The following is a 288,358-nucleotide window of genomic DNA, read 5'->3' on the forward strand; positions in this document are numbered from 1 at the left end:
TAATAACCCGTCCATCGGGATGGATAGCTGGAGGATAATTTGCCAAAACGATGAGATTTGTTCAGGCAGTAGATCACATTATTCTCATATAAAGTGCACGTGTGTGTGTGTGTGTGTGTATGTGTGTGTGTGTGTGTGTGTGTGTGTGTATGTATATGTATGTATGTATATATATATATATATATATATATATATATATATATATATATATATATATATATATATATATATATATATATATATATATATATATATACAATAGCGGGGTATGCTTACACACTGTGAAAGCATACAAACAGTGTTTCCCCATTGTCTCTCAGGTCGCTCACCTGCATTTGATTTCTCATTTATATATTTTAATTTTTTTTCATTTATTTATATTTTCATATATGAATGCTGCAAGACGATTTGGTGATTTTTCCCAGTGTACTGGCTTTGATGTCCATTGGCACCAAAAATTTCAGCTTTCGACATCACCCGGAAGATCCCGATCATTAATATCAGTCAGTCAGTCAGTGAGTCAATCAATGGTTAGATAGAGCTAATACATATATATATATATATATATATATATATATAAAAATATATATCCTGTATATATATAAAAATATATATCCTGTATATATATTTATATATATATATATATATATATATATATATATATATATATATATATATATATATAAAAATATATATCCTGTATATGTATATATATATATATATATATATATATATATATAAAAATATATATCCTGTATATATATATATATATATATATATATATATATATATATATATATATATATATATATATATATATATATATATATATATATATATATATATATATAAAAATATATATCCTGTATATATATATATATATATATATATATATATATATATATATATATATATATATATATAAATATATAACCTGTATATATATATATATATAAAAATATATATCCTGTATATATATATATATATATATATATATATATATATATATATATATAAAAATATATATCCTGTATATATATATATATATATATATATATATATATATATATATATATATATATATATATATATATATATATATATATATATATATATAAAAATATATATCCTGTATATATATATATATATATATATATATATATATATATATATATATATATATATATATAAATATATATCCTGAATATATATATATATATATATATATATATATATATATATATATAAAAATATATATCCTGTATATATATATATATATATATATATATATATATATATATATATATATATATATATATATATATATATATATATATATATATATATATATATATATATATATATATATATATATATATATATATATCAAAATATATATCCTGTATATATATAAATATATATATAAAAATATATATCCTGTATATATATATATATATATATATATATATATATATATATATATATATATATATAAAATATATATCCTGTATCCTGTATATATTGTTGCGGATTCGCGCCCGCCGGCGTGCTGACGGCCACGTAACTCGAATCGCAGCACGTCGCCCACCGGACGGACAATCCAGTCGTGACCCTCTCGGACTAACACCGGGAACCAGTCACGGGTGGACCTTTCGGTCTCACCGCGATCGAGCCAATCAGCCCCCGCGTGGGATAGGGTTGCTCGCCAAATTCGACCTACCTAAGTACCCACGCGGAGGGTAGACCGGGCGATCGCACCTCGCCGCAGGTCGACTTCGGACACGGTCCACTTAAGCGACCCGTTCCGTACTATCGGGATAACCGAGCGGTGTAATCGTCGACCTCGACGGTTCGATTAATTATCGGGCGTATTCAGCCCACTACCAACCCTTTACGTGAAGCAAGATGAGGATTCAATGAAGGAAATGACGAAGCGAAGCGGGAAACAGTTCAACACAAAGCACATTTATTCGCGCCGAACGGAAAGCACACATTCAATCCCACCAAAAGCACACAGAAAAGACACAATGCAATTTACACAAAAAGCAAATGTAAAAGCGAAGACACAATGCAGAGCTAATACCGACTACCGAGCACACGGCAACACTTATACAATTTTACTTCACAGACGGCGCCGACAACACATACCCAAAACCAAGGAAAAGAATACCCTCAAGGATGAGGCGGGCCTGAGGCCGAGACCGGGTCGGGCCTACCCGTCTGGTGATGAGACGCGGAGCGGCGATGGTGCCTCCACTCCGCGGGCCTCGCGGGCAGTGTCTGGTAGGGGGTGGGAAAGGGGCCCCCTTGGTCGCACTATCTCAGCGCGGGGGGAAACAGGAGGGGGTTGCTGATGCTCGGGGTATAGAGGATTTTTATTGTCCCGCGACGAGCGTCTCCACCTCGGCCAGGTCGCGCTGTCGGCCTCCCTGGGGTGCAGCTCCCTGCACGACGCGAGCACCCCCTCATCTGCCCTCGCCGCCTCTCCACAGCTCCGTCCCCTCCGCTCCGACTCCAACGCACACGACGACCAGCTCCTTCTTGCCAACTCCACCGCCCGCAAAGTCTTAACTCTCTGTACTCTTCTCTTTCTCTCCTACTCTCTGGACTGACGAACACGGTCGCTTATATCAGCCCCGTGGCTTCGCCCTCTCATCTTTGACCCCCTCCCTTCGACCTTTCACCTCGCTCCCCATTGGCCCGAGAAAAAGTGGGCGTGAATGCTTTTTGATCCATAAATTTGCATATATCGATCGCCCTCCAACGCCCTGGAGGCGGGGCCAAATCGCCCCTCGCTCACCGATTGGACGGCAAAAAGTGGGCGTGTGTCGTTTTTGATCCGTTTTTGAAGCACAAAATCCGTGATTTTGTACACGCTGTTCGGCGCGCGCCCTGCACGAGTCCAACACCGGTACCCACAAGCGGCGCAAGAACGGTGGCGATGCGACGGTTGCGAGGTGTGACGTGAAGGTCGTGGCGGTTGTGGTGAAGCGGCGTTGTGGTTGGTGGTTGATGTTGTGGTTGTGGTGGTAATCATGGCAGTTGGTCCAAAATAAAGATAGCAAAAGAAAAACGGCTATCCTGAAGAGTCGCAGCACGCATAAATGACATGTATTCCCACTAGACAACGGGTTTGGGCCTAACTACACATGTACTTACCGAGATACCTCACCTAAGGGACCTGAATGGTGGTTTGCGAATTTGGTAACCACAACAATATATATATATATATATATATATATATATATATATATATATATATATATAGCCTGGTGTTGGCGCAGTGGTTAGTGCAGCGGCTTGGGATCCAAAAGGTCCTGAGTTCAAGCTCCGTTGGGCCACTGAATTAATACACCAGGGGGTTGACTCAGCCTGTCATCCTTCCGAGGTCGGCGTAATGAGTACCAGTATACTGGGCCGGTGTATACCCCGGTTAAAATAGGTGTACCATACCCCTGTGTCGTAAGAGGCAACCAGGGTTGCGTCAGGAAGGGCATCCGGCATAAAACATGTGCCAAATCACGATGCGGATCATACGGATGATCCGCTGTGGCGACCCCTAACAGGAGCAGCCGAAAGAAGAAGAAGAAGAAGACTATATATATATATATATATATATATATATATATATATATATATATATAGTTGCAGAAATGGCCCTTCGTGGGTTATTAAATATAGGATTAGCCGAGATCCCACATTAAATGTATGTTTAGTCAGGTTGTTTGGTAATTGGATGTTACATGTGTGTCAGGAGGTGTAGGAGGTTGTTCATTGTTCATACGGTGGTGGTGTACCGAGAGGTTCTTCTCATTCCTTCCCCTCTCCGAACGAGTCCCCACCCAGCACTCTGAGAGGGAGTGGCCTGGAGAAGCGAGCGCCAGGAAGGGATGATGGAACTGAGAGCGCCGAAGTGGAGCGATCGGCTGTACAAGGAACGGCTGTGTCTTTTTGCGATCGGCTTTCATGAGGAACGAGCCCAAAGAAATGCAGGGTCGGGACTGTATGAGGTCTGTCTGTCATCGGCTGCGAAAGAAACTGCCTGAGCGTCGAGTCGGGCGATCGGCTTTGTGGAGAGTGGTTTTGGTTGGCTGTTCCTCCTCGGCCATGGACCCAGCCTGTGGAGCCCAACACCTCCATTTGGCCTTGTCTGGTGAACAGGCCAGGCCTGGATTTGTATGCTGGACCTTGTGAAAGCCAGCTGGAGCACATCGTGGATCTTTCGCTCTTGTGCCGTCGACCTTGCAGGGTCTGAATGCGCTGAGACTGCGTGAGTGAGGGGTGCGACAAAAGGACGATGCCACTATCTTGCCACGTGGCGTGCTCGAGTCGGGTGCTCGAATCCGTTGACATCAGCTTGTCACAAGCCGCATTCATGCCTTCGACACTTTTCCTCTCGTCCATGAAGCATCACCAAGTACTCTATGTCTTGTCTGCATGCTGTCCGTGTCTTGTCTGCATGTTGTCGAAGGTTTATCTCGCTAGGGTTCCCTTCGAAACCCGTAATCCGGAGCTCCCGAGTTAAGAACGGGTTATAGATTAATTATAACATTGTCGTGAATGCTTTGCTTGTGTTGTGTTCCCTGATGTGTCCCCAATAAATCTGGCTGAGTTATACGAGATTTGCCGCCTTGAATTTATTCGTGCCGTGCCGAGGTACGATCCGCTCGATTTGTATATAAAACCAAAATGGTTATGGACTGGTAGACTCCGCTTGGTCTCTGACAAATCCAGTCTGTAACCGGGATCTATTCCCCCAACTGGCAAGGCACGGGTGTACGTTGGTATCGTGATCCAAGGCACGTGACCCGAGGCCTGTGCCGAGCCAGCCGGCGTTATAACCCCGGAGACGGCGGTGTTGATAAGTGACGCCGAATCTTCAACATTTGGCTGTTAAGAGTCGGGTGTGAATCCCGACACCGCTGAATCCTTAACAATATATATATATATATATATATATATATATATATATATATATATATATATATATATATATATATTTATATTGTTATGGTTGTGGGGGTAGACGGAGGGAATTTAGCATTGTGTAGGGTTGCTTGGTCCGTGGACGAATAGAAAGCATCTTGATGTAACGAAGTGAGGGAATGTGTGAGCTGAAGTGTTACGGGTCACCACACGAGGGATGGTGTGGTGTTACTTAGCCTCGGGAGTAAGAATAAGTTCCCCAGTATGTGATTGCCCTCTGTGATTTTTCCCTTTGTTTATATATTTCAAGCCAGGCAATAAAGCTGGGAAACGCATCCCTGAAACCACAACAAACAGGAGAAGCCCCGCCTTCCCGGGATTGGGGGCAAGCAGGCCACGGTCGAGAGGTGGGGGATAAAGAGCGGAAAAGGGAAGGAGTGCACAGAATAGGGGGGCGTTTGCAAAGGCCTCGGACTACTGCATAGGAAGGGAGATCGGTCGCACGAGGGCTTAGTGAGAGGCTTCTGACCGGATAGAAAGAGAGGTCTGTGTGATTGAGGTCGAGGACAGGCAGACTTGCACACGTGTGGATTGTGGAAGGCTTCCGTCTGGTAGAACGGGAGATTGGCAGAGCACACACAACGAGGTCCGTGTGATGAACGCACGGGGCTGGTGGCACCTTTGGAAAGAGGAAGGCTGGCACATTTTGAGTCTCTCGTGTGGAAAGCTGCTTGCAGATTGCCTGGCATACGTCTGCTCTGCCACGAGAGAAGTGACGGCGCCATTTTGCACGCGTGTGCACACGCTGGTGGAAGCGCTCCCCATTCCAAGTTCGACAAGGATCAGCTCTGGGCCAAGCTGAGTACAAGTATACTTAAAAAAAGGGGGGGGGGTATTTTCATTTTGTGTCACCCTTTCTCTGTATTTGTGTGCGAGTCCTCAACAGTAGGATTTATTTATTTATTATTTTTATTATATTGTCTTTGTAAATATTTGTGTATGTTCATTAAATGTGTGTATTTTGAAGAAACTGTATTCGTGTAATAATTGTAGTGAGTTCGCAGATAAACCTCCTGTGTATCCATTCCATTCTCCGTACTCCTCCGCATGTCCGTCACTGCCCTCCGGCATCGCTTTCGAACACGTGTGAAAATCTTTGCCGATCAACGTGTCCGCCTCCTCTTAATAAGGAACCGATCGGCCGTCCGGGGGCTGTCGGTGTTAACCGCCCGTTAGGACATGTAGGAGGCATCTCGATGTAAACGAAGTAGGGAAACTGTGAGCTTAAGTGTTATGCGTCAGCACACGGCGGGTGGTGCTGTTTTAATTAGGTTGGGATTCACGATAATTTCTCCAAATATGTGATTGTCCCCTGTGAGCTTTTCCTGTGTTTTTGCAATTCAAGACCTGCGATAAAAAGGGATCACATCCTTAAAACAACAACAACCGAGCTGCACGTCCAAGCAGGAAAGAAAGCCCCACCTCCAGGGGTGACATTTTGCAAATCACGCCCCCGGAGTGGATGATTAATGGTGACGACAAAGAGTAAGAGGAATAGCGCGTCTCTGGAGGAGAATGGGGAAGCCTCCGATTGCATGAGGAGAGAAAAAGGTCGCACTGTTTTGTGGTGAACCAACCTAGTATGGGATATAATTGGTGGTTGGAATACGACCAGAGAGAAAAGACAGAAGTGAGTGAGAAGGTTCGGCAGAGATGGGAGAATTGAGACAGGATCGGTGTTCTGGGAAGAGAATGAAGAGGAGACAGTTGTGCGAGGAAGTTATCGAGTTAGAGGGTCTCGCTGGCTGGCTACATCTGGACACGATGAAATACAGCAACACGATTCTCGATCGTGTTGGGGTGAATTGGCTTGCATGTGGAGGAAGATGCTAGCCATTGACTTTTGGCTGAATCGTGTGGGACCGGCCTCAAAGCCTCGTGTTGAGCCATCGGGGAAAAGAGACGGCGCCATTCTGCAAAGCAGTGGTGCCAGTAAGGGCGATTGATGAAAGAAGCCGCACGGCGGTCTCTGAGCCCTGGAGTTGAGTATCACCACCCAAATTGCCTCCTGTACGTTTGCCCGCCCAGAGAACGGCTGGGCGCCATTTTTGGGCGCATTTTCCGACGCAGGCCGACGCGGCTTGACCCCAAAGCTCATAAAAGATCATTTCTGGACCGAAGCTAAGTGCCAGAATAAAGGAGGGATTTTTCTTTGCTTTATATTTTCCCTTTGTCCGTTTTTGTGTCTGAGTGCAGAGGCGCCTCAAATAGGAATTTAGATTTAGGTTACCTTGCGTCTTCATTTATTTCCATTATAACTGTTTGATTTTCTGTTGATAAAATCATTATTTATTTAACTTGCTGGTGTCCGTGTATCTGTTGTGGGTTCGAGATAAACCCCCTTGTGTTGTGCTTCCAGCTGCTCCGTCTTTGCCGCCCTTTCCTTTCCACACATGCTATAATCTCCGAGAATCTCGGCTGTAAGCCTCCAAGGGAGAACTGTTAGGTCATCCATACAGGTAGGAGCGAAACTCCCTGGACACGACAATATATGCATATGTATGTATGTATGTATATACATATATACGGTCAGGTCACGTCAGGTATGGGAGCATGCGCCAGAGCAGTGCGTCACTGCGTCTACTTTCTACCGGTACTCCAGGGGCCCTCATCTGACAATCCCCCAGGCATGTTCCTGGCCCATTCCCATCTCCTTGAAATGTCAGTAAACCTGCTGCAACCACAAGGCACATGGTTTCCACAAACGAAGGTGGATCACAGTTGATTAGAGAGTCAGCAATAGGGATCGTAACACCCCTGACATCCAACTTGACAGCTGGTGGATCAGCCTGGTACAACCGCTCAAAGTCACCGGCCCAGCGGGCCTTCACTTCGGACTCCTCTGTCAAGAGCCCACCACCCTCCGCTCTAATTGCAGTACACCGAGGGACGGGCTTGGATGAACGCAATGCACGAATTCCCCTGTCAGCAGGACGAGAATCACTTGACCACAGGTAATGCACTACCCCCTGACAGATTCCTCGCACATAGGCCTCCTTGTCCACCCTCAGCACATGTGCAGTTTTACACCTCAACTCCCTGAACAGCTCAGCTCTGCCATTAAGCCTGGCCCTGCGACTCTGGTCAATGGTATCCAATGTCACTTGAGAGACAAAATTCTTCTTCGTCCTATGGTGAGTTCCAAGACATCCACCGGCAACATCAAGGATGGTGATCTTGAAGGCGCTCCACAACTCTTCAGGATTCCCCAAATCCCCACTCAGCCTGTTCGCAAACTCCTCAGCTAACTTCTCATCCTTGAGCTTGCCAACATCCAGCCAAGGCTGGGTTGGCACCATTCTCCCAGATTTATGCTGCAACTTCAGAGTTGGTACCACAAGCCGGTGGTCAGTATTGAGGAACTGAGCACTCCGGTAGCCCCTTCAGTTCTGGATCATCCTCCAGCGACCATCAATGAGGACATGGTCATTCTCCTTTGCCAAGCCACCAGCATTGGAATACCAAGTCCAGTGATGAGCCTGTGGGTGCTGAAACCTTGAACCAGCCACCCTAAGTCCATGAGTTATCACAAAGTGAAGGAACTTCGTGCCATTCTGGTTCACAGTTCCAGACCCATGGGGACCAAGGTAACCATCACTCTCCATTCCAGTTGATGCATTGAAATCTGCCAAGACTAGAAGAGTATTTTGCCTGGGGCACTGATCAACCACACACTCAACCGCGGCATAGAATGCGTCCTTCATGGTGGGATCACTCGCCTCAGTCGGAGCACATACAGAGACCAGGGAAATTACACCCAGGGAGTGACAAATCCTTAGTCTCATAATACACTCGTTGACCAGAGTTACCTCAATTATCATTGAAGTCAGTTCATTGGATAGAGCTAAAGCAACTCCTTGGACATGGTAACCATTAGAGCGACCAGACCAATAGTAGGTGTGACCACCTGCCATGATCTCGCCACTATCCGGTCTCCGAACCTCAGAGAGTGCTGCAATACTGATGTCCACATGCTTGAGCTCAGATGATAACAGTGACAGGTGATCATCCTCTCTTCGGGATAGGACATTCCAGGCACCCACCTGAAGGGACCGCCTCAGGTTAACCCAAGGAGACCGCCGTCTGGTGGACGAAATTTCAGCACCACCCCGACACACACGACCACAATCTGACCCGGAAAGGTTAACCCGTGGTTTTCCTCCTTACATCAAAGCGTGGTGGTCTCGAAGGCTTTGCCCCAATCCCGTGATCCGGTGAGCTGCCCTGCAGAGGGCAGCTGCGCAGGAGTTACTCCTACAGAGTGGGTTTTCAGATTTCTTTACGTTTTTGTGTTTTGCAGAGTGAAAGGTTTTATGGCGGTCGGAGTGCAAATCCTGCCACCAACCTCCTAATAAAAAAGTGACCCAACTGCAAGAAGGCATCTGCAGACAGAGTTGGGCACGAGATATGGATGGCCGCTGGCTCACAAGGAGCTCCTCCGCCCTTTGACAGGTTTTGTTTTTAATCCTGCTGGGTATCCATATCATATACATATACGGTGTACTGAGTTAATTCCCCAAGATTGCAAAAGTAAAACAACAAGCATGGTATGGAAACAGAGCCAGACAAGATGTTCAAAGGATAAAATTTATGGGAGTGTGGTGAGTGGTTTGGGAATGATAATCATGGACAAATTGGTCATGGTGGTGGGTTCTTCTTGGACACCTTTCAGAGGGCTCAGGATGCCAAGATGAATGTATTGTGTGCTTTGTTAAAAGAGCTTTGACCTTTTTTTTTTTCTTTGTTGATGAGAACATTCCAAACAAATGCGCCAAGGCTGATGTGTTTAATAAATCAGGTGTGTTGCCAGGTTTACTCTCGGCTGAACCCGTCGGTTTGTTTCATTTTGAGCATTTTGAGACAGTCTGTTAAGTCCACATTTGTATGTTGTATATGGAATACAGATTCCTTCGGCGACAAGCAGCGACAATACAAATTTTCAAGACCAGACATATTGGCTTTGTGATCTAAACAAAAAAGAACAGCACATATATTTTTTAAGTGATTATTACGTTGTTCATGAACAGATTTGACATTTCCAAGTTAAATTTACTTTCATGTCAATCCCCTTTTTCCTCTAAATAATGAATTAAATTTCCCATGTCTATATTAGGAACATTATCACTTTTTCTTTCCATTCCTCCCATACCTCCTAAATCCCCTATTATCCTATAATGCTTCCTTCTCTTACTGGTATCAAACTTGATGTTCCCAATTTTGCCCCATGGACGTGTGTTCGTAGTAAATAGGCGACCATTGTCCTAGACAAGGCAATTGCTCACTAAGGTTAATAAAAACCTGAAAAAATTATATCTGTAAGTTTGAGCATTATTGGTACTTGAAGCACCCGCTCCCTACGGGAGTCGTCAAGGGGGTCATGTCATTATATTTATGCCTAATTTACTCCAAGGGGTCCCAGGATTACACACCCCAAAAATGGTTGCGATCGGTTGAGCCATTTTTGTGGTACCTGGGAAGAGACAGACGGTGAATTATAGTAAGATAATAAGCACCCACTTCCTGTGGGAGCCGCCAGGGGGGTCATGTGATTATTCATCTTGATGATTATGAATTCCATAGCAGAGTATCCACCCTCTGGGCAATGTTGCTCCAAGCGTGCAACACATTCTTCTGAGTCGGACGCATTTAACTAGGCTGTGTATAAGCAACAGACCGCTGCTGTGATTGCTCCCAAAATTTATATTAACCTGGGTTACGTATATGAAGCGAAAACATGTGCATACGTAACACATCAAGGTTACATAGCTCGGATAATTCCAATTGCCCCCCCCTTCCACCAAAGGAAGAAAATGGCAAGTTGGGAAAAATAATAATTTAAAAAAATCAAAACTTGATGGAATCAAATGAAACTTGCACGACTCCAGGGTGCCCTCATTAATCCCTGAAAGTTTCAGCTTCCTCAGTCAAATCCTCTTGAAGGAGTAGATTGTACATATTGTAATTTTTGTGGGCTTGATGGAGGAATTTCATTATAAAGGTAGGATTGTATAGCATAGCATGGTCCGTGGACGGGTAGGAGACATGTCGATGGAAGTTAAGTCGGGAAAACCGTGAGCTTAGGATTGTTACGTGTCGCCACACACGGGGTGATGCTGTGTTAACTCGGTAAGGTTTAAGGCGAGTTCTCCCAATATGTGATTGCCCCCTGTGACCTTTTCCTACGTTTTTGCATTTACAAAGCCGTAAATAAATGAACCACGTTTTCAACAACAACAATAATAGCTTGGCTGCGTTTGGATGGGTTTGAGGGTAGTGGAGTAGCGGCTGAAACCCCAAATCCTATCCAGGTTCCTCCTGATGACTCCATATTTGCTCTTTACTTCTTCAGATTCCTTCTGATGACTCCAATGCAGTATTTGGTCTTCCATGTGATTACATGCACTTACTCCATGATATATACATTTTCAGTGTTTGCTATGACAGACACCTTACCATATGAACCATCTAATGCTTAGCAGTTAAGGGGGCTGGCTTGGGACCTAAGGGTCCTGAGTTCAAGCCCCTGTTGGCTGTTGAAATGACACCAGGTGGGGTTGACTCTGGCTGTCATCCTTCCAAGGTCAGCAAAATGAGTACCAGTGTATTGGGGTAATAACCATCCAGGGTAACCTGTGTTGAAGTGGTAGTCGTGGCAGTACAATATTATAATGACTTGCAGAAGAAGACAATATACACAGGAGGTTTTCATTATTACCTGAACCCTTCAGTTTAAATCCTTCAGGGTTGTAAGTGAACTGTCAATGTTATAAGAAAAGAAACTTTCTCACTCTTTAAGTTTCGCACTCTGCTTCAGAATCTGGTTCGCATGTGTTGTTCTCACGGTCTCTGGCCAGACAGTGAGGCTGAACCTGATGAGCCTTGTCGAGATTTCTCCTTGTCGAGCGATCGAGTGGATCTGAAAACACAGAGAACGGATTGAGTTTCGTCCAACATCGGGTCGCGCGCACCCAAGCTCAGTTTGAACGCAGAGAATCCCACCGACAGCACCACCACTATTTTATGAGCCACCACTATTTCCGATTCAACAATTTGTGTCGATCTCTGATGGCCAATGATCATCCGTTAATGGCATTTAAGTCGATAAGAACTGCGGCCATGGTGGTAGTAAATAACAGTTGTCATGGCAAAAAAAAGTTTATGTCAGTGATGCGTCCAGTTTTGGTATATTGTTAAGAATCTGGCAGCCATGAGCACTCAACATCCAGGTCCTATAGATCAGTTATATCGGTAAGTATGCGTTTCTAGGTAGGGTCCCGTCCTATGTTTAATGGGTGATTAATTGTACGTGCGCTGTGAATTAGTTTATAGTTAGGATTTTTACACTACCAACAACAACAATTACAGCTACTACTACTACATCCACTACAACAACGCCACCTTCCCGCAGTCGACCGGTCGCCATTACGCACGTGTTTTTGGCTGAGGACGTGGGTGGAGCCTTCGTCGCCTCAGGTCGAAGCTCTGCTCCGAGGAGGGGCAGAGAGCGTTTCATCCAGCCAATGAGCGGAGGGCGAGCACCACACGCGCGCCCCAGCCAATCGGGAGGCCGCCACGAGTCGCCTGACAACCCACCGTCCATTCAGGAGGCGAGTGGCGGGGAGAAGAAGCCCCTCCCTCCTAAAGAAGAGGAGTGTGGTTGTCTGGACCAGCGTTCGCCAGAGGGTGATCGTGGCGATTGCAGCGTAGTCTGTGGTTGTCGAGGAGCGGTCTGAGACACTGTTGATCGTGGTTGAGCGGCCTCGTTCGTGGGCTGTGGACTTTGGGTCATGGGTTCGGGTCCCACCGTGGTGGTTTCGGAGTCTGTGTGGCCGCACGAAGCGGACAGGTACCCCGGCCCGGCTTGCCCGAGATAGACCCACAGGGTCCAGTTCTTTTGGGTGTGTGTGTGTCCGTGGGCCCCGTCTTTAAGTAGGATTGATTAAGTGTTTTTCATTGTACATTGGTTGCATTGCTTTTATTCGGTTGTAACTCTGCTCTGTGTCTCCCTTCCCGATTATTGCCTATTGTAAATAAATTCCCCTCTTGTTGAATGTCCCAGCTCGTTCCCTGTCATTTATTTCATTGGCTTAGCACGGTGCGTGTTGAGAAATAGCGAAGCAGTAAATTGTTCATTTGGACCGACGGGCCTCGGTAACCATCCGCTCGGGTTACACACGGTTCGAGCACGGTAACGGCTCGTCCCGCTCGAAGACTGTCGAGGGTGTGAATTCCCCGGTAGCTTTGACGCGTGGGTACTTAGGTATATTGAAGTTTGGCAATTAACCCTACCCCAGGCGGTCGAATTATTGGTAATTCATGGTCCTGTAAGGGACCCGTGCCTTTCAGACTTATCCGAGGGTCACGACCTAAATTCCGGTGTGTTCGGTGGAGCCGACTCTACTGCTCCCTCTAGCGGTCGTGCTCACCACCGATACCCGGCCCCACAATATTAGTATGGGAGCCATTCTTTTTCTCCTTCTTCTTCCTCTTCCACAATTATTTCCACGTTCTTGTGGGGTTGGCCGGGGGGAGTCTTTGGCTCAAGACTTTCACGAATCGGCTGGCCAGGCCTGGCGTTCGACTAAGTGGTTTTGGCAAGAATTTGTAATTTGGCAGGGTGCCGGCGATAGCTCGCCGACTCTTCGTAAAGGACACCGTGAGATCTTCAACGTCACCCACTAATGCCGGCAGACCATCCGAAGGACAGCACACACATTGATGAATCACCTTGCCTGTGAAACACTGCGATGATAGTTTATATAAAACTGAGTCAGGATTCTAACCCAAGCTGAACAGCTATAGCTCGATGTCTCCAGGACATCCTGCCAACCCAGTATCGCATTGGCAAGCTAATAGTGAAAAATTTGAGCAAACTAACCTTCGAGCTGTTTAGCCTGGATTCAAATCTGGACCCAGCTATAAACTACCGTCCTGGTGTTTCACATGCGATCTGCGCGTCGTCCATCGGAGGATGTTAAGCCGGCGGACCCGTGTACCAGCACTGATCGTTGGCGGACGTTCAAGTTCTGTCAGGGTCTTTTGTGAATCGGTGAGTAATGTCCGTGGTCACCCTGAACAAATTATACAAGTTCCTGCCCTGTCTGACTCTTCTGGGAAGGCAATGGCAAAACTCCGAGCAAATAACCCTACATCCCAAGAGACTGCATCCGCAGAATCGACGCTCTTCAAGGCATGGGAACCAATGCCAGAACGGTGCTGGGACCTGCACACCATCAAACTGTCACATTTCCCTTCTTCAATTTCATTGGTCGGGGTGAAAGGCATAACGTTTCATTTGTGGTTAGTTTTCCCCAGAATGTCAGTTTTCACTTTGCTCTCCTTCACACTTATTGTTTGTGTCCCTTCTTGTCTAACATGAAGCACCATTATATCAAACATCAACGATTATTTTTGTTGGATACAAAGTCGAGGCTCGTGGAGGCAGGGTCGGACTGAGGGCAGCATAGACTGGGCAGTTGCCTCCACAATATGGGGTATCGAGTCCACAATATGATGACTTCACAACACGGGGGGCCTCCACAACACGGGGGACTCCACAACACGGGGGACTCCACAACACGGGGGGACTCCACAGCACGGGGGACTCCACAGCACGGGGGACCCCACAGCACGGGGGACCCCACAACACGGGGGACCCCACAACACGGGGGACTCTACAATATAGATTCAATAATCTTGAAGGCCTTGGTTTCCATGATGTCAAGGTGAGCAAGATGTGAGGCAGGGGCACCTGCTCAAAGGGAAGAGCAGTACTCCATCAATCTGAGGATGAAGGCCTTAAAATGGTTTAATTTTGTTATTTAAATAAAACGTTTTCTATTCAATTGATCCCCATCTATTGTAAGTGAGAAGTTGAAGAAATCATTTTAATGAACTTTGCCACTCTGTCTCAAAGATGGGATGTCTTTTGATTTTACATTCAAAAAGAGTTTCTTCCTACTATCCTTAAAGAAAAAAATCTTTATTTTCAGCGATTTACAAAACAGCCTTAATTCAGTCAAACCAGATGATTCCAGTGAGGGGGGGGTGTAAATATGAGGTGAGATTCTTTAGCATGGTTAGCCTTTTGTCAAAAATAAATCTTGGAGATACCCTAACTGCAATATATTGTTTTTCCTGGAAGTTCAACAACTCCAACCTATGTCTTGCTTAGTCTGACGCTGTTTTTAACCCTCAGCACATTTTGAGCCTCCCACAACCGACATTTATTTGCAACATCCTGTGAAGGACCCTTGGGATGCACAGGCATTAAACAATGGGTCTCCACGCCGTGGCAGAGTAAGCAAACTGTGCAAAAATGACTCTCCAGAAAAGCTTGCCTTCTTTTCCTCGTTTGAGCCTCGCAATGGAATTAAAAATGAGAGGGCTTCATTGCAGACAAAAACCTCACATTGCAGACAGGTGGGTGGTCCCTCTGTCTTCTATACTGTCTGCTTTCTGGTATTGTGCCCTCTGTTATTTGCATGCTTTGTCCCCCCCCTCTCCCCATATTTCTGCAGGACACGCATGGTCCACCATCAACCCCCGTCTGGTGAAACTACCAAAATCCAGGTTCACTGCTCACCTCCACTCATTCGTTCCTCTTTTTCCCCCACCTGTGGAATCAACTTTCACATTCTCTTCATCTCATTCTTCCCTCCGCTGTTCAAGACAGCTGTTCACTGCCATCTCAGATCATGCCCCATCCAAAACCATGATCTTTTCTGCACCCTTTACCCCTTTTTCTCCACCCCCCCCACCCACCTTTCCACCCCTAAGGCCACCTCTTTCCAAATTTCCAGTTTTTACCCACCAAGAGTTTGCAGCTGCATCCATCTTGTCCATGCCGTGTGTTCTCCCCGAGTCCTCATTCTTCCCCACATCCCTTATTTGTCCAAGTCTCCTATTTTTCCCCTCATCCCTGCTGCTGTTGCGTGTCCCCCCTCTCTCTCTCTCTCCCATGCTCCTTTGTTCTGTTACATCCTGATCCATCTCCGTTCTAGCTCCTCCACGAGCCTCAACTTTGTATTGAAAGAAAAATAATAGCGGTCAGAATTTTCCATGATGTGGTAAATAATTTAGCTCATCAAATGCAGGTAATGTTTTTTAAAATCTTGTTCAAAACCTCTTCCATTTGGTCTTTATCGAATGAACACATCATGTACAGATAAACTTCCACAAGCATCATATTGATCTTGATGTTTGGTTGAGCGGTTTCAAAGACTCGTTTCTTTCTCCGCTGCCTTGTGTGGGTTCAATTGCCATTTGGTGCTCACTAATCACTCATCTGCACTTGGAGATAATGGTGAGTCTATCAAACAACTCAACATGAATTTGGAAGACATTTATCTTGTAGTTCGTGGAGAAGACTGAAATAGGCTAAAAGGAGGGGGAACATTTAAATAATTATTATTTTATAGATTTGAAGAGGTAGTGTCAGGTGAACCAAATTACTGTACCATGTTTCAGTTGGATTGGTGGTTTAGAAACACCCAGCTGACTCACCAATGACCTGTAGGGTATTTTGTCTACCTGCTCTCATTTGGTCTGTATGTGATGTCATGGGAAACCAGAAAACAGATTTATCAAACTCTCCTAGGCCTATCGGTCAAAAACTATGTTTGGTGGACCATACCTCCAAACAATACCTCCAATTGGCCAACAAGCTGGTATTCACAGCTTATAGTCACCCAGATCCCATCATATTGTACAGTACAAGGCCTTCATCTGAAGTACAACAGCATACCGGTTTCTGTTAAGGCGAGTGTTGGTCGGTGTTGGTGGACAAGATAAGTAGATTTTATCCACCAACGGTTTTATATTTTGCTATGATGAAGGGCTAATGCTCGAAACATCAGCAGCATCTCATTTCTCATGGCAGTAAACATACTGTTATGTGGAAGGGGGAGGGGAGGGGGGGGTCCATAGCTCGACTGTGGTAAGTGTAACATGGTCCATATGTTTTGAGTAGGTTAGATTGACATGTAACAGGGACTGAGCTGTCACAATAAGTCATTTTGTTATATGTGATGGTGAGGAGGCAGCATGTAATTTATAGACAGGATAGTCAGGGGTAAAAAATGGTATGCGTAAACACCCCTTGTTTGTGGGCGAGACCAGGTGAGGAGTTCCCATCACAAAAAGGCACACGTGTCACACACTTTAACCAGAGTGGTGTCAAAGCCACCCAATGCTCGCCTGTTTATTGGTTCACGAGTCAGTAATTGGTTCACGAGTCAGTAAGTGACCACTATATTCGTTATGGGTGTGTGTCTGTCTGTCTGTCTGTCCCGAGCATAGCTCCGTGGGTTTTGATCCGATCTTGATAAAATTTTGGTGGGAGGTTTATATCATGATCTAGTTGTGTTTTCCTGAGATTGGGCGTGCTGCGCCCATTATGGGCAGAGTCACGCCTAAAAAACATGTTTTTAGGAGGTAGCCGGTTTGAAGTTACATCTTCTCCGAGGGGGTTTGTCAAATCTGGCAGGGGTTTCGGTATTTGGTTAGCCCAATGGCACCTGCATAGCCCCACGGAGCTCGATTTTTCATTTTCGTCCCAAGGTCAAGGTCACAAGGTCACGAACTTAGAAAATGTCAAAAAAATCAATAAATTGGGCATTGAGCTCCTAGGGTTTTCAACTGTTTCGAATGAAAGTTGGTATGCAAGTAGTGCTCTTCGAGTACTACAGCTTTCATCATTTACGTTTTTCCCGATTCCCGCCAGTTTTCCCGTGGCGTCCCCTCGAAGGTCAAAAAAATAAAAAAAAAGGCAAACCGTGTACATTGCTCGTGACCCATCGCCGTCTCCAGACTTGTACATTTATCGTTTTTCGTTTTTAAAAGACTAGTCTAATAATATTTTTTATAAAGCATTGCAGTGAAGTCTGATCCAAATAATTTTAAAGCAATATATGTATTTGTATATTGTAATCAGTAAAAAATAGTGTGGTAGATAAAAACATTAGAAAGGAAATAACTTGCACCAAAAACTTTAACATTTTCACGCTCACGCTGACGCTGACGTTCAAGCCGGGGGTATCGCTAGAGCTCTCTGTTCTTCAAACAGGCGAGCTAAAAAGGCCATCACAATCTGGACAGGCAGTGTGTGCCAGTCATGGCGATATATTGTGCTCTAGGGCCTAGAAGTAGGCAATGGGTTTATTTTTATTGGGGCATCCCCACCAGAGGAGGACTTCGCCCAGGTGGACAAGGAGTTGCTGAGAGAATAGACACAGGCAGCCTGGAGGACTCCAGACAAGAAGGACAAAGGAGCAGTTTGAGAGAAGACAGAGGGGAGACCAAGAAGAAGCACCTCAGAGATAGAGGAGAGAAAGGACACGGCACGATAGCTCCTGGCGTGCAGGAGGATTGGAGTCGGAGGAAGAAGCGACTGGCTTCAAGGGCTGGTTTTGGGTGCATGTCCCAAGAGGATGATCGTCGCTGGTGCTCCTTGTGGCTGGTTTACTTCATTGTTGGCTCACTTCTTTGTTGGTTTACTTCACATTTGGTTTACTTCGTCGCTGGCTTCATCACCTTCCACTCTGTACATCGTGCTAAAGTAAAGTCCTTGCCTGCAATTTTAATGTCTGTATAAGTGTGACTTGTGGCACCGAGTGTGGGTTAGGATTCACTCTTTATTTATCTCCCTGTATACAAGTTGCATCTAATCTTCTCCCTGCTCTGAACTGCTCATCTCATGCACCTTTTCCTCCATATTCATTATAAATAAACCTTTTAAAAAGGTAAGAAATGTGTTCCCAACCATCTACTTCCTATGAATGTGGACGGTAAATATTAAAGAATGACTGAACACAGGTTAGAAACCGACCAACCGTTTCCTGGGACAAAGTATCCCAGCACCGAGGCATATCACGTTAGCAAGCTTTAAACGTTACAATACTCTGACCAACTTTTAGTTTCGAAAATCCATTGTCTTGTCTGTTGTTGTGCCCCTCCCTGCCCTTGACTAAATGGTTGTTGATCCATCTTCCTGGCTGATCCTGCCACTTGTGTATGCTTCTCTCAAATATTAAGCAATGCATGTCTATGTAATTTTAGTTGTTCGTATGCAGCCCATGGCTGCTTGGCTGCATCACTTTCTGGGGCCATAGCTGTGCTGCTGATGCAATGCCCCTGTTACCAGTATGCTGGTAATCATTTTGCCAACCTCAGAAGGATGACAGGCTGAGTCAACCCCACCTGGTGTTAATTCAACAGCCCGATAGGGGCTTGAACCCAAGACCCTAGGATCTTAAGCCAAGCACCTCAACCGTTAAGCCAACACCAGGCATCATGTCTATGTTAATATAATGGTTACACACATTCTTTCAGAAACCCACATTAGATGTTCCTCTCCAAGATCATGTGAGATGCTTACCACGGGTCCTTCATCCCTCTATTTTCTTGCCTGTGAAACAAATTCAATGTCCATTGCCTTGTGCTCTTTCCTCCAGGTTTTCAAGAGTGCCTTCTCACAGAACGTTCAGGGAGGGAGGGAAGTGGGGAAGAGTTAATCGAGCTAGAAAAGATCATGGGTCGAGATGAAAGACATGAGATGGCATACTGCCAATTGAAAGCACTGAAAGGAAGGGTATGATTGAATAGACAGAAGTTGTTCCACGATTGAGTGAAAATGGGAACAAAGGAGTGGAGGTGAGCAGAAGCCCAGATTTTTGGAATCTCATAAGGAGGGGTTACTGGAAGAATGCATGCATCTTGGTAAGGCTGGGAAAGGAAAAAGAGGATCTGAAGAGAGGTGTAAAACAAATAGCTCACGAACCTGTCTGTGATGGGAGGGCAGCACACCTGTGTTTCTGCTCATTAATGGGAGATGCTAGTAATGTTGAGAGATTTAGGTTCCACAGCATCCAGGAGACACATGAAGTAGGGGAACCAATCCTGGGGGAAAGAGGGGGCATGGGATGGAGTACTCCATTGGAATATGAAGGTCTTAAAGGCAGTGAATTTCAGATTTATCAAAGGACTTGGTACGATGTAGGCAGGCCAGTCTACTGCTGACTTCGAAGGACAGCTTTGGTATGTAGCCTACCAAAGGGAGCTCGTAGATGATGGTGAGGCCCAAATAAATGACTGAAACTCTTCCAGTGGTTGATCATGGAAAGAGATAGGTGAGTTCAAAAACAATATTTTAAGGGACTGTGAAAATTTGAGATTTGCTCGATTGAACAACATGTTCCAGATGTTTAGACCAAAATCTGATCCTATCCACATCAGCAGAGAGGGAAAAAGCTACTGCTGGTCTATTGGTAGAACACGATATCATACAATATCATGTAAAATCATCAACAAAGAGGAAAAGAGGGTTACTAAGAACAGGACTGGGTCCAAGATGCTGCCTTTGGGCATTCCAGCCTTTTTGGGAAAAGAGATAAAAGGATTCCATTAAGAGCAATGTGCTGATTGGATAAGTGGAGGAAGTCAACAAGCCAGGAAAGTTTGTGGCTTTGTATTCTACAGCCAGAAATCTTGGCAAGTAGAGCGGGATGCCAGACAGTGTTGAATGCTCGAGATATGTCCGGAGACATGGCCCCAACCTCTCGCTTGAGATTCAAAGCCTCCATCTATAGTTGAGAGAGAAGCAGCATATACAAATTTGCATCCAATTAGAATACCAGCATTATGGGGTTGCAGGAATGACTTAGGGGTTAATTATGCATCAGTTATACATAAATGAGTGTTACAGGAAGTGTTTGTAAACTCTAATTTGAATCGACCAGAATCAGATGTAGTTAGCTTTCCTGTAATCCTCACCCTCATGTCTCCTCCCCCCATTTAATTCTTAAAACAACTCCATTGTCCCAGATGGTGTCTCGGAGTGTCCGAGTTCAGTTGTGCGAGAGCACCTGCTTGAGACCGGCGTAGCATAGAGGCAGAGGCACTACCTATAAAAGGAAGCAGCAGACAGCCTGGTATAGCCAACCACACATGTACAGTCTGAAATAGCCATCAGCACAGCACACACAGCCGAGACCCCCTGCAAGTGATCGAGAGAGCCACGTGCCGCACAGCCAGGACACCCTGCCAACCACACAGTCGTGCACAGAGGAAAATCCGAGAGCCTCACCAGAACTGTGGAGACCCAAGGGCAACAACAGACTGGGAGAGGGGTCTGAAGCCGTGCCACCACTTTGACATCTCCAGACCAGCCTGCATTGCGCCTCCCCACGCTTCGCAGGGAAGACCACCCACACGCACGCTTGCACCTTCATAAATTTCCTGTGTGTCTTGCGTTTCCAAATCAAGTCTACACATACTAAGATTAATGTGAACAATATCCATGAGACTGTTAGAGTCCAGTGAAGCATGCTCTTCGGTTTTCTCTGAATTTTTATTGTCATTTTCACTTCCTGTGCTCCCTTCACCATTATTTATTAAATCTGTTGTTTCTAAAGCTATTTGCTGTGTAGTTTGAGCCGTGGCATCGTCCTCCAGCATAATCAAAATCTCTAAAACCATACACAAGCTGAAAGAGCCTTGCAGTTGAGGTAATAAAAAACACATAACCACGCGGCGTTGCGGAGTCGCCATGCGTGCACAGAATGCCTCCAGTATCTTGGGAGTTCATCGCAGTCGTTCTCGCATCGTCTGTTAGCGAGCAGAGTCCCATACACGATTTATATCACATGAAGACCTGACAGTCCACCAAACAATTTTTCATTTATTTTGGTTCCAAATTCAAAGGCAAAATACTGTAGTTTTAAAACGGACTTTCAGAAGTTATGAAGCAGTCGGTGGTCCTCCACAACCAAGGGTTACATGACACTCGACGAGAGCAATGACAGCTTTGTGAGATCTTTTTCAATGTGTATCCTTTCCTGACATCTGCAAGGCTGGTGTGGAGTCTTTGCCTTACACCTTCATCGGGTTCTACCGTATGAATGAGGTGGATACGAAAAACCTTGGCTTTGGGTTTTAGAGTTATCCAGGCAGTCATTTAATTAATTTACGTGTTTTTTTTTTTATTTAAATCATCACAATGCTGCTTTCATTTGTTAATTTGACCCTTCTTGGAAAACAAGCATATTTGACTCCAGCTTTGGGGCGGCGTTTCCCATCTTTAAGGGATGTCACGAGCACAACTTAGGTTAAGGAATATTAGCTCCCTTTGAGAACCTAGGCTGTGCTTGTAGCCCAAAATTTGTTAGCCAGGAATCCCCAAAGAGATGGTGGACCCCAACAGCGTTCTTCTTCACCCAGTCAAACCTCAAACAAAGGCATGATAAAATAACATGCAATAAAATCTGTCATATAAAATTAAATATTTCATAGTCAATATAAACCCAAGCGCAAAGCATTTTATAAGGCAAACTAAAAGCCTAGTGTTGGTTAATGGTTAGGGTGGCTGGTTTAAGATCATAGTTCTTAAACTTGAGTTCAAACTTCATGGCACCATTTAAATAACACCAGGTGGGTTGACTCAGCCAACCAATTCTTCTGAGGTCAGTGAAATGAGTACCAGTGTGCTGGTAACAGGGGGCACTGCATCAGTGGCACAGCTGTTCCCCCAGAAAATGATATCTGCTGTGTCTGAATAAATAAATTAATGCAAAGTAAGAACCAATTATACAACCCTCTGTGTTAAGCGCTCATGTGTGCCTCGCAAAATGTATAACTTAAATTTTAATTGATGAATGCAAGTCAACAGGATAATCCCAGATTAACTCTCCATCCAGAATATCACAATGTCTTTGTTTTAATAAAGTAATTTTTATAAACTCTTCACTGTTCCAAAAGAAAATAAGTTACAAAACCAAATGTATGAGAAGACAAATGAGCCAAATAAATGGATACACATATTGATGTTAATACAAATGAAAAAGGGAATAAAGAGAAGACTTTTCTCCTGGATACTTTAAATATGGTGGGTGGTGTGCTGACTTAATAATCACGGTGTCTCAATCCAAAAGTAAAAGAATGGGAGATTGGAGAAATCACCTGCTTCTTGGTACAATATAATACATGTTGCTATTCATCTGTTATTGAAGCGCAGAGCAAGACTTGCCAAGCAGCGCATTGCAGATGCTGAAACACTATGGACAAGGCCAGCACCATCGGCATAAGCTGTTGCTCTTCTGATCAACTCATCAGCACTAAATGTCTCAAAATGACCCGGCAGAACAGTGTGCACAGCTCCAGTGCGCACCAGCTCGGCTAGCCGACGACAAGAGGCTTTGAGAGTACGCACTTCACTGTAGGGCAGCCAGTCAAGGAGCGGGGCAGCATAGAGTGTGTCTCCACTGAAAAGCAGCCCGTTTGAACGCTCAAGCAAGCAAATGCTGCCACGGGAGTGTCCTGGGGTGTGAAGAACTTCCACTTGCTTGTTCCCCAGGTCCAACACTTCTCCTGCAATGGCACATCAAAATATTTCCAATTCAACGATCGTCCCATTTTGAATTTGATTAGCATGCAGAACGACCTCAGTGTGCAAAGAAATAGCTACATAAGAGGTATTAATATGCCTGGTGTTGGCTTTATGGTTAAGGTGGTGGGCTTGGGATCCTATGATCCTGAGTTCAAACCCTCACTTGGCTGTTGAATTAATACCAGGTGGGGTTGACTCTGCTTGTCATCCTTCTGAGGTCGGCAAAATGAGTGCCAGCATGCTGGTATACTGGTGTGGGAGTGGCAACCCTTCCAGGATTGTGTCCAATAGCCAAGGAATCTGCTTCGGCAGCACCAACGCTCTGCACAGAGTATAGTCCCAATGGTTGGATGGATGGAGGTATCAATTCATCATTTATTTTGCTGAGCAATCTGTTTGTTCAATCTTCCCTAAATTTCCATGTTGTGTTTTTGCAAGGTTGACTGCTGTATATCTTGCTTTTGTGGACGTTATCTTATTACTAGCAGAGTACTCGCCATATGGGTGATCTTGTTCCAAGCATCAATACGTTCTTCTCATACATCCCTTTATCTGGGCAGTGTATAGGCAACGGACCGCTGCCTCAATGGCTCACAAAAGTCAACGTACGTCTCCGAAAGTTACATATATCAAGTAAAAACATGCATACTGCTTATGTGCATATATAATACATCGTGGTTATATTGCTCAGACAATTCCAATTGCACCCCTTCCCCCAAATAACGAAAATGCCAAGATGGGGTGGGGGGGGGGGGGAAACAATTCTAAAGCTTGATGAAACTTCAGGATTTCCTTATAAATTCCTGAAAGTTTCAGCTTCCTCAGCCAAATCCTCTTGGAGGAGATGAAAAAATACATACATACAAGATTTCCCTCCATCATACAGAGATTCGGTCCGATATTATGTGGTTTTGTGGTTGGGGGTAGTTTGGGGAAGTGGGGTATCAAACTTTTATTTTTATGTACATGTTCCTTTCCTTTCCTATGCAGCACATTGCTGCGAGTTGCATCATTTCCTGGGGGCATGGCTGTGCTGCTGATGCAGTGTCCCCTGTAGGTTAGAGGAGCAATTTTGTTCATGGTGTCAGCGATAGCTAGCCCACTCTTCACGAAGGACACCGTGACATATTTAACATCCACCAACTCAAGAAATCTTGCAGATGGGATGCCCAGTTTATCGTCCATCCGGCACACTTGTTGATGGATCGCCCTCCCTGTGAAACACCGGGATGACAGTTTATATAGCTGGGTCGGAATTCCAACCCAGTTTATGCAGCTGAGATGCAAGCCCCACCCTGCCAGCCCAAATTTGCGAAGCTGAAAGGATTTCTGAAAGGAAATTTACAAGTGCTGTATGTAAGCCATGTAAACCGAGATTCACATCATAGGATGCAAATACCAGTGTGTGCAAGTGTTAGCAAGATGGGCAGCATGAGAAAGATGAAGCTGTGGCTAGCTTTGGCACAATAGCCAGACTCTGGATGAATGCCCAGAACCTCATGTTTTACAACCACAAAGCTATGTACTCCTTCCAGTCGTGCAGTCTGGCGTAGATAACTTCTAAATATTGTGACGGTTATGAAACCAGCCCCCGGGTGAACGAACATCCATTACACATAGGAGTTTTCTTGTCAGATATAACGTTAGTATATGTGCCCGGATAGGCCCCCCACCCATTGTCTAATGGAAACTGGGTATATGCGTTGGGTGGGCCATACTAGGTCTTCTTCCTTTATTCCTCTAAATCCTCTTTTATTAATGGCTCATAAATGATTGTTGTCATTTTATGCACCGCACAGTACAGTACAATTCGGTTCTCTCTCTTTCCCAAATTACCATTTAACATTCTTCAAGAATCAACAAGTCAGTACACTTTATATGTCGGGATGGCCCACACACTCCATTGGCTCAATACATGAATCCTCGCACCAATCTACTGCATTTTGTGGTGGGAAGTTAATTTTAATAGCTTCAAAGGATTCCAAGAAAAGGATGCAAAACTGCATTCCTTTGTAAAGTAATAGGAAGGAATCAGAGGGGTGGGTGAGACTACGACTGTAAATCAGCCTGATCGGGTGGTGCCGCAGTACACATTTGACCAAGAGCCAATCAGACCTACATGGTTGTGGTTAACGGTGGAATGTTATCAGCCCTGTATGTGCAAGGCGGTCACGGGGCCAATCGATGAAAACATTACACATATTTCTATAAAATACGTGCAATTTCGAATGTAAGTCTATAAAGTATGTACAGAACCAATACAATATGTGCATGTCGATAAAGTTTGTACGACAACATTTGTAAATCAGTAGTAGAACATCTATATACAGTGCTGTATCTAAAACTAATAAATATGTGAGTGTGTGTGTGTGTGTGTGTGTGTGTCCTCCAAAACTCCAAAACCATGAAACTGAGCAGCCTCCAACAGCCTGAAACCATGCATACCAAGAAAACTCCAAGCAAGTGCATGACTGAAAATTGGGTTAGTTAAAACACCCCTTTCGAAGATAATTAACAGCCTTATTTAATTATATGCTTTATCAGGTGCATCCTCGGTCACCGCTCTATATGGGGTCTCAAGGTGTTATATGAGGAGGTGGACACGTTGATCCTCAGAGATTATAACACGCGTGGGAAGGGTGGGGTGCAATGGCAGAGAGATGGGGAACGTCAGGAAATTTGTGAGTGCTATTCAACACCAAGGCTCAGAGACCCTGTACAGCTTAGAATGGCACTGTCCTCTTCGGTGACATGCACGAGGCTTCGAGGGCCGTCTCATACGACCAGCCGAGAGTCGATGGCCAGCGTCTCGCTTCAACATGTGAGCCAAATCGCTTCAGCACCAATACTTCTCAAAATATACACAAGAAAATGTGAAATTTCCAAATATAGGAATTGAAATTTCAAAATATATTAATTTACCTTTTTCTACTGTTTGGAGAATTCTATTGGGTGAACAAAAGATTTAAGAATGTGCCAAAATTTACCAGCTTCATTGAGCGAAATGACAATGCATTCAATGCAAGACCTAGAGCCCTGTCCACCAGAGGGACTGCTTATCCATCGCGTCTGCCAAATCTGTCTATATTTTCGGAGGATTTGTGAGGTGCTCTAATCTAATCACAGGGAATCGAAGCAAATCTGGTGAAAAACTGACATTCTAAAAGAGAAAAAGTTATAATGTTTGTGCAGACCGCAAACCGATGTACCACATGACGCATGCTACAAACGTGGCGGATTATCTGTTGTGTTTATTTTATGCACAATTGAAGTTCGCGATATCTCCAGGGTTGTTCTACTTTAAACAGCAAAACTTTTGTGAATAAAGTCATTATTTGAACGAATTCATTTCATTTCATTTACTGCTACGAGCATGGTGAAAACCAGCTTTAAAGTCAAAGGGATCCTATATGGTTTGCAGTCACAGCATGGCCAAGCCGTTTATCAACCATTGAATTGGAGTGCTTGCTTGAGTGCTTAAGCCACTTGCCGAGCGCCCTTTCGGCGACAGCAGAACCATCCATCCATCCATCCATTGGGACCATACTCTGTGGAGAGCGCTGGTGGTGCTAAAGCAGTGTCCTTGGCTATTGAGCACAATCTTGGATGGGTCGCCACTCCAACAAAGGATACCAGCAAGCTGACACTCATTTTGCCGACCTCGGAAAGATGACACGCAGAGTCAACCCCACCTGGTATTAATTCAACAGAAAGTGGGATTTGAACTCAAGATCCTAAGATCCCAACTCCACCACCCTAACCATTAAGCCAACACCAGGCGTATATAGCGGTACCACGCCACGTCATTCTGAGCGAATCGTTCACTCACTGTGGACGCTTTTCCCACGCCGCGTCTTCCTGAGCGAGTGGATCGTGCTCCGTCATCCTGAGCGAGTGGATCGTGCTCAGTCATCCTGAGCGAGTGGATCGTGCTCAGTCATGCTGAGCGAGTGGATCGTGCTTAGTCATGCTGAGCGAGTGGATCGTGCTCAGTCATCCTGAGCGAGTGGATCGTGCTCTGCCATCCTGAGTGAGTGGATCGTGCTCTGCCCTCCTGAGCGAGCGGATCGTGCTCCGCCCTCTTGAGCGAGCAATGAGCTTGAGCAACTGCAGCAGGACATCCACAGACACAGTTGGACACTAGATATGGATGGTCATTGACTCACAATGAGCTCCTACACCCTTTGACAGGTTTTGTTTTTAATCCTGCTCAGTGTCCATATCATACACCCTCCTCACCAGGAAACTTGGCCTAACCCCACAACTTCGTGTCTTGTGTAGGGCCAACCATTTTTCAAAGAAAGAGGTGGGGATGTTTTCACTTGATCATATCTTTTGACCATTCCTTTCATGTTTACATACTTTTTGTTGTGACATCTCCACATCCTTTTGCATTTTTACCTCCACCACTAAAGGTGGAGGTAGTTGTTTTCACCCCTTTCTGTCTGTTTGTTTTGTTATGGCTGTGGGGGTAGATGGAGGAATTTAATAGGAAAGTTAGGATTAAATGGAGTTGTTTGGTCAGCGGACGTGTAGGAGACGTCTCGATGAAATCAAGTAGGGAGACTGTGAGCTTTAGTGTTATGTGTCACCCCATGAAGGGGGGGAGGGGTGGGGGAGTGTGGTGTCAATTTGATCGGGATTAAGGACAAGTTCCCCCAGTAGGTAATTTCCCTCATGTGACTTTTCTTTACATTTTTGTATTACAAACCATGGAAGAATTGCGTTTTTATAACATGACCAAGTAGGAAGAAGCCCCACCTCCAAGGGTGACGGCCAGGCAAAGTCAAGCCACCGAGGCTGATGATTTATGGGCATGACGTTAGTGGAGGAAGAAGAAGAGGACATAGCAGGCAGGCAATCAGAGAGGATGGGGAAGCAGCTCGTAACAAGGGGCAAAGCACAAGTGCGGAGTGAAGGGCGCATGCGGTCAAGAGAATGTAGCTAGGAGATGGCCTGGAAGAACAGGGCTTTACGGCTGTCTTTTCTTTGACGCACGAAGACGGCACGATTCTCGTATTGGTGCTGAAGCGATTTGGCTCACATGATGAAGAGAGACGCTGGCCATCGACTCTTGGCTGGTCGTATGAGACGGCCCTCGAAGCCTCGTGGATGTCACCGAAGAGGACAGTGCCATTCTAAGCTGCACAGGGTCTCTGAGCCTTGGTGTTGAATAGTGCTCACAAATTTCCTGACGTGCCCCATCTCTCTGCCATTGCACCCCACCCTTCCCACGCGTGTTATAATCTCTGAGGATCAACGTGTCCACCTCCTCATAAGGAAAGACTACTCGGCTATCCGGGCTGGCGGTGTTGACCGCCCGTCACCACAAATTAGGTCAGGGAGTTTAACCTGGACCGCCAGCTCCGTGACAGTTTGTTACTTACGAAACCTAAAGATTTCGTAAGTATATTGATGCCTTCCATTTCTGTTTGTTTGTTTGTTTGTAGGCACGATAACTCGAGAACGGAAGAACCTACCAATGTCAAATTACACCACGTGATTCAGGAGGGTAATGGCTAGTGCTGATTAGATTTTGGTCAAAATCGGTCAAAGGTCAAGGTCACAGCAAGGTCAAATATTCGATTTTTGATGGTTTGGTACAGATAACTCGAGAACGGAAGAAGCTACCAATGTCAAATTACACCACGTGATTCAGGAGGGTGGTGGTGAGCGCTGATTAGATTTTGGTCAAAATCGGTCAAAGGTTAAGGTCAAGGTCACAGTGAGGTCAAACATCCAAAACATTCGATTTTTGATGGTTTGGTACAGAATCATCTGAGAAACTTCTGGTTTGCGTCGCTACGTTCTCTCGAGACAGCTTTTATAAGACAAGCTCAGTGGTCAAGTTGACGATTTCGTAAGTACCAGTCTATGACTGCTTGTTTGTTTGTTTGTTTGTTTGTAGGCATGATAACTCGAGAACGGAAGAAGCTACCAATGTCAAATTACACCACGTGATTCAGGAGGGTGGTGGCTAGCGCGGATTAGATTTTGGTCAAAATCGGTCAAAGGTCAAGGTCACAGTGAGGTCAAACATCCAAAACATTCGATTTTTGATGGTTTGTTGCAGAATCATCGTAGAAACTTCTGGTTTGCGTCGCTACCTTCTCGAGACAGCTTTTATTAGACAAGGTCAGAGGTCAAGTTGACGATTTCGTAAGTACCAGTCTATGACTGCTTGTTTGTTTGTTTGCCTGCTTGTGTGCAGGATATCTCAAAAACTAGTGGACAGGATGGGTGTGTGACAAGGATGAACTTATTAGATTTTGATGAAGATCCAGATCTGGATCCAGCTGCTTGAATTTTTTTTAAGTGATTTTTCACCATTGAGAGACAGGGCCATAAACAAAATGTGGAATGATATTTCAAAAATGGGTTGGGCCCAATATGTTCTTGTGGATCAAGCATTGCGAAGCAGAGGTATGCACTTTACCGAGTGCCCTATTAGTGAAAAATGTTTTTATTGCTTGTATTTGTCGGGTGCAATCCGCTCTTCAAAAATTCCCTTTCTTTCTTTTATTAACCCTCTCGTACGGCATCACAGATGTCTGGTGTTAGCTTAACAATTAGTGGCTGGCTGAAGATCTTTGGGTCTTGAGTTCAAGCCCATCATTCATTGAATTAACACCAGGTGGGTTGACGCAGCATCTCATCCTCCAGTGGTTGGCAAAATGAGTACCCATTTACTGGTAGTGGGGGCATTGAATCAGCGGCACAGCCGTACCCCCTGGAAATGATGCAGCCAAGCAGTCACGGGCTGCATACGAATGAATGAAACAGCATCACACAGTACCACATTCTGAAACACAGCACCACAGATGACAATTCAGACAACAGAGGAGATAACATCCGTGCCTTTACCATGCTGGTCAGGAAAGACAGCTGGAAGGGAAAACCGGTTCAGAAAGAAGCAGACTCGACTTGGGGGAGAACTCCAACTTGGGCATGATTGACAGCAAAAGGAGGTGTTGGCTGGTGAGCACACCAATGAGTACATGCTGTCGCACGTCATAGGGCAAGCCATGGCCTTTGCTCCTGGGAATTTCACCTCCCATGAACTCTAAATCCCAAAGTCTCTAACCCGCTGAGGCTACTTAAAAGACAGAACGCCAGATGGATTGTTGCTGTCGAAACGTTCTAGGGACCCCGAGACAACCTGGCTGCCCATTTGTGCTGAGGATTGAGAAACCACCATTGGAGTCTGCGCTGAAGACAGGACCAGTTGTGCTGAAGACAGGACAAGTTGCGTCAGACAGTGCTGGGAAAACAGTGCAATGCCCGATTGAGCATGAGGCAGAGGTGCGAGAGCGAGTAAGAGAGAAAATCCCCCACACAGGGAGATAGCTCCATACTGACATACACTTTTTGCACTTGCTATCCCTATAATAATTGCTAATTGGTCTCAATAGACTCTTGAAGAGCATCTCAATTATAAAGAGCCGTCAGTGACTTGCCTCTTGACCCTTCTGTGAGAGGCTTTACATACGCATATTACATTTCCCCCAAAGCATACATCGCCCATATTGTCTCACTTGCATCTACACTCTTCTGCTTTCCTTACCCCATCCTTATTTCTCATTTGTTTCTGTTTCGGGATTGGCACACGTCCATCAATATATGTGCCACAGTGAGTCAGAGGCCCAACCAATGCCTTGCTCTCCCTCTATCTTCTTTTCTTTTCTTCCTATGTACGTTTCCTCGGAATGATTTTGCTGGCCATGCCCCTTGTGTCACCGATTAGGGTAAGATTATACAAGTGGAATATGCACTCAGGGATAGAATATGTACTTTTTTGCCTTTTCTTGATGGTTTGCTGTGCTTGTGAATGTCTTTCATGTTTCATTACTGTGCTTGTAAATACTGCTGCGGTTCTGGGAACCGCATCCCTCCAAGGCAATGGCATCCATCATGCAGTGGTCCCGACAGTTATTTCATTAATATACATAGAGATAGACCCTTCCCTCATGTCTAATGGGTAAACCAGGACAAAGTGCGTTGTGTGGATCTTGTAGTTAGGTCTGATTATATCTCTCGCTTCATTTCTACTCGTTTTCTCTTATTCCTGAGATAAATCCAAGCAACGGCCGTCTGTAAAAGCCGTGGCCATGCCCTTCACTGTAAGAATGCGTCTTGACAAAAGTCAGCACAAACATGGACAGCACAATGGGACAAGTGAGAGGATGCGGCGTTGGAGGCCGACAGTAGAACCAAACAACCTCGCCCCCCGCCGTACAGGACGCACGCGGCACATTCTTTTCAACCTATTTCTACATCTAATAATTATATCTATCCTCTTTTCAATCCAAATCTCCATCTACTACTTATATCTATACTCTTTTCAACCCGAATCTACATCTAATAATCCAATCTTTTCCTTAAATTCATGGCACGGATCGGGGTTGGCACCGTGCACACACACCGCCTGTGATAAATAACCACAAGCACGATGGTAGACACGGGCGCAACTTGTAATAAATAACCACATGTACGGTGGCGGATCCACGGGCACTGTATGGGGCATGTATAGCGCATCTCTTCATTCGGGTCTGCGCATGGGTTTACAATACCATCGTACCGTTGGTCTTCACTCACCACCACGGCAACGGGTGTCTTCCGTGGACGGCAGACATCTTCTCGCCCTGCCACCCGGTGAGGCTGCTGCCAAGCAGAGGCGTGGTGTACGGCCTGGATTGCTCAGTGTGCGTGTGTGCCATGGCACCTGTCCTTGCTTAAGTTAAGATTGCAGAAGAATTATATCGGGATAGGTCTGTTCTGTGTCTGCTTTTGTAGGTTGCTTGTTTTATTGTCGCAGCTCACATTTCTTGCGATCTCGACTTACACACAACAATAAACTCCACATTCACTGTGCCACATATCTTTCCTCGCCTGCCTGTAATAAATCCTTTTGTAGAAACGTTCCCAGCTCGTTTTTGTCTTTTCTTTCATTGATCCAGCATGGTCCGTGTCCTAGCCTAGCCATGACTTTATTCCCAACGATCCGTTCTTTTAGCCGGTACGTCCTTGGCAGTGTCGCTCGGCTGCATCTGATCCGGTAAAGTGATTTTGTTCAGACGCAGCGTACCGAGGGCGACCCCTGGGAATTAGATCACGTGATTTTTTTTTGGGCAACAGGATAAATTAGATGGAGGACCCTAAGTCACATGGTTGAGTTATTGCGTTCACGGTCGGTTAGCGACCCGCCACGTCACGGAGTTGTATGCAATTGCCTGCGATTCTGGGGGGTCTGGTGGGAACCCGAGATAGCTTCCCCTCCCCCCCCCCGGGTCGTGGTCTTCTCACCCAGACCCCCAGCCCGCAACAATACGTTTGCTTATCTGGGGAAACAGTTTGTTTCCATCTGGCCCATTTTGTTTCATTCTCTTTCTTGGCTCGATTTAGCATGCAAGACTAGATAGACGGGAAGTTCTGCCCCATTGTTTGGCTCCGCAATTAACCAGTGCATACTCACAGCTATGCTCGGCTGTACGTAATAAATAGACAGGTGCGCACTGAGAGTACGTACCCAATTGGCATTGCCAAACCACTGTCAAAGGTAACGTGTTTGTAAAAGAGCAAGGAGCCTGCCAGGTTTAGCAGTATCAATCAGCGTTCGTAATGGCTTGACAACCTTATGGGCCAGGTACTTCAGGTACTTCAGCTCAACAACCTTATGGGCCGGGGACTTATCTGCAGCACATCGGTGAATTCCAAACCCTGCATTTAATCCAACTACACTGGCTTGTTGTTTGATAAATTTTGTGTCACTGGTTGATTGTGAAGAGAATTTCCCCATGAGTAAGTAAAAAGCTGGCACGGTACCAACATTCTCTGGTAGGTGAATTAAATTTCCTTCCTTGGGATCAAAGCTGGCTCATTACTAAGCAAGAGAATCAGCATTTATGACTTGTGCTGGTCCTCACCATCTTCCAAACTACGAGAAGGAGTTGTGGCCTGGAGGCAGAAATCAGAGGCTCTCCAGCCAAGATGCGGCGGCTGCACAACTTCACTATCCGACAGCCACGTGACTGCCTCATAGTCGTCGCCTGCTTCTAGGGCAGGTACTTCAGCTCGATGCAAGGCTGTGGCCTGGAACTGATGCATACCGCCAGCATGGTCGAAGTGTATGTGTGTGGCAACAGCAAGCAAAGGCTTCCTGAAACAGCAAGATGAGAAGTTTATTGCAATCACAAAATATAGAACATTCCAATAATTTATTTTAACCATTAAAGATTTATTGGAGCATTCTCCTCCTCACATTAAAAAAAAAATACTGAATTTCCTGGCCGAGCAATAACCACAAAAAGTAGCTCAACTCAAGATGCTGACATTACCCAAGCTTAACAAAAACAGTTGATCTGATTCAATGTTGCTCTACTGTAGGAATTTTATAAGAAACAACTATTTTTACAGTTGTTATGTGAAACAAAAATATATTTTACCACTTGCACAAACAGTGAAAACAGTACACAAGTAAAATACAAGTGCATTTAGAATTTCCTTTTTAAAGAATGAACACACAAAGGTAAAGTTGAAAAGTGGCCAATTGAGAGGGATTAAATGTTTGGAGCTGCAGTAGCAGAGGAGGGAGACAAGTACGTTTTTCACACTTGAAGAATAACACGAAAGTGAGTACTTGAATCATACTGCCTTTTGAAGGCAGTTCAATTTCACTCTTCCCTCCATGGCTTTCAGCTGGCATTGCACCACCAGCACAACCACCATATATATGTCATCCCCATTCTATACCTGTGATAATTGAACTTAAACTACTCTACAAGGAATCCTAACACAGCTATCATCTCTCATTCTGGTGTTCCACAGGGAGGGAGATTCAGCAATGCGTGCTTCGGTGTTGTTCCCTCAGATGGACGTTTAACTGGGCGTCCCGTCTGCTGGCATGAGTTGCTGGACATTAAAGACTCCACCACACAGCGCCACACCCCATAATCCAGTGACTCGATGACTCCAACGTCTATCGACCTCTGGCTCACAAGATGCGGAGACATGAATATCACTGCCAAAGTAAGTGAATCTCTCCGTGACGTCAACTTCCTCACCACAAACAAGTTCAGACAAGATATCAGCATGCAAGATGTTATCAGTCATGGAAAGCCTGGATGTTAGTTTTGACCCAATAAACCTGTAATCCCCACAGCTCTGACTCCTCATTCAGTGCTTTGAGGGCCCCCAAAAGGATATCCAGCATCTCCGCAAAGATGACTGCATCATCTGCGAAATCAAGGTCCAAGATCTTGACATTCCCAAATGAAGCAATGCAACTTGATATCTCCGACATCTTCGCCAGAATAGAGTCAATACAAGCGCTGAGAAGTGTGGGGGCCAGTACAGACCCCTGATGAACTCCAATAACAACTGGAAATAAGTCAGAGATGGAACCACCACACCTCACAACACTCTCAGTACCAGAGTATAGTTCAGAAATGAGGTTGAACAGTTTTGGTGGCACCCCGTGAAGACCGAGAATCCTCCAGGGGGCATCCTGATTTGAACGCTTTGCAGAGATCAACATAGGCTGCGAGCAACCCTACTGAAATTCTCGTCTGCATTTGATGAGGTCGGAAAGAGCAAGGTCAATACGGTCAATCGTTGATTTCTTTGGTGCAAAGCCCGACAGCTCTGAACGCTGGAGCTCAAGCAGATTAGGGTGAACCCCATCAAGAATTATCCGAGCAAAGACCTTGCCTGACACTGAATGCAGCGTCACCACTCGGTAGTTGTTGCCATCCTGGCGATCACCCTTCCCTTTCCAGACAGGGACAACAGGGCCCCCTCTTACGGTTAGTTGGGATGATGCCTGTGCTCCAAATAGAGCACAGAACTCAACTCTCTCAGAACTACTCAACCACAAATTACACACTGTTTCACCAAGAGAGACAATCGGGCAGTTAATAAAGATTAGCAAAAAGAAATGTAAATTCAAGGCAAATAGTGTCACAAAAGAAAGCTCTTACACCGAGCACATAAGCCCCCATAATCAGTCAACTTAGTCACAGGTTATAACCACAGGCACCCCAGTCATTCTGGGAAAATGAGATAAGATTGATAGACAGAGGAGTGAAGCACGTGGGGTGTGGTGTCGACCCCATATGAGCCGGCCGGCTCACCTGGTAATGAACAGGTTATGTAGTGTGGTCGAGTGAGAGGTGCAGGTGAGACGTGCGGTATATGCAGGTGAGTATAGTGCGAGTTATGAAAAGGAATGTTGTGGACTCTGTTGATACTCCGCAAAACCAGGATAAGTCAATGAGGTGTATGCGGTTGTCAGGGCCAGAATATAAGGTGCGTGTGTACGGCGTCTAAGGAAATAATTTAGCTCTGAAGAGAATTAATGATGATCCTCTTGATGCTCCAGTTTGTGGATGGATTTAATAAAGACAGCAAAGGAGGTAATATTGTTGTGGGCCGAGTTTCGGTGGCGATAAACGACCACTAGGTGGAGCAGTGGAGTCGTCTCCCACCGAACACCCAGAATTTAGGTCGTGACTCTCGGACAACTCCGAAAGGTCACGGGTCACTTAGAGGACCGTGGTCGCCAATATTTTGACGGCGTGCGGTAGGGTTCACTTGTCTAATTCCAATTTACCTAAGTACTCACGCCGTCCAACTACCGGGGAAACCACAACCTCGGCCGACTTTGTCCGAATCGAGTCGCTATCACCGACTCGGATCCGGCGTAACCGAGCGGAAGTTACCAAAGCCACGCCGGACCAAATGAACAATTTACGGCACGAACGGCCTTACTATTTCTCAATACGCACCTTGCTAGGTCAATGGGAGAAAGCACAGAAAACGAGATGGTACATTTAACATGGGTTTATTACAAATAATAATCGGGAAGGGAGACAGAGCAGCGTTATCACGAATAAAGAAATGTAATGTACAATGAACAAGACACTTAACGATTCCACTTACAAACGGGGCCCACGGACAGACACACACCCAAAAGAAACTAGACCCCGTGGGTCTTTAGTCGGTAGAGGCGGGCCAGGGTACCTGTCCCACCTCGTGCGGTCACACCAACCCGAACCACAATGGTGGGACTTGAACCCACGACCTTGGCGTTGTCAGCACCAAGACTGCAGACCGCTCAACCATGACGACAGACCACGCCACAATCGCCACCAAGACTGCAGACCGCTAAACAACGACCACAGACCGAGCCGCAATTGCCACGAACACTCCTCTTCTCTCTTGAGGTGGGAGCGGTTTCTTTCCTCGCCACTCGCCTCCTGATTGCATGGTTCCATCGCGCGATTCGCTGGGCATTCCTCATTGGACAGGCCCACGGTAGGCGGGGCAACTCCTACCTTTCTGGGGCGGAGTCGGATCTGAGGCGATGGAGGCTCCGCCCACGCCTTCAGCCAAAAACACATGGGCAATGGTGACCGGGTTGAGTGAGGGTGGTGTCGTTGCTGTCATTGTCGTTGTTGTTGTTGTATAAAAACCTAACTAAAAATAACTCATGGCACACACAAAATTCCCATTAGACAGGAGGGATTCTAACTATAAACACATACTTATCGAAATAACTGAACTACGGGGACTCTGGCTGTCTATGTGCAAAAGGCTTCCAGCTTCCAGATGATATTCCAGAACAATATCAGTGAGGAGGTGGTCAGCTTGGTGCTCAGCGCCCCTTACACGGTGTCCTCAGCACTCATTCCGTGGCATTCTCAGCACTCGTTCCACTGTTCTCCTGGTACTGCACTTGGCACGATTCACCTTGAGCTCTCTCAGAAGGACTCAACCAACTTCTCTAAACTATTCAAGCACTACTCTTTGAACTCTCAAATTCTCACTGCCTCTTGTTTCGACTACTAGGCATTTTATGCCATGCACGTCCGAACGTCATGCACATCCGCCTTCCGCAATCCAGCCACTTTGACTGTCTGGCGCTCTGTGATCCAGTCATCGTGATTGGCTGCAGGGGCGCAGGAAGGGATCTGGGGGAATGGGGGGCAGGGGACAGGCCGCTGGTGCCTCGGCGGCATGGCAAAGACAGGGAAATGAGTCTGATGTTTACCTTACCGCGGAGCTGCACCCAATTTTGTTTTGCTGCAGAGGGCACCGTGTTTGGTACATTCCATTGAAGCATTGCCGGATGGACATGTGCTGTTTGTGGTGTGGTTTGTGGAGTGAATGTTGTATATAGTTTGAGCTAGACAAAATAATTCAGATAGAACTACACCAGCGCATCCTTATGAGTTGGTATGTGTCGTCACAATATGATCAATAAACAAAGTTATAAATATTCAGGGAGCTACCTTATTGCTGAGTTCTAGTTTCTCACAATCTGAAACTTTCCAACCAAGATGTGAAGAAGTAAACCAAGTTCCAAGAGGAATGATAGTCAGCTGTCTGTGAATAGCCCATCCATCCAGATAATTTCCACCAACTAAACGATTCCCAAATGAACAATGTGGAATACCATCACGAAGTGGAAGACTTCAGGCAACTCTAACCCTAAATATCAATCTGGAAGACCATCAAAAAATACCTCTTTTTCTTCCTCTTATTCTCGAAAACGCATGTTGGATTGGAATCAAATTAAGAATTCCATTATATTGGTTGCATCATTCATGAGGTATAGTTGTGCCAAGGATGTGGTGCTCCTGTCCAAGGTACCAGCACACAATGGCCTACCATTTTTGACAGGCACCATGGGATCTTTTTAGTCCATCCGCTAATGCTATAGTCATAGACTCCTATAGAGAAGGACCGGCACGTCACGATCTCGGGGTTTGTAACTTGAGTCTGAAGGATTAACTTGAGTCTGGGGCTAAAATGACTTCTCGAAGGGCTAGAGACACGATCTCGGGATCCATATAGGGGTTTTTGAGGACGGCGAGTTCAATAGTGTCATTTTCAACACCACCTGAGGTCATCTTCAAGGTCAAAAGGTCATATTTCAAGGTCAAATTACTGAATTTTGGTATTTTTTGCCCGTTTTTGTGTCTAACTCATAGAGGAAAACTTTTGTAAAGTCTCTGACAAAACATGACATTGTGCACCTACTGTACCTACTTGCTGATTTCTATCATCGTCAACTAATGTATGTTTTGTTTCTTTCTCTTTCAGAAACTGTCCAGCTGGTGATCTCACAGGATCTTTGTGTTGTTTCCTGCTTTGGTGACAATATGCCACGTCATTGCAGCTGCTTTGGTTGTAGAGGAAACTATAATGGGATGCCTTATGTAAAGGTCATATCCTTCCCAAAAGATTCTGAGGAGAGGGAGAGATGGATATTGGCAATGCCAAATGAGAAAGAAAGCTTGAGGTGCTTAAAGGATATATATAAAAGACATTTCAATTGCGATTGGGTGTCAGTTAGGGGTGGCAAACGACCCAAAGAACAACCATCAATATTTCCTGGAGTACCGAAATCAGCTTTGAAGCAGGTGACCTCAGCCCCATGCCCAACATCATCTTCTACGTCAAAATCAAGAGCTAAGAAGATGCAGGCAGCTGATGAGGCTGCAGACAATATCCAAGATTTAGACCACTTCTGTGCTAAAATCAGCTCCTATTTTCCTGGCATTAACGTCATAAAAGACCAGGAAAACCTTTACCTATCAAGAACTGATGCTACTGGACAAACTGTCAAGCAGTTCTTTCATTTCCAACAAGTTCACTCACCTTTTGGATTTCTATTCTTGAATAGAGTTGAGAAAGATGGCATTGAGGTGCCCAAACGACTTTTTCCTTTGCAGAAGAACAGCCTGCTCTCAAAATGGTCCCAGATTAGATCCATAACTGACCAGGTAAACATCTATGAATGCACAAGCAAGGAAATTCTTCAGCTTGTAATAAGCCAGCTCTGTTGGATGACTGAGGCACACGAGCTTCCTCATTTCACGTTCCTTCTGTCGCAGCTGCATCTTATGTTCAAACCTCTTGATCATCATACTATGATTTTCGCAATGCAGCTTCACAACATATCACCCAGTGCATACAAAATGATTCGTCGATCCGGCTTAATCATTCTACCATCAACAAAAAAGGTAAAACAGATGCTTGCTAGTAGTCAGCAGGACTCCAACCTCAAAACCTTGTTCGACCAGCTTAAACCACAGCAGCGTTTGGTCAATTTAATGTTTGACGAGGTAAAGCTGGTCGAGCCATTGCGATTTTCTGGAGGGCATGTTGTAGGATATGCTCAAAATGCAGCAGCGGGTGGTGAACATGAAATGCTTGCTTCACATGCTATGGTTGTTGAAGTTGCCTGCCATTTCGGTGGTCCACGCTATATTCTACGCATTTTGCCCTGCAAAAAACTAACTGCCGATCAGCTGAAGGAACTCCTTATCGAAGCTGCATCAGCTGTAGTTTGTGCTGGCGGTACTGTGATTTCTCTGATATGTGACAATTGCAATACCAACCGCAGTGTTTATTCAAAACTTGGAGGACCAGGAAGTTGCCAAGTGCTGTCAATTCAAGAGCAATCTATGTTCTCAGTGTACGACTACGTGCACATCTTCAAAAATGTTCGCAACAACTGGATTACTGTTGATGGCAAGACACTCATTTGTTGTAGATGGTAATGAGTAGAAAGCTTACTGGAGTGATATTCAGAAGGTTTATGAGATTGACCGGGCTTCTCCTATTCGCTTAACCAAGCTGACACACACCACTGTTTTCCCCCAAGCCCCTTCAACGCCAGAGCGTACCATTGGTATGCCAAGTGTTCAATGACAAGACTGTAGCTGCTTTAAAGACCTTCAAGGATTCACTGGGCATCAGCGAAGGCACAATCATCCTCACCCAGATAATGAGTGAGTGGTTCAAGATGATGAACGTGAAAGACTTTCTCAGCTATCCATCTGCGCGACGAATCCAGACAGCCTTGGACAGCAGACTGTACAAGTTTCACTAGGCTGGAGCAGGCCTGCCAAATTATATCTACCTGCGCATGGCAAGGAGGTGGTGGTCATAAGCTGAAGCAAACTCAGCAAACTACTGAAGCCTTCACTATGTCCACACGTAATAATGTGGATGCTGCCAAATTGCTTCTGGCAGAGAAAGACTTTGACTACGTTCTTCCTGCTATATTTGCAGATGAAGCCTTGGAAAAGTTTTTCGGCCAAGCCAGGCAAAGAAGCGGTGGAAACTTCTACATTGACGTAGTTGACATTATGGCTGCAGCAAAAATTGTAAATTTTCAAACACTCATTAAGCATGACGTTATGCCCGAATCTAGTTCTCGTGTGATTGATTGCGACAAGAACTGTACAACTTCCATAAATCCAGATGAGCGAAGTGAACTCATTGACGAGATTACTCCTCAAGACACTCAGGATCTCTTGCGGTCTGACGATGCCCTTAAGCATAAAGTAGTTTATTTGGCCGGACACCTTGTTTATAAATATGGCGATAGCACTAGTATGGAGGAGATCATTGATGATGAAGATGGTAACGAGGTGTCATCTGAGTTTCTAGATAATTTGAATAGAGGTGGATTGAGTGTGCTGACTATGTCAACCGTCTTTTTTGTACATAATGCCTATAATTTGTATGACAAGACTAAAATGCGTTGCCGATTTCATTTTACTGAGCTGTTATCCTCTGTAGATGCGCCTTTAGCTCGTAGTAATGCTGCATATACTACTTTAGCTAACATTCTATTGAAAGCTCATGTCCTCAATGTAAGTGACAAAGAAAAAGCTTTGGGATGCCTCAGGAGGCAAGAAAAGCTGTCCAACTAGTGATAGACATAGACACAGTTGTAATAGGCATAGTGTTGTGGCATGCATATAATGTTTATGTAATACGATATATGACAATAAATATCAAAGTTTGACAGCTCTACACACTTGCATCTTATTATAATCAGCAATCTCTCACCGTTTATGAGTTAGACACAAAAACGGGCATAAAATACCAAAATTCAGTAATTTGACCTTGAAATATGACCTTTTGACCTTGAAGATGACCTCAGGTGGTGTTGAAAATGACACTATTGAACTCGCCGTCCTCAAAAACCCCTATATGGATCCCGAGATCGTGTCTCGAGTCCTTCTGGAAGTCATTTTAGCCCCGGACTCAAGTTAATCCTTCAGACTCAAGTTACAAATCCCAAGCATGGGAGGTTCCAATCCTTCTCTGTCGGAGTCTATGGCTATAGTAGACAAGACACCCAAGTTTGCAAGCAGCAGCAGCACCACCACCACAATGACAGTTTATAGTTGGTTCAGGATTCAAACCCAGACTCGACATCTCAAAGGCAAGCATGCTACTTCTGCACAATCTTCACAACTGAAAAAAAAAAAAAAAATATATATATATATATATATATATATATATATATATATATTTATATATATATATCAAAAATAAAAGAACTGTGCAAGATACAGTGAGAGAAAACCGATGGGACTGCATGACATCAGTCCTCCATGATGTGACAATAATTCAGGGAGTTATTTGAATGTTAAACAAGCATCATGGAGTTCATTCAATACCAGGGAAGAGGAGTTGCCTGCAATCCTTTTTATTAGCATGGCCAATGTATGGCATTGTTTGGCAGACTGCAACAAACATGTATCTCATCGATGTCATGGTCAATGAGATGACCTCAAAATGTGCAAAAGGGTTTAATGGGCTTTTTGTACAAAATGTGAAAAAGTTTTCTCAGATCATCCCCAATCAAAACCATGATCTTTTCACCCCTCATTAACCCCATCCCCACCCCAAGCCCTCCTCCCAAATTTCCAGTTGTTTTCTTCTGTATCCATCTTGTCCACCCCATGCATCCTCTCCTGCCCCCCATTGCTCCCCAAGTCTCCCTCCATCTTGTCTTTCAACTCTGCTGTTTGTCCTCTTCCATCCTGATCTGTTCAGCGCACCAAGCTCTTCCATGAGCCGAGACTCTATGTGCAAAAACATAAATAAACTCGAGGGGGAGCACTCGGGAGAGTGCAAAACCTCCGCCGCCAATACTGCTGGATCACTCAAGTGAACCTGATATCTTATTCATTAAATATGATGTCAACAGTGCTGACAGTTATAGTTCTTTTCTCCAACATTTTTTTTTTGGGGGGGGGGGGGTTGGAAATCACTTAAAACATGTAAAAATGCAAAAAAAATATTTTTTTTTCTCAAACAATTTTTGGGGGGGTTGGAAATCACTTAAAATATATAGAAATCCAAAAAAAAAAAAAAAATTCTCAAACAATTTTTTTTGGGGGGTAACAATTTTTTGGGGGGGTTCGAAATCACTTAAAACATGTAGAAATGCAAAAAAAAAAAATTCTCTTTTTTTTGGGGGGGGTGTAAATTTTTTTGGAGGGGGTTGGAAATCACTTAAAACATGTAGAAATGTAAAAAAAAATTCTCTATTTTTGGGGGGGGTGGGTAAAAAATAATTTTGGGGGGGGGGGTTGGAAATCCCTTAAAACATGTAGAAATGCAAAAAAAAAAAATTTTTCTCACAATTTTTTTTTGGGGGGGGGGTGCGGGGGGACAAAGTCCAAAATTTAATGGCATGATTCTTGGACCATACCTAACCCCCCCACCAAGTTTCGTAGAAATCCGTCGAGGAGTTTTTCCGTAAAACTTCATATCACAAACAAACAAACAAACAGAAAGGGGTGAAAACAGTAACCTCCATCCATCTTCGAAGATGGCGGAGGTTAATGAAGCATCAAGTCCAGGTGCACATTTCTCAAACAGGATGTCATGGTCGAGGAGATGCCTTTCAATGGCAACCCCAAATTCTGAAGAACTAGGCCACTAGGGGATGCACTATGCAAGGAATGGCATAGAATACCCCCTTCAAGCTGTCGAAAATTGGTTGCAGAATTTATGGGTTTTGATCAAGTATCACACGTAATGCACGGTCAATAAAATCGTGTCCCATTAATTTTGGTAGATTAGTGTAAATGAGCAAAATAAAGTGCAAGCCTTTAACCACAACAATAAAAATGTATGGATGGAATGTCGGTTGAGTCGATTATGTGCCGACCTCATCAAACGTTACTTAATGTAATGTTAAAATTTGTAAATAAGCAAACAAGATATATTATAACCGCCACGCATGAAAGTAATGGCACACACAAGTGGAAATAAAAACATGATCTATTATAATCTTTATACAGTACATTACATCATTTATTTGCAAGATGAAAAGGTGCAACTTATGTTCGTTCCAAAGCATGGTCCAGATACCACCCAGCAGAATTTTGCCACATTGACATGATGAACAGAATCGGTGTGGGAAATGTGTTTACATTGTATGCATTACCCTTGGTGAGGGGAGAAAAGGGGAAGGGTTGGGGAAGAGGAGAAGAGTGAGGGGGGGAGGAGCACAAGGGGGGGAGGAGCACAAGGGGGAGGAGCACAAGGGGGGAGGAGCACAAGGGGGGAGGAGCACAAGGGGGGAGGAGCACAAGGGGGAGGAGGAGCACAAGGGGGGAGGAGGAGCACAAGGGGGAGGAGGAGCACAAGGGGGGAGGAGCACAAGGGGGAGGAGGAGCACAAGGGGGGAGGAGGAGCACAAGGGGGAGGAGCACAAGGGGGGAGGAGCACAAGGGGGGAGGAGCACAAGGGGGAGGAGCACAAGGGGGGAGGAGCACAAGGGGGAGGAGCACAAGGGGGAGGAGCACAAGGGGGAGGAACACAAGGGGGGGAGGAGCACAAGGGGGGGAGGAGCACAAGGGGGGGAGGAGCACAAGGGGGGAGGACGACATGAGGGAGAGTGAAACCACTCCACCCCTATAAATGAAACTTTCGAACCTGGGCAGTTTGGGTTTTGATCGTTTCAACAATAACACTTGAAAATGGAGAATATTTGTTTAATTTCACGAGTACAGTATATAAAACATCGACTGCCGAGGTCATAAATTAATGTTAATATATTTTTGAAGAGTAGATTAAAATTTATTAAGATATTCATGGAATCCAAGTTCGCAAAAAAAAAACGGGTTATAATAGTTGGGAAGTTCCCTGTTCATAACTGAAGGCATGACCAATAGTGGTGACATGACCAATAGTGGTGACCTGCCGAGCAGGGAAGGTTCAGGCACAACTTAAAAAAAACACCAAATGGTCGTTTCCAGAGACTGTACAGCCTTGGTGACTCCAATCTACCATGATCCATGATCAGTGCCACAAACATCCCCCCAACCCTCCCTCTCCCGCCCAGTCTCCCGAAACGGTTCACCTTTCGTCACACACACGGGTCCACGGTCAGTCTCACAAATGGTCCATGCCGCACCTGGTCGAGCTTAGACCAACTGCATTGAGATACTCCGGTAAAGACCACAGGCCGAGTCCCGTGTCCACCAACAAATCCGTGCGGCTACCTCGAAGCAGCCAGAGATTCGCACGATTACCAGACTGAAAGAACCTTTCACGGATGAGGAACACATCGGGAAGGATCTCTTCATGATGGAACCAACAATTCGCCATTATACCTCAGCGGCCTGGAGGTTTACTCCCTTTACTTTGACTTCTGTTGCACTCATGAAAATGACAGGAAGATGCTACATGTACTTCTAAAAAAAACAACAAAAAAGCAATGATTATCACATTTATAAAACACCGTCGTGGATTCCACCGGCATGTATTACACCGCTGAGTAATAAACCGACGTTTACACCGCTTTACATTACACCGCCATGTCTTACACCGACATATACACCGCCTTACATTACACCGCCATGTCTTACACCGAAACGTACACCGCCATGTCTTGCACCGACACGTACACCGCCGTATATTACACCGCCATGTCGTACACCGACACGTACACCGCCTTACATTACACCGCCATGTCTTACACTGACACGTACACCGCCATGTCTTACACCGACACGTACACCGCCGTATATTACACCGCCTTACATTACACCGCCATGTCTTACACCGACACGTACACCGCCATGTCTTACACCGACAGGTACACCGCCGTATATTACACCGCCATGTCTTACACCGACACGTACACCGCCGTATATTACACCGCCATGTCTTACACCGACACATACACCACCTTACATTACACCGCCATGTCTTACACCGACACGTACACCGCCGTATATTACACCGCCATGTCTTACACCGACACGTACACCGCCATGTCTTACACCGACACATACACCGCCTTACATTACACCGCCATGTCTTACACCGCCTTACATTACACCGCCATGTCTTACACCAACACGTACACCGCCTTAGATTACACCGCCATGTCTTACACCGACACATACACCGCCATGTCTTACACTGACACGTACACCGCCATGTTAAACACCGACACGTACACTGCCGTATATTACACCGCCATGTCTTACACCGACACATACACCGCCGTATATTACACCGCCATGTCTTACACTGACACGTACACCGCCATGTCTTACACCGACACGTACACCGCCGTATATTGGAGTAATCCAGGATCGAACAAAATGGGGTACATTAAAACAGCATGTTAATACAACATGTGGAGATCGCTCAGATGTGTCCATGGGAGGTGGAGAGGGGAGGGGTAAGCGTGAGGGGAGGTGGAGGGAAGGCAGCGTGAGGGGAGGTGGAGGGAAGGCAGTATGAGGGGAAGTGCTTCTTGCGTCCCGCTGCACCTCGTACACTCTAGATAGCATGAGGGGAAGGCAGTATGAGGGGAGGGGAAGGCAGTGTGAGGGGAGGGGAAGGGAAGGCAGCACAAGGGGAGGGGAAGGCAATGTGATGGGAGGGGAAGGCAAGGAAGCATGAGGGGAGGGGAAGGCAGTGTGAAGGGAGGGGACAGGAAGGCAGCATCAGGGGAGGGGAAGGGAAAGCAGAAATAGGTCAGGGGAAGGCAGCGTGAGGGGAAGGGAAAGTGGCGTGATGGGTGGGGAAGGGAAGGCAGCACAAGGGGAGGAGAATGGAAAGCAGAAAAAGGGGAAGGGAAGGCAGCGTGAGGGGAGGGGAAGGTAATGTGAGGGGAGGGGAAGGGAAGGAAGCATCAGGGGAGGGGAAGGCAGTGTGAGGGGTGGGGAAGGGAAGGCAGCATATGGAGAGGGGAAGGGAAGGGCGATAAAATGCGCCCAAGGAGCAACATTTTCTTTTGAACTGCCAGATTCCATATAAAATTGGGTGGGACCATGGAAAAACCCATGTTATCTACTTGGCAAATTCAAAAATAAACCATCAGTCATTAGCAGTCCCCTTAAGAGAGGGAGAGGGGTGGAGGAGCAGTGGGAGAGAGGGAGAGGGTGGGAGAGAGGGAGAGAGAGGGATGGGGTGGGAGGGAGAGTAATCGAGGTGGAAGGGATTTGGATGAGAGAGAGAGGGAGAGGGATGGGAAAGAGAGGGATGAGAAAGGGTGGGAGAGGGGAGAGGGAGAGAGAGAGGGATAGAGGTGGGAGGGAGAGGGATAGGGGTGGGAGAGAGAGAGGGGTGGGAGGGAGGGAGAGGGGTGGGAGAGAGAGGGAGGGGAGTGGGAAGGGGAAGAGACGGAGAGAGAGAGAGAGAGAGAGAGAGAGAGAGAGAGAGAGAGAGAGAGAGAGAGAGAGAGAGAGAGAGAGAGAGAGAGAGAGAGAGAGAGAGAGAGAGAGAGAGAGAGAGAGGGTGGGAGAGAGTGAGAGGAGTGGGAGAGAAAGGGAGAGGGGGAGAGAGAGAGGGAGAGGAGTGGGATGGGGAGAGAGACGGAGAGAGAGAGAGAGAGAGAGAGAGAGAGAGAGAGAGAGAGAGAGAGAGAGAGAGAGAGAGAGAGAGAGAGAGAGAGAGAGAGAGAGAGAGAGAGAGAAGGGTGGGAGAGAGGGAGAGGTGGGAGAGAGAGGGAGAGGAGTGGGATGGGGAAAAGACTGAGAGAGAGAGAGAGAGAGGTGAGAAAGTGAGTGGAGAGAGATGGGAAGGGGAGAGAGATGGGAAGAGGGGAGGGTAGGGAGGGATTCCAGCAGATGTGACATCCAGTTTAACGGCACACAAATTGATAATTCACCCTGCCTGTGAAACTGCGGGATGACAGTTTATATCTGGGCCAGGATTCAAACCCAGGTGAGACAGCTTAGAGCAAGCATGTGTACCTCTCGGCTATTCTGCTGTGATATAAACAAAATGTTTCATTCTTTTTATTTGTGTTTATCAATGTCGAAGTGAGTGCAGAACAACGCAGGTCATCGCAGGCGAGTGGCCTCTGAATATTATTCAAGTCGATTGACATTAAGTGACGGTGCGAATATTGTAGAGCACTCGCCAAGTGGCTTAAGCACTCCAACAAAATGGTTGATAAGGAACGGCTGGCTTAGCAAACGATTAGTAATCACTAAACTGTCATATTACACACATGCCTCCCAGAGATGGCCAAAACATCAAATATGTCTCAATTGGACAAATGAGCACTTGGTTTTTTAACAGTTGAAACTGCTTCTAAGTTCAATTCTGGAGCGTAAATTTTGGAATTCAGCTTAATTTAAGAGATTCTTGAGGTTATGATATGTGCAGAAATGAAATAAAGCCATGAACACTGGCGTCTCCAGGTGTTCATAAGCATTGCAATGTTGCCAGCGATTCATAACTATGATGAACAGGCATTCGATGATATGAGTGAAGAAAGTGAAAAAAAAACTTTATCGTAAAGAAATCATTGTGGCCAGTTCCAAGTCAAGGCATGGTTGAGCAGGCCAAAAAACATGGTGGCTTCAGACCCCAGCGAGGTAACCCAGGATGTGCCTTAAGGCCTCATTGAGAGTGAGCTGGCCGAGCCACCGAGGATGCCCCTCATAAAGAATATAATTTAATAAGTCCGTTAATTATCTTCCAAAGGGGTGTTTTAATTAACACAAACACCCAATTTTCAGTCCTACACTCCCTGGGAGTTCCCTTAGTATGCATGCAAAGTTTCAGGCTGCTGGGTTTCATGGTTTTGGAGTTGTGGAGAAGACACACACTGACACGCATGCACACACTAACATTTATTAGTACTAGTACGTGCCCGTAAAAAAAAAATATATTCCAACCGCGAGCAAGAAAGAACAACCACACAGGCCGTTTCTTCGCTCTCGCGTGCCCGTACGTGCGTGGCGCAGAAGTTCGCATATCACAGTTACAATGATTCGCAATCTAGGTTTTAATAGGCAAGCAGCAGCTTCTTCGCTCACTGCAGATCTGGATAAAATCACAAACTGGTCCAACACGTGGAACATGTCTTTCAATCCAGACAAATCTCACACTCTCACTATGTCTCTTCGAAAGGACCGTTTACAAAACCCCCCCATCCACTTTCTCAACAATCCTCTGGAAGAAGTCTTTTCTTTCAAGCTTCTAGGTCTCACTATCTGCCATGACCTTTCCTGGGAAAGTCACATTTCCAACCTCGCCTCAAAAGCCAGTCGCCGACTGGGAATCCTCCATCGTGCTAAGTCCTTCCTCAGCCCTCTTGAGCTCCTGACCACTTACAAAGCTTTTGTCCGTAGCCTGATGGAGTACTGCTCTCCCCTCTGGGCTGGTGCTCCTGCCTCCCACCTTTCTCGGCTTCACGCTGTCGAAACCAGGCCATTTAAGATCATCGGCATCTCCCGCAATGAAGCTGAGTCTTTGGGCCTCTCACTCAATCACCGCAGGTTGGTCGGTGGTCTTTCTGTCTTCTACCGACTCCTCTCCAGCCTTGCCCCCCTGCTCTCTCTGCGATTTGTCCCCACCACATTTCCACAGGGCGCTCAAGGTCCGCCAACAACCCCCTTCTGGTAAAACTACCAAAATCACGAATCACTGCTCATCTTCACTCTTTCATTCCTCTTTTTTCCCGCCTTTGGAATAAACTTCCTCACTCTATTCTTTCCCATTCTTCCCTCCAGGCTTTCAAAACAGCTGTTCACCACCACCTCTTATCTTCCCCCATCCAAATCCTCGATCTTTTCTACCCCCGATAATCCACCCAAGCCCACTTCCTTCATTTCTCCTGCTTTCCTTCCTGAAAGTCCCCGAAATGTCTATCTTCTCTTCGCCATGTTCCCCGTCCCATCCCCATCCCTCTCCCTTCCACAGTTCACCTAATGTGTCTGTTCCCCACTGTTTTGTCCCTTCCACTCCCGCCCCTCTTGTCTCATGCCTCCTTGCTGTGAGTTGTGTGTTAGCTCTCATACGAGCCTCGACCAAGGTATACAAAAAAAAAAAAGGCCAATTATTCAATTCGCGCCAACGTATTTTACCTTTAAGCAATGTCGTCGCAAGGAAAAACAAAAAAGAGAAGAGAGAAAAAAATTTACTTCCTGGTTCAGAGCATACCAGCTCACTCTGATGCTACCGTAATTTATGCACCGTCTAATATGAAAACGATCATAACTTGTGGCATTGTGTTTATCTATAAATGCGCATAAGAAATCGAGAAATTATTGGAATACATGAAGTCATCACTCTCCGGAAGCCCGTACGTTGTAACCCGCAATGGGGAACGCGGCTGAGCTTCTCTTCCCCCATCGGCCACGCCCACGCAATAACGTGACCTTTCATTGGTTGGTAAATAAATGGCCATAACTTGGGATGCACTTGTCCGATTAATATCAAAACTTGAAAAGGCACATCCTCAGGTCCCCAGAAATATACGTGGCAAGTTTCAATTAGATCGGACCAGTGGTTGTCGAGAAACAGCGGTCACAGACACACACACAGAGATTGCTGGAATTATAGATAGATAGATTTATAATAGGTTGGGGAAATCTATTTATAATGTATGCAAATATGGTGAAATTTATCCCTTTCCATCCTCTCCCTTCCTTTCTTCCTTCCCTTCCCACCCACCTCCTCCCTTCCCTCCTCCATTCCCTTCCATTGCCCTTCCCATTGCCCTTTCATCCCTCCCCCATTGCCTTCCGCCGCCCTTCCCCTTCCTCTCCCATTCCCTTCCCCTCCCTCTCTCCCTCTCTGCCCTCCCTGCTCCTATCTCCTCCTCTCCGTTCCACTTTCACTCCCCGTATCATCAAGACACTAATTGCCCTTCCCTTCCTTCATTCACTTTTTATCACTCCAAACATGTCTCCTGTGTTCCACAATGCTCTGCGGTACCCTCCCTCTAATCTCTAATCCTGTAAGTTCAGTACTCCACGTATCACCCCGTGTAACACGTAATAAATAGAACGTTCCATTTCAAATTTCAATCCTGGTTTGAATGTGTCCATTTTGTTTAAAACTTTCAAAAAGTTTACTTACAAAAGTCACTTTACAAATTGACACGTGACTGAGTACGTGCATTGGAAAGGTAAGTTTAAATATTATATACATACACCTGTTGCCGTTTGAGCAGTAAAAAGTTACAGGTAAAACGGCAGGTATGTATGGGAGGGGGGGGGCTGTTCGTGCAAGAAGCCCCGCCCAACGTGCAGGTGCAGGTGCAGGTGCGTTGTGAGACACGAGTTCACGATGTGTGCGTTTGGAATATCAAGATCCAAACAAAACCGTAAACACGGCTCAGGCTGTTTGCATTTACGGCTCGGCTCGGTTTGCAGGCACTGAGGGCTCGACAGGTAAGGAAGATGTTCAAACAGGTAACATGACAGATCTTCCACCGCCGCCGCCGCCATGTTTCCTCCTCGAATGAGTGCCTCTGGATGTTTGTGACCTGCGGGTTAATTTAAATGAAAAAAAAAATATTTTTTTCATCTTTTCAAAGTTGTTCGTGAATCGTTTGTGTGTTTGTGTGTCTAAATGGGGCGGATCGTTGGTACCTCGTTGGAGTTTGTTGTGCAAAATTCCTTCGCTATTAACTTTTCTGTGACTCTTAAGAAAAGTTTGAAAACGTAGTGTGTTGTGTTGGTAGCTCGCACCGTGTGACGAACGAGGTTCGAGGCTGTTTAGACTGTTCACCACGCAGGGTGGTTGTAGTTGGCGGTTTGAATTGTGGTTTTAAACTTCGTAAAGAACAGGATACAGCGCAACCACCCTCTGCATTCACTCAGGCGGCCGCAATGAATGAGCTTCGTATGTCAAACAGCGCACGTTTAGCTGGCTGTCCCCTTGACTTGCTATGGATGAGCTTAATATGTTATACAGGGGGACCTTAAGCTGGCTGTCCCATTGACTTACGATGAATGCTCCACCATCACGGTTACGTTTTGTTGGAACATTATTATAATGTTGCGATTTTCTTTATTTTATTTGTTTAATATTGATGATGGTGGGGGAAGGGTTGATGAGCTAATAAATTTGTTCCAAATAAGTTTACTGTTTATCCAAGTTTTAAATTATTATTATTTATAATATGTAATTCTAATAACCTCTGGATTGGAATCCCAATTCAGGCAACATAAGACTGTGTGTGTGTGTGTGTGTGTGTGTGTGTGTGTGTGTGTATGTAATATATATATATATATATATATATATATATATATATATATATATATGTATGTGATGTTTGATTTCTGATCATGGTGTGCTTGCACCGTTGTTTTGCATCTCCTTCTCCCCGTTTAACTGTTCAGTTTGATTTATCACGTGTCTACGTTTTTGGTGATAGCCGAGGGTGAACTTGGCTGTTTCCTCAAGCCAATAGCTGATGTGTTTGCCACGTGTATTGTAGTATCCACGTTCCCATTGGGTGATTAGTAAACGAGGCATTATATAGATGTCAGCAATGATTCACCGGAACATCAAGACACTAAGATGCTGTTCGGGTTGTTACAGTTTGTACTTTTTGGGAGAGAAAATCGTTTGGATCATCACAATCATTTATCACAACATATATTATTATGATTATTATTATTTATTTATTTCCCCACCCCCCCCTCCCTTCCCCAAACATTTGCTGCATAGTAACCATGCATGTGAAGAGATAAATCTGTCTGTTGGTGTTTCCATCTGAATCCCTGGCTTGTGAACCAAGAAACATCAGGTCGAATCCCATTCACCATGGATTTGTGACAGTTTAAAATGCACTTTTTAATTTACGCAGCAGTTTCGGCAAGAGGAGCGTGAGTGGTGTTCGTGTGTGTGTGTGTGTGTGTGTGTGTGTGATTGATTTTATAATATACATATATATATATACATATATATATATATATATACATATATATATATATATAATCATATAATGATTTGTGCCACTGGTGGGTAAGGGTCAAAAAGGTCCCACCAGTTTAATTTGGCCTGAATCATCATTTAAAAACGTACAACCACACCAAATCTGCTGAACAACGCTGTCCCACCGAGCCTGGCAAGCGTTTCACTTTTCACTTTATAAACGCTTTAGTGCAAACCCAATCTGCCCGTCTAATGGATGAATTTGCCAATTGACAATGTGCTATGGAGCATGCTCTCAATGACCACACAACTTCTCATTGACAAATTGTGGAGGGAGAGAAGATACAACACAGTTACAAAGCAGTGATCAGAACTGTAACAAAATGTGCAATTTGGTCGCTACTTATCCAATCTCAACCAAACTTACAAGGGACATTAAGGGTCATGAGGCACAGCTTGTTGGTACTTGGTTGTTGTTGTCTTTTCTTCCCCCACTATGCAGGGGTTCCAAAGGTGGGGCTGATGTTGCAAATTCTGTACATAAATGTGATTTCTACCCACCCCCCCCCTTTACTCCAGCCACTCATCAAAGCAAAAGGGCATTCTTGCATCGGTCATTGCATATTTCTTTACCTCGTCAAATAGCAGAATATTTAACTTTATTTATTCATATATATTTTTTTTCCTGATCATGCTATCACCGACTTCACTGGAGCCACGATGGAAACTGCAACAGCGTGGCTCCTAAATGTCATGGCCCTTCATGGTCGCCTGTCCGACTCGCAATCCCATGAAATTGCAACTCTCAAGTGACCATGAGCAGTCTATATTGTGCCAATAAATGACCCTAAACCAATTATCTTCTTCCTGATTATATTTATATTATTGTCGTGTCCGAGTTAAAACTCAGGAAAAGCTTCTCCCTTGAAGGCTATAACCGAGACTCTGGGAATAATGCATGCACATAATGGTGGAGAGGTGATCCTACCGGGAGCAACACAGCATAGGGCGCTGCACCAGGACAGCTTGAGGGAGTTTATCTGGGAACCCACTACAATTACACGTAGTTTCTTCAAAATATTCACATTTAATGCATAAATATTTACAAAAATGGTAATGCAAAGGAAATAAGAACAATGATAAACAAATAAATCCTTTGGTCAAGGCCTTGCGCGCACACACACAGACAAAGGGTGACAAAATGAAAAACGGCCTCTTTTTAATTTTTTTTAAAGTATCCTGGCCCAGGGCTGGTCCTCGTCAAACTCGGAATGGGGACGCTTCCACTAGCACGTGAACACGCAGACAAAATGGCGCCGTCACTAGTCGCAGAGCACACGTGCGCACAGTGGCGCTTCTCTCGAAGCTTTCCACATGAAGGCTCCAAATGTCCCAGCCTTCCTCTTTCTTAAAAGGTGCCACCGAACTCATGTGCGTGTTTTGCCGAACCAGACCGGAGCCTTCCAAACTCAACACGTGCGAAAATGTGTCTGCCTCCTGCACCTTCGATCACTCCCTTTTCTCGTCCCATACAGTAGGAGCCTCCTCGCTCTGCGCCAGCCAACCATCCTCTTATCACCCTCTCTGTCCTCCACCCCTGGAGCATAGCTTGTTCGCCCCCAAACCTGGGAAGGCGGGGCTTCTGTTTGTCGTTTCAGGGACTCGTTCCCCAGCTTTACAGCCTGGCTTGAAATATAAAAAATAGGGAGAATCACAGAGGGCAATCATGTACTGGGGGACTTATTTTTACTCCCTAAGCTTATTAACACCACACCACCTCTCGTGTGGTGACACTGAACACTTAAGCTCACAGATTCCGTAACTTGATTCCATCGAGATGTTTCTACTCGTCTACGAACCATGCTACACTATACAATGCCAGCTTCCCTATTAAATCTTTACATCTACTCCCATAATCATTTATTTATATATATATATATATATATATATATATATATATATATATATATATATATATATATATATATATATTGTTGCGGTTTTCGCGCCCGCCGGCGTGCGAACGGCCACGTAACTCGAATCGCGGCACGTCGCCCACCGGACGGACAATCCAGTCGTGACCCTCTCGGACTAACGCCGGGAACCAGTCACGGGTGGACCTTTCGGTCTCACCGCGATCGAGCCAATCAGCCCCCGCGTGGGATAGGGTTGCTCGCCAAATTCGAACTACCTAAGTACCCACGCGGAGGGTAGACCGGGCGATCGCACCTCGCCGCAGGTCGACTTCGGACACGGGCCACTTAAGCGACCCGTTCCGTACTATCAGAATAACCGAGCGGTGTTATCGTCGACCTCGACGGTTCGATTAATTATCGGGCGTACTCAGCCCACTACCAACCCTTTACGTGAAGCAAGATGAGGGTTCAATGGGGGAAAAGACGAAGCGAAGCGGGAGAACAGTTCAACAATAAAGCACATTTATTCTCGGCACACGGGAAGCACACAAATACAATTCCACCAAATGCACACAAAAAAGAAAACACAATTCCATTTACACAAAAAGCAAACATAAAAGTGAAAACACAGTGCAGAGCTAATACCGACTACCGAGCACACGGCAACACTTATACAATTCTACTTCACAGACGGCGCCGACAACACATACCCAAAACCAAGGAAAAGAAATACCCCAAGAATGAGGTAGGCCTGGGGCCGAGACCGGGTCGGGCCTACCCGTCTGGTGATGAGACGCGGAGCGGCGATGGCCCCGCAACCCGCGGGCCTCGTGGACAGTGCCTGGCAGGGGGTGAGAACGGGGCCCCCTTGGTCGCACTATCTCAGCGCGGGGGGAAACAGGAGGGGGTTGCTGATGCTCGGGGTATAGAGGATCTTTATTATGTGCGACGAGCGTCTCCACCTCGGCCAGGTCGCGCTGTCGGCCTCCCTCGGGTGCAGCTTCCTGCACGACGCGAGCACCCCCTCGTCTGGTGTCGCCGCCTTTCCACAGCTCCGTCCCCTCCGTTCCGACTCCAACACACACGACGAGCAGCTCCACCGCCCGCGAAGTCTTGACCCTCTGCTTCCGACTCTCCTCTTCTTGACTCTCCGACCCGTTCTGCTGACTCTCTCGTTCTGACTCTTACGACTGTCTCTGACTGACGAACACGGTCCTTTTATCCCCCCGTAACTTCGCCTTTGACCCCCTCCCTTTGACCTTTCACCTCGCTCCCCATTGGCCCGAGAAAAAGTGGGCGTGAAGGCTTTTTGATCCACAAATTTGCATATATCGATCGTTCTGGAGGCGGGGCCAAATCGCCCCTCGCTCACCGATTGGACGGCAAAAAGTGGGCGTGTGTCGTTTTTGATCCGTTTTTGAAGCACAAAATCCGTGATTTTGTACACGCTGTTCGACTCGCGTTCTGCATGAGTCCAACACCGGTACCCACAGCGGGGCAAGAACGGTGGCGATGCTACGGTTGCGAGGTGTGACGGGAAGGTCGTGGCGGTTGTGGTGAAGCGGCGTTGTGGTTGGTGGTTGATGTTGTGGTTGTGATGGTAATCATGGCGGTTGGTCCAAAATAAAGATAGTAAAAGAAAAACGGCTATCCTGAAGAGTCGCAGCACGTATAAATGACATGTATTCCCACTAGACAACGGGTTTGGGCCTAACTACACATGCACTTACCGAGATACCTCACCTAAGGGACCTGAATGGTGGTTTGCGAATCTGGTAACCACAACACTATATACACACACACATAATAATTTGCTAAAAGTAAATGACGGATTTTTTTTTTCTTCTTTCTTTCACACCTTCACGAGATTCTTGCAACTCTTCAGACAAAGACCTTGCAATGATTGATGTAACAATGATCTTGATAATGACATGGGACCTCAGATCCCTGGTTGAGTTAAAAGAAAATATACATAAATATTAACAAGGGCTTGCCGAACCTTTGTGGTTGAAACCCCTACTCGAGAGAATGCCAGTTATTTGGGCGATGTATAAGGCAAGAGACCACCGCCTCGATCGCTCTCCCCCCCTCCCCATCTTTGAAGCAAAAACATGCCCATTGCCTATGCATATACAGTATAATACGTCATTGTTATTTTCTATCTTGGATAGATTCCAATTACACTTTCCCATTCGCTGATGGACCTCAGGCTTGTAACTGCTGTGGCCTTCACAAGGCCCAAGACACCTATATGCTCCAAACTTTTTGATATTTAACAATCGTTTTAAAAGTTGCTCTGATGATTTTGCACTGAAAGGAAAACTTGCAAGTAGCGCATGCATGGTAAGTGAATACAACGGCTCCGAAGCTGTCTGGCTTCACATAGCACTAACATGGCAGCCGTATGATTCTTCAGGTTACAATTTTGGGTGGAGTCAGTCCAGCTCTCTCACCAATGGGTGGAAAGGAGAGTTACGCATAGACAGAAGAACAAGCATATTGTTGTGTCGATATTAACAACAATACGGATCGTAAAATGAACAACCACCTCCGCCAAAAACAGAGCTGTTGGGGAAACCTGCTCCATGTGCGATGATCGAGCGAGCAGTCTTTCCTCCTGGTGTGCAGCAGATCGGTCTGGGGTTGTCCCTGCAGTGCCTTGCGTGCCTGTCTGATCGAGTCGTCAGCGTACCACGAAGCACTGGAATAGCAGAATGAGATAGAGATGAGAATGGGAACAAGTTCTGAGCAGTGGCAACAACTCACCATTCCTTATTCTAATATATGCCCCATTGGCCGTTGTAACCCTTAGGCCAGATCCATAAGAACAGTTACATTTCAAAGTTTATCTGAAAAAATGCTATTAGAGGTGAACAAGTTGCTGCAGCTGTGGAATTAATGAAAGCATTTAGCCTTGGGCAATGCTTGCTGGCTTTGTCACATTATTTTTCACTTTGGTAGATTATTCTGAGCTGCTGAGAGTAGTTGTTTTGGAGATATTTTTGCTTTTAAGGTGCATTCACTTGTGCCATTGAGCTGTCTCGCCTGAGTTAGAATCTCATCCCAGCTATAAACTTGGTACATAGCTTTATTATGACAAGTTTGAGTTTCAGGGCATTTGGTCATTTTTTTCAATAATTTTTTTTTCAGTTGTGCCCTTTTTAAACTTAGAAAATATCACATTTATACATGGGTCAGTGTTCAGCTGGTCAGACTCTACCCTAATTAAAATCATTCGCTGCCATTCCATGAAACGGCACAGATGGGCAAGCCTTAGTCCTTGTTAGTCCATGACCCAGTGCAATTGAAATTATCCAAGGTATTTTAATGACCATGATGTGTTGTATATCCACATAAGCCATACAAATGTTTTTGCTTCATGTATGTACATCAGGTTATTATTTTCAGCACCGAGCGTGCCAAACACCGCACAAATAAATAAATAAACAAACATTCATTGGGACCGGTAGGGGACATGTATTGCAAAGCAATTGTCACTCTTGTCTTCATTCAATATATTCTGCTCCCTCCTGTTATAGTCAGGCAGAATGATGCATAATATCATTCAAATTGTGGGTTAAGTGTTGAAAGCATGCAACTTTGCATAGCAATAAAGTAAATGCTGACAATTGATTTTGGAAATGGGCCACTTGGAAAAAGAAAATTCAAGATGGCCTCCATACAGTCATGCGGTGAAAGTCAATTTTAACACTCTGTGTTTGGTTTTCATCCATGGGTGTTTTGATGTTCAGAATTAAAATGTTATCGTTGAAACTTGATACCTGTTGCATGTTTTCCTTTTCCCCTATGAATCGTTGGTATTCGGGTCAGGTCAGGTATGGGAGCATGTGCCAGAACAGCGCGTCGCTGCATCCACTTTCCGCCGGTTTCGTTTTGGTATTCGTCTGTTGTTAAAGCAACAAAAACATGTACTGTATGCATATTCTGTGACATATATATGTTGTGGATCTGGGAACGCATCCATCCAAAGAAATAGCAAGCATCATACAGCGGTCCCTAGACAGTTATTCCATTAATATACGTTCAGACAGACCCTTCCCTTTTTGTCTCGTGGGACAACGTGTTGTGTAAACTTCATAGCTCGGTTTGAGTAAATCTCTGCACTCATTCCTATTCTTTCTTCAACTCTTATTCCTGAGGTAAATCCCAGCCATGTGCACCCTTCGCTGTGAGATGGGTCCTCAGCAAAGGCCAAGCAGGCATTACGCCGGACACCCCTCTGCAGAAATCACAGCCTGCCCAACGCACGTGCAGCGGTAATTTCCACCAACTGGACAAAGCGCAACTAACATGACGCCCACGCTGCATGGAACACGGACGGAGGAGATGGAAGAAACGGCACCAAAAATACTGGAAACTTGCAAAGCGCACACGGCCGTGCCCTTTCCAACCCATTTCCAAATTCCCATCTCGTAATTATATCCATCTCCTTCCAATCCGAATCCCCATTTAATACTTGTGTCTATCCTCCCCTCTAATCTTTTCCCTGAAATGATGACACGGATCAGTGTGGTGGACCCATGTACGGCCCAGGGGTGGTTTATCATCGCTCAGGCCGCGTGGCGCACTATGGAGCAGGCACATTGACAAGCGCCAACAGCAGGTCGCCGGGGCGTGGCACGGGTTTTGGTGCAAGGCGATTCATGTCACGGTGCTTGGAGCGAGACGATTCTGCAGCTTGGAACCATCTGGCCAGAAGTGAAGTGGAGTTTCTTCAGGTCATGGCGGTTGGCCCGTGTGCTGGCCAGGGCACAACTAGAGCACCCGATTTTGGTGATGACGAGTCACTTCGGGTCGTCGCCCCTGCTCCGCACCCTCAGATCTATAAAAGGATGGGTTGTAGGGTGGTGGGAAGAGGAGGAGGAGTCGTCGTTCCTGCTCGCTCAAACCTGTCGATTCGTGTTGCTCGTCCTGGCCTGGAATTAATCTTCAACCATTCGCCTTCTGACTCCACCTTTCTGTTCCAACTCGTTGCTGACTCCACCTTCTTCACCACTTCTCCGCCCAATTTCTTCGGACTCCGCTTCTCTCTCCACCCATTGACTTTTGACTCCACCTAAGTCCCTCTCTGCATGCCCGACGGTCACGTCTCATTCTCTGGACTGACGCTAGTGGCACGAAGCAAGAGACAACATGCCAGCTGTCAGGGAGGTATCACCCAGTGGAGCACCCCCAACCCTCCCCCCCAAAAAAGGTATTAGTGGCGTGATCGTGCAAGGTATTGAGAGACCTTTAGCCTCATCAACGTGTGTGTGTGTGTCCTGGAGTCCTAGCGCCTGTCCACGTTTAAGTTAAGAGTGTAGAAGAATTGTATCGGGATAACTCTGCTCTGTGTCTGCTTTTGAAAGTTGATTGTATTTTGCTGCACTTCTCATTTCTTCCTATTCCTGCTGCAGACAATAAACAACATTCATTGTGCCACATACCTTTCCTCGCCTGCCTGTTAATAAATCCTTTGAAGAAATTTTCCCAGCTCATTAACCTCCGCCATCGCAGATCGGAGGTTACTGTTTTCACCCTTTTCTGTTTGTTTGTTTGTTTGTGAACAGTATTACGGAAAAACTCCGACGGATTTCAACGAAACTTGGTGTGAGGATTAGGTATGGTCCAAGGATCATGCCTTTAGATTTTGGACTTGGTCCAAAGTCCAATATGGCCGCTATGGCAGCCATTTTGAAAAAATATTTGGATTTTTTTTTGCATTTCTACATGTTTTAAGTGATTTCCACCCCCCCCCCCAAAAAAAATAGTTAGAGAAAAAAAAATTTTTGCAACTTTTTTTGCAACATTTCGATTTTTTTTTATTTTTTTATTTTTATTTTTTTTGCATTTCTATATGTTATAAGTGGTTTCCAACAAAAAAAAACATGCCAAAATTATAATTGCGGATGATTTTGGAACTTCAGGTGGATATACCCACGTAAAATCAAGTTATGGCGAATGAATTGAGTATGTAAAAGTTAAAGGGAAAGTTGAAAACTATAACTCTGTGAGCACTGTTGACGTCAAATTGAATGAATAGGGTATCAGGGTCACTTGAGTGACCTAGCAGTATTGGCGGCGGAGGTTTTGCACTCTACCGAGTGCTCCCGCTCGAGTTTTTGTCTGTTTTAATTGATCCAGCATGGTCCATATCCTAACTTAGGTGGGACTATTCCCAAGGATCCGTTCTTTTAGCCGGTACGTCCTTGGCAGTGTCGCTCGGCTGCATCTGATCCGGTAAAGTGATTCAGTTCGGATAAAGCGTACCAAGGGCGACCCCTGGTAATTCGATCACGTGATTATTTTTTATTTTTTAGGCAACAGGATAAATTAGATTAAGGACCCTAAGTCACGTGGTTGAGTTATTTGCGTTCATGGTGGGTTAGCGACCCGCCACGTCACGAAGTTATTTGTGTGTGACGGCCTGCGATTCTGGGGAGTCTGGTGGGACGGACAGCGGGGCGAGGTCACCCAGATTTGATGCAGGTTGGGATTTTCGGCCTTGGGCCACTGATTGAGAAGGTGTGTGTGTGTGTTTTTACCTAAAATGCCTTGGTTTGTAAAGGGCTGAAAATACTTAAATACCTGAGAGAGGGTGTGCATGCCTCTGCACAATGAAAAAGTTGACGCTTTGCAGCTCACTGAAAGGGCAGCTACCTGTACTGCAAATTTTCAACAATGTGGGCCAGTGCAAGGCTTGGGTGGAAGGACTTGTGCTTTTCAAGCCCCTGACAGATTGCCACCAGTGAATGGATTCGGAGCCTTGCGGGAATGCCTCCTGTGAGCATGGCAGGCTTGTGATTTATTGAACGGATGTCTGCAATCGGAAAGGCTATGCTATGCATAATTATCACCTTTTAGACAAAGAACCTCTTCACGACATGATGCACGAAGCTTGTGCCAGCTATATTAACATGGGAATGAGATGTACCAGGTAGACTTCCATGATGGAGACACGGTAACTGGTTTGGGTGCTTCTGAACACCAACGGGAATGACATATCTGGGGCTTGGGAATACATACCATCCATCCATTGGGACCATACTCTGTGCAGAGTATTGGTGCTGCCTAAGCAGTCTCCTTGGCTATTGGGCACAATCCTGGATGGGTCGCCACTCCGACACAGGACACCGACACAGTATACCAGCAAGCTGGCACTCATTTTGCCAACCTCGGAAGGATGACTGGCAGAGTCAACCCCACCTGGTATTAATTCAACAGCAGAGTGGGATTTGAACTCAGGATCCTAGGATTCCAAGCCCATCACCCCAACCATAAAGCCTAAACCAGGCATGAATACACACGGTAAGGTTAAAAAAAAAACAAGAAAAGATGATTCATGCATGCATTTCGAAAGTCCCCAGCTGTATTGACCTGCACTGGAACGTGGAATTCTTGGCAGATTTCAAAGGTCAAAGGCTTGTCCTGCTTCATCGAGTAGATAGAGGCTGCTTGTAGTGATGTGGGGCAGCCCGATTTGTACCCACTTCGATGAATGTATGCTCCGTGATGCTGCCCCCCCCTGCTTGTAACACAAAATGGCAGTGCAACCCCAATATATTTTAAACTTTTTCGGATCAACAGCAGGATGAGACTCGTGGTTGATTTGGTGGTGTGCTGCTTTACGCGCTTTCGTGTCGTGACTAAAGATGTGTTGGTTTATTGCAGCATGGTTATTTGGAGAGGGGGAGAAGGGTTCTTCTTGTTGTTCAAGAAGTCAAACTGTTAACCCACATTATGGGAACTCTGCAACTGTTCCCGTTTTTATCTATCGATTAATTTTTCTTTTTATTATGGTGGAGTAGATAAAGCATTATTGCATTGCCCTTGTTGGTGTGGGTTCGATTTCCCGTGGATGCTAAGTGGAAATTTTTGCACTCTGCGTTGGAACAACGATTTCTCCAGCATTGGCTCCAAGCTGGGAAGTGTTTGCGGATCATCATGATTCATCCAATTCTTTGTTAACCCTTTGAACTTTCAGCTCCCCTGCCCTTGGCTCCCTGTAGAAAAATCCTGTCGCCCGGGTATATGGAGGTTTGAATTGCGGCTCGGGTTCAAAGGGTTATGAGCATGGGCCACCACCACCACCACCACCTCTCTTTATAGTGGAGATTTGGTTTGACGACGATATAGAAAGGCCTGTTGTGTGCAATACTGAAATAAAATGGTAGGTTAATGCAATTTTTGTGGGACATTTCACTTTTGCAAAAATGAAGACGAGGAAATATTTTATCCAATATATTTTTTGTTTTATGGACTGAGTAAGTGGTAGGTCAGGTCAGGTATTTTTTTTTTTTTTTGTATACCTTGGTCGAGGCTCGTATGAGAGCTAACACACAACTCACAGCAAGGAGGCATGAGACAAGAGGGGCGGGAGTGGAAGGGACAAAACAGTGGGGAACAGACACATTGGTGAACTGTGGAAGGGAGAGAGATGGGGATGGGACGGGGAACATGGCGAAGAGAAGATGGACATTTCAGGGACTTTCAGGAAGGAAAGCAGGAGAAATGAAGGAAGTGGGCTTGGGTGGATTATCGGGGGTAGAAAAGATGGAGGATTTGGATGGGGGAAGACAAGAGGTGGTGGTGAACAGCTGTTTTGAAAGCCTGGAAAGAAGAATGGGAAAGAATAGAGTGAGGAAGTTTATTCCAAAGGCGGGAAAAAAGAGGAATGAAAGAGTGAAGATGAGCAGCGATTCGTGATTTTGGTAGTTTTACCAGAAGGGGGTTGTTGGCGGACCTTGAGCGCCCTGTGGAAATGTGGTGGGGACAAATCGCAGAGAGAGCAGGGGGGGCAAGGCTGGAGAGGAGTCTGTAGAAGACAGAAAGACCACCGACCAACCTGCGGTGATTGAGTGAGAGGCCCAAAGACTCAGCTTCATTGCTGGAGATGCCGATGATCTTAAATGCCCTGGTTTCGACAGCGTGAAGCCGAGAAAGGTGGGAGGCAGGAGCACCAGCCCAGAGGGGAGAGCAGTACTCCATCAGGCTATGGACAAAAGCTTTGTAAGTGGTCAGGAGCTCAAGAGGGCCAAGGAAGGACTTAGCACGACGGAGGATTCCCAGTCGGCGACTGGCTTTTGAGGCGAGGTTGGAAATGTGACTTTCCCAGGAAAGGTCATGGAGATAGTGAGACCTAGAAGCTTGAAAGAAAAGACTTCTTCCAGAGGATTGTTGAGAAAGTGGATGGGGGGGGTTTGTAAACGGTCCTTTTGAAGAGACATAGTGAGAGTGTGAGATTTGTCTGGATTGAAAGACATGTTCCACGTGTTGGAACAGTTTGTGATTTTATCCAGATCTGCAGTGAGTGAAGAAGCTGCTGCTTGCCGGTCTGAGGGATGACAGATGGTACGGCAGAGGGTGGAGTCGTCGGCAAAGAGAAATAGAGGATTTTCCAGAGAGTCCGAGAGATCATTGATGAAAACCAGAAAAAGAACAGGGCCCAGAACGCTACCTTGAGGAACTCCAGCCTGCACAGGAAGAGGGGATGAAAGAATTCCATTTTAGGGCCACACGTTGACTGCGACAGGAGAGGAAGTCTGCGAGCCATGAGTGGAGATGGCCTTGAATACCATGGGAAGAGAGTTTGGTGAGTAGGACAGGGTGCCAGACTGTGTCAAAAGCACGTGATATGTCCAGGGATACGGCTCGGATTTCCTGTCTGGCATTGAGGACCTCCATCCATTGATGGGAGAGCAGAAGCAGCATATCCAGGGTAGAGTGACCTGGTCTGAAACCAAATTGATGATTGGAAATCAAGCCATTGGAGAAGAGGAAGGATTTCATGTCTGAAGCGATGATGGATTCCATAACCTTGCTGATGATTGGGAGAAGGCTGATTGGTCTGTAGTTACAGGGATCTGTTTTTGCACCTTGGTTATGCAGGGCAGTGATGTTAGCAGATTTCCAAGCAGATGGCAGATGACCTTGGGCAAATGAGAGGGTGAATAGAACAGGGAGAGGGTGAGCAAGAGCAGAAGAGCAGGCTTTGAGGACACGTGGGCTGATGCCGTCTGGACCGGTTGCAGAATCTGAGTCAAGGTTTGAAAGCAAGCTCTCCACCTTGTCAGGAGAAAAGGATACAGAGTCCAGGGACAGTTGGGTGCGACTGGGTAAAGTGGGTAGAGATAGTGATGGGTTTAGGACACAAGATTTAGCTGCAAACACCGAGTTTAAACATTCAGCTTTATCACGTGTGGAATCAGCAGTGCGGCCATTTGAGGTAAGGGAGGGGATGGAGGGGGAACATACACCAGAAACAGATTTGATTAAACGCCACCAGGATTTTGAGGAGGGAGAGAGGTTTGAGAGTTCAGACTTGAGATGAGAAAGATGTTGTTTTCTGGCTCTCCTGAGGGTAGATACACACTTGTTCCGAGCTTTGTGGAAAGAACTGAGATTGCCCTCAGTTGGGTTTGCTTTCCATGAGGCAAAGGCAAGTTGTTTCAGGACAACTGCCTCGCCACAAGCTTCAGTAAACCAAGGGCGGGAGGAAGGGTAAGACAACTGAACACGAGAGGGGATAAATCTGTGCATGAGGGAGAGCAAGTTTCTTTGAAAGAATTCCCAGGATGAGTTGATGTTTGAGAAAGTAGTGATAGGAGACCAGTCTGTAAGTTTGATGGCTGCTCGGAGACCCTGCCAGTCGGCTTGAGTGAAATGCCAGACTCGACGGCGGTGAGGTGGTTCTCTGATAACAGCCAGAGAGATGTCCACTTTGACAAGGACGTGGTCAGAAGAACCAATTGGAGCGAAGGAAGAGCAGCAGATATTGTCAGGGAAATTTGTCAAAATCAGATCCAGAAGAGATGGAGTACCATTGGTTGAGATCCGGGTCGGGAAGTTGACCGATTGAGTGAGTCGCAGAAAGCTTTTGCTGAGGTGCCATGGCAGGTGAGAGAGGTACCCACACCTAGCCAACTGGCGTGATGACAATTGAAGTCACCACATAAGAGGAAGAGAGAGTTTGGATGAGAAGATAGAAGATGGTCCATGTTTTCGGATAGTGAGGTGTAGATGGAGTCATCACTGTTCGGTGGACGGTACAGTACACATATAAACATGAGGTGGGAGTGGAGGGGAAGCCGAAGCCAGAGGTATTCCGGGGGGTGTGGGGGAGTGAGAACAGTGCATGGAGAGTGAGGAATTGAGTCTTTGATGAAGAGAGCAACACCTCCACCAGGACGAGGCTCAGGTCTGTCATACCGTAAGAGGGAGTAACCAGGGAGAGATACTTGGGAGTCAGACACGTCTTGGGAGAGGAAAGTTTCTGTTAGGCAGATAATGTCTGGTTTGTCAGTGGCAACCTGTATGGAAAGATCTGAAAGGTTTGAGCGAAGGCCCCGGATATTTGAGGTCCACACTTTTAATGAAGAGGAAGAGGAGGAGGCTTTGGGTGCAGGAGGTGGAGGGGGAGGGGAGGGTAGGACAAGGGACGAGGGGGCAGGTAAGGAGGGTTGCTGAAGGAGTGTGGGGTATTGCAGAATAGTGAGGGGAGGGGGCCGAATGAGGAGGAGAAAAGGCTCTCTGGTGCTGGGGGAGAGGGGGACAAGAGACGAGGAAGAAGGCAGTTGAGGATTTGAGGAGGTGGAGTGAAGAGGTGGAGGGAGGCAGGTTGGTGGATGAGAGGGGGGCAACTTTGAGAAGGAAGAGTGAGGGGGATGAAAGGTGGGAGAAAGGTGAGGGGGAATTTTTGAGAGAGGTGAGAGGGAGGCTTGATGGGAGAAGAGTGGCATGGTTGCTTTGAGAGTGAGAGTGAGGGGTGAGGGGGGTGAGTTGGCACTGAAGTTGGAAAAAAAGAATGTTTGATGGAAAGCGAGCATCCATGGCAAACTGTGGTTTTTAAAAGTTTTAGGTCAGAGATGCGATTTAACACAATTCTTGATGGATGCAATGAAGGCGAATTCAGAGCATGGAGAGAAGAAGCGCTGTAATAGTTGGATTTTTTAGGCAAAGAATGAAGGAGAGGTCGAAATGAGAGCAGTCTGTTAAAATAGCAGAAGAGTAGTGCATTGTGAAACAGTAAAGAGTACCACATGTGTGAGAGAGAGGAAGATGAAGCATTATAAGATCGTTTTTGTTGTTAAAAATAATGTATGAGAGAGTTCAACAGATTAGGTCATGGGAGTGTAGAAAAAAAAATCGAGGAAGAAGATGAGGAGGAAGTTAAGAGGAAGAAGAAGAAGCAGAATCGAGAGAAGGTGAGCGTGTTGTTGTTGTTGGGTATATATATATATTTTTTGTTGTTGTTAATATTAATGTATGAGAGAGTTCAACAGATTAGGTCATGGAAGCATGTGCCAGAACAGCGCGTCGCTGCGTCGACTTTCCGCTGGTACTCCAGGGGCTTCCGTCTGGCCATCCCCCAGGCAGATGCCAGGCCCATCCCCATCTCCTTGAGATGATGGTCAACCTGTTGCAACCATGAGGCACGTGGTCGGCCCACTGGCCTCCTCCACTCATGAGACTCCCTCGCTGAGAATCTGGTGAGCAGGATCGGCGTCAGGAAAACGAGCCACATGTCCATACAGCCACAAATGACGCTCACGGACTATGCAGGTAACAAGGCTCTCTCAGCAACCGCTCGTTGGACACAAAATCCGACCAGCAATAGCCAAGGATTCTCCGAAGAGACCTGGTACCAAAGGAATTAAGTCTCTGTTTCAGATCCTTGGCCAGAGTCCAAGTCTCACACCCATAGAGCAAGACTGGAAGTACCAAGGACCTGAAGACTCGGACTTTCGTCCTCCCGCACAGGTACCGGCAGCGCCACACCCCATGATCCAGTGAATCCATGACTCCCCAGGCCCGACCCAGATGTCTATTGACCTCCGGCTCACAACCTGCGGAGACATGAATATCACTGCCAAGGTAAGTGAATCTCTCCACGACCTCAACATCCTCACCACAAACAGACACAGACAGGACAGCAGCATCCAAGATGTCACCGAAAGCCTGGATCTTAGTTTTGACCCAAGAAACCCGTAATCCCAATGGCTCCGACTCCTCATTCAGCACCTCGAGGGCCCCCAAGAGGATGTCTAAAGTCTCCGCAAAGATGACTGCATCATCTGCAAAATCAAGGTCCGAGATCTTGACATTCCCAAACGATGCACCGCAACTTGATCTCTCCGACATCCTCCCTAAAATCCAGTCCATACAAGTGCTGAAAAGTGTGGGGGCAAGTACACATCCCTGACGAACTCCAGTAACAACTGGAAATAAGTCAGAGATGGTACCACCACACTTCACAGCACTCTCAGTTCCAGAGTAGAGTTCAGACATCAGATCGATCAGTTTTGGTGGCACCCCACGAAGACCAAGAATCCTCCAGAGGACATCCCGATTCACTGAATCGAACGCTTTACAGAGATCAACATAGGCTGCAAGCAGCCCCTGCCGAAACTCTCGTCTGCGTTCGGTGAGGACACGAAGTGCAAGGATACGGTCAATCGTTGACCTCTTTGGTGTAAAGCCTGACTGCTCTGGACACTGGTGCTCAAGCAGATGGTGGCGAACCCTATCAAGAATTATCCGAGCAAAGACCTTACCCGGCACTGAGAGCAGCGTCACCCCTCGGTAGTTGTTGCAGTCCTGGCGATCACCCTTCCCTTTCCAGAGAGGGACAAGAAGGCCCCTCTTCCAGTCAGTTGGGATGATGCCTGTGTTCCAGGCAGAGCACAAAACTGCATGCAACGACACGAGCGCAGCATTTCCACCAGCCTTGAGAAGTTCGGCATGGATGCCACAGATCCCTGGAGCTTTGCCCCGTTTCAACTGGTTCACCGCAGCCCGTGTTTCCACAAGCGAAGGTGGACCACAGTTGATTCGAGGGTCAGCAACAGGGACTGTAACACCCTTGACGTCCAACTCGACAGCTGGGGGATCAGCCTGGTACAACCGCTCAAAGTAACCGGCCCAGCGGGCCTTCACTTCAGACTCCTTTGTCAAGAGCCTAACACTCTCTGCTCGAACTGCAGTGCTCCGAGGGATGGGCTTGGATGAACGTAATGCGCGAATTCCCCTGTAAGCGGGACGAGAATCACCTGTCCACAGGTGATGCTCTACCCCCTCACAGATTCCTCGCACATAGGCCTCCTTGTCCACCCTCAGTGTACGTACAGTTTTACGCCTCAGCTCCCTGAACAGCTCAGCTCTGCCATTCAGCCTGGCCCTGCGACTCTGGTCAATGGTATCCAGTGTCCCTTGAGAGACTAAATTATTCTTTGCCTGCGGTGAGCTCCAAGGCATCCACTGGCAACATCAAGGACGGTGGTCTTGAAGGCACTCCACAACTCTTCAGGACCCCCCAAAGAACCCAGACCCCCCAAGTGTCCACTCAGCCTGTTCGCAAACTCCTCAGCTACTCTCTCATCCCTGAGCTTGGCAACATCCAGCCTAGGCTGGGATGGTACCATTCTCCAGGATTTAAGGTGCAGCTTTAGAGTTGCTACAACAAGCCTGTGGTCAGTATTGAGGAACTGAGCACTCCGGTAGACCCTGCAGTTCTGGATCATCCTCCAACGACCGTCAATGAGGACATGGTCAATCTCCTTTGCCGTACCGCCAGCGTTGGAATACCAAGTCCAGCGATGAGCTTGTGGGCGCTGAAACCATGAACCAGCCACCCTAAGTCCATGACTTCTTGCAAAGTCAAGGAACTTAGTGCTATTCTGGTTCATAGTTCCTGACCCATGGGGACCAACACATACCTCCATAACCATCCCTATCAGTTCCAGTCGATGCATTGAAATCCCCCAAGACTATAAGTGTATCTCGTCTGGGGCACTGATCAACCACAGACTCGAGTGTGGCGTAGAATGTGTCCTTCACAGTGAGATCACTCGCCTCAGTCGGAGCATAAACAGAGACCAGGGAAATGACACCTAAGGAGTGGCGAATCCTTAATCTCATAATACGCTCGCTGACCGGTGTTACCTCAATTATCATTGGGGTCAGCTTATTGGACACAGCTACAGCAACTCCTTGGGTATGGTAACCATCAGGGCGACCAGACCAATAGTAGGTGTAACCACCCACCATTATCTCGCCGCAATCCGGTCTCCGAACCTCAGAGAGAGCTGCAATCCCGATGTTATCATCTGAGCTCAAGCGTTTGGACAGAGACAGGTGATCATCCTCTCTTAGGGATAGGCCATTCCAGGCACCCACCCGAAGGGACCGCCTCAGGTTAACCCAAGGAGACCGCCATCTGGTGGACGACACCTCAGCACCACTCCGACACACTCTCCCGCAATCTGACCCAGGGATGTTACCCCGTGGTTTCCCTCCTATCATCAAAGATTGGGGGTCCCGAAGGCTTTGCCCCAATCCCGTCATCCGGTGAGCTGCCCTGCGAAGGGAAGCTGCACAGGAGGTACTCCCACGGAGTGGGTTTTCAGATTTTTTTTTTGCGTTTTTGCGTTTTGCGGAATGAAGGGTTTTACGGTGGCCGGAGTGCAAATCCTGCCACCAACCTCCTAATAAGTGACCCAACTGCAGGAGGACGTCCGCAGACACAGTTGGGCACTAGTTATGGATGGCCGTTGGCTCTCAAGGAGCTCCTCCGCCCTTTTGAGTAGGTGGTAGGATGGCATAGAAATACACAAACTTGCCTCTGAGCTGTCTCGCCTGGGTTCGAATCTCACCGCAGCTACAAACTGTCATCCTGTATGACACCTGGGTTTTACAGGGAGGATGATTCATCAATGTGCGTTCCGTCCCTTGAATGGACTTTACACTGGCATCCTGTCTACGACATTAGTTGGTGGGTATTGTAATCCCATGGTGTCCTTCACAAGGCAGAAGGTGAGCTCTCACCAACACCTTGGCCAAATTCCAAATTCCTGCTCTAACTCATTTGTTGAGCATCAGATTTTACCAGCCAGTTTGTGGACGACTTGGACCAAAAACTTCCCATGGACAACCCCACAAGAATGTGGTGGTAATTGTGGCTTTTAAAGAAGAAGAGGATTTGTGACCTGAGTAGACACTTAAAAGTTTGCATTTCAAATTCATAACTGGAAGGGTGAGGGGAAGCGAGGAGGACATGATGAAAGTTGACAATATATATATTAGGGCTTCAAGCATGGCTGAAGCCCTATTGAATTCGTTAGTATTATTATTATTATTAAAGGCATTTTATGTTCTACTGACCGATTTTGTGGCGGATCTGGAGGGAAAACTGTTGGATGAAATTCAACGAAACTTAACAGGATAATTACTCACCACCTGAAGTTTATACTATGAAACATTTGATGACGTAGGTCACGTGGTATGGCGGCCATATTGGATTTTATACAAAACCTAAAAACATCTTCTCCAGAAGGGATAATCCGACAGCCTCAAACTTTTGCACACATTTGTTGCATTCCATGGGAATGTTAAGTTGTTAATTTGGTCCAAATCGTTATCTAATTTACATGATTTAAAATGATGCCTATTCGCCTCATTAAATATGAAAATGAGAGTTGAAAAAAATTTAATGACATTTAGATAGGACATAAAGATGGGACTCCAAATATGTTTATACGATGTCTGTGTTTGATCCCAGTGAGGCCCCAGAGCCCCCCAAAGTTGAAAATGACCCATTTTTGAAATGTCATAAAATGAAAACAACGCTTGGATGAAATTCGATGAAATTTATTCATTTAATAACTCTCCACTTGATGTTTGTGCTTTGAAAATTTTGATGACGTAGGTCACGTGGTATGGCGGCCATATTGGATTTTCTCCAAAACCTGAAAACATCTTCTTCTCCAGAAGGGATAATCCGACAGCCTCAAACTTTTGCACGCATTTGCCAGGTTCCATTGAAATGTTAAGTTGTTAATTTGGTCGAAATCGTTGCAAAATTTATATGATTAAAATGATGCCGATTCGCCTCATTAAGTATGCAAATGAGAGTTGAAAAAATTTAATGACAGATTCTGATAGGCCTTGAAGAGGGGACTCCAAATATGTTTACACTATTTCTGAATTTTACCCCAATGAGGCCCCAGAGCCCCCCAAAGTTTAAAATCACCCATTTTTGACATGTAAAATGAAAACTAAAGAAGATAGACATATAATGACCACACATTCTGGAAGATATTTTTAAGTTCTTCAAGTTCACCATTTACGTTAATATGCAAATGTGTAGTTATTGGACTTTTTTGGGGACTTGAAAATTTGTCCAATGTGGTTTCTTTCTTTATCATGCATTGCTATGGGCTTTTCAATCCTTCATTGAGATAACATGAGGGACCCCGTAGCTGGACCCCATTGCAGACCTGAACTAACTTTCTAACTCGGAAAACCCATATCATGTGACAGGGTGATAGTGTTGAAATTTGTTAAAATGGAGGCACGCCTTGAAGCCCGGGATTACTGGTTTACCAGTTTTAATTATTAATTGATATTCTTACGGATCTGGAAACCATTTGCATTCAACATACAGGTCCCAAAAGTCAGTTATCCCGTTAAGTAAACGTGTAGTCAGATCCCATTCCTTTTGTCTTGTGGGAGAATCAAAAACGTGCGTTGCGACTTCTTTTAGGTGGGTTATTAAATCTTTACATCCAACAAACCATCTAAGACCATCCAACAAACAAATCGAAAACACCACTGAACAAACGCTTCACCCGCCCAACCGGCGAGTCGCTGTTTCGAGGCAAAATCTTTGTAAAGTACCTTTTTGGGCGAGTCCACACGTGTGGAGTGGGCGGGCTTCCCGGTATGGCCGAAACCCAGCCCAGAAAGGGCAGACCCATGGAAGCCCCATCCAATCAGGGCGAACAGTGACGTCAGTTTCACCAAGGCCCCTCTCCGCTGAGGGAGGCCCATAAAAGTTTCGACGCCATCCTCAGCGGGGAGTTCTGTAGAGAGGAGTCTCGAGAGTTCTGAGGGGGTTCGGTCGTGAATTCTGAAGAGTTCAGTGGAGAGGAGTTTTCACTGTGGCTGTTACAGGAGAGGAGTTCTGTGGACCCCGACAAATAGCCACGAGCCACGGGTCCCACACGTGCGACTGGGACCAAACCGACGACCTTTGGCAGGTGCCGCACTATAGAGCACGCTTTCCCTCCGACGACCAGGTGCCCACCGAACTCTGACCCCCAGCTTGTCTCTCTTCACGGCTGCGAGGGTCAAATAAAGACTCTGGGGTTTCTTTTCTTTTTGTGTGTGTGTCTGCGTGTGGGCCCGTCTTCAAGTAGAACTGAGTAAGTGTTTTGTGCTTATTGTAAATATTTCTCTGGTTGCATATTCACGTCAAGTCTTGCCTTTGTCTTTATTTGACTGTTAATAAATTTATTTTAGTTAATTAGGTAAATTGGTTATAGACAAATAGACCCTACGCTCCGCGGTTGAGATATTGGCGTCCACGGTCGGTTCAGCGACCCGCCAGCTCAAGCAATTATCCAGAGCGACGGCCTACAATTCCGGGGGGTCTGATGGGAGACGGCGTAACCTCCCCCACCTAGTGGTCATTCTCACCACCATCCCCCGGCCACAACAATATGTTCATTGGTGCACCATCTGTTTGGACTTATTCTCAACCCTCAAGTGTAATTGACCTTGGATGACTGTGTGGTGATAAACCATGCAACTGCAGGAGCAACAGTTTTATGGATGCCAGCTGAGGTTCTTAACTCCTGAAATCTTGTATTTATTGGATACAAAATGTTTGATCACCTCCATAGGGCATCAGCATAGATCACCATCCAAAAGGTGAGGTGTAAAAGGGTCACATGGATTTTCCCAAGTTTGCATCAACACCAGTCTTGGACGCTGCTGTTTCTGCACAATGGCTTCATCAACAGGTCAGAAATAAGTTCATGTTGGAGGGTTGAGATGATTACTGATGATGGATTACAACCCTCAAGTTATGTGACAAAAGCTGCAAAACGATTCAAAATGTTTTCAGGTTGGGGTTGAGACCAACAATGAGTTTGATTTAAAAAAAAAAAAACAAAAACAAACTTGTTTTGCATTCTGCAGCTGGTAGCAGTTGAATGGTGGTTTCTATGTTGAGATACACCTCAAGAGATGAGTGTGAGAGGGTACACTACTGTCTGTTTCAGATAAAAGCTTGTAGTTCAGCTTACGTGTATAAGGAAAAGATAAATGAAAAAAATAAATCACTTGTGACACTTGACGAAACGGCATGGCACTCTGTCGAGTGCAGACCCTTCGTCAGGCTGAACAGTTTACATTTTGTAACTCACTGATAGGTTGGATCTGAATCTGAATCTGGTCCTTAACCAATAACAAATCTGCTTATTCTTGTTACCGAACCAACTCGTCCACCTAGTTTTGTCACAAGTCCACAACTTTTAGAGATACTGTATCATGTCATACATGGTTTCTGACCCCATCTCTCAATGGTGACGAATCACTTTGAATGATTGCTTGAACTGTGGCCAAAAATCGTGTGACAGACAAATGTCACAGAGCAACATACTTCACAAAAAAAAATTTCACCAAGTACTAAATTAATACAAACCATGGGAAAACACAAATGCCTTTCAGAACTGCTGACAGCACAAACCATCAGCCCAATCATGAATCTGATTCCATGTATAGCAGAATAATTAAATAAGGCAGTTTACCACCAACTTTGGTCATTACTACCCATGTATTATATTATATTTCTTTTCTGCCCCCCCCCACCCCTACCTCGATCCATCAATTTACAGGTAGCCAAGTTTCCTTTCCTCTTCCCTCTCCTGTTCAAAAGACTGTCTTGGGTTAAAAAAAAATTTCCCATCAATGCTCAAGCTACCTAAAAGTCCTGCTAACATTCTTGTACCCCTCTATCTCCAAGACTTGCAGCTACCTCTCCAATTCCAATTTAAACTTATATACTGTTTCTGCTGCCACGACCTTTCCAGGGAAACCATTCCATGCATTAATAACTACTCTCTGAGTAAAAGACCCCCTGCCTTATTACTGTCTCAACTCTCCTCTTCTTTACTCTCAGGTTATGGCCCCTGGTCCTATCACTGTCTACTCTGCTGAATGATTATTCTTCGTTATGTCTGTACCCTTAGTTAAACATCTCTATCATGTCTCCTTCAGCCTCTCCTCGTAGCTGAGTGTAGCTTGGCCTGGGATCAATCTAGTAGCCCAGCACTGAACCCTCTTTATGGCAGCTATGTCCTTCCTGAGTTGTGATGACTATTCTCTCAGCTGAGATTTGGTGGGAATTTTTTTTTTTTTCAGATTAGTAACTGGATTGGTTGTTTTGATTTCGAAATGGTAGCATGAGATGAGTCAGAATACACGAACACCATCAAAACAACAACAAATAAAAATATTGGTCCATCTTTTTGTTTGGTGAAGCATGAAAAGTGGGTCGAAGCGACCACTGGTGTGGTTAAAATGGATTGTCCTTGTGCTGAGGAATGATTTTGTTTTTTTTTGTATCTTTTAAGCCAAAGTTAAACTAATTTTTCTGTAATGGTGAAAAATGACAATGTATGGAGTTATTGAAGCAGCTTTGTGGAAGATTTCAGATGATCCTTCACAGGGATTTGGGGTGATGGTGATAATTAGTCAAGACTGTAACTTTAGCATCACTCATTTACAAAGATGTGGGGCAAAAAAAAACCCCCACATTTTTTGAGGGACATTGCCAGGAAGGATTTGCTCCATAAGATAATCAGGTGAATGGTTGCCTTCTTATTGTGTTGGCTATTTTCCAATGAATGTTGTCTTAACGCCAAATATAGTCTTTTGGTCCAACAGGCTGGTTCAGATGGAGCACACTTGCCTTTCAGCTGTTTAGTCTTGGTTCGATTTCCGACTCGACTTTCATAGACTGTCTAAACACATACACGTGTGTGTGTGTGTGTGTGTGTGTGTGTGTGTGTGTGTGTGTGTGTGTGTGTGTGTGTGTGTGTGTGTGTGTGTGTGTGTGTGTCTACATATATGTTGTTGTGGGCCAGGGGTCAGATGAGCTTCCTCCCCACCCCATGGTGGTCTTCTATCACGGGTTCCCACCAGACTCCCCGGAATTGCTGGCCGTCGCACACGGATAATTCTGTGATGCGGTGGGTCGCTAACTGACCATGAGCGCCAATAACTCAACCACGTGACTTAGGGTCCTCTGTTGAGTTAATCCGGTTGCCGAAAAATAACCACGTGATCTAATTACCGGGGGACACGCCCTCAGTACGCCTTGTCCGAACCAGATCACGTTACCAGATCAGATGCAACCAAGCGACACTGCCAAGGACGTACCGGCTAAAAGGAATAGATCGTTGGGAATACAGTCCTGGCTAAGTTAGGATAGGGACCATGCTGGATCAATGAAAGAAAATACAAAACCGAGCTGGGAACATTTCTACAAAGGATTTATTAACAGGCAGACGAGGAAAGGTATGTGGCACAATGAATGTTGTTTGTTGTCTGGAGCAGGGATAGCAAGAAAAGTGAAAGGTGCGGCAATATACAAGCAACTTACAAAAGCAGACACAGAGCGGAGTTATCCTGATTATAATTCGTTTACACTCTTAACTTAAATGAGGACAGGCACCAGGGCACACAAACGAAGAGAAAAAGGAGAGGAGATGAGGCTAACTGTCTCTCAATACCTTGCATGATTGCCAGATCGCGCCACCAATAAGTTTTGGGGGTTGCTCCACTGGGCGATACCTCCCTCACAGTTGGTGCGTCGTCTCTTGCTTCATGGCACTTCATGCAGCTAGCGTCGGTCCAGAGAATGAGATGTGACCGTCGGGCATGAAGGGAGGGACTTGGGTGGAGTCAGAAGCCAATAGGTGGGGAGAGATGATGAGGAGGTGAAGAAGGTGGAGTCAGCAGGTGAATGGGTAGGTTGTCGATCACAAGCCTGACAGGAATGACACGCCAGAAATGACGAGCAGGAACGACACACCAGAACCAAGCTAGAACAATGACTACTTCTCTCACCGCCCCGCGACCTGTCCTTTCATTTATCCAGTGGGGCGGGGGCGACGACCCGAAGCAATGTGTCATCACCCGAATCGGGCGCTTTGGTTGGGCCCCAGCCAGCACACGGGCCAGCCACCATGACCGGAAGCGGCTCCACTTCACTTCCGGTCAGATGGTTCCAAGCTGAGGAATCGTCTCGCTCCGAGCACTATAACATGAATCTCCTTCCACCGACCCCCGTGCCGTGCCTCGGTGACCCGTGGTTGACACCGGTCTTTGTGCCTGCTCCATGGTGCTCCACACGGCCCGAGCGATCCAGCCGCACAGCATGCCTCTGCCTGGTAGCAGCTGCATCAAGGAACAGGTGTGGGAGGATGTCTGCCGTCCTCGCGAGACATTTGTTGCTGTTGTGGTGCAAGAAGACCAATGGTAAGATGTTATTATAACCCCATGCACAGACCTGACCAAAGATGTATTCGTGCCCCGTTCTGCACGATGATAAAGTATCACGGCTGCGCGTGAGTCTGCCATTCTACACGTGGTCAGTGCGTGGGTCCGCCGCCATCGAGCACGCCCCGTACAGTGCACGTGGGTCCGCCATTCTACACGTGGCCAGCGCGTGGGTCTGCTGCCATTGAGCATGCCCCGTACAGTGCACGTGGGTTCGCCATTCTACACGTGGCCAGCGCGTGTGTCTGCTGCCATCGAGCATGCCTCGTATAGTGCACGTGGGTCCGCCCGCTATCGAGCATGCCCCGCACAGTGCGATAATAAACCACCCCGGGGCTGTGCGTGGGTCCGCCGCGCTGATCCGTGTCATGAATTCAGGGAAAAGATTGGAAGAGAGGATAGACACAAGTATTAAATGGGGATTTGGATTGGAAGGAGACAGAATAATTATTAGATGGGGATTTGGAAATGGGTTGTAAAGGGTGCGGCCGCGTGCGCTTTGCAAGTTGCCAGCATTTAGGGTATCATTTCTTCCATCTCCTCGGTATGTTGGGACATTACCGCTGCACGTGCGTTTGGCAGGCTGTGACTTCTGCAGAGGGGTGTCCGGCGTAATGCCTGCTTGGCCTTTGTTGAGGACCCATCTCACAGTGAAGGGTGCACGTGGCTGGGATTTACCTCAGGAATGAGTGCAGAGATTTAATCGGACCGAGCTATGAAGTTTACACAATGCACTGTCCCGTTGTCCCGCTAGACAAAAGGGAAGAGTCTGTCTGAACGTATATTGATGGATTAACTGTCCAAGGACCGCTGTATGATGGTTGCTATTGCTTTGGAGGGATGCGGTTCCCAGATCCGCAACAACATGTAGATATTTTAATTTATTTGAAGGCGGTATTTAATCAAAGTGCGCCCAACAGGAGTCCCACCCGCCATCCCACGGTGTCTTTCAGGGTCGGTGAGTTCTCTCCAGCACCCTGAACAAATTCCAAATTCTTGCTCTGATGACCTTTGGCAAGGCAAAGGGATACCACTTGGTGTAATCCTTGTTGTGTAGCTGCCTTGGCATCACTGAACCTGCTTTTTGGCAGAGCACCATAGTCTAGTCTCATCTATTCGGAGGCTTTTCTGAAAATACTTTGGATTGATTTTTGCATAAACATTATAAAGACAGATTAAATCATCCATGTAATTTGCAGGTTATCCATGTTTAATGAAGCTTGTGTGACTCTCTCCCCCCCCCTTCCCCAACCTGTATTCTATTCAGGGGATGCTTGGCACAACCGGAAGTCATGCAGCACCAAAGGGTTCGACAAGCTTTGACCACCGGAAGTCTCTTTCGTTGCATCTACCGCATGGCTACTGGTTGCCTGTTGCCATTCCTCCCCATTTACTTCCGCCAGATGGGGCTCTCTGCTGCTTTGGTCGGCTTCATCCTGGCTGCCCGTGGCCTTGCATTCCTGACCATTGCTCCTTTGGCAAGACGCTACACGAGAAGACTTCTCAGGGCACGCTTGGCTCTTATAACAGCCTTGTTAGGTTTAATGGCAGCATACCTAGGCCTCATGTTTGCTCCTTTCCAGCCTCTGGATGAATGCTTTCGAGGCTGGGCTCTTGTGCATCCGAAGAGCAATTTTGAAATTTCATGTGGGGAAAGTTTTGTCCTTCAAGGAGAGAAACCAAAAATGATTAGGCCAACAGCCATGAACAACCTCTGCAACAACAGGTCCAAGGATGAAAGCAAAACTGCAGTATTTGCCACAAATGATAGTTCACGAGGAAATGCCAGCTCTACGTGGGAATGGCTGACGGGGTTTGTACCAGAAATGTTTGAACGTGGTGATGAATACCAAGTGTTCATCGCTGCATTGCTTTCGATGACTGCAGCAGGAGCCTTTTCTGCTGTGGTGGAGGGCGTGAGTCGTGATGCACTCCTACGTTTTGTCCTACGACTCAATGAAGTTGCAGGAACAACTGAGCCCTCCCATTTCGATGCTGGAAGGTTGTGGGGTTACGTGGGTTTTGCCTTTGGCGGCCTTGGGATCACGGCAATTGTCACCAACTTGGACTGTAATATTGCACCCAATATCAGCCGAATGGCCGTTCATATCTACACCTTTTCTGCTATTATTGTGCCTGTAATTCTTTTAGGCCTAAAGTATCCCATAATATCGTCCAAACTTGTTATGAATATTGGTGGCCACTTGCCCTTTGATGCCTGTGTTGTATCCTATTCTGTCGTGATGTTCTTGTCGGGTTTTGCTTCCGTCTCTGCTGAACTCTTTCTCTTCTGGCTTCTTCAAGACCTTGACGGAACATTGTTGCTCTTGGGGATCGTTGTTTTTCTGAGTGCCGTTTGCAAACTGGCATTCCTGGTGTTTGCTCGATCATGCCGCGTGTTTGCTCGTCTCTCAAGGAATGTCTTGATTTTGTTGGCCCTTTGTTGCATGTCTATCCAGCTGTTTCTTTACTCTCTTTTGACTGAAGCTTGGCTGGTGTTGCCAGCACAGGTTTTGTCGTTCCTGGGAGTGCCTGTTCTGCGCATGGTTGTTTCTGGTGGAGCAGGGCTGCCCAATGCCGAGTTGATGGCACGGGATGGTGCTTTTGCATCTATTTATAACCTCGGTGCTGTTGCTGGGAGTTTGGTTGCAGGATTGGTTGCCTCTGCCTACAATTTCAAACTACTCTTTCGATGCTTTTCCATAGTCATGGCAACATGTGTACTGCTATTCGGCCTGTTACAATTCTGGGGTTACCGCCGGCGCCAAAAACTTCATTTTGGCCACCTCCTTTCTGGACAGGATACGGATTTTGACAGCGAAACGGATGATGATGTTGGAAAGGAGCTTCTAAAGGAAAATTGTGTTACCCCTGACTGATTTTGAAGTTGACTTGAAAAGTTTTGACTCTTGATAACATTGAGCTTATGTACATGGAATGCAGCATATCTCTTTTCAATTATGTGAAAAATGAAGGAAAATCAAGATGGTGAATGCATTTATAACAAAATGTGTAAAGATAATGAAAGACTAACCTGCTTTTTTGTTTTGTTTTGTTTTGTTTTGTCTCCCCCCCCCCCCACCCCAATCTCCTTCCACCTCGATTTTCTCACTTTGCCACTGTTTGGTGAAGGGTTACAAGCCATATGGTCGATGAAGTTATTCAAGCAATTCGGGTGGTTCTTGATGTACTGCTTTGTTTCCACATGTTTAAATTTTGGACAGTCTAGTGGTGTTCTAGATGTTTAAGCATTTGATTAACGTTGTCCAAATGAGATGATGCATTGCAGTATTCACGAAGCCAAGGCGTCTTTGTAACGAGACACGAGAGCCTCAAACACCAAGCTGTTGGATCCTGCTGTCATATGTCTCGTAGAGTTCTGAACCCTGTTTTATTGGTCTCCAATTCAGCATTTATGTTTGCAAAGTAATAATTGAGGAGATGCGATTATCATTATTATTATTATTTTTTTTTCATGCTTAGATTTGACTTTGTTATACACTATAAGATACCGCAATTCTTGGATTAGAAGCAGTGGTTAACTTTCTCCACCCCACCCTTGAAATGATTGTTGCAATTGTAAGGAAGTTGGTCTGACTTGGACAATTTTTTTTTTCTTCCTCAAAGTAACTGGATTAATGGTTTTTTTATTTTTATTTTTTATTTTTTGGGACAACAACATGCCAGAATAATGAGCCGCTATCGTAAACTGAAAAGCCACTTTGTTGCAGAGGTTTTGTGTTCTTTCTCCGAAATGCCGGGCATGCTGATGTGCCCACAAAATAGCTGGTATATAGATATTTGTTTGGGAGCCCTTTATGTATGGTACTTGATTTTTCAAGTGGATTGATCCATTTGATTTTGACTTTGCTGATTTGCGTCAGTTAGCATTGTCGTTTGGACATACCATTCAACTATTTGGTTCCAATTGTAGCATTTACCTTTTTGCACTTGGATTTGGTTGTCATTTACCCCCACTCCAATTTGTGTTTATATAATAATATTTTCTGCATCAATAATTTACTTGTACGTGAGTGAAGCTATAGTCTTTGAAATTGTAATTTTAACCTCATACGTGTAACGATTGCTTTAATGTCTGCGTTTTCCATTGTTGCCTTGGAAATGTTTCATGCTGGAATCGTTTAGCAATTAAAGTTCCTTGTATTCCTGTGTATTTTAAAGTGAATGGATAAATTAAATAAAGTTTACTGCACACTTCTATCGTTTATTTATTTATTTTTTTGAGCTGTGGGGTGGGGGGGTGGGGGTGGAATTAACAAAATCTTTAAACTTGGGTTTATATATATATATATATATATATATATATATATATATATATATATATATATATATATATATATATATATATATATATATATATATATATATATATATATATATATATATATATATATATATATATATGACAGCTGCTTGATTATCAAATACTTGTTTTGACTCGATTGATTTTTGTTGCCTTGGGCAACGAACTAAGAACAGTGCAATCTGTTTCTGCATGTACCTGGACATGATGGGCAGTTTCTCCTCGTATGCAAAGTATTTCCATGTTTTGATTCAAAGCATAGAATTTTAAAATGCTGCTTGCTATGCATGTTTTAATGAGGTTGCATCCAGCTGAACCGTCACTCACTCACTCATGGCCGAAGGAGCTTCCTAAGCAAGGATTATAGACTGGGTGGTTTTCCATTGCCCTCCCAGAAATGATTCCCACTGGAATTTGGAATTTGTTCATGGTGCTGGTGATAGCTTGCCTTCTCTTCACGAAGGACACCATGGGATCTTAAGTGTTCACTAAGTAATGCCGGCAGATTAGCCTCCCCTTCACGTCCAAATGATGGACAATGCACACACACACACACACACACACACACGCACACACACACACACACACACACACACACACACACACACACACACACACACACACACACACACACACACACACACACACACACACACACACACACACACACACACACACACACACACACACACACACACACACACACACACACACACACACACACACACACACACACACACACACACACACACACACACATATATATATATATATATATATATATATATATATATATATATATACACACACATATATATATACACATACACATACACACACACGTGAATCGCCCTACCTGTGAAACACCAGGATGACAGTTTATAGCTGGATAAGGATTCAAAACTAGGCTCCAACTTAGAGATGAGTGTGCATACCATGCAGGTCTTGGCTGTCTGACCAGCCCTCAACTGATTATGAAATACCCTATAATCTTTAAAACAGGAATGAACAACACATGCTGACTTGCTTCACCTTTAATTTTTCTTAACTAACCTCTAAGAGGCTTAACTTTATGTTGGAATTGTTTGATTGAATAAGTGCAAATGAATGATTATTTTATTTTATTGAAACTTGCTGGAAATGATTTTAAAAAAAATTTTGCATCCTTCCTCTTCCAGGAGTTTGACATGTGCTTTGAAAATTCAGGCACTTTAAGTTTACATGTTTCATCTTCGGCCAAAATGTAAACGGTCATTGTGGTAATAGTGGGGCAACTTAGCATAACAATTGTGCATTTTGTGAGGAAAGCACCAAATTTGGCAAACTAGTAGCCGAACATATTATGAATAGATTTGGATATTGGGCCATCTCAAAATTTTTGATGGCAGTGGAAAATGGCTACCACAGCCATCAGCGGCTAAATTTGAGATGGCCCAATATCCAAATCTGTTTACAATATGTTAGGCTACTAGTGTGCCAAATTTGCTGCTTTCCTCACAAAATGCACAATTGTTATGCTATATTTAGCTAAGTTGCCCCACTATAATACTCATTAAGCAATGGGTAACTTCGGACATGCAAGACACTGATGCACCATGAATTGTTCCATTCCACAGGGTGTAAATTTTTCTGTGTAGCAAGCAGAGCTGAGCATTTTTACCCTCTTACAAGGATGGGGGTAATGCCATTGCATAACCATGAGACAAGCTGTTGCAGGCTTGTTACGAGTACTGAATTGAGTTTCTCATAATACTAGCTTTGTGGGTTTTTTTATTTGTTGTTGTTATTATTATTTTTTTGTTATCCTGCTTTTACTATTGTACTATGGTCCTTCATTTGCCATTTAAAAAAATCTCTGCAGTCCTTTGGAATTGAGTAAATTAAAAACTCTTGTTAATCTCGTTGCTTGTTGATTTTATTTTACTTTTCATTGCACCTTTTGATAATGTTTCCACAGTTGGTCGTGTTTTGTGGAATGGCTGGGATGATTGAAATGTTTCACTTGGGCATGGGCCAGATCCGGCCCATGACGTGTTTTGATCTGGCCAGTGTGGTTTGGTTCAATATTTTTATGTAGCTATTTTCACTGAACTTACAAATAACTTGTTTGCAACAAGTACTCCACCCAACATGCCCACTCTTGTCACAAGGAAATAATCTCGGTTGTATTGGGCAAGTTACTTTAAAATTTCTATTAGTATTGTGATGGTCATGTGGGTAGAAAATTCCGAGCCAAGCTTGTCCACAAAAATACTGCCGTGTCCAGGGGGTTTAACCCCCTACCTGGACGGATGGCTAAACTTCTCCCTTGGAGGCCGAGACTGAGATCATGCATGCGGGAAAACAGTTAAGCGCTGCACCAGAACAGCACAACTACACAGACACAAGCAGATTGAATTAATTAAATAATAATTTAATAACAATAATCAAATGTGTACAATGATGACTATTCAAGTTATAATGATGTGAGCTAAACGAAATCTAAAACTAATTGAGGTGCCTCCACTAAGACTCAAATACAGACGAGGGGAAAGTGAGCCAAAGAAAAATCCCTCCTTTGTGCCAGAGATCATCATGAGGGAGCTTTAAATTGATATGAGGCGCTTCATAGACGGGCCCAACAAAATGGTGCCAAGCTGCCTTCTCACCAAGCGAAGAACGTATCTAATGCAATTTGAGAGCGGCAATTAACACTAAGGCTCAAAGACCGTCGTGCAGCTTAATTTCACAAGCGAATATGCCGACCGTTCCTCTTTTGCACCCGGTCTGTTCACAAGGATGGTCCACGAGGCACACACTCCTAGACTCCTTCCCTCCTTAAACGTACACACTTTACGGCTTAGCCAAACCATCAACGGTCAACATTCTGCTGCTCAGCACGTGAGCAATTCACACAGCTCGAACATGAGAATCTTGCAGCCTTCGTCGTGCCGAGAGCAAAAGCAAGATCATCGGTGTCCTCTTGACTAACATCCTCTCGCGACCGTGTGCATCCCTTGGTTCTTACTTCACAACCACCCCATCTGATCTGCTCCTCCCATGCCCTCTTCCTCTTCATGTGTCTCACGTCACACCCATCAATCCTCCACCTCCAGGGTGTGATCTCGCACGAAACCTGGGAAGGTGGGGTCTCTGCCCGCATGTAGTTGTTTTAGGGAAGTGTTCCCCACCTTTTGCTGATCTTGGAATTAAAAAAACGTAGGGAAAAGTGACATGGGGGGAAAGTACATACTGGGGAAAGTATTCATAATCCCAATCTAATTAGCACCGCACCACCCCCCCCCCCCCCCGTGTGGCGATGCGTAACAAGTAAATTCAGTCAATCTACTTGATTACATCGAGAAGTCTCCTACACATCCACGGGCCAAGTAACTCTACACAATGCGATCTTTCCTTTTAAATCCCTTCATCTATCACCACAAACATAACGATACCATTGACGACATTCACATCTGGTAGGATCTTCACACCCAGGGTCAGTTTACTGTACCTGGGAGATTGATGAAAATGAAGCAAATGGGGAACTGTGTGGTGGCTACTTAATTGGCCGAGCGAACCAACGCCACATACTGCAATCTGGGCTACCATTACAATGATTTACTTGGAAGAAATGGTTACTCTCTTTTCTGAGGCCTATCCACTGTAAAGGATATGTCAGTGTTTGCAGATTATGTAATATATTGTAAAGTAACAGAACTGGTTGTCCTCTTTTAGAACTCCCTGCACATGACATTGCACCTCCCTCATTGGCTTTCCTGCCCCCCCCCCCCCCAATGACATGAAGCAAAGTTGTTAAAGTGAAACCACATGCAAGAGGCACGTCTGGAAGAGTAGGATTGGTCCAAATCCTAATTGGGATGATCCTAGTACAACTTATTGTAACACTGATTAGGACACAACTATCGAATTAATTAATCAATCTCCATACTCCTTAAGGCATTTTCTCACTATTAGGTGAGTGAAAGTGCAGCCAGCGGTCAGGAAGTTTTTAAAGCAGACTTTTTGAGGTGGTTTTGAAAAATCTAGGTCATTTCTCTTATGACTTGAAGTTTCTCTGGATACTTTTCATGACGATGGGTTTGAGGATGGTATGTAAATGGTATTCTTCATTTATTCACGCCTTGGCTTGGAAGGCTGCAAACAACATGTGACTTTTGCTTCAGCTGTACCTTGTTTCCTCTCGTGGTTAACACATTCTTTATATATGGGCTTTTGGTTAACACAATCCATTGTTTAACGTCTCTACCAATAGAAATTGACACCATCCTTTACAGAGAATTGTATTTCCGCTGACGACATGAGGCTTCACCCAAAATTCCTCTTTATGAAGGTACCAATTATTCTTCATCCCACACACGTTGCTTTGAGCCAGAATTTTAAAAAGTGTTGTTCAAAGCATTGGGCTGGCAGTATAGCAGAGTTATGAATGCTGGCTGGCCTCTGAACTGTGGATACTAGCTTTCAAACTTGGCCCAGCTCTGAACATCCTAGTGTTTTTCAGAGGGTGATGTCGCAATGTGTGTCTGCCATCTCTCCGATCTTTGTTAAATTGGGTGTCATGTCTGCGAGCACCGGTTGGTGGTTGTATTAAAAAAAAAACAAGAAATGCCAAGGTGTCTTGTCTTGCATAGAGTTGGTGAGTTACTGCTGGCACCCTAAACAAATTACAAAGGCTTGCTCTAACCTACAGGGGGCAGCGCATCCACTGTCTGAGCATGTGCATATAGAAAGGCATCAATATTTGGGTCTGCATACCATTTCCTCAAGCACATATACTGCTTCGGTTCTGCATGTGTTGTGGTGTGACAGATGGCTCATTTAATTCACTGGAACCTGTGTCAGAGTGGCGACCTGTCCAGGATTAGGCCCAATAGCCAAGAGACTGTTCGGCAGCACCAATGCTCTGCACAGAGTATGGTCCCAATGGATGGATGGAACCACCCTCTCCTGCCGGGTTGGCCAAATATATATATATATATATATATATATATATATATGTATATATATATATATATATATATATATATATATATATATATGTATATATATATATATATATATATATATATATATATATATATATATATATATATTGTGCCTTGCCTAGTCATCAACTCTGTCTCCAGCAGGGGTGAGTAAACCACTTGCACTCTCACGTGTACCATACAGGCAAAGATCCTAAACCGTCTCCTCTTATGGGGGTGGAGGAGTTGTGTACTCATGATCTGACCAGGTACGTATGTAAAAATTTGTGGAGTGGGCCAGTTTTTATTTATTTATTCTCTCCCCTATAAAATTCAGACATGACACCACACACACACACACACACACACACACACACACACACACACACACACACACACACACACACACACACACACACACACACACACACACACACACACACACACACACACACACACACACACACACACACACACACACACACACACACACACACACACACACACACACACACACTCTTCAATTCAGTAGGACTTGAGAAACGCAAAGTTTACATTTCAAAAGAGAAATAAGGGAAGTGACAGTTTTCCACAGGCAGAGTCTTGCATAAATCGGTGTAACATAGTCTTAGACTTGAAGTTAGGGAATTTTAGTAAATTGTATTGACTATCTGTGAAAAAAATTTTCTTCACTAACGTGTTCATCTTGGTGTCTACTAACACCTATCAATTAGTGCAAACCCAAATCCTTGTGGAAAATTCTGTGGAGCCAATCAAAGTTCGGGTGCTCAGAGGGCCTGCGCGGAAAAAAAATCGGAAAATTAACTTTTGCCAATATTGACTTGTGGGATGTCTAACTAGGGTTTTTTGGGGGGGTGCCGAATCGATTCCAACCATTAGATTTGAGGAAAAATGAATCCCTGGCCGTAAAATATTGATATGATACATTTTTAGATATCTCAGACTGTGTTTTGCAGTAATTTGGCTCAATTGATTCAGATTGTTCAAATTGTGCTGAAACCAGCATACAATATTTTTAAAACCACTGCTATATTGTTGGTTATACTTGTGCTCATGCTCAGTAGAATTTTATCTGTGTTAGCTGGTGTTAGCTAAGAGCTTTTAGCTATAAAATTATTGTGTACCGGACTTGATGGAAGTTGAAGATATTCAACGTAGAGTGGACCTATTAATGTTAAAACACATCACTGTATGTGTGTTCTGTCTGTTTTGTGTCAAAATTTCATGTCCTGTCTGTTGTTTACAAAAAAAAGTCTTATTTTTAGGACAGTATGGACAAGGATGTGACTGAACCTGGCTTGAGGTGTTTCATCTGTGGTGGTTCCGGGATTGAAAAGCATACGCTCTCAAAAGTCTCCAATAAAGGCCACCCACGGATCATCACATTCTGAGCTTGTGGGCGATGCAGCGTTGATCGGGAGACTAAATGAGGACTGGAACAACGGAGAAGACATCAAGTTGAGATACCATGTGGATTGTAAAAGAGTTGTACAGTTGTGCGAGAAGTATATCCACTGAAACAGCTAATCGTAAGTTTTCGATGCCACATGGGACAAGACTCTGGTGTCCTTCTCAACTGGGTTCAGCAGTACTCCCGAAGACCAAGTCAATGCCGATCAAGCAGAAGAAGTTGGCAGAGCCATACAGGCTAAGATGGATGGGAAAACTGTTGTGGATGCAATGGTAACCAAACACAAGGTCAAATCACTTGCAAGCCTCAGATCTGGACCCAAAGTCAATGGCGAGAAGCTGGTCATTGACTCGCTGAAGCTATTCAACCGCCTCATTGTCATCAGTGAGCGTGAAGTCAAGACCAAAGAAGCTCTGCGCTTTGAGTTGACACCAAAACCGATGTCTCTGTTTGACAAAAATCAAAAGTTGCAAAAGCCAGACAAGGCTGCCCTAGTAAGGTTCCTGAAGGCATGTGTGGCACCTGTCGAACAACCCCCCTGCACAAGCCTTGTGGTTGATGATGGGTGGCTCCTGCACAATGTCAAGTGGGAGGCTAACCTTACTTGGAAGGATGTTTCCGAGAGCTACCTCCGGTTTGTGAAGTCCATGGGGAGCCATCGCCTCTGGATAACGGTGGTCTTTGACGGATATGGCAGCTCCACCAAGGACCATGACCACTTGAGACGAACAAATAATGCATGCTGTGACATTCAGATTCATCTGGATCTCAAAATCATCATTGCAAGAGAAAAGTTCCTTGATAACAAGAACAACAAAGCCCAGCTTGTTCTGCTCCTTGCTGAGATATTTAGTAGGAATGGAATCGGTGTGCAGCAATGCTCCAATGATGCCAACACCTCCATCGTCCGCGCAGCTCGAGATGAGGCAAGAGTCCCCTGTCGAGGTGAGGGCTGAGGACACAGATGTCCTGGTTATGCTGATTCATCATGTTGCAGACCATCCAATCGTCCTCACGACAGCCAAAGAAACATCTTACGATGTCGGAAAGATCTGGGAGGCCCTCCCAGAGATATACCAGAGGTATCTCATCTTCTTGCACAGCTTCTCTGGCTGCGATACAGTGTCTGCAATTTTTGGGTTCAGCAAACCAACTTTGCTAAGCAAGCTCTGCAAGACTGATGAAGCAGAGAGGGCAATGGACGTGCTTATGGACATCCGAGCTGAGAAAGGTGATATCATTAAAGCAGGCTGTGATCTTTTCATGCTCATGTTCCATGGGAAATCCTCCAAAGACTTGGAAGACTTGAGATTCGACATCTTCAGCAAGCGAGCTGCTACTGGGAGCATAAAACCTAAGAAACTCCCCCCGACAACAGGAGCTGCAGCACATCACTCTCTCCGAGCTTACCTCCAGACAAGAGACTGGCTGATGCTGCAAAGTCCATCGTTGGATGCCCGGGACTATGGATGGCAACTCACTGAGCAAGGATATGCACACGTCCCTTCTACAGACCTCATTGCACCAGACTACCTCCTGACGTTTGCCAGCTGCAACTGTGTGGGGGACTGCAGCTCACTCAGGTGCTGCTGTAAAAAGCAAGGAGTCAAGTGTATTTCTGCTTGTGGCATCTGTCATGGTAACTCTTGCCTGAACATAAACCAGCTGGATGACAAGAGGAGTGAGGAAGATACTGGGGAGTTTGATGAATAAGGTTGTAAAATCTGATGAAGCAACATTTCCATTGAGCACAGTTCTGCTAAAAATGTCAATAAAATACACTTTATATGTTCAAGGTGTGTTTTATCTCAAAAATAATGGTTGGAATCAATTCAGCACCCCAAAAAAGCCCCTAGTTGGACATCCCACAAGTCAATATTGGCAAAAGTTAATTTTTCCGATTTTTTTTTTTTTTTTTTTTTTCCGAGCACCCGAACTTTGATTGCTTCCCCAGGATTTTCCACAAGGATTTGGGTTTGCACTAATTGATAGGTGTTAGTAGACACCTACATGAACACGTTAGTGAAGAAATTTTTTTCAGATGGTCAATACAATTTGCTAAAATTCCCTAACTATTGGAGGGATGTTAAGGTGAGACATATCTGCTGGCATTATCAAGTGGATGTTAAAAATACATTTTGATGAGTTCGGTGAGTTTTCTCTGACATGGAGAAGTTCTGGGACAATGGTAAGTGTACCTAGTGTAATCCTGGCTGAGAGACTGCTTCAGTTGTGATGGTGCCTGCCCCACCTGAGTCGGGTATGTTACCTGATAACTATCTGTAATTAAATATTCCACAATGGGAGAAAAACAAAAATGGTCCCCTGAGCTCTTTTGTAATTGTGAAATTCCATGGAGAGTACAGCTCCAGAAACAGGTTTACATCAGGGACTCGACTGTTTTGGGGGTCAAAAAGATGATAAACATTTTTGTCTGTCAATATTTCCAGACGGTCCTTTTCGGAGAGAGATATGGTGAGAGTATGCCTGGTGTTGGCTTAATTGTTCTGGTGGTGGGCTTGGGATCCTCGGATCCTGAGTTCAAATTCCCCTCGGATGTTGAATTAATACCAGATGGGGTTGACTCTGCCCGTTCATCCTTCCGAGGCCGGGAAAATGAGTGCCAGCTTGCTGTTATCCTGTGTCGGAGTGGCCAACAGCCAGGATTGTACCCAATAGCCAAGGAGACTGCTTTGGCAGCACAAACACTCTGCAGAGTATAGTCCCAATGGGTGGATGGATAGTGAGAGTCAGATTTTTCAGGATTGAGGCGTGTTCCAAGTGTTGGACCAGTTTGTGATTTTATCCAGATCTGCAGAGTGAAGAAGCTGCTGCTTGCCAATCTGAGGGATGACAGATGGTACTGCAGAGGGTGGAGTCATCAGCAAAGAGATAAAGAGGATTTTACAGAGTCGGAGAGATCATTGATGAAAACCAGAAAAAGAACAGGGCCTAGAACGCTACCTTGAGGAACTCCAGCCGGGACAGGAAGAGGAGATGAGGGGGAGCTATTAAGGGCCACACGTTGGCTGCAACAGGAGAGGAAGTCTGTGAGCCATGAGTGGAGATTGCCTTGGATACCACAGGAAGAGTTTTGTGAGCAGGATGGGGTGCCAGACTGTATCGAAAGCATGCGATATGTCCAGGGAGATGGTTCTGATTTCATATCTGGAATTGAGGATCTCCATCCATTGTTGGGAGAGCAGAAGCAGCACATCCAGGGTAGAGTGATCTGGTCTGAATCCAAATTGATGATCGGAAATCAACCTATTAGAGAAGAGGAAGGATTTGATGTCTGAAGCGATGATGGATTTGAAAACCTTGCTGATGATTGGGAGAAAGCTCATTAGTCTGTAGTTGCAGGGATCTGTTTTTGCACCTTAATTTTTTTTTATGCAAAGCGGTAATGTTAGCTTATTTCCAAGCAGATGACCTTGAGCAAATGAGAGGGTCAATAGATTACAGTTAAAAGCTCGATGTTGTGGTATTTGTGAATAAGCATTGGTAAGTGCCGATACATGCACAAGTAAAATTGACGGTTACATGTTATAAGTTTCGTGTAGTACACATCGGTGAATTGTATTTATAAACTGCTTGATGCAATGAGCTAATTTTGACTGTACATGTCGGTATTGTACTGTAGACTGCCTGGTGAGATTCGTGAAGGTGCTGGAACGTTCTGAGACAAAACTGCCAGTGTTGACTCGAATCACATTTGCTGGAAGGCACGGGATTGCTCTGTTACGATATAAACCTGTGAGAGGGAGGGAGCCCAATGCATATGTTACATGGTCCTCTCTGGATGTTATCAGAGAACCATCTCACCGCCGTCGAGTCTGGCATTTCACTGAAGCCAAGTGGCAGCGACTTCAAGCAGCCAAACTTCCAAACTGGTCTCGCATTTCTACTTTCTCAAACATCAACTCATCCTGGGAATTCTTTCAAAGTAATTTGCTTTCTCTCATGCACAGATTCATCCCATCTCGTCTTCTGTTATCCAACCCTTCTTCCCGCCCATGGTACACTGAAGCTTGTAGCGAGGCAGTTGTCCTAAAACAAATTGCCTTCGCCGCAATGAAAGCAAATCCAACTGAGGGCAATCTCAGTTCCTTCCACAAAGTTTGGAACAAGTGTGTGTTGACCCTCAGGAGCGCCAGAAAACAACATCTTTCTCATCTCGTCTGAACTCTCAAACCTGTCTCCCTCTTTCAAATCCTGGTGGCACCACTTGTCCGATTAATTTCAAACCTTTTGAAAGGCAAACAAACACAGATTGCTGGAATTGTAGATACTGTGGGTGCAAAACGCCAAGCAACGTTAACTAAATGGCGCCCTTTCCCCATCGGCCACGCCTACGCAGCAACGTGACCTTTTCATTGGTTTGGTAAATAAATGTCCATAACTTGGGAACCACTTGTCCGATTAATATCAAACCTTGAAAAGGCACATCCTCAGGTCCCCAGCAATATACCTGGCAAGTTTCAATTAACATCGGACCAGTGGTTGTCGAGAAACAGCGGACACACATACACACCTGGAATTATAGAGAGAGAATAGTTGATATTTGCTGGTGGAATGAGAGCTCGTGAGTAGGGTAAGAATACTGATTCTGGCTCACTTTTCCCCATGTAAATGAATGGGGGATTTTCAGCGATTTATATTTTTTTTCCCTAAAAATAAATCTCCTTTTTATCCCAAGGTATATTTATTTGTCTCCCCTTTTAACTTGGAGGTTGAACCTCATTGAATTGAACACCTGGGGGTTGAACAGCTCACTCATTGAACCTATAAAGATTTGTTCATTCTCAAATTCCTTCAATAGTTTAATTTTCTTTGCACAATAATCCCCATCTAAAATATTGACAAACAAAACATTTGAATCTTTATATTTTTTAAGATACCCCATTTGTGCCATTACGAAATGATAAACTTCTCTTAATGCTCTCATCTGGCCACCTCCTGAGCCACATATCATTTTGAGATTATAGTAAATTGTTTTTTCATTGTTCAATTGATAACCATCAAAGTTTTCAGTCCATTCAAGGATATTCATTTTTTTCTTTACATCCTCTAACTTACTAGTTTTTAAATTAATTCGCTTATTTGTTTTATTTACCTTTGTTTTAGTTATTTTTTCAATAAGACTTATTTGATATTTTTCACATTCATTATGTTTTCCATTTATATACCAAGACTGAGATTTTCTCCACTCTTTAGTTTGATTAATACTTGGTTTAACCATTTATATATTGTGAAAAAACGCGGCGGTAGCCCTTAAAAACCCTAACCCATCTTCCCATCGTTAAAACATAATCTATTTTATACACTCTATCATACAATATCCATATGGAACACAATCTATTCCATTATCTAAAATAAATCTCTTATCATCAAAGGCTCCTAATGCCTTTTTATTTACTTCTTCACTATATATGTTATGTTTATAACTTCTTATTGTATTCATTTTCCTATATTCTTCTTTCTTATTCATCAAACAATTATAATAATTTCTAAAAGTTATTGATTTCTTTATTACATATTTCTTTATTCCCTTTAACCTCTTATCAATCTGTTCACCATACTTATAAGCATATGCCTTTGCTCTCAATCCAATAAACTCACTCATTACTTTTCCACCCAACTCATCCTTAAACTTACCAATAACCTTTTCATTCTTTTTGGAAAATAACTCACTCTTCTTGCTGAAATTACTTGTATCATATACTCCAATATTTTTCTTCATATCTTCATAAACATCATCAGTTTTTATATCTAGGATAAAACTATCAGTATCCATATACAACAATGAAACATTTTCACCATACTCTTTCTTTAAGTCATTATACAAATAATCATACATCAATATCTTTGATAAATCAAGAACTGCTGTTCCAATATAAATTGGTTTATCCATTACAATACTTTCCTTTTTCATATGAATTGCAGAAAAGTTCTCTGAAAAAACCTCTTCTCTCTCAAAACTTGGTTTATTTATCAATCTCGAAGCTTCTTTCCAAGATGTTGCGAATCTAATGTTTTGTCTGTTTCTAACATTTTCCATAGTCTTTCCAAATACAGCATTATTCATTAATTTATAAAAGTCCCCTTCAAATTTTACTTTTGTATTTGCTCTCATATCTGTATTGAATTGAATATACTTTTTCACCCAAGGACTTTGTTTAAATTTTAAAACTCTATGAATTTTAGCTACTCTCAATCCTTCTCTCAAAAACTGTTTTAAGCTTCTCTGATGCAAAACATATCCCTCTTTATCATAGAATGTTGTTAATAACTTTTCTGTTGATTTACCTTTAATATTAAAACTTTTATGATAATCACTTAACCATTCTTTCTTTGGAGTTTCTTTCTCACATGCAAAAGGAAGATCTTTATGCTTATTATGAAGATCACTCGGGTACCTCAAATCAACTTCAAAATAATAACCTTCTTCTTCGTCATTCAATTCCTCTTGAGAAGAAATAACAATATTCATCAAAGCCTTTTCATAATCCTTTTCTTCCACCCACTCTAATTTACCATAAGGTAGAGATTGAGACATTGCCCATCCATACAAATTATTAGCATCAAAATACATCAAATAATTACTATCTTTTTCACTATCATAATTTGGGAGATATTTATTATTTGCTTTAGCATATCTTTTTGAACATACTTGTGATATTCCACCTCTCTTGGACTTCTCAATCATCAAAAGCATATCAACATCACTGATTAAATCTATATCTTGTTTTGTCATTTTCAACATTGCACTCCAAGCTAAACCAGGAGCTGTGAAATAGTGGGCAGGGTCTAATCCATAACAATTTTTATTATGACAGAGTGTTCTAAAAGCCTCAAACACATCAGCTAACAATAAAACATCTGTTTTTAGATATAAATCATGATATTCTCCAAGGTTCTTTATCTTAAATATTTTCCATATTTCTTGTGCGTGTTTATATTCCTTATCACTTATCTCTTCTTCATAAAGGTTATTATAGAAACTTTCTTTTGAAGGAAGTTGTGTTTCTTTAAATCTCATAAATGAATCCATATAATCATAAGGATAAATTCCCTTACTTGTAAGAATTTTCTCTTTACTTTGAATTTCATTCCTTGTTTGAATTTCCTCTCTCGTAAGAATTCCTTCTTTAATCAGAATTTCATCTTTAATCTGAATTTCCTCTTTAGTTTGAATTTTCTTTATAATTAGAATTTCATCTTCAGTTAGAATTTCCTCTTTACTTTGAATTCTCTCTTTAATCTGAATTTCCTCTTTAGTGAGAATTTCCTCTTTTGGAAAGAATGAATTAAGATTTGGAAAAGAGTCCGTGGAGCTTAGATTTGATGCGAGGTAGGCTAGTGGTGTTCCCATAAACTTGTAAGAATCTAAAAACCTAATACGAGTTATAGGTTTTGTGAATATCATTTTTGAAAATGAAATATACTTTTGACTTGTGTTTGTTATAGCAGAAATATTCCCTGGTGTTTTTGAAAGTTCATTTATAAATAGATGTGTATCATAGTTGGCGCTGTTGTGAAGAAAGACTGGAATAAAAGAAGGTAATTTATAATTAAGATTACAACAGGAATGAGCGGGACCTCTATATTTACCAGTAAGATGACAATGGTCTCTAACTTTAGACTCCTTAATTTCCCCCTCACAAATATGACAGATATTGTTCATTCTAAATTCTAATTTTTCTTCTTTGGTTAATTTCATCGGTTCATTTGTTTCTTTCATTAATTTAGTGAATCTTATACAATCCTTTTCTAATCGTTTTACAAACTCTTGTGAAGCATTTTTTCCACGATAATGTTCAAGTTTGTTATACTTTTCTCCAACAGATGATTTGATATAATAACAGAAACCACAAGGAATATGTTTTTGATATTTATTTGTATATGGTTCTTTTGGATTAGGAGAAGCAGTATTTATCTTTTTAAGGATACATTCAAAATCAGCGTATATCACAAATGGGTGCATGATAGATTTATTATAATCTTCAAAATAAATCTTTTCACCAGGTTTAGGCATTGTAATTACAGCTGATTTATGATTACTACAATATTTTGAATGTTGTTCTAATCGTTCTTTTGCATGAAATGAATTAAGACATTGCTTACAAGGATATATTTTGTTTGCTGTTCTGAATACCTGAGAAGAGATTAATCTTGATAAATTATTGATGTATGTGTAATGTGAATTCTTTCCAACACTAAAATATAAAAGGTCAATGTGTGTTTCTTCATTTTTATAGTTGTTTGAAATTTTTAATATTTGAACTTTGTTTGTATCCGTTAATCCATATACATTAATAGAAAGATTATTCTTTTTCTCAAATTTAGGAATATCTGTTAATGGCATTGGGAATTTAAAATCTTTAATGTCCAAGGTATTCTCATATTTCATATATTGTTTTACTCTTTCTGAATTACATTTTGATGGATGTAAGTGAGCAAGAACAGACCAGAGAAAACATTTATTATCATTGTTCTTAATATTAACAACTGCCTTCTTTAGTTTTATTTCTTTTGGTAATTCAATATAAGAAGAAGCTTTAAGAGGGTTTGATTTTAGAATGTGTATATCTGAAAAGATGATTTTTTAATATTGAATCCACTTCCTACCACTGTATTATCAACATCCTCCTCTTGTCTTGATAGTTCTTCATAAACCCCACTATTCAAAAAATCTTGAAATGATGTTATAAAATGAAGATCTGTTCTCATATAAGGAGTTTGTTCTTCATCTTGTCTTTTCATATTCATTTTCACTCCCATATAAAACTTTAAAGTTTTTATTTCTTTTAATGTCTTTTTAATAAATTTTTCAACATCGGGTTTCACTATTTCAATTGATTCAGCTATTGATGATGGACCGGGTTCTCCAAATTGAAAAATCCTTATTTTTATATGCCCTTTAAATGCCCCATCAGTGTTTTTAATATAATAGTCTCCCTTTACTTTAAACTCATTTTTCTTGTGTTTTTGTGATTGAAGATGTTGATTATAACTACTCTTCAAAACATCCTTTGAACAGATATCACAATGTTTTCTTTCCAACTCAAGAGGAGATATTTGATGAAATAGATTAAATGTGTGTTTGTTGGTTTGGAGGTGTTTTCTATAATGTTTATATTCGTGATTACAAACATCGCAGTACGTTGTATTCACCATATTTATAGAATAAAACTTTGCTTAAACTAAAATTTTCTTGATGAAAATTTTGTTTAATTTATAGGTGAATCTGTGCTTAAAAACATTTTATCCTCCAACTTTTTCACTTAATAAATACAATGTTTCAAGACACAAAAGACAAGTTTCAATCAATCTCTTCATCTGTTAAAGATACTGAGAAATATGTCAAGGATGTAAAATTGAACAAAGATAAATATAACAACTATTGGATAAAAACTATTATGGTAAATAATATGAGTTCTTCAATTTCCTTCAGTGGAAGGGCTTTTAGTATACCTGGTAGAACATCAATTAAAGTATCTCTAACAAAAGTTTCTCCTCTCCTTCTAGTAATATATTCAAAACTAGAAAAAGCAATGAAACAAGAAAAAGTATCAAAGAACAAAAACCTTATGGATGAAGCTTTAGAAAGAAAAGATAAGACCATCTGTAATATGCAAGGAGAAATTTGTATTTTTTTCAACAACCTTAAAGATGTAAATCTTGATGAAATAAAGGATGTTAATATATCAGGTGAAATGACATTTCGTTCAATAGTAGTTAATGATAATTTTAAAATTACCTTTAATATAAAAAATGTTGTCGTTGAATCTGATAATGAAAAAAGTATATCGATATCGATGGTAATATACAACTGAAAGTATAGATGAATTTCAGTTTAAGTAAAGTTTTACTTTATAAATATGCTAGACTTTCCTGATTCTCCATATGACAAATTTGAGAATTGTCCTGCGTGTGAAAGACAGGGATTAAACACAGAGTCAAAAGCCTATAAACAATGTATATTCTGTGATTATCTTCTAATTAATGATAATAAAAAATATAAAAAGGAAAATAATTCTTTTAGATTTACACCAAAAATGAATTACTTTACAAGATTGATTAGAGAAATGAATGTAAAGTATGAGGATGATAACACACCTTTCCTTACAAGGGAAGAAACTGAACGTATAAGAGAAATGTTCAAAGGATTGTTGTTGTATATTATTCATGGATGTAATTTTCAGGGAAATATCAACACAAGATATTGTATAAATAAAATAATGGATTATCTTGAAATTAAACCTGAACTTAGGATAAAATATAGAGTTTCTAAAAAAGCTAATAATAAATTAAATAACCTGTTTTTCAAATATATAAATGAATGATTTTTTACCTATTTGGGAAAATAAGATAAAATTTAACAACCATAAAAATCTCCCAAATTCATTAAGATGTCTCATAGTTGGTTCAAGTGGATGTGGAAAAACCTGCTTACTTTTAAAAATGCTCCTCACTCCCAACTTTTTAGATTATGATAATTTAATAATTTTCACAAAGTCGAGTTTTCAACCAGAGTATCAACTACTCTCACAAGGTTTTAATGCTGGTCTTCAAAAGAAGATATAATAGGTTTATTTAAACGTCAAAAAAACCTAAATGATTATAACATTGAAGATATAATTCAACTATTTTGTGATACACAGAGATGTAAAAAGAAATCAAATCTTATAACTTGTATTCTTAGTGATAATATGGATGATATACCGTCTCCCCAAGATTTGGATAAATCAAAAAGAACCTCGTTATCTTTGATGATTGTGTTAATGAGAGAAACCAAACGGTAATGGACAGCTACTACACAAGAGGGAGACATTCTTCTTGTAATTGTATTTATCTTAGTCAATCGTACTTTCAACTTCCTCGTCGTTCCATCAGAAACAATGCTAATACTTTTATTTTATTCAAGTTAAATTCAATAGATATCAATAATTTTTGGAGAGATAATTGTTCTACATTATGTAGTAAAAAGAAATTTGAGGATTATATGAAGCACACGACTGAAAAATATAAATATATTGTTGTGAAACAAGATGAGATATTAAGGGATATATTTTTTGTTTTATAAACAACTACATATATAAATGACAACTATTATTATAAATCTTGTGGGTAAATCTGCTTCTGGAAAAAACTTTCATAAATCAAGGTTCTTGTGTAGTACAAATGAGAATATTGTAAATTTACTTAAAAAACACCCCGTGATACGCATTGTATCAACAACAACTAGAGCAATAAGACCTGGAGAAGTAAAAGGTGAAGATTATCACTATATTTCAGTGGAGGAACATATGCGATTGAGGAATGAAGGACAAATATTTGAGGAGGTTTCTCTTGGTACAACAAAATATTCACATTGTAAGAGTGAGTTAAAGAAACTAAAATCTGGTGGTGTTGGGATATTAGAAACTAATCCAGAAGGAACAGAGACAAATTATTAAATATCTGAGCGGAGTGAAGATTTTATCATTCGGTTTTGATGTTGATGAAGAAACTCAACACAAACGTATGAAAAGCAGAGATGCAAGGATTAGTGAAGAAGAAATTACAACTCGCATTAATGTTAATAAAGAATTTGATGAAATATTTAAAGAAAAGGATTTATTTGAACACATCTACTTGAATGATGAAGAAAAGGAAAATTTCCCTGTTGATCTTTACAATTCATTAAATGATATTTTACAATAAATAAATGGATACAAAAGAAAGAGCAAGAAGATTTAAGGAACATCAAGAGTTGGTTTCAAAAGTTGTAAAACAACAGGAAGACATAAAGAAGAAACGCAGACAGAAACTAACGGGCGAAGAAGCATTTGAAAAAAACAAGAGAAATTTTTTAAACCACTTTTAAAAACTTCCCAAGAAAAATGAAAGATGTTTCCACAGTTCCCACAGTAGAATATACTCCTAGAAAGCTTCAAATGTTAAAAGATTTCAGTCAAATGACGGAGGAAGAATTAGAGCATTTAGGAGAATTAGAATATGATGATGAAGGTTTATTTCAACAACTGGAAGAGATTAATCAACCCCCTGATTATATTGTGAATGCTGTTCAAAACAATGAATATTCAGCGGATTCAAAAACCAAAGCAGGACTCATTCCAACAGAACAACCAGCAATATTTCATCTTGTTCAAGAAAAGGTATTGATATTTAATGATGAATTAAGGTTCTTAAGTTCTGCTCAACCCTCTGTTAAACTAACTCCGAGATTAATGTTTCTTCTCACAAAAGATGGAAGACAAGGTTCAACTGTGAGGGATGAATCAAAGTATATTGATAAACCATTGGATATGGAAAATAATGATGATAGAGTATATATTGATTTGCTAAACACTCTAAATTATAAGGTTATTCTTTCTGGTAAAAGTAGGAAGAATGAGAAGGAGAAACACATTATTCAGGCTTTAAGTATCCTTGGTTCAGGTATTAGTTTTCTTCCAAATGACCCATCGCAATTAGTTAATAGACTGTTATTGTTGTTCGGCAGTAAGAAGGCTGGAAATAACAATTGTTTTAATGAAGCATCAGCCATTTTAGATCAGTTGATGAACATGAAAATAATTAATAAATCTCAATATAAAGACATTTTAACTCATACTAAATAAGATGAGAAGCACAATCCTGAGTTTTAATTTCACAACAAGCGACCACACATCTTCATTCCCATACCCACTACAACTTGACACAACAAAAGAATATGAGGCATCTTTATTGTCCATGGAGACTTATAATACCTTATTTAATATAACCGAGAAAAATGACAAGTTTAGTTATAATCCGGGAAGTGGATACAAAACGATAACAGTCTCACCCGGAGCATACGAGATTTCTCAAATATCTTCCGAAATTGCTCGTCTTATGAAAGAACAGGGTGATGAACCAAAAAATATTATTATAAACATTCAAAAACATACTTCAAAATCAACGATTAAAGTTAAAAATAACTACAAGGTTGATTTCACAATTGATAATTCATTTAGAGAGTTATTAGGTTTCTCCTCAAAAAAGATTGAAACTAATGGGACGTTTTACAGTGATAATGTCATTCAAATATCCTCAGGAATAAATTCGGTGTTAATTCACTGTGATTTGATTGATGGTGCTTATAATGATGGATTAAAAACAAATACAATATTTTCATTCAGCGCATACTCAACCCCAATTGGTTATAAATTCAATATGGAGCCTAAAAATTTGGTTTATCTACCTGTGTCAGGAAAAACCATACACAGAGTAAATTTTAGGATAACCGACCAAGATAATCGTGTGATTTCTTTTAATGGAGAAGTTATATCCATCAGAATTCACCTACGTGAAGTTTTTCAATAAATAAATACGATGGTTATTGTGAGGAAGCACGAGTTGGGAAAATATAAAATAATTACAGGGGATGGGATGTTCCTTTCCCCGTACTACAAGGGTGAAGGTATGTATCTTGGTAGAGGATACTATAAACCTAAGAGACAAAGGGGTGTTGGACATCAATTTAGAGGAGATGGGATAATTGATACTCTCATGGGTATTGGTTCAACTATTCTTAAACATAAAGACCTAATTGGTTCAACTGCTTCTGCTGTGGGAAATGTAGCAGGTGCTGTAAAGAGTATAAAAGATGCTCAGAAAGAATCTCATAAATTACAAGCAATAAAAGAAATTAAGAAAGGTAAAACTCAGTTGTCCCCCAAGAACGACAGAAAATAATTCAAATACTTGGATCAGGGTTTCAAAAGTTTTAACATCTTTTTTCCTAAATAAATACAAGTATGGAAGCAATTGATAGTATCTATGATTTGGATGATACTATTATTATCTCAAACTCCACTAAAAAAGAAGATTACTTCAAGGTAAATGCAATAACTGGAACAGACTGGAATACAAATGGTACAAAAAGTTTTGAAATAAATAATCAACAAACCTATTTGAATCTCTCCGAAAGTTTCTTGTTGTGTAAATTTAAATTCACTAAGGCTGGGAATAACACAAACGCTACACTTGTAAATGATTTCTTCTGGAAAATGTTTGATAGTGTGCGATTGTATATTGGAACACAAGAAGTTGAAGCGGTTGATTATGTCTCTGCTGTATCTGAAATGATGAAATTTACACTCTATACATTCAGTGATAGAATGGGAAAGGGGTCTGTCGAAGGTTTTATTCCTGATATGTCAACGGGAACAAACACAGACCCTGGATATATTCAAAGGAAAGGAATGTATAATGATGATACAAAAGCAGAAAATAGTTTTACTGTGGCAGTTCCTCTTAAAGGTATATTTGGATTTTGTGATTATGATAAAGTTCTGTATGGTCTTAAAATTAGATTTCAACTACAAAGGAATGATAATGAAAATAGATTGCTTTTTGGTGTTGGTAATGCTTTTGGTGATCAGAATAAATTTGTAATTGAGGAGATGAGTTGGTATATCAGTGAATATACTCCTAATCTTAAAACAGAAGAGATGTTGAATCGAAGACTTAACTCAAAAAAACCACTCAGTGTATCATACCTCAAAAGAAGATGTCAACACGTTAAACTCAATCAAACTACTTACACGTGGAATTTGGGTGTTCTGGAAGGAAAGCCACGATATCTGTGGATGATTTTTAAAAAGCCAGATGGTGATACTGCGACTGATAAGAATAATGCATTGAGTGATAATGCTAAGGTGAAACAACTTCGCGTTTCTCTAGATGGAACATTTTATCCACGAGATAGATTGGAAATTAATTGGGAAAAAAATGATTTTGCTGAAGCATACAAGTCTTACCAAAAGGTGTGTGAAAGTAATGGAAATAAAGAACCTATTTTGGATATGACAGCATTTAAAAGTTTGTATACAATCTATACGTTTGACCTGAGCGCTCAAAAAGAAACTATAAAGTCGAATCGAGTGGATACTTCCCTATACATTGAAAGAGGAGAGAGTGAAGAAGTTGATACATATTGTTTGCTTTTGGAAGAAACAGAATTGCAGATTAATACAGATAATGGTGTGATGATTAGTCTCACATAATTTTTTTGTTAAATAAATGAGTGGTAAAGTACCAACTGGGGTATATGTTAATCAAATCAATCTTCATAAACTATCATCTTGTGTTCAAAATCAAAAGCCTTGTACGATTAATGTTAATACAATTCAGAGAAAAGGAGCAGTAAGAATTGATGTTTTGCTCACAAGAGAACAGGTTAAAATCTTGAATGACACTGGCTCACTTAAAATTAAAATGACAAAACCAATGTTGAAAAAATATTCAATAAGAGAGACGAGTGGAGGATTTCTCCCATTTCTAATTCCTTTATTTGCTGGTTTAAGTGCGGTTGGAGCATTGACGGGTGGTATTTCAACAGCGGTCAAAACTGCCAACGAAAGGAAGGCTCAACTCCAGGCTCAAAAAGAATTGGAAAGACATAACAAAGAGTTGGAGAAACAAATTAGTGGAAGTGGTGTAATTGTAGATTTTGCTGAAAAACTTGAAGGTCTGCCTGATAAAGCGAGATTGTTAGTTGGAGATATGCTTTCTTCTATAGCACAAGCAGGTGTAAAATTAACGAAAAGAGGTAATGGATTATATCTTTCTAATAAATAAATGAGCATTGATGAGTGGTTGAAAGAATTTGGAAAGAATACAACATCAAATTTACAACTTACCAAATATTGTAAGAAATTAAAAATTCATAATGTGGTTATTTGTATGAGAGATGAATTAACAAATGTGTCGAAACATACAAAGAATATTATTATGAACTTAGAAGATAATGATGGGAACGGTTCTCATTGGGTTTGTATTTTTAATAGTCAAGACAAATATTATTTTGATAGTTTTGGTCTTCCACCACCTGTTGAAGTCATAAAATTCTTACAGAATGGTGTTTATCAAACATTTCAAGTCCAAGAATTAAATTCCAAGTGTTGTGGTCAATTATGTCTATATGTGTTATTTCAACTCAACAAAAATAAAAAATTTTATGATATTATTTTTAATCTAATATAAATGACTTATGTTGGTAAAGATGGTTCTATCTTTGGTGTATCTCAAGAACTGGATATTGATTTATCAAATTATTACACAAAGGCACAGGCTGAACGATATAAATATAATATAAACAAAAATATTAACATGAAAAATGCTTATAAATTAAAAAATTATCCAAGCCCGACTGACGCGAATGACTTGGTGAGATTAAGCGATTTATCACAATATATATACTTAAATAAAACGGCTGTGTAGTCTAAAGATACAGAAGTGTTGATATTATCTCCAGGTCATACAGAATTCACAGTTCGAATTAAAATAAATTTTTATAAAGAAGGGCGTATCGTTTGTATGAGAATAGAACAATGGGGGTATGATATGAATGATTTAGGGTATAATTGGTCATTTAAAATTAACCTCGAAGACCTGGAACAATTAAATCAGTCTCGTAAGGAAGAATATTATCCACTTGGTATCGAGAATGAGTTTTGTGGAGCCACGATTAGTAAACAACAAATAAAAGAATTTAATAAGGGTAAATATAATAATGGTTTTGCCCTTGTTTATCTCATGAAAACAGAAAAAACAGGATTATATATAATAAGTAAGGAAATACAAAATGATTTAACTATGGGAAGATGGGGAGGTGTTTCGTGCCATAATATTATTCTAACATATATTTCTAATACATAAATGACAGCAAGAAGGCTTCAAGAAAATTATCATTTCTGTGTTCAAGCATACCTTCAAGAAAAGGGTATTCGGTATTTTAATAAATATGTTCTACAACATAAGAATGAGGTATTTTCAATAAAAGATTGGCATTATGCTGATGTTGATAAACCAACAACTTTAGATTTAATTAGAATGTTAAATAATGAAAAAATTATAAGGTTAAGAAAAGGTAAGGCTCTTTTAGAAATTCAAAAGAAATTTTATTGGTATCCTGTTGTAAAAAATTATTTTGGATACAGGAATAACAAGAAATCCTGATGAATATATGTATAATATTCTATGGGGTGTAAACGATTCAAGTATAGTAAGGGATGAGGAAGGAGTTGAAGAAGAGAGGGAAGAGGAGGAAAAGGAGGAGGAGGAGAGAGAGAAGGAGGAAAGAGAGAAGAGAGAGAGGGAGGAAAGAGAGAGAATGAATAAATATCAAAATATGGAAACCAGTGAGATTCAAAAAGAATAGAGGTATTAAAGAAATTAACTTATCTCACCAGGGAGGAATACAAAGAATTAAAAAGTCTATTTGCAATACTTTCGACAAGACTATCGACATCGAGAAGACATGTATTTTAATTCAAGTTTTTTCTTAAATAAATGGAGGAGAGAGTGAAGGCATTTCTAAGGATTCTTTATGTTTTAAAAATTAAGATTCAAATGTGCATGTTGGAAACTAAAAAGGTTTTTGCACTCTGCAGAAATTTTTCTCATAAATAAATGAGTTATTGTCTCAAATGTAAAAAGAAAACTAATACTAAAAATATTTCATATATTAAAAGTAAAAATAACAGGGTTATACAAAAAGGTATATGTTCGGTGTGTGGTTCAAAAAAAATCAATTTATCTCCAAACACAAACTCGGAGGAGATATACAAAAGTTTTTATCAGGAAGTAAATTTACAACTACTGGAATACCAGGGAATTACATCTTCCAGGGTATTCTTTCTGTGGTCCAGGCACAAACTTGGATAAAAGATTAGATGAGGCAGACAATCCTAAATCCTGGAGTAAACCAATCAATAGAGTTGATGAAGTGTGCATGAGACACGATATTGATTATGGGAATACCACAACGTTGGAAGAAAAGCATGAAGCCGATAGAGAAATGTTATATAATTTGTCTCTGATACAAAATCCAACCTTGAGAGAAAAAGTTGATAGGTTCATCGTGAAGAAGATGATTAGTGCTAAATTGAAACTTGGACTTGGAAATTCAAAAAACTTATAGGCTCTAATGATGCCATTAAGACTGAAGAGCAATTAGCTGATGAATTACATAAACCAATATTCACAAAGTTTCAGAGAAGGAAAGTTTATTCCAAGGAAGTTGATTATATCTGGTCTGCTGATTTGATTGAACTCAATAATGATAAGGGGTACAAGTATGCTTTAACCGTTATTGATTTGAGGAGTAGATATGCGTGGGTTGTCCCTTTAAAAAACAAAACAGGTAATACTCTTATGTTAGCTTTTCAACAGATATTTAATAAAAGTAAGAGAAAACCTAAGAAATTGTGGACTGATGAGGGTAGAGAGTTTTATAACAAGACATTTATGAATTTTCTAAAAAATAACAGTATTACATTATACAGTACCTTTAATGAAGGGAAGGCAGTTGTTGTTGAACGTTTTAATCGTACCTTAAAAGAGAGACTATATAAAAAATTCACACAACTCGGTTCACAACAATGGTCATCTTTTATTCAGGATATTGTGGATAAGTATCATGACACGATTCACACGTCAACGAATATGAAGCCATCAGAAACATTTACAAAATTAAAATATGAAAAAGAGATTAATGTCAGAAAACCTAAGTTCAAAGTTGGTGATATCGTAAGAATATATAGGTGGAAATCTCATTTTGAAAAGGGTTTTACTGAACGATGGACGAAAGAACTTTTTAAAATTGTTGATGTAATAGATACAGTTCCTTGGACTTATAAAATATATGATTTGGAAGGGGAAGAGATTTTAGGTTCATTTTATTCACAGGAATTACAAAAGACAAAACTAAGCAGATAATACACCTTTGTGGACACTCGAGGGCCAAGTCCGAGGTGTATAACAGTATATAATGTGTGTCAAGGGGGACGTTCTTAGATCTGTGAACCCCAAACACAGAATCCTCAACTGAATAGTCAAGGCTTAACTTTTGTTTGTTGATGTGTATGTGTGTGTGTGTAATGGGAGCAATAGGTTGGCGCTTCACTCCCTCCTACTATACACCGTTGTGGACACTCGAGGGCCAAGTCCGAGGTGTATAACAGTATATAATGTGTGTCAAGGGGGACGTTCTTAGATCTGTGAACCCCAAACACAGAATCCTCAACTGAATAGTCAAGGCTTAACTTTTGTTTGTTGATGTGTATGTGTGTGTGTGTCCCAACCCTCACATTCAAAATCTCAACCCCAACCCTCACATTCAAAATCTCAACCCCAACTCAATCCTCGCCCAACACAATGTCTTTTTCAAAATGAGATTTCCACCTATATATATATATATTTTTACGTTTTTTTTTCTTCTTCCAATTCTGTCTTTTAAGGCTTTCAGGTTTGATGACGTAGAAAGGGGGAGTAAGCCTGCACTTTCTTCCCAGAACTTTCTTGATCTTGCTCCCATCAAGCACCATCCGACAAAGAACTACATCGATAGGTTTAGATCCTAAAGAGTGATAGCAACTCCAAAAGTCTCCAAAATATAAATAAATAAAATAATAATAATAATAAATAAATAAATAAATAAATAAAAGCCCCCAAAAAAGTTTCAAGTGTCCAACATAAACCCAACTTTCCAAGTCTTCAAGGTATAACCACATTCCCGTTGAGTTTCCAAGATATGTATCACATTGTGAGTTATCAATCCAGAACCCACATTTCAAGTATTCAAAGTAAAACCAACTTACAAAGTCTCTTAAGGATAACTCATTTACTGATTTTTTCAAAATTTGTGAGTCTCCAAGGTAGGCCCCATATTTAGAACCATCTTGGCAGAACCCTTTTCCTGAGTCTCCAAGGTAGTTATTTAAACCATCAAGGCAGAACTCATTTACTGATTTTTTCAAAATTTGTGAGTCTCCAAGGTAGGCCCCATATTTAGAACCATCTTGGCAGAACCCTTTTCCTGAGTCTCCAAGGTAGTTATTTAAACCATCAAGGCAGAACTCATTTACTGATTTTTTCAAAATTTGTGAGTCTCCAAGGTAGGCCCCATATTTAGAACCATCTTGGCAGAACCCTTTTCCTGAGTCTCCAAGGTAGTTATTTAAACCATCAAGGCAGAACTCATTTACTGATTTTTTCAAAATTTGTGAGTCTCCAAGGTAAAACTTGTATTCTGGCTCATCAAGGTATAACTTGTTCAGTGGGTATTGTCTTGATAACTCACAATGAGTACTATTGCTGTAAAACTCTTTTTCAGGATTTTGCTGGTCTCCAAGGTATAACTCTTTGGTTGGGTCATCAAGGACGAACTCGTTCTGTGGGTCTTGGTCGCTCATAAGGTCTTCAACCAAGCCAACAATTTCGCCCCAAGTTGTAGCAAAAGCAGTATTTTCATTTCGTATTTCAGACACAATTTCCTGTGAGAGAAAATAATAATGTATTAATTAAGTTATTTAATTATTAAATGAGTATGCTTCAATCAAAGTTTGAAAATAGGAAAATAAAAAATCTTACCTCAATAGATAAGAGGTTTGAATCCAGTTCATCAACTTGAAGGTTTAGTTCCATAGAAGACAGAGAGTTTGAGACAAGCACACAGAACACCATTGCCAGCAAGAACAAATGTTTAAAATGGAGCCTGGGTTTGAAGCTTTTATAGAGAAAGACTGGTGGGTGTGGTTTCCTTTGGAAATTCCCTGGGCAAGCCTAGGCAAGCCTTCATTGGGAAATTTTTCAAAACCATAACATCCTGTAATTTTCTAGTGATTTCTTTGTGAGTCAGAGATGAACTGGAAATGATGTAAGAGTGGGCGGGGCTTAGCAAAAGTAGGCGGAGCTTAGGAAAAGTGGGCGTGGCTTAGAAAAATACCTTATGAAAAGTGGGCGGAGCTTAGCAAAAGTGGGCGGAGCTTAGGAAAAGTGGGCGTGGCTTAGAAAAAATACCTTATGAAAAGTGGGCGGAGCTTAGCAAAAGTGGGCGGGGCTTAAAGAAAAGTGGGCGGGGCTTAACAAAAAATAACCTGTGGCTCAGGAGGTGGTCAAACAAGAGCATTAAGAGAAGTTAATCATTTCGTAATGGCACAAAAGGGGTATCTTAAAAAATATAAAGATTCAAATGTTTTGTTTGTTAATATTTTAGATGGGGGATTATTGTGCAAAGAAAATTAAACTATTGAAGGAATTTGAGAATGAACAAATCTTTATAGGTTCAATGAGTGAGCTGTTCAACCCCCAGGTGTTCAATTCAATGAGGTTCAACCTCCAAGTTAAAAGGGGAGACAAATAAATATACCTTGGGATAAAAAGGGGATTTATTTTTAGGGAAAAAAATATAAATCGCTGAAAATCCCCCATTCATTTACATGGGGAAAAGTGAGCCAGAATCAGTATTCTTACCCTACTCTCGTGTTTGCTCTGAGCTCTGCTTTCCCTGAAACCAGCAGTGATTGACCCTGATTGGAGGTGCCCTCTGCACAAGGATCGATTTGACATTCCAGGTGTTGTCGTAAAGAAGGAAAGAGCTCCATGTCAGACACTGCAACGACTCGACGATGACTCCTCAGACGCGATTTCCCGACTTGATGGCAGCATCTCTCACAGCTGGAAGAACACACTCCCGAGAACAATGGACCTGCCGGGCCAACCACAGAGGGAAAGACGTCCCACAGCGAATGTCGTCCGCAACACCAGATGGATTATGGAAACAAGCTTGATCACCAATGGAGGAAAACCTGAAATGGAACTCGTGTCTTCATTTGCAGAATCGTTGTGGTACTCTGTGCATCTTCATGAAAATGAGTGGTTGCTTTTTGGTTTTGAGCCCGTCGAGTTCAGAAAAACTCAGTTATTGGATCTGATGTGGACACGATAGGACTTAAACTATCCAGAAATCGATAGGCATGCATTGTATGTTCAACATCAATTTGTGGCTTCCATTCAGAGGACTCGTTATACCATACGATTAGATGTATATGATACACACGATAATATACCATTGTGAGATGATGGATGACCGTTGGCACAAGGAGCTCTGCTCTTCAGCAGGTTTTGTATTTAATACTGCTGCATGTCCGTGTCCTCTCTATGTCTCTCTTGGCTGCTCTTAGAGCACCCTTATTCTGGACATTTCCATCCGTCTGTCTGTCCGTGAAACTTTGGTCAAGCCTAGGGACTAAACCACTCAACCGATTCCAATGAAATTTGGTAGGTGGGACCAATATTTTTGGGAATCGTGTGCTTTCGAATTTGGGACCCTGGGCCCCAGCAACGGCAGAGCAACGGGCCTTTAAAGTGGTCAAAAAATCGAAAAATCGAAGCTTAGAGTTCTGTGCGCAATCTATCTCGCTCCCTTCATGCCAATTTGCAGCCCGAACAAAAAATATTTGTAGAAGGAGATAGGTTTTGGGTGAGTACATGTCGAACATTTCAGAAACGGTTAATTGCGAATATCTCGAAGAGAAAGAGACTGATTTTGATGAAACTTGGGTGAAATGTGTACAATGGGGCCAGCATGTACACAAAAATGAATGGTTGCTATGCACACCTCCGTTGCTCAGCAACAGCTAAAATACTTTATCGTACATCGTACACTTATTGTGGACTGTACAAAAAAACAATACCTTCGAAACTGGTCCTCCGAGGGACCTGTTTTTTTTGTGCCCAAGGAGAATGTCTTACAGCATCATATATTAAAAAAAAAAAATCTTTAGCGAATAGATAAATGGAATTACCAGGGCTGCCATTTGTTGGAGTCTCTTTGGAAACATGCCTGAAATTTCACAAGGCGGGTTTCTGGGCACAAACTAAGAGGGCTGTGATAATCACATTTATTGTGTTAAATTGATTGATAGCATGTACATGAATATCGGGTAGTCACGTCGGCCAGCTTTCCATCGAGAGTGAGCAGCCATGTTGCCTACCGGCTTGTCTCTCTCTCTGTCTCTCTCCCTGTGTCTCTCTCTGTGTCTCTTTCTCTGTCTGTCTGTCTCTTTCTCTGTCTGTCTGTCTCTTTCTCTGTCTGTCTCTCTGTCTCTGTCTCTCTCCCCTCCCGCTTGGCATGCACATGTAATCGCAAGGGGATGTTGCTCAGTCTCTGGCGGTACGTGTGTAGCCTGTGTTGCTTCTCCTTTCTCTCTAATGTATTTTCAATTTTTTTTTTTTTTTTTTTACAATTGGAGCATCCGTTTGTATAAACTCTCTTGTTGTTAATGCTTTATCAATTACTTCAAAATAAATTGTTTTCTTCTCTTTTTCTCCATTCTTGTATATTATCCTTTCCTTTGTTGTGTGGGTTTATTTTAAAAACTTGTTATATTGAATTTTTTTTTATATCTTTTATACATTATTTTGTAATAAAAGGACCTAAAAGTCTCTTTCTCTCTCCATCTATCTCTTTTTATATCTCTATCTCTTTTTATCTATCTCTCTGTGTCTGTCTCTCTCTGTCTGTCTCTTTCTCTGTCCTGTCTGTCTGTCTGTCTGTCTGTCACCACCACCACCTCTTATCTTCCCCCATCCAAATCCTCGATCTTTTCTACCCCCGATAATCCATACTTCCTTCAATTCCCCTGCTTTCCTTCCTGAAAGTCCCTGTAATGTTCATCTTCTCTTCGCCATGTTCCCCGTCCCATCCCCATCCCTCTCCCTTCCACAGTTCACCTAATGTGTCTGTTCCCCACTGTTTTGTCCCTTCCAGTCCCGCCCCTCTTGTCTCATGCCTCCTTGCTGTGAGTTGTGTGTTAGCTCTCATACGAGCCTCGACCAAGGTATACAAAAAAAAAAATCTCTATCTCTCTACCCCCCCCCCCCCCACCCCGGGGTACCTGCGAGGGAGAGCCGGTTTCGTTGCCGACATTTGACCATGAACAGGTTAGTTGATACCCGTAGCAAGTCAAAGATCTGATTTCACAATCAGGTTAGGGTGCCGGGCTTCTTTGTACCATCGATTAGCGCGGCACAACACGGTACCCGTCCTCAAGCGATCCCCCAACCCCAGCCTCCGACGATTCGGATTACAGACTCACGTCACTACGCCCACACGTCACTACGCCCACACGTCACTACGCCCACCCACAGCACATCGCGGAAGATCATTTCAATCCTCCACTATCTGATGTGCGAAGAACTTATTCCTGACTTCCAGGTGGCTCCTTTCTTTGAAGATATTATATTTTGCCATAGAAGCGTTTGGGCGGTGTGTTTTTTTTGTTTTTTTCAACATGCGTGTTTTACTATCCGGTGCACGTGGTCACTTACCGCACGCCGAATATAATGTTTCGGTTCCGTTGGATGTATTTTACATGCATACAATGAGGTATGTAAACGAACGTGTTTTAAAATCCAAGGCAGCACGACGATGCGAGATGGTTGTGGGCGGGGCTTCAAAAATAACATCAACGTCATCACGTCAGATGAAACACGTGGTGAATTTGCCGATGTGAAGTGAATCTGAGCGCGCGTCGAATGACGGTACAACATGTCACGTTGAACATTGATATCGTAAGACATTCCGCAAAATGCCCGGTAGCGAAACCCGATGAACCTTTGGCACGGTTGCAGGTGCGAGTCGTGACGAGAGCGTCCGGGTTGGTTGTCCCGTGTATTTACCGAGCGAACCGCGCGCGACCAGCTCCTTGGGTGTTGATGGGTGATGATGATGAAACTGGGGATGGTGCGGTGCAGGCATGATGGGCCGAACGGCCTCTTCCTGCACCCAGGCTCCTCGAGTTCCTTTGTGAAAGCAAATTCTTGTTTGTCATCCTCAGGTCTGATCGTCGATGAAACATGAGGAATCTGAAGCTCAGTTATCACCTGGAGGTGCAGGCTTCTGCACAGCTGATGGGTGGACGGAGCCTGCTCATAGCTGAGAATGGTCTTGTCATGGTGGTGTCATCAAGGGGTTTGGCTTGGCTTGACCCCCAGATTTGCCAGGTCTGAGCATGTCGCTCTGTAAGAGGACCTTTTTTTGTGACGATACCATTGTGAGATTGAATAGCAGTCGTATTGTTACGAATCTGGAAGCTTACTGCACTCAACATTCGGGTCCCTATAGAACAGTTGTATCGGTAAGTACGTGCTTCTAGTTTGGGTCCCTTTCCCCTTCTGTCTAATGGGAATTACATGTGTGCGCTAGGGATTATTTTATAGCTAGGATTTTTGCATCACCTTCACCGACAACAGCACCTTCACTCCATCCTGACGCCATAACACTCGCGGTGGGCGGAGTTCAAAAGGGCCTGGCCTCCCTCTCTCGCCCAATCAGGGAGACGCGAGCGAGTTCCCCGGCGGTCGGCCAAAGAACACAGCCCACACAGGACCATATTCCTCTCCCTGTTTGAGGGGCGGTCCACTGTGACGCCCCGACACGCCCCCCCCGACCAATCACTGGGACGACCGATTTTCCCCTGGTGAATGAGGGGCGCAGTGACATGAGACACATCCCCCCCCCCCCGACCCCGTGGGGTAGAAGAAATAGACGGGATGGCACGGTCATCGACTCGGTCTATGCTGGTTCTTCTGGTCTCTTCGTGCCGCTGAGTCTACGCTGGTTTCATCTTGCTGCTGAGTCTACGCTGGTCTCGTCTTGCCGCTGGCGCTTGTCTGCGTCTGGCTGCCCTGGTCCGTCTTTTGGCAACCAGAGCTCCGGGAAGGGGTGGACGTCTTGCCGCGCACTCACGGCCAGGTAGCCAGCCGTCCTGACTCCCAGCCGAACTATCCTCTGCGGCTGGAGAGCCGAATAAAGACCATTTGGGTCCGCTTCTCTTGGGTGTGTGTCTGTGTGTGGGCCCGTCTATAATTAAGAATTGTTAAGTGCTTTTTGCTCTACGTGATTGCATTTCTTAGTCAGTTTAACTCTGCTCCTTGTGTTCCCTCCCTGCCCTTATGTGCTTCCCTCGTTCTCCCCCCTATTGCAAATAAATCCCCTGTTAAATGTTTCAGCTTGTTTCTGTGTTTTCTTCATTGGTTTAGCTTTAGCACGGTACGTGTTGGTGGATTAAAAAGGCCGTTGCTGCCGTAGTTGTGCATTTGGACCGACGGTACCTCGGTAACCATCCGCTCGGGTTACGCACGGGTTGAGCACGGAAACGGTTCGTCCCGTTCGAGCTCCGTCTCGGGTGTGAATTCCTCGGTAGCTCGCCACGTGGGCCTCTAGGTATTTTGAAGTTTGGCAAATAACCCTGTCCCATGCAGTTGACTTATTGACGATTCACGGTCCTGTAAGGGACCCTTACCTTCGGAGTTATCGGAAAGGTACGATCTAGATTCCGGGTGTTCGGTGGAACCGACTCTACTGCTCCATCTAGCGGTCGTGCTCGTCACCGATACCCGGCCCACAACAATATTATTGGATAGCATTCCAGTTGAAAGACTTCTTAGGTCAGGATTCATTTTTGAACAAAAATATGATCCCAAGCAGAATCAATAAAGAAATATCAGCATCAACATCATCATCCGCGAACTCGGGTACACGTTTCAATTGCTTGCCACTCGATTTTGAATCGAGTCGCGACACGAGCAGTCGCAGCTCCTGCTAGTGTGGAGTGAAATAATACCTGGAAGGTAAATGTGAAAAGTGTAATTGAGCATTCATAACTGTGGCGTAGCTCAACTATCGTGGTAAATACCCCACTCATTTTGATAAACCAATCTAAATATAACATGGTCACCTTTGAGTTCTGAATCCATTAGACTGTCAGGTTTGGACATCTTAAAATTGATTGAGACATCATAAGCACACCTGTGTTGCTGGGAAGTGTGAGTGGTTACTCGTCAGATGTGCATTGCTTTCACAGCTGATGTGTTTGGTGTTTTATTTTCCATTATCAACTACCCTGCTGTGGGTCACTGTTACGGACCAGTGTATTCATTTCGTTGTGCTTTGGCTGGGATTGTATGGGCTGTTAAATTTCCTGTTAAGTCACAGCAGCAGCAGCAGCAGCGATGATAACATTCGCAAGAGCGCACCCTCTGCTCTGTTGAACAGTTTACATGTTTTATCCCCCTGATGGGCCAGATTTGGATCCAGATCTTTTACCAAAATCTAATCCGCTTGTTATCGTCGCCTAACCAACTCATCCACTTAGTCTTGTCATAACTCGTCCACAAGTTTTTTATTTTTTATTTTATAAATATCATGCTAATGTATTGTTTTTGGCCCTATCCCTCAATGGTGAAGAATCGCTTCAATTTTTTTTTTTTAATTCTCGTATCCGGCTCTGGATTCTTCACAAAAATTGAATCAATTTGTCCTTGTCACACACTCAACCTGTCCACCAAGTTTCATCTGAATCTGTCCATAACCTTTTGAGATATCGTGCTCACAGACAGTCAGACAAACAGACAGGGCAGAAACATAACCTCTGTCCACCTTCGGTGGCAGAGGAAACACCAAAAAAACAACACCACGAGATAAAAAGGCATCAGCAGTTTGAGGACGCAAGAAGGAAATCAGGATAATGAGGAGAGAAGGCATGGACAACATTATCTTGAACTGCCACACTGTTTCAAGCGGTGCATATAATTTTAAAACCGACATACCCAGAGAAGGAGGAATCGGTGGTCTTCTATATGCTAACCTGGGAAGGTTCAGTGACTCACCCCTTCCCTGACCATAACGGATAAACTTCAACCTGCTGTGTGTTGGTCTGTGGAGATTCAGCTTCGCTTCTTATATCACGCCCTGTGAGGTATTCTTCGCTGAACCCCCTCTACTCATGGAATCTTCCTTTTGGACATTGCACTGCTGTTATCTTAGTGACTATTTCAAAGCTGCTCCATATATACCCTCGTTGGCGTCGTTTCGGGTGATTTATTCTTCGGTTCTATCCTTGATAAGGCACTCAGCTGGTTGACTGGTGCATACACTTGGAGCTTATTTGTCCTTCCAACCTCTCGCATCCTTGTTTGTACTCATTTAATTTGGGGATTCTTAGGAAAGTCATTAAATGCTACATTTAATTGGTATTATTGAGCTTCAGGTCAGCCTTATGGGTTAATACATATTCCTAATAAAGTTACCCTTCTGTCTCTTCTCGTATGTTGGTGTCACCCTTAAAACACCACGAAGAGCACAGTTGTGTCTTTATTTATTTTCTGTCATGATGTCCTCTGGGTTACCAGTGCACTCACTGCGGTGCCCTGAGGTCGACATAACAGTTACAAATGGTGATACCAAACTACATTTAGGAATGATTTTTACCGTGTAGTATGTGTTGGGTTAACTGTTGACACTTTTGTTGGCTTTATGTCAGGTGAATGAAGAAAATTTGTTCTTGGTGGAGGGTTACCTGCCAAGTGATGGAACTGGCCATTTGGTGGCCATCCAAGATCTACCAGAGGCAGAGGCGGTCTGCATAGCTACCACTTCTGGTGATGTGTTGCTCTATAATATTGATACAGCTCAGGTGAGTGAAATATCGACCGTTTCTTTTTTAGCGAATAGGTTTAGGTTGGATTCCCTTCCCCACTCCCCCCCCCCCCCCTTAATCCACATCCCTATGATACTTATGCCAAGGTTCATTAGTATTGTGTAACATAAAGAAATGAAAGAGCAAAGTTACATTAACATTGGAGGATTACGTTGTCATGGATTACTTCAGGTGGAACACAAATTATTTGAGAACATCCTAGAAAAGGGAGACATACAATATACAATGTCCAATTAAAAAGTTTCCAGGCTCATTATTTGGTATTTATTTGTCACGTCTATCATTTATTCATTACACATTATTTGAAAACGATTTAACATGTGTTAAAATACTGCTTGCATGCCAAGAAAAATAGTTTGGTCATTATCAGTCATCGACTTTTATGATTCGACAGTTTCTCTTCCATTTCCCTTTTCCAACTAGTGATTAAATTTTGTGACGGACGTCACCTCCAGATAACTCTAATGTGGTCAGTGCATCTCGAAAGACCACAATAGCCAATCACTCCAGAACTTCCTGCGGGATCCCATGCCAAGAGTCGCGTTACCATACAAAGAAGCCTGAGTACGAATGAGTATCATGCCGGCAATCACGCACCACACTTTAATGAGTTGGCTCAGCAGAATCAATGGTGTATAACTGCTTCTGCAATCTATACCCAATTAAGCTGGTCAATCCACTGTCAGTTGTCTTACATCGCAATATAAATGGACAGGATAAATTGGGACAAAATTTTTTGTGAAATAAGGCTTTACTAAAGCAAGGCATGTATTTACAAATGAGGCAATGTACAGGCATGTATACAATTCCCATTATCCCCTAAGCACAACACCTGTGCCATTGGTTCCTTCTACTATCACTTAGCACTCCATGTTACTTGGCACCAAACATGCATCCAATGCTGATGAGAGATAAGGAAAGAAAGAAGAAGATTGGGGTGTGTCGAGTCCCTGTACACCTTGCACCAGCCCGGTTGAGCTCGTGCCACCCAATGTTCTGCAAAAGATTGTCCTTCGCTCCACTGTCGTTCCTCCTCCCCCCCCCCCCCCCCGTGCCGCCAATGTGCCATGCTTCTCTGTGTGCCGGGTGATGAAATGCTCGTGGTGGGAACTCGGTATACGTTTTGGCGGGAAACACTCGAGGTGTACGAGGCAAAGGGGGGCCAGTGATGCAGCCAGATGGTGGGATTGTAGCAATTGGGATTCAAGATGAAGGTGTGCAAGGGTGAGAGGTGAAAGATGTGTGAGAGGGAAAGTGAAAAGACAAAAATGAAAGAAACAAAAGGAAAAGGAGGAGAGAAGATTGGGACCATACTCTGTGCAGCGCGTTGGTTCTGCTTAAGCAGTCTTCTTGGCTATTGAGCACAATCCTGGATGGGTCGCCACTCCGACACAGTATACCAGCATGTTGGCACTCATTTTGTCGACCTTGGAAGGATGACAGGCCGAGTTAACCCCACCTGGTATTAATTCAACAGATGAGCGGGATTTGAACTTAGGACCCTAGGATCCAAAGCCCGCCACCCTAACCATTAAGCCAACACCAGGCATAAAAGGAAAAGATTGAGAACAAAAGACGAAACCAGACATGAGTGTGTGGACTGTGAGAGCTCCCAGGCTGATTCCGTCACTCAGACGGAGGGACTCTCAGAGACAGACTCAATGACACACAGAGACAGACTCGGTGTGCTCATCAGCAGATGAGAAGAAAACAAGAGAGCCTCATCGACTCTTGAGAGACACACCCAATAACCCTAACAGAGACTGAGTCAGACTCAACTGGAGAGTTCATAGAACATGACATCCCATGCAGTGTTCAAGGATACAGTGTACAGGAAGCCATTGCCCTTCATGGGTGTTACATTCTTGCAGATCCCCATGAACTGCAAATCCACAATGGCATCTTGGGAAAGTATGAAACGGGACGATCCTGTATCATATGAGACACCTGGTTAGCCTGCGATGGTGGGACATAGCATTTGTCGCCCATTTTGTCTGCAGTGTCCGAGTGTGCCTGGGTGTCAGCTGTAGGGCGATGACGAGTATTTCTGCTTGAGTAAAAAAGCTGATTTATCAGTTAATAAAAAATCTCTCCCTCATAAACCATTACTTGAATGGAAAAACAAAACCGACCAATCTGCAGTGAGCATGCGACCAGCAGTTTCATTTTCACGATCACTTCTGCCTTCTTCCTCCTGAATCGCTTGCACAAGTCGCAAAATGATACGCCTCCATAATTCCCGCAGAAGCGTTTCCATCACGAATTTTGTCTCAAACTGTTAATTCAAAAACCCACTAATCACTTTCAACGTACTGAGAACCTTAGGAGTTGCTGATGATGGTGGAATCGGTATCTAAATCTGAGCTCAAAATACAGTTTTCGATGTAAAGCCGCCATCTGGATCAAGGTGGTCTTGACATCACTGGTCACAGGTGTGACGTCACTGACGAAATCGAAAATTGACAGTCTAGGGCTTTTTTTGACACTGTGATTGGCACAAGAATTTCAAAAAAAAACTTCCCTTCAAATTAGACTGTGATTTAAGGAATTTCAATCATTTTCAGGAAATTACTCCGTGCACAAGCGTGTTTAAGCAAGTGGTTCACTTGTATCCGTCTGTCCATGTATGCCTGGTGTTGGCTTAATGGTTAGGGTGGTGGGCTTGGGATCCTAGGATCCTGAGTTCAAATCCCACTCTCCTGTTGAATTAATACCAGATGGGGTTGACTATGCCTGTCGTCCTTCCGAGGTCGGCAAAAAATGAGTGCCAGCTTGCTGGTATATTGTGATCAATAGCCAAGGAGGCTGCTTAGGCAGGACCAACGCTCTGCACAGAGTATGGTCCCAATGGATGGACGGATGATCTGTCCATGCTCTGTGTGTCTCCAAACGTCATTTTATGATTGAGGAACAACTTGATTTCAATTGAATATTATATTTTGAACGTGAGCTGGAAAACGAACCTGCAGTTTAGCACTACTTTGGCTCTGAATTCGTCATTATTGCGCATGTGCAGCAAAAAGTGAGATAATTTTTTTTTTTTTAGTTTGTCTACCTGTCTGGCAATAAAACACAATTGAAAATCATTCAAAACAGGACACTTGCTGTTTTTTAAGGACGGCATAAAGGACACGTACAGACACGAAGAACCAATGTAATGTGTTAAACAAAGTGGTGTAAAAGATGCTGCATCAACAGGAGTAAACTTCTGGATTTTTTTTTTCCCCCATGACCTGTAAAATCTATATTTCATGTCATTGAATCGTATACTTGAACACAGTACAACACAAATTACCCTTTTGACACTTTCAAAACCCTTCTTTTTAGCATTACTTGAGCAATCGCGAACAATTAAATTTGACGTTCTGGGCCCCCTCCCCCACTCTCTTCCATGTTCTTGTATTATATTTTCCTCTCGTTATATTATTATTGGGTGGTCGCGAGAGTACCCTTATTGTCGGGGTGTGTGTGTGTGTGTGTGTGTGTGTGTGTGTGTGTGTGTGTGTGTGTGTGTGTGTGTGTGTGTGTGTGTGTGTGTGTGTGTGTGTGTGTGTGTGTGTGTGTGTGTGTCTGCAACGCGAGGCTCCACAGCACAAACCAGCAAACCAATTTCGATGAAACATGGCGAACAGGTGCCATATGAGCTGGGAGTGTGCGCGTTTGAGTTTCGTTGCTAAACAACCACCTGTTGCTATCCAGCGGCCGAAAAATCGCGTTTTAAGAACCCAAACGGTATTTTCAATACTTGTCCTACAGTTTTGAATGTGGAGAAACAAGACTTCGGAATTAAACACTTCGAGATATTTAGAAAATTTTACTCGAGCCGATTTTTGATTTAGGTTTATTTTTCAAATGGTAGTCCTTCAAAAATAGGGTGTCTATTTACCGTCATTTTTTGTTTTTGTTTGTTTGTTTGTATTTAATGGATAGTTCTGGAGGCCAGAGGAGTCAACCGATTTTGATGAAACTTGACAGGTAGGTTCATACCAGGATCTAGTTCTATGCTTTTGAGCACCGTTGCTATGGACACCACTGTTGCCTAGCAACGGGACTTTGAAATTTTAGAAAAATCCTAAAAAAAAATTTTTTTTTCGAAAATCAAAAATGTACTTCCAGGCTTTTATGCGCACTATAATCAACCTCTTTGTCAAAAAATTTCAGCCCGATCCGTCAAAAACTGTATGACTAGTATGCCATTATGTCACGACCACCCATGTCGCCTCCCGGCTTGTTATTATATTTATCTCAATACTGCGTGGGGTAAGGTATTGTATGAACTCTATTTACCCTCACCAGAGGAGAGGGTATTGCATTTGGGTCAATTTGTTAATTGCTGGAATCCTCCGGATTTCGGCAATTATGTTGGTCGGTTGTGTGTGTCATTCTGTGTCCTGCTCTGTCTCTGTCTCTATCGCTGTCTGTCTGTCTGTCTGTTTGTTTGTGTGTTTGTTTACCCTGTAGCAGCCACACCGTTTCAGCGATCATGACTAAACTGGGTACAGACGTCGGCCATGGTCCAACTTAGACACTTGTTTTTGGTGAATCTTGGTCAAAGGTCAAGATCACGGAAAAATTGAAATTCTTATTTTCGCAATAACGTCCGCTAAAATGGTCGTATCGACTTCAAACCAAATCCAAAATGTGCATCTTCCAATACTGCATCCAACCATATGTCTCATTGGGGGTGTCACACCAACATCCTTCTTAGCGGTTGGGGGTCGAATGTCAGTGGGGTCGGGTCAAAAATTTCAAATTGCGATAAAAACGCCATTTCAAGTCCGATTGACTTCCAAGTTATGATCATGACCAAACTAAGTGCTATAATTCATTAAACAGTCAAACTATCGACTTATAAGAACCAAATTGATTTCCAGGTTTTTGTTTTTTTCAGAGATCATGGAGATATGACAAAGTTATTCCGGCAATTCCTTGCTCAACGAGCAATTTCATTTGTTTGTCTGTCTGCATAAAACTTTAGTGTTTTTCTCTGGAACTGCTCATCAGATTGATACAATTTTCACCATCGGATCGACTACTCATGTGGAATGTTTTAATGATAATTATGACATCATAGGTCACATGCTGTGGCAGCCATGTTGGAAAAAAGGGGAAAAAATTAGGACTTCTGTATATCTGAAACAGCACCAAGGAAATTTTTTTAATTTGGCACATGGCAAGTACTCATGGGGAATATGAGTGATTTTTTTTGATGTCATAGGTGCCTTCATTATGACGTCATAACTGCATATGTAGAATGCTACATCCGATCAGTATGAAAATTTTTGAGGGCCAAGCATGGATAAATTGGTCCACAGGAAAAAAAATTGATTGTTATCGGTCATGTAGTTCAGCAGCGACGTTTTATTTTATTTTATTTTTATTTTTTGAAACCTTCAAAAATCTTCTCTGATATGGCTGAACAGATCGAGGCAAAACATTACAGGTATGACGACCTATCCATGAGGAACAAAACGTTCACACCTATGATGTCAAAGATCACATGGTCTGGCAGCCATATTGGATTTACCCTCTAACCTTTAAAAATCATCTTCTCCAGAACGGCTCGACAGATCAAGGGGAAACTTCACACAAATGTTCCCCAAGCCTTGGGGATACCACAATGTTCACAAATAATTGATAGGTCACATGGTCTGGCAGCCATATTGGATTGAACGAGAATCTTAAAAAAAATTCCTTCTCTTGAACCGCTTCATCGATCGATATGAACCTTCACAGTGATAGGAAATTTAGGTTTTAAATTTCAACTTGATCAGACACATGGTCTCGCAGGCAGAATTTTTTTTTTTTTTTGATCTGAGTTATTATTATTATTCTTTTTTAAAATAACGCTCACTTGGCTTTGCCTGGATAGGTTTGAGGGTGGAGGGGTAGCAGCTGAAACCTAAATCCTATCCAGATTCTTCCTGATGACTTCATCTTTTTTTTTGGGATCCTTCTGATGACTCCGATGTAGGACTGTCCCTATTTCGTCTTCCACTTCATTTGAATTGAATTTATTTTAATCCTATGCTGAATTCAATTGAATAATAATTATAAACATCATGGGTCAGGGTCAGGTGTCTGCTCAAAACAGGGTTGCATCAAAGCGGCACGTCTTAGTATCCAGTCATCACTGCCAGCAGTTATAAAGTGGCAGTTCTAACTATGTCTCTAATTACGTTACACACGAGTACACAAGTGCCACACAAAATACACCACACAAAACTACACAAACGCCACACAAAACAAGTCCTGGTGAGGGTCTGCAATCTCTGATTGCTCTTTTTCTTTTTACTAAATTGTAATGATCATCTTAATACATTTAAGTTGATGTGTTTGGGTCTGATGTAGTTTTCACAGTGATATGCTTGTTTATATAGGGTTTTGAAAAAATTAATTATCTATGCTTGCCTTGGGCTTTTTTTGTATTCAGTGTTGAGGCTCGTAAAGGAGCCAAAACATGGAATGGTACCGAATGTAACAGACTGAAAAGAACAGTGAAGAGGAAGAAAGGATTGGGGGGGGGGTGTTGTGGAATACACCAACAGCAGGGTTAAGCTACAAAATAGAGGTAGTCTGGAAAAATTAGGGATGTGGGGAAGAATGAGAGCAAGGGGAAGACACGGGGTGAACAAGATGGATACAGCCGCAAACTCTCAATCACAGAGATGGAAGGAAAACTTGGAAACCCAGAAAGAAATGGGCTTGAGGAGGGTGAATGGATAGAAAAGATCATGTTTGTGTATGGGGGATGACCTGAGATGGTGGTGAACAGCTGTCTTGAATCCCTCAAGAGAACAATGAGATTGAAGAGATTGAGGAAGTTGGTTCCACAACTTGGAAAAAGAGGGGAAAAAAATGAGTGGAGGTGAGCAGTGAGTCTTGATTTTGGGAGTTTCACCAGAAAGGGTTGTTGGCAGACTGCATGCCCCTGCAACAACCTGGGTCAAGGGTGGTGGGGGTGGGGGTTAGAGCCTGGAAAGGCAGAGGGTGCAATACCAGAAAGAAAGTGATAAAACACACAGAGACCACCAACATGTCTGCAATGTGAAAGTCATATAGGAAGTAATTACTTCAGGGCTTTGCCCTGATTATGTTTGTATTCTATACTTGTGATGATTGGTTGTGTGTGTTGTTGTGCACCGTTGTGCTGGTGTTATTGAAAGAACTTCCGTGATCATCAAATCTTTCCTATAAAAGTGCTTTTGTTTCTCCATGTGATGTGCGACTGGCAGGTTGAGTGTGTGGGCAGTGTGGAAAGCGGGTTGGTGAACATGGTATGGAGCCCTGACCAGGAGATCCTTGTTCTCGCTACAGGTGTGTCATTTATTTTGGTGGTTGTATACATATTTGGGCCTCTTGACGAATATTCCAGCAGAATTATCTTATATGACCAACATTGTATTAACTAACCATTCTGAGTAATGATAAAATGAAGTTCCGTTTTATGAATATGAATAAAAGGATGTCTGTTTGTCTACCTGTGTCTCTGTCTGTTAACGTTTTCTAAGTTTTCTTTCACTGTTTCATGTATGATTACCAAACGTTGCAAGCATAATCAACAATCCTACAATTCTGTTTATGGCATCTCAATTTTCTTGAATTCTAAATTTACTGAATTGTTCCGTTCAGCCCAGTGGAAAGAATACTTTTCTCAAAACTTTTGTCATGCTGGATGATGTCACGACATTCCATTGGGAGGTGCTTTCGGCACCATTCTGTCATGGGATTGCTGCTGTTCTATGGCCTTCCTCTTTTAATACTGTCCACTTACCCATCCTTGATTGAGTATATATACTAGTTTTTAAATACAATAAAGAATTAAATGTTTCTGGTTTGTATTCCATAACTTTGTTCAGATGTATCATGCCATTTTGTACTGTGTATTTAAATTTACATTTTCGGATTTATTTTACACTTTGTAGATTTGTAACAAGAAGTAATTCCAACCCATAGTTTTCCATGTTGTATATATTTGTTTATATTATGGTCTTGGCTTGTTTCGTTGTCAATGTAAATCCTCTGTGCTGTTCTTTATCTGAGATGAACAGCTCGTTACAATCATGTTATGCAATTTATTTAATTTATTTTTCGGACCAATATGTTTAAAGTCTGTGTTCACTTGTTCTGTCATTTAAATTTGAGGTTCAGAAAAATAGGGGGGAATGGGGAGGTGGTTCAACGTTGTTCATAATTAAAATATAATAAAATAAAAAAATCATAATTTTTTTTCAGCAAATAAAAGTACAATAAGATTTTCTTTCTTTTTCTTTTTGACTGTATAAGGGTCATTAAAGAGTCTTGACATAAATGGTGTCAAGGACAAGGACAGTAGAAGATGAGTGTGTACGTCTTTACATAGAGTACAAAGATCCGATAAATCAACAAAGCAACATCAGCAATGTGCTGAAATTGGAACACTAAACGGGCCAACCCAAACTGAATGATTTCATACTTTGTATTGTGTCTTCAGGCCAGAAAACTCTTATCCTCATGAACAAAGACTTTGATCCAATCACAGAGGTCTCCTTGGATCCAGAAGATTTTGGAGAAGGTGTGTCTTAAAGTTATGTGATGTATAACCATTGGAAAGATGTTTTTTTACCCATTCTGAATAGCTTTGTTCTGTAGCCTGAAATTGCATTGTTATCTAAACTAGCAGAGTACCCGCCTTACGGGTGATCTTGTCCAAGCATGCAACACGTTCTTCTGATGCATACCTTTTATTTGGGGGGTGTATCGACAAATGACAGCTGCGTCAATCCATCCATCCATTGGGACCACACTCTGTACAAAGTGTTGGTGCTGCCTAAGCAGTCTCCTTGGCTATTGGGTACAATCTTGGACAGGTCGCCACTTCGACACAGGATACCAGCAAGCTGGCACTCATTTTGTCGATCTCGGAAGGATGGCAGGCCGAGTTAAACCCACCTGGTATTTATTCAACAGATGAGTGGGATTTGAACTCAGAACCCTAGGATCCAAAGCCCACCCTAACCATTAAGCCAACACCAGGCATGAAAATATAATAAAATACAATAAAAATAACCTGGGTTACATGCATGAAGCAAAAACATACCTACTGCTTAAAATTCAAAAAAATCTCACTGCACTGGAAAATTTGGGGACAGGAATACTGTACTGTAAATGGTGGAGACTTGTAATACCCTCCCCCACCAGGAGTGGCGCTACACGATCCACATTTACATAGAGAACTTGCGGAACCCCTCCTCCCCCCCCCCCAAAGAGCACCGACAAAGATATAAAAAAATCACCCCTATACATTAATTGGGGTCATGTTGATCCTATGTAGCAAGTCTGGATGTCATCAACCCAGAACTGTGGGAAGAGTAGCATGACAAACAAACAAAATCGACTGACTAATACACTTGAAAAATCCATGATTTTGCAAGTAACAAACAAACACACAAATGCCGGTCCATGAATTATAGTTTTTGTCAATCTCGATCAAGGATAAAGGGATTCATAGTTCTAAGAAAGCAATGTAAAGTTTCAACGCAGACTATTTTTTTTTACCCCTTTATGGATTTACACATACTGTTTGAGCTTTGTGTGATTTTTCACATCAACCTAGAACATATTAAATCTTCTTTGACTTCCAAATGGCTGTTTATTCCCTTCTTCGACTTCTCCTATTAATTCCTTTATTTTGGAGTGTTGTCTTGTCAGCTATTCGATTCGTGTGAATTGTTGCCTGTTGCCATTTCTGCAGCAAAGTTCATAACATTGGGTTGGGGAAAGAAGGAGACGCAGTTCCAAGGTTCAGCTGGGAAGAAAGCGGCCTATCAGAAGCAACAGGTGAGACCTGATCATCTGCTTCCTTTTCGAGGTTCACATGAGTTCATTAATTTGGGCATTCTCTGGTTTGAATCCTCCATTGATTAAGCCATTTAAGTTCTTGAATGATACTCTTTGCTTTAAAGCAAAGGCAACTTACTAGTTGGCATGAAGGATGTTATTAACCATCACGTGCAAGCTTCCGCTCACCCACTGTGTATGTGCCGGGCGTGGCCCTGAGAGAGCTGAATGGTGGTTTGCTGAATTTGCAACCTTGCATTTTCCAAATGGCTTCCTGCTTTCCTAACAGCCTGATGGGGGAAGAGAACATGTCCCCATGCTATTCATTTGATAAAGTTTTAATCCCAAGAATGATGACGATAAAGTCAAGCACAGCAAGAATCATTGAAATACTTACTATAAAAGCAACTATATGGCAGCAAGGGCGCAAAGTGCATTGGAGTCCTGACAATGCAAACATAACATATAATATGAACCTAAAACGATTGCTGCAAGACTAACAACAATTGGATGGGTCACCATAGATAGGGTTAGCAAAGCAATAAATCAATCTTACTCCGGGTGCAGGAGAAAATAACAGAACGTAACAGGGAATTGGCGTCTGTTGGTGGTGGAGGCTGGCACACATGCAGTGAGCTGGTACAGGCTAAGATGAAGGTGTGGATCAGCACTGGACGGACTAGTGCAGAAATGCAGCCAGCTGATGTTCTGTCATAAAAGTTTCACTGCGCTATGTCCAACAACTCTCCAATGTCTCTTCCATTTTCACCAACTACTTTGTTTATCTCTATCTCTATCTCACTCTCTCTCCCTGGGTCATGTCCTTCCATACTGTGGGATTCCCTTTTATAAATCTCCCATGGGATGCAATCCAGCACCACCTGCCACATCGTGTCCATATTGTCATGTACAGGGTGTTTAACCCCGACCTGGATGGATGGCTAAGCTTCTCCCTTGAAGGCCAACAGCCGAGATTCAGATATTAATCCACACACGGGAAGGGGGCGCAATGGCGGAGGGGCAGAGGAGCACAGCACAAGGGGAGTTTATACTCAAACCCCACTACAAATACATGGATACAGCTTCTTAAAAGGAACACATTTAATGAAAATAGACAAATATTTACAAAGGACAATAATTCAAAAGGTAATGATAATAACGTGAAGTAAATATTGTTGCGAATCGAGAAGCCATGAGCACACAGACATTCTCAGGTTCCTATAGCTTAGTTATTTCGATTAGTATGTGTTTCTAGTTAGAATCCATCCCCCCTAGTCTAATGGGTGAATAAATGTAAATGTGCTGTGAAGTTACTTTAATAGTCAGGTTTTCTTTTATTTAACACCAACGATAACAACAACTCCAAGAAATGGGGTGCGTCAGCCCCCACCCAACGATGAACGAATTGAATTCCATGCCCTAATATGGACATAAATCCGCTCGCGTGGGGGACTCCAAGAAATGGGATGCGACAGCCCCCACCGACGGCGAATGAGTCATGCTGGAAGCGAGCCGCACCCGAGAGGGATAAGAAGGGAAGAGAGAGACAGAAATTGGTTCTTCTTGGTTCTTGTTCGTGGTTCTTGTTCGTGTTCGCTCTGCTCTGGTTCGGTTCTTTTGCTTTTCTTGGTTGGTGGTGCTTCGGGGGAATCGACGCAGCGGATTGGGAAGGATTGGCACCTCGTCTCACCAGCGCGTGTTCCAGAGCGCGAGGGGATCCGCCGGAGCTCAGAAAGCTGATCGCGGCTCGCGGTGGTTGGATTCAGCTCGCCCTCGCTGGTGCCTGGTCCAAACAGCTCAAAGACCACACGAGGTGGGCAGGTCCAAGGCAGAATCTGGTCTTCAGCCCGACTGTCCTCCGGGCTGGAGGTCCGAATAAAGACCATTGGTCCGATTCTTTGGGTGTGTGCGTATGTGTTTGTGGCGCCAGTATAGGAAGTAGTGAACTGTATAAGTGCTCTTGTTGTACATACCTTGCATATTGCTTATTAATATTCGGTTTAGCTCTGCCCTTATGTGCCCCCCTCATCCCCAATTGTGAATAAATACCCCAATTGTTGAATGTTTCAGCTCGTTCGCGTCTATTTAATTCTTTCATTGACTGAGCAGGCTGCATGTTGGAAAGTTAGCCAGGCCATTGCCATTGTAACAGGGTATTCAGGACCGACGGAACTCGGCGATCAAACCGCTCGGATCACACACAGAATGAGTACGCTGAGCAGCTCGTTCCGTACGGGTGCCATCGAGGGTGAATTTCCCCAGTAGGTTAGACCACATGAGTATTTAGGTAAATTGAAATTGGCAATCGACCATACCCCACGTGGTCTGTCTATTGGCGAGTTCGGTCCAAAAAGGGACCTGTACTTTTCCGGAGTTTTCTGAAGAAGTACGATCTGAATTCCGGGCGATCGGTCGAGCCGACTCTGTAGCTCCATCTCGCGGTCGTGCTCGCGGCCGACGCTCGGCCCTGCAGCAATATATCCGAAAGTCGAGGCACTCTTCACACAGACTTAAATACAGACAAAGGGGAAACAAAATAAAAAGAAAACCCTTCCTTTATTCTTGTACTTAGCTTGGGCCAGAGCTGGTCTTTGTGGAATTTGGAATCGAGGCGATTCCACCAGCGCGTGCAAACGCACGCCACATGGCACTTCTCTTGTAGCAGGACAAACATACGTCAGGCAATCCGCGAGTGGTACTCAACACTAAGGCTCTGAGACTCGGTGCAGCTGCTTTGTGCGTCGATCTAACCCGTGACGAGTGGGCATCCGCCCACTTGGCACGCCTGGTTACCTCTGATGTCACGCCCATCAATCCTTGGGCTCGGGGGCATAACTTCGCCCGCGTTACCCTTGGAGGCGGGGCTTCTGCCTGCTTGGATTGTTTGCTTGTAGTTGTTTTTCGAATGCGTTTCCCCTCCTTTATTGCCAATCTTGAAATATACATATCACAGAGGGGCGATTCACAAAGCCTGGTGTTGGCTTAGTGGTTAGGGTGGCGGCTTGGGATCCCAGGGTCCTGAGTTCAAGCCCCGTTGGCTGCTGAATTAACACCAGGGGGTTGACTCAGCCTGTCATCCTTCCGAGGACGGCGAAATGAGTGCCAGTGTACTGGTCCCAGTGTATGCCCCAGTTAGAATAGGTGTACCATATCACTGTGTGTCGTAAGAGGCGACCAGGGTTGGCGTCAGGAAGGGCATCCGGCCATAAAACATTGCCTCAAGAAAAAGCCAAACCCCTGCACAGCAGGGAAAAATGGCTGTAAAAACGGTCATATATTATATTTAGAGGGGCGATTCACAGATTTCTGTGAATCACAGGGAAAAATCACAGAGGGACGATTACATACTGGGGAACTTATTCTTACTCCCTGGCTAATTAACACTGCACCACACCCCATGTGGTGATACGTAACACTTCAGCTCACAAGTTCCCAACTTGATCACATTGAGATGCCTCCTACACGTCCACAGACTAAACTACTCTATTCATTGCTAAGTTCCCTATTAAATTCCTCCATCTACCCCCACAACCATAACAATATTGTGTGCGCCATATAAATATGCTCCCCATCCATTCTGTGTTGGCTGAACAAGGCTCAAATGGAATGGCAGCATTAGATCGTGGATTTTGGATTGGGGAAGGTTGTAGTCATAAAAGGAGAGCTGGGGGTGGTGGGATATTCCTCACAAAATTAAGCAAAAAAGGGTTTGAAGCTTGTAATGTTGTTTTTCTTTTTTACTGGTACTTTCCATCTTGCCCATATTATGATCAAGTAGAACTAACTCAATGGAAGCCACAGTAATGGGACAACAATGTAACTGTCTGTCTGAAATGAGTGTGTAAATTAGCAATGGCAGTCTACACATGTTCACAAACAAGTTTACATTGGCAGAAATGGCTTTAATGTGTATGACCACCATTGTTTTCCACACAAAAATCTTGGCTCATGGAAGTGGGGTGATTGAGGGTGAAAAGGAAACGCACTGACAGTGGGGCAGTGGGACCACATTTCGTTACAAGCAAGAGATTGAATGAATCGAAAAAAGGAAAGAGGATAGGAGGGAACACATTAAGCCAGATGGTTGTTTGAGGTAGGGTTAATGGGGTGAGAAAAGATAATCAATTGGGATGAAATGACATTAGGTGGTTGTGCACTGCCTGCTTTTGAAACTCTGGACGAAAGAGTGCAATTGAACCATGTACAAAACCAGGCAGTTCCACAAATGGAAGAAAAGAGGAGCAAAAGAGTTGAGGTTGGTGGAAAGCCTCAATTTTCAGAGTTTAACCAGAATGGGGTTCGTGTGAGAACATGTGTTGGAGGATTTGAGGGCTGAGAGAGCAGAGGAAACAAGACAGGAGGAGAGGTGGTGAAACAAACATAAGCCACTGACCTGTGTAAAGTGAGAGCAATAGGTCTTTGACTCTTTGTGCTTCAGCCTCATCATGGGAGATTGCAAAAATGTTGAGAGAAATCTGGGATAGACAGATGTGGTGATATGATGCCACCCCATCGGAGAGCGAAACATTCCATCGAGCGACGGGCAAAGGCCTTGTAGGCTGTTAGTATTTCCCATTTCTCGAGGAATAATTTGGAAATACGGAGGGTGCCCAGTCTGTGGCTGGCTTAGCAGGCCAGCTTTGTTATGTGGTCAGCCCAAGAGAGATCTTGTCTGATGGTGAGGTCTATACATTTAAAAGCATAAACCTCTTCCAGTGGCTGATCAACAAAACAGAGAGGTGGGTTTGCTTTACAATCCTTCTGGAGCGACAGTGTGAGATTGTGAGATTTACCAATATTGAAGACATTTTTCATGGATGAGACCAAATATAATCGATTCTATGTCAACAGAGGGTGATGCAGCTGCCAAATGCCCATCAGTAGCATGTGGTACTGTATAATGGAAGAGAAGGTTTTGCTGAGCATCTGAGACTTGGCTGTGTCCACAAATTACTGGGAAATTCCACACAGTTGTTGATTCATAATTCTTTAATGTCATGTGTCCCAAAGTGGGAAAACAAAGTAATCTTTTAATTATCATTTTACATCATTAGTTGTTTCAAATTGAAATGACAAGATGTTGTTTTCCACAAGTTGCATGAGGTTCTGGTCTGGATAGGACACTCTGTGAGTGTGTATTGCAGGAAAAACTGGTTGCGAGTCCATCAGATGACCAAAAGGTGCAGATAAGTTGGAGAGGTGATGGTCAATATTTTGTGGTCAGCTCAGTGTGTCCAGCCACAGGTAAATTAAACACCTCTGCACAACAGTGTAATCCTCTTTAGGATGAATGTACAGCGGTAGTGGTTTTGATTATAGTTGGAGACTTTGTGAACCTGTAATTTTGCACCTCGGGAGGAAATACCGTGAGAAAATTGCATGACAAAATTACCTCCACTCTAATTTTACTTAGAAATTATTTATCTTGTAAATATTTTTGGTAAGTTGTACATGCCACACAGGGGCACGTAAGCTGCGTGTGTGGAGCAGGGAAGGTGTTCTGCAGTCTACGAGTGAGGCCATTGCGGGATTGGAGCATCCTGTGTGCTGGAAGTAGGTATTTGATACTCGGGCTGAAAGGGGATTATTTTTCTGTCAATAATCTGACAAAGTATTGCCCATTAAAAGCAACTGCTCATGCAGAGCATGCCAACTCAAATTGTAGCCATATGTTTTAACCTGAATTTTCCAACGTTTTTTTAATGGGGTTAGTGTGAGATGTTAATGTATGTTTTAACATTCAATTTGTTTTGTGCAATTCCCAATAAACAATCTGCATAACCTCCCCTGTTAAAAACTTCGTGGATGTTATTAGATGCAGAGCCATGTTTCCATGACATTTGTGCAATAAGTAACCACCTTCACATCTAAATGTCCTTCTTTACTGTGGGTGAATTTGATGATTCCAGTGAATAGTCACATGCTTCAAGATAGCCTCATCACTGCGTTTGACAGATGATAACATGGTAAAAGTATAATGGCACTCAGTAGAGCACATAGTCGTGCCTCGTGTGCTTATTCTGAATAAAAATACCATCATTAACTGAACACACTACTATTATGGTCCACTGATATTATGACCCATATAAGGCCAAAAAAAAAAAATGTTGCATTGGCGTAACGGGTCACTGAAAAATAGGGTAGGTCGGTCGGGATCTTTATTTATTTATTTATTTATTTTTTCCTAATAAATCCCTCCCAAAATCTCCCCCGGCTCGAGTACCACCCTTTTTGTCGGCGGGTTCTGTCCGAAACACTTCCGGGTTTTTGCGATCGCGATCGCAATCAACAAGATACTTGAAAACGATAGCAAAACAACAAAAATAGCAATGAAATAGGGTCGGCAAAATTTTTCGATAGCAAAAAAACAAAAAAAAACGTAGGGTCGGCGGAATTTTTAGGGTCGGGCGGGTTACGCCAATGCAACATTTTTTTTTTTTGGCCTAACCGTATCATCCATGCACCCTATTATGTCACATACATTGCCATTATCCATAAATTTATTGATTGATTGTTAGGATATATAACAACCATGTCTATGCACATTAAGGCTAAATTGTATCAATGATGGTGAATGTGAAAAAAAAATCCAAACTTTATTCCTCATTTTCACATCGATCTGTTAAGCGGTTCTGAAGAAGAATTTAATGTTTTTATATTCAATCCAATATTGCTGCCAGACCACGTGACCGATGAAGTCATAAGTTCAATCCTTTACTCACATCCGGTCATAGATCAGATATATGAAATTTCAGATTTTTTGGGATTAGAATTTCAATTCAACCAACTATTGCTGGAATACCACTTCACCAATGATATCATCGTTGTTAGCCTATTCACTCCATGGGGAGTTGTTGACGTACGTATGCCAAATTTCAATGTTTTTTTTTTTCATTGAGCGGTTTCGGAGATGATGTCCAAATTTTCCCCTTTAATCCAATATTGCTGCCATACCATGTGACCAATGACGTCAGCATTGTCAATAAAATATTATCCAAGGGGAGTACCTCCGATGTTAAAAGTTTCAATTGATCAGACAAGTGGTTGCAAAGAAAATTTAAACCAAAATATGTAGACGTGGAGACACACACACACACACACACACACACACACACACACACACACACACACACACACACACACACACACACACACACACACACACACACACACACACACACACACACACACACACACACACACACACACACACACACTCTGACAGGGTGTTTCAATAGTCTCGCAACTCCTTCGGGACAACACTAAAAGGGGAATGTTTTCCTTGAATTGCACGCATCACGATAGGTGCAATCAATCACCTTGAGATCATTTGCAGGCATTCAGCAGTACATTTGATGTGTCCACTTATGGGAATGACTGTACAAACCTTTTTCAAGCCAAGCATTTAAGTTTACACTCTGGTTTCTCTTTTTGATGATATGATGCCTATACCTCTTCAGAAGTGCATGGTAAAGGTAGTAGTGAGCCCTTTTTCAGATCATATTGACCATAGCGCCCATGCATTGACCTTGTGTGCATGAAATAGATATCACTCATATCTTCTATATTCTGTACTAGTTGAGTCCTTGTTTTTCCATGATGCGCTTCAAGAAAAGAAATCGATATAAACACACCTTGGAATTTTGTATTGCCCAGAAGCCTCCCACAAATATGGCTGTGGCTCATTCTGTATTCATTACATAAGGCATGTAACTTTGTAACCAAAGAAATTGTAAAAATGAAATTTGTTTCCTTGTGTGAACAGTGATTGCGAAACAAGACAATGTTGAGTTGTTTAGAAAATATTCATTACGAGCCATAATGACGTTTTCAACTGCTCCTGCATCTACATTTTTCTCTTTCTGGTGTACTCTAAAGCACTAAACAGTAAAATCAATACATCGGTTGTACTGGGGTGTGATTTGTGATCTGGAAATTAATAAATATGACATTGTAAGCCTTACTCCTTCGTGGAAGGTCTTCTACATGGAGAGTTCAGTTGATCATGTGGCATGGTACTATTTTTGATCCAACGGGCTCGCTGGATACATAATTTGAGTTACGGAAAGCGTAGATCTGTGAATTGCAATTGTTTTAATTTTTTTTTTCCTTGGAGTTTTTTATTTTTTCAGATCCTCGTGGAGGATCTCCAAGTCTTACTCACATTGTTGTTCTTGTGGACTTTTTTTGTTTCACAGCCTACAGTTTTCATCGAAACTTCCTGAAACTTGGCGCATATATGAAAAATACCCTGCGCAGACAGTAACCATCTCCGATTTTGAAAATTCCTCCCAGAAAAAAAAGTTATGACATCAAAATATCTCCGCCAATGGAAATCACCTAAAAAATTATCTCCGAAACTCGGCAAGCTTTTTGAATTCTGTTTGCGGGAATCGAGCAGGGCATTAGCAGAGATGAATTACCACACATATGATACATCACTATGATGTCATATCAATTTTTATGGCATCATTCCTATTTTTTGACATTTTTTGTTTCACAGCCTACAGTTTTCATCGAAACCTCCTGAAACTTGACATATATAGATATATATAGATATATATAGATATATATATATATATATATATATATATATATATATATATATATATATATATATATATATATATATATATATATATATATTGGGGAGAACAAGTATTTGATACACTGCCGATTTTGCAGGTTTTCTCACTTACAAAGCACGTACAGGTCTGTAATTTTTATCATAGGTACACTTCAACTGTGAAAGACGGAATCTAAAACAAAAATCCTGAAAAATCACATTGTATGATTTTTAAATAATTAATTTGCATTTTATTGCATGAAATAAGTATTTGATCATCTTCCAACCAGTGAGAATTCTGGCTCTCACAGACCTGTTAGTTTTATCTTTAAGAAGCCCTCCTATTCTCCACTCATTACCTGTATTAACTGCACCTGTTTGAACTTGTTATCTGCATAAAAGACAGCTGTCCACACTCAATCAATCAGACTCTAACCTCTCCACAATGGGCAAGACCAGAGAGCTGTCTAAGGACATCAGGGACAAAATTGTAGACTTTCACAAGGTTGGGATGGGCTACAGGACAATAGGCAAGCAGCTTGGTGAGAAGGCAATGGAAGACGTTCAAGATAACAGTCAATCTCCCTCGGTCTGGGGCTCCATGCAGGATCTCACCTCGTCGAGCCTCAATGATCATGAGAAAGGTGAGGGATCAGCCCAGAACTACATGGCAGGACCTGATCAATGACCTGAAGAGAGCTGGGACCACAGTATCAAAGAAAACCATAAATAACACACTACGCCGTCATGGATTAAAATCCTGCAGCGTACGCAAGGTCCCTCTGCTCAAGCCAGCGCATGTCCAGGCCCGTCTGAAGTTTGCCAATGTCCATCTGGATGATCCAGAGGAGGAATGGGAGAAGGTCATGTGGTCTGATGAGACCAAAATAGAGCTTTTTGGTTTAAACTCCACTCGCCGTGTTTGGAGGAAGAAGAAGGATGAGTACAACCGCAAGAACACCATCCCAACCGTGAAGCATGGAAGTGGAAACATCATTCTTTAGGGATGCTTTTCTGCAAAGGGGACAGGACGACTGCACCATATTGAAGGGAGGATGGATGGGGCCATGTATCACGAGATCTTGGCCAACAACCTCCTTCCCTCAACAAGAGCATTGAAGATGGGGCGTGGCTGGGTCTTCCAGCATGACAACGACCCGAAACACACAGCCAGGGCAACTAAGGCGTGGCTCCGTAAGAAGCATCTCAAGGTCCTGGAGTGGCCTAGCCAGTCTCCAGACCTGAACCCAAGAGAAAATCTTTGGACGGAGCTGAAAGTCTGTGTTGCCCAGCGACAGCCCCGAAACCTGAAGGATCTGGAGAAGATCTGTATGGTGGTGTGGGCCAAAATCCCTGCTGCAGTCTGTGCAAACCTGGTTAAGAACTATATTGGAAACGTCTGATCTCTGTAATTGCAAACAAAGGTTTCTGTACCACATATTAAGTTCTGTTTTTCTGATGTATCAAATACTTATTTCATGCAATAAAATGCAAATTTAATTATTTAAAAATCATACAATGTGATTTTTCAGGATTTTTGTTTTAGATTCCACCTTTCACAGTTGAAGTGTACCTATGATAAAAATTACAGACCTCTACGTGCTTTGTAAGTGAGAAAACCTGCAAAATCAGCAGTGTATCAAATACTTGTTCTCCCCACTGTATATATATGTAAAAATACCCTGCGCAGAGAGTAACCATCTCTGATTTTGAAAATTCCTCCGAGAAAAAAAGTTGTGACGTCAAAATATCTCCGCTGATGGAAATCGCCTAAAAAATTGTCTCAGAAACTAGGCAAGCTTTCTGAACTCTGAACAGGGCATTAGCAGAGATGAATTACCGCACATATGATACATCACTATGACGTCATATCAATTTTTATGACGTCAGTCCTATTTTTTGACATTTTTTGTTTCACAACCCAGAGTTTTCATCGGATCTTCGTGAAACTTGCCATGTATATGCAGAAAGCCCACGTTCAGGCAGTAACCATCTCGATTTTGGAAATTCTTCCTAGAAAAAAAGTTGACGTCATAATATCACCGTTAATGGAAATCGCCTATACCATTATCTCCGAATTGGCTAGCTGTTTGAATTTTGTTTTGCGGGAATCAAGTCGGGCATTAGCACAGATAATTTATCGCAAACCTGATACATCACAATGACGTCATTCGTTTTTATGACGTCATCATTAAGAGGACGCGGATCTTAGCTCATTTGAGCTTGTTTTTGCCCTTTGCAAACAGTGTGAAACTACCATCAAATGCTCCCATAAGGTCACATGACTGGATGGGGATCTGGCACTCTGCTTTTTGACAAATGAGGTCTTTGGGTTTAAACAAATTGGATAAAATGGAATTACTGTATATTCCGGTGTATAAACCACGGCCGTGTATTTACTGCACCCATGTTTTTCACTCAAAATAAATGATTATATTGGTAATTTTATTTTCTGATCGAGATCTAAATATGTTTGTGCATTAACTTTGCATAGAACAACGCGATGGAGGTATCAACAAGCTTACTCCCATGTCCAATTAATTTTGTTGAACAGTCTCATTCTCATTTTCAAGAAGTTGAGAAGAGAGTCGAGGATACCAAGAAGTTTTTATTTTTCTTTCTTTAAAAAAAAATATTATCAAGGATTTTTTTTGTTCCTAGAAAAAGGAAGAAAAGAGATTCATACCGGTAATATTTCTTGTGGATTTTTGGCCCTGAAAAGGGCCGTTTGGGTTTCATGAAACTTTTCAGTTTAACCCAAGGAAATCCTCATCGGTGCTTTCCTTGTTGAAGATGGCACGTAGCTCCTTGTCCAAATCCAGGGTAGAGCAAGTCCCCATTGCTGTCACCATCATTTGCAGCCTCTTCCTCCCAAATTTTGTCGTCTTCTGTGCTGTCCATGCTATTGGAGATGCAGCATTTCAGAAATGCTCACTTGATGATGTCTGACAGTATCTTCTCCCACACCTTGATGATTCTGTTGTAATCTGCAATAAGAAGGAAGCAGGAGAAACACCACAATGCCAAGGAACATCAAGAGCGATCCGTTTAATCCATCACTCCAGCCATGAACCACTCCTTCTCCGTCCACGTGATGACTTCATGCCATCATCCGTAGCACACGTGATACAGTATCTTCAATATAATGTACAATGAAGCGAAACACCACAGATCCAGCCACAGATCATCAAAAGGTCGACCTTTCTCATTCTCCCCCTTTTGGTGTAGGTCTTCTCCCCATTAATTATTCAGTCGGACCAGCAGCGACCTAGCCCATTCCTGAACGGCTTGTTGATGTACACATCGAGGGGCTGCAGGAGCGATGTCATCCCACCTGGGATGATGAGATCAGTGTTAATGCGACGGAGCAGCACTTTGGTGTTGTCGGTCTTGTGACTACTGAATGCATTCAGGTCTAGCATGCTCCGTCGTCGGAAGAGACTGCCATGCGGCCTACTACTCCCAACCGTGCGTACCCAGTCCTGGACAAGTCACAAACATAATTCCCCTTCTGCTGCACACGAACAATGATGCTGGTTGGAAACTTGTCTTTTGTCATTGTCTTCCTCTTCAACATGACAAACGCGGGAAGCTTGCCACCATCTGCGGTGCAGGCGAGCATGACGGTGAATCGGTCCTTCTCGTGACGAGTAGTGTTGAGTGGCCGTTTTTGTGGGTCAGGTGACTACCCCCAGCCTGTTGTGGGATGCACGTAAGGTTGTGCGCAAGCTTATTTGAGGTGGGTGCTCCATTATTGGACTATAGCCATTGTGACTATTTCTTCTTTTGATGAGACCAGGTGTTCTTCTTCTTCTTTTGTGTTTCATGGCGTTTTCAGAGCCGCAAAGCTCTATAGATGCCACACATCTAAACTCTGGATGTGTCCTTTTAAAAAAAATGAAATTTCTGCACATGGTTAACAAAACGCTGTACAAACCCTTAACCTGAACCAATTTTCAAAATTTAAATGGCAGAATTGAACATAACTGCAGTTCTGACTGCTAAATAAAGGTGTTCATTACCTTCGCATTCTGCGAAAGGTTATGTTTTGGTCGGCGTGTATTTATTTATTTATTTATTTATTTGTAATCTTGTGATTCGTATAACTCAAAAAGTATAAAACCGAATTGCATGAAATTTGGTGGGATGATTGGTTATCAGCCAGGAAGCATTCGATTAGATTTTGGGATCGTTCGGGTCAAAGGTCAAGGTCAAGGTCACGAAAAGGTCAAAATCGTCTTTTTACGATAACACGATCAATTTTTATTCAATTTGCATGCAACTAACGCCAAAATGTTCAGAATTCAACGCCTCATCTTGTGATATGCAATATGACACAATGACGCCCATACTCTTGTTACCGGTTAGGGGTCAAAGGTCAGGGGGGTCACGACCTTGAAAAATATGCGGTTTTTGTCATAATGCGGTCAATTCTTGTCCGCTTTACATGAACCCAGCACCAAAATGTTCAGAATTTAATGCCCAATCTTGTGACACAATGACGTAATAACACATGTCACCGGTTGGGGTAAAATGTCGGGGGAGGGTCACGTCCCTTGAAAAATATGCGGTTTACGGCATAACTCAGTCAATTCTTATTCGATTTGCATGAAACCAGCATCAAACGAGATTACCTTCTCTTGTTGAAACGTATTCACCGAGCTTGCGAGTGAAGACTCGCCAAAATGACGCGAGTTGATTGTTGTGTCGTCCGTAGCCCCCGAAAGTCGGGGGGGGGTCATGACATTATAGATATGTGGTTTGTGTCATAAGACCATTCATATGAAACCAGTTCCCCACACTCATGCCAAGAACAAAAAAGTAGTGGCGGCGAAGGTATGCACTCTATGAGTGCCCGTTCTCGTTTGGAATATAATTGAAATGAAGCATTGATCATTTTTAAGACTGATTTTTTTTTCTATACCCGTGTATTAACCGCAACCCCAACTTTTACCTTTTTTGCTGATAAAAAAGTGCAGTTTATGCTTCTGACATAATTCTTGGAATGTAAGGGACTTATCTTCATGTCCCTTGGTACCCTATGCTGTCATTCAAAACTTTCTGGGAAGAAGTTGATAAACTTTTTGTACAAGCTGTTAGTCTTCAAATTGTTACCTCCACCACTGAAGGTGGACTGAGGTTGTTTTCACCCCTGTCTGTCTGTCTGTTTGTTTGTTACTTCTGAAATCTAAAGATTTCGTAAGTATATTGATGCCTTCCGTTTCTGTTTGTTTGTTTGTTTGTTTGTAGGCACGATAACTCGAGAACGGAAGAAGCTACCAATGTCAAATTAGACCACGTGATTCAGGAGGGTGATGGCTCGTGCTGATTAGATTTTGGTCAAAATCGGTCAAAGGTCAAGGTCACAGTGAGGTCAAACATAATTCCGTAAATTCACGTGGAGAAATGGAGTATTTTTGCTTCGCTCGACGTTACGAGTTCATTTTAACTTCGATTTTAATTTTGTCTTCGGTTTTTGCGATCGCTTAGGACGCTTAAAACTCGGTTGTAGAAATTCTGGTAAAAATCGGATGTTTTGGAGACGTTTTAAGATTGTATAAAAAATATTTCACTCAACGCGTCACGGGTCGTCCCATGATGCAGTGCGCTCGAGCAGACTCGTCGTTGAGTTACGTTAAGGTATAATTGCGTGGAGAAATGGAGATTTTTGCTTCGGTCGATGTTACGATTTTTGATGGTTTGATACAGAATTATCGTAGAAACTTCTGGTTTGCGTCACTACCTTCTCGAGAGACAGCTTTTATTAGACAAGGTCAGAGGTCAAGTTGACTATTTCGTAAGTACCAGTCTATGACTGCTTGTTTGTTTGTCTGTCTGTTTGCAGGATATCTCAAAAAGTTAATGATGGATTTGGATGAAACTTGGTGGACAGGTTGTGAGTGTGACAAAGATGAATCAATTACATTTTGGTGAAGAACCAAATCCGGATACTGGAATTTTTTTTTTTAATATTCTTCAACATTGCGAGATAGGGCCCAAAACGATTTTTATCACGATATCTCAAAATGTTATGGACACATTCGGTCAAAACTTAGTGGACAGGTTGGGAGTGTGACTCGGAGAATCGATTCCGTTTTGGTGAAGACCTGGATTCGGATATAGATTTGGAAACAACAATTTTTGAAAGTGATTCTGTACCATTGAGAGATGTGGCCAAAACTATACTTGGCTTGATATTTCCAGAAGTTATGGATGGGTTGTGACAAAACTTAGTGCATGATTTGGGTCGGTGACAAGAACAAGCCAGTTAGATTCTAGTTATGGTGTGGATGCAGATCCATCCTATTAGTGGGACACAAAGCGTTCAGCCAGAAGGAGGTATGCGCTCTACTGAGTGCCTTTCTCGTTCGTAACTGTCATGATCTGACTGTAGGTGAGGATGTTTTTTTTCCTATGAATTGCACTGAGCATTGTATTACCATAACAGGTTCCCATCGATCACATAGTTGTGTGATTGGTCCAAGCATTTGCAGAATATTTAAATGCTTGTGAAGATCTTGTAATGAAATATCTTCAATAGCAGTTTGATGTGATTATTTATAATGAAATATATGATGAAGGTACTTTATAGACAATGTGTATCTACAAAACCCACATTTATTCCTTTCTATGTTAGGCCCTCTGGAAGCCTGATTGCCAGCACACAACGAAAACCCAATAAACATGACGTGATCTTCTTTGAACGCAATGGCCTAGCACATGGAGAGTTTACATTACCCTTTGGCAGGGACAGTGTCTTGGTAAGAGGTTCTCATTTTGTTGAGGTAAACAGAGGGCTGAATTTATGAGAGGCGCTTTGCAAGCTTCTTGCCAACACATGCCTAACCCTTAAACGTGGCAAAAACATTGTTGTGTGCGCACAGCTAATCACCTGTCTAGATAGCAATTTACAAAGGGAGCTAAACAGCTGATTAGCCTGTGAAACACCGCACATATCTACAACATCCAATTGAAATGATGCACTTCCATAGAATCGCAGCGCCACGGACAATTGTTGAATGGGATTCAGCACATTGCTCCTCATTGCAGGATGATCCAAGTCATCTTGCACTTTATTCAGCAGCAAACACAATGATTCCTTTTAGCGTCTGTAACTCCAGACAAATTTGACACGGTCATACTTCTTCATTGCATCTATCCTTGAAGTTTCTCAATGCATGTCAGTGAACTGCCCTATTCCCCACCTCTTCTGCCTCCCCTTGAGTGAATTCAAGCAATCCTAGCATCCATATTCACCGTCCCATATAAACTAGCAATTACAAGCCGTGCAATGCTTCTTTCATGAACTTAAACATGCCCTCGCTAAACGTGTAAAAGTTTATTTGTTATTTAAACGCTTGTGATTAGGTTTTTATCACGCATTAGATAATCACTCTTCAGCGATTGATGATTAACTTTGAACAGGTGATCATCACATGATTTGCGATTCTACATGGCATCTAATTCCTAAATGCCTTTTGTAAATTTGGCCCAGAATGTTCAGGGTGGAGCTAAATTGACGGTTTATCTTGATTTCATACCTGGCGGTTGAAAGTCTCTGTCTCCTGATTTGTTGTGCTCTGCTCAAGTTGTTGTCCTTTATGCAATGACTGTAAGCTATTTGCAGGTGAAAGAGATGCTTTGGAATTCCGATTCGAGCATTTTGGCACTTTGGTTGGAAGATCAGGAGCCATCTGCTGATGAACAAGCTACAGTTGAGGCACTATATTGTCACAGTGAGTATGATTGTTTTGGCCTATATTATTAGGCTGTCCCTCCCCCTCCCCCCCCCAAAACCCAACGCAGCAGGCGACGGGGTTTTGCAATTGCATTTGTCTGCCTGTCTGTCTGTCTGTCAAAGCCTGTCAAAGAATCGTTTTTTTTACCATTTGAGCTTTCGTCATCAAACGTTTATTATGAAAATATTGAGTTTATTATCCCTGTTGCAGTGTCAATCGTGAAATGCCCTCTTTTTAATCGCTTCCTTGTTTCTATTTTATTTTCCATTGAGATTCAGTGTGTATGTCCAAATCATACGATTTTTCCAATTTGAGCTTTTGTCATCAAATCTTCAACAAACTTTTATTATGAGAATATGGAAAACACAAATTAATAAAATATACAATTTTTTTAAACTGTCATTTTCATCAAGTTTAGTTTGAGTACAAAGCAGATGTGGGTAGGATTTGCATTTTGGGATGCTTTCTAGTTATGACTTGTAATAGCCCCCTCTTCCCCCCCCCCCTCCCATGATTGTTTGTGTGACCTATTGCAGTCCAGCTATGGACTGTGAGTAATTACCACTGGTACCTAAAGCAGAGCTTGCGCTGGGCTAAGGGTGGGGATCGACGGGTAGCTGCTCTCTGCTGGGATCCCGAACGTGCCCGCAAGTTGCACGTGCTCCATGCGGATGGCACCTACATGGCTTTTGAGTGGCAATGGGTGACCGATGTCAGCTGTGCGGGTGGTGAAAAAGACGACAGCAGTGTTGCTGTCATTGATGGAGGTATCAGTACAAGAAGAAAAGAAAAACAAATCCTCCATTGATTTCTAATCCATCTTTGCTTAATTGGAAAGCTTTTCCTTCATTCTCAATTTACTTTTCTTGTTTTCCATTCTTGCTCAGTTTGGTGTGTAAAGTTTACTTTTCTAGCTTATCTTTTTAATCTTTGGCTCCTTAAATTTTTTTTTCTTTTTACTTCTGGATGATTGTAGATCGGCTACTTGTGACGCCTTTCCGTTTCCTCGTGGTGCCTCCACCAATGGCAGCCTGGCAAGCCCTGCTGCCTGCCCCTGCTATGCAAGTGGCATTCTGCCCTCAGCAAGAGAGTCCCGCAGACCTGGCTGTGTTGATCACTGATGGACGCCTTCTCATCTATCGACATGGTGAGTGGTTTTCATCAGATGTTTCTTTCCGTTGGGATGTCATTTGTTCTAGTTGCATTAACAGGGCTTTCTTTTCAAATGCTGTTCAGATGTGATTCAGTGCTATTCAACTTTTGAGATTTTTTTTTTCATACATGACACCGAGCTGGATTTATAAAATATTTTGCTCCAAACAGTTGAGGCAAAACTTCATGCTGAAATAGGAATTTCTCAAAGATTGCAACATAAAATCCTACTATTACTTTGCAATTGGTCACTGGCTTTGATACCAATACAATTTTTTTATTACGGACCATATGCATCAAAAAGATACATACATCGAACAAATAGTTTCAAACGGATAACCGATCACCACCATTAGAGCATTTAAATTGCATCAGATGTGGCAATAAATATGAATGGTTTCTCCCTGCTTGCCAGCTCCATGATTGAAGAGGCCATTTGCATTTTTGCCGCCTTCATCCCTATCCCGTTTAGAATCCCGTACGGGCACAGGTAACTTGCTAGTTGTGCAGAATAAACAAGTTGGAAGCAATTTTCCTGCAATTGGATTCACGGCTTTTTTGTCGATCATTTCTGCATGACAGGTCAACATTTCTTCCAAAGACGTGCAGTGAGGTTTAGAATTTGGGTAATTCTCATTTGAACCAAAATTTGATCAAATACCAACATTTCTGCAAATGTAACTATTAGAAGCAAATAACATTGCCAGGTCTACAGTGCTTCCACTTATCATCTATTTTATTTACTTGACATATAAATAAATATATAAGATTTTCTAAGTAATGAAATCATGTGTTCTGGTTTTAGGCCTTGACCAGATGGATCCCACAATTTGCTGCGATACAGCTAATGGCTTTCGGAAGTTGATATCCACCCCAGTGCTGGCTGGTACTTTTAGGTTGGTATAAAAAATTCCAAAATGCTTTTGTTTTCACTTATCACCCTTTGCATAGACGGGTATAGCAGTATATGCTGTATACCAATGTATACCATATGGCTGCACAACACATGTAGCTACCAGGTCTCTGTTGTGTTATTCTGGGATACTTGAGTTTGGTACTTTGGTCTCATTTGACAAGTTTTGCTGTATTTTCATTTACCTTTTCAAGTGTGTGCGCATTAGGCTTGAAGGAACCATGGAAGGTCGGAGGAGTGCCTCAGATCTCCATCAGCTTACCTGGTTGGGCGGAGACACCTTCCTGGCTCTTTCAACTGCTCCCTCTACCACCTCTTCGATTCTGTTACATCTTGTGGCTGAGGAATGTCACACTGGCCAGGAGCACGAAGGTTCTCTGCTTATCAGGTAACCATCAGGTGACGAGCAAGATGCTTATTCATGGTTCAAAGGTTTTACTTTGCATACTGTAATTTATTCACGAGTTAAACTTAAAAATATACTTCAAAATTTATGATGAGAAGGCCGGTACTCATCACTCAGTTTAAGCCAATAAGATAAATACATCCCATTTTCGGTCTTATCGGGCCTGACTTTGGCACGACACATATGAATGGACACGGAGCATGAGAAGTGTGTCACCTGCATGAAATGGTGTTGACTTCAAAAGTAATACAGATTGATGTGTGAGTATCACTTGTAATGGTGTTCTGCAAAGACAAGATCATTGTAGATACAATGCTGGCTTTTTAAGAGCAGACATATGTTGCTACATATCACATGATGCTGTATGTATTGGAGAGCGGGTGGTTGTGAACGTATACAGAAGGTATCTGTGGGTTCAGAAAGCTGAAAGAAAGTGGCGCATTAAATTGCATGGTTTATATTGTTTATATTTAAAGGAAGATGATCAAAGTTTCAAGGATAAACAAAGTTGCAAAAAGTATGCAGGATATGCAAAATGTAAACTGTACCAACCACTTGTTCTCTGACTGAAAGCTGATTGGAAACACTAATGTTTGTTGTTTGGGTTGTGGGAATTTGTTTTACAATTTCATCAATTTTTTATGTTATTTTTCAGCAGACAAATGGTGCCTTTTTTATCTCAAGAAATTTGCCTGGCCCTCTCATAAGTTCCTGTGTACAACCTAGAAATTGTCCTCAAGTGCCTTATCAGCTTGGAATTGGTCACTGGGATCCACCTCAGAACTAATCTCAGAGCCAGAGCATGCTTACCTACCCTCTCCAAACTCTCTCGCTTCTTCCACGAAAAATCTTCTGCAATAAGATTTGATCTTCTGCAATAATCTTCTGCAACGAACTTCATCCATATTTTGGTCATGCAATTATGTATTTTGGTTTCTTTTTTTAATTGCCCCACTCAAAGTGCCATAATCTTTTGAACATTATCTTAATATGCAGGTCACAGATCGAGGTGGAAGGTTTCGTGATCAGCCTGACTTATGGTGCAAAAACTGGCTCGGTGCTTCTACAACTGTTGGATGGGAGACTGTTGCATTACAGTACAGGTGCTCACATATCACATTATATTTGTCATCATCATTGCCTTCCCTTTGCAACACAATCTATTTTGCTTTATCTGTTTGGTGTTCCCATTTGTAAACATAGCTCATATGCCAGGATCCCAAGTTTAAATGCTATATGACGTGCGCACATATGCCAGGATCGCAAGTGTGGACAGACAGAGAGAGGAATGCAAGTGCGGGTGGACGGATACACAGATAGAGGGGTGGATGCATATATCGACACAAACTGAAGAAAGACACAGATAGACAGACAGACACACACACACACACACCGCATGATGGGTCGAATAGCGTCCTTCTGCATTGGAGTTCCTCGTGAGGGAACTCATTTTATTGTGGTGTCATTTTGCAATAGCTTCTGAAGCTTCCAGGTTTGAGTACTGCATTTAAAAAAAAATTTCTTCGGAACACAAAGAAGCAAGAAAAGTTCCTTTGCGAATTATTTGAAAAAAAAAAATAAACCCCTGTTTTTGATAGTTTTAGAGCGTGAAATTTTGCATGCTTCTTCAGCGTGATGCACAAAGGTATTAAAACGTTTGGTTAAAATTTTTTAAATGTTTAGTGAAGGGTTGCATGGTTGAAGACCAGTCTGACTAGTCTGTGGCTGACCCTTTAATGATGTAATATTTAATTGTTGTTCAAATCCACTTCTGCACAAACCACATTGAAGAAAATGCACAAGTTAACCAACTTGGTTTTGCTTAAAAAGAACAAATGCTCAAATTTAAACGATTTTGGCCACGTCATGTGGTTTTTCAACCCATTCATTGTCCAGGGTGTTTGCAATGAAATCATGTATACTCTTCTAAAATAGGCATAGCCCCATTAGTCTGCAACGAACTATGAATATGAATCCCTGTGAATTGTTCCAATAATTGGCTTTGAAGATGTCCAGAAAGTGCTTTTTTGGTGAGCATTTGTTTTGAATTATGAACGAATATGGTAGGTCACAGAAACACAATGATGCTAATGAGAATGGAGTATTGTCTGATCTCATCAGCTTATAATGATGTGTAACATTCATGCCAATCAACAGATCATTACCTTGAAATCATTTGATAATCATCATTGTTGTCCTTCAATGCTGAACAAGGCCATTCACACATGACTTGTGAAGAAACTGCGAATGTAAATTTGTGTTTCTTGTCGGAGCTGCTGCACCAGATAACAGCCCCACACTGAGATAACGAGCAGTGTAAACGGGTATCAAGGGGTATCCAAAAAGACCAGATTACTTGTTACCCACAGTTATAGGTCGGGATTTGTAATTTATTCAGGCTGCTTGCGATGACTTGCCTACGCTTCACGAAAGATATCTTAGGATCTGTATGTCAACCAACAATTATTGCTGGCATATGGGTCCTCTGGCTTGACCTCCTTCCGATGGACGACACACACATTAATTAATCACCCTGTTTGCAAAACACTGGAGTGATAGCTCAAAGGCAATTGTGCATACCTCCTAAGCTATCCTATCAACCCATTTTATAATGTTCAAGTAATATAATCATAAAAATACTCATGTATTTTATTTTTTAATCACCTATGCATGTGGGATTATTTCATCTCCCCCCCCCCCCCACCCTTTTATTCCATTACTCCTGCTGCGTTTCCAGCTGTATACAATAGGGACTCGTTTTTAATCCATGAGCATAAAATTACAACTCCAAATCTGACAAATATACTGTATACATGCATGCCTCAAAAGTTTGCTGGAGTAGTTATTTTCTTTGGCAATTGCTGGAACGTCAGCAATTGGCATTTGGGTTTGACCCATGTCCACAGGAAGTCGAAAGGAATTATTGTCACAATGGGAGTCAGAACAATTGGTGCTTGCTTTTTGTGAAGAAATTATTGAAAGAGGAAGTGGCTGACTTGGTATTTGAACTCGCATAGCATCAGCATGAAACATTCCCTTTGTGCGCACACAGCCTAGTTGTTTGAGGTGTTCGTTGTCAATTAGGTAATCTGATCCGAAGTACCATACTCTGTGTTTCAGAGTGTTGGTTCTGTCGAAGCAGTTTCTTTGCCAAGGGTCATGCTGGGCAGTTTGCCATCCCTCTCCCAGCAGTAGTTGGGGCAGAAATTTGGAATTTGTTCAGGGTGCTGGAGATCGCTCGCCTACTCTTCGCGAAGGACGCCGTTGGATCCTTCATGTCCACTAACTAATGTCGGTTGATGGGGTGCCCGGTTTAACATCTATTCGAGGGATGGCACACATTGATAAATCAAACTGCCTGTGAAACTCCAGGATGACAGTTTATAGCTGGATCAGGATTTAAACCCAGGCTGCACAGCTTAGAGGTGAGTGTGCGTACCTCCTAGGTCAGCGTTTCTCAACCGGGGGCCCATGGCCCCCCCAACGGGGCCATCGGTCTTCGACCGGGGGGCCATGAGCGGACGCCGAAAAACTGCGATTCAGAATGCAGAAGCTTGTAATGTACAATTAAGGTGACGAGTTTCCGGTCATAGTGTCAAAGTAAAAAGGGTAGATGAGTTTAACCACGATTTTAAAAGAGAAGGCGGAGCCCACAGAGCATTCATAGTAAACCAATGTTTAGAAAAACGTTATAATTTTGTTTTTTTCAATTTTTTTCTCAGATGTCGAAGGTTCGAAAATGGAATGACAGCTATATCAAATTTGGATTCACGAATGTCAGTCGAGATGGCGTGGACTGCGCGCAATGTCTGCACTGCTCGGTCGTGATGTCAAATGCGTCACTACGTCCTTCCAAACTTTTGAACCATCGCGACAAGATGCATCCCGGAAGGAAGGAAGATAATATCGACGCTCTGTCTGCGAAACGATCACAATATTGTGCTGTATCACGCAGGTCTAGCTTCGTGAAGTATTGACTCCCCGCCAATCGCGCATATATTTCATCGATTGACGGCAATGGATATTGCTCCACGCTGAGCCCCGGGTTAACCGTGGATTTGAAGTCCCCGCACAATCGGACGTCTCCATTCCGTTTCAGCACCGTGACAACCGGGGTGGCCCAATCTGAGTACGACACCCGTTCGATCACTCCACAGGCCTCCAGCCTATCCAGTTCACCCTTGACCTTGTCCTGCAGGGCATACGGCACCGGACGTGGTTTACAAAAACGAGGAACCACCCCCTCCTTCAGGAAGAGTTTTGCCTTCACGCCCTTGAGTTTCCCAAGGTCATCGCAAAACAAACCTTGATGTCTTTGAAGAATCTTCTCCAACTGATCCTCCCACCGGCTCGGCACGGGTTGCACAAGGTGAACTGCGGCCCAGTCTAGCCTGATGCGGGCCAGCCAGTCTCGGCCGAGGAGAGACGGTCCCCTCCCCCGCACGACGTATAACGGAAGCATGGCGACCTGGCCTTGGTACCGCACAGACACGTCTGCCATCCCGACTGGCGTTATCTTCTCGCGGGTGTACGTGAACAGCGTGAAGTTTGACCTGATAAGCTTCAGGCCGTTGAGTCTACGCGCGGTCTGTTCACCGATGATCGACACAGCCGCTCCCGTATCGACCTGAAACGTGATCGGCGTTTTGTTCACTTCGATTTCCACCGTCATCGGGCGCGCCGCCGCCGGGCCAATTGAAATTAGGCTCAACAACGGCCGCCGGTTCCGCCCCGGGTCGCCTCGCACATCGCCGTCCATGACCTTAACGGTGGCCGGCGCCCCACGGCACACACGCTTCAGATGACCCACCTTGTGACAATTTAAACACACGGTGCCTTTATACGGGCACGCACGGTGCAGGTGTCTACCTCCGCATCCCAAACACGTCCACGGGGTCACTTCGCCACACGTGCGGCCGCGTGGCGACGTCCGACCCGCACCGAAGGTCGTGCGCGCGTCCCGGGATGCTCGCGACCTCGCGTGGCCGGCGATGGCCCGAACATCTCCGCGAGTCTGCTCGACCGCTGTAGCCGTGCTGACCGCCGAGTCGAATGTAATGGCTTCATCCTTCAGCCGTAGAACCGCCGAAACCATCTTCGCATCCTGTAAACCAGCAATAAAACGATCTCTGAGCCAAGCCGGACGCTCCCCCGCCGTGAACTTGCAGGCCACGGAAGAATGCTTAATCCGCGCCACGAAATCAGCGACTCGCTCCACTGCAGCTTTCGAGAGGCGATCGAACTGGTATCGAGCAAGTTGTAATGACTTCTCCGGCGCCATGTGTGCTTTCATCTTCTCCACAATGTCCCGAAACGACAGCCCGTCATCACGGGGCTTGTCCGGCTCCACCAAATCACTCAGTAGTCGATAAAGCTCCGCCGAAAGCGAAGCGAGCAAGATCGACTTCTGTTTGCTCTCGTCGACCACATCATTCGCGTGGAAATAGCATCCCAATTGCTCCGAAAACAATTCGAAGTCGTCTCCGACGAAAACGGGCACATGTCCGTTTTCAACCATCCTCGTCAGCCAACTATGGTGTACGAGGTGCAGTGGAACACAAGAAGCAAGCGTGTTAGTATCAACTCCGCTTTATTGCGCCAAAATGGTATTCGACATCTAAGGTCCGCACCATATCATCCTGAGACGAATGGGCAGGCTGAGTCGTTTGTTAAGATGTTGAAACGGGATTTGCGCAGGGGGGGGTGTTGCACCTGTGCAGACAGTGGTCGATGTCTTTTTGCTCCATTACAGGAATGCAATTCATCCTGTCACGGGTGATTCGCCTGCCATTCGTCTCTCTGGACGGGCATTGTGGTCAAGACTGGATTTGCTGCGACCTGGAGGGTCGTGGAGTGGGGCAGTGTCGCGTCCGACGCTGCTGTGCGGTTTCGATGTGGCACAGCGGGTAATGGTGCGCGATTATTTCCACAGTTCCAAATGGGTGCCGGCTGTGGTCTCGGTGGTACTGGGGCCGGCGAATTGCATGGTGCGGACTGATGGTGGGGAAGTGTGGAAGCGGCACATGGACCAAATGCATGATCGCTGTCCAGCGTCACCCCCCCACACCCCCCCCGGGCTGAACGATGTGGGACCCCCACCTGTAATGTCGCCGGGGCCAGATGTATCGCCAGGGCCGGATGTGTCGACGCCCAGGGGGTCTTCGCCTGATTCTGTCCTGCCCGGGGACGTCGGGCAGGCTGGTCGGCCGGGGGCGGTTGTTATTGCGGATGGCGCAAGTCCGGCAAGGGTGTCACCTCGACCGAGCCGGGAGGCGTCTGAGCCTGGGCTGTCTGGCGGCGCTGCCCGTCCGAGGTGGGTCAGGGTGCAGCAGCGGTACTTGGAGGATTATGAGTGTTGATTGGTTTCGGGTGGTCATGTTATGCTTGTCCTTTCATCATTTGACTTGCCATTTTACGAGGGGAGGAGTGTGCTGTATCACGTGATTGGATTTTCGTATATCATGCCTCGCCCGCTAGGGGTGGCAGGAATGTACATCCGGATGCGCAATAAAGCGGAGTTGATGCTAACACGCTTGCTTCTTGTGTTCCACTGCACCTCGTACACCATAGATATGACCGTGAAGCGACACTTCCCAAATATGGATTCCGGCCAGAAGAAAAACCTGCTCTTCAATCCAGCTACGAAGTGGCATACCGAATTGCGAAGTGCAAGAAGCCGCACACTATTGCTGAGGACCTTATCAAGTCATGTACAGAGAAAATGGTGGAATTGATGATCGGACCAGAGGCGAAAAAGAAGATCCAGCAAGTTTCGCTCTCTAATGACATGATCCGACGACGGATTGACGACATGGCCGCTGATGTGTGCCATAAAATTTGCTCCGAAATCAAACGAAGCACGCTCCAGGCTAGCCTTCAATTAGAGGAGTCTACCGACAGCGCCCTGGAGAGCCAGTTGATCGCCTTCGCTCGCTACGAGAGAAAGGGAAAGTTGAAGGAAGAGTTCTTGTTCTGCAATACCCTTCTACCACAACGACACAATGTTCTACCAACCACAACGACAGCGGCAGATATCAAAGCTATCGTGGACTCTTTTTTTTTTTTTTTTTTTTTTTTTTTTTTTTTTTTTTTTCGAAGCTAATGGACTCGGTTGGCAGAATTTCAAGCACATTTGTACTGATGGTGCCCCAGCGATGGTCGGCGTCAGAGGAGGGTTCGTCACGCTTGTGAAGAACGAATGGCCCCATGTGACGTCCTCCCACCGTTCGCTACACCGATACGTTCTTGTGTCAAAGACTCTTCCACCTCGTTTGCTGGAAGTCATGGACGTTGCGGTCAAAGTGATCAACTTCATTTGTGCGAAGGCCAAAAATCATCGGCTCTTCCAACTCCTGGCCAACGAAATGGGAGTGGAACATGTTGGACTTCTGTTCCACACTAGAGTCCGTTGGCTATCTTGGGGGAAATGCCTCTCTCGGCTGTATGAACTCCGGGTTGAGGTGGAAATCTTCATGCGAGACAACGAAAACAACCTCCATGTTCACTTCGACAATGAAGAGTTCGTCATGATGCTCGCCTACCTGGCCGATATATTCGGCCGGCTCAACGAAATGAACCAGTCCTTGCAAGGCCATGATGTGACAATCAGTGACGTTCAAGACAAGCTTGCTGGACTGTCTGCTAGAATGGAAGTCTGGCAGGCACGAATCAAGGCCGGGTCCACTGCCTCGTTTCCTTTCTTGTACGAGCACCTGCAGACGCACAGGATTGAGCTTCCCGTCGGCATCAAAGATTGCATCACTAGACATCTCGACAATCTCTCCGCTGAGTTCAAATCGTATTTCGACGATACACCGTTGGATGTTCCGTGGCACAAAGACCCGTTTAACGCCAAAATTGAACCTCCTGAAGATGAAGCAGAGGAGCTGGCAGAGTTGAAGGTTTCAAAAGCAATGAAGCTGGTCTTCAATAACAAAGAAGACCACTCCACCTTCTGGTTGTCTGTTCAGGATGCATATCCACTACTCAGCAAGAAGGCATCCGTAATGCTCATTCAATTCGCCACAACATATCTTTGCGAATCTGGATTTTCTGACCTTGTGACCATTAAAACGGAGTCCAGAAACCGTCTTGACGTTGGGAACAATATTCGCCTTGCTGTTTCCAAGACGGAGCCGGACATAAGAGGCCTCCTCAGACAAGCCCAACAGCAAGTGTCTCATTGATTGTATTGCTTAGAAAAATGTTTACTTTGATTTATCTTTTAAGACTGAGTAAATAAATTTCATAAAACGAAATCTGCATCTTTTATTGAAGGGCAGGGGACCACGAATGTTAAGCGACTCGGTAGGGGGGCCATGGGCCATCAAAGGTTGAGAAACGCTGCTCGAGGCCATCCTATCAGCAATTGGGTAATAAACACCACTTTAAAAAAACTTCCTGGCACTCATGAACTTGTAACCGATTACAGGTCATTTAAGTTGATCGGCAGTTCTTAGTTGTCATTTGTCACAGCACAAGCAAAACTAAAGGTCATTCGATATGTTGAAGCATACAGCAATCGTGCAATTGCAATAAAATGTTCAATTTTTTTTGCCAAATTCTTCTTTCATTCCTTCATTTTCTGCAAGTGTACTTTCCAATCAATGAACAAATCCAGCTGAAATTTCATGCATATTTATTGTCTCTGTGTATGATCCATGTCCTTGGGTAAAATATTCATTTTTTTTTTTCTTTCCGTTGTGCAAACTTGAAGAATGAGCTAATTGTCCTTTGTTATATATATATATATATATATATATATATATATATATATATATATATATATATATATATATATATATATATATATATACACACATACAGTAGACGAGGCGTAAGTCGTCACCATCGGGACCGAGAAAAAAAGTGACGACTTAGAAATGTGACGACTTACGCGGATGCGAACATTCATGATGACTGTGGGGTGAAGGATGAAGTCGCGCGTGGCCTGGACACGTATGTGTGAGAGCCGACTATTGTACCAAAAGGAAAACACAATCCTCGGGGCATAGGTGGCGGTTCATTGGTGAGTTGGAAAGTGATCAAGCAAAGATAGAATTCATGAATCACTTTATCAAAAGTAAAGATAATGAACAACTGTAAGACAACAACTTTGCCTGCTTATCACCATGATGGGATTGACCAACGAACCCCAGAGACTTTTCTGGCAGCATCTGCAAGAAAAGCCCAGTCTCATCGGCATTGTACACGTCCCGAGGCTGATACCTTTCCAAGATGTCTTTCAATTTGCCATCCTTCCAGTCGTGCACCACTGCCGAATCCCACTGCCTGATTCGCCGCACTTCTTGACCTTGCCGATTCCCCACCTCACTTTGAATCTGTGTATCCAGTGCATCGGCAAGGTCTCGGCATCATCATGCCCGAGGTCCACAGCGAATTTACGTGCCTTCAGCAGCAACATTTCACCGTCCAACCGAATATTTGGCAGAAACCAGATGATGAGCACATCATCGACATCTTCAAAGGACACACATTTCACACTTACCACCGGCCTCGCGATCTTCTCCACTTGTCCAAACATCGTGCCCTTATTCTTCAAGATATTGTTCAATGTATGCCGTTTGATGTCCAACTTCTCAGCTATGGCTGTTTTCTTCATCAGTGGGTTTGCCCCGCAAAACTGGATAATGTCGTATTTTCTTGGTAGGTTTTAGTTGTAAGCTTACACTTAGTCGCCATTGTCCTGCCTGCAGTGCGATCAACGTGTGTATGCAGTTATAAATAGCCTATCACTGGCGGTGTAAACCAATGAGCGAGCATCACGATTCCATGAAATCGGGATTCTCACGAGGCAGCAGTTCCGTGTGATGAGTTAGGAGTGGTAATTTACTTGAGTTTCCATTACGTGGGAACGGACAACATCTGTCGACTTAAACAAAATGACGACTTAGAGATGACTACTTACAGAGGGATGACCCTTTATTCATAGGGACTTAACATGAGATAAATTCGGGACTTTTTGATGCTGCCGACTTAGGAGAAGTGACGAGTTACACGCTGCCGACTTACGCCTAGTTTACTGTATATATATATATATATATATATATATATATATATATATATATATATATATATATATATATATATATATATATATATATATATATATATATATACACACACACGTCGAGGCTCATACGAGAGTGAACACACAGAACGTCCAACAAGGGGAACAGGAGAAAAGAGGTGTGGGAGAGGGAAGCACAAAACTGTGGAGAACAGAGACATTAGATCTGTGGAAGGGAGAGGGAAGGGGTGGGGTAAACAGGGTAAACAAGATGGGCACCACAGGGATTTTCAGGAAGGAAAGCAGGGAATTTGAAGGAGGTGGATTAACGGGGGTAGAAACGGATTGTGGTTTTGGATGGGGGAAGATAAGAGATGGTGGTGAACAGCTATTTTGAAGACCTGGAGGTAAGAGTGGGATTGAGGAAATGTGGGAGTTTGTTCCAGAGGTGGGGAAAAAGAGGAATGAAAGAGTGAAGGTGAGAAGTGATTCTTGATTTTGATAGTTTTACCAGAAGGGGGTTGCTGATGGACCTTGAGTGCAACGTGGAAATATGGGGGGGACAGATCAGTCAGGGCAGGTGGAGGATAGGTCACAGTCAGATTGGGGGGGGGGGTGGTGGTGATGCCAGAGAGAAGACAGAAAAACCACTAACCTGCCTGTGGTGAGAGAGTGAGAGACCCAAAGACTCAGCTTCGTCGTGGGAGATACCAATGATCCTAAAAGCCTTGGTTTTCACAGTGTGAAGCCGAGAAAGGTGTGCGGCGGGAGCACCAGCCCAGAGGGTGGAGCAGTGCTCCATCAGACTGTGGATTCAAGCTTTGTATGTGGTCAGGAGTTCAGGTGTGCCAAGGAAGGACTTGGCATGGCAGAGGATGCCCAGTCGGTGACTGGTTTTGGAGGCCAGCTTGGAAATGTGGCTTTCCCAGGAAAGATCATGGCAGATAGTGAGACCCAAAAGTTTGATTGAAAAGACTTCTTCAAGAGGAATGTTAAGAAAGTAGATGGGGTGTGTTGAGGGCGGGGGGGGGGGGGTTCCAGACGGTCCTTTCAGAGAGACAAAGTGAGAGTGTGAGATTTGTCCGGATTGAAAGACGTGTTCCAAGTGTCGGACCAGCTTGTGATTTTATCCAGATCTGCAGAGAGTGAAGAGGCTGCTGCCTGCCCATCTGAGGGATGACAAATGGTATGGCAGAGGGTTGAGTCATCAGCAAAGAGATAAAGAGGATTTTCCAGAGAGTTGGAGAGATCATTGATGAAAACCAGAAAAAGCACAGGGCCAGAACACTGCCTTGAGGAACTCCAGCCTGGACAGGAAGAGGGGATGAGAGAATTCCATTAAGGGCCACACGTTGACTGTGACAGGAGAGGAAGTTTGTGAGCCATGACTGTTGATTTGAAGAAAAAAAAAATTACTTTGATGTATTTGGTTGGTTATTTGATACTGATGATTGGACCTTCGGTTGATTGTTCCATTGTTTTCAGTCGATGGGCGACTGCGTCCCTGGAAGGATGGGATTGGTAATCCTGTTGCGTTTTCACATCCATGCATCAAGGTTGAGCTGGCCAGCTACAAAGATGAGGTTTGTTTTCTACTTCCAAAGCAATCTAATAATTTAAATTTGGTAAATCTTTTTTTTTCTTTAAAAAAAAAATGCTTTTCGAACAATTTAACCCATCCTTTGCCTTTGTAGTAAGCACAAATCTTCCATTCAATGGGGCATTAAGATCTGTTTTTATCTTGCCAAAACGAAGTTTTTGCAAGATATGTTAGTCAGCTTGTATGTTTTTTTTTTTTTTGGGGTTTTTTTTTGTTTGTTTGTTTGTCTGTAATCACGTATAATCACTCTGCAGAGCACAGGTATCATTGGAAATTTTTGTAACTTCGCATATCAGAGGCCTATAGAGGTCCCTTTCAGCGCATAAAATTTTGAAGGTCAAGGTCACTTTGTCGTAAATCAGGGGAGTCGACGAAACCCTTATTTTTTGAGTAATTTTGATCGGATCGTCTTCAAACTTCATGGGAATATAGTTCATGGTCTAGCGCTCAGCTGATTAATTTTTGGTGGCGATTGGCCTTGACCTTCATGTGTTTTTTTTTTTTTTTTTGTCTGTAATCACGTATAAATCACTCTGTAGAGCACAGTTATCATTGGAAATTTTTGTAACTTCGCATAACAGAGGCCTATAGAGGTCCCTTTCAGCTAAAAAAATTTTGAAGGTCAAGGTCAAAGGTTAAGGTCACTTTGTCGCAAATCAGGGGAGTCGACAAAACCCTTATTTTTGAGTAATTTCAATCGAATAGTCTCCAAACTTTATGGGAATGTAGTATATGGTCTGGCGCTCAGCTGATTAGTTTTCGGTGACGATTGGCCTTGACCTTCATGGTTAGCGCCTGAGGTCAAACGTATTTGACCCCAAGGTCAAATTTTCAAGTTTTAGGAACCATATCGTGTAGTACCTCAAATTGAACACCTCAATGAGTGCTTTCTAGATATGTCAAGCTTGAGACATTATGACGTCATTTGGTGACGTTATGAGGAAAACGCATATTTTTCATGGTTACTCTGTAGAACGATTCTCATCGGAATCTCTCGTAGGCAGATATTCCTCAAGGAGTCGCTCCTGGTGGATAGCAGCTCTGTTCACCTCAGTGTGACCTTAAAGAAGTCACATGTGGTCACCTTTTGGCAAGATACAGGTCACCCTGCGGGTGACATTGTTTTTTTATTGTTCTGTTGTTTCATCTCAAGAAGTATTAACCTCCCAATATATTAAATATAATTTGAAATGTATGAACTCGAAAGACGGGGAGGAGGCTGTCGGATTGGGGAGCATTTTTCTTCTCCTCGTGTGCCCATATACATCCTTTGGGAAGCATTCATAAATATATAAATACAGTATCTCTTTTCCCTCGACTGTTGGCCTACTCTAATTAACTCCGTTTGTTCAATCCATTGCTTCATTTTGTTGAGTAACAACAAGCGCACTGCAACGATTTACCCACCAAAACACCTTTCCACATGTTGGTGATGCATTTCAGCATTTGTTTGTTTTAAATAAATGTACTCCTTTTGCATGTACAACACCAGGTAGTAGTGTTCCTCCAGTCCACCTGTGCACTCATCATCATCATCATCATCATCATCATCATCATCATTTCTTTCAGGCCTATTGCAATGCATCCCGTCACAATGATGCAGTTTATTTTGTGAAGTTTTCTTTTTCTTCAGGACGTTGTGCTTGGGCTATCAGAGAAGTCAAAGTTGTTCATCGATAACCGTGAGGTATGTGGTTGATGTATTATTTTGTAGAATCTTTCATTTTCTCTTTTCTTTCACACAGGTCACACACTACGGCCTTTAAATAATTTGTGTATCGGGTTCTACTTCGGAGTTTGATCTAAATTGTCTTGATGACTGTTATGACCCGAGGACTTTTGCCCATGGTTTGGTTTACCAGGACATTGCTCATATTTTTCCCTTGCACACCTTAACAACGAGGATAACAAGGAAATCCAACACAGGTGGAGGCCATTCAGCCTATCATGCCTGTGTGAACACCACGCCAACCCATGTACACAAGATCCAAGGAAGAAAATGAAAAAAAATTTTTTTTTTTAATTGATGAATTTTTTTTGCTAGCTTGTTTTTGTATTTTTTGTATTTTTTTTAATTTTTCCCCTTTTGTTCCCCTCAGGGGAGGGGGCATGGGCTTGGTTAAAAACGCACATCAACCATTCAACTTGTCCAAAAAACAGTTTTTGCTGAACTTTATGGCTCCATTGAAGACTTTATTAATTTTTAAAAACTTGTTTCCTTTTATTTTTGTCACTCGGATTCAGTGAAGATTGTCTTTTTTATGATTTTGCAGCCAAAGGCACCAGAGGCAAATGTTTTTGGGTTCGTCCGTCTGTGCATAAGTGTGTGCGTAGCAGACTTTCGTTGCCACGATAACTCGTGAACCGCTGAAGGGATTTTGACCAAACTTGGTACAAGTATGTACTATGTGCAAAGATGAACTGATTAGACTTTGGGGTCAAAGGCCAAAGATCAAATGTCATGCGACCTTTAGCTGAAAATGATGAAATTGAACATAACTCTGGATGAGAGCATCTGATGTTGACATGGATCGGTGAGTGGATTTGCCATTGTGAGTGGAGGAATGCTATGAACTACAAGATGACAGGGCCATTAGACCTTTATTTGATGAACCATTTAAATTTACCGAACTCTTGCTGGAAGCATCTCATTTCTCTCTCACACACTCTCATATAGTCACGGAGTCGAAAATATGAAGTGTACAGAAAGGGATTACCCAGGCACAAATTTTGATACTCCCAAATTCCGATCTCCCAACAGGTAAATTGAATCACCGATATTAATAAGTTAAAAACGATTGACAATGATACCAGATATAAAACCAATTTATCTCGTTAAATATACCTCCACAGCCACTGAATTTTTTTTCATAAATATTTCACCATCACACAATACACCCACACCCAAAATAGCCTTTCCTTGCAAAAATTGTATTCATGGCTTGGCACCATTAGCCTCATGTAAAATGATCTTTCATTAATTAATGTTTAACATGGTCTGATATATGGTGCCAGTAACTCGTATGGCTCATTTAAATAGGCAGTAGGATTATTTTGTATAAGCACAGTCCTCTTGGGTCAAATAGATATGAAACTGTTTTTCTCCAGAATCATCTCTCTGTATGTGTGTTTAATCCATTATTGATGCTAATGTCAATAGTAGATGAAGCACTATTGAGGCTCGTGCTTTACAAGGGTTGTGAACATATTTATCCTTTATTTATTTATTTATTTTTTCTTCAAGAATGATTCTCATGGAAGAGCAAGGTTCAAATAACAGTGAGGTACCAGGGCAACAATTGTTAGTTTATTCCGTTGCTGGTCATGCACAAGAGAGAAGAGGAGGAAACACTTCAATCAGAAATTAAGAGGTTTGAAAGGGTCATTCGGGATGTGAGATGACGCGAGATGGTGGTGCACTGCCGACTTGATTGAAGCCCTCGATGGAAGAGGAGGAAAGAACAGCCTCAAAAAGGCGGTTCCATAGATGGGAGAAGCAAAGTACAAAGGAGTTAAGGTATGCAGTCAGCTTATATTTTGGAAGTTTAACCAGGAGGGAGTTACTGGAAGAACCCTTTCATCCTAGAATTGCTGAGGTGGGTTGGAGGACAGAGTAGAGACAGCAGCAATATCGAAGAAGAGGTAGCTATAAACAAACCTGGTGTTGGCGCAGTGGTTAGGGCAGTGGCTTGGGACCCAAAAGGTCCCGAGTTCAAGCCTTGTTGGGACACGGAATTAATATATGTATGTGGATATATGTATATGTATATGTATGTATGTATGTGGATATATATATATATATATATATATATATATATATATATATATATATATATATATATATATATATATATATATATATATATATATATATATATATATATATATATATATATATATATATACACACCAGGGGGTTGACTCAGCCTGCCATCCTTCCGAGGTCGGCGAAATGAGTACCAGTTGTACTGGGCCCGGTGTATGCCCCGGTTAGAATAGGTGTACCATATCCCTGTGTGTCGTAAGAGGCGACCAGGGTTGCGTCAGGAAGGGCATCCGGCGTAAAAACCTATGCCAAATCATTATGTGGACAACAAAACGAATTTCCATACCGGATCGGTCGAGGCCCGGGTTACCAACGATACGGTGAGGGCGGAGGATAGAGCGAAATGGAGACGGTTGATCCGCTGTGGCGACCCCTAACGGGAGCTAGCCGAAAGAAGAAGAAGAAGAGAGGTAGCTAGAAACAGAGAGACCACTCACCTGTCTGGGATGTGAAAGCGACAATTCTTCACAAGACTAATGTTGTAACCTTTGGCAAATCCAGGTGACTGTTGTATATTGTTCCTTTTTTCAGTAGTTGTCCATGTTTGCCCTGTGTAGATTTCTTACTCACTTTTCTTGTCATTTGGCCAATCATGTTATTTGCTGCACTTCTTTACTCTTCCTTTTGCATCTCTTGTGCTCTCTTTGCAAATTGCAAGACAAAATATGTTTTTCTGTTCTGATTTCTCTTTTTGATCAATGTTCTTTGTTTTGCTGGCTTTTTAGGTCATCTCCAACTGTAATTCTTTTGTTCTGCATGATAACTTCTTGATGCTCTGCTCACACACACACTTGCTGTGCTGTTTGGAGTGGCACGGAAGAGAGACAGGTAAACAAGTTTGTTTGTTTTTAACAGGTAAACAACTGACAGGTTTTTTTTTTTTAACGTCTCCACTGGTGAAGTTGCCAGTGACATTGTTTTTGGCTTGTACGTCCGTCCGTTCATTCATGCTAATTTTCTCTGTTTTCTCTGCAAATGCTTATCTGAGTAACTTGAATTTTTCATCTGAGGTGCGACTACTCATGTGGAATGTTTTTATGATAATTATGTCAAAGGTCATGTGGTGTGGCAGCCATGTTGGAAGAAAGGAAAAACTTTGGACCTCTGTATCTCATAAACTACTTCATGGAAAAAATTGAAACTTGGCTCATTGTCAAGTACTCCCCATGGGAAATAAAAGTGGTTTTTTTCTTTTTTTCTTAAAAAAATGTTATAATTACATCGTCAAACACTTTATCCGATCAGTATGAAATTTTTTAGGGTCATCAAGGGCTAAATTGTAATTGGAGAAAAAATTGATAATGTCATCAGTCATGTGGTTTGGTAGTCGTCTTTTTTAACATAAAATCTCCAAAAAGGCTGAACAGATCGAAGTGAAACTTTACAGACATGATCGCCTATCCATGAGGAACAAAACATTCTCCACCTATGATGTCATCGGTCACATAGTTTGGCAGGTATGAATTTATGAAGAACAAGCAAAATGGATTATAAAATGCCAAAGCCCCTATTTATTTTTTTTTTAGTAATTTTTCTGAATGGAGTTAAAGGCCTAGCTCATATTTATGTACAACTGAAATGGCTGCCAGTCTACCATCTTTGATCAGATCGCAAAATAAAGTGAGGGCCATGTGTATGCCATCATGTACTGTGCTGATGCCATGTTTGAACAAAATCGGACCATGCATTTCTGAGAAATGGTTGGGGACACATTTAAGTAACAAAATGGCCATCAGTCGGCCATCTTGGATATGATCTCGAAAAAAAAAAAATGACATGCTTATGAAAGCCATCATTCATTATCCAGGTGCCAAGTGTGAACAACAACGGTAAATGCATGCCCACGAAATGGTTGAGGACTTATTCAACATTGGGTTTCCTACAACTAAAGTGGCTTCCAGTCGGCTGTCTTGGATCTGATGTCGAAAAAAAATGACGTGCATATGTCAGCCATCATTCATTATCAGTTTGCCAAGTTTGAACAAAATTAGTAAATGTTTGAACAAAATTGGTAAAGTACCAAAGTGATGATGACTTGTGAGTAAAGATTCTTCTTTTTGTTTGTGCAAGCAGATGTCTTACATTTTGAGAATGTATGTGGTGCCTCTCATTGTCATTAAGCTTTTTGTTTATTTTTCTTAAATCAATATAAAACTCGTGGTGTAGTTTCATTCCTGTTTGTTCAGGTATTTTGGATGTTGATATGCCAAAAGAGGAGGTCTCTAGGAAACTGGAGCGAGGATCACGCATCGTCACTGCTGTATCAGGAGACACCAAAGTTATACTGCAGGTGCCAGATTAATTCATGAATTCTTTATAGCATTTTATCAAGTTGTGCTTCGCGTTTATGCAGTGCTCTTTGCTCGTATTTCAGTCAAAGATGGAATTGAATGCAGTATGATTATGGTCTTTACGGTTGCTCAAAATAACATTTATCAGCCTCTTATGACTGCTCTTTATTCAGTGTTTTACAAAAGTGTCTTGAACTCTCACCATTGATAAGCATTTGATCTTATTTGGGAATTCGTTTGTACCTTGGCCATCTCACATTACAATATTGTTGTAGCTGTGTGGGTCATTCCAGTTGCCTGTTGCGATCCCAGTGTGCCGTTTCAACATGACCGTAATGGGTAGCTGGGTCGGCCATTCTGGGCCAGATTACAGGTCTTTCCACTACAATACTGTGCCTGCGGGACTGTCAAATCACTTGGGAATTATGCGAATCAGTACTGCGTGCCTCATGTATAAGTAACGCCAGAGTGAGCCGATGACGTGTGGTGTGGTCTGGATTTACAGCATTAATTGCTGTAGCCAATTAACCCTCAGCGGACTTTCCTAATTTCAAGAGTGACCACAATGACCCAAATTCAACCCAAGACCAGGTATATTTAATTACAACAAGAATGACCCTGGGGAGGAAATACACAAGAAGCGATCACACTAATTATCTCAAAAATTAAAACCTCTTACCTTCTACCAAAATCTACATACCCACAAAACGATGAACAAACGGGATTCCTTAAATACCAAATGTCTAAACTGGGCCCACACTCATTCCATGATAGAAAAGACAGAGGGAATCCACAAGACATAACTACTGGGTACTCTCAACAGAATTCCACAGGAAGATCCAGGCACAGCCCTGGCTTGCTCGGGCATGGAGAACCGCTACCACATACCATGCTTCTTGGTCCGGGGGAGAGGAGAGAGCATGGTTATGGAGTGTGTGGGTAATGGTCTTGGCATGGTGGCATGGACGAAGAAGCGCAGAACTTCTTGCTTCTGTTCACTACATCTGCTATTCAAGCTTCCCACCCATGAGGGGTGATCATCCATGCCCCTCCCCTCTCTCACCATTGGTCAAGGGTCCCGTTTGATGGGGGGAGGCAAGGTCCTTCCTTCAAGACTTCTCAGTCAGGCAAGGTCCTCCCCCTTCCCTCTCTAGCAGAAACGAAGCTGTTTCTGCACATAAACATCGATCGATCTTCCTGAGGAAGTTCAGTCATTCAAACTCCTGGTTCTCACTATCAGCCATGATCTTTCTTGAGCAAACCACTTTTCAAAGTTGGCCTAAAATGCCAGCCACTGATTAGACATCCTCCATTGTACACAGTCCGTCCTTGGCACACCTGAACTCCGATCCACCTTCAAGGCTTTCATCTCCCACTTGATGGAGTACTACTCTCCCCTCTGGGCTGGCTCTCCTGCATCAAATCTTGCTCAGCTTGATGCTATGGAAACCAATGCTTTTGAGATTATTGCAAATCTCCTGTAATGAAGCTGACTCTATGGGTCTATCACTTTGCCATCGCAAACAGGTTGGTCGTCTCTGACTTCTTCTGCCTCCTTTCTAGTCTTGCACCCTCTGCTCTTTCTGTGCTTTGTACCCCCACCCAAGGTTTCTGCATGGCTCTTATGGTCCACCATTAACCCCATTCTGGTGAAGCTACTTAAATCCAGGATCATTGCTCACCACCTCTTAGTTGTTCCTCTTTTTCCCCATCTGTGGAACCAACTTCCAAATCCACTTCAATCTCATTATTCCCTCCAGGTCTTCAAGACAGCATCATCTCAGATTGTCCCCATTCCCAAACCATGATCTTTTCTACCCTCGTTAACGCCACCCAAATCCTTCCTCCTAATTTTCCAGTTTTCGCTCCTTGGAGTTTCCTTCTGTAACCATGTTGTCCACCCCATGCATCCTCTCCTGCCCCCCATTCCTCCCCACACCCATTGTTTGTCCAAGTGTCCCTCTATCTTAGCCTTCAACTCTGCTGTGGGTGTTTCCCACCTTTCTTCACTGCTTCTTTTGCGTACGTCTTTACTCTTCGTTTTGCGTTTTTTGCCTCCTGTTTTTGTCTGTTACGTCCTGATTTGTCCAGTGTACTAGCTCTTGCACGAGCATCGACGATGTAAACCCCCCCCCCCCACCTCAAAAAAAAAACTAGTGCCGACGGCTGAGTAAAATGACAAAAATAACATACACAGGTTTCCAAAGGGTAGAACATAAGACAGAGGCTTGAAGGAATGATAATTTTAAACACAGATTAGGAGGGGTGGACATCGTCTATCTTTTACATAAGTGATGCATATCTAAAAGTATGATTAATTTCCTCACCCTTATTCGAAGGCATTCATTATGGAGCTAACTAAACTATACGAAGCAATGTTAACCCATAGGAGTCATTTCCACAACAATATGTTCACCCTGTAGCAACAATATAATCACTTGAAACAAGGGCCCGTCCACTTAGTCCCCTACCGGTTTTATCGGAGGGGACTATAGGTTTGCTCTCTGTCCGTCCGTCCGTCCCACCTGTGGTATTTTTCCTCTCATGCCCTTTAACAAATTCAACTGAAACTTAGTGCATGGCTTTATTATGATAAGTTACAGAACAAGTTCGAGTTTCAGGGCGTTTCATCAATTTTTCAGTTATGCCCTTTTTGGACTTAGAAAATATCACATCCATTGGGGACATACATTGCAAAGCAATTCTTGTTCTTGTTGAAACAGCCTTGCACAGAATGATTTATTTTCCACTGCAATGAGACAGAAAACATCTGATGCACTTATAAATTTGCTAAAATTTTGTCAACATTTGAAAAACTCTAACGAAAAACACAGTAAAATAAAAATGGTGGTGCAGTCGAATCCTTTTATAGACAATGATTTTATACTTGGGACCCAAACAGAGACACAGATACAAGAAATATGCATGCATTCTACGGACTGGTCCATTTTGAACCTTTTTACCTCTGCCACCAAATCCCCTTGCTGGGGAGTATCCCCTTGTTGTACCCATTTTTGAGCAGAACTCCTCCAACTAATCTGATTTCTTTAATTTTATCAGTTTTGGATGAAGACACCATCCATGCCCGAGCTGCCAAGGTCCCCACCTTGAAAGAACTAAAATGGACAGAATGGAAGGAGCCAGACACACTTTTGCACTGTGTACTGCCATACTACCCATGCTTTTCTGAAAGGTTTGGCAGGATAGTACACAGTGCATGGATTGGTGTAGCCTTCAAGCCTCTACGCATCATCCATAATATCATTTCAAAACTAAAGGACCCATTACCAACTGGTAATAAATCTGGAGTCGTTTACCATTCATCATGCAGAGCCTTTGACCAAATCTACATTGGTGAAACTGGAAGAAATTAAAAACAATGGCTAGATGAACATGATAGAGCAATTCGGGTTGGAAAGGTGACCCAGCCAGCCATAGCATGTCATTGTCTGCAATTTGGCCACAAATTTGACTTTGATGGGACCCGTGTCCAAGACATGACATCCAACAGACGACACAGGTTGATTTTTGGAAGCATTGTACGTGAAGAGCCTGAAGGGTCGTCGAACTGGAGAGACGGTGGACATACCCACACAATACACACCTCTGATGAAAATGGCAAAAACTGGATTGTGCAAACAGTTGGATAAGGTAAGCAGCAAACAACACTAAACTCCAAACACCACATCCGCATGTGAACAACACCCAATGAGAACAGCAACACTCGCACAACCAACACCTCATCATGTCCAATTCGGACACTAAACACCCGTGTTCGTGCTCTGGAAACACAAAAACGAGAACAAGTACACACACGTGCTCACCCACACATTTTTTGGTTGGAAGCACCTTCTTCTTTAACAACAACAAGAATATATATATATATATATATATATATATATATATATATATATATATATATATATATATATATATATATATATATATATATATATATATATATATATATATATATATATATATATATATATATATATACACACACACACACACACACACACACACACACACACACACACACACACACACACACACACACACACACACACACACACACACACACACACACACACACACACACACTGCATGTACTGTATAAGCCTTCCCCGAAAGATAGGGAGAGGTTTATAACTGTTGTAGGGCTTAAAGTCATTCTTATCATAACAACACTGTCACAATTTCAACATTTGTCCATGATGCATGTCATGTGCAAATTTTAATTGTGGTGAGGACTTGAGAATGAATGTAATATTTTAATCCTAATAATTTTTGAATCTCGTGGAGGATCTCTTAATCTTACTCACGTTGTTGTTCTTCATCTTCTTCTTGTTGACTTTTTTGTTTCACAGCCGACAGTTTTCATCGAAACTTCCTGAAACTTGGCATATATATATATATATATATATATATATATATATATATATATATATATATATATATATATATATATATATATATATATATATATATATATATATATATATATATATATATATTGTTGCGGATTCGCGCCCGCCGGCGTGCGGACGGCCACGTAACTCGAATCGTGGCACGTCGCCCACCGGACGGACAATCCAGTCGTGACCCTCTCGGACTAACGCCGGGAACTAGTCACGGGTGGACCTTTCGGTCTCACCACGATCGTGCCAATCGGCCCCCACGTGGGATGGGGTTGCTCGCCAAATTCGACCTACCTAAGTGCCCACACGGAGGGTAGACCGGGCGATCGCACCTCGCCGCAGGTCGACTTCGGACACGGGCCACTTTAAGCGACCCGTTCCGTACTATCGGGATAACCGAGCGGTGTTATTCGTCGGCCTCGACGGTTCGATTAATTATCGGGCGTTTTAGCCCACGACCAATCCTTTACGTGAAGCAAGATGGAGATTCAATGAAAGAAAAGACGAAGCGAAACGGGAAAACAGTTCAACATAACTCACATTTATTTCGCGATGAACGGGAAGCACACATATACAATTACACCAAAAGCACATGTAAAAGGAGAAGAAACACAATATTACACAAAAAGCAAATATAAAAGAGAAACACAATGCAGAGCTATCCGACTACCGAGCACACGGCAACACTTATACAATTTTACTTCACAGACGGCGCCGACAAAACAGATACCCAAAGCAAAAGAAAAAGAACCACCCTCAAGGATGAGGGGGGTAGGCGGGCCTGGGGCCGAGACCGTGTCGGGCCTACCCGTCTGATGATGAGACGCGGAGCGGCGGTGGCGCCTCAACTCCGCGGGCCTCGCGGACAGTGTCTGGTAGGGGGTGGGAAAGGGGCCCCCTTGTCGCACTATCTCAGCGCGGGGGGAAACAGGAGGGGGTTGTTGATGCTCGGGGGATGGCGGATATCACCCTGTCTCGGGTCCCGCGACGAGCGTCTCCTCCTCGACCTCGGTCGCGTTGCTGGCCTCTCCCTCTGCAGCTCCCGGCACCGACGCGAGCACCCCCTCGTCCGCCTTCGCCGCCGCCACCTCTCCACAGCTCCGTCTAATCGCCCTCTCCGTCTCCTCTTGGCTCGTCCCATCTCTTCACTCTTGACTTCTCCCCTCCGAACTCACAACTGCGAACTGAACTGCCTTGACTGACGAACGCAGCCGTTTATATCCCCCGTGGCCTCGCTCCCCCACCTTTGACCCTCTGCCTTCGACCCTTCACCTCTCTAACTGGCTCCCCATTGGACCGAGGAAAAGTGGGCGTGAATGCTTTTTGATCCATGAATTTGCATATAGCGTCCTCACTCCAACGCCCTGGAGGCGGGGCCAAATCGCCCCAGCTCGCCGATAGGACGGAACAGAAGTGGGCGTGAGTCGTTTTTGATCCGTTTTCCTCGGAAAGTCTGCGATGTTTCTGAACACGCTGTTCGGTGCGCGCCCTGCACGAGTCCAGTATCGGTGCCCACAAGTGGCGTGGGAATGACGGTGATGCGATGGTGGCGAGTTGTGACGGTAAAGGTCGTGGCTGTTGTTGTGAAGCGGCGTTGTGGTTGGTGGTTGTTGTGTGATGGCTGTTGAGACGTGGTTGGTGGTGGTAGTAATGGCGGCTGGTCCAAAATAAAGATAGTAAAGAAAAACGGCTATCTAAAAGGGTCGCAGCCTGCATAAATGACATTTATTCCCTCTAAACAACGGGTTTGGGCCTAACTACACATATACTTACAGAGATATCTCACCTAAGGGACCTGATTGGTGGTTTGCGAATTTCGTCAACCACAACACTACCCCCTCCCCTTTTTACAGACTCGTCCCGAGTCGTCAAATTCTCGTGTGCCATCATGTGTAGTTTTCCCCTAGTACATTTTACCTACGGATCCCTGAGTGCGACATTCATGGTATTCGTGTCCCCAAAATAAATAACCTGAGGGCTGAGTAACTACCTAAACAAACTCACTCACACGGACGACTTAAATAAAATTGCCGGCGCTAGGACAGACATGCCGGGGGCGCACTCATATTTACAGTACATCTTAACCTTAACTTACAAATTTTACACTAAACCATGGCCCAGGATCAATGAACTCTGCAAAAAGAAAGCAGTTAGCAGGGAGCCAGGCTGCTCGCATGCAGTCTCTGACTCAAATAATGCAGGTGACAGGGAACGTGGCCGGCTGCTCACACGCAGTCCAAGGCCTTCCCTTTTGAACTGAACGCAGTGAACCACAACGGTGCATGGGCCGCACAAACGTAGTCTCCGTGCCAGCTCAAGTGGCACACGCAATGAACACAACGAATGGATGGATGAATGGTTTGAACTGAACGCAGTGACCCACAACGGTGCATGGGCTGCACAAACGTAGTCTCCGTGCCAGCTCAAGTGGCACACGCAATGAACACAACGGATGGATGGATGGATGCAAACACGGTGCACTGGCCGCCATTGCAGGCCCGTGTTGTAGCTGCCAACAGGGCAGTTCTCGCAGCTTGCAAACTGTTGCCTTGACCCTGGCGCACATGGCAATGAACAGGGCGGGGGGGGCAAAGCAAAAATTGAATGGGGCTGGTGAACAGGGGCAGTGGGCATGGCATGGCAAAGGCAGCAGGCAAACACAGCCGGCAGATGAACTGGCCGGCACAGGCCTTGAAGAAAAACAGCCAGCCGGCAGATGAACTGGCCGGCACAGGCCTTGAAGAAAAACAGCCAGCCGGCAGATGAAGTGGGCCGGCACAGGCCTTGCAGCACAGCAGCTGCAGACGATCCAGCCGGCACAGGCCTTGCAGCACAGCAGCTGCAGATGAAGTTGGCCAGCCTTTGCCGTTCCGTGGAGGTTGGTGGAGGGAGTGCGGTGGTGCTGGCCACTTGGAAGGTGGGCTCGGACCTACCTACCTGTCTCCCTCCCACCTATCGCCTTTGCCTGTCACTTTACATACCCACTCCCTTAATTTGTCAAACCCCAATTTAGCCCCAACTTTTTTTTTTTTTTTTTTTTTACTTCCCCACTATAAATCGTCCCCTAACCCCCTTTACTGTCCTTGTTCGGCTAACCTATCCTGTCACCTAGCCTACTCCCAACCCCTACGTTCCCTTCCCGGAGGGGAATAATGGAGAGCTAACGTCCTGTGTCGAGGCCCAATTCAAGCCTCAGAATGGCCTCCCCAGACTTCAGCGATCTATAACCAAAGTGAGTCCAGCGGCCCACAACGAGAGCGAGGGGATGGATGGTGCGGAGGGGTACACTTCCTAATCTACCCTAACCATTGAACTGTTAAACTACCCCGGGGCTTTCAACAAGCGCCTCTCGCTTAAACTATTGGTTCTAACAACCCAGATTCCCGTCGCCTGTGTTGGTGTCCTTTTAATTTCGGGCCTCGCCCCCCAATTTTCTCTCCGTGCCCTCACACGGTCTCATGGCTGGGACACGTGGCTCCCTTTGGCAGGCACGACCCTCTGCCGATTCTCCGACGATGGCACCCCCGGGCACTACACTGCCTCCGAGCCTACCAGCTCCCTAAACACCGGGGAGTGCCCCCCATGGCACCTCCCCTGAAACGCACACGTGGCAGGCTGGCTTTCCAAGCCCCTTTCCGAGGGTCACCCGTGCCCACAACACTGCCCATGTGGCTAATGGCGCCCCGGGCCCCCGCACCAAGCAAGCGCACCCGTGCCCACTACGCTATCCCGGCCCCCCATGGGCCCTTGGCCTACCACGGCCGACTAGCCTGGTGCCCGGGGTACCCACTCAGCGATACTCACCTTTCGCAGCCACGCTCCCAGCCCGTCAACAGGGCTCCTGCACCCCTCCAAACGGGTTTCGAGCCTACACCCCCACCAACAACAAAACGACCTCCATTTTGTAAATTTGACTAACCCCCTAACTTACTTTATACTGACCCCGGGGTCCCTTGGGCGGGAGTCACTCCTCCCCCCAATCACTCATCGCACCATGCAGTCCCCATTCGCTCCACTCACACAGACCCGCTGGCCTCACTCACTCACCAAGCACATGCTTCCACTTCACTCACCAACTACTCTTCAACACACACCACTGAACTCTGCCATCCTTCTAACTACCTCCCCTAACTAACTCGTGCTCCCACGTCGTCCCTTACACTATAGCATGTTCCTTTTAACACTACGTAGCTAAACTACGTCCCCTCTACACATTCACAAGTCTGTCATTGTCTCCTAAATCATAAAAATCATTTTATTTCCCAACCTAAATCTGGCTACAATCCCTCTAACTAATCCATTCCACGGACTCCATGAGGACTTACCCCTGCCCCATGAAGTCGGTCTAACTAAGCTAACCCTTCCCCCTAACTAGTTTCCATCCTGTGCCCAGATCAAGGGGGTCTTCCACCCCTTGCCCAGGAATCCTGTGCACCCGAAAGTGAGGCTTGCTTTTTGCTTTTTGCTTTTTGCTTTTTTTTTTTTTCATGCGCAGCACCAGCGCGGCAATTCACAGCTCGCGCACTTTGCACCTGCCCATGACGTCATGCAGCTGCACGTGTACCTCGTCCCTCCTTGGACGGTACCATCCGGCAGGGATACCCCTCCTGCCGGATTCCAACCCCACGTGCAGCCATGACGTCACCGTGCGCATAAAAAAAACACAAGCCCCACGTCTCGAGGGGTTCCCCACGCGAACACATGTGCTTTGCCCGTTGGAGCTTAACACACACGATCGCGTGGAGAACCCGTCCGGTCCAAATCCGTAGTCCTGCCTAAACTTTGTCCGTCCGCGGGATCGGCAAATCCACCGCGTGCGTTTCCGGACCGGGACTTCACTCTCGCAAGCGAGCACGTGGGGGCCTCGTGCGTTGCACAGCACGGACCTCGTGCTCACTGCTGGGTGAACCCGGCACGGTCCCCGAAACAACTACAGCCGCTACCCGGCTTTCTTTCTTCACATGTCTCCGTCGTCACCTCCATTCCACCCACGCACACCTGCGTGTTACGACGCTCACACTCCATTCCATTACATTCACCCCGGGAGACGCGGCTGCATGTTCACACATGCCCACCGACATCTCCCTTACATACCGCTCTCTCACACACACGGTCTCCCTTGCATAAACCATACCACTCACACGTGGTGCTCCATTCACTCGCGGCCTTCCACTCACTCGTGCCATTTCCCTCACACAAACCACACCACTCACACACGCGGGGGCACTCACCCGCGGTTCCTCATCCACACACCGTGCCTCACTCATACACCGTGCCTCACTCACACACGCGGGGGAACTCAACCGCGGTGTTTCATCCACACACCGTCCCTCACTCACACACGCGGGGGCACTCAACCGCGGTGCCTCATCATCCACACTGGCCGTTTCATCCACACACACGGCCTCTTCCACACACGGTGCCTCATCCACACACGGCGTGCTGGGAAGCACGTACTCTGGCACCATCGCCACCACACCACTCACACACGGGGTCGCTTCCACACACGGGGACGCACTCACGCCTTGCACCACACACACAGGGACAACCACACTGGGGATTCGTGTCCCCACAAGGGTCTCCGGGGCCTCTATACCCCCCAAGCTCTCCGTGCACCTGTCCACAGCACTCCTCCCCTCGACCTCGCAAAGCACGACCGAACTCACCTGGTCGTGACTCGCCTCAAGGGGGCATACTCCCTCCCCTCGTTCCTGGAGGAGGCCATCCAGCTGCTCGCACCGGGCCTCCACCCAGTCCGCGAGCTCAACCTCATCGTCCTCCACTACCTCCGTGTGTGTGTGTGCGTCACTTACCCCGTCTTCATCGTGTAGTCTTCCCTCTATCGTTCCCATCTCCCGTGTCTCTGCCAACTCTTCACCCTTTCCCTCCCTTGTCTCCACTATTTTTATTTCCTTTGTCGTCACCTCGTGTCTCGTCTCACACGTTTTGGTCTCCCCATTTAATTTTTCCCTTTCGGTCATCGTCACGACCCTCGCCCAACACGCCCCCCAAATTATTTTGTCACCCGCCTCCACCGCGGGCCCGACAGCCGTTGCACCCCCTTCCAGCTCGTTCGCTCCCACACGTGGAGTCGCCATTTTTATCTCCCTGGTCACGGCCTTCATGCCCGCCTGCAGGCATCGGCCCATGTTCTGCGTCTCACCCCGGAGCTTTTTCGTTTCTTCCTTCATTTGCTTGTTCATGCCTTTCATTTCGTTTATAATTTCATTTGCGTTTGTATCCATCCTTTCGTTCATGCCTTTCATTTCGTTTTTCATATCCGCATTTATCTGTGCCAGCATGGTGAATAGCTGGGCCATGTCGGGTGCGCTTGGGTGAGCCGTTTCGGCAGGGGTTGGGGAAGGGTTTTGGTGGAGAGGGGGAGGGGAGGTGTCATACACCGCGGCCGCTGCCGCACCCATTTCGGGCTCTGGGTTCAGTTGGGCGAGTTCGTTTTCCTGTACAACCAACATTTCCTGCACGGGGATTTCATCCTGAGCCATGGATTCTACACATTCTACATCCATTTCTCATACCCCCGGCTCCCGCTCGCCTTGAGACGCCATCTTGCTTCTCTTAAAGGGTTAATTTAGCTCGCTCGTAATTTGGAGGGAATCGGGGGTCGCTTCTCTCACCCCTGGACCGATTCCCGTGAATTTAATTGGAGACAGGAGAGCCCGTTTTCCCGTTCTCCGATACCAGTGCCGCGAGGATGGCGATGGGTTTATATCGCACGACCTGACACCAGTGTTGCGGATTCGCGCCCGCCGGCGTGCGGACGGCCACGTAACTCGAATCGCGGCACGTCGCCCACCGGACGGACAATCCAGTCGTGACCCTCTCGGACTAACGCCGGGAACTAGTCACAGGTGGACCTTTCGGTCTCACCACGATCGTGCCAATCGGCCCCCACGTGGGATAGGGTTGCTCGCCAAATTCGACCTACCTAAGTACCCACACGGAGGGTAGACCGGGCGATCGCACCTCGCCGCAGGTCGACTTCGGACACGGGCCACTTTAAGCGACCCGTTCCGTACTATCGGGATAACCGAGCGGTGTTATTCGTCGGCCTCGACGGTTCCATTAATTATCGGGCGTTTTAGCCCACGACCAATCCTTTACGTGAAGCAAGATGGAGATTCAATGAAAGAAAAGACGAAGCGAAACGGGAAAACAGTTCAACATAACTCACATTTATTTCGCGATGAACGGGAAGCACACATATACAATTACACCAAAAGCACATGTAAAAGGAGAAGAAACACAATATTACACAAAAGCAAATATAAAAGAGAAACACAATGCAGAGCTATCCGACTACCGAGCACACGGCAACACTTATACAATTTTACTTCACAGACGGCGCCGACAACACAGATACCCAAAGCAAAAGAAAAAGAACCACCCTCAAAGATGAGGGGGGTAGGCGGGCCTGGGGCCGAGACCGTGTCGGGCCTACCCGTCTGATGATGAGACGCGGAGCGGCGGTGGCGCCTCAACTCCGCGGGCCTCGCGGACAGTGTCTGGTAGGGGGTGGGAAAGGGGCCCCCTTGTCGCACTATCTCAGCGCGGGGGGAAACAGGAGGGGGGTTGTTGATGCTCGGGGGATGGCGGATATCACCCTGTCTCGGGTCCCGCGACGAGCGTCTCCTCCTCGACCTCGGTCGCGTTGCTGGCCTCTCCCTCTGCAGCTCCCGGCACCGACGCGAGCACCCCCTCGTCCGCCTTCGCCGCCGCCACCTCTCCACAGCTCCGTCTAATCGCCCTCTCCGTCTCCTCTCTTGGCTCGTCCCAACTCTTCACTCTTGACTTCTCCCCTCCGAACTCACAACTGCGAACTGAACTGCCTTGACTGACGAACGCAGCCGTTTATATCCCCCGTGGCCTCGCTCCCCCACCTTTGACCCTCTGCCTCCGACCCTTCACCTCTCTAACTGGCTCCCCATTGGACCGAGGAAAAGTGGGCGTGAATGCTTTTTGATCCATGAATTTGCATATAGCGTCCTCACTCCAACGCCCTGGAGGCGGGGCCAAATCACCCCAGCTCGCCGATAGGACGGAACAGAAGTGGGCGTGAGTCGTTTTTGATCCGTTTTCCTCGGAAAGTCTGCGATGTTTCTGAACACGCTGTTCGGTGCGCGCCCTGCACGAGTCCAGTATCGGTGCCCACAAGTGGCGTGGGAATGACGGTGATGCGATGGTGGCGAGTTGTGACGGTAAAGGTCGTGGCTGTTGTTGTGAAGCGGCGTTGTGGTTGGTGGTTGGTGGTTGTTGTGTGATGGCTGTTGAGACGTGGTTGGTGGTGGTAGTAATGGCGGCTGGTCCAAAATAAAGATAGTAAAGAAAAACGGCTATCTAAAAGGGTCGCAGCCCGCATAAATGACATTTATTCCCTCTAAACAACGGGTTTGGGCCTAACTACACATATACTTACAGAGATATCTCACCTAAGGGACCTGAATGGTGGTTTGCGAATTTCGTCAACCACAACAATATATATATATATATATATATATATATATATATATATATATATATATATATATATATATATATATATATATAATTACCCTGCGCAGACAGTAACCATCTCCGATTTTGAAAATTCCTCCTAGAAAAAAAAGTTATGATGTCAAAATATCTCCGCTAATGGAAATCGCCGAAAAAATTATCTCCGAAACTAGGAAAGCTTTTTGAATTCTGTTTGTGGGAATCGAACAGGGCATTCGCAGAGATAAATTACCACACATATGATACATCACTATGACGTCATACCAATTTTTATGACGTCATTCCTATTTTTTGACATTTTTTGTTTCACAACCCAGAGTTTTCATCGGATCTTTGTGAAATTTGCCATGTATATGAAGAAAGCCCACGCACAGGCAGTAACCATCTCCGATTTTTGAAATTCTTCTGAGAAAAAAAGTTGACTTAATAATATCGCCGCTAATGGAAATCGCCTATTCCATTATCTCCGAAACTAGGCAAGCTGTTTGAATTTTGTTTGCGGGAATGAAGCCGGGCATTAGCACAGATAATTTATCGCAAACCTGATGCATCACAATGACGTCATATTCGTTTTATGACGTCATCATTAAGAGGACAAGGATCTTAACTCATTTGAGCTTGTTTATTGAGTCGTGACATGTGGTTGGGAAGGAGTGTGATAACCCTCACATCCCCCACCCCCTCCGCCCCCTTGTATGTTTGTGTTAAAATAAATGCAACCACTTATGCATACCTATACTTTGTGAATTCCCGTGCATGGGCCAATTATAACGGAAATACACTAGAATGCCACATTTCCTGGGGATCCCGTTTCTGCTACTTCCCCCTTAAAAAAATACTATATTAAAAAAAAAATAAAAAAATTAATATGTATGTATATATATATATATATATACATGGTCTGGGCCTGTGGAAGAGCTAGGAAAGACAACAGAATAGGACACAACATAACAAAGGGAACATCAGGAGAAAGGGTCAACACGAATAGCAGGGAGAAGGTCGACTGAGACAGACAAACGAGGGATGCAGGTAATGATGAGTAGGGGAGAATGCAAGGGGTGGACAAGATGGATATGTAAGTAAAGTTTTGGGATGGGTGGTGGCGGTTTCATGGGTCGAGAAAAGAACCTGGCTCTTGGATGGGGGATGACCTCAGATGGTGGTGAACAGCTGTTCTGAAGACCAGGAGGGAAGAATGATATTAAAGAGAGTGTGGAAGGCGGTTCCACTGGTGGGAAAAGAGAGGAATAATGAGTGAAGGTGAGCAGTGGTTCTGGATTTCGGGAGTTTCACGAGGAGGGGCTTGATGTTGATGGTGAACCGTGCGCACCATACAGAAACCCGGGGAGTGGCAGAGTATGGAAAGAGCAGAGGCTGCAAGACCAATAGATTTGGGCCAAAACAGGCAACTCTGTTATTTTTGAGACAAAACAGCCCGGCACGCCGAGCCTTTCAAGACCTGGACACATTATAATATATTGGTCATGAAAGATTAATTTTACAGATGTTTGCTTATTTCTTGTATTATGGAGAGCTTGTGGTTGGGTACAATTTGGACAAAACTTAAATTTAGTACTTACTAGACGACCCGTGAACCCGTTGGGTCCCCGTTGTGACAGCGGTTGATAAAAAAATCATTAAAAAAAAAACACAAAAAAGATAGCTCCAGCGAACTATACCGCTGAGGTTGTTTGCATTGATCAAATAATCCAGAAGAGTACTTGACTGAATCGGAAATTGATTTTTTAATAAATTTTTTCGTTGCCCGATTTGAATGAAACTTGATATTGCGCGTCAATGTGAAAAAAAAAACGGAGAAAAGAAAGTCGAAGAATTTATTGTGCGTAATCTTCTAAACACATTTTTATTTACTAATGAACACGCAATTATTAGATCAAAATGGCTGTTTATTTTATGCTTAAAAATAAATCGTTCTTTGTCTATACTCAATGTTTGAGATTTTAAAATAAATCATTTCAAGAAAAAAAAAGATAGCTCCAGCGAACTATACCGCTGAGGTTGTTTGCATTGATCAAATTCTCCCGAAGAGTACTTTACTGAATCAGGAACTGATTTTGAAAATATTTTTTTCATTTCCCGATTTGAACGAAACTTGATACTGCACACCGCAGGAGAATGGTGAGTAAGGTGGCGCTAAAATTTTTGTGCTATCGTGTACCATTTTGGCTGTATTTTGGGAACATACAGTACATATATACATACATACAAGATGAGAGTTTTAGTAATATATAGATTTAGTTCAGTACTTTCCCTGTTGGCTATGTTTAACTTGATGTCTGTTCAACATGCATGTCAGCCATTTTATAACCATTATTGTTTTTAGTCAATGCTTTGGCATCTTGCCATGCTGCTTCTGCAGATGCCACGTGGAAACTTGGAAACAATCCACCCTCGTCCTTTGGTGTTGGCTCAAGTTGGCAGATGGTTGGACAAGTGAGTGTTAATACAGTTAATCCATTCTTGTGACTGTTACATGTAAACAGCATCTGGAGCACATGTTTGTAACATGGAACGCTAGTTGTTGTCATTGATTGGAAGAACCTGTAGTCCCTTTTCAAGAAAAGCTCTTTATGCTGGGCTTGAATCGAAGGAGTTTCATTCTTCATGTATTTTTTCCTGTTAAGTGGACTTTATAAAATGTAAAGTTATCAAGAACTTACGCTCTTATTCTCAAGAACATTGTGATTGTTGAATGAGTTGGTTTATGAATCAACTCTTAGGCGTACCCGGCGTTGCCCGGTGCTGTTCTAATCCTGTTGGTATATTTGAAGAAATCAAATTTTTTTTTTCTATTTTTTTGTGGGGGCCTGAAACATTTCCCTACATCCCCTAAATAATGGGGTCAGGGATCATTTACTATTTCCTTACACATAGCTACAAAGGCTTAGGCACTGTAAATAAAAGTGATTAAAATTAAAAATAAAAATAACTTTAAAATCCAACTTTTGCCTCAAACACTCCCTGGCACTCACTGATGAACCTCTTAAAGTTTCAAGAAGATCCGTTCAGCCATCTCTGAGAAAAGTTGTGACACACACACGCACACACACGCACACGCGCACACACACACGCGCACACACACACACACACACACACACACACACACACACACACACACACACACACACACACACACACACACACACACACACACACACACACACACACACACACACACACACACACATACACATACACATACACATACACACACACACACGGCTCTCTTATAGTAGGCTATTGATTATACTATGAAATTGCATTAATCAAGTCTGACTAACCAGTGCAAACTGATAATTCAACTTGTTTCGAGTGCTGCATGTATGCTAAAGACTCCTAATTGAGCATTACTGCATTCAAACTTTGGTAGAGTGATATGGAAGTGATTTGGTGTAGATTTGGTATGGCCTCTTTCTGATATGGAAAACAGCCTTGTGTTGGCTTAACAGTTAAAGTGGCTGGCTTAAGATCTTAGGATCTTGAGTTTGAGCCCCTTTAGTGCTGTTCAATAACACCAGGTGTGTTGATTCAGCCTTGATTTTGATTCAGTTGATTGATTCAACCATTTTTCTGAGGTTGGCAAAATGAGTACCAGCTTACCCTAAACAGGGGGCACTGCATCAGCAGCACAGCTGTGCTCCCATCAATAATGCAACCAGCATCCACAGGCTGTATATGAAATACTAACAATAATAATAATGGAAAATGTGACAAAATATCTGGATTGATCATTGAAATGAAACCCAAAATAAGGATGTCATTAAAATTCACTTTTCCGATGCATATTTGCCTGTTCTTCCATCTTGACTTGATCTTTGGCAATGGAGAGAGTCAATCACAACTGGCATGTAACAAACTACTTACTTATAACCTGCTGTTTCAGGCTCATGTTCAAGGAGGCCTTTGATTGCACACGGAAGCAGAGAGTGAACTTGAACTTTCTCTATGACTATAATCCGAAGGTGTGGGAGGAGCCTCGTCTTTCTCGAGCTTTTTGCATGCAGCATTGAACACTTTATTACTGGTTTAACTAGTACAGTGATGTATGCAGTTCTCGTATTAGAAAACACACTTGCATTCTTCCTTGCAGGCTTTCCTTGACAATGTGGAGAAGTTTCTGCAGCAGATTGGATCAGTGACTCAGATCAACTTGTTCCTTACAGAGCTCAGGTAGGTGTGATTCATTTAAGGTGAAGATAGTTGTGTTCAATATTGGTAAATACATTGTGGAAAGGATAAAATGCAAATTTTTGTTCCATGTTCAAAATTGTGGATGGATGTGGAAATTGTAAATGATCATAATTGCAAGTCATTGGGTTTCCCTCCACCACCCCCAACATCAAAGATTTCATTTTCTCGTCTGTGAACTGATAACATTTTCATCTATGGGTATCAAGACTAATGGAATCATGGAGTAGGAGGAGGAGGAGGAGGAGGATATTGGGACCATACTCTACTTAAGTAGCACCAACACTGCACAGTTTCCTTGGCTATTGGGCACAATCCTGGACGGGTCACTACTCCGACACAGTATACCAGCATGCTGGCACTCATTTTGCCGACCTCTGAAGGATGGCAGGCCGAGTTAACCCCACCTGGTATTAATTCAACAGCTGAGCGGGATTTGAACTCAGGACCCTGGGATTCAAAGCTCACCAACCTAAGCATTAAACCAACCCAGGCATAGCAACAAAAGAGACATACTGTATATGAAAATATGGGATAAGCAGATGTAAGGTTGACAATAGAGTTAAACTTGGTGTCATCATACAGCAGAGAGTTGTCATGTTGGGAAAAAAATGAATGGAAGAGCAGGACTGGATAGAAGATGGAAACTGACTCCCCATACAGGACAAAAGTGGAAGTCGATCATTCTCTAATTGGTGAAGCATGTGAGATAGCATGTGTAACCTACAGGTGCTGGAACAGGATGGATAACCAAGACAATGCCACTCTTCAAAAAGATGGTATTAAACAGAGGTGACTCAGGTGGGAAAGTGGCATTTCCTTCACCTCTGTTTCCTGTTTGGAGATGCTATTGGTCCTCAAATTATTTGACTCTGCCACTTCAGGAAATGCCAGATGGGACAGCAGGGCAAGCAGCTTCCCCTGCTCCTTCAACACTCTGACCCTCCTTAGCCCAAACCAGACTTTCCCGTTTTTCCAGGAAACCCCTTTCATTGTTAACCTCCCAAATTCCAGGTTTTCTGCTCATCATCACTTATTTAATCCCCTTTTCTCTTGCCTGTTTAATTATTTCAATGTCTTTATGTTTGGAGCTCACTTCCATCAAATGGCATCTTTCATCATTGCTTCTTGTATTTACCCCTCCTGTGTATATGTGTATGCTAATCTGCCCCCCCCACCTCTCCACTCCCTGTCCTCTTCCCCATTACTTCCTATTCCACACTCTCTCTTCTGACCTATAGGGCTCTTTTTGTGTGACTTCATCTTCCTTCATTCACTTTTTTGTCTCATGTTCATTCTTGCTCTTCTATGGGCCTTTTGTATGCTTTCATATTACAGTAATACAGAAAAATAATATGGGTCCATCATCTTTATGTAACTTATTTTTGGAAATGCATGTTTAAGAGACTTATTTCACAACATTTTGAAAATGCTGCAAGTTGAAAAGCTGAGATACACTAACATTGGTCATCTGTTACATATGCACATTTTCTCATAGTACAATGGTTATTTTACTCTCGATTGGTGGTCATAGGTGGTGGAGAAGGAACTATTTAATATGAAACAAATTTCGCTTCGTAAATTTCAAATGTGTTGACTTATAATAATTTTTTAATTTCTTGCCTTTTGCTGATTACCTCAACTGTTAAACCGCTCACAGCTTTGGTGGGCACAGCAAACCTTGTGCTGTACTATGTGTGTACGTACACTCCGCTCAAACACCTCGGTATCCTCAATAGCTAGGGTGGCTTGGTGATGGATGTGGTGTCCTCTTGGATCAACATCTGTGATGGGGACATTGTTGCAGGAGCATTGTTACTCTATGCACTCTACACCTGGCAATCTCTCACTTTACCCTCTGAGTTGGATCCTCCGTGAATAATCCTCTTGCGTTGGTTTCCATGGAGTCGTACTTGTACCTGAAGTCATACTCTTCCGTTCACTTGCTCTGTCAATCCTCTCACTTTATTCCCTGTATTCTCACTCTCCACAGGGTTGTTCCCTTTAACCTGCTTTTCCTTCAACACTTGCTCTTGGATATCAGGCCATTGTCTTTTCCCACCAAGCCAACTCGCAAAGCTCACACAAATTCTTCTCCGGTCTCTGGTACCAACTCATGGTTCTTTTACTCCTGCTATTGCATTAATAGCTTCCAAGTCCCAAATCGATCACCCTGGCATGTCTTATTGACTTCCTGAAATTTCATATACAGTGTGGCTCATCACTTTTTAATTTTTTTTTTCAAACAAAGCCGAGTATATAGCTCGTCACTTCCTCGCATGGAAGAGCGAGGTGACAGACAACCTACTGACAGTTTGGTAGTGGGGCCACAGTTTGGCACAATGAATGTGAATGCTTTCAGTACAATCCTTCCTTTCTTAAAACAAACAAGGAGCTGCTACTCTTAGTCCCCTGCCTTTTTTGGCGGTATGATGAATAGATCTGCGTAATATGAAAGCTAAATTTTAAACATTTTTGAAATATCACGTACACAACCCAAGTTACCAAGATGGTTGTCATGGCAACAAAGTTCAGCCAATCGCAGTCATTATCTAATCAGGTTGAGATAATGTCATGAGAAATAGATGTATATACAATATGAAAGCAAAATGTTCAACGTTTTTTGAAATATCGCGTACACAAAAAGTACGTGGATGGATGGATAAATCAATCGGTCGATTGGTGGTGAGGAGAGAGCCTAGGGAGTCAATAATTCTGCAAGTACGAGTATAATGGGACAGTACCATATTGCATTGGTATCAGTGCAGGATTGATCCTGTGCAAGGCAAGAACCCACCTGGATGCATTATATGCACAAACACATGTATGCTGTTTTGTCACAAATGTTTCCATTTTGTTTTGCAAGCATTTACACCCATGTGTTATTGTCCCCTGCTCCTACAACAAGGTCAGAAATGGGGGACATTAAAATGAGCTCCATCCGACCGACCAACTGAACGATCATCCGTCCATGTACTTTTGTGTACGTGATATTTCAAAAACTCTCGAAGACTCAGCTTTCATTTTACAGATATCTTTTTCTCATGACATTACGTCAACCTAATGAGATCATGGCTGTGATTGGCTGAATAATGTTGCCATGGCAACAATCTCGTTAACTTCGCTTATTTACACGATATTTCAAAAACTGTTCAAGAGTTAGCTTTCATATTACACAGATCTATTCCTCATACGACCCAAAAGGCAGGGAACCGAGAGTATCAGCTCCTTGTTTTTAATTTACTGTCGTGGCCAAAAATATTGGCATCCTTGCACTTTTATCAAATAACTCACAATTTTCTCCAAAAATATGTTGAAATTGACAAAGTATTTTGCCTCCACAATTCTTTATGTAACTGTTAATATTACAGAACCTTTGTTTTTGATTCAGAATTTAATATATCCTTTTAAATCAGAGAATTAACAGAAATGGCATTGACAAAATTATTAACACCCGAGACTTCATATTTGGTAGCACAGCCTTTGCACAAAATAACTGCAGTCAAGTGCTTCCTATAGCCATGAATGAGCTTCCTACACTTCTCTACTAGCAGTTTGGCCCACTCTTCATGTGCAAAAACTGCTCCAGTTCTCCCAGATTTGAAGGTTGCCTTCTCCCAACTGCTGTTTTCAGATCTCCCCACATGTGTTCAATGGGATTTACATCTGCACTCATTGCTGTCCACTTCAGAACAGTCCAGTGTTTTGTCTTGAACCATTCCTGGGTGCTTTTTGAAGTGTGTTTGGGGTCATTGTCCTGCTGCAAGACCCATGACCTTTGACGGAGACCCAGCTTTCTGACAATGGGTTGAACATTGCACTCCAAGATGCCATGGTAATCTCCTGATCTCATGATGCCATGCACACATTCGAGGCACCCAGTGCCAGAGGCAGCACAGCAACCCCAAAACATCACCGAACCTCCTCCATGTTTGACTGTCGGGAAGGTGTTCTTTTCTTTGAAGGCTTAATTTTGTTTTCTGTGAACATAGAGATGATGTGTTTTAACAAAATGCTCTTATTTAGTCTCATCTGTCCACAGGACATTCTCCAAGAAGGATTTTGGCTTGTTCAGGTGTGTTTTGGCAAACTCCAGTTATGCCTTCATATGTCTCTCTCTCAGCAGTGGGGCCTCTTGGGTCTTCTATCATAGAACCCCCTTTCATTGAGTTAGTTTCAACTCGCACCATCTGTCACCATCATACATTGTGTATGAAGGTCAGCTTGAATCTGTTTGGCAGTTGATCGAGGTACTTTCTCCACCATGAGAACAATCCTTCGCTGCAATCTTCAATCAAGTTTTCTCTTGTGGCCATCTTCAGGCACGTTGGCTCATGCCATGGGCCTTAAACTTCCTGATAACGTGGCGTACGGTGAACACAGGAACATCAAGGTCTCTGAAGATGGACTTGTAGCCTTGAGATTGCCCATGCTTGGTAACAATGTTTTGTCTGACCTCCTCAGACAATTCTCTGGTTGTCTTTGTTTTCTCCATGCTCATTGTGGTACACACAGTGACACAAACCAGCAGACCAACTCCTTTTGTCTCTTCAAACGAGTTGAATGAGTGATTTTTATATTGCAGGCACCTGCAACTCACCACAGGTGAGTTCAATTCCAAAGTCAAGGAGAATAACCTGCTTGAAATCTAATTATTTCGAACAACTTCTAAAAGGTGCCAATAATATTGTCCGGGCCATTTTCGGATCTCTATGTGGAATAAGCTAAGATTTGGTATTTTTTTCAGCTTTTTTATTTTATTCCACTGCAAACCAAAGAAATACATATGTGGAGACCAAAATATTTTTTTATTTCAACAATTTCCTGGAAGAAATTGTGCATTATTTGAAAAAAGTGCAAAGTTGCCAATATTTTTGGCCACGACTGTGTCGTTTTTTTTGTCCTGTTTTACATTACTCTGTCCGTTTGCTTTAACCTTTGCTGTCACTGATTTTCTCCTTTCCTGCAGGGATGAGGATGTGATGACTACAATGTATCGCTATAGCTCTGCTGCTTGCAGCTACACCAGCAAAACGACGACGTGCAAACGAGATATTGTGTGTGATCATCTCCGCTTCTCCATGGAACGCATGGATTCCAAACGGCAAGTTAAATTTATGTTTTCTCTTTCCTGTATTTTTCCTGTTTGCCATTGCATCTGTAATTTCTGTCCTGCAGCCATTTGCTTGTGAGAGGAGGCTGAGAAGCAGTGATTTGATTATATATTTGCTTGGCCTACAGATATTTCCTTGCCATTCTGACAGCACTGGTAAAGAGAAGTCATCCAGATATTGAGGCTGCCCTCCAGCATGTACATCTGCTGCGAGGTATTTTGCTTTTCCATCCCATACAAATTAGATTAGCCTTTGTACATGTTTGTGACTGGATGATAATTGATGTTTTTCTAATACAGAACAATTGGAGCAAACTGTACAAAGTGAACAGTTGGAAGATGGACAGGGCCATGAAGGGAAAAGCATTGGAGCGGAGGAGGCCTTGAAGTTCCTGTTGTTCTTGGTAGATGTTAATGAACTTTATGAGCATGCACTTGGTACCTATGACCTGCAACTTGTGCTCATGGTTGCTGAAAAATCACAGAAGGTAGGATTTTGGCCACATGTTTGTTGTTTTTTTTTGTTTTTTTTTCCCCATTCAAGCTTTATTTGCATTACTTGAATTTAGGGTTGTTCCCCATTTTGCGTCCTGTCAGACCCCGCTTTTCATGGATTTGCTATTCACGGACCCTGCCTATTTGCGGTTCATAGAATGCGACCTGCTTCGACATTTGTGGCCCTGTGCTTTGCATATTCGTGTTTCTTTTTGCGTTTTCACCGTTTTTTTGCTGGCGTTTTCATGGTTTTTTTCATGGGATTTTTGAGTTTCCATCGTGAATCACGAACCGCCAGAAACCTATCCCTCCTTTTTCCATTGAAACAATGCCCCGCTATTGGTGGATTCGCTATTCGCGGCAATATCTAGGAACTTATCCCCCGTGAATAGCGGGGTCCGACAGTATCTTGATTTCTTTTTGACCCATCCTTCTTTTCAGTTTTTTCCTCTTTGTCATTTTTTGTTACTTTGTTTGAAGACAGTTTCCTTGTTTTTTTTTGTTTTTTTTTAAATGAGTGGTACGTCAGCATATTTTCATTTCAGTTTTTTGTTGGTGGTGCTGGTGTTGATATTAGTGTCCCCTCCGCACATTTCTCAGTTTGTTTTGTCGTCTTGGTCTCTCCATTCCTTCAAGACAGTAGCCCTTCATTTCTGGGTTATATTCTGACCGAAGAGTCTTTCATTGTGGCTGAACCTTCCCCATCTGTCTCCCTATAGCTTCATGTAATCACTTGGATCATATTTGTCTGTATTTGTCTTGTCTGCCTGTTCCCCTCCACCCCCATCTTTAATCATAATAAATTAATAACTGAATGTTCCCTCACAAGGCCTTCAACGCAGGAGGCCATTCGGCCCATTTAAACTTGCACAATGATTGCCAACTTGTGGTTGTTTGTCTGTGCTATGTCCTTTTATAACCAATGAGCATCAAGCAAGGAAGCAGCATGCACCATTGTTCGTCTTTAGTATGACTCGGCTAGGTTTGGGTTTGAACCACCGACCTCCCAGACTCAGAGAAGATGGTGTAACCATTACTCCACCGAGTCTGATTACCTTCCATTGCGTTGTTCCTTCACATCTATATTATCTAACTCTCCCATGAGCAGTAACCTCTAGATTTTAAAATAGTCCATGAGTTCAGCTTGATAAATGTTCCTATCATGTCAGATTTGTTAAGATGAGTGGAGTCAAGTCCAATAAGCGCTTGATATAGAAGATCTCAATGGAAGGCCAGCTGTCGTAGTCGAAACTTTAAGGGATGGGAGGATAGCTCATTTTGTAGTGTCATGTCTGAGCTGTATGGTCATAGATTTGTTCTCCTGTGGAATCAAACTGAATGAAAACCAACATCCTGGTGCATCAAAAACTGGCTTGTTACTGATTAAGTGTGCATCATATTCTCTGTTATGGTAAGTTTCTCCTCCCTCACCTCCTCCCTCTCCCTTCACCACCTTTATCTTTGCCTTTTCCACCACATAGTTTTTAAATATTGATGATGAAAATGTTCGTAATAAGGGTAATAAAACTAGTCAATTATAAATTTTATTCTTTGGTGCTGAATTTTGAGAAAAGTGTCAAAGTTCATGTAAATTATTCGTCCTTGATTTGGAAATGGAGTCGTTTTGAACTCATCTTTGACTTGTTTTGGGAATGAGGATAACATTTTATTGCTCTGCTTGTCAACTGCCTATGACTCCACCCATTTAACTTGTAATTTTTATGCCTCCGCCGATGAAGTCACCTGAAGCATTATGTTTTCGAGTTGTTCATCCTTGAGTCTGTCCGTCCGTGATAGGTTTTCGTTGCCACGATAACTTAAGAATGGCTGAAGGGAGCAAAGTCAAACTTGTTGCAAATATTATAATGGTGTAAAGATAAACGGATTTGATTATAGGGTCAAGCGGTCAAAGGTCAGAGGTTCCGTTGCTTAAAAATTCTGTTACTGCACTAACTTGTGAACCAGTGATGGGATTTTGAACAAACTTGGTACAAGTATATTGTGATGTAGTTATATTGTGATGAAAAGGTGAACTGATTCTAATTTGGCATCAAGGGTCAGAGGTCATGTCAGGTAAAAATGTGATACTTGCAAACAGCTGAAGGGATTTAAATCAAACTTGGTATGTTTATGTTTGGAGCTCACTTCCATCAAATGGAACTTCCATTTAAATCAAAAAGTATTATAATGATGTAATAATGTGGGCGGTGGCATATCCGTCAATGTCACGACGTCTGAGAGTGCCGTTGTTTTGTTTATTTTTTTGTGGTTGTTTTGTTGTTTTTGTTTTGCATTTTTGTTTATTTTTAGGATCCCAAGGAATACTTGCCTATTTTGAATGAGCTCAAACAGATGGACAAACATTATCGATGCTACACAATAGACCATCATCTTGGCCGGCATGGAAAGGCTCTTGTTCACTTGAGCAAGTGTGGTGAGTTTTAATTGGTGTTTCTTTCATAAAATTTCCTCATTCTTATCTTTAAACTGTACATGATAGTACAACAAATTGAAGACAATTTTTCAATTCTCATCACCAAACCTCCTCCTATTTTCCCCCAAATTATCGATCTCGGGAGGAGGTCTGGTCTGGCACACTTCCCTGCTCACCAAACTCTCTCCGTATGGTATCCAAGGACATCTCCCCTCATGGCTCGCAGACTTCCTCTCCTGTCGCAGCCATCGTGTGGCCCTTAATGGAGTTCTCTCATCCCCTCTTCCTGTCCAGGCTGGAGTTCCTCAAGGCAGTTTTCTGGGCCCTGTTCTTTTTGTGGTTTTCATCAATGATCTTTCCAACTCTAAAATCCTCTTTATCTCTTTGCTGATGACTCCACCCTCTGCAGTACCATCTGTCATCCCTCAGATCAGCAAGCAGCAGCCTCTTCACTCTGCAGATCTGGATAGAATCACAAGCTGATCCAACACATGGAATATGTTCTTCAACCCTGACAAATCTCACACTCTCACTTGGTCTCTTTGAAAAGGCCGTCTGGAAACCGCACCCCTCCCTCCCCCTCCCCCCATCTACTTTCTCAACAAACCTCTTGAAGAAGTCCCTGCATTCAAGCTTCTGGGTCTCACTATCTGCCATGATATTTCCTGGGAAAGCCACACTTCCAAGCTGCCCTCCAAAGCCAGTCCCCGACTGGGCATCCTCCGTCACGCAAAGTCCTTCCTTGGCACACCTGATCTCCAAACTACCTACAAAGCTTTCGTCCGCAGCCTGATGGAGTACTGCTCTCCCCTCTGGGCTGGTGCTCCTGCCTCTCACCTTTCTCGGCTTCATGCTGTGGAAACCAAGACATTTCGGATCATTAGTATCTCCCACAATGAGGCTGAGTCTTTGGGTCTCCCACTCTCTCACCACAGGCAGGTCGGTGGTCTTTCTGTCTTCTAGCGTCTCCTCTCTGATCTCGCCCCCCCTCCTGCTCTTTCTGAGACATGTTCCCCCCCATATGTCCGCAGGTAGCTCAAGGTCCATCAGCAACCTCCTTATGGTAAAACTACCAAAATCAAAAATCTCTGATCACATTCACTCTCTCATTCCTCTTTTTTCCCACCTTTGGCAAAACTCCCACACTCTCTTCAATTCCTCTCTTCCTTCCAGGTCTTCAAAACAGCTGTTCACCACCATCTCTTATCTTCCCCCATCCAAAACCATGATCTTTTCTACCCCATTAATCCACCCCAAACCCACCTCCTCCAAATTCCCTGCCTTCCTTCCCAAAAGTTCCCTGTAGTATAAGGTCCTGAAAGTCCCTGTAGTGTCCATTTTGTTTACCATGTGATCCCCTTCCCATCCCTCTCCCTTCCTCATATCTCCTCATGTCTGTTCCACACTTTTTTCTCCTCTTCTCCCCCCCTCCCCCCCCCCCCCGGCTCTATGTTTCACCAACCACTTGGTACTTGTCATTTGAATTTGATACCATTCATCCATCGACAGCAATTTTGTCATCTTGTGCTGATTCTAAGTTGGAGATCCAAAGTCTTTTGTTTGTGCAGTCAAGGTTTGCTTCTCATCATTGGTAGCCAAATATATGAGCAAGGGCAGCTATTCTCCCTTTTGGTCTCTTCCAACAGGAAGGACTCTTCAACAATTTTATACTGGAAAAATTAACTCGGTTGATTTGATAGCATTCCCATCTAAACCCCTGGCTCGTGATGTTGACATCCCAAATAGTGCATTGATTTGTCATTGTAAGTCATATATAATTAAAGTGATGGCGACTAATGTTTTTCCTCCTGCTAATCTACATGGCAGCTCCACCATGAGCCTTCTGATCAATGTAAATAAATAAATCAATAAATGTTTAAAATACCATTTCATTAGCAGTACTAATGAATGCCTTTTGAAATGCAAAACAAACCACAATGATAACTTACTACCATCATGTAGTCTTAAAACGACTGGTGTTGTTTCACACAGGGCCGGAGAAGTTTCCCATGCTGCTCAACTTGGCACGTGAGAAAAATCTTTTTCAAGAGGCTCTCAAGTTTTACCCACATGACAGCTCTGAGTTCCAGGTGATGGCAATACAAGCTCTGAGAACAGAACATCAAATGCTAAAACTGGGAGAAGGGTGGCAGGAGTAGATGTTATTTGGTTCCATGCCATGTACAGCTCGAATTACTCCATAATGTTATTTTAAGGCCGAAGGTCAGTGTTATTCAAATTCATGAGTGTTTGGTTACACCTTTCAGGTGTGAATGTGAGATGTAGCTTGAGGTGTAACTATATCCTCCTCTTCTCTCTGAATAAAAACCTTGACCACGTGACGTCGAACAGCTCGGTTTCCTGAGCTAAACAGTAAATGCAAACCATTTCGCTGTTTTTGCTTATTATCTTTTGTCTTTACCCAGGAGCTGAGCAAAGGATATGCAGAGAAACTTGGGGAGCAGGGTCATCTCGAGGAGGCTGGGTTGGTGCTCGCCCGCTGCGGCCTTTGGCATTCAGCCCTTGAAGCCTTTCAGTCGGCTGGGAGTTGGCAGCTTGCTCTAAGTGCTGCAGCACGATTGAGCTTTTCTTCTGATTGTCTTGCACGACTGGCCCGGTCTCTGGCGGGTGAGCAGCCTTTTTCGGAGGGATTGTTTCAGAATAAACTTTTTCCTCGGTTCATTGTGGTTTCTATATGAATATACGGGAATATTCCAAAATGCAGAAGGCTGTTTGGCCCATCTCTATGGAATATTTACACTCCCATTTTAATTAGTACAACTTTACTTTGTTGACTCCTTAATTTTTTCCATTCAAAAGTGGATGTACACAAAACAACAGGCTTTCTTTCCTTCTATTGGGGCTAAATGCTCAACAATGCTTTAACCTGATAATGCCTCAAAATGATGATTCTAAAGTCATTATTTTGCTGTGCAGATGACCACACAATTAATTATTTTATTTTGCTTTGTGTTGCTTTTAAGGTTGTTTTCTGTTTATTTGTTTTTTCTTTCATTGGAGTAATATTCCCTTTTGTGTTTTAGTGAAGCTAAAGGAACAGCGGAGGTTCACCGATGCTGCCTGTGTACTGGACCAATATGCAGAGGTAAGCAAGCATGACTGGCCTTGTGTACCTTTGTGATATTAGCAAGAGGGTGAGTTTTGTTGCTTTATAAACACAAACTGTTGTATAAGCAACTTAGTCTGATTGTAAAAAAGTAAACTCGCATTTATTCGACCTCTTTATTGATTTTTTTATTTTTTTTTTGCAATTAGCAACTAAGTTTCATGATGAAGATTGATGTTGTTGTGCTAGGATTATGAAGCAGCAGTGGTGGTGCTGATTGAAGGTCATGCCTGGGAAGAGGCCTTGCGGCTGGTAAGATCTTAGCGTTGTCACGTTTGGCCTGGTGGGGCGATTGACAAGCTTGTGGTTGAATATCGAGGCAATAAATTAAGCGTGACTTATTTTTATTTTCAGTTGAAAAGCTTAAATTGTTAAATGAATAAATTGGTTTGCATTGTTGTCAATAACATTTATTGGAAATACCGTATTCTTCGGCTTATATTCATAAGTGGAATTGGCTAATTTTCCCATTTTTCTTTCCTTCATTCATAGGTAAATTTATTTGGAGTATAAGGCGAAGTTAGATCAAATATGGTTGTTGGCAAAACTGTCAGTCACTCAGAACAACAGAGGTGTTAATTCCTCCCTGATACTGCCGCAACACATCGCTGCGTACGATACTTCCAGGGTCATGAATATTAGTGAGCTGTTTAGTGCGTATTATTTGAACTACTTTGTGGGACAACCTTTCGGATAAATTAGGAATCTAAATAGATTTTTAATGTGTTTGTTGTCACATGGAGGTACAACACTTCAAACAAGATACATTTCTCGCTGACACTGTATTTCCTGTGCATGGCCATATTCCCACCATTTTCCTCAGCTAACTTAAAAGCTGCTGTGTATGACTTTATGGGAGGAATTTTGATATGACGTAGTGAGGATGGACATGTATGATTGATTGAAAGGGATAGATCAAATGTAATTAGTGAATGTGCGCTCATTATTTATTGGGTAAGTTTGCACGCGTAGGTGAGCAGATTAACGTTTAATTACTCACCCAATCGGCAAACGTTCCGGGAAATGATTTCTGTCTTGTGTTTTGAAATTGACAATTATGCAATTTATTTCATAAAAATAACACTTTGCATTAAAAAAAAATTATTTTTTTTTGGTAACTGTCTATTCCCATCTGTTGAGCAAATTCCAAAATCCCTGTAAAGTTTAACCATATGAGTAGGATTCTGTCTAAGCGCTGCATGTGGAATCTCTTTAAACACCCCTAAAACGTTTCCAACAGAAAATCAGACTGGATCGAATATAGAGAAGTTGAAGTCTTATTATTTATTCTTTAATATTTATACATTAAAATCTAACGCTGCTGAGGAATTAACTGTTTCCATTGTACTTTGGTGGAATTGAGGAGCAGAAACGGCAAACTGTAAAGTGATTATACAGAATATATTAATGTGCAGATCTCAAACAGAAGTATTTAGCAAAGAAAAGGAAACTCTCGTGTTTTTGTTGACCTCGAGAAAGCCTCTGATTGAGTACCAAGATCAGTTGTTGAATGGGTTCTCAGAAGGCAACTCTTGCCTGAAGAAATGGTAAAAGTAGTCATGGGATTGTATTAAAGAAAGCAAGAACTATGGTAAAAATCAACTTGGAATACACTGAAATGTTTGAAGTCAAGGTAGTATTTATTACACCTCGGATCAGTTTTAACTCCTCCACTCTACTATTTGCAAGAGTAAAGGAAGAATTGATAGAGGATAAAAGGTTGCGATTCCCACGAGTGTTGATGTACGCTGATGACTTCGTATTGAATGCTGAAAGTGAATAAAGAAAAACAAACAAACAAAAAAACCAGATGATTCAAAAATGGAAAAGTGTGATGGAGAATAAAGCAGTGTACATGTCAGCATGTCAGCAAATGAGGTTTTTACTGAGTGGTGAAAAATGAGAAAGGAAAGAAAGAAGAAAAGGGCCTTGTTCAATATATGGAAAATAACTTGGATGGAATTCAATTAAATGTAGGCAGTGTTAGTGATGTTGACAGTAAACAAGAGGTGCAGTGGTATCACTGGAAATTTGGTCACAAAAGCTGGGATTTAAAATTTAATGATTGTGGAATAAATTATTTTAAGGAAAAGCGGAAGAACCAAAAGAAATGCTCCTGAGCTCAGAATTCAATTCAGAAAAAGGTCAAAGTTTCTGTTACCTTGGAGACATGATATATGCATCAGGAAGAACAGAATTGGCCATTAGATCAACAATGAAGTCAGCCTGGAATAAATGGAGATGACTCGATGTATCATGATGCGCACAAATATTTCACTATCTGTCGATTTATAGTTTTTATAAAGCCTGAATCAACTGGTATTGATGTGTGGAAGTAAAACATGGGCACTGCGGCTTGAAGAGGTAATGAGAATCGAACGAACAGAGATGAGAATGATACGAGACCCCAAGGTGAGTCTGGCAGAATAGAGCCTTTATGGGGCTTCCAAGTGTTACTTTAGAAGCCCCCATCCCTCCTCCCCATTGAGCTCACCCTCTTTCAAGAGTCTGACATGCTCATTCTGGGGTACCGTCCACCCATGGGACCCCAGTGAATGACAGCAGCCAATCATGCCCGTCATGGATGTGTCCACTGGGGAAGCCACCCTGCATGCATCCTCAGGTCCAATGGAGGTCGACCATGCAAAGCTGCTCCCTTCCACCAATCACAAGGTGGGCACCAGTGTACGCCGGATGACCAATCACTGACCACAATACAGCCACCAGGGTGCACAGAGCACATGTGTACTGGCCATTTTAGAAAACTGCCTTGCTCTTATCCACTTCAGATTGAGAGGATCATCGGACGAGATAGCCTTACCATGTCTGAGTTTGCATTTGGACCATGTCCATCCTCCAAAGGAGGCTATGCACCAGCCAACTTGATTCCAAACGTAGATTAATACAACAAATAACGCTAAACCCTACACAAGTAGATGGGCCTTACTTCTGTTGCTGACATCCATCCCTCCTCCCTCCTCCCCCCCTCCCTCGCATAGCCCCCTCCTGGACCTCATGCTTCTGACTGTCACCCAAAAATCTAAGCCTTATCACTGAAACAATCACATGCTAATTTTTAGCCATAATGAATAAATCATGAGAGGTGAAGGAAACTCCCATCAATGTAAGTTTACATTCTTATTAAATTTTTTTTGAGCAGTCTCGGCTGGTTTTATTCTCGACCAAGGTATAAATTGTCATGGTAATGTTTCATATGCAGAGTGCTGTATCAATGTGTTTGCCATCCATCAGATGTACGTAAAGCTCGGGGACTATTATTATTATTCTCCTCCCAGTTTCAACGGAGGTGGCTATAGGTTTGCATTCCATCTGTCCATCCGTCCATCCATCCCACCTGTGGGTTTTCAGACTCCCCCCCCCTCCACATACCCTTCAATATAGTCGACTGAAACTTGGTATATTTATTGTGATAAGTTACAGAACGAGTTCGAGTTTCAGAGCGTTTCGTCATTTTTTCACAGTTATGCCCTTTTTGGACTTAGGAAAATATCACAATCTTAGGACAACAATCGTAGGTCATGGACTGCAAAGCAATTCTAGCTGTTATTTATTGTTATTCATGTACTCGTACATTGAGAACACTGTGTGTGATTGTGCTTTATTCCTTCCTAACCTTCCAGTCTTTTACTATTGAGATTTTTTTTAGCTTTTATTTGTGAAGAACAAAAACCAATATTCCTGCATATATCCACCTAGTTTTGTTCAATGCATTATGTCTAAATACATAATTTGGATTGCACTTGAGCTGTTAAATTTGGCATCAGATGATTTTCTCTGCATTGTATTATTGATAAAAATGACATGTGAGGAAAGTTTGATGATGTGACACCTACATTTTAACCCTTTAAATGAAATTCATTCCAAAAAAGTTAACGCGTATATATGTACTGTTGTATTTTCCAACGTAGGTGCACAAGTATAGCAGGCTGGACTTGGTTGAGACACACTTGATGCCAGCACTTTTGGAAGGTGATGTATTAAGTTGCTGCATGTCGAAATAAGGAAATTAAACATCGTATTACTATATCTGCCAAAATATTTCCCAACTCTTTGGTCTGCAAGTTTTTACCTCCACCACCGAATGTGGACAGAAATTATGTTCTCAGCCTTGTTTGTCTGTCTGTGAACAGAGTATCTCAAAAAGTTGTGGACTGATTCGGACGAAGTTTGGTGTGTGACAAGGACGAAATGATTAGGCTTTGATGAAGATCTGTATCTGGATAATATAATTTTAAAAAGTAATTCTTCACCATTGAGAAATATTGCTAAACTGATATATAGCACAATATCTCAAAAAGTTGTGGACGGATTCGGATGAATTGATTGGATTTTGGTGAAGATTCGAATCTGGATCTGGACATGAGAATTATTTAATTTTTTAAGTGATTCTTCACCATTGAGAGGGTCAAAAACGATATAGTACTGTACAGCACGATATTTCAAAAACGTATTGGGCCTAATATGTTCTCGTGGATCAGGCATTACATTGCGTCGGTAATGCGCTCTACCGAGTGCCCTTCTAGTTTTTTTTTTAAGTAATTCTTCACCACTGATGGGCTAAAAATAATATATAGCACGTTATATCAAAAAGTTATGGACGGATTCGGACGAAACTTGGTGGACAGTTTGGGTGTGTGACAAGGACAAATTGATTCAATTTTGATGAATATCCGGATCCGGATATGAGAATTTAATTTTTTAAGTGATGCTTCATCATGAAGCGATGGGGCCAAAACCATATTATGTAGCATGATTCTTCAAAAAAGTTGTGGATGACTCGTGACAAAACTTGGTGGATGAGATGGTTAGGTGACAAGAACAAGTCAATTTGATTTTGGTTCAGGTCCGGATCCAGATCAGGCCTATCAGTGGGATACAAAACGCAAATTGTTCAACCTGGCAGAGGTGCACTCTACGGTGCACAAATGCACTCTATGGAGTACCGTTTTGGTTTATTTGTGTTATAGCCACATCTGTTTCATGATCATTATATATATTTTTTAAATTCAAAATTGAAGCTCATGAAAGAGCAAGGTGACTGGATAAAGGCAATGCAGTGACGCAATGAGCAGGGGACTAAACAAACAGGAAAAGAGGAAGTGGAGGGAATGCAATAACAGACCTGAGCAAGACCCACAAGAGCACGCGACCTGGACAAGAACACACAACTCAGGCACAAAGCGATTGTGAAGGCACTCGATGAGATGTGCAATTACATTGTATCGGAAAATTAACACCAATAATGAACAAAAAAAAAATCTGTTAAGCAAAACCATTCCAGAACAGGTATACTCAGCTTTTGAAGACAGGCTCTCAGAGTAGAGAAGATTGTGTTTGGCCATGAAGGAACTTGCAAGTGAAAAATACATTTTGGCATAAACTGAATTCTTGGAAGGATGTATTTGCACGTACTTCTTATGCCCCCATCGCCGAAGGCCGGTCTGTGGCACTGTTTTTGGGTTGCTCATCCGGCTGTCTGTCCGTCTGTCCGTTATCAGGTTGTTGTTTTTTATTCCCATGATGACTCGTGAACCACGGAAGAGATTTCAACCAAATTTTGTCAAAGTATGGACTGTAATACAAGATAAATTGATTATATTTTGGGTTCAAAAGGTTAAAGGTCATTTGACCTTTAATTTAAAATATTTATTACCGTGATAATTTGTTTCCTTTAATTGGTGCATGCGTGACAAATTTTGACCTGGTGTTTTATATTCTATTGCCTTATTTATATAATCAAGCAAACAGTGGACAATAAATCTGCCTTTTGGATGCAGTGTAATTGAGGAGATTTGTGGCAGTGAAATTGCTGGCTGACTGTTTATTGAGGTTTCATATCTTGACATTGTTTGGTGGTGCATGTGGATTTAATGTGGTTGTATTTTTATATGGTTGGTTTTCATGTATAAGAAATGCAAACGTGCAAAATAGTTTTTTCTGATCTGGGTACTGTTCGCACACAGCATGTGCAGAGCAGCTCCTTGTGCTGCAGGCTTGGCGAGAGCAGTTTGAGCGACATCGACGGCGTCTTACTGTTGTGCGGGAGAAACAGGAGCAAGTAGACCTTGATACTCCAGGTATGTACTTTTTACAAACCCTAGACTTGCAGGTTACATAGGGAATTCAAAAATGTATTCAAACAAGATATTCACAAAATACTAAGATGCAACCAAAATGTGGAATGAGGTGTATGCACGCACGCACGCACACACGCGCGTGCGCACACACATTGTTTTGTAGCCACATGGGTCATCACACTGACTTGGTGTGAATCTTGTCAGGCCGCATCAACTGCTGCTGCAACTGCCAGCTGGTTCGTCTGTCCCGTGCCGGATCATAGTTCTTTCCACTCTGATACCATGCCAGTGGGACAGTTGAGTTGGCTAGTGTGTTGCTCTCTCTTTGCCGCATGCCTACTCACTAATTACTGGGCGAATGAAGCCAGTGAGGTGCACGACACGAACCGAATATACAACATTGGTTGAAGTTCCCAATTAGCCCTTAAACGGACCTAATTGTGTGAACTATCACGGCAGTTCAAATTCGCCCCTAGACCAGATTGGTTTAATGGTACATGGGGGAGGGGCACCCACAAATTTTTACAAAACCCTTATCCACTACTGATATGGATGCACCCACAAACCAATGACAAATGGAAGAATCTTAATTATTCGAATATTTATAGGCCTTGAATCATCCCATACAAGATAGATAACAGCAAGGGATCCTCAAGACAGAAATACCTGGTGATGCCCTGCATTCCCGCAGGACAGGAGGAGGCAGGAGCAGAAATTATTATTGTTGGCAAATGGAATTGGCCTTTCCAGCAGATGTGGTCTGGATGCCCTCAGACCTGTGAGGAGGCGGAAAGGCGTGGCTGTCTGAGTGGGGATGTGGCTCTGGTGCATAGCTCTGCAAAACCGATGGAGGTTCTCCGCAGGCAGAGTCCGGGCATCTCCTGGGCTTTTGTCTGGCACATCTGCCGCCTTAATGGCTTCCGGCCCCCACCTCACCCATGACGCACCACGCCCATCCCCTATCACTCACCATTGGATCTGGTGCTTCCCACCCTGAATGGATGAGAGGACCCCCTGACTTATCACCTGGGTGTCCACCCTGGTGTCTCTCCCCCTTTCTTTGTACATGACCAGCAGATGCTTTCCCACCTAAAGTAGTGTTTCAAGGCCTATTGGAATGCTTAAGAAGGACATAAAGGACAGATTCCAGAGGGTAAAACATTTAGAGAAAGCACAGAGGGTTGGCGGTGTTTTGGCGCACGAGCATGGTCCCAATCTATGATAGGTTCATAGATGTCTCATCTCAAATGAACAATTTTTGGGAGTGTGTATTGGTGCAAACGGGAATTTAATGTAAGTGATGTGGACCATGACATGTGGTACATGTTTACCTTGTAGGCAATGGCGGTACACTCAGAAGAACGATCATTTGTCATCAAAAATATGCATAATATGCAAAACACAATACTTGGGAAATCCAATAAACAATCGTTTCCTTGGAAACAGCAATTTGGTAATTTCGAAAAATGACCAATCAAGTGTTTTACTTGTTGGAATGTTATGTATAACATATGTGGTTGATACATTTTTTAATTGTGGCCGAAATAGGTGCTTTACATGTTTTGAATGGCTGGACTTGACCTTTGACAAATTTTGACCAGATTTTATACACATACACTACACGTGTGTACAAATAAGCAGTATAAGTTTCAATCTGATGTGTTGAAAAACTCTTGAGGTTTGGCAATATTACGTATCATCACAAAAATCCCATTTGATCATAATGGGGTGAAATTGTTGTCATGGACACCTTTTTCTCTTTGCCGCGTGGGACTTTTCATTTTTCTGCATGGGACTCTTCCCTTTTCCGCGCGGCACGTTTCCCTTTTCCGCGCGGCACGTTTCCCTTTTCCGCGCGGGGCGTTTCCCTTTTCCGCACGGGGCATTTCCCTTTTCCAGGCGGCGCATTTCCCTTTTCCGCGCGGGGCGTTTCCCTTTTCCGCGCAGCACGTTTCCCTTTTCCACGCGGGGCGTTTCCCTTTTCCAGGCGGTGCATTTCCCTTTTCCACACAGGGCGTTTCCCTTTTCCGCACGGGGTGTTTCCCTTTTCCGCGCGAGGCGTTTCCCTTTTCCGTGCGGCGCGTTTCCCTTTTCCACATGGCGCATTTCCCTTTTCCACATGGCGCGTTTCCCTTTTCCGTGGGGGACCTTTTTCTATGCCAATAACCAACATGTGCAGAACCTGAAGAAAGATACACAAAAAATTAATTAACTCATAATATATTGCACCTTCTTAGCTCAGTACCAGTCATTGGTGCAATCCAACTTTAACTTCAAAACTCTCACACTCTCTCGCACTGCTTCTTACTCTTCTCTGGCACTCCTTATCCATGTCCTGTTATAGTCGTACATACTTCTCAGAGACTCCACAAATTCTTGCACATCTCCAGACTTCCTCCGGAAGTGCCCGGTCATTCAGAGATATGTCAGAAAATATCAATGAATACAAACTCTATGTTGCTTTGACCTTCCCAGTATTTCTCCATTGCTTGTCTCAAAACAAAAAGGACATCCGTGGTGCCTCTTCTTGTCATGAATCCAAATTGACCTTGGATTTCCACTATTTTTCTCAAGCTCTGATCTAACACTCTCTCCCTTATCTTAGAGGTATGTGGTAGGAGTTTACTCAGTCATTTTTGCATTCTTGAATGTCTCGCTATCCTTTAAGTACTGGTGCCAGAATGCTTTGCCTCCATGTGCACTTGTAATTTAACTTTTTCCTCATGTACTGCTGGCCAAAAATCTAAGATGGGCTGTAGGGACATATGGTTTTTCTCCACAGTGGACAGATTCCTGTGGGCTCTGGCATGTTTGTGCAGGGTCCACGGATGGGTGATCATGATGCTGGGCAGTTTTCTATGGGTGTGTTCCCAGGTGTTCTCCTGGTTCATGTAGGCCACACAATTATTTTTCTCTACTTCTGCAGTTTACTCATAAATATGATTTATTTTGCAGGATATCTTGAGACTGGACCAAGCTGTGACCAGTACTCGGATGTTGAGAGCAATCTAAGCTCCCTGAAGTCCCATTACTCTCGAAGCAATTCCCGTATTTCAGGGTGAGTGTGTCACATTGAATGGCCCATTGCACCTTATCAGTTCACGCTAAGAGGTGCATGCTTTGTGTACTGGCTTCTGATAAAGTCACTCTGAGCGAACGATAGCTCGAATTTCACCAGCGAATAAACCATTATACCAAGAAATGTCACATTCAGGCACAGAAATGGGTCTTGTAACTGCCTCCTTTAAAACAACAGTAACTGTGAAAACAAAACAAACAAACCACAAAATGTTTGCCAAACCGCAGAGAGACAGAGAGGAAAAAAAGGGGCCTCTACGATGTTAAACAAATAAATGAGGCTATTTGGCTTGTCATTGCCAATTTGCACTCTCAAGTTATTTTTTGTTGCAGGTGTAAAATATCGATTGATGGACTCAAACGTTTGTTTTGGGGTTTTTTTTTGTCATTTATTCTTCTCGCCTATTCTTCTTCCAACTTCCCTGTTGTTTGTGTGTTTCCCTCCTTTCCATTGTTTTCATATCTTTCTGATTTTGCTTATTTTTGACAATCTCGGCTAACAGCAATCATCTTGATGCTTTACATGCATCAAATAACCCGATTTTGATCGTGTGACCCAACTTGTAGTTCATTGTGCTCGTAGTTGATGTGCCAATTTCCCACTAATGTACTTGTAATTCATGGAACAGTATACTGATGTTTCCTAATGGTCTTGTCCTACTTGTGATACACGTAAAAGATTCTCCATGAGTATTGGATTGCTGCAATTTTATTTACTTTCACTTTTGTTGAGTGTTCATCATGCCCTTTGCTTCATTTGCAGCCGATCCTCCAAAAACCGACGTAAGGCAGAACGGAAGAAGCTCAGCTTAAAAGAAGGTTCAGCAAATGAGGAGCTGGCATTACTCAATGCTCTTTCCACCCTCGCTTGTGACACTGACAAGGCTACAGGTATGCAACCTTCACATGAGCTGTTAATTTTTATTGCTGATGACTATGTGATTGATTTATTGTTTACCTGCACTGTGGATTTTAATTGTTTTTGGGTAATTGGTGTAGTTGTTTGTGTGGGACATGTATATATATATATATATATATATATATATATATATATATATATATATATATATATATATATATATATATATATGTATTTTTTTTTCTGACCATATCAATCCTGTATCCCTCTCTAGATGAGATTGGCCCTCTCTTAAAGATGCTGGTGCTTTTTGCCCAGGAGGGAGAAGCCTGTGAACTTCAAGAAACTTTATCTGATATGCTTGGATTCATGGAGACCTCTGTGGCTGACATCTGGTCCACCAATAATCTTGCCTCCCATAGACCTGTGAGTGATTGAGGTTTCGACAATGATAAAAATTTGGCAGGGCGTATAATAATAAAAACTCAATTTTTATGCCAAGCATTTCACAACTGCAATTGCAAATAACATAGTTCGCAAGTTGCTCAAGATAAACAGCGAACCCTCAAATATCGCGGGTTCTAATATCACGTTTCGCCCAATCGCGGTAACCTATTGTGTTCCGATTTCATTATCGTGGGATTTCATTTTGACCATTCGCGGTTTTTGAGCTGAGATGAGTCATCGTTTGCGTCCTGTGCATGTATGATTATCTCCCATTACGAGGCTTTTGTTTCTCTTGCACCGCTTTTAATCTGGTGCACCGCAAACGTAAAGTAATGGACACAGTTAGTTTTGCCAAAAGGCAGAGAAAGGTGATGACATTGGGTGAAAAGATCCAGTTGTTAGATCAGTTGGCTCGAGATGAAAGTGTGGCATTACAGAATCGATGAATCGACTGCGTGGTATATCCGTGAAAATGAGTTGCATATTCATTCAAGTGTTGCCGCCAGTGCTCCACAAAATGGAAAAGTCTCATTCCAGTCCCATGAACTGTGATCCTCATATTGAAAGGATGGAAAAAAAACGCTTTATGTTTAGATCGGGGACCAAACAGAAAATAATGCATTTTTGAGTGGATTGGTGATATGGGAGAAATCATTTTGGATTGACTAATGCTTCCATGGGGCAGCCTTGGCTGAAAGCTCCAGTTCAAACATGGATACCCACAAGTTCCATGCCAGCAGGAGCTGGTTTGAGAAATTCAAGAGGATTTGGCCTCCATCGTGTAGAATTAGTCAGAGAAGCAGCATTGGCCGACCATGATGCTGCTAAAAACTACCCATCACAGCTCATGGAACTAATCGAGGCAAAGGGATTTATGCTGGAGCAGGATTTTAATACCGACAAGATGGGATTATTCAGGAAGAGGATGCCATCTGATACCTTCCTCTCCAAGCAGGAAAGATCTGCTCCACGGTTCAAGGTAAAATGGTAAAGGATTGTCTTGCCCTTCTCCATTGTGGCAATGCTGCAGGCAACTTCGTGGTAAAGCTAATGCTGCTCTTCCGATCACTGAGTCCCGCTCTCTGCTCCCTTTTCCCCTGTTCCCCTTCCCCCACCTCTGCTCCCCACTCTTATAGCATCATCATCCTGAGCTAAGTCTTGCGTTTTCTATTTACAGCAGAGTACAGTACGAGTACGTAATGTTTTTACCCTCACCCACCTTGCTGTTTTGTAAAAAACCACCTCACTTATTTGGAATAACTTAAAAAGGTAAAACTCTTATGTTTTTCTTTATTAGCCCCCATTGAACTTGGTCCGAAACAGGGGCTGATTGATTGGGTCTTGTCCATCCATGCATCCATCTGCAGCTACATATCAGATATGTATGGACTGATTTTGTTCAAACTTGGCATAAAGACAATAGATCATGCATGGACTGATTTTGTTCAAACTTGGCAAAAAGACAATAGATGATAGTCTACATATGCCCATCATTTTGTTTCATGATTCGATCAAAGATGGCCGACTGGTGACCATTTTAGTAGCAAAATCCCGGTGTTGAACACGTCCTCAACCATTTCTCCGGCATGCATTTACGGATCTAGTTCAAACGTGGCAGACAGATAAAGAATGAAGGCTTACATAAGCTTGTCATTTTCTTTTGAGTTCAGATGAAAGATGGCCGGCTGGTGGCCATTTTGTTACTTAAACTTGTCCCCAACCATTTCTCAGACTTGCATAGTCCAATTTTGTTGAAACTTGGCACAAGCACAGGAGGTGATTGCATACACGTGAACCTCACTTAATTTTGCGATGTGATCAAAGATGGCCAACTGGTAGACTGGCAGCCATTTTGGTTGTAAACTAGAAGGGCACTCAGTGGAGCGCATACCTCTGCCATGTAATGCCTGATCCATGATAACATATCGGGCCAAATACATTTTTGAGATTATGCTGTATAATCGTTTTTGGCCTCATCTCTCAATGAAGAATCACTTTAAAAAAATTTAATACTTCTCATGTCCACATCTGGATCTTCACCAAAATAGAATCTATTTCTCCTCGTCACACACCCAACACGTCCACCAAGTTTCATATGAATCCGTCCACAACTTTTTGAGATATCGTGCTATATATCGGTTTCACCCTCTCAATGTGAAGAATCACGGAAAAAATTATCCGATCCGGATCCGGATCTTCACCAAAACCGAATCAATTCTTCCCTTTCACACACCCAACCTGTCCACCAAGTTCCATCCGAATATGTCCACAACCTTTTTGAGATATCATGCTATATATCGTTTTTGGCCCCATCTCTCATTGGTGAAGAATCACTTAAAAAATTCTCGTAGTTGGATCCGGATCCGGATCCATATCTTCAGCAAAATCGAATCAGTTTGTCCGTGTCACACACCCAACCTGTCCACAAAATTTCATTCGGATCCGTCCACAACTTTGAGATATCCTGTACACAAACAGACAGAAATGTGTGAAAACTTAACCTCCTTCACCTTCGGTGGCAGAGGTAATAAATATGGCATTGCCCTTTAACTCCATCCAGGTAAAATTATGAAAACCATGGGGGCTATGACATTTTATTTCTTTTGCTCCTTGTTTTATACTGTATTTATTTTTGGCAACTGACATAGGTGTACAGTTGTATAGGGTGTTTAGGCAACTGTCGGCAAAAAATAATCTTAGTTACATGTATGAAGCAAAAATATACCGACTGCTTATAATTCAAAACACCTCACTGTATGGAAAAACGTGGCAACAGGAATACTGGACTGTAAATGGTAGAGACTTGTAATACCCTCCCCCACCTGGGGGCAGTGCCACACGATAACATTTACATGGAGAATTTGCGTCCTCTGCGTCTCCTCCCTATCCCCTCCCCCCTTATCCCCCCAAGACCACTGGCAAGGATAAAAATACCCTTTTACATTATTTGGGGTCATGCTGATCCTATTTAGCAAGTATGGATGTAATCTGTCCAGAACTGTAGGAGGAGTAGCGTGACAAACAAACACCCACACAAACACCGGTCTTTGAATTATAGTAAAGGATTAGTTCCCTACGAGTTTTACCAGAGGGGACTATCAGTTTGCTCTCCATCTGGCTGTGCCTGTCTGTCCATCCCACCTGTGGTTTTTCCAACTTTTTTCTCATCCCCTTTAAAATATTCAACTGGAACTTTGTACATGGCTTAATTATGATGATAAGTTATCGGAAAAGTTTGTGAAAAATTGAAAAAATACCCTGAAAATCAGTTATGCCCTTTTTAGACTTATAAAATATCACATATTATATTATTCATGGGTCAGTGTTCAGCTGCCCTGACTCCACCCCACCGCTTTGCACCCATTGGCTGGACAGCTGGCCTGACTTCATCCCAATGAAATGATGCCCTGCCATTGCATGAAGCAGCACGGATTGGCAGGCCTCAGGCCTTAGGCCTGGCTGTGTGTCCTCACGGCCCAGCGCAATTGGAATTATCCCAGGTATATAACCACGATCTACTATACATGCACACAAGCCGTACGCATGTTTTTGCTTCATGAATTTCATCGGATTATTTTTCATATGAACTCGGCAAAGTCTAGAAACGAACAAAACATGTTGGGGTAGAGTTTCTTCTTGTTAATTTTGGTTCCGGTATCGGCTCGAGTGTGTGTTAAAGCAAACTAATTTTATCTCCCGTTTGTTACCCTTAACTTTATTGGTTTCTAGTCTACAAAATATGTCAGAAAATGAAAATTGCTTTCCTTTTATTTTGCCAAATAGACCCAAACACTGTGGGATAGAGAGTTTCCTCCTCTTCATTTTGCTTACGGTATCGGCTCGAGCGTGCGTTAAACGCAAACTGATTTTTGTTTCCCGAACATTCATTGGGACCAGTTGGGAACATATATTGCAAAGCAGCTCTTGCTCTTGTTTTATTTTACATGCTTATTTCAATTGGGATGTGCAGTTTATTTCTGGCTACCACCCACCTTCCTCTATATTTTTTCGAACCCCAGGAACTGATCCCTCCCACCCCCTTTCCCAATGGCCCTTGGTTTCAACTATCGCAGTTTTAAGTATCGTGGCATTTTCCAGGAACATAACCCCTGCGATGTTTGAGGGTTTACTGTATCTCAGTACTTAATTGCTCACATGAGGCATATGAGACATGATCACAGTTTACAAGATCATGGTGGGTGAAGTAAGAATACCAGTAGAAATGTTATTCACGAGGGCAAATCCACCAAAGTACCCGAGGACACACATTTAAGCTGCACAGAGATAGGTCGAGACTGGATATTAGAAACAAGTTCTTCAGTCAGAGGATTGTAACAGATTGGAACAATCTCCCTGATAGTGTGGTTGAAGCAAAATCGATTCAATTCTTTGAGGCCAAACTTGACATTCACTGGTGGAATCAAACGTTTCTGACCAACAGTCCTTAAAGCATTCACAAATGGTATGGAAAGTATTATCAGATATTGTCGAGAACACCGGGATGATTACAGGAATATTCCTTTCTTTTCCGTATATTGATATTGATGATGATTATGATTACGAGGTCTGTGCGGATGAGGAAGTTTTATTCACCTTTTTTTCAGAAATTGGCATCGTACTTGTAAATGTATATATATTGAATGAGTAGTGATCTCATCTTGGGTGCACTCACATTGTGATAGATATCGTATTTGTGTGAATGCAAATGTGTAAATGCCAAAAAAAAAATTACATATTTGGATTTCTTTCTTTTATTCTCCTGTGAGCCACATCCTTCCTCGGTTCGTGCAAAGTCCTTCCTCGGCCCACCTGAGCTCCAGACCACATAAAAAGCTTTCGTCCGCAGCCTGATGGAGTACTGCTCTCCCCTCAGGCTGGTGCTCCTGCCTCTCACCTTTCTCGGCTTCATGCTGTGGAAACCAAGGCATATTTCGGATCATTGGTATCTCCCGTGATGAGGCTGTGTCTTTGGGCCTCTCACTCTCTCACCGCAGGCAGGTCGGTGGTCTTTGTCTTCCACCGTCTCTTCTCCGGTCTCGCCCCTCCTGCTCTGTCTGCGATTTGTCCCCACCACATTTCCGCAGGGTGCTCAAGGTCCGCCAACAAACCCCCATTCTGGTAAAACTACCAAAATCACAAATCACTGCTCACCTTCACTCTTTCATTCCTCTTTTTCCCGCCTTTGGAATAAACTCCCTTACTGTTCAATCCCATTCTTCCCTCCAGGCCTTCAAAACAGCTGTTCACCATCACTTCTTATCGTCCCCCATCCAAATCCTCGATCTTTTCTACCCCCGTTAATCCACCCCAAACTCAACTCCTTCAAATTCCCTGCTTTCCTTCCTGAAAGTCCCTGTAATGTCCATCTTGTATACCTCATGTTCCCTGCCCCATCCCTCTCCCTTCCACAGATCTAATGTCGCTGTTCCCCACTGTTTTGTCCTTCCCACTCCCGCCCCTCTTGTCTCATGTCCCCCCCCCTGATGTACATTGTGTGTTAGCTCTCATACAAGCCTCGACAAGGTATACAAAAAAAAAATTTTCTTAGCACCATCTCAATTTTTCACCCTGGGCAGTCGTATTTGACATAAGCGGTCAGTTTGGTGAAAGACTGTTGCTGCTGGAATAAAAATGGACTGGCAAAAAAAAAAAAAAATTGGTTCCAGTTATACTCTTACGAATTTGGAAGCCTTGTACACACAGACAGACAGCCGTCCCCATCATTATTTTGATAAGTATGTGTTTCTAGTTAGAATCCATCCCCTATGTCTAATGGGAATTACGTGTACATGCGCTCTGAAGTTATTATATAGATAGGATTTTTACACTTATGACAACGCCAACAACAACACTGCTTGAGGAATTGTCCACGCTGTTCGCACGCTCACGAAGCGTTTTGTTCTGGCCTGGCGCCAAATGAGAGAATGTGTCATTTTGCGGCCAATGGGCGACGAGCGGATCAGAGCTGGAGCGGTCCTTTGCAAGAAGGCGGAGCCGCGACACTGGTCCGCCCAATGAGAGCAGGCCACTCATGAGCGGACCACGCCCGAGAAGGACGACGAAAGAAAGGAGACAAATAATTTGCGCCCCGTCAGTCTAGCGCGTGGTCTGGTTCTCTGATCGCATCTCGACACTGGTCTGGTTCTCTGATCGCAGCTCGACGCTGGTCTGGTCGCATCTCTCGACGCTGGTCTGGCCTCATCTCGTCGCTGGCGCTGGTCTGCGCCTGGCTGCCCTGGTCCGTATTTTGGCGACCGGAGCTCCGGGAAGCAGTGGATGTCCAGCCGTGCGCTCGTGGCCATGTAGCCAGCCGTCCTGACTCCCAGCCGAACCATCCTCTGCGGCTGGAGAGCCGAATAAAGAGCATTTGGGTCCGTTTTTTTTGTGTGTGTCTGTGGGCCCAGTCTATAAGTAGGAATTGTTTCAGTGCCTTGTACATACTTGCATTGCGTAGTCGTGATAACTCTGCTCTTCCGTGTTCCTTCCCCCCTATTGTAAATAAATATCCATTTGTTGAATGTTTCAGCTCGTTTCTGTCCTTTCCTTCATTGGCTTAGCACGGTGCGTGTTGGGAGAATTAAAAAGGCCATTGCTGCAGTAGTTGTGCATTTGGACCGACGGGACCTCAGTAACCATCCGCTCGGGTTACGCATGTGTCGAGCACGGTTACGGCTCGTCCCGTTCGAGCTCCGTCTCGGGTGTGGATTCCTCGGTAGCTCGCCACGTGGGTCTCTAGGTATTTTGAAGATTGGCAAATAACCCTGTCCCACATGGCTGAATTATTGACGATTCACGGTCCTGTAAGGGACCCGTACCTTCGGAGTTATCCGAGGGTAACAATCTGAATTCCGGATGTTCGGTGGAGTCGACTCTGCTGCTCCAACTCGCGGTCATGCTCACAGCCGATTACCCGGCCCACAACAATACGACCGACACAAATTGTTAATCGCTTGCAGAATCACAGTTTTTATATACGATATGTTTGATTTTTGGTCAGCTTCCTCCCTTTGCCACTGGTGGCACGTCTAAAATGATGATTATGACAACAGCACATTCATCGTTGGTGATAGAGTTTAGACGTCCCCTTCTGTTTAAAATGCAATGGAGTCAATAACGATTTTAGAACTTTGTCACATTGTGCATGGACAATTATTCTGACCACTTCCATGTACATGGTGTGCGCCAAAACCAATCTGGATTGTTGGGGATAAACATCTACCTGAGCTCGTCTGTTGAGGTCCTTTTCTATAAATTTTCTTAAAGTTAAAGATCATTGTAGTTCACCAGAATCAGGGGAGATATCAGAAATGCAAAAATCGTTGTCGACATTTCATGTGGTAACAAATTTATCAAAAGAGATGAACACATTCTGCTGTCACCGAAACTTAGCAGACATGTCCGTAGCTATTAACCACATTACATTTTAAATAAATGAATACTATACACTGATCTATTAACTCCTGCAGAGCCAACTAGTAAGAACCTTTTTGTTAAAATAAAACACATATTGGTTGTACTTTGTGAGGCCAGATGGGTTCAATGTAAGTTTGTGGTTCTACGAAGCCGGTGCTCCTCCCAGACAATGACACACAACATATAGCGGTCCCGAGACAGTTATTGCCTCCCCCACCGAAGGGGAAGGAGGTTATGTTTTCACCGCTTTCTTTCTGTTTGTTTGTTACTTGCAAAATCTAAGATTTTTCAAGTATATTGGTCAGTCGATTTTGTTATTCTCTCTGTCTGTCTGTCTGTCTGTTTATCGTTTACAGGTCACAATTTTAAACTGGTCTTCATGAAACTTCACCACATGGTAGAGTTTGTTATAAGGAAGAAGCCTATTGTACTTGAGGTTAAAAGGTCAACATAGGCCAAAGGTCAACAACTTTGGTGAGATTTCTAAAATCCTCAATTTTCATTTGATTGACTTTAAATTTGAACAGGATTTGCACATTATGTCAGTCAATTGAACCACCTATTACTTTTGAGGTTGTCATTGGTCAAAAGGTCAACATAGGCCATAAGGTCAACCCAAAATAGGCCCAATTTTTAAATTATTTCTAAAATTGTGAATTTTCATCCGATTGCCTTGAAATTTGAAGACCATTTGCATATCGGGTCACTCAATTCAATGACCTATTAATTTTTAGATCAACATCGGCCAAATTGGGCCAAATTTTCTAAAATCCTCAATTCTCATCCGATTGACTTGAAATTTGAAGATCATTTGCATATGAGGTCACTGAACTCAACCACCTATTAATTCTGAAGTCAACTTAGGCCAAAGGTCAACAACTTAGGTGAGATTTCTAAAATCCTCAGTTTTCATCCGATTGATTTGAAATTTGAAGAGGATTTATATTTCAGGTCACTGAATTCACCCAGCCAATTACTTTTGAGTTCAACACGAACCAAAAGGTCAACATAGGCCCAAGGTCAACAACTCGGGTGGTCTTTCTAAAATCCTCAATTTTCATCCGATTGACTTGAAAGTTTAAGAGGATTTATATTTCAGGTCACTGAATTCAACCAGCCAATTTTTTTTAAGGTCAACTTCAACCAAAAGGTCTACATAGGCCCAAGGTCAACAACTCAAGTGGAATTTCTAAAATCCTCAATTTTCATCCCATTGACTTGAAATTTGAAGAGGATTTTCAGATCAGGTCACTGAATTCAACTAGCCAATTATTTTTGAGGTCCACATCAGCTGAATTTCTAAAATTGTCAATTTTCATCCGATTTACTTGAAATTTGAAGAGGAGTTGCATATTTGGTCATTGGATTCAACCACCAATTATTTTTGAGGTCAAATTTGTTTTATGGATTTTGCAAGTATCATGCTCTGCATGACATCTTCTTGTTTGTTTGTTTGTTTGTGTGCAGGATATCTCAAAATGTTGCAGATGGATCGGGACGAAATTTTGTGGACAGGTTGGGTTTCTGACAAGGACGAACTGATTAAGTTTTGGTGAAGATCCAGATCCAGATCCAGATCCGACTACTCGAATTTTTTAAGTGGTTCTTCCGGTTCCGGTTCGAGAGCAGCGAGAGGTCTCCTTTGGGGCTCCCTGCTGACGTTCTCAAAGCTAAGTTTCCGGTTGTTATTTGTCCCGTTTTAACTGTTTAATTTTCTCACCTACATGTTACTGTGTGTTGCTAGTTCGGTTTTGTTTCAAAAATCGTGCTATTTTGTGAGTATTTTTGTCGACGTTCTTACCTGTGCTTGAAGCCTAGGCCTAGGCTTGAGGCCTACCGGTTCCACTCGGTGTTCGATCGTTTTTTTGTTTGTTTGTTTGTTTTTTCTCCCCATTACCTTCAATTTCTATCCTCCCCATTACCTTCAATTTTGATCCTCCCCACTTTCCAAACATCTCCCATTCTCCCAACTAATCTCTTTCTTATCTCAACAACAACAACAACAACAAAAAAAATACCCTACAACAACAACACGCTCACCTTCTCCCGATTTGCTTCTTCTTATTCCTCTTAACTTCCTCCTCATCTTCTTCCTCGATTTTTTTTTTTTTTTTTTTTTTTTTTTTTTTTTTACACTTCCATGACCTAATCTGTTGAACTCTCTCATATATTAATATTAACAACAACAACAAAAAAAATATATATATATATACCCAACAACAACAACACGCTCACCTTCTCCCGATTCTGCTTCTTCTTCTTCCTCTTAACTTCCTCCTCGTCTTCTTCCTCGATTTTTTTTTTCCTACACTTCCATGACCTAATCTGTTGAACTCTCTCATACATTATTTTTAACAACAAAAACAATCTTTCATGCTTCATCTTCCTCTCTCACACATGTGGTACTCTTTACTGTTTCACAATGCACTACTCTTCTGCTATTTTAACAGACTGCTCTCATTTCAACCTTTCCTTCATTCCTTGCCTAAAAAATCCAACTATTACAGCGCTTCTTCTCTCCATGCTCTGAATTCGCCTTCATTGCATCCATCAAGAATTGTGTTAAATCGCATCTCTGACCTAAAACTTTTAAAAACCACAGTTTGCCATGGATGCTCGCTTTCCATCAAACATTCTTTTTTTCCAACTTCAGTGCCAACTCACCCCCCTCACCCCTCACTCTCACTCTCAAAGCAACCATCCCACTCTTCTCCCTCCAAGCCTCCCTCTCACCTCTCTCAAAAATTCCCCCTCACCTTTCTCCCACCTTTCATCCCCCTCACTCTTCCTTCTCAAAGTTGCCCCCCTCTCATCCACCAACCTGCCTCCCTCCACTGCCCTCTCACCTCCATCTCTTCACTCCACCTCCTCAAATCCTCAACTGCCTTCTTCCTTGTCTCTTGTCCCCCCTCTCCCCCAGCACCACAGAGCCTTTTCTCCTCCTCATTCGGCCCCCTCCCCTCACTGTTCTGCAATACCCCACACTCCTTCAGCAACCCTCCTTACCTTCCCCCCTCGTCCCTTGTCCTACCCTCCCCCTCCCCCTCCACCTCCTGCACCCAAAGCCTCCTCCCCTTCCTCTTCATTAAAAGTGTGGACCTCAAATATCCGGGGCCTTCGCTCAAACCTTTCAAATCTTTCCATACAGGTTGCCACTGACAAACCAGACATTATCTGCCTAACAGAAACTTTCCTCTCCCAAGACGTGTCTGACTCCCAAGTATCTCTCCCTGGTTACTCCCTCTTACGGTATGACAGACCTGAGCCTCGTCCTGGTGGAGGTGTTGCTCTCTTCATCAGACTCTATTCCTCACTCTCCATGCACTGCTCTCACTCCTCCACACCCCCAGGAATACCTCTGGCTTCGGCTTCCCCTCCACTCCCACCTCATGTTTATATGTGTACTGTACCGTCCACCTAACACTGATGACTCCATCTACACATCACTATCCGAAAACATGGACCATCTTCTATCTTCTCATCCAAACTCTCTCTTCCTCGTATGTGGTGACTTCAATTGTCATCACGCCAGTTGGCTAGGTGTGGGTACCTCTCTCACCTGCCATGGGACATCAGCAAAAGCTTTCTGCGACTCATTGGGACTGACTCAATCGGTCAACTTCCCGACCCGGATCTCAACCAATGGTACTCCATCTCTTCTGGATCTGATTTTGACAAATTTCCCTGACAATATCTGCTGCTCTTCCTTCGCTCCAATTGGTTCTTCTGACCACGTCCTTGTCAAAGTGGACATCTCTCTGGCTGTTATCAGAGAACCACCTCACCGCCGTCGAGTCTGGCATTTCACTCAAGCCGACTGGCAGGGTCTCCGAGCAGCCATCAAACTTACAGACTGGTCTCCTATCACTACTTTCTCAAACATCAACTCATCCTGGGAATTCTTTCAAAGAAACTTGCTCTCCCTCATGCACAGATTTATCCCCTCTCGTGTTCAGTTGTCTTACCCTTCCTCCCGCCCTTGGTTTAATGAAGCTTGTGGCGAGGCAGTTGTCCTGAAACAACTTGCCTTTGCCTCATGGAAAGCAAACCAAACTGAGGGCAATCTCAGTTCTTTCCACAAAGCTCGGAACAAGTGTGTATCTACCCTTAGGAGAGCCAGAAAACAACATCTTTCTCATCTCAAGTCTGAACTCTCAAACCTCTCTCCTTCCTCAAAATCCTGGTGGCGTTTAATCAAATCTGTTTCTGGTGTATGTTCCCCCTCCATCCCCTCCCTTACCTCAAATGGCTGCACTGCTGATTCCACACGTGATAAAGCTGAATGTCTAAACTCGGTGTTTGCAGCTAAATCTTGTGTCCTAAACCCATCTCTATCTCTACCCACTTTACCCAGTCGCACCCAACTGTCCCTGGACCCTGTATCCTTTTCTCCTGACAAGGTGGAGAGCTTGCTTTCAAACCTCGAGTCAGATTCTGCAACCGGTCCAGACGGCATCAGCCCACGTGTCCTCAAAGCCTGCTCTTCTGCTCTTGCTCACCCTCTCTCTGTTCTATTCACCCTCTCATTTGCCCAAGGTCATCTGCCATCTGCTTGGAAATCTGCTAACATCACTGCCCTGCATAAAAAGGTGCAAAAACAGATCCCTGTAACTACAGACCAATCAGCCTTCTCCCAATCATCAGCAAGGTGATGGAATCCATCATCGCCTCAGATATGAAATCCTTCCTCTTCTCCAATGGCTTGATTTCCAATCATCAATTTGGTTTCAGACCAGGTCACTCTACCCTGGATATGCTGCTTCTGCTCTCCCATCAATGGATGGAGGTCCTCAATGCCAGACAGGAAATCCGAGCCGTATCCCTGGACATATCACGTGCTTTTGACACAGTCTGGCACCCTGCCCTACTCACCAAACTCTCTTCCCATGGTATTCAAGGCCATCTCCAGTCATGGCTCGCAGACTTCCGCTCCTGTCGCAGTCAACGTGTGGCCCTAAATGGAGTTCTTTCATCCCCTCTTCCTGTGTAGGCTGGAGTTCCTCAAGGTAGCGTTCTGGGCCCTGTTCTTTTTGTGGTTTTCATCAATGATCTCTCGGACTCTCTGGAAAATCCTCTATTTCTCTTTGCCGACGACTCCACCCTCTGCCGTACCATCTGTCATCCCTCAGACCGGCAAGCAGCAGCTTCTTCGCTCACTGCAGATCTGGATAAAATCACAAACTGGTCCAACACGTGGAACATGTCTTTCAATCCAGACAAATCTCACACTCTCACTATGTCTCTTCGAAAGGACCGTTTACAAAACCCCCCCATCCACTTTCTCAACAATCCTCTAGAAGAAGTCTTTTCTTTCAAGCTTCTAGGTCTCACTATCTGCCATGACCTTTCCTGGGAAAGTCACATTTCCAACCTCGCCTCAAAAGCCAGTCGCCGACTGGGAATCCTCCATCGTGCTAAGTCCTTCCTCGGCCCTCTTGAGCTCCTGACCACTTACAAAGCTTTTGTCCGTAGCCTGATGGAGTACTGCTCTCCCCTCTGGGCTGGTGCTCCTACCTCCCACCTTTCTCGGCTTCACGCTGTCGAAACCAGGGCATTTAAGATCATCGGCATCTCCTGCAATGAAGCTGAGTCTTTGGGCCTCTCACTCAATCACCGCAGGTTGGTCGGTGGTCTTTCTGTCTTCTACCGACTCCTCTCCAGCCTTGCCCCCCCTGCTCTCTCTGCGATTTGTCCCCACCACATTTCCACAGGGCGCTCAAGGTCCGCCAACAACCCCCTTCTGGTAAAACTACCAAAATCACGAATCACTGCTCATCTTCACTCTTTCATTCCTCTTTTTTCCCGCCTTTGGAATAAACTTCCTCACTCTATTCTTTCCCATTCTTCCCTCCAGGCTTTCAAAACAGCTGTTCACCACCACCTCTTATCTTCCCCCATCCAAATCCTCGATCTTTTCTACCCCCGATAATCCACCCAAGCCCACTTCCTTCATTTCTCCTGCTTTCCTTCCTGAAAGTCCCTGAAATGTCCATCTTCTCTTCGCCATGTTCCCCGTCCCATCCCCATCCCTCTCCCTTCCACAGTTCACCTAATGTATCTGTTCCCCACGGTTTTGTCCCTTCCACTCCCGCTCCTCTTGTCTCATGCCTCCTTGCTGTGAGTTGTGTGTTAGCTCTCATACGAGCCTCGACCAAGGTATACAAAAAAAAAAAGTGATTCTTCACCATTGAGGGATCGGACCAAAAATGATATGCAGCACGATATTTCAAAAAGTTTTGAACGCCAAACTTGGTGGACAGGTCGAGTGTGTGGCAAGGCCGAATTGATTCGATTTTGGTGAAGGTCCGAATCCGAATCTGGACATGATAATTATTTAGTTTTCAAAGTGATTCTTCACCATTGAGAGATTGGGACAAAAACTAGATAGTACTGTATAGCACGATATTGTGGCATTGTGGGCCTATGTGTTCTCGTGGGCAATGGGCGCGATATGTTCTCGTGGATCAGGCATTGTGTGGTGGTATGTGCTCAACCAATTGTCCTCGTTTCATTAGTATTTGTTTTATGTAGCCCTTCCCTATTGTCTTGTGGTTTTATGGGGGAAAAATGCATTGCTCAGGCTTTTCAGCTTTATTCCCATTCTTGATTCTTTTATCAATTTTATTTTACTTCACACAGGATTCCCTACTTTCCTTCATGCAAGCATGCACACCACGGAAACAGATAGCTCATGAGCATACGTGCGCCATTTCCCGTTCAAACCTCGCGCCATTACCCAACCGACGCTCACTTCAGACCTTCGCCATACTCGAACCCCACACTAAAACATTTCTACAACCATCGCAATGCCTTCATAATAGTCTCCACATCATTGGACCCCAACTCAAGCTCACCACTATGCTCACCGCTACACCACCACTCCCATCGCTCAACCACCATCACCACCAATGCTGACGCTGCTTTTTAGGCCCAATCGGGAGCAAGGGAGCGGCCCAGACCATCAGAGGCACTCGAGTCTAGATGTTCTGGAGTTTAGATCGGAGGGCAAGAGTGCGCCAAATTCCATTCAGCATCGAGGGGTCAGCCCAAGCGTTCCGTTCAACTGCGGCCATCATTGGGCCAAGCACGCAACGCAAAGCACCAAGCAAAGTACAGCAAGTGCCTCATTTGCATATGCGTGCCGTTTTCCATTCAAACCTGCGCACCAGTTTCCAATTGCCATCTCACTTCGGACCTGTCTTTGGCTGCATTCACAAATTCCTTGCTTTCCACTGCTGTACATTTGCAATAAATGCCACACTGTGCCACATAATTTTCCTTGCATTGTTGAATAAAGATGCCTGTTAGAAATGTACCCAGCTCGTTTTTGTCTTTTCCTCCATTGGTCTAACATGGTCCACACCATAGCATAGCCGAGACGTTATACCCCAAATCTGCTGAATAGCCGGTGCATACTTGGCAGCTCCGCTCAGCTGCACCTGATACAGTAAGTTGAGCGAAGTACCCATCAAAGGCACGATTCCCCAATAAGACGACTACGTGTTCCTAGTTAAATGGTTGTCAGACGGAGGACTCTGAGTCACGTAGTCAAGTTGTTTGCATCCGCGGTCGATTAGCGACCCGCTGCAACACAAAGTTATTCATGTGCGATGGTCTGCGATTCTCGGTGAGTCCGGAGAGGAACTAGACACCCCCTCCCTCGAAGTTCCCCCGTGACCCCGGGGCCACGACAATACTTTTGTGAGAGGGAAGTCACCCGATTAATGTTTATTTTCACCCCTGCCTGTCTGGCTTGCTTTCTGTGAGTAAAATATCTCAAAACGTTGTTGATGGATTCGGAGGAAACTTGGTGGGCAGGTTGGGAGTGTAACAAGGACAAATTGATTAGATTTTGGTGAAGATCCGGATGCATGAATTTTTTTTGTTTTCAAGTGATTCTTCACCATTAAGTGATGGGACCAAAAAAGATATGTAGCATGATATTTCAAAAAGTTGTGGACGAGTTATGACAAAACTTGCTGGATGAGATGGGTGGGTGACAAGAGCAAGCCAATTAGGTTTTGGTTCAGGTTTGAATCCACATCCGGCCCATCAGTGTGATCCAAAACGTAAACTGTTCAACCTGGCAGAGGTAAGCGCTCTACTGAGTGCTGTTCTCATTTTCTTGAGTTATTCCCCTCGCCAAAGGGGAGGGTATTGCGTTTGGGTTTTTTGTCTGTTTTGGCCGCACAGAACTTTTGTGTTTTTCTCCAACTGCTTGTCGGATTGAGACGAAATTTTCACCAAAGGTGTGACTACTCATGTGGAATCATTGTCCTTATTGTGATGTCATAGGTCACAAGGTGTGGCAGCCATGTTAGAAAAATGGAGAAATTTTGGACCTCTGTATCTCTGAAACCGCACCAAGGAAAAAATTTCAAACTTGGCACATGGCAAGTACTCCTCATGGGGAATGTGTGATTCTTTTTTTAATGACATCATAATTGCTCATGTTGAACTGATTGCCACTGTATAACTGCTACATCTGATCAGTATGAAAATTTTTGAGTGTCATCTCGGGATAAAATGGTCTGCAGAAATTTTTTTTTGATGACGTCATCGGTCACATTGTTTGGCAGCCATATTGGATTGAAGAAAAATATTAAATAATGTTTTCTCTGGAACCGCTTAATTAATCTACATGAAACTTCAAAATTATGATCTAGTCGTGATGGGGAATACATGTTTTAAATTTCACCTTGGTTGGACACATGGTTTGGCAGCCAGAATTATTCAATTTTTTTTGATCTGGGTTCTGCTTGATTTTGAATTTGATTTTTGAAAAAGGCTCACTTGGCTGTGCCTGGATGGATTTGAGGGTTTGGAGTAGCAGCTGAAATGCGAATCCTATCCAGATTCCTCCTGATTACCTCATCTTTTGTTTTTTTGCTTATTTGCATTCCTTCTGATTACTCCATTGCAGGACTGTACCTATTTGGTCTTCCACTTAATTTGAATTGAATTTATTTTCATCCCATTCTCAATTAAATTGAACTAGTGCGTGCCCGTACGTGCGTGCCTGTACGTGCGTGGCCGTACGCTCAAAAAAAAGAAGAAGAAGAAGAATTGTGATGTCATAGCTGTCATTGGTTTGGTAAATAAATGGCCATAACTTGAGAACCACTTGTCCGATTAATATCAAACCTTAAAAAGGCACATCCACAGGTGCCCAGCAATATACCTGGCAAGTTTCAACTAGATTGGATCAGTGGTTGTCGAGAAACAGCGGTCACAGACACAGACACACAGCAATTGCTGGAATTATAGATAGATAATAATGAAAAACGTCATGGGTCAGGGTCAGGTGTCCAATCAAAGCAGGGTTGCATCAAAACGGGATGTCTTGGGACCCAGTCATCACTACCAGAAGTTATAAAGTGGCAATTCTAATTGTGTATCTTATTAATTACGAAACACACCAGTACACAAACGCCACACAAGATACACCACACAAAACTACACTAGCACCACACAATGCACCACACAAAACAAGTCCTGGTGAGGGTCTGCAATCTCTGATTGCTCTTTTTCTTGTTATTATTGTTGTTATTTCATATGCAGCCTGAAGCTGCTGGTTGTATAATTGCTGGGTGTGTTGCTGTGCCACTGATGCAGTGCTTCCTGTTTCCAGTAAGCTGGTACTCATTTTGCTGACCTCGGAAGGATGACAGGCTGAGGAAACGCACCTGGTGTTACTTAATGGCACGACAGGGTCTGAAGCTGTTAAGGCAACACTGGGCTTATTTTCCTGTATGAAGAGAACATAAAATATAGTTTATTTTCTTGAGTTATTAAGATCATGAAACTTACCTTTAATAATAATAATGTTGACAAACTTGATCTAATATGGCGATGGCGATGTTGATAAAGATGAGTTGATGGAGCTGATGTTACTTTGCCATTATGGTGGAATCTTCTTTACCCCCGACACAGATGCCACACCCTCTAATGCTAGATATCGATACACTGCACGGTTCTTGGAAGTATTATGGAGGTGATTTGTTTTATACAGTCTTCATATATATAATTTAATTTAAATAGAGGTTTAAAGGCACATAAATAAATTTATTTCAGGTTTCACCTCTGTTTTACTCAGCGTCTGTTGCACCACCCTATCTAACACGTTACATTTGTAATTAGTGCCTGTTGTACATGTCCATTATGACATCCTTAAAATCAGTAAGTTTCCTGTTTGGAATGATTTTAAATTTTGTTTGACCGCCAAGCAGGCAGACGGAGTAAAAAGATTATCTCACTCCTATCTGTGCATGCACAATCGGGATGAATGCAAAGACAAAGTACTACGTTAAAACTAAAGACTTGTCTTCATATTCATGTTTTGATTAGTGTTCAAAATATAACGTTCGAGTTAAATAAGTTGTTACTCGACCATAAACTGACAATCATATACTGATGAGAAGGATGGACTGACAAACATTGACCTATTGTTTAACCCTGCCTTTTGCTTCACATGTGCAGGGTAACAACAGCTCATTGAAATGTTGTGGTTGTTTTATGGTTATAATACTTTTGTTAGAGGGAAGGATGCCTGGGAAAATAATTAAATTTAAGAATTCCCCATCTTCTGACCTTATATTTTTGTGGCTTGTAGCTGAAAACGGACATTTGTTTTAATTTTTTTTTAGCCATATGATGATTTCAATAAAGGTTTTCTTCAAGGGAAAATCTCATCTTTATAAGGATAAAAACCAGTTTGTCTATGGAAAAATAGGGACAGTAAATTTTCTCAGTGAAATGTTGACAGAGTTTTGCTTAATGCTGTGAGGGGGGGGGGTGGGGGGGAGTGAATAAACCATTCCGACATGAGCCCGGCAAAACAAAATGAGGGTTGTTATTTTAAATTATTTTTTCTTTGAAAGATCAGGTCTCATGGAAGGGTGATGTGATCATGGAAGGTATGAACTGACAGTGGGGGCAGTGGGGCATCAGTTGGATTCAAGCAAGGGAATGGATGAATCACAAAATGGAAGAGAATGGGTGTTTGGCTAGGCTAGGGTGTAAGAAAGGGTGTGAGAATGGGTGTAAGAGTGTTTGGCTAGGCAGTGTTAATGGGGATAACGAACGATTGTGGGAAAGGGTGAGGATGACATGAAATAGAGAGTGGTGCACCACTTGCTTTTGAAGCCTTGGAAGGAAGAGTGGGATAGAACCGCTTCAAAAGGCAGTTCCACAGATGGTAAAACCGAGGAATAAAAGAGTTGAGGTGTGCAGTCAGCCTGAATTTTGGAAATTTAACCAGGAGGTGAGAGAGGTCATCACTGATGGTGAGCTTGGAAGTTCAAGTGGTGTGAACCTCTTCCATTGGCTAACCATGGAAGTAGATGGGTAGGTTAGTTTGATGATTCTTCTGGAGTTGCGTTTTAATGAGTTATCATCTTTAGACAGAGTAAAATGAAGAAACTTTATGAATAATTGCTATTAAATGGTGTCTCTGCAGATTATTGGTCCAGACTCCACAGCAAACAGCATTGCAGCTGCAATTCATGCTCAACAAAGCATGACAAGAAGTCAGGAGGGTAAGGTCACCCTTTTTCTCTCAAATGTTACTTCTTGGAAAAAATTTCAAAAACTCGGGCCACATTCTGTTTGGTGGGTCATTTTATACATGTAATCCATTGCAAAATGCAGATCAAATTGGCTTTAGGGTAACTATTGCACTGATGAAATTGCATTATGCTTTACTTTTTGCATTGGACCTTGTTCATTTGATGGTGTTCGATGTACCTTATCTGAAGTCATTTAATTAATGTTTTAAATATTACACAGTATTTTAGCACGACCAAATGGCAGACACATGAGGTCAGGAACATTTTTATTTTTTTTTATTTATATGATGATTCTTCTGTTTTCACTTTACTTGATGGTAAGAAAATGGTCAAAATGGATGCACCTGAGATAAAACATACATACATGAGAGACAATTATGTTGTTGGCTCCACCATAAGGCAAATGTCAGCAATTGTCAGCCACTGAATTTCTTTACTGCCCTGCCAGACTATCTTTTGGCTTAGTTTTTTAAATCAAGTCCTTTTGTAGTAGTTCTTTGTTGTAGCTGGAATAGTTAGCTGGAATAGTCATACAGCAGTTATGACTCATGCCACGATTGTAGGCCAGGTGTTTGAGTATTGTGATCATCGAGTCTGTGGTTTTGTCGGCAGAATAACTGGACAACGAGGCCAGCTAGAATCGTCAAATTTGGCACACCATTGTTTTGGTGTCGCTGGTACCCAGAGTGCTCCGGGAAGTGACGGCACTCCCCCCAAGCTCAGTGGCTGTATTGTCTCATCTAACAGTGCTGTGTTGTGTCTCGTGTATTCTGTATGTCCACGTGTTTGAAATCAGCATGACAACTCCACAACCAACCCGAGAGCCTGTAATTTTTTTAAGTTGAAATGATGAGCGTTGGTACAGTTTTCCACTGTTTTCCATATTCTTCTTCCTTCCCCCTCCCTCCTCCCCCAATCCCTTCACAGAGCTGGAACTATGTGCTGCACCAAAGATGAGAAAGAATGTGAAATGGAAACTTGAAATCCTGGAAAATCAAGCAAATGGAGTGAAATAACCTTTTCTGCTTGGACTGCTTAATCTAGTTTCATTGTCCGTACGATTTAAATTTAACAGACAAATTTCAACATCTGTAATTTTTGTTTTGGTGCAAATTCTTGGTAATAAATTACAAACCACCTTTGTTTTATGTAGAAGGAAGTTTTCTTGATTACAGAATGGAAAAATAAGCCCAAAAAGGACAAAGCAGAGCGGTTGCATTAACTAATGGTGTGCATTATTACAACTTCCTGATTCATTGCTAAAATAATCAAATCCAATAATTTGGCCAAAAGAATCCTCTATACCCCTCTCTCCTCTCAAAAAAGCAGAATATGAGAAAAGATGAAGGAAAACAAAAGAAAGTATAGATTAGGGGAAGGTGTGGTGTCGGGGAGGTGGCAAGAGACTGAAGGGACCAAAGTTCGCCCCTCCCCACTAACCTCAATCCTCAAGGAAGTATGGAGTTGTACTTAAAAAAAAAGTTTTTGCAGTGACTCAGTCAAAATAGCTTGTGATGATAAAAGGCTGCAAAACGAATCATTCCTTTGGAAACAAATCATGGATTTTAAAACTTGTCTCCAGAATGCACACAGATCAGAAAAAGGAAAACAAAATTCCCATGATGATTATATACTTGCAGGTTGTCGGTGAGAAAATGGTACAAGTCGATCACCGTGGTGAATTGTAATATTTTCTCACTGACAACAGTCTGTAGAACAGGGTTAATTCCCTTACAAAATGCAAAATATATTTCAATTTAAACAGGTAGAGCCTGGTGTTGGCACAGTGGTTAGGGCAGCGGCTTGGGATCCAAAAGGTCCTGAGTTCAAGCCCCGTTGGGCCACTGAATTACTACACCAGGGGGTTGACTCAGCCTGTCATCCTTCCGAGGTCGGCGAAATGAGTACCAGTATACTGGGCCGGTGTATACCCTGGTTAAAATAGGTGTACCATATCCCTGTGTCGTAAGAGGCGACCAGGGTTGCGTCAGGAAGGGCATCCAGCGTAAAACATGTGCCAAATCACTATGCGGATCATACGGATGATCCGCTGTGGTGACCCCTAACGGGAGCAGCTGAAAGAAGAAGAAGAAGATTTAAATTTAAACAGGAGACTTGAACTGCGTAAAATATTTATTCGTCAATTTAACTCTTTAAAAGTCATGTTCACCTGCAACAGGTCAATTACACCATTGTCTTCAGGATTGAAAAGGTCACTGACAACGAAATTCAACATAATGCGTACTGGAAGAATTATTTTCTCACATAATTTCTTTCATCAGTAAATATTAATAGATCTTCGGTGTAAGTAGTGTCAAAAGGGAGAGTTGGACGCAGTAATGTATCCCATTTCTCAGTCACAATATTTGCTCGCTTACTCACTCATATTTCTCCTTTTCAAAGTCGAACACATTACTTTGTCAAACACCTCCCTTTTGACACTGCTCCCAGCAGGGGAGTAGGTCTTCGTCTTCCTTTCATTTGATCATTTGTTTAACCAAATTGAGTAGTCAAATGGAGATCCTATAAATATTTGTTTGTTTTATTTTTGGGAATAACTTAATTTCCTTATAACACACATTACCACTGAGTATTACCTGAACTTGGTTTAAGTATGTTTGTTAAGCAGAGATGAAAAATGACATACCTCTCTTAATACTCTTGTCTGAGCACGTCATTTCGGGCTAATGACAGCCTGACTCAAATTTGGAAATTTTCCCAGACCGCACCCGGTATTTCCCCGAAATACTGTCAGACTGTTTCACGTCCTCAAAATACTTTTTGTATAATAAAAAGCCACGTTTCTCCAACTTGAAAACATTTTGACCCAACGGAGATGAACGAGAACTTGCTTCATGACCATCTTTCTTCTGATGAAGACTATAACGACCCATCACAACATTGGTAAGTTTCATACACAATTAAACTGTTCATGAAAGCTTTGTATTTGATTAATTATATAACTAATTATTTATTTTCCTTTTTATTACAGTATTGTTTCATATAATATTAAACTGTTCATGAAAGCTTTGAATATGATTAATTCCTCAACAAATTAATTCCTCAAGTGTGTGTGTGTGTGTGTGTGTGTGTGTGTGTGTGTGTGTGTGTGTGTGTGTGTGTGTGTGTGTGTGTGTGTGTGTGTGTGTGTGTGTGTGTGTGTGTGTGTGTGTGTGTGTGTGTGTGTGTGTGTGTGTGTGTGTTGTTCAGTCTGGCTTCCTTCTTGGAACTATGGTACAGTAAATGGTCTTCATTTTGATTGTATATGATTAATTATATAACTAATTATTTATTTTCCTTTTTATTGCAGCATTTCAATCTCACTCATATATGAGGTGGATTGTTCTGCTAACGATCTCCACAAGGAATGGAAAGCTCTGAACGAGGTCCTGACAGAAATTCAGTTCGTTTGTCAAGACTCAATATGACCTAAATATATGTATTAATAACCTACCTCTGAGATGGACATCACAGAATTTACCCAATGTTTCAACATTCCTTGAAGATTTATGTGAAAGGTATTATACATAATAAAATATGATGATGTTAAATTAGACGTCCTGTTTTCTTAAGCACACTGTTTATTCTCTTGAACCCTGTGTTTGCTGCTTTTACAGTGTAAATCACGAAGAAAGCACAGATATGTTGCCTCTTGTTCCAAACAGTCAAAAGAGACAACCCCAGGTAATTAATTATTCATCTCTCTGACTGAAACATATATATGAGAGTTAGGATTTATTTATTGAAAAATACGATATACTCCAGCACCTCCTTAGGTACACACATGTCATATAATATTCATACCTGTGTGTGTTTTCACAGGAAAGAAGCTCTCAGATGATTCAAGACCCCTCACTCTCTCACTCAAACAAACATTATATAATTAAATCTGTTGTCGATATTTTAATGTGCAATATATTGTGTTTTAAGTACGAATTATATGTTTGGCTTATAGTTATTTAATTTTTAATTACATGAAGAGAATAAAGGGAAAAGAAAGGGGAAGTGTGCCCTCACCAATGTCCCACCCCTCCCCCATTCTACCCTCTGCCTCTCCCCTTGTGTGTGTGTGGGGGAGGAGGTGGGTCAAGGGTGGGAACACACAAGGGTAGTGGATGATGGGGTGTGTGGTGTGACTTGTGTGGGTGTGACTTACATGGGCGTGGCTTGTGTGGGTGTGGTTTGTGTTGGTGTGGCTTCTGTGGGTGGAGACGAGAAGGGGGCAGAGTGAATTTTTAAAATTAAATAATCATGTTGTGTGTGGAGAATTTCTAAACTAATCATTGTATGAGGGAGTATGGATGTGAATTGTGAGGGTGGAGTGAATTTATTTATTTATCATCTTTGTCTTTTGTAATTGTTGTGAATAAAATGAACCCAAGATTTCCTCTCCCTTAAATTCTAGAATTTGTAAGTCCAAGAAACTTGTATCGATTACATCAACGATTTTAAATAGTTCATTTGTTCATCACTTAGTGTAACCTTTTGATTTCCACCGATATATTCTTACGTCACCAATATTAAATTTTGCATTTCTCAAATTAATCTCCCTTTCATATTCTAATTTTGTAAATGTTTCTGGTGGTTTTGGTTTTGTTGAGGAATGAACTGCATTGTTGTAATTATCTGCAATGTACTGAATTAAACATAACCATTGTTGAGAACCGTGTTAAGTGAATTTTTTATATAGTCTCTCTTTTAAAGTGCGATTAAAATGCTCAATAACAACCACCTTTCCTTCATTAAAGGTGCTGTATAATGTAATTCCATTATCTTTAAGAAAATTCATAAATGTTTTGTTGCAGAACTCTATTTCCTCATCACTCCACAATTTATGAGGTTTTTCTCTTGCTTTTATTAAATATCTGTTGGAAGGCTAACATAAAAGTATTACCTCTTTTGTTTTTCAAAGGAACAACCCACACATATATCTACTCCTCAAATCAATTACAGTTAAAGCACACTTGCACGCCTTATCCTTATTGAGTTCATTTAAGTCAGCGGACCAGATATAATCAACTTCTTTGGAATAACCCTTCCTTCTTTTCAACTATGTGATTATTGGTTTATATAATTCATCAGTTAATTGCTCTTCAATCTTTATGACATCATCAGAGCTCAATAGGTTTTTTGATAACCAAGTTTCAATTTAGCACTTATCTTCTTCATGATAGGTTCATCAACTTTTTATCTCAAGGTTGGATTTTTTATCGGACAAATTGGGCTACATTTCTCGATCCGCTTCATGATTTTTCTTCCAACATCGTGTTATTTTCATAATATCGTGCTACATACACACTTCATCAACCCTATGCAGAGGTTTAGACCAAGGTTTAGGATTGTTAGCCTCATCTAATCTTTTATCCAAGTTTGTTCTTGGACCACAGAAAGAATACTCTGGTGGATGTAATTCCCCTGGTATTCCAGTTGTAAATTTTCTCCACGATGAAAACTAGTGTATATCTCCACCACGTGTTTGTTTGGAGATGAATTTACTGTTTTTGAGCCCCACACACCGAACACATCCCTTTTTGTATAACCCTATTATTTTTACTTTTAACACATGAGATATTTTTAGTATTGGTTTTCTTTTTACGTTTGAGACAATTCCTACATATTGCAGAAACATTTTTAGTTTCAAACATATACAGTTGAATCTTAATTTTTAAAACAAAGAATCCTAAGAAATGCCTTCACCCTTTCCTGCATTTATTTAAAATATATATATATATATATAAAACTTTAACCAAACTCAACAACACCAACATCATCAATTATATAATATTTCCTTCTTTCTCTTCTCTATCTCCACTTTCTCATTTCAATCTAGTCCCTGATATTGATGTTAATACTCTTGACCCATATATTTTTGATAGACTTGTTAATTCTTTGTTTACTTCCTCAGTGCGTTGAGATTGATTAATTTTCTGTAATACCTCCATTCTTTTTCTAATCTCAATGGTTTCCATGTTTTTATATTTATTCATTCCCTCTCTCCTCTCTCCTCTCTCGCTCTCCTCCCTCTCCTCCATCTCCTTTTTCTCCCTCTCCTCCTTCTCCCTTGCCTCATTTTCTTCAACTCCTTCATTATCCCTAACTTTAAAATCTTTTCATTATTTAACATTTTAGTTAAATCCAAACTTGTTGGTTTATCAACATCAGAATAAGGGCAATCTACTCTTGGAAGCCCCTCCATTCCCATGTTGTAGAACATATCTATCTATCTATAACTCCAGCAGTGTGTGTGTGTGTGTGTGTGTGTGTGTGTGTGTGTGTGTGTGTGTGTGTGTGTGTGTGTGTGTGTGTGTGTGTGTGTGTGTGTGTGTCCGCTGTTTCTCGACAACCACTGGTCCGATCTAATTGAAACCTGCCAGGTATATTGCTGGGGACCTGAGTATGTGCCTTTTCAAGGTTTGATATTAATCGGACAAGTGGTTCCCAAGTTATGGCCATTTATTTACCAAACCAATGACAGGACACGTTGCTGTGTAGGCGTGGTCGATGGGGAAAGGGTGCCATTTAGTTACCAATGACAGGACACGTTGCTGCGTAGGCATGGCCGTTGGGGTAGAGATCCTCAGTTACCAATGACAGGACACGTTGCTTGGCATTTTGCACCCAGCGCGTTCCCCATTACGGGTTACAACGTACGGACTTCCGGATAGTGATGACTTACTGTATTCTAATAATTTCTCGATTTCTTATGCGCATTTATGTATAAACACAATGCCCCAATCCAGTCGTCGTTTACGAGAGCGAAGGAATGGCCTGTGTGGTTGTTTGAAAGTTTTATTGTTTTTTTGCACATATGGCCACGCACGTACGGGCACACGAGAGCGAAGGAATGGCCTGTGTGGTTGTTGTTTCTGGCACGCGGTTTGAAATTGTTTTGTTTTTTTGCACGTATGGCCACGCACGTATGGGCACGCGCGAGCGAAGGAACGGCCTGTGTGGTTGTTGTTTTTGGCATGCGGTTTGAAACTTTTTTTTTTTTTGCACGTATGGCCACGCACGTACGGGCACGCGAGAGCGAAGGAACGGCCTGTGTGGTTGTTGTTTCTGGCATGCGGTTTGAAAGTTTTCTTTTTTTTTTGTATTTTTTTTTTGCACGTACGAGCACGCACTAGTTTATTAAAATACTGAATATCCTTTTCTTGTAGATATGCTTGGACACAGAAATTATAATTTTCTTGAAGCCTTCTTGCTGTCATTTATGTATCTGAAATATATGATAGATTAATATGATGACATGTAATGCCTCCCCATCTTCCTATTGTTAAATCAGATTGTATTCCCTTACTTACTAGATATAATCCTGTTCTTTGTGTTTTCATTATATAAACTACGGCAAAGCTGTTAATGATTTTCGCCTAATTAAGTTATTTTGTTTGTTCTTTGCTAAAAGTGAATTCTGTATGACCTGCAGATAAAATCAACATTTCTGTATCTTTCGAAAACACAGCCGTTTTATCTAAGGAAAAATATAGTGATAAATCACTTGATCTCACCAGGTCATTTGCATCCGTGGGGCCTGGTTAATTTATTAATTTATAAGCATTTTTCATATTAATATTTTTTGTTATACTGTATTTCTGTCGTTCAGCTTGTGCCTTTGTGTAATAATTTGATAAATCAATATCCAGTTCTTGGGATACACCAAAGGTAGAACCCCATCTTTTCCAACATAAGTAATTTATATTAGATTAAAAATATCTTCATAAATGTTTTTATTATTGTTGAGTTGAAATAACATATACAGACATAATTGACCACAACACTTCGAATTTAATTCTTGCACTTGAAATGTTTGATAAACATCATTCTGTCAGAATTTCATCCCTTAAACAAGTGGTATGAGACCATAACTATCAAAATATTATTTACCCTGATTATTATGAATCTAAACCCAATGAGAACTGCTCCCATTATTATCCTCTCAATTCATAATATTCTTTGTACTTTTTAGGCAACTTTGTGAATTCATCTCTCGTACATATTAACCACATTATCAATTTTTAATTTTTTACAATATTTGGCAAGTTCTATATTTCATGTTGTATTCTTTCCAAACTCTTTAAACCACTCATCAATGCTCATTTATTTATGATAAAGATATAATCCATTACCCCTTTTAGTTTTACATCAGTTTGTGCGATAGAAGAAAGCATATCTCAGACTAACAATCTTGCTTTATCAGTAGGCTTTCAAGTATTTCAGCAAAATCTACAATTACACTGCTTCCACTAATTTGTTTCACCAACTCTTTGTTATGTCCTAACTCTTTTTGAGCTTGTATTTGAGCCTTCCTTTCATTCATAGTTTTTACCGCTGCTGAAATATCAGCCTTCAATGTTCCCGCCACAGTTAAACCAGCAAATAAAGGAATTAGAAATGGGAGAAATCCTCCACTCATCTCTCTTATTGAATATTTCTTCAACATTGGTTTTGACATTTTAAATTTAAGTGAGCCAGTATCGTTCAACATTTTCACCTGTTCTCTTGTAAGCAAAACATCAATTCTCACAGCTCCTTTACTCTGAATTTTATTAACATTAATCATGCAAGGCTTTCGACTTTTTAATACAACATGATAGTTTATTAAGATTGAGTTTTTAACATATACCCCAGTCGGCACTTTACCACCCATTTATTTTTCAGAAAATTGTGTGAGACAATTCATAACACCATTATCTGTATTGATCTGTGATCCTGTTTCTTCCAAAAGAAACAATATGTATCAACTTCTTCACTCTCTCTTCTTTCAACATATAGGGAAGTATCCGCTCTATTCGACTTTATAATTTCCTTTTGAGCACTCAGGTCAATGGCATAGATTACATATAGACTTTGAAATGCAACTGTGTCCAAAATGGGTACTTTCTTACCATTGGTTTCACACACCTTTTGCTAGGACTTGCAAGCTTTGGCATAATTATTTTTATCTCAATCAATTTCCAATCTGTCTGATGGATAAAATGTTCCATCCAGAGAAACCCGAAGTTGTTTCACTTTGGCATTATCACTCAATGCGTTATTCTTATCAGTAGCAGTACCTCCATCTGATTTCTTAAAAATGAGCCATAGGTGCCATGGCTTTCCTTAGAGAATATCCAAATTCCACGTGTAAGTGGCTTTGTTTTGTTTAACGTCTTGGCATCTTATTTTAAGGTATGATTTCTTTCGTGGTTTCTTTGAGTTAAGTCTTCTCTTCAATATCTCTTCTGTTATAAGATTAGGAGTGTATTCACAAATATACCAACTCATTTCATGAATAACAAATGTATTCTGATCACTAAAAGCATTACTAACACCAAAAGCAATCTTTTTTTCATTATCATTTCTTTGTAGTTGATTTCTGCATGGACTTATAATTAGATCTTTATCATAATCACAAAATCCAAATATACCTTTAAGATGAACTGCCACAGCAAAACCATTACCTGCTTTTGTGTCATCATTATACATAAGCTTTCTTTGACTGGTTAACATATATCACCAGGGTCTGTGTTTGCTCTCGTTGCCATATCAGGAATAAAACCTTCAACAGCCCCCTTACCTATTCTATCACGAAATGAATGTAATGTGAATTTCATCATTTCAGATGTAACAGAGATATAATCAACCACTTCAACTTCTTGTGTTCCAATATACAAAGGAACACTATCAAACATTTTCCAGAAGAAATCATTGATGAGTGTTGTGTTTGTGTTATTCCCAGCCTAAATGAATGTAAATTTACACAAGAAACTATTGGCTAGATTCAAATAAGTTTGTTGATTGTTTATTTCAACGCTTTTTGTTCCATTTGTATTCCAGTCTGTTCCTATTATAGCATTTACCTTGAAGTAGCCTTCTTTTTTTCGTAGAGTTGAGATGATAATGGTATCATCCAACTCAGATGCTATCAATTGCTTCCATCCTTTTATTTAGTAAGTGAAAAAAAAAAGACATCAAAACTTTTGAAACCCTGACCCAAGTATTTGAATTCTTTTCTGTTGTTCTTGGGGAGACAACTGAGTTTTATCCTTCATTTCTTTTATTGCTTGCAATTTATGGGATTCCTTTTGGGCATTTTTTATACTCTTTATAGCACCCACTACATTTCCCATAACAGAAGCGATTGAGCCAATTAGGTCTTTACGTTTCAGTGGTGTTGAACCTACACCCATTAGAGTATCAATTATTTCATCTCTTTCATTTCTAAGTTGATGTCCCACACCCCATTGCCTTTTTGGTTTATAGAAACCTCTATCAAGATATGTACCTTCACCCTTGTCGTGAAGGAAAGGAACATCCCATTCCCTGAAATTATTTTATATTTTCCTGACATTTTTATTCGAGGGAGCTTTTTTTCAACAGTATCTGCCAAAAATAATGGGTTCCTCACTAAAACTTTCATATGGAGAGAACATTTTGCTCGATTGGCAGAGTGGCTCAATTTTTCCAGAATTTTATTTGTGTGGGGAAGCAATTTCAATGTGATGTATTTGTGGATTTCATTACAGGGAAAACACCAAAACTATTGAAGACATTCACTTGAAAACATTTCAGTCGTTTGTAAGTCAATGATTTTTCAGTTTTTACACCCTTTTGAGGAGAATTAGCTGATGTGTTGTCCTTGTGAGTAATGTGTTGAGTATCCCTGCTTTTCACGTAGGAGACCAGGGTTCAATTCCCTCATGGGGAGAGCTTTTGATGACTAACTGCCAACAATTTCATTTTTGAATTCCTGATTTTCAATATTTGATCTTTTTAAGTCTTCTTCAATGGCACCAACAAAAGTTTGAAGATCATCACCTTCTTCATTCCTGAATCACTTTGAGAACGTTTTTCCAACAGTATCTGCCAAAAAGAATGGTTAACTCACAAATAAAAGTTTCATTTGAAGAGAACATTTTGTTTGATTGTCAGAGTGGATGAACTTTTCAAGAAAATTTTTGTGTGGGGAAGCAATTTTAATATTTTGAATTTGTGCATTTTATCACAGGGCAAACACCAAAACTAATAAAGACAATCACTTGAAAACATTTCAGTCACTTGTAAATCAAGGATTTTTCAGTTTTTACAGATGGCATTCTTTTGAGGAAAACATAGAAAACGAGCTGATGTGTTGTCCTCGTCAGTATAGTGGTGAGTATCCCTGCTTGTCAAGCCGGAGTCCAGGGTTTGATGCCCTGATGCGGAGAGTTTTTTTTATTTTTAAATGCCGACAATTTGATTTTTCAATTCCTGATTTTCAATATTTGATCTTTTTGAGTCTTCTTCAGCGGCACCAACAAAAGTTTGCAGATCATCACCTTCTTCATGACTGAATTATTTTGAAAAATTTTTCCAACAGTTTCCGCCAAAAAGAATGGTTTGCTCATAAATAAATGTTTCCTTTGAAAAGAACATTTTGCTTCATTGTCAGATTTGCTGAATTTTTCCACAAAATTTTTGTGTAGGAAAGCAATTTCAATGTGATGTATTTGTGGATTTTATCACAGGGCAAACACCAAAACGAGTGAAGACAATCACTTGAAAACATTTCAGTCATTTGGAAATCAAGGATTTTTCAGTTTTTACACTCCTTTGAGGAAAATTAGCTGATGTGTTGTCCTTGTGAGGAATGTGGTGAGTATCCCAACTTGTCACGCAGGGGACCAGGGTTCGATTCCCTTATGGGTAGTTTTTTTATTTTTAATTTCTGACAATTTCATTTTTTGAATTCCTTATTTTCAATATTTCATCTTTTTGAATCTTCTTCAATGGCACCAACACAAGTTTGCAGATCATTTATTTTTAAATGCCTACAATTTTATTTTTGAATTCCTGATTTTCAATGTTTAATCTTTTTGAGTCTTTTTCAGCGGCACCAACAAAAGTTTTCATATCTTCACCTTCATTACTGAATCACTTTGAGAACGCTTTTCCAACAGCATCCGGCAAAAAGAATGGTTTTCTCAAAAATAAAAGTTTCATTTGAAGAAAACATTTTGCTTGATTGTCAGAGTGGCTGAATTTTTCTCAAATTTTTGTGTGGGGAAGCAATTTCAATGTGATGTATTTGTGGATTTTATCAGAGGGCAAACACCAAAACGAATGAAGACAATCACTTGAAAACTTTTGACTCGCTTGGAAATAAAGGATTTTTCAGTTTTTAGAGATGGTATTCTTTTGAGGAAAACAGAGAAAACCAGCTGATGTGCTGTCCTTGTTGGTATAGTGGTGAGTATCCCTGCTTATCATGCAGGAAACCAAGGTTCAATTCCCTGACTGGGGGAGTTTTTTATTTTTAATTGCCGAAATTTCATTTTTTGAATTCCTTATTTTCAATATTTGATCTTTTTGAATCTTCTTCAATGGTACCAACACAAGTTTGCAGATCATTTATTTTTAAATGCCGACAATTTTATTTTGACATTCCTGATTTTCAATGTTTGATCTTTTTGAGTCTTCTTCAACGGCACCAACCCAAGTTTGGAGATCATCACTTTCTTCAGTACTGAATCACTTTGAGAATCTTTTTCCAACAGTATCCGCAAAAGATCGTTTGCTCAGAAATAAATGATTCCTTTGAAGAGAACATTTTTGCTTGATTGGCAGAGTGGCTGAATTTTTCCACAAAATTTTTGTGTGGGAAAGCAATTTTAATGTGATGGTTTTGTGGATTTTATCAGATGGCAATCGCAAAAACTAATGAAGACAATCACTTGAAAACATTTCAGTTGTTTGGAAATCAAAGATTTTTCAGTTTTTACAGATGGTATTCTTTTGAGGAAAAAATAGAAAACCAGCTGATGTGTTGTACTCGTTAGTATAGTGATGAGTATTCCTGCTTGTCATGCAGGAGACCATGGTTCGATTCCCTGACGGGGAGAGTTCTTTAATTTTAATTGCCGACAATTTCGTTTTGTAAATTCCTTATTTTAAACATGTGATGTTTTTGAATCTTCTTCAACGGCACCAACACAAGTTTGCAGATCATTAATTTTTAAATTCCGACAAATTCATTTTTAATTCCTTATTTTCAACATGTGATCTTTTTGAGTCTTCTTCAGCGGCACCAACAAAAGTTTGCAGATCATCACCTTCTTCATTCCTGAATCACTTTGAGAATTTTTTTTTCCAACAGTATCTGCCAAAAAGAATGGTTTGCTTAAAAAATAGTTTCATTTGAAGAAAATATTTTGCTTGATTGGCAGAGTGGCTGAATTTTTCCACAAAATTTTTGCGTGGGAAAGCAATTTCAATGTGTTGTATTTGTGGATTTTATTACATGGCAATCACAAAAACTATGAAAGACAATCACTTGAAAACATTTGAGTCGATTGGAAATCAAGGATTTTTCTGTTTTTACAGATGGTATTCTTTTGAGGAAAACATTGGAAACGAACTGATGTGTTGTCCTCGTTAGTATTGTGGTGAGTAGCCCTGCTTGTCACGCAGGAGGCCAGGGTTCGATTCCCTGCTGGGGACAGTTCTTTAATTTTAATTGCCGACAATTTCATTTTGTGAATTCCTAATTTTCAAAATTTGATCTTTTTGAATCTTCTTCAATGGCACCAACTCAAGTTTGCAGATTATTTATTTTTAAATTCTGACAATTTCATTTTTGAATTACATATTTTCCACATTTGATCTTTTTGAGTCTTCTTCAGCGGCACCAACAAAGGTTTGCAGATCATCACCTTCTTGATTGCTGAATCACTTTGAGAACGTTTTTCCAACAATATCTGCTAAAAAGAATGGTTTGCTCAAAATTAAAGTTTGATTTGAAGAAAACATTTTTCTTGATTGTCAGTGTGGGTGAATTTTTCGAGAAAATTTTTGTGTGCGGAAGCAATTTCAATGTGATGTATTTGTGGATTTTATCACAGGGCAAACACCAAAACGAATGAAGACAATCACTTGAAAACTTTTGAGTCGCTTGGAAATATAGGATTTTTCAGTTTTTACATATGGTATTTTTTTGAGGAAAACATAGAAAACCAGCTGATGTGATGTCCTTGTTAGTATTGTGGTGAGTATCCCTGCTTGTCATGCAGGAGACCAGGTTTTGATTCCCTGACTGGGGGAGTTTTTTAATTTTTAATTGTCGACAATTTCATTTTTTGAATTCCTTATTTTCAATATTCGATCCTTTTGAATCTTCTTCAATGGCACCAACACAAGTTTGCAGATCATTTATTTTTAAATGCTGACAATTTTGTTTTGAAATTCCTGATTTTCAATGTTTCATCTTTTTGAGTCTTCTTCAGCGGCACAATCAAAATTTTGCAGATCATCACCTTCATCACTGTATCACATTGAGAACGCTTTTCCAACAGTATCTGCCAAAAAGTATGGTTTGCTCAAAAATGAAAGTTTCATTTGAAGAAAACATTTTGCTTGATTGTCAGAGTGGGTGAATTTTTCGAGAAAATTTTTGTGTGCGGAAGCAATTTCAATGTGATGTATTTGTGGATTTTATCACAGGGCAAATGCCAAAACTAATGAAGACGATCACTTTAGAACATTTCAGGCGTTTGGAAATACAAGATTTTTCAGGTTTTTACAGATGGTATTCTTTTGAGGAAAACATAAAAAACGAGTTGATGTGTTGTCCTCGTCAGGAAAGTGGTGAGTATCCCTGCTTGTCATGCAGGAGACCCGGGTTCGATTCGCTGATGGGGAGAGTTTTTTTATTTTTAATTGCCGACAATTTCCTTTTTTGAATTCCTTATTTTCAATATTTGATATTTTTGAATCTTCTTCAATGGCACCAACGCAAGTTTGCAGATCATTTATTTTTAAATGCCGACAATTTTATTTTGAAATTCCTGATTTTCAATGTTTAATATTTTTGAGTCTTCTTCAACGGCACAATCAAAAGTTTGCAGATCATCACCTTCTTCATTCCTGAATCACTTTGAGAAATTTTTTCCAACAGTATCCACCAAAATGAATGGTTTGCTCAGGAATAAAAGTTTTATTTGAAGAGAAAATTTTGCTTGATTGTCAGAGTGGCTGAATTTTTCGAGAAAATTTTTGTGTGGTGAAGCAATTTCAATGTGATGTATTTGTGGATTTTATCAACTGGCAATCACAAAAACGATTGAAGACAATCACAAGAAAACATTTGAGTCGCTTGGAAAAAAAGGATTTTTCAGTTTTTACAGATGGTGTTCTTTTGAGGAAAACATAAAAAAATAGTTGATGTGTTGTCCTCGTTAGTATAGTGGTGAGTATCCCTGCTTGTCATGCAGGAGACCAGGGTTCGATTCCCTGACGGGGAGAGTTTTTTTATTTTTAATTGCTGACAATTTCATTTTTTGAATTCCTTATTTTCAATATTTGATCTTTTTGAATCTTCTTCAATATCACCAACACAAGTTTGCAGATCCTTTATTTTTAAGTGCCGACAATTTTAATTTGAAATTCCTGATTTTCAATGTTTGATCGATTTGAGTATTCTTCAACAGCACCAACACAAGTTTGTGGATCATCACCTTCTTCATTCCTGAATCGCTTTGAGAATTTTTTTTCCAACAGTATCCAGCAAAATGAATGGTTTGCTCAAAAATAAAAGTTTGATTTGAAGAGAACATTTTGCTTGATTGTCAAGTGGCTGAATTTTTCGAGAAAATTTTTGTGTGTGGAAGCAATTTCAATGTGATGTTTTTGTGGATTTTATCACAGGGCAAACACCACAACGAATGAAGAGAATCACTGTAAAACATTTGAAATGCTTGGAAATAAAGGATTTTTCAGTTTTTACAGATGGTATTCTTTTGAGGAAAACATAGAAAACAAGTGGATGTGTTGTTGTCGTTAGTGTCGTGGTGAGTATCCTTCCTTGTCATGCAGGAGACCAGGGTTCGATTCCCTGATGGGGAGGGTTGTTTGTTTTTAATTGCCGACAATTTCATTGTTGAATTCCATATTTTCAGCATTTGATCTTTTTGAGTCTTCAACGGCACCAACACAATTTTGCAGATCATCACCTTCTTCATTAATGAATCACTTTCACAATTTTTTTTCCAACAGTATCCACCAAAATGAATGGTTTGCTCACAAATAATAGTTTAAATTTGAAGAGAACATTTTGCTTGATTGTCAGAGTGGCTTAATTTTTCGAGAAAAATCTTTGTGTGGGCAGGCAATTTCAATGTGATGTATTTGTGGATTTTATCACAGGGCAATCACAAAAACTCATGACAATCACTTGAAAACATTTCAGGTGTTTGGAAATAAAGGATTTTTCAGTTTTTACAGATGGTAGTAGGGTGAATATTCTGATTCTGGCTCACTTTTCCCCATGTAAATGAATGGGGGATTTTCAGCGATTCATATTTTTTTCCCTAACAAATAAACCCCCTTTTTTTCCCAAGGTATATTTATTTGTCTCCCCTTTTAACCTGGGGACACTTTTTTTCAAATAACCCATGCAATAAGATAAAGATTTGTTCAAGTGGTAAAGTGGTAATGTGATTTGTTAAAGGTGATTCTAAATAAATATCTGAAACGTCTAAGCCTCGGGACACTCTTTTTCAAATAACCGATGCATATTGTTTAGCTCACTCATTGAACCTATAAAGATTTGTTCATTCTCAAATTCCTTCAATAGTTTAATTTTCTTTTCACAATAATCCCCATCTAAAATATTGAAAAACAAAACAATTGAATCTTTATATTTTTTAAGATACCCCTTTTGTGCCATTACGAAATGATAAACTTCTCTTAATGCTCTTGTTTGACCACCTCCTGAGCCACATATCATTTTGAGATTATAGTAAATTGTTTTTTCATTGTTCAATTGATAACCATCAAAGTTTTCAGTCCATTCAAGGATATTCATTTTTATCTTTACATCCTCTAACTTACTAGTTTTTAAATTGATTTGCTTATTTGTTTTATTTACCTTTGTTTTAGTTATTTTTTCAATGACTTATTTGATATTTTTCATATTCATTATGTTTTCCATTTATATACCAAGACTGAGATTTTCTCCACTCTTTAGTTTGATTAATACTTGGTTTGACCATTTATATATTGCGAAAAAATGCGGCGGTAGCCCTTAAAAAACCGTAACCCATCTTCCCATCATTAAAACTATTTTATACACTCTATCATACAAATCTATTTTATACACTCTATCCTACAATATCCATATGGAACACAATCTATTCCATTATCTACAATAAATCTCTTATCATCAAAGGCTCCTAATGCCTTTTTATTTACTTCTTCACTATATATGTTATGTTTATAACTTCTTATTGTATTCATTTTCCTATATTCTTCTTTCTTATTCATCAAACAATTATAATAATTTCTAAAAGTTATTGATTTCTTTCTTCCCTTTAACCTCTTATCAATCTGATCACCATACTTATAAGCATATGCCTTTGCTCTCAATCCAATAAACTCACTCATTACTTTTCCACCCAACTCATCCTTAAACTTACCAATAACCTTTTCATTCTTTTTGGAAAATAACTCACTCTTCTTGCTGAAATTACTTGTATCATATACTCCAATATTTTTCTTCATATCTTTATAAACATCATCAGTTTTTATATCTAGGATAAAACTATCAGTGTCCATATACAACAATGAAACATTTTCACCATACTCTTTCTTTAAGTCATTATACAAATAATCATACATCAATATCTTTGATAAATCAAGAACTGCTGTTCCAATATAAATTGGTTTATCCATTACAATACTTTCCTTTTTCATATGAATTGCAGAAAAGTTCTCTGAAAAAACCTCTTCTCTCTCAAAACTTGGTTTATTTATCAATCTCAAAGCTTCTTTCCAAGATGTTGCGAATCTAATGTTTTGCCTGTTTCTAACATTTTCCATAGTCTTTCCAAATACAGCATTATTCATTAATTTATAAAAGTCCCCTTCAAATTTTACTTTTGTATTTGCTCTCATATCTGTATTGAATTGAATATACCTTTTCACCCAAGGACTTTGTTTAAATTTTAAAACTCTATCAATTTTAGCTACTCTCAATCCTTCTCTCAAAAACTGTTTTAAGCTTCTCTGATGCAAAACATATCCCTCTTTATCATAGAATGTTGTTAATAACTTTTCTGTTGATTTGCCTTTAATATTAAAACTTTTATGATAATCACTGAACCATTCTTTCTTTGGGGTTTCTTTCTCACATGCAAAAGGAAGGTCTTTATGCTTATTATGAAGATCACTCGGGTACCTCAAATCAACTTCAAAATAATAACCTTCTTCTTCGTCATTCAATTCCTCTTGAGAAGAAATAACAATATTCATCAAAGCCTTTTCATAATCCTTTTCTTCCACCCACTCTAATTTACCATAAGGCAGAGATTGAGACATTGCCCATCCATACAAATTATTAGCATCAAAATACATCAAATAATTACTATCTTTTTCACTATCATAATTTGGAAGATATTTATTATTTGCTTTAGCATATCTTTTTGAACATACTTGTGATATTCCACCTCTCTTGGACTTCTCAATCATCAAAAGCATATCAACATCACTGATTAAATCTATATCTTGTTTTGTCATTTTCAACATTGCACTCCAAGCTAAACCAGAAGCTGTGAAATAGTGGGCAGGATCTAATCCATAACAATTTTTATTATGACAGAGTGATCTAAAAGCTTCAAACACATCAGCTAACAATAAAACATCTGTTTTTAGATATAAATCATGATATTCTCCAAGGTTCTTTATCTTAAATATTTTCCATATTTCTTGTGCGTGTTTATATTCCTTATCACTTATCTCTTCTTCATAAAGGTTATTATCGAAACTTTCTTTTGAAGGAAGTTGTGTTTCTTTAAATCTCATAAATGAATCCATATAATCATAAGGATAAATTCCCTTACTTGTAAGAATTTTCTCTTTACTTTGAATTTCATTCCTTGTTTGAATTTCCTCTCTCGTGAGAATTCCTTCTTTAATCAGAATTTCATCTTTGATCAGAATTTCCTCTTTAGTTAGAATTTCATTCATTGTTCGAATTTTCTTTATAATTAGAATTTCATCTTCAGTTAGAATTTCTTCATTAATTTCCTCATTAATTAGAATTTCCTCTTTACTTTGAATTCTCTCTTTAATCTGAATTTCCTCTTTAGTGAGAATTTCCTCTTTTGGAAAGAATGAATTAAGATTTGGAAAAGAGTCCGTGGAGCTTAGATTTGATGCGAGGTCGGCTAGTGGTGTTCCCATAAACTTGTAAGAATCTAGAAACCTAATACGAGTTAAAGGTTTTGTGAATATCATTTTTGTAAATGAAATATACTTTTGACTTGTGTTTGTTATGGCAGAAATATTCCCTGGTGTTTTTGAAAGTTCATTTATAAATAGATGTGTATCATAATTGGCGCTGTTGTGAAGAAAGACTGGAACAAAAGAAGGTAATTTATAATTAAGATGACAACAGGAATGAGCGGGACCTCTATATTTACCAGTAAGATGACAATGATCCCTAACTTTAGACTCCTTAATTTCCCCCTCACAAATATGACATATTGTTCTTTCTAAATTCTAATTTTTCTTCTTTGGTTAATTTCATCGGTTCATTTGTTTCTTTCATTAATTTAGTGAGTCTTATACAATCCTTTTCTAATCGTTTTACAAACTCTTGTGAAGCTTTTTTTCCACTATAATGTTCAAGTTTGTTATACTTTTCTCCAACAGATGATTTGATATAATAACAGAAACCACAAGGAATATGTTTTTGATATTTATTTGTATATGATTATTTTGGATTGGGAGAAGCAGTATTTATCTTTTTAAGGATACACTCAAAATCAGCGTATATCACAAATGGGTGCATGATAGATTTATTATAATCTTCAAAAGAAATCTTTTCACCAGGTTTAGGCATTGTAATTACAGCTGATTTATGATTTACTACAATATTTTGAATGTTGTTCTAATCGTTCTTTTGTATGAAATGAATGAAGACATCGCTTACAAGGATATATTTTGTTTGCTGTTCTGAATACCTGAGAAGAGATTAATCTTGATAAATTATTGATGTATGTGTAATGTGAATTATTTCCAACACTAAAATATAAAAGATCAATGTGTGTTTCTTCATTTTTATAGTTGTTTGAAATTTTTAATATTTGAACTTTGTTTGTATCCGTTAATCCATATACATTAATAGAAAGATTATTCTTTTTCTCAAATTTAGGAATATCTGTTAGTGGCATTGGGAATTTAAAATCTTTAATGTCCAAGGTATTCTCATATTTCATATATTGTTTTACTCTTTCTGAATTACATTTTGGTGGATGAAAGTGAGCAAGAACAGACCAGAGAAAACATTTATTACACTGAACAACAAATTTCAAAAAATTTTTTTTACTGGAGATGTGTAAAGTGATTAAGACTAATTTGGGTACGCTGATTTCAAAAATCATAACCGTTTTGCTGTATCACGTCAGGATTTTCAGGAACAGAAATATTCCCATTGCCTGGAAGTCAGGATTTCAATGAAATTTACATATGTCTTTAACATGTCTATTTCGTACAATTGTTGTTAACTTGTGTTATATTTCTTTCTTTCAGATAAAGATGAGTAGGCGTTCCTGTTCCAATCATCCTGACAACTTCTGTTATGTCTGTGGTCGGTATACCAAAAAAGATCAACAGCGAAGTATATCTACAGCAGTGAAAATGAAGGCCGCCTACTTTCACTACTTCGGGTGTAAGGTGGGGGACCAAGAACAGAGCTGGGCACCACACATCTGCTGCAGAAGCTGTCACACAACCTTGACTCAGTGGTTGGTGGGCAAGCGCGCGAGCATGCCATTTGCGGTGCCCACGATATGGCGTGAGCCGCAGAATCATCATGATGATTGTTATTTCTGCTGCACAAGCATCGCCGGCTTCAACAAGAAGACTAAAGGTCACATCAAGTACGCTGACTGCGTCTCTGCTCGTAAACCTGTGCCTCATGATGACGAGAACCCCGTTCCAACACCTCCAGCTGATCAGAACATAGCTGTAAGCAGTGGTGAAGAGGATGGTGATGATGAACCTTTTGAACCCGACACTCAAGAATCACACCTTCTGAACCAGGGAGACTTAAATGATCTTGTAAGAGATCTCTCGCTGTCAAAGGCGAAGGCAGAGCTGCTTGGATCAAGGCTGCAGCAGTGGAATCTACTTGAACCTAACACCAAGATATCCTTGTTCAGAGCACGTCACAGAGACATGGCTGAGTTCTTTGAGATGGAAGACACGATGACATTCTGCAGTGACATCAACGGTCTGTTGAAAGAACTTGGGTGTGATCACGATCCTGCAGACTGGCGCCTCTTCATCAACTCGGGGAAGAACAGCTTGAAGGCTGTTTTGCTCCACAATGGCAACAAGAAACCATCAGTCCGACTGGCTCACGCGTTCGGCATGACAGAGACCTATGAGACTATGCGGCAGCTGCTTGATTCCATCAAGTACAATGACTTCAACTGGCACATCTGCGGAGACTTGAAAGTGGTGGCGCTGTTGTTAGGGCTGCAGTCAAGCTACACGAAATACATGTGCTTCCTTTGTCTCTGGGATAGCAGAGACGACAAGAATCACTGGACGAAGAAAGATTGGGAAGAGCGAAAAGAGCATGTACCTGGTCGACACAACGTGAAGCATGTCGCCCTTGTCGACCCAGCCAAGGTTTTCCTTCCACCACTCCACATAAAGCTCGGCTTGATGAAAAGTTTTGTACGGGCAATGGATCTGAATGGGCGTGGGTTTTTGTGAAACCGTGAAAAGTTTGGCGTGAAAAGTTTGGCAACACCTTGTCGGAGGCCAAGATCAAGGCTGGTGTCTTTCTTGGACCGCAAATCCGACAGATTATGAAGGACGAAACTTTTCCGACAACTCTAAACCCCAAAGAGCTGGCAGCGTGGAGGAGCTTCAAAGCTGTGACGGACAACTTCTTGGGGAACGAGCGCGCGGACAACTATGAAGAAATAGTGCAGCAGCTGCTGGAGTCCTTCAGGAAACTTGGCTCCAGGATGTCCCTGAAAATCCATTTCCTACACCAGCACCTGAACTTCTTCCCTGACAACTTGGGAGCAGTCTCGGACGAGCACGGCGAGCGATTCCACCAAGAGATTTCACTCATGGAGACGCGTTACCAAGGGCGGCACAACCCGAACATGATGGGCGATTTCTGCTGGTTCCTGCATCGTGAAACTGACACAGAGCAGCACAAACGCAAAGCCAAATGCCTAAAGCATTTTTAATTCCATTCTAGTGGAGTTTTTCTGTAATTTCTATAATTTTGAAGCATTCATGATGAAATAAATGAATTTTTGTAAATTTCATTGAAATCCTGACTTCTAGGCAATGGGAATATTTCTGTTACTGAAAATCCTGACGTGATACAGCAAAACGGTTATGATTTTTGAAATCAGCGTACCCAAATTAGTCTAAATCACTTTACACATCTCCAGTAAAAAAATTTTGTTGTTCAGTGTTATCATTGTTCTTAATATTAACAACTACCTTCTTTAGTTTTATTTCTTTTGGTAATTCAATATAAGAAGAAGCTTTAAGAGGGTTTGAGATTAGAATGTGTATATCTAAAAAGATGATTTTTTAAAATATTGAATCCACTTCCTACCACTGTATTATCAACATCCTCCTCTTGTTTTAATAGTTCTTCATAAACCCCACTGTTCAAAAAATCTTGAAATGATGTTATAAAATGACGATCTGTTCTCATATAAGGAGTTTGTTCTTCATCTTGTCTTTTCATATTCATTTTCACTCCCATATAAAACTTTAAAGTTTTCATTTCTTTTAATGTCTTTTTAATAACTTTTTCAACATCACGTTTCACTATTTCAATTGATTCAGCTATTGATGATGGACCGGGTTCTCCAAATTGAAAAATCCTTATTTTTATATGCCCTTTAAATGCCCCATCAGTGTTTTCAATATAATAGTCTCCCTTTACTTTAAACTCATTTTTCTTGTGTTTTTGTGATTGAAGATGTCTATTATAACTTCTCTTCAAAACATCCTTTGAACAGATATCACAATGTTTTCTTTCCAACTCAAGAGGAGATATTTTATGAAATAGATTAAATGTGTGTTTGTTGGTTCGGAGGTGTTTTCTATAATGTTTATATTTGTGATTGCAAACATCGCAGTATGTTGTATTCACCATATTTATATAATAAATCTTTGCTTAAACTAAAATTTTCTTGATGAAAATTTCGTTTATTTTACAGGTGAATCTGTGCTTAAAACCATTTTATCCTCCAACTTTTTCACTTGATAAATACAATGTTTCAAGACACAAAAGACAAGTTTCAATCAATCTCTTCATTTGTTAAAGATACTGAGAAATATGTCAAGGATGTAAAATTGAACAAAGATAAATATAACAACTATTGGATAAAAACAATTATGGTGAATAATATGAGTTCTTCAATTTCCTTCAGTGGAAGGGCTTTTAATATACCTGGTTGAACATCAATTAAAGTATCTCTAACAAAAGTTTCTCCTCTCCTTCTGGTAATATATTCAAAACTAGAAAAAGCAATGAAACAAGAAAAAGTATCAAAGAACAAAAACCTTATGGATGAAGCTTTAGAAAGAAAAGATAAGACCATCTGTAATATGCAAGGAGAAATTTGTATTTTTTTCAACAACCCTAAAGATGTAAATCCTGATGAAATAAAGGATGTTAATATATCAGGTGAAATGACATTTCGTTCAATAGTAATTAACGATCATTTTAAAATTACCTTTAATATAAAAAATGTTGTCGTTGAATCTGGTAATGAAAAAAAGTATATCGATATCGATGGTAATATTATTAAATATGAGTCAATATACAACTGAAAGTATAGATGAATTTCAGTTTAAGTAAAGTTTTACTTTATAAATATGCTAGACTTTCCTGATTCTCCATATGACAAATTTGAGAATTGTCCTGCGTGTGAAAGATGGGGATTAAACACAGAGTTAAAAGCCTATAAACAATGTTTTTTCTGTGATTATCTTCTAATTAATGATAATCAAAAATATAAAAAGGAAAACAATTCTTTTAGATTTACACCAAAAATGAATTACTTTACAAGATTGATTGGAGAAATGAATGTAAAGTATGAGGGTGATAACACACCTTTCCTTACAAGGGAAGAAACTGAACGTATTAGAGAAATGTTCAAAGGATTGTTGTTATATATTATTCATGGATGTGATTTTCAGGGAAATATCAACACAAGATATTGCATAAATAAAATAATGGATTATCTTGAAATTAAACCTGAACTTAGGATAAAATATAGAGTTTCTAAAAAAGCCAATAATAAATTAAATAACCTGTTTTCCAAATATATAAATGAATGATTTTTTATCCATTTGGGAAAATAAGATAAAATTTAATAACCATAAAAATCTCCCAAATTCATTAAGATGTCTCATAGTTGGTTCAAGTGGATGTGGAAAAACCTGCTTACTTTTAAAGATGCTCCTCACTCCCAACTTTTTAGATTATGATAATTTAATAATTTTCACAAAGTCGAGTTTTCAACCAGAGTATCAACTACTCTCACAAGGTTTTAATGCTGGTCTTCAAAAAGAAGATATAATCGGTTTATTTAAACTTCAAAAAAACTAAATGATTATAACATTGAAGATATAATTCAACTATTTTGTGATACACAGAGATGTAAAAAGAAATCGAATCCTATAACTTGTATTCTTAGTGATAATACGGATAATATACCGTCTCCCCAAGATTTGGATAAATCAAAAAAGAACCTCGTTATCTTTGATGATTGTGTTAATGAGAGAAACCAAACGGTAATGGACAGCTACTACACAAGAGGGAGACATTCTTCTTGTAATTGTATTTATCTTAGTCAATCGTACTTTCAACTTCCTCCTCGTTCTATCAGAAACAATGCTAATACTTTTATTTTATTCAAGTTAAATTCAATCTTCTTCTTCTTCTTCTTCTTTCGGCTGCTTCCGTTAGGGGTCGCCACAGCGGATCATCCGTATGATCCGCATAGTGATTTGGCACATGTTTTATGCCGGATGCCCTTCCTGACGCAACGCTGGTCACCTCTTACGACACAGGGATATGGTACACCTATTTTAACCGGGGTATACACCGGCCCAGTACACTGGTACTCATTTCGCCGACCTCGGAAGGATGACAGGCTGAGTCAACCCCCTGGTGTATTAATTCAGTAGCCCAACGGGGCTTGAACTCAGGACCTTTTGGATCCCAAGCCGCTGCCCTAACCACTGCACCAACACCAGGCTATTCAAGTTAAATTCAATAGATATCAATAATTTTTGGAGAGATAATTGTTCTACATTATGTAGTAAAAAGAAATTTGAGGATTACATGAAGCACACGACTGAAAAATATAAATATATTGTTGTGAAACAAGATGAGATATTAAGGGATATATTTTTTGTTTTATAAACAATTACATATATAAATGACAACTATTATTGTAAATCTTGTGGGTAAATCTGCTTCTGGAAAAAACTTTCATAAATCAAGGTTCTTGTATAGTACAAATGAGAATATTGTAAATTTACTTAAAAAAACACCCCGTGATACGCATTGTATGAACAACAACTAGAGCAATAAGACCTGGAGAAGTAAAAGGTGAAGATTATCACTATATTTCAGTGGAGGAACATATGCGATTGAGGAATGAAGGTCAAATATTTGAGGAGGTTTCTCTTGGTACAACAAAATATTCACATTGTAAGAGTGAGTTAAGGAAACTAAAATCTGGTGGTCTTGGGATATTAGAAACGAATCCAGAAGGAACGAGACAAATTATTAAACATCTGAGCGGAGTGAAGATTTTATCATTCGGTTTTGATGTTGATGAAGAAACTCAACGCAAACGTATGAAAAGCAGAGATGCAAGTATTAGTGAAGAAGAAATTACAACTCGCATTAATGTTAATAAAGAATTTGATGAAATATTTAAAGAAAAGGATTTATTTGAACACATCTACTTGAATGATGAAGAAAAGGAAAATTTCCCTGTTGATCTTTACAATTCATTAAATGATATTTTACAATAAATAAATGGATGCAAAAGAAAGAGTAAGAAGATTTAAGGAACATTAAGAGTTGGTTTCAAAAGTTGTAAAACAGCAGGAAGACATAAAGAAGAAACGCAGACAGAAACTAACGGGCGAAGAAGCATTTGAAAGAAAACAAGATAAATTTTTTAAACCACTTTTAAAAACTTCCCAAGAAAAAATGAAAGATGTTTCCACAGTTCCCACAGTAGAATATACTCCTAAAAAACTTCAAATGTGAAAAGATTTTGATCAAATGACGGAGGAAGAATTAGAGCATTTAGGAGAATTAAAGGTATATGATGATGAAGGTTTATTTCAACAACTGGAAGAGATTAATCGACCCCCTGATTATATTGTGAATGCTCTTCAAAACAATGAATATTCAGCGGATTCAAAAACCAAAGCAGGACTCATTCCAACAGAACAACCAACAATATTTCATCTTGTTCAAGAAAAGGTATTTATATTTAATGATGAATTAAGGTTCTTAGGTTCTGCTCAACCCCCTGTTAAACTAACTCCGAGATTAATGTTTCTTTTCACAAAAGATGGAAGACAAGGTTCAACTGTGAGGGATGAATCAAAGTATATTGATAAACCATTGGATATGAAAAATAATGATGATAGAGTATATTTTGATCTGCTGAACACTCTAAATTATAGGGTTAGTATTTCTAGTAAAAGTAGGAAAAATGAGAAGGAGAAACACATGATTCAGGCTTTAAGTATCCTTGGTTCAGGTATTAGTTTTCTTCCAAATGACCCATCGCAATTAGTTAATAGACTGTTATTGTTGTTAGGTAGTAAGAAGGCTGGAAATAACAATTGTTTTAATGAAGCATCAGCCATTTTAGACCAGTTGATGAACATGAAAATAATTAATAAATCTCAATATAAAGACATTTTATCTCATATTAATTAAGATGAGAAGCACAATCCTTAGTTTCAATTTCACAACAAGCGACCACACATCTTCATTCCCATACCCACTACAACTTGACCCAACAAAAGAATATGAGGCATCTTTATTGTCCATGGAAACTTATAATACCTTATTTAATATAACTGATAAAAATGACAAGTTCAGTTATAATCCCGGAAGTGGATACAAAATGATAACGGTCTCACCCGGAGCATATGAGATTTCTCAAATATCTTCCGAAATTGCTCGTCTTATGAAAGAACAGGGTGATGAACCAAAAAATATTGTTATAGACATTCAAAAACATACTTCAAAATCAACGATTAAAGTTAAAAATAACTACAAGGTTGATTTCACAATTGATAATTCATTTAGAGAGTTATTGGGTTTCTCCTCAAAAAAGATTGAAACTAATGGGACGTTCTACAGTGATAATGTCATTCAAATATCCTCAGGAATAAATTCGGTGTTAATTCACTGTGATTTGATTGATGGTGCTTATAATGATGAAAAAAAAACAAATGCAATATTTTCATTCAGCGCATACTCAACCCCAATTGGTTATAAATTCAATATGGAACCCACAAATTTGGTTTATCTCCCTGTTTCAGGAAAAACCATACACAGAGTAAATTTTAGGATAACCGACCAAGATAATCGTATGATTTCTTTTAATGGAGAAGTTATATCCATCAGGATTCACCTACGTGAAGTTTTCCAATAAATAAATACGATGGTTATTGTCAGGAAACACGAGTTGGGAAAATATAAAATAATTACAGGGGATGGGATGTTCCTTTCCCCATACTACAAGGGTGAAGGTATGTATCTTGGTAGAGGATACTATAAACCTAAGAGACAAAGGGGTGTTGGACATCAATTTAGAGGAGATGGGATAATAGATACTCTAATGGGTATTGGTTCAACTATTCTTCAACATAAAGATCTAATTGGTTCAACTGCTTCTGCTGTGTGAAATGTAGCAGGTGCTGTAAAGAGCATAAAAGATGCCCAGAAGGAATCTCATAAATTACAAGCAATAAAAGAAATTAAGAAAGGCAAAACTCAGTTGTCCCCCCAAGAACGACAGAAAATAATTTGAATACTTGGATCATGGTTTCAAAAGTTTTAACATCTTTTTTTCCTAAATAAATACAGGTATGGAAGCAATTGATAGTATCTATGATTTTGATGATACTATTATTATCTCAAACTCCACTAAAAAAGAAGATTACTTCAAGGTAAATGCAATGACTGGAACAGACTGGAATACAAATGGTACAAAAAGTTTTGAAATAAATAATCAACAAACCTATTTGAATCTCTCCGAAAGTTTCTTGTTGTGTAAATTTAAATTCACTAAAGCTGGGAATAACACTAACGCTACACTTGTAAATGATTTATTCTGGAAAATGTTTGATAGTGTGTGTTTGTATATTGGAACACAATAAGTTGAAGCGGTTGATTATGTCTCTGCTGTGTCTGAAATGATGAAATTTACACTCTATAAATTCAGTGATAGAATGGGAAAGGGGTCTGTCGAAGGTTTTATTCCTGATATGTCAACGGGAACAAACACAGACCCTGGATATACTCAAAGGAAAGGAGCGTATAATGATGACACAAAAGCAGAAAATAGTTTTACTGTGGCAGTTCCTCTTTAAGGTATATTTGGATTTTGTGATCATGATAAAGTTCTGTGTGGTCTTAAAATTAGATTTCAACTACAAAGGAATGATAATGAAAATAGATTGCTTTTTGGTGTTGGTAATGCTTTTGGTGATCAGAATAAATTTGTAATTGAGGAAATGAGTTGGTATATCAGTGAATATACTCCTAATCTTAAAACAGAAGAGATGTTGAATAGAAGACTTAACTCAAAGAAACCACTCAGTGTATCATACCTCAAAAGAAGATGTCAACACGTTAAACTCAACCAAACTACTTACACGTGGAATTTGGGTGTTCTGGAAGGAAAGCCACGATATCTGTGGATCATTTTTTAAAAAGCCAGATGGTGATACTGCGAATGATAAGAATAATGCATTGAGTGATAATGCTAAGGTGAAACAACTTCGCGTTTCTCTCGATGGAACATTTTATCCACGAGATAGATTGGAAATTAATTGGGAAAAAAATGATTTTGCTGAAGCATACAAGTCTGACCAATAGGTGTGTGAAAGTAATGGAAATAAAGAACCTATTTTGGATATGACAGCATTTAAAAGTTTGTATACAATCTATGCGTTTGACCTGAGCGCTCAAAAGGAAACTATAAAGTCTAATCGAGTGGATACTTCCCTATACATTGAAAGAGGAGAGAGTGAAGAAGTTGATACATATTGTTTGCTTTTGGAAGAAACAGAATTACAGATTAATACAGATAATGGTGTGATGATTAGTCTCACATAATTTTTTGTTAAATAAATGAGTGGCAAAGTACCAACTGGGGTATATGTTAATCAAATCAATCTTCATAAACTATCATCTTGTGTTCAAAATCAAAAGCCTTGTACGATTAACATTAATACAATTCAGAGAAAAGGAGCAGTAAGAATTGATGTTTTGCTCACAAGAGAACAGGTTAAAATCTTGAATGACACTGGCTCACTTAAAATTAAAATGACAAAACCAATGTTGAAAAAATATTCAATAAGAGAGACGAGTGGAGGATTTCTCCCATTTCTAATTCCTTTATTTGCTGGTTTAAGTGCGGTTGGAGCATTGATGGGTGGTATTTCAACAGCGGTGAAAACTGCCAACAAAAGGAAGGCTCAACTCCAGGCTCAAAAATAATTGGAAAGACATAACAAAGAGTTGGAGAAACAAATTCGTGGAAGTGGTGTAATTGTAGATTTTGCTGAAAAGCTTGAAGGTCTGCCTGATAAAGCGAGATTGTTAGTTGGAGATATGCTTTCTTCTATAGCACAAGCAGGTGTAAAATTAACGAAAAGAGGTAATGGATTATATCTTTCTAATAAATAAATGAGCATTGATGAGTTGTTTAAAGAATTTGGAAAGAATACAACATCAAATTTACAACTTGTCAAATATTGTAAGAAATTAAAAATTCATAATGTGGTTATTTGTATGAGAGATGAATTAACAAATGTGCCGAAACATACAAAGAATATTATTATGAACTTAGAAGATAATAATGGGAACGGTTCTCATTGGGTTTGTATTTTTAATAGTCAAGACAAATATTATTTTGATAGTTTTGGTCTTCCACCACCTGTTGAAGTCATAAAATTCTTACAGAATGGTGTTTATCAAACATTTCAAGTCCAAGAATTAAATTCCAAGTGTTGTGGTCAATTATGTCTATATGTGTTATTTCAACTCAACAAAAATAAAAATTTTTATGATATTATTTTTAATCTAATATAAATGACTTATGTTGGTAAAGATGGTTCTATCTTTGGTGTATCCCAAGAACTGGATATTGATTTATCAAATTATTACACAAAGGTACAGGCTGAACGACATAAATATAATATAACCGAAAATATTAACATGAAAAATGCTTATAAATTAAAAAATTATCCAAGCCCGACTGACGCGAATGACTTGGTGAGATTAAGCGATTTATCACAATATATATCCTTAAATAAAACGGCCGTGTATTCCAAAGATACAGAAGTGTTGATATTATCTCCAGGTCATACAGAATTAACAGTTCAAATAAAAACAAATTTTTATAAAGAAGGGTGTATCGTTTGTATGAGAATAGAACAATGGGGGTATGATATGAATGATTTAGGGTATAATTGGTCATTTAAAATTAACCTCGAAGACCTGGAACAATTAAATCAGTCTCGTAAGGAAGAATATTATCCACTTGGTATCGAGAATGAGTTTTGTGGGGCCACGATTAGTAAACAACAAATAAAAGAATTTAATAAGGGTAAATATAATGTTTATATCATGTTTCATATTTTGTATAATGTATAATAAATATAATGTTTCATATTTTGCCCTTGTTTATATCATGAAAAAAGAAAAAAACAGGATTATATACAATAAGTAAGGAAATACAAAATGATTTAACTATGGGAAGATGGGGAGGTGTTTCGTGCCATCATATTATTCTAACATATATTTCTAATACATAAATGACAGCAAGAAGGCTTCAAGAAAATTATCATTTCTGTGTCCAAGCATACCTTCAAGAAAAGGGTATTCGGTATTTTAATAAATATGTTCTACAACATAAGAATGAGGTATTTTCAATAAAAGATTGGCATTATGCTGATTTTGATAAACCGGCAACTTTAGATTTAATTTGAATGTTAAATAATGAAAAAATTATAAAGTTAAGAAAAGGTAAGGCTCTTTTAGAAATTCAAAAGAAATTTTATTGGTTTCCTGTTGTAAAAAAAAATATTTTGGATACAGGAATAACAAGAAATCCTGAGGAATATATGTATGATATTTTATGGGGTGTAAGCGATTCAAGGATAATAAGGGATGAGGAAGGAGTTGAAGAAGAGAGGGAAGAGGAGGAAAAGGAGAAGAGAGAGAAGGAAGAGAGGGACAAGAAAGAGAAGGAGGAAAAGGAGAAGAGAGAGAAGGAGGAGAGGGAGAAGAAAGAGAAGGAGGAAAAAGAGAAGAGAGAGAAGGAGAGGGAGGAGAGAGAGAAGGAGAGGGAGGAGAGAGAGAAGGAGAGGGAGGAGAGAGCGAGACAAAATAAATATCAAAATATGGAAAGCAGTGAGATTAAAAAAAGATTGGTGGTATTACAGAAAATAACTCAACCCACCGAGGAGGAAAACAAAGAATTGACAAGTCTATTTGCAATACTTTCGACAAGACTATTGACATCGACAAGATATTCATTTTAATTCAAGTTTTTCATTTTTTTTCTTAAATAAATGGAGGAGAGAGTGAAGGCATTTCTAAGGATTCTTTATGTTTTAAAAATTAAGATTCAAATGTGCATGTTGGAAACTAAAAAGGTTTTTGCACTCTGCAGGAATTTTTCTCATAAATAAATGAGTTATTGTCTCAAATGTAAAAAGAAAACTAACACCAAAAATATTTCATATATTAAAAGTAAAAATAACAGGGTTATACAAAAAGGTATATGTTCGGTGTGTGGTTCAAAATAAAATCAATTTATCTCCAAACACAAACGAGGAGGAGATATACAAAAGTTTTTATCAGGAAGTAAATTTACAACTACTGGAATACCAGGGGAATTACATCTTCCAGGGTATTCTTTCTGTGGTCCAGGCACAAACTTGGATAAAAGATTAGATGAGGCAGACAATCCTAAATCCTGGAGTAAACCCATCAATAGAGTTGATGAAGTGTGCATGAGACACGATATTGATTATGGGAATACCACAACGTTGGAAGAAAAGCATGAAGCCGATAGAGAAATTTTGTATAATTTATCTCTGATACAAAATCCAACCTTGAGAGAAAAAGTTGATCGGTTCATTGTGAAGAAGATGATCAGTGCTAAATTGAAACTTGGACTTGGAAATTCAAAAAACTTATAGGCTCTAATGATGTCATGAAGACTGAAGAGCAATTAGCTGATGAATTACATAAACCAATATTCACAAAGTTTCGTAGAAGGAAAGTTTATTCCAAGGAAGTTGATTATATCTGGTCCGCTGATTTGATTGAACTCAATAATGATAAGGGGTACAAGTATGCTTTAACCGTTATTTATTTGAGGAGTAGATACGCATGGGTTGTCCCTCTAAAAAACAAAACAGGAAATTCTCTTATGTTTGCCTTTTAACAGATATTTAATAAAAGTAAGAGAAAACCTAAAAAATTGTGGACTGATGAGGGTAGAGAGTTTTATAACAAGACATTAATGAATTTTCTAAAAAATAACAGTATTACATTATACAGTACCTTTAATGAAGGGAAGGCAGTTGTTGTTGAACGTTTTAATCGTACCTTAAAAGAGAGACTATATAAAAAATTCACACAACTCGGTTCACAACAATGGTCATCTTTTATTCAGGATATTGTGGATAAGTATAATGACACGATTCACACATCAACAAATATGAAACCATCAGAAACATTTACAAAATTAAAATATGAAAAAGAGATTAATGTCAGAAAACCTAAGTTCAAAGTTGGTGATATCGTAAGAATATATAGGTGGAAATCTCATTTTGAAAAAGGTTATATTAAAAGATGGACCAACGAGCTTTTTAAAATTGTTGATGTAATAGATACGGTTCCTTGGACTTATAAGATATATGATTTGGAAGGGGAAGAGATTTTAGGTTCATTTTATTCACAGGAATTACAAAAGACAAAACTAAGCAGATAATACCCATGGGAGCAATGGGTTGTCCCTTCACTCCCTCCTACTATACACCGTTGTGGACACTCGAGGGCCAAGTCCGAGGTGTATAACAGTATATAATGTGTGTCAAGGGGGACGTTCTTAGATCTGTGAACCCCAAACACAGAATCCTCAACTGAATAGTTGAGGCTTAACTTTTGTTTGGTGTGTGTGTGTGTGTGTGTGTGTGTGTGTGTGTGTGTGTGTGTGTGTGTGTGTGTGTGTGTGCAATGGGAGCAATGGGTTGGCGCTTCACTCCCTCCTACTATACACCATTGTGGACACTCGAGGGCCAAGTCCGAGGTGTATAACAGTATATAATGTGTGTCAAGGGGGACGTTCTTAGATCTGTGAACCCCAAACACAGAATCCTCAACTGAACAGTTGAGGCTTAACTTTGTTTGTTGGTGTGTGTGTGTGTGTGTGTGTGTGTGTGTGTGTGTGTGTGTGTGTGTGTGTGTGTGTGTGTGTGTGTGTGTCCCAACCCTCACATTCAAAATCTCAACCCCAACCCTCACATTCAAAATCTCAACCCCAACTCAATCCTCGCCCAACACAATGTCTTTTTCAAAATGAGATTTCCACCTATATATATATCTTTTTTTGCGTTTTTTTTTTCTTTTCTCTTCTTCCAATTCTGTCTTTTAAGGCTTTCAGGTTTGATGACGTAGAAAGGGGGAGTAAGCCTGCACTTTCTTCCCAGAACGAACAATGTATATTTTTTTATGTTTTTTTATCTTCTTCCAATTCTGTCTTTTAAGGCTTTCAGGTTTGATGACGTAGAAAGGGGGAGTAAGCCTGCACTTTCTTCCCAGAATGAACAATGCATATTTTTTTATGTTTTTTTCTCTTCTTCCAATTCTGTCTTTTAAGGCTTTCAGGTTTGATGACGTAGAAAGGGGGAGTAAGCCTGCACTTTCTTCCCAGAATGAACAATGTATATTTTTTCTGTTTTTTTCTCTTCTTCCAATTCTGTCTTTTAAGGCTTTCAGGTTTGATGACGTAGAAAGAGGGAGTCAGAACTTTCTTGATAGGTTTAGATCCCAAAGAGTGGTAGCATTTCAAGTCTTCAAAATAAACCCAACTTTCCAAGTCTCCAAGGTATAACCACATTCCTGTTGAGTTTCCAAGATATGTGTCACATTGTGAGTTATCAAGCCAGAACCCACATTTCAAGTCTCCAAAAATATAACCATCTATCCAAGACTCCAAGGTAGAATCACAATTTCCAGAAATATAGTGGGTTTCAGTGATAGATTTCACATAGTATAACTGTGGATCATCAAGGAAATCTCCATTTTTCCAATTTTTATGGGTTTCAGTGATAGATCTCACATAGTATAACTGTGGATCATCAAGGAAAACTCCATTTTTCCTATTTTTATGGGTTTCAGTGATAGATCTCACATAGTATAACTGTGGATCATCAAGGAAATCTCCATTTTTCCAATTTTGATGGGTTTCGGTGATAGATCTCACATAGTATAACTGTGGATCATCAAGGAAATCTCCATTTTTCCAATTTTGATGGGTTTCGGTGAGAGATCTCACATAGTATAACTGTGGATCATCAAGGAAAACTCCATTTTTCAAAATGTCTGAAAATTGTGTCTCCAAGGTAAAACTTGTATTCTGGCTCATCAAGGTATAACTTGTTCAGGGGGTATTGTCTTGATAACTCACAATGAGTATTATTGTTGCAAAACTCTTTTTCAGGACTTTGCTGGTCTCCAAGGTATAACTCTTTGGTTGGATCATCAAGGACGAACTCGTTCTGTGGGTCTTGGTCGCTCATAAGGTCTTCAACCAAGCCAACAATTTCGCCCTAAGTTGTAGCAAAAGCAGTATTTTCATTTCGTATTTCAGATACAATTTCCTGTGAGAGAAAATAATAATGTATTAATTAAGTTATTTAATTATTAAACGAGTCGATGTTTAAAAGGAACTAAAATAGGAAAATAAAAATCTTACCTCAACAGATAAGAGGTTTGAATCCAGTTCATCAACTTGAAGGTTTAGTTCCATACAAGTCTGAGAGTTCCAGGCAAGCACACAGCACACCATGGCCAGCAAAAAAAAATGTTTAGAATGGAGCCTGGGCTTGAGCCTTTTATAGGGAAAGACTGGTGGGTGTGGTTTCCTTTGGAAATTCCCTGGGCAAGCTCACGCAGGCCTTCTTTGGGCAATTTTTTCAAAACCATAACATGCTGGAGTTTTCTTGTGATTTCTTTGTGAGTCAGAGATGAACTGGAAATGATGTAAGAGTAGGTGGGGCTTAGCAAAAGTAGGCGGGGCTTAGGAAAAGTGGGCGTGGCTTATAAAAATACCTCATGAAAAGTGGGCGGGGCTTAGCAAAAGATGGCGGGGATTATAAAAATTCCACAGAAAAGTGGGCGGGGCTTAGAGGAAAGTGGGCGAGGCTTATGGAATACCTCGTGAAAAGTGGGCGGGTCTTAAAGAAAAGTGGGCAGGGCTTTAAAAAATTCCATTTGAAAGTGGGCGGGGCTTATGAAAAGTGGGCGGGGCTTAACAAAAAAATAACCTGTGTCTCAGGAGGTGGTCAAACAAGAGCATTAAGAGAAGTTTATCATTTCGTAATGGCACAAAAGGGGTATCTTAAAAAATATAAAGATTCAAATGTTTTGTTTTTCAATATTTTAGATGGGGATTATTGTGCAAAGAAAATTAAACTATTGAAGGAATTTGAGAATGAACAAATCTTTATAGGTTCAATGAGTGAGCTCAACAATATGCATCGGTGATTTGAGAAAGAGTGTCCCGAGGCTAAGACGCTTCAGATATTTCTTTAGAATCACCTTTAACAAATAACATGACTACTTTGTAACTTGAACAAATCTTTATCTTATTGCATGGGTTATTTGAAAAAAAAGTGTCCCCAGGTTAAAAGGGGAGACAAATAAATATACCTTGGGAGAAAAAGGGGATTTATTTTTAGGGAAAAAAAAATGAATCGCTGAAAATCCCCCATTCATTTACATGGGGAAAAGTGAGCCAGAACCAGTATATTCACCCTACTGATGGTATTCTTTCGAGGAAAACTTAGAAAACTAGTTGATTTGTTGTCCTCGTCAGTATAGTGTTGAGTATCCCTTTTTGTCCTGCAGGAGACCAGGGTTCGATTCCCTGCCGGGGAGAGTTTTTTATTTTTAATTGCTCATAATTTCAGTTTTTGAATTCCTTATTTTCAATATTTGATATTTTTGAATCTTCTTCACGGGCTCCAACACAAGTTTGCAGATCATTTATTTTTGAATGCTGACAATTTTATTTTTGAATTCATGATTTTCAATGTTTCATCTTTTTGAGTCTTCTTCAGCAGCACAATCTAAAGTTTGCAGATCATCACCTTCATTACTGTATCACCTTGAGAATGCTTTTCCAACAGTATCTGCCAAAAAAGAATGGTTTGCTCAAAAATACAACTTTCATTTGAAGAAAACATTTTGCTTGATTGGCAGAGTGGCTGCATTTTTCGAGAAAATTTTTGTGTGGGGAAGCAATTTCAATGTGATGTATTTTTGGATTTTGTCACAGGACACACACCAAAACTAATGAAGACAATCACTTGAAAACTTTTGAATCGCTCGGAAATGAAGCATTTTTCAGTTTTTACAGATGGTATTCTTTTGAGGAAAAAATAGAAAATGAACTAATGTGTTGTCCTCGTTGGTATAGTGGTGAGTATCCCTGCTCATCATGCAGGAGACCAGGGTTTGATTCCCTGATGGGGAGAGTTTTTTATTTTTAATTGCTGACAATTTCATTTTTTTAATTCCTTATTTTTCATATTTGCTATTTTTGAATCTTCTTCAATGGCACCAACACAAGTTTACAGATCATCACCTTCTTCTTTACTGAATCACTTTGAGCACGTTTTTCCAACAGTATCCGCCAAAGAGAATGGTTTGCTCAAAAATAAAACTTTCATTTGAAGAAAACATTTTGCTTGATTGTCATAGTGGCTGCATTTTTCGAGAAAATTTTTGTGTGGGGAAGCAATTTCAATGTGATGTATTTTTGGATTTTATCACAGGACAAACACCAAAACTAATGAAGACAATCACTTGAAAACTTTTGAATCGCTCGGAAATGAAGGATTTTTCAGTTTTTACAGATGGAATTCTTTTGAGGAAAACATAGAAAACAAGCTAATGTGTTGTCCTCGTTAGTATATTGGTGAGTATCCCTGCTTGTCACGCAAGAGACCAGGGTTCGATTCCCTGACGGGGAGCGTTTGTTATTTTTAATTGTTGACAATTTCATTTTTTGAATTCCTTATTTTCAATGTTTAATATTTTTGAGTCTTCTTCAGTGGCACAATCAAAAGTTTGCAGATCATCACCTTCATTACTGTATCACCTTGAGAATGCTTTTCCAACAGTATCTGCCAAAAAAGAATGGTTTGCTCAAAAATAAAACTTTCATTTGAAGAAAACATTTTGCATGATTGGCAGAGTGGCTGCATTTTTCGAGAAAATTTTTGTGTGGGGAAGCAATTTCAATGTGATGTATTTTTGGATTTTGTCACAGGACAAACACCAAAACTAATGAAGACAATCACTTGAAAACTTTTGAATCGCTCGGAAATGAAGGATTTTTCAGTTTTTACAGATGGTATTCTTTTGAGGAAAAAATAGAAAATGAACTAATGTGTTGTCCTCGTTGGTATAGTGGTGAGTATCCCTGCTCATCATGCAGGAGACCAGGGTTTGATTCCCTGATGGGGAGAGTTTTTTTATTTTTAATTGCTGACAATTTCATTTTTTTAATTCCTTATTTTTCATATTTGCTATTTTTGAATCTTCTTCAATGGCACTAACACAAGTTTACAGATCATCACCTTCTTCATTACTGAATCACTTTGAGAACGTTTTTCCAACAGTATCCGCCAAAGAGAATGGTTTGCTCAAAAATAAAACTTTCATTTGAAGAAAACATTTTGCTTGATTGTCAGAGTGGCTGCATTTATCGAGAAAATTTTTGTGTGGGGAAGCAATTTCAATGTGATGTATTTTTGGATTTTATCACAGGACAAACACCAAAACTAATGAAGAAAATCACTTGAAAACATTTCAGTCGTTTGGAAATACAGGATTTTTCAGTTTTTACAGATGGTATTCTTTTGAGGAAAACATCGAAAACTCGCTGCTGTGTTGTTCTCGTAATTGTAGTGGTGAGTATCCCTGCTTGTCATGCAGGAGACCAGATTTGATTCCCTGATGGGAGGAGTTTTTTTATTTTTAATTGTCGACAATTTCATTTTTTGAATTCCTTATTTTCAATATTTGATAGTTTTGAATCTTTTTCAATGGCACCAACACAAGTTTACAGATCATTTATTTTTAAATGCCGACAATTTTATTTCTAAATTCCTGATTTTCAATGTTTAATATTTTTGAGTCTTCTTCAGTGGCACAATCAAAAGTTTGCAGATCATCACCTTCATAACTGTATCACCTTGAGAACGCTTTTCCAACAGTATCCCCCAAAATGAATGGTTTGCTCAAAAATAAAACTTTCATTTGAAGAAAACATTTTGCTTGATTGTCAGAGTGGCTGCATTTTTCGAGAAAGTTTTTGTGTGGGGAAGCAATTTCAATGTGATGTATTTTTGGATTTTATCACAGGACAAACACCAAAACTAATGAAGACAATCACTTGAAAACTTTTGAATCGCTCGGAAATGAAGGATTTTTCAGTTTTTACAGATGGAATTCTTTTGAGGAAAACATGGAAAACAAGCTAATTTGTTGTCCTCGTTAGTATAGTGGTGAGTATCCCTGCTTGTCACGCAGGAGACCACGGTTCGATTCCCTGACGGGGAGTGTTTGTTATTTTTAATTGCTGACAATATCATTTTTTGAATTCCTTATTTTTAATCATTGATATTTTTGAATCTTCTTCAACGGCACCAACACAAGTTTGCAGATCATCAGCTTCTCAATGACTGAATCACTTTGAGATCGTTTTACAACAGTATCCGCTAAAAAGAATGGTTTGCTCAAAAATAAAAGTTTCATTTGAAGAAAACATTTTGCTTGATTGTCAGAGTGGTTGAATTTTTCGAGAAAATTTTTGTGTGCGGAAGCAATTTCAATGTGATGTATTTGTGGATTTTTTCACAGGGCAAACACCACAACGAATGAAGACCATCACTTGAAAACATTTCAGTCGTTTGGAAATACAGGATTTTTCAGTTTTTACAGATGGTATTCTTTTGAGGAAAACATCGAAAACTCGCTGCTGTTTTGTTCTCGTAATTGTAGTGGTGAGTATCCCTGCTTGTCATGCAGGAGACCAGGTTTTGATTCCCTGATGGGAGGAGTTTTTTATTTTTCATTGTCGACAATTTCATTTTTTGAATTCCTTATTTTCAATATTTGATATTTTAGAATCTTTTTCAATGGCACCAACACAAGTTTACAGATCATTTATTTTTAAATGCCGACAATTTTATTTCTAAATTACTGATTTTCAATGTTTAATATTTTTGAGTCTTCTTCAGTGGCACAATCAAAAGTTTGCAGATCATTACCTTCATTACTGAATCACTTTGAGAACGCTTTTCCAACAGTATCCCCCAAAATGAATAATTTGCTCACAAATAAAAGTTTCATTTGAAGAGAACATTTTCCTTGATTGTCAGAGTGGATGAATTTTTCGAGAGAATTTTTGTGTGGGGAAGCAATTTCAATATGATGTATTTGTGGATTTTATCACAGGGCAAACACCGCAACTCATGAAGACAATCATTGTAAAACTTTTGAGTTGCTTGGAAAAAAAGGATTTTTCAGTTTTTACAGATGGTATTCTTTTGAGGAAAAAATAGAAAATGAACTGATGTGTTGTCCTCGTTGGTATAGTGGTGAGTATCTCTGGTCGTCATGCAGGAGACCAGGGTTTGATTCCCTGATGGGGAAAGTTTTTATTTTTAATTGCTGACAATTTCATTTTTTTAATTCCTTATTTTTCATATTTGCTATTTTTGAATCTTCTTCAACGGCACCAACACAAGTTTACAGATCATCACCTTCTTCATTACTGAATCACTTTGAGAACGTTTTTCCAACAGTATCCGCCAAAGAGAATGGTTTGCTCAAAAATAAAACTTTCATTTGAAGAAAACATTTTGCTTGATTGTCAGAGTGGCTGCATTTTTCGAGAAAATTTTTGTGTGGGGAAGCAATTTCAATGTGACATATTTTTGGATTTTCTCACAGGACAAACACCAAAACTAATGAAGACAATCACTTGAAAACTTTTGAATCGCTCGGAAATGAAGGATTTTTCAGTTTTTACAGATGGAATTCTTTTGAGGAAAACATAGAAAACAAGCTAATGTGTTTTCCTCGTTAGTATAGTGGTGAGTATCCCTGCTTGTCACGCAGGAGACCAGGGTTCGATTCCCTGACGGGGAGCGTTTGTTATTTTTAATTGTTGACAATTTCATTTTTTGAATTCCTTATTTTCAATGTTTAATATTTTTGAGTCTTCTTCAGTGGCACAATCAAAAGTTTTCAGATCATCACCTTCATTACTGTATCACCTTGAGAATGCTTTTCCAACAGTATCTGCCAAAAAGAATGGTTTGCTCAAAAATAAAACTTTCATTTGAAGAAAACATTTTGCTTGATTGGCAGAGTGGCTGCATTTTTCGAGAAAATTTTTGTGTGGGGAAGCAATTTCAATGTGATGTATTTTTGGATTTTGTCACAGGACAAACACCAAAACTAATGAAGACAATCACTTGAAAACTTTTGAATCGCTCGGAAATGAAGGATTTTTCAGTTTTTACAGATGGTATTCTTTTGAGGAAAAAATAGAAAAGGAACCAATATGTTGTCCTCGTTGGTATAGTGGTGAGTATCCCTGCTCATCATGCAGGAGACCAGTGTTTGATTCCCTGATGGGGAGAGTTTTTTATTTTTAATTGCTGACAATTTCATTTTTTTAATTCCTTATTTTTCATATTTGCTATTTTTGAATCTTCTTCAATGGCACTAACACAAGTTTACAGATCATCACCTTCTTCATTACTGAATCACTTTGAGAACGTTTTTCCAACAGTATCCGCCAAAGAGAATGGTTTGCTCAAAAATAAAACTTTCATTTGAAGAAAACATTTTGCTTGATTGTCAGAGTGGCTGCATTTATCGAGAAAATTTTTGTGTGGGGAAGCAATTTCAATGTGATGTATTTTTGGATTTTATCACAGGACAAACACCAAAACTAATGAAGAAAATCACTTGAAAACATTTCAGTCGTTTGGAAATACAGGATTTTTCAGTTTTTACAGATGGTATTCTTTTGAGGAAAACATCGAAAACTCGCTGCTGTGTTGTTCTCGTAATTGTAGTGGTGAGTATCCCTGCTTGTCATGCAGGAGACCAGATTTGATTCCCTGATGGGAGGAGTTTTTTATTTTTAATTGTCGACAATTTCATTTTTTGAATTCCTTATTTTCAATATTTGATAGTTTTGAATCTTTTTCAATGGCACCAACACAAGTTTACAGATCATTTATTTTTAAATGCCGACAATTTTATTTCTAAATTCCTGATTTTCAATGTTTAATATTTTTGAGTCTTCTTCAGTGGCACAATCAAAAGTTTGCAGATCATCACCTTCATAACTGTATCACCTTGAGAACGCTTTTCCAACAGTATCCCCCAAAATGAATGGTTTGCTCAAAAATAAAACTTTCATTTGAAGAAAACATTTTGCTTGATTGTCAGAGTGGCTGCATTTTTCGAGAAAGTTTTTGTGTGGGGAAGCAATTTCAATGTGATGTATTTTTGGATTTTATCACAGGACAAACACCAAAACTAATGAAGACAATCACTTGAAAACTTTTGAATCGCTCGGAAATGAAGGATTTTTCAGTTTTTACAGATGGAATTCTTTTGAGGAAAACATGGAAAACAAGCTAATTTGTTGTCCTCGTTAGTATAGTGGTGAGTATCCCTGCTTGTCACGCAGGAGACCACGGTTCGATTCCCTGACGGGGAGCGTTTTTTTATTTTTAATTGCTGACAATATCATTTTTTGAATTCCTTATTTTTAATCATTGATATTTTTGAATCTTCTTCAACGGCACCAACACAAGTTTGCAGATCATCAGCTTCTCAATGACTGAATCACTTTGAGATCGTTTTACAACAGTATCCGCTAAAAAGAATGGTTTGCTCAAAAATAAAAGTTTCATTTGAAGAAAACATTTTGCTTGATTGTCAGAGTGGTTGAATTTTTCGAGAAAATTTTTGTGTGCGGAAGCAATTTCAATGTGATGTATTTGTGGATTTTTTCACAGGGCAAACACCACAACGAATGAAGACCATCACTTGAAAACATTTCAGTCGTTTGGAAATACAGGATTTTTCAGTTTTTACAGATGGTATTCTTTTGAGGAAAACATCGAAAACTCGCTGCTGTTTTGTTCTCGTAATTGTAGTGGTGAGTATCCCTGCTTGTCATGCAGGAGACCAGGTTTTGATTCCCTGATGGGAGGAGTTTTTTATTTTTCATTGTCGACAATTTCATTTTTTGAATTCCTTATTTTCAATATTTGATATTTTAGAATCTTTTTCAATGGCACCAACACAAGTTTACAGATCATTTATTTTTAAATGCCGACAATTTTATTTCTAAATTACTGATTTTCAATGTTTAATATTTTTGAGTCTTCTTCAGTGGCACAATCAAAAGTTTGCAGATCATTACCTTCATTACTGAATCACTTTGAGAACGCTTTTCCAACAGTATCCCCCAAAATGAATAATTTGCTCACAAATAAAAGTTTCATTTGAAGAGAACATTTTCCTTGATTGTCAGAGTGGATGAATTTTTCGAGAGAATTTTTGTGTGGGGAAGCAATTTCAATATGATGTATTTGTGGATTTTATCGCAGGGCAAACACCGCAACTCATGAAGACAATCATTGTAAAACTTTTGAGTTGCTTGGAAAAAAAGGATTTTTCAGTTTTTACAGATGGTATTCTTTTGAGGAAAAAATAGAAAATGAACTGATGTGTTGTCCTCGTTGGAATAGTGGTGAGTATCTCTGGTCGTCATGCAGGAGACCAGGGTTTGATTCCCTGATGGGGAAAGTTTTTATTTTTAATTGCTGACAATTTCATTTTTTTAATTCCTTATTTTTCATATTTGCTATTTTTGAATCTTCTTCAACGGCACCAACACAAGTTTACAGATCATCACCTTCTTCATTACTGAATCACTTTGAGAACGTTTTTCCAACAGTATCCGCCAAAGAGAATGGTTTGCTCAAAAATAAAACTTTCATTTGAAGAAAACATTTTGCTTGATTGTCAGAGTGGCTGCATTTTTCGAGAAAATTTTTGTGTGGGGAAGCAATTTCAATGTGACATATTTTTGGATTTTCTCACAGGACAAACACCAAAACTAATGAAGACAATCACTTGAAAACTTTTGAATCGCTCGGAAATGAAGGATTTTTCAGTTTTTACAGATGGAATTCTTTTGAGGAAAACATAGAAAACAAGCTAATGTGTTTTCCTCGTTAGTATAGTGGTGAGTATCCCTGCTTGTCACGCAGGAGACCAGGGTTCGATTCCCTGACGGGGAGCGTTTGTTATTTTTAATTGTTGACAATTTCATTTTTTGAATTCCTTATTTTCAATGTTTAATATTTTTGAGTCTTCTTCAGTGGCACAATCAAAAGTTTTCAGATCATCACCTTCATTACTGTATCACCTTGAGAATGCTTTTCCAACAGTATCTGCCAAAAAAGAATGGTTTGCTCAAAAATAAAACTTTCATTTGAAGAAAACATTTTGCTTGATTGGCAGAGTGGCTGCATTTTTCGAGAAAATTTTTGTGTGGGGAAGCAATTTCAATGTGATGTATTTTTGGATTTTGTCACAGGACAAACACCAAAACTAATGAAGACAATCACTTGAAAACTTTTGAATCGCTCGGAAATGAAGGATTTTTCAGTTTTTACAGATGGTATTCTTTTGAGGAAAAAATAGAAAAGGAACCAATATGTTGTCCTCGTTGGTATAGTGGTGAGTATCCCTGCTCATCATGCAGGAGACCAGTGTTTGATTCCCTGATGGGGAGAGTTTTTTATTTTTAATTGCTGACAATTTCATTTTTTTAATTCCTTATTTTTCATATTTGCTATTTTTGAATCTTCTTCAATGGCACTAACACAAGTTTACAGATCATCACCTTCTTCATTACTGAATCACTTTGAGAACGTTTTTCCAACAGTATCCGCCAAAGAGAATGGTTTGCTCAAAAATAAAACTTTCATTTGAAGAAAACATTTTGCTTGATTGTCAGAGTGGCTGCATTTATCGAGAAAATTTTTGTGTGGGGAAGCAATTTCAATGTGATGTATTTTTGGATTTTATCACAGGACAAACACCAAAACTAATGAAGAAAATCACTTGAAAACATTTCAGTCGTTTGGAAATACAGGATTTTTCAGTTTTTACAGATGGTATTCTTTTGAGGAAAACATCGAAAACTCGCTGCTGTGTTGTTCTCGTAATTGTAGTGGTGAGTATCCCTGCTTGTCATGCAGGAGACCAGATTTGATTCCCTGATGGGAGGAGTTTTTTATTTTTAATTGTCGACAATTTCATTTTTTGAATTCCTTATTTTCAATATTTGATAGTTTTGAATCTTTTTCAATGGCACCAACACAAGTTTACAGATCATTTATTTTTAAATGCCGACAATTTTATTTCTAAATTCCTGATTTTCAATGTTTAATATTTTTGAGTCTTCTTCAGTGGCACAATCAAAAGTTTGCAGATCATCACCTTCATAACTGTATCACCTTGAGAACGCTTTTCCAACAGTATCCCCCAAAATGAATGGTTTGCTCAAAAATAAAACTTTCATTTGAAGAAAACATTTTGCTTGATTGTCAGAGTGGCTGCATTTTTCGAGAAAATTTTTGTGTGGGGAAGCAATTTCAATGTGATGTATTTTTGGATTTTATCACAGGACAAACACCAAAACTAATGAAGACAATCACTTGAAAACTTTTGAATCGCTCGGAAATGAAGGATTTTTCAGTTTTTACAGATGGAATTCTTTTGAGGAAAACATGGAAAACAAGCTAATTTGTTGTCCTCGTTAGTATAGTGGTGAGTATCCCTGCTTGTCACGCAGGAGACCACGGTTCGATTCCCTGACAGGGAGAGTTTTTTTTATTTTTAATTGCTGACAATATCATTTTTTGAATTCCTTATTTTTAATCATTGATATTTTTGAATCTTCTTCAACGGCACCAACACAAGTTTGCAGATCATCAGCTTCTCAATGACTGAATCACTTTGAGATCGTTTTACAACAGTATCCGCTAAAAAGAATGGTTTGCTCAAAAATAAAAGTTTCATTTGAAGAAAACATTTTGCTTGATTGTCAGAGTGGTTGAATTTTTCGAGAAAATTTTTGTGTGCGGAAGCAATTTCAATGTGATGTATTTGTGGATTTTTTCACAGGGCAAACACCACAACGAATGAAGACCATCACTTGAAAACATTTCAGTCGTTTGGAAATACAGGATTTTTCAGTTTTTACAGATGGTATTCTTTTGAGGAAAACATCGAAAACTCGCTGCTGTTTTGTTCTCGTAATTGTAGTGGTGAGTATCCCTGCTTGTCATGCAGGAGACCAGGTTTTGATTCCCTGATGGGAGGAGTTTTTTATTTTTCATTGTCGACAATTTCATTTTTTGAATTCCTTATTTTCAATATTTGATATTTTAGAATCTTTTTCAATGGCACCAACACAAGTTTACAGATCATTTATTTTTAAATGCCGACAATTTTATTTCTAAATTACTGATTTTCAATGTTTAATATTTTTGAGTCTTCTTCAGTGGCACAATCAAAAGTTTGCAGATCATTACCTTCATTACTGAATCACTTTGAGAACGCTTTTCCAACAGTATCCCCCAAAATGAATAATTTGCTCACAAATAAAAGTTTCATTTGAAGAGAACATTTTCCTTGATTGTCAGAGTGGATGAATTTTTCGAGAGAATTTTTGTGTGGGGAAGCAATTTCAATATGATGTATTTGTGGATTTTATCACAGGGCAAACACCGCAACTCATGAAGACAATCATTGTAAAACTTTTGAGTTGCTTGGAAAAAAAGGATTTTTCAGTTTTTACAGATGGTATTCTTTTGAGGAAAAAATAGAAAATGAACTGATGTGTTGTCCTCGTTGGTATAGTGGTGAGTATCTCTGGTCGTCATGCAGGAGACCAGGGTTTGATTCCCTGATGGGGAAAGTTTTTATTTTTAATTGCTGACAATTTCATTTTTTTAATTCCTTATTTTTCATATTTGCTATTTTTGAATCTTCTTCAACGGCACCAACACAAGTTTACAGATCATCACCTTCTTCATTACTGAATCACTTTGAGAACGTTTTTCCAACAGTATCCGCCAAAGAGAATGGTTTGCTCAAAAATAAAACTTTCATTTGAAGAAAACATTTTGCTTGATTGTCAGAGTGGCTGCATTTTTCGAGAAAATTTTTGTGTGGGGAAGCAATTTCAATGTGACATATTTTTGGATTTTCTCATAGGACAAACACCAAAACTAATGAAGACAATCACTTGAAAACTTTTGAATCGCTCGGAAATGAAGGATTTTTCAGTTTTTACAGATGGAATTCTTTTGAGGAAAACATAGAAAACAAGCTAATGTGTTTTCCTCGTTAGTATAGTGGTGAGTATCCCTGCTTGTCACGCAGGAGACCAGGGTTCGATTCCTTGACGGGGAGCGTTTGTTATTTTTAATTGTTGACAATTTCATTTTTTGAATTCCTTGTTTTCAATGTTTAATATTTTTGAGTCTTCTTCAGTGGCACAATCAAAAGTTTGCAGATCATCACCTTCATTACTGTATCACCTTGAGAATGCTTTTCCAACAGTATCTGCCAAAAAAGAATGGTTTGCTCAAAAATACAACTTTCATTTGAAGAAAACATTTTGCTTGATTGGCAGAGTGGCTGCATTTTTCGAGAAAATTTTTGTGTGGGGTAGCAATTTCAATGTGATGTATTTTTGGATTTTGTCTGGGACAAACACCAAAACTAATGAAGACAATCACTTGAAAACTTTTGAATCGCTCGGAAATGAAGCATTTTTCAGTTTTTACAGATGGTATTCTTTTGAGGAAAACATAGAAAACAAGCTAATGTGTTTTCCTCGTTAGTATAGTAGTGAGTATCCCTGCTTGTCACGCAGGAGACCAGGGTTCGATTCCTTGATGGGGAGCGTTTGTTATTTTTAATTGTTGACAATTTCATTTTTTGAATTCCTTATATTTCATATTTGCTATTTTTGAATCTTCTTCAATGGCACTAACACAAGTTTAAAGATCATCACCTTCTTCATTACTGAATCACTTTGAGAACGTTTTTCCAACAGTATCCGCCAAAGAGAATGGTTTGCTCAAAAATAAAACTTTCATTTGAAGAAAACATTTTGCTTGAATGTCAGAGTGGCTGCATTTATCGAGAAAATTTTTGTGTGGGGAAGCAATTTCAATGTGATGTATTTTTGGATTTTATCACAGGACAAACACCAAAACTAATGAAGAAAATCACTTGAAAACATTTCAGTCGTTTGGAAATACAGGATTTTTCAGTTTTTACAGATGGTATTCTTTTGAGGAAAACATCGAAAACTCGCTGCTGTGTTGTTCTCGTAATTGTAGTGGTGAGTATTCCTGCTTGTCATGCAGGAGACCAGATTTGATTCCCTGATGGGAGGAGTTTTTTTTATTTTTAATTGTCGACAATTTCATTTTTTGAATTCCTTATTTTCAATATTTGATAGTTTTGAATCTTTTTCAATGGCACCAACACAAGTTTACAGATCATTTATTTTTAAATGCCGACAATTTTATTTCTAAATTCCTGATTTTCAATGTTTAATATTTTTGAGACTTCTTCAGTGGCACAATCAAAAGTTTGCAGATCATCACCTTCATTACTGTATCACCTTGAGAACGCTTTTCCAACAGTATCCCCAAAAATGAATGGTTTGCTCAAAAATAAAACTTTCATTTGAAGAAAACATTTTGCTTGATTGTCAGAGTGGCTGCATTTTTCGAGAAAATTTTTGTGTGGGGAAGCAATTTCAATGTGAAATATTTTTGGTTTTTCTCAAAGGACAAACAGCAAAACTAATGAAGACAATCACTTGAAAACTTTTGAATCGCTCGGAAATGAAGGATTTTTCAGTTTTTACAGATGGAATTCTTTTGAGGAAAACATAGAAAACAAGCTAATGTGTTTTCCTCGTTAGTATAGTGGTGAGTATCCCTGCTTGTCACGTAGGAGACCAGGGTTCGATTCCCTGACGGGGAGCGTTTGTTATTTTTAATTGTTGACAATTTCATTTTTTGAATTCCTTGTTTTCAATGTTTAATATTTTTGAGTCTTCTTCAGTGGCACAATCAAAAGTTTGCAGATCATCACCTTCATTACTGTATCACCTTGAGAATGCTTTTCCAACAGTATCTGCCAAAAAAGAATGGTTTGCTCAAAAATACAACTTTCATTTGAAGAAAACATTTTGCTTGATTGGCAGAGTGGCTGCATTTTTCGAGAAAATTTTTGTGTGGGGTAGCAATTTCAATGTGATGTATTTTTGGATTTTGTCACAGGACAAACACCAAAACTAATGAAGACAATCACTTGAAAACTTTTGAATCGCTCGGAAATGAAGCATTTTTCAGTTTTTACAGATGGTATTCTTTTGAGGAAAAAATAGAAAATGAACTAATGTGTTGTCCTCGTTGGTATAGTGGTGAGTATCCCTGCTCATCATGCAGGAGACCAGGGTTTGATTCCCTGATGGGGAGAGTTTTTTTTATTTTTAATTGCTGACAATTTCATTTTTTTAATTCCTTATATTTCATATTTGCTATTTTTGAATCTTCTTCAATGGCACTAACACAAGTTTAAAGATCATCACCTTCTTCATTACTGAATCACTTTGAGAACGTTTTTCCAACAGTATCCGCCAAAGAGAATGGTTTGCTCAAAAATAAAACTTTCATTTGAAGAAAACATTTTGCTTGATTGTCAGAGTGGCTGCATTTTTCGAGAAAATTTTTGTGTGGGGAAGCAATTTCAATGTGATGTATTTTTGGATTTTATCACAGGACAAACACCAAAACTAATGAAGAAAATCACTTGAAAACATTTCAGTCGTTTGGAAATACAGGATTTTTCAGTTTTTACAGATGGTATTCTTTTGAGGAAAACATCGAAAACTCGCTGCTGTGTTGTTCTCGTAATTGTAGTGGTGAGTATCCCTGCTTGTCATGCAGGAGACCAGATTTGATTCCCTGATGGGAGGAGTTTTTTTATTTTTAATTGTCGACAATTTCATTTTTTGAATTCCTTATTTTCAATATTTGATAGTTTTGAATCTTTTTCAATGGCACCAACACAAGTTTACAGATCATTTATTTTTAAATGCCGACAATTTTATTTCTAAATTCCTGATTTTCAATGTTTAATATTTTTCAGTTTTCTTCAACCGCACCAACACAAGTTTGCAGATCATCACCTTCTTCATTCCTGAATCACTTTGAGAACGCTTTTCCAACAGTATCCGCCAAAAAGAATGGTTTGCTCAAAAATAAAACTTTCATTTGAAGAAAACATTTTGCTTGATTGTCAGAGTGGCTGCATTTTTCGAGAAAATTTTTGTGTGGGGAAGCAATTTCAATGTGATGTATTTTTGGATTTTATCACAGGACAAACACCAAAGCAAATGAAGACAATCACTTGAAAACTTTTGAATCGCTCGGAAATGAAGGATTTTTCAGTTTTTACAGATGGAATTCTTTTGAGGAAAACATAGAAAAGAAGCAAATGTGTTGTCCTCGTTAGTATAGTGGTGAGTATCCCTGCTTGTCACGCAGGAGACCAGGGTTCGATTCCCTGACGGGGAGCGTTTTTTTTATTTTTAATTGCTGACAATATCATTTTTTGAATTCCTTATTTTTAATAATTGATATTTTTGAATCTTCTTCAACGGCACCAACACAAGTTTGCAGATCATCACCTTCTCAATGACTGAATCACTTTGAGATCGTTTTACAACAGTATCCGCTAAAAAGAATGGTTTGCTCAAAAATAAAAGTTTCATTTGAAGAAAACATTTTGCTTGATTGTCAGAGTGGTTGAATTTTTCGAGAAAATTTTTGTGTGCGGAAGCAATTTCAATGTGATGTATTTGTGGATTTTTTCACAGGGCAAACACCACAACGAATGAAGACCATCACTTGAAAACATTTCAGTCGTTTGGAAATACAGGATTTTTCAGTTTTTACAGATGGTATTCTTTTGAGGAAAACATCGAAAACTCGCTGCTGTTTTGTTCTCGTAATTGTAGTGGTGAGTATCCCTGCTTGTCATGCAGGAGACCAGGTTTTGATTCCCTGATGGGAGGAGTTTTTTATTTTTCATTGTCGACAATTTCATTTTTTGAATTCCTTATTTTCAATATTTGATATTTTAGAATCTTTTTCAATGGCACCAACACAAGTTTACAGATCATTTATTTTTAAATGCCGACAATTTTATTTCTAAATTACTGATTTTCAATGTTTAATATTTTTGAGTCTTCTTCAGTGGCACAATCAAAAGTTTGCAGATCATTACCTTCATTACTGAATCACTTTGAGAACGCTTTTCCAACAGTATCCCCCAAAATGAATAATTTGCTCACAAATAAAAGTTTCATTTGAAGAGAACATTTTCCTTGATTGTCAGAGTGGATGAATTTTTCGAGAGAATTTTTGTGTGGGGAAGCAATTTCAATATGATGTATTTGTGGATTTTATCACAGGGCAAACACCGCAACTCATGAAGACAATCATTGTAAAACTTTTGAGTTGCTTGGAAAAAAAGGATTTTTCAGTTTTTACAGATGGTATTCTTTTGAGGAAAAAATAGAAAATGAACTGATGTGTTGTCCTCGTTGGTATAGTGGTGAGTATCTCTGGTCGTCATGCAGGAGACCAGGGTTTGATTCCCTGATGGGGAAAGTTTTTATTTTTAATTGCTGACAATTTCATTTTTTTAATTCCTTATTTTTCATATTTGCTATTTTTGAATCTTCTTCAACGGCACCAACACAAGTTTACAGATCATCACCTTCTTCATTACTGAATCACTTTGAGAACGTTTTTCCAACAGTATCCGCCAAAGAGAATGGTTTGCTCAAAAATAAAACTTTCATTTGAAGAAAACATTTTGCTTGATTGTCAGAGTGGCTGCATTTTTCGAGAAAATTTTTGTGTGGGGAAGCAATTTCAATGTGACATATTTTTGGATTTTCTCACAGGACAAACACCAAAACTAATGAAGACAATCACTTGAAAACTTTTGAATCGCTCGGAAATGAAGGATTTTTCAGTTTTTACAGATGGAATTCTTTTGAGGAAAACATAGAAAACAAGCTAATGTGTTTTCCTCGTTAGTATAGTGGTGAGTATCCCTGCTTGTCACGCAGGAGACCAGGGTTCGATTCCCTGACGGGGAGCGTTTGTTATTTTTAATTGTTGACAATTTCATTTTTTGAATTCCTTATTTTCAATGTTTAATATTTTTGAGTCTTCTTCAGTGGCACAATCAAAAGTTTGCAGATCATCACCTTCATTACTGTATCACCTTGAGAATGCTTTTCCAACAGTATCTGCCAAAAAAGAATGGTTTGCTCAAAAATAAAACTTTCATTTGAAGAAAACATTTTGCTTGATTGGCAGAGTGGCTGCATTTTTCGAGAAAATTTTTGTGTGGGGAAGCAATTTCAATGTGATGTATTTTTGGATTTTGTCACAGGACAAACACCAAAACTAATGAAGACAATCACTTGAAAACTTTTGAATCGCTCGGAAATGAAGGATTTTTCAGTTTTTACAGATGGTATTCTTTTGAGGAAAAAATAGAAAATGAGCTGTTTTGTCCTCGTTGGTATAGTGGTGAGTATCCCTGCTCATCATGCAGGAGACCAGTGTTTGATTCCCTGATGGGGAGAGTTTTTTTATTTTTAATTGCTGACAATTTCATTTTTTTAATTCCTTATTTTTCATATTTGCTATTTTTGAATCTTCTTCAATGGCACTAACACAAGTTTACAGATCATCACCTTCTTCATTACTGAATCACTTTGAGAACGTTTTTCCAACAGTATCCGCCAAAGAGAATGGTTTGCTCAAAAATAAAACTTTCATTTGAAGAAAACATTTTGCTTGATTGTCAGAGTGGCTGCATTTATCGAGAAAATTTTTGTGTGGGGAAGCAATTTCAATGTGATGTATTTTTGGATTTTATCACAGGACAAACACCAAAACTAATGAAGAAAATCACTTGAAAACATTTCAGTCGTTTGGAAATACAGGATTTTTCAGTTTTTACAGATGGTATTCTTTTGAGGAAAACATCGAAAACTCGCTGCTGTGTTGTTCTCGTAATTGTAGTGGTGAGTATCCCTGCTTGTCATGCAGGAGACCAGATTTGATTCCCTGATGGGAGGAGTTTTTTTATTTTTAATTGTCGACAATTTCATTTTTTGAATTCCTTATTTTCAATATTTGATAGTTTTGAATCTTTTTCAATGGCACCAACACAAGTTTACAGATCATTTATTTTTAAATGCCGACAATTTTATTTCTAAATTCCTGATTTTCAATGTTTAATATTTTTGAGTCTTCTTCAGTGGCACAATCAAAAGTTTGCAGATCATCACCTTCATAACTGTATCACCTTGAGAACGCTTTTCCAACAGTATCCCCCAAAATGAATGGTTTGCTCAAAAATAAAACTTTCATTTGAAGAAAACATTTTGCTTGATTGTCAGAGTGGCTGCATTTTTCGAGAAAATTTTTGTGTGGGGAAGCAATTTCAATGTGATGTATTTTTGGATTTTATCACAGGACAAACACCAAAACTAATGAAGACAATCACTTGAAAACTTTTGAATCGCTCGGAAATGAAGGATTTTTCAGTTTTTACATATGGAATTCTTTTGAGGAAAACATGGAAAACAAGCTAATTTGTTGTCCTCGTTAGTATAGTGGTGAGTATCCCTGCTTGTCACGCAGGAGACCAGGGTTCGATTCCCTGACGGGGAGTGTTTGTTATTTTTAATTGCTGACAATATCATTTTTTAAATTCCTTGTTTTTAATCGTAGATATTTTTGAATCTTCTTCAACGGCACCAACACAAGTTTGCAGATCATCACCTTCTCAATGACTGAATCACTTTGAGATCGTTTTACAACAGTATCCGCTAAAAAGAATGGTTTGCTCAAAAATAAAAGTTTCATTTGAAGAAAACATTTTGCTTGATTGTCAGAGTGGTTGAATTTTTCGAGAAAATTTTTGTGTGCGGAAGCAATTTCAATGTGATGTATTTGTGGATTTTTTCACAGGGCAAACACCACAACGAATGAAGACCATCACTTGAAAACATTTCAGTCGTTTGGAAATACAGGATTTTTCAGTTTTTACAGATGGTATTCTTTTGAGGAAAACATCGAAAACTCGCTGCTGTTTTGTTCTCGTAATTGTAGTGGTGAGTATCCCTGCTTGTCATGCAGGAGACCAGGTTTTGATTCCCTGATGGGAGGAGTTTTTTATTTTTCATTGTCGACAATTTCATTTTTTGAATTCCTTATTTTCAATATTTGATATTTTTGAATCTTTTTCAATGGCACCAACACAAGTTTACAGATCATTTATTTTTAAATGCCGACAATTTTATTTCTAAATTACTGATTTTCAATGTTTAATATTTTTGAGTCTTCTTCAGTGGCACAATCAAAAGTTTGCAGATCATCACCTTCATTACTGAATCACTTTGAGAACGCTTTTCCAACAGTATCCCCCAAAATGAATAATTTGCTCACAAATAAAAGTTTCATTTGAAGAGAACATTTTCCTTGATTGTCAGAGTGGATGAATTTTTCGAGAGAATTTTTGTGTGGGGAAGCAATTTCAATATGATGTATTTGTGGATTTTATCACAGGGCAAACACCGCAACTCATGAAGACAATCATTGTAAAACTTTTGAGTTGCTTGGAAAAAAAGGATTTTTCAGTTTTTACAGATGGTATTCTTTTGAGGAAAAAATAGAAAAAGAACTGATGTGTTGTCCTCGTTGGTATAGTGGTGAATATCTCTGCTCGTCATGCAGGAGACCAGGGTTTGATTCCCTGATGGGGAAAGTTTTTATTTTTAATTGCTGACAATTTCATTTTTTTAATTCTTTATTTTTCATATTTGCTATTTTTGAATCTTCTTCAACGGCACCAACACAAGTTTACAGATCATCACCTTCTTCATTGCTGAATCACTTTGAGAACGTTTTTCCAACAGTATCCGCCAAAGAGAATGGTTTCCCTGAAAAATAAAACTTTCATTTGAAGAAAACATTTTGCTTGATTGTCAGAGTGGCTGCATTTTTCGAGAAAATTTTTGTGTGGGGAAGCAATTTCAATGTGACATATTTTTGGATTTTCTCAAAGGACAAACACCAAAACTAATGAAGACAATCACTTGAAAACTTTTGAATCGCTCGGAAATGAAGGATTTTTCAGTTTTTACAGATGGAATTCTTTTGAGGAAAACATAGAAAACAAGCTAATGTGTTTTCCTCGTTAGTATAGTGGTGAGTATCCCTGCTTGTCACGCAGGAGACCAGGGTTCGATTCCCTGACGGGGAGTGTTTGTTATTTTTAATTGTTGACAATTTCATTTTTTGAATTCCTTATTTTCAATGTTTAATATTTTTGAGTCTTCTTCAGTGGCACAATGAAAAGTTTGCAGATCATCACCTTCATGACTGTATCACCTTGAGAATGCTTTTCCAACAGTATCTGCCAAAAAAGAATGGTTTGCTCAAAAATAAAACTTTCATTTGAAGAAAACATTTTGCTTGATTGGCAGAGTGGCTGCATTTTTCGAGAAAATTTTTGTGTGGGGAAGCAATTTCAATGTGATGTATTTTTGGATTTTGTCACAGGACAAACACCAAAACTAATGAAGACAATCACTTGAAAACTTTTGAATCGCTCGGAAATGAAGGATTTTTCAGTTTTTACAGATGGTATTCTTTTGAGGAAAAAATAGAAAAGGAACCAATATGTTGTCCTCGTTGGTATAGTGGTGAGTATCCCTGCTCATCTTGCAGGAGACCAGGGTTTGATTCCCTGATGGGGAGAGTTTTTTTTATTTTTAATTGCTGATAATTTCATTTTTTTAATTCCTTATATTTCATATTTGCTATTTTTGAATCTTCTTCAATGGCACTAACACAAGTTTAAAGATCATCACCTTCTTCATTACTGAATCACTTTGAGAACGTTTTTCCAACAGTATCCGCCAAAGAGAATGGTTTGCTCAAAAATAAAACTTTCATTTGAAGAGAACATTTTCCTTGATTGTCAGAGTGGATGAATTTTTCGAGAGAATTTTTGTGTGGGGAAGCAATTTCAATATGAAGTATTTGTGGATTTTATCACAGGACAAACACCACAACGAATGAAGACCATCACTTGTAAACATTTCAGTCGTTTGGAAATACAGGATTTTTCAGTTTTTACAGATGGTATTCTTTTGAGGAAAACATCGAAAACTCGCTGCTGTGTTGTTCTCGTTATTATAGTGGTGAGTATCCCTGCTTGTCATGCAGGAGACCAGGTTTTGATTCCCTGATGGGAGGAGTTTTTTATTTTTAATTGTCGACAATTTCATTTTTTGAATTCCTTATTTTCAATATTTGATATTTTTGAATCTTTTTCAATGGCACCAACACAAGTTTACAGATCATTTATTTTTAAATGCCGACAATTTTATTTCTAAATTCCTGATTTTCAATGTTAAATATTTTTGATTCTTCTTCAGTGGCACAATCAAAAGTTTGCAGATCATCACCTTCATTACTGAATCACTTTGAGAACGCTTTTCCAACAGTATCCCCCAAAATGAATAATTTGCTCACAAATAAAAGTTTCATTTGAAGAGAACATTTTCCTTGATTGTCAGAGTGGATGAATTTTTCGAGAGAGTTTTTGTGTGGGGAAGCAATTTCAATATGATGTATTTGTGGATTTTATCACAGGGCAAACACCACAACTCATGAAGACAATCATTGGAAAACTTTTGAGTTGCTTGGAAAAAAAGGATTTTTCAGTTTTTACAGATGGTATTCTTTTGAGGAAAAAATAGAAAATGAACTGATGTGTTGTCCTCGTTGGTATAATGGTGAGTATCTCTGGTCGTCATGCAGGAGACCAGGGTTTGATTCCCTGATGGGGAAAGTTTTTATTTTTAATTGCTGACAATTTCATTTTTTAAATTCCTTATTTTTCATATTTGCTATTTTTGAATCTTCTTCAACGGCACCAACACAAGTTTACAGATCATCACCTTCTTCATTACTGAATCACTTTGAGAACGTTTTTCCAACAGTATCCGCCAAAGAGAATGGTTTGCTCAAAAATAAAACTTTCAGTTGAAGAAAACATTTTGCTTGATTGTCAGAGTGGCTGCATTTTTCGAGAAAATTTTTGTGTGGGGAAGCAATTTCAATGTGACATATTTTTGGATTTTCTCACAGGACAAACACCAAAACTAATGAAGACAATCACTTGAAAACTTTTCAATCGCTCGGAAATGAAGGATTTTTCAGTTTTTACAGATGGAATTCTTTTGAGGAAAACATAGAAAACAAGCTAATGTGTTTTCCTCGTTAGTATAGTGGTGAGTATCCCTGCTTGTCACGCAGGAGACCAGGGTTTGATTCCCTGACGGGGAGCGTTTGTTATTTTTAATTGTTGACAATTTCATTTTTTGAATTCCTTATTTTCAATGTTTAATATTTTTGAGTCTTCTTCAGTGGCACAATCAAAAGTTTTCAGATCATCACCTTCATTACTGTATCACCTTGAGAATGCTTTTCCAACAGTATCTGCCAAAAAGAATGGTTTGCTCAAAAATAAAACTTTCATTTGAAGAAAACATTTTGCATGATTGGCAGAGTGGCTGCATTTTTCGAGAAAATTTTTGTGTGGGGAAGCAATTTCAATGTGATGTATTTTTGGATTTTGTCACAGGACAAACACCAAAACTAATGAAGACAATCACTTGAAAACTTTTGAATCGCTCGGAAATGAAGGATTTTTCAGTTTTTACAGATGGTATTCTTTTGAGGAAAAAATAGAAAATGAACTAATGTGTTGTTCTCGTAATTATCGTGGTGAGTATCCCTGCTCATCATGCAGGAGACCAGGGTTTGATTCCCTGATGGGGAGAGTTTTTTTATTTTTAATTGCTGACAATTTCATTTTTTTAATTCCTTATTTTTCATATTTGCTATTTTTGAATCTTCTTCAATGGCACCAACACAAGTTTACAGATCATCACCTTCTTCATTACTGAATCACTTTGAGAACGTTTTTCCAACAGTATCCGCCAAAGAGAATGGTTTGCTCAAAAATAAAACTTTCATTTGAAGAAAACATTTTGCTTGATTGTCAGAGTGGCTGCATTTTTCGAGAAAATTTTTGTGTGGGGAAGCAATTTCAATGTGATGTATTTTTGGATTTTATCACAGGACAAACACCAAAACTAATGAAGACAATCACTTGAAAACATTTCAGTCGTTTGGAAATACAGGATTTTTCAGTTTTTACAAATGGTATTCTTTTGAGGAAAACATCGAAAACTCGCTGCTGTGTTGTTCTCGTAATTGTAGTGGTGAGTATCCCTGCTTGTCATGCAGGAGACCAGATTTGATTCCCTGTTGGGAGGAGTTTTTTTTATTTTTAATTGCCGACAATTTCATTTTTTGAATTCCTTATTTTCAATATTTGATAGTTTTGAATCTTTTTCAATGGCACCAACACAAGTTTGCAGATCATTTATTTTTAAATGCCAACAATTTTATTTCTAAATTCCTGATTTTCAATGTTTAATATTTTTTAAGTCTTCTTCAGTGGCACAATCAAAAGTTTTCAGATCATCACCTTCATAACTGTTACACCTTGAGAACGCTTTTCCAACAGTATCCCCCAAAATGAATGGTTTGCTCAAAAATAAAACTTTCATTTGAAGAAAACATTTTGCTTGATTGTCAGAGTGGCTGCATTTTTCGAGAAAATTTTTGTGTGGGGAAGCAATTTCAATGTGATGTATTTTTGGATTTTATCACAGGACAAACACCAAAACTAATGAAGACAATCACTTGAAAACTTTTGAATCGCTCGGAAATGAAGGATTTTTCAGTTTTTACAGATGGAATTCTTTTGAGGAAAACATAGAAAACAAGCTAATGTGTTGTCCTCGTTAGTATAGTGGTGAGTATCCCTGCTTGTCACGCAGGAGACCAGGGTTCGATTCCCTGACGGGGAGCGTTTTTTATTTTTAATTGTTGACAATTTCATTTTTTGAATTCCTTATTTTTAATCATTGATATTTTTGAATCTTCTTCAACAGCACCCACACAAGTTTGCAGATCATCACCTTCTCAATGACTGAATCACTTTGAGATCGTTTTACAACAGTATCCGCTAAAAAGAATGGTTTGCTCAAAAATAAAAGTTTCATTTGAAGAAAACATTTTGCTTGATTGTCAGAGTGGTTGAATTTTTCGAGAAAATTTTTGTGTGCGGAAGCAATTTCAATGTGATGTATTTGTGGATTTTTTCACAGGGCAAACACCACAACGAATGAAGACCATCACTTGAAAACATTTCAGTCGTTTGGAAATACAGGATTTTTCAGTTTTTACAGATGGTATTCTTTTGAGGAAAACATCGAAAACTCGCTGCTGTGTTGTTCTCGTAATTATGGTGGTGAGTATCCCTGCTTGTCATGCAGGAGACCAGGTTTTGATTCCCTGATGGGAGGAGTTTTTTATTTTTAATTGTCGACAATTTCATTTTTTGAATTCCTTATTTTCAATATTTGATATTTTTGAATCTTTTTCAATGGCACCAACACAAGTTTACAGATCATTTATTTTTAAATGCCGACAATTTTATTTCTAAATTCCTGATTTTCAATGATTAATATTTTTGATTCTTCTTCAGTGGCACAATCAAAAGTTTGCAGATCATCACCTTCATTACTGAATCACTTTGAGAACGCTTTTCCAACAGTATCCACCAAAATGAATGGTTTGCTCAGAAATAAAAGTTTCATTTGAAGAGAACATTTTCCTTGATTGTCAGAGTGGATGAATTTTTCGAGAAAATTTTTGTGTGCGGAAGCAATTTCAATATGATGTATTTGTGGATTTTATCACAGGGCAAACACCACAACTCATGAAGACAATCATTGGAAAACTTTTGAGGTGCTTGGAAATATAGGATTTTTCAGTTTTTACAGACAGTATTCTTTTGAGGAAAACATAGAAAACAAGCTAATTTGTTGTCCTCGTTAGTATAGTGGCGAGTATCCCTGCTTGTCATGCAGGAGACCAGGGTTTGATTCCCTGATAGGGAGAGTTTTTTTATTTTTAATTGCTGACAATTTCATTTTTTTAATTCCTTATTTTTCATATTTGCTATTTTTGAATCTTCTTCAACGGCACCAACACAAGTTTACAGATCATCACCTTCTTCATTACTGAATCACTTTGAGAACGTTTTTCCAACAGTATCCGCCAAAGAGAATGGTTTGCTCAAAAATAAAACTTTCATTTGAAGAAAACATTTTGCTTGATTGTCAGAGTGGCTGCATTTTTCGAGAAAATTTTTGTGTGGGGAAGCAATTTCAATGTGACATATTTTTGGATTTTCTCACAGGACAAACACCAAAACTAATGAAGACAATCACTTGAAAACTTTTGAATCGCTCGGAAATGAAGGATTTTTCAGTTTTTACAGATGGAATTCTTTTGAGGAAAACATAGAAAACAAGCTAATGTGTTTTCCTCGTTAGTATAGTGGTGAGTATCCCTGCTTGTCACGCAGGAGACCAGGGTTCGATTCCCTGACGGGGAGCGTTTGTTATTTTTAATTGTTGACAATTTCATTTTTTGAATTCCTTATTTTCAATGTTTAATATTTTTGAGTCTTCTTCAGTGGCACAATCAAAAGTTTTCAGATCATCACCTTCATTACTGTATCACCTTGAGAATGCTTTCCCAACAGTATCTGCCAAAAAAGAATGGTTTGCTCAAAAATAAAACTTTCATTTGAAGAAAACATTTTGCTTGATTGGCAGAGTGGCTGCATTTTTCGAGAAAATTTTTGTGTGGGGAAGCAATTTCAATGTGATGTATTTTTGGATTTTGTCACAGGACAAACACCAAAACTAATGAAGACAATCACTGAAAAACTTTTGAATCGCTCGGAAATGAAGGATTTTTCAGTTTTTACAGATGGTATTCTTTTGAGGAAAAAATAGAAAAGGAACCAATATGTTGTCCTCGTTGGTATAGTGGTGAGTATCCCTGCTCATCTTGCAGGAGACCAGGGTTTGATTCCCTGATGGGGAGAGTTTTTTTTATTTTTAATTGCTGATAATTTCATTTTTTTAATTCCTTATATTTCATATTTGCTATTTTTGAATCTTCTTCAATGGCACTAACACAAGTTTAAAGATCATCACCTTCTTCATTACTGAATCACTTTGAGAACGTTTTTCCAACAGTATCCGCCAAAGAGAATGGTTTTCTCACAAATAAAAGTTTCATTTGAAGAAAACATTTTGCTTGATTGCCAGAGTGGCTGAATTTTTTCTGGAAAATTTTTGTGTGGGGAAGCAATTTCAAAGTGATGTATTTGTGGATTTTATCACAGGACAAACACCAAAACTAATGAAGACAATCACTTGAAAACATTTCATTCGTTTGGAAATCAAGGATTTTTCAGTTTTTACAGATGGTATTCTTTTGAGGAAAACATCGAAAACTCGCTGCTGTGTTGTTCTCGTAATTATCGTGGTGAGTATCCCTGCTTGTCATGCAGGAGACCAGGTTTTGATTCCCTGATGGGGGGGAGTTTTTTATTTTTAATTGTCGACAATTTCATTTTTTGAATTCCTTATTTTCAATATTTGATATTTTTGAATCTTCTTAAATGGCACCCACACAAGTTTGCAGATCATTTATTTTTAAATGCCAACAATTTTATTTCTAAATTCCTGATTTTCAATGTTTAATATTTTTGAGTCTTCTTCAGTGGCACAATCAAAAGTTTTCAGATCATCACCTTCATAACTGTTACACCTTGAGAACGCTTTTCCAACAGTATCCCCCAAAATGAATGGTTTGCTCAAAAATAAAACTTTCATTTGAAGAAAACATTTTGCTTGATTGTCAGAGTGGCTGCATTTTTCGAGAAAATTTTTGTGTGGGGAAGCAATTTCAATGTGATGTATTTTTGGATTTTATCACAGGACAAACACCAAAACTAATGAAGACAATCACTTGAAAACTTTTGAATCGCTCGGAAATGAAGGATTTTTCAGTTTTTACAGATGGAATTCTTTTGAGGAAAACATAGAAAACAAGCTAATGTGTTGTCCTCTTTAGTATAGTGGTGAGTATCCCTGCTTGTCACGCAGGAGACCAGGGTTCGATTCCCTCATGGGGAGCGTTTTTTTATTTTTAATTGCTGACAATTTCATTTTTTGAATTCCTTATTTTTAATCATTGATATTTTTGAATCTTCTTCAACAGCACCCACACAAGTTTGCAGATCATCACCTTCTCAATGACTGAATCACTTTGAGATCGTTTTACAACAGTATCCGCTAAAAAGAATGGTTTGCTCAAAAATAAAAGTTTCATTTGAAGAAAACATTTTGCTTGATTGTCAGAGTGGTTGAATTTTTCGAGAAATTTTTTGTGTGCGGAAGCAATTTCAATGTGATGTATTTGTGGATTTTTTCACAGGGCAAACACCACAACGAATGAAGACCATCACTTGAAAACATTTCAGTCGTTTGGAAATACAGGATTTTTCAGTTTTTACAGATGGTATTCTTTTGAGGAAAACATCGAAAACTCGCTGCTGTGTTGTTCTCGTAATTATGGTGGTGAGTATCCCTGTTGTCATGCAGGAGACCAGGTTTTGATTCCCTGATGGGAGGAGTTTTTTATTTTTAATTGTCGACAATTTCATTTTTTGAATTCCTTATTTTCAATATTTGATATTTTTGAATCTTTTTCAATGGCACCAACACAAGTTTACAGATCATTTATTTTTAAATGCCGACAATTTTATTTCTAAATTCCTGATTTTCAATGTTAAATATTTTTGATTCTTCTTCAGTGGCACAATCAAAAGTTTGCAGATCATCACCTTCATTACTGAATCACTTTGAGAACGCTTTTCCAACAGTATCCCCCAAAATGAATAATTTGCTCACAAATAAAAGTTTCATTTGAAGAGAACATTTTCCTTGATTGTCAGAGTGGATGAATTTTTCGAGAGAGTTTTTGTGTGGGGAAGCAATTTCAATATGATGTATTTGTGGATTTTATCACAGGGCAAACACCACAACTCATGAAGACAATCATTGGAAAACTTTTGAGTCGCTTGGAAATATAGGATTTTTCAGTTTTTACAGATGGTATTCTTTTGAGGAAAAAATAGAAAATGAGCTGATGTGTTGTCCTCGTTAGTATAGTGGTGAGTATCCCTGCTTGTCACGCAGGAGACCAGGGTTCGATTCCCTGATGGGGAAAGTTTTTATTTTTAATTGCTGACAATTTCATTTTTTTAATTCCTTATTTTTCATATTTGCTATTTTTGAATCTTCTTCAACGGCACCAACACAAGTTTACAGATCATCACCTTCTTCATTACTGAATCACTTTGAGATCGTTTTTCCAACAGTATCCGCCAAAGAGAATGGTTTGCTCAAAAATAAAACTTTCATTTGAAGAAAACATTTTGCTTGATTGTCAGAGTGGCTGCATTTTTCGAGAAAATTTTTGTGTGGGGAAGCAATTTCAATGTGACATATTTTTGGATTTTCTCAAAGGACAAACACCAAAACTAATGAAGACAATCACTTGAAAACTTTTGAATCGCTCGGAAATGAAGGATTTTTCAGTTTTTACAGATGGAATTCTTTTGAGGAAAACATAGAAAACAAGCTAATTTGTTGTCCTCGTTAGTATAGTGGTGAGTATCCCTGCTTGTCACGCAGGAGACCAGGGTTCGATTCCCTGACGGGGAGTGTTTGTTATTTTTAATTGCTGACAATATCATTTTTTAAATTCCTTGTTTTTAATGTTTAATATTTTTGAGTCTTCTTCAGTGGCACAATCAAAAGTTTGCAGATCATCACCTTCATTACTGTATCACCTTGAGAATGCTTTTCCAACAGTATCTGCCAAAAAAGAATGGTTTGCTCAAAAATAAAACTTTCATTTGAAGAAAACATTTTGCATGATTGGCAGAGTGGCTGCATTTTTCGAGAAAATTTTTGTGTGGGGAAGCAATTTCAATGTGATGTATTTTTGGATTTTGTCACAGGACAAACACCAAAACTAATGAAGACAATCACTTGAAAACTTTTGAATCGCTCGGAAATGAAGGATTTTTCAGTTTTTACAGATGGTATTCTTTTGAGGAAAAAATAGAAAATGAACTAATGTGTTGTCCTCGTTGGAATGGTGGTGAGTATCCCTGCTCATCATGCAGGAGACCAGGGTTTGATTCCCTGATGGGGAGAGTTTTTTTATTTTTAATTGCTGACAATTTCATTTTTTTAATTCCTTATTTTTCATATTTGCTATTTTTGAATCTTCTTCAATGGCACCAACACAAGTTTACAGATCATCACCTTCTTCATTACTGAATCACTTTGAGAACGTTTTTCCAACAGTATCCGCCAAAGAGAATGGTTTGCTCAAAAATAAAACTTTCATTTGAAGAAAACATTTTGCTTGATTGTCAGAGTGGCTGCATTTTTCGAGAAAATTTTTGTGTGGGGAAGCAATTTCAATGTGATGTATTTTTGGATTTTATCACAGGACAAACACCAAAACTAATGAAGACAATCACTTGAAAACTTTTGAATCGCTCGGAAATGAAGGATTTTTCAGTTTTTACAGATGGAATTCTTTTGAGGAAAACATAGAAAAGAAGCTAATGTGTTGTCCTCTTTAGTATAGTGGTGAGTATCCCTGCTTGTCACGCAGGAGACCAGGGTTCGATTCCCTGATGGGGAGCGTTTTTTTATTTTTAATTGCTGACAATTTCATTTTTTGAATTCCTTATTTTTAATCATTGATATTTTTGAATCTTCTTCAACAGCACCCACACAAGTTTGCAGATCATCACCTTCTTCATGACTGAATCACTTTGAGATCGTTTTACAACAGTGTCCGCTAAAAAGAATGGTTTGCTCAAAAATAAAAGTTTCATTTGAAGAAAACATTTTGCTTGATTGTCAGAGTGGTTGAATTTTTCGAGAAAATTTTTGTGTGCGGAAGCAATTTCAATGTGATGTATTTGTGGATTTTTTCACAGGGCAAACACCACAACGAATGAAGACCATCACTTGAAAACATTTCAGTCGTTTGGAAATACAGGATTTTTCAGTTTTTACAGATGGTATTCTTTTGAGGAAAACATCGAAAACTCGCTGCTGTGTTGTTCTCGTAATTATGGTGGTGAGTATCCCTGCTTGTCATGCAGGAGACCAGGTTTTGATTCCCTGATGGGAGGAGTTTTTTTATTTTTAATTGTCGACAATTTCATTTTTTGAATTCCTTATTTTCAATATTTGATATTTTTGAATCTTTTTCAATGGCACCAACACAAGTTTACAGATCATTTATTTTTAAATGCCGACAATTTTATTTCTAAATTCCTGATTTTCAATGATTAATATTTTTGATTCTTCTTCAGTGGCACAATCAAAAGTTTGCAGATCATCACCTTCATTACTGAATCACTTTGAGAACGCTTTTCCAACAGTATCCACCAAAATGAATGGTTTGCTCATAAATAAAAGTTTCATTTGAAGAGAACATTTTCAATGATTGTCAGAGTGGATGAATTTTTCGAGAGAATTTTTGTGTGGGGAAGCAATTTCAATATGATGTATTTGTGGATTTTATCACAGGGCAAACACCACAACTCATGAAGACAATCATTGGAAAACTTTTGAGTCGCTTGGAAATATAGGATTTTTCAGTTTTTACAGATGGTATTCTTTTGAGGAAAAAATAGAAAATGAGCTGATGTGTTGTCCTCGTTAGTATAGTGGTGAGTATCCCCGCTTGTCACGCAGGAGACCAGGGTTCGATTCCCTGACGGGGAGAGTTTGTTATTTTTAATTGACGAAAATTTCATTTTTTGAGTTCTTTATTTTCAACATTTGATATTTTAGAATCTTCTTCAACGGCACCAACACAAGTTTACAGATCATCACCTTCTTCATTACTGAATCACTTTGAGAACGTTTTTCCAACAGTATCCGCCAAAGAGAATGGTTTGCTCACAAATAAAAGTTTCATTTGAAGAGAACATTTTCCTTGATTGTCAGAGTGGATGAATTTTTCGAGAGAATTTTTGTGTGGGGAAGCAATTTCAATATGATGTATTTGTGGATTTTATCACAGGACAAACACCAAAACTAATGAAGACAATCACTTGAAAACTTTTGAATCGCTCGGAAATGAAGGATTTTTCAGTTTTTACAGATGGTATTCTTTTGAGGAAAAAATAGAAAAAGAACTGATGTGTTGTCCTCGTTGGTATAGTGGTGAATATCTCTGCTCGTCATGCAGGAGATCAGGGTTTGATTCCCTGATGGGGAAAGTTTTTATTTTTAATTGCTGACAATTTCATTTTTTTAATTCCTTATTTTTCATATTTGCTATTTTTGAATCTTCTTCAACGGCACCAACACAAGTTTACAGATCATCACCTTCTTCATTGCTGAATCACTTTGAGAACGTTTTTCCAACAGTATCCGCCAAAGAGAATGGTTTGCTCAAAAATAAAACTTTCATTTGAAGAAAACATTTTGCTTGATTGTCAGAGTGGCTGCATTTTTCGAGAAAATTTTTGTGTGGGGAAGCAATTTCAATGTGATGACATATTTTTGGATTTTTCTCACAAGGACAAACAGCACAACTCATGAAGACAATCATTGAAAAACTTTTGAGTCGCTTGGAAATATTGGATTTTTCAATTTTTACAGATGGTATTCTTTTGAGGAAAACATAGAAAGTTGGTTGATGTATTGTCCTTGTTAGTATAGTGGTGAGTGTCCCTGCTTGTGATGCAGAAGACCAGGGTTTGATTCCCTGATTAAGACAGTTACTTATTTTTAATTGCTGACAATTTCATTTTTTGAATTCTTTATTTTCAATATTTGATCTTTTTGAATCATCTTCAGTGGCACCAACACAAGTTTGCAGATCATCACCTTCATTAATGAATCACTTTGAGAACATTTTTCCAACAGCATCTGCCAAAAATAATGATTTGCTCAAAAATAAAAGTTTCATTTGAAGAAAACATTTTGCTTGATGGTCAGAGTGGCTGAATTTTACGAGAAAATTTTTGTGAAGGGAAGCAATTTCAATGTCATGTATTTGTCTATTTTATCACATGGCAATCACAAAAACTATTGAAGACAATCACTTGAAAACATTTCAATCGCTTGGAAAGCAAGGATTTTTCAGTTTTTACAGAAGGTATTCTTTTTAGGAAAACATGGAAGTTTGGCTGATGTGATGTCCTCGTTAGTATCGTGGTGAGTATCCTGCTTCTCATGCAGGAGACCAGGGTTTGATTCCCTGATGGGAGGAGTTTTTTTATTTTTAATTGTCGACAATTTCATTTTTTGAATTCCTTATTTTCAATATTTGATAGTTTTGAATCTTTTTCAATGGCACCAACACAAGTTTACAGATCATCACCTTCTTCATTACTGAATCACTTTGAGATCGTTTTTCCAACAGTATCCGCCAAAGAGAATGGTTTGCTCAAAAATAAAACTTTCATTTGAAGAAAACATTTTGCTTGATTGTCAGAGTGGCTGCATTTATCGAGAAAATTTTTGTGTGGGGAAGCAATTTCAATGTGACATATTTTTGGATTTTCGCAAAGGACAAACACCAAAACTAATGAAGACAATCACTTGAAAACTTTTGAATCGCTCGGAAATGAAGGATTTTTCAGTTTTTACAGATGGAATTCTTTTGAGGAAAACATAGAAAACAAGCTAATGTGTTGTCCTCTTTAGTATAGTGGTGAGTATCCCTGCTTGTCACGCAGGAGACCAGGGTTCGATTCCCTCATGGGGAGTGTTTTTTTATTTTTAATTGCTGACAATTTCATTTTTTGAATTCCTTATTTTTAATCATTGATATTTTTGAATCTTCTTCAGTGGCACCAACACAAGTTTGCAGATAATCACCTTCATGACTGAATCACCTTGAGAACGCTTTTCCAACAGTATCCGCCAAAAAGAATGGTTTTCTCACAAATAAAAGTTTCATTTGAAGAGAACATTTTCCTTGATTGTCAGAGTGGATGAATTTTTCGAGAGAATTTTTGTGTGGGGAAGCAATTTCAATATGAAGTATTTGTGGATTTTATCACAGGACAAACACCACAACGAATGAAGACCATCACTTGTAAACATTTCAGTCGTTTGGAAATACAGGATTTTTCAGTTTTTACAGATGGTATTCTTTTGAGGAAAACATCGAAAACTCGCTGCTGTGTTGTTCTCGTAATTATCGTGGTGAGTATCCCTGCTTGTCATGCAGGAGACCAGGTTTTGATTCCCTGATGGGGGGAGTTTTTTATTTTTAATTGTCGACAATTTCATTTTTTGAATTCCTTATTTTCAATATTTGATATTTTTGAATCTTCTTAAATGGCACCAACACAAGTTTGCAGATCATTTATTTTTAAATGCCGACAATTTTCTTTCTAAATTCCTGATTTTCAATGTTTAATATTTTTGAGTCTTCTTCAGTGGCACAATCAAAAGTTTGCAGATCATCACCTTCATAACTGTATCACCTTGAGAACGCTTTTCCAACAGTATCCCAAAAAATGAATGGTTTGCTCATAAATAAAAGTTTCATTTGAAGAGAACATTTTCCTTGATTGTCAGAGTGGATGAATTTTTCGAGAAAATTTTTGTGTGGGGAAGCAATTTCAATGTGATGTATTTTTGGATTTTATCACAGGACAAACACCAAAACTAATGAAGACAATCATTGGAAAACTTTTGAGTCGCTTGGAAATATAGGATGTTTCAGTTTTT

General features: G+C 41.2%; 3 protein-coding genes, 1 long non-coding RNA gene and 16 other non-coding genes across 29 annotated transcripts; 18 read left to right on the plus strand and 2 right to left on the minus strand.

Moving 5' to 3' along the window:
• Window positions 1-11,757: 11,757 nt before the first annotated feature.
• Window positions 11,758-111,197, minus strand: MBLAC2 (metallo-beta-lactamase domain containing 2). 5 transcript variants are annotated; one of them, XM_085874870.1, is made up of 8 exons: window positions 111,022-111,197; window positions 56,792-56,944; window positions 33,292-33,524; window positions 23,532-23,690; window positions 21,071-23,349; window positions 19,766-19,884; window positions 19,364-19,453; window positions 11,758-11,902 (listed from the first exon to the last, which is right to left on the minus strand). In XM_085874870.1, the coding sequence occupies exons 1-5, from the start codon at window positions 111,051-111,053 to the stop codon at window positions 22,976-22,978; spliced, it is 951 nt and encodes a 316-aa protein (XP_085730996.1). In that variant the 5' UTR covers window positions 111,054-111,197; the 3' UTR covers window positions 11,758-11,902; window positions 19,364-19,453; window positions 19,766-19,884; window positions 21,071-22,975. The 5 variants fall into 5 exon arrangements, with proteins under 5 accessions (XP_085730996.1, XP_085730998.1, XP_085730997.1 ...); XM_085874872.1 differs by lacking the exons at window positions 56,792-56,944; window positions 111,022-111,197 and adding an exon at window positions 44,604-44,923 and having other exon boundaries at window positions 11,759-11,902; window positions 23,551-23,690; XM_085874871.1 differs by lacking the exons at window positions 23,532-23,690; window positions 56,792-56,944; window positions 111,022-111,197 and adding an exon at window positions 44,604-44,889 and having other exon boundaries at window positions 11,762-11,902.
• On the plus strand, window positions 50,659-80,806 carry LOC147030621 (major facilitator superfamily domain-containing protein 6-like). The gene is made up of 2 exons (XM_085874867.1): window positions 50,659-50,835; window positions 77,855-80,806. The coding sequence occupies exon 2, from the start codon at window positions 77,880-77,882 to the stop codon at window positions 79,464-79,466; it is 1,587 nt and encodes a 528-aa protein (XP_085730993.1). The 5' UTR covers window positions 50,659-50,835; window positions 77,855-77,879; the 3' UTR covers window positions 79,467-80,806.
• On the minus strand, window positions 105,965-109,741 carry LOC147030622 (uncharacterized). Its single transcript, XR_015056463.1, has 2 exons — window positions 107,714-109,741; window positions 105,965-107,616 (listed from the first exon to the last, which is right to left on the minus strand). It is a non-coding gene; the product is annotated as an uncharacterized LOC147030622 (long non-coding RNA).
• Window positions 111,198-111,261: 64 nt separating the features above from the next.
• ELP1 (elongator acetyltransferase complex subunit 1) lies at window positions 111,262-220,882 on the plus strand. 6 transcript variants are annotated; one of them, XM_085874877.1, is made up of 38 exons: window positions 111,262-111,341; window positions 111,964-112,129; window positions 115,450-115,602; window positions 122,862-122,943; window positions 124,100-124,180; window positions 125,360-125,445; window positions 130,590-130,689; window positions 130,908-130,998; window positions 140,649-140,772; window positions 141,639-141,747; window positions 142,287-142,517; window positions 142,727-142,897; window positions 143,708-143,798; window positions 144,024-144,203; window positions 145,218-145,324; window positions 155,737-155,834; window positions 157,485-157,538; window positions 160,403-160,505; window positions 161,864-161,967; window positions 177,281-177,354; window positions 178,805-178,883; window positions 179,012-179,091; window positions 184,079-184,213; window positions 184,351-184,436; window positions 184,523-184,710; window positions 187,028-187,151; window positions 189,144-189,241; window positions 189,578-189,779; window positions 190,196-190,257; window positions 190,468-190,530; window positions 194,208-194,268; window positions 196,263-196,376; window positions 199,332-199,434; window positions 200,218-200,345; window positions 200,588-200,739; window positions 205,634-205,758; window positions 219,632-219,710; window positions 220,668-220,882. In XM_085874877.1, exons 2-37 carry the CDS (start codon window positions 111,983-111,985, stop codon window positions 219,693-219,695), a joined length of 4,050 nt encoding a protein of 1,349 aa, XP_085731003.1. In that variant the 5' UTR covers window positions 111,262-111,341; window positions 111,964-111,982; the 3' UTR covers window positions 219,696-219,710; window positions 220,668-220,882. The 6 variants fall into 6 exon arrangements, with proteins under 6 accessions (XP_085731003.1, XP_085730999.1, XP_085731005.1 ...); XM_085874873.1 differs by lacking the exon at window positions 111,262-111,341 and adding an exon at window positions 111,522-111,667; XM_085874874.1 differs by lacking the exon at window positions 111,262-111,341 and adding an exon at window positions 111,607-111,757.
• Window positions 220,883-234,925: 14,043 nt separating this feature from the next.
• TRNAD-GUC (transfer RNA aspartic acid (anticodon GUC)) lies at window positions 234,926-234,997 on the plus strand. The gene has a single exon. It is a non-coding gene; the product is annotated as a tRNA-Asp (tRNA).
• Window positions 234,998-260,406: 25,409 nt separating this feature from the next.
• TRNAD-GUC (transfer RNA aspartic acid (anticodon GUC)) lies at window positions 260,407-260,478 on the plus strand. Its single transcript has one exon. It is a non-coding gene; the product is annotated as a tRNA-Asp (tRNA).
• A 3,113-nt stretch (window positions 260,479-263,591) lies between these two features.
• TRNAD-GUC (transfer RNA aspartic acid (anticodon GUC)) lies at window positions 263,592-263,663 on the plus strand. The gene has a single exon. It is a non-coding gene; the product is annotated as a tRNA-Asp (tRNA).
• A 3,115-nt stretch (window positions 263,664-266,778) lies between these two features.
• On the plus strand, window positions 266,779-266,850 carry TRNAD-GUC (transfer RNA aspartic acid (anticodon GUC)). The gene has a single exon. It is a non-coding gene; the product is annotated as a tRNA-Asp (tRNA).
• Window positions 266,851-268,371: 1,521 nt separating this feature from the next.
• Window positions 268,372-268,443, plus strand: TRNAD-GUC (transfer RNA aspartic acid (anticodon GUC)). The gene has a single exon. It is a non-coding gene; the product is annotated as a tRNA-Asp (tRNA).
• Window positions 268,444-269,969: 1,526 nt separating this feature from the next.
• TRNAD-GUC (transfer RNA aspartic acid (anticodon GUC)) lies at window positions 269,970-270,041 on the plus strand. The gene has a single exon. It is a non-coding gene; the product is annotated as a tRNA-Asp (tRNA).
• A 1,523-nt stretch (window positions 270,042-271,564) lies between these two features.
• TRNAD-GUC (transfer RNA aspartic acid (anticodon GUC)) lies at window positions 271,565-271,636 on the plus strand. The gene has a single exon. It is a non-coding gene; the product is annotated as a tRNA-Asp (tRNA).
• A 1,519-nt stretch (window positions 271,637-273,155) lies between these two features.
• Window positions 273,156-273,227, plus strand: TRNAD-GUC (transfer RNA aspartic acid (anticodon GUC)). Its single transcript has one exon. It is a non-coding gene; the product is annotated as a tRNA-Asp (tRNA).
• A 1,522-nt stretch (window positions 273,228-274,749) lies between these two features.
• Window positions 274,750-274,821, plus strand: TRNAD-GUC (transfer RNA aspartic acid (anticodon GUC)). The gene has a single exon. It is a non-coding gene; the product is annotated as a tRNA-Asp (tRNA).
• Window positions 274,822-276,842: 2,021 nt separating this feature from the next.
• TRNAD-GUC (transfer RNA aspartic acid (anticodon GUC)) lies at window positions 276,843-276,914 on the plus strand. The gene has a single exon. It is a non-coding gene; the product is annotated as a tRNA-Asp (tRNA).
• A 1,523-nt stretch (window positions 276,915-278,437) lies between these two features.
• On the plus strand, window positions 278,438-278,509 carry TRNAD-GUC (transfer RNA aspartic acid (anticodon GUC)). The gene has a single exon. It is a non-coding gene; the product is annotated as a tRNA-Asp (tRNA).
• A 1,523-nt stretch (window positions 278,510-280,032) lies between these two features.
• On the plus strand, window positions 280,033-280,104 carry TRNAD-GUC (transfer RNA aspartic acid (anticodon GUC)). The gene has a single exon. It is a non-coding gene; the product is annotated as a tRNA-Asp (tRNA).
• Window positions 280,105-282,724: 2,620 nt separating this feature from the next.
• Window positions 282,725-282,796, plus strand: TRNAD-GUC (transfer RNA aspartic acid (anticodon GUC)). Its single transcript has one exon. It is a non-coding gene; the product is annotated as a tRNA-Asp (tRNA).
• Window positions 282,797-283,222: 426 nt separating this feature from the next.
• TRNAD-GUC (transfer RNA aspartic acid (anticodon GUC)) lies at window positions 283,223-283,294 on the plus strand. Its single transcript has one exon. It is a non-coding gene; the product is annotated as a tRNA-Asp (tRNA).
• A 925-nt stretch (window positions 283,295-284,219) lies between these two features.
• Window positions 284,220-284,291, plus strand: TRNAD-GUC (transfer RNA aspartic acid (anticodon GUC)). Its single transcript has one exon. It is a non-coding gene; the product is annotated as a tRNA-Asp (tRNA).
• Window positions 284,292-285,316: 1,025 nt separating this feature from the next.
• Window positions 285,317-285,388, plus strand: TRNAD-GUC (transfer RNA aspartic acid (anticodon GUC)). The gene has a single exon. It is a non-coding gene; the product is annotated as a tRNA-Asp (tRNA).
• Window positions 285,389-288,358: the final 2,970 nt, after the last annotated feature.

Source organism: Eptatretus burgeri, chromosome 3, assembly GCF_056783735.1.
Source record: "Eptatretus burgeri isolate ZD-2024b chromosome 3, Ebu_testis_v1, whole genome shotgun sequence".
NCBI lineage: Eukaryota > Metazoa > Chordata > Myxini > Myxiniformes > Myxinidae > Eptatretus > Eptatretus burgeri.

Coding starts and splice junctions, on each gene's coding strand:
- MBLAC2 (XM_085874868.1), bottom strand. CDS start 44,797: ATGGCGAATTGTTGGTTCCATCATGAAGAGATCCTTCCCGATGTGTTC. Junction 33,525..44,603: donor GTTGGTCTAAGCTCGACCAG/GTGCGGCATGGA, acceptor TTGCTGTTTCAG/GAAGCCTTTGCTTGCTGTTG. Junction 23,350..23,531: donor GGTATTAATTCAACAGCCAA/GTGAGGGTTTGA, acceptor GTGCCATTGCAG/GAGAAGTGTTGGACCTGGGG.
- LOC147030621 (XM_085874867.1), top strand. CDS start 77,880: ATGCAGCACCAAAGGGTTCGACAAGCTTTGACCACCGGAAGTCTCTTT.
- ELP1 (XM_085874877.1), top strand. CDS start 111,983: ATGAGGAATCTGAAGCTCAGTTATCACCTGGAGGTGCAGGCTTCTGCA. Junction 130,690..130,907: donor CTCAGTGTGTCCAGCCACAG/GTAAATTAAACA, acceptor CATGCCACACAG/GGGCACGTAAGCTGCGTGTG. Junction 142,518..142,726: donor TGTTGCTGTCATTGATGGAG/GTATCAGTACAA, acceptor GGATGATTGTAG/ATCGGCTACTTGTGACGCCT.